This window comes from Anolis carolinensis, chromosome 3 (assembly GCF_035594765.1).
Source record: "Anolis carolinensis isolate JA03-04 chromosome 3, rAnoCar3.1.pri, whole genome shotgun sequence".
NCBI lineage: Eukaryota > Metazoa > Chordata > Lepidosauria > Squamata > Dactyloidae > Anolis > Anolis carolinensis.
This window is the reverse complement of record NC_085843.1, coordinates 118396543-118638187: the sequence shown is the minus strand read 5'-3', so window position 1 is coordinate 118638187 and position 241645 is coordinate 118396543. Positions and strand designations below refer to the sequence as shown.

The window sequence follows — 241645 nt, the reverse complement described above, 5'->3', positions numbered from 1 at the left end:
ACACTTAAAAAGCAGTAACATTAAACATATACAAATGGGCAATATTGAAATGGAATTCAAGTTGCACAAGTATTAAAACAAAGCAGTACAAACACAATTGAAATAAATGAACAAAATCTGTTAAAAACAATTCAGGTAAGAGGTACAAAGTTCCAGTCAGAATGCATAGACTATATATACTTACTATTTGAAGATATGATACTGCTTATCAAGAAACGTGCCTGTCCTTTTAATTCATAATAATTAGTTATCTGTAAGAATTCAAAAGCATAATATTCCTTCCAAGTGATAAGTTATAGGCAAAATAAGCAGACTGCTATATACAGTAAAAAAGGTGGGTTTCTAAACATGTTAAATTGAGAACAACAACATTGATCAGGATTTGATCTCAACACCAAGTGTTTTTGGTTACAGAGACAAAATCTGTTAGATGCAGCTTTAAAAGTAATGTAAAAGTGATCTGTCACAGATATTTATGGCATAAAACAGCATTTTAGGATTACGATCCCTATGAAAAATCACAGCAAACAAGTCTTCTCTTTCTTAAAATCTAAGTTATGCATGGCATAAAAACAGAGGGGGGAATTACCTTCTCTTCACTGAAGTGCCAATTCTCCTGTCTGGGAGTTTCTTGTCCTGATCTGTGAAAAATAACCCCCAAACATCCCACTCTGTCTCCAACCCCAAACCAGGAATCCCATAGAAATAAATACAAGAATACAGTTCTATATAGAAGAAGAGGAACACAATGGTACTTACTGACATGACGTCTGTGGCTGATTGTGAATGAATATCAGGTTATTAGAACACAAGTATTTAAAACATAGAAAAGGAAATCCTCCCACAAAAACATTCTCACTTTGTAGAGAAAGAGTAAAAAGGTGGCCCACCTGTATCTTTGTACATTGAAATGGCAACTTCTTAAGAGTCCTTTACAGATCTAGGAAAAACAATCTCAAAATACCAACATTTCCCCAGCCCTCCCAGTTCCCCCAAAGAAAACTAGTGGAAATCCAGACAAAAGAGCCATCAAAAAAAATAAAATAAGGAATACATCTGAAATATCGAGAACGGTGCCCCCACTTCGACCAAAGGGACCAGAAATAGTCACAAAAACAACAAAGCATGTTATTTCTTTAAAAGGTAGGCAGTGCCTCCTATTCTAAACAAACCAGCATGTTAACTGCAGAGATGTTTTTAAATTCAAGCATTATTATCCATGAAATATTTGAAAAGAAAGAAAATAACAAAGCAAAGGGAGAACTGGAAACCTCTTCTATACAAAGGGATCCAAATAGCCATTGCTGTGCCATTTGTCAAAATAACTCACTGCGCAGATCTTCAAAGCGGGGCCTGCCGAAGGTGACCAAAGGAGATTCAGTCCAGGACAGCTTCACAATTTTGCAGAAAAATCCACAACTAGTACTCTTCCGCAACATATCTATATGTATGTGTTATAATCTATAATTTACATCAAAGTAAAACTCTAATGGATTTCAAAAATCTGGTTGCTATTAGATCAAAATCATGTTGTTTTTGACCATTCTTAACTGTATCATTGGGGTTTGGTCCCCTCCTTTCTATCAGCTTCTTTGCAGTTTAAAATAACTCTCTGTCCTTCCCACATTTAATGAACTATTCTCTAACAAGGGAACATGTTTTTAGAAGTGAATATTTCACCAAAGTTAGTTGGTTTGTTTTGAAAAATCTGAGCTATGATTGACTTTGATTTCATCAGATTTCCCAATTGTTCCTCTCTTCACTTTTTTGTGTTCCCTCATCTACCTGTTCATGTATGTCTCTCTCTCTCTTTCATCCTGTCCAACGCTCTGGTAATGGAGGGAGTGGGAAAAGCCAGTATGGAACCAGTGGGACAGCCTCACTTACCGGAATGGGCCGGATCCTTCCGCCAGCCATTGCGCATCACAATAGGAAAAAATAGTTCCTGGCTGTAGTGCTCAGTTCATGCAAACACGCTCCTTGTAAATCCTTGCTCACATAATACAGGCAAAGCATCTTTTATCCAGGAATCCAAAATCCAAAATAAGCAACCATGAGGATATACATGTTTAGTCAAAATATCCAGCTTAAAAAAACTTAATAAAATAATCCTTAGGAATAATGCCTTAAAATTGTTGTTTTATAAAAATTATTGTTGTTTTATGGTTTTAAAACTTGTTGTGTGATAGGGTGGAATGGTTTGCTGACAGGTTGCTTTTAAATGTAAACATATAATCAAACAGTATTAACCTGGATTTGTAAAGACTTTGGAGGTCTTTATAAATGTTAGAAATAGTTATTTAAATAGTTTAGAGCACTGCTTTTTAAACTGTGCATCCTGACGTTAAATGGGATCCCCTTTGCTCAATGTTGGGGTCCTGAACAATTTGGCACCAGTAGATGGTTTCTGAATGGCACCTAGACACTTACACAAATCTGTTCTCACCAACAGGCAGTGTTTACAGTGGACTCTGCAGAAGATGCTTCAGATGTAATCATCAAAAAGGAAAATCAGCCTGTTTAGCAAGATGTGCAAATACTGATTTATTATCACTAAATATTTTATTTTTATACCTATTTTTTATACCTGGAAAGTGGTTGCAAGTGGAAAAAGTTTAAGTAGCCGTGGTCTAGGACATTAACACTGTGATCCAAGGATCCCAAAGGGCCAGAGCCAAGGTTTTAAATCCTCTTTTAGGGCTTGATACAGAGTACTTGATACAGAATCCCCCCGTGGCACAGCAGGTTAACCTCTGAGCTGCTGAACTCGCTGACCAAAAGGTTGGAAGTTCGAATACGGGGAGCAGAGTGAGCTCCCACTGTTAGCCCCAGCTTCTGCCAACCTAGCAGTTTGAAAACATGCAAATGTGACTAGATCAATAGGTACTGTTCCGGGACAAAGTACTACAGAATGATAAGAAAGACATAACAAAAATATACAACAAACTGTTAGACTGGTCCACAGAGACAGAGGAAATAAAAAATAGTATGATAAAATGGGCCAAAAACATTGGAAGGCTGATTAAATTAGAAGAGTGGGGAAAATGTGGAACAAAAAATTTAAATATACATATTCATTGGATTTAAAGGAAAACTGGTTCAAAATTTGTCATCGCTGGTATATCACACCAAAGAAACTAGGGATAATGTACAAAAATTCCCAAAATAACTGCTGGAAATGTAAAAGTAAAGAAGGTTCATATTATCACACATGGTGGACCTGCAATAAAACTACAAATTATTGGGAAATGATACATGAAGAAACCAAAAAAATATTTTAAAAGACATTCCCAATGAAACTGGAGTATTATTTACTCAGAATAACAGTCACTGAGATAGACTTTAATTTAAATGATGATATTTTATTTACGTACATAACTACAGTGGCAAGGATAGCTTTTGCAAATATTGGAAATTGAACTGACCCGCAAAGAGAAAGAATGGAAGACCCAAAAACTTCCCCTACACCCCCCCCCCTTTTTTTCCTCCCTATTCCTGCTCCTGTACTTCCCATTTACTCTCCTGGCCTGCTCTCATATACCTTTCCCTTCCCTTCCTTTCCCTTCCCAGCTTACCTAAGAACTTCCCTCACTATACCCTCTTTCCCTTTTTAATTCTGTAACACAACTAAAATAACTTAATAAAAATTATTTTTAAAAAGGTACCATTCTGGCGGGAAGGTAATGGCGCTGCATGCAGTCAGTCATGCCGGCTGCATGACCTTGGAGGTGCCTATGGAAAACGCCGGCTCTTCGGCTTAGAAATGGAGATGAGCACCAATCCTCAGAGTTGGACATGACTAGACTTCATGTCAGGGGAAAACCTTTACCTTTACCTACAGAGTTCTGATTTTTGGGAGGAGGCCTGATACAAAATGATTTGCCAGATTGTATGGCGAGGGGACTATGGATGTGTTGTGAACAAAGAGGCAGTGTCTCTGGATCCACATCCTCCAAATCCCATTTGTCCCTCGCACCAGTAAGACTGAGAATTCAAACTTCTTTGCCCTCTTGCCAACAATGGTAATAAGGTGAAGATGGAGGACAGGAATGGGAAGAACAACGGACCTCTCTTCAACCTAAACATATTCTGACACACTCCATATGATCACTCTTGAAAAGTGATGCACGTGAATACAAAAAGCTGACTCACTCATAGATATAAAAGTAATTCAAATGAACTCAGTGTGGTGTAGCCACTATGATCCTAAACTCTAGATATTTCGTGCAAAGATTTTACTGGCCAACAATAAAATATTGAATAGAGTGAATAAATTCTTGGCATTGGGGAGAAAAAAACAATAGAAGTTCAAATTACGTTCAGTTTATTTTTCTCCTTGTCCAAGTACTTCATTAGTGGAGAAAACCACATTGCACAACATTCCACTTTATTTTACTGCTCGTTGTTCGTTTACTGCTCGTTGTTCCCAGAGGAAATCTTTTTAGGCATTTAAGCTCATGCACTGCAATGAGATGCAAGCTGCTGATAAATGGTTGCACAAGTGCTTCCACAACAAAATTCATCTGAATGTAAAACAGGATTTACTGGAAATCCAGTTTAAACAGAGGCGTGTGTGTATAAATATGTACATTCAGAGATCGAAAAGAACAGAAGGGAGGATGCACAAGGGGGACACAGAGGAGGCATCAAAAGCAAAAAAACAAACCCCAAAACCCAACCTATTAGCGACACAAAGCTGCTCACTTCACTATAGGAATGTGTCTTGCTTGTCTTATGCCAGGACATTTCATTTGCTGGTTAAGTATTGTATTCCTTGAACAATTAATAGAATAGATCATTCTAAATGGAATATTACTTTCCTGGAATCATTGTATTGCATTTTAAAAGAATTTAATTTAGGAGGAAAGTTTTGAAGCTCTCTATGTTGTTGGAGGCTTTTATGGCTGGAATCACTGGGTTGCTGAGAGTTTTCTGGGCTGTACGGCCATGTTTCAGAAGCATTATTGTCTGAAGTTTCACTTGCATCTATGGCAGGCATCCTCAGAGATATGCTGGAAACCAATCAAGTGGGGTTTATATATCTGTGGAATGTTTAGGGTGGGAGAAAGGACTTTTGAGCTCTGTCTCTTTGAAATGTGTGGTTCTATATGATTTCGTGAAGAATTCTTGCATAAAACCTTTTTCCATGAAGGTTCGTATGCTACTGAATTCTTCCACACTGCAGTCATTTCTACAGCTATGTACCTACTTCATAAAGGAAACAGTCCATGACATAGCTTAGCCATGTTGCCTAGGGGAGTCTAGAAACCAATGTGCCAAAAAACAGTTTGTCCAAAATATGAGACTGGACCTCTCCTTGCACTGAATGCAAAGTGGTATGCAACAGGAGTAGGGAACGTATGCCTTGCAAACCTTATGGACCTTACCAATCTCCAGTACACAAACATGGTGTTTTGGCTAAAAATTCCTCCATGCCTTCAGGGGGCATGGGGCAATTTCATAGCTTCCATCATTTTAACATGTTGAATTCAGTTTGCACAATTTAAGTGTGTTGGGTGTAGGAGACAGAACCTGATACAGATACAGGAAAGAGAAACCAATACAAAGGATTAATTGAGACTGTCCCTGCCAAATAGGGGTATGCAAAAGTGCATCCTAAAAACACTCTGTGTTTTTTCTGAAGGTGTGCATGCAGTGAAATGAAACAAAAAAGTACCTTCTTCAAGCTGTACATACCTAACTGCATCTCCAGCACAAATCCCACATTTTTGGCTTTAAAAGCCCTTAATTTTTAGGGGCATATGGACAATTTGTTGGCACCCCCAGTGGGGCAACGGGTTAAACAGCTGAGCTGTTGAACTTGCTAACCAAAAGGTCAGCAGTTTGAATCTGGTGAGTGGGGTGAGCTCCCGCTGTTAGCCCCAGCTTCTGCAAACCTAGCAATTCAAAAAACATGCAAATGTGAGTAGATCAATAGGTACCGCTCCGGCGGGAAGTTAACGGTGCTCCATGCAGTCATGCCATCCACATGACCTTGGAGGTGTCTATGGACAACGCCGGCTCTTCAGCTTAGAAATGGAGGTGAGCACCAAGCTCCAGAGTTGGACATGACTAGACTTAATGTCAGGGGAAAACCTTTACTTGTACCTACGGACAATTTTGCCTTGGTTTTTCGCCTTTTGGCGTACTACTTGGGAGTCCTGTAAGTGTTTTCTTGAGTGATTGGAGAAGGAGCAGCATACAAAAAAGAAGATGAAAAGAAGGAAGAGGATGGAAAGAAGCTAACGTCTTCTTCCAGTTTAGGTAGAGTTTCATGCAACTATAAGTATTGCCAGCTGTGAAAGCTTCCTGTGCAACTGAAGGAAATGCAACAATCAGCAACAGCTATTTATTTTTAACCACAGCCATTGTTAAAATACAATGTTAGTTTAGGAAGAAACACCCATAAAATACCTTTTTCACATCACCAAATTTTTTGTACTGTTGATCAGGTCAGAATGTCTGATAAGCTTCATGCAGCTGCTTGTAAGACAGCCAACCAAGGCCCCATCTACACTGTTATCTAATGCAGTTTCAGAAAGCAGATTAACTACATTGAACTAGATTATATGGTAGTGTAAACTCATATAATCCAGTTCAATGCAGTTTAATCTGCATTATATGAGTCTACACTGATCATTATAATGCAGTTCAAACTGCATTATATGGCAATGTAGATGGAGTCCAAGAGGGAATGACTACAAATTATGATTACGTCTTTCTCTGGAATGTCAATTATAGATCCAATTGCAACTAATCCAGTTTACCTGAAGGCACAGTCAGCATACTGCAAAAGGTTCATTCACCCCCACCAACATTATGCTTGAAGCAACATCCAGTGCTAATTGCAGCAGTCCTCTTCAGGCAAAACATTGTTAAAAATCAAGGAAAATAAGGAGACTTCAAAGCTGAAACAGAAACCCTATTGGGAAACAGGTTTCTTTAACTAAGCAAGACTTGCATTTGAGTAGCCCCTGTGGTGCAATGGGTTAAACCCTTGTGCTGGCAGGACTGCTGACTTGAAGGTTGCCAGTTCGAAATCGGGAAGAGTGCAGATGAGCTCCTTCTGTCAGCTCCAGCTCCCCATGTAGGGGACATGAGAGAAGCCTCCCACAAGGATGGTAAAACATCAAACATCGGGGCGTCCCCTGGGCAACGTCCTTGCAGACAGCCAACCCTCTCACATCAGAAGTGACTTGTAGTTTCTCAAGCTGCTCCTGACATGAAAAAAAACAACAACTTTGGGTTGTGCTACTTTCATCATTAAGGACTTCTCACATGGTGCAATCCAAACATTTTTTTTATTTTTCAGAGATGAAGTACCACAATTCTTGAACCAAAATGAAGTTCTAAAATCAATTTTTGGTTCTGCAATGTTCAGTGTGGGTGAAACCAAGATTTCCAAGTAGACATGTCCCAGAAGCCTTGTCCAGGACTAACGTATTTCTATAAATCTCAATCATTAGTTTCACATGAGAAAGGAAAGACAGCTGTATTTGTAAAAGGGTGTCTTCTGCTCCTTTCCAGATTAATCTCCAAAAGATGGGTTTCAAATACTCTTGAATAGCTCATAAAATAGCTGAAGACACTGAAATTGTTCAAGATTTTTTTTCAAACTTTCACTCTGCCATTGATTAGAATGGAGACGGCAGTTAGAAGAAGACTAGGACTTGGAGGGATGGTTATGAAGGAAGTAGACAAGATCCTGGAGTGTAAAGATATATAATTGAATACTAAATTGTCTGTGCCCTTGTATTTCTCATTTCTATGTATGGTTGTGAAAGGTGGACAGCACGAACTCTCCCTAGAAGCCAAAATCACTAAGGGCACTTCCAGAATGACCCTATCCCAGGTTTTCTGTTTATTCCAGATTATACCTGGGATCAGATCCTGGGATATAGGACCTGTTTAGAAGGGCCCTAAACTGAGACTCTTATATTCTGGACATATAATGAAAAGAAATGTCTCACTAGAAAAAAAAAAACATTGTTGAAGGCTTTCATGGCCGGAATTACTAGATTGCTATTATTTTTCTGGGCTGTATGGCCATGTTCCAGAAGCATTCTCTCCTGACATTTCATCCACATCTATGGCAGGCATCTTCAGAGGATGTGAGGTCTGTTGGAAACTAGGCAAGTAGGGTTTATATATTTGTGGAATATCCAGGGTGGGAGAAAGAACTCTTGTCTGTTTGAGGCAAATGTGACTGTTATTCTTTCTCCCATCTTGGACATTCCACAGATATATAAACCCCACTTGCCTAATTTCCAGCAGACCTCACAACCTTTGAGGATGCCTGCCATAGATGTGGGAGAAATGTCAGGAAAGAATGCTTCTGGAACATGGCTATACTGCCCAGAAAACTCACAGTAACCCAAAGACAATAATGGTTGCTAAGGTAGAAGGCAGCACTCAAAGAGGAAGTTTGTGTTCCACGTGGATAAACTCAGTCAAGGAAGCCACAACTCTGAGTCTGCACAACCTGATCAGAACTGTTCTTGGCAGGGCCTCCCATTCGTGAGATTGCCATACATTGAAAATGACTTAATGGCAGTTAAGAACAACATACAACACGTCAGATAGACATTGGTCAGATAGAGAGAATGTATCACCAAAAAAGATGGCAAAACAAGTTCAAAAATCTGCACAACACTGGCTGAATGTAAATAAAGATATAACTCCATAATTTAAATAGATGTATACCAATATTGTGGGGAAGACCATGACCCTGGGGACCTATGTGCCATGTCAGTTCTTCTGAGGAGTTTTGTGATGTTGATGGACAACTTTGAGGCCCCTTCTCTCCCTTCTTGTGTTCTAGTTGGCAGTCCATTAACCCACCAGAGTGATCCAATGATAGAAAAATGCCCCCTGGATCTGTTATAATTCCCTACTCCTGTTACGGTATGTAGCTACCCCAGGCTTACTTCCAGCAAAAGTATTCACAATATGAAAAGCTGGTAATCATTTTTGGCAACAAGCTGCATACCATCAAGAACACAAATGCAATCTTAGCTACTGAAAAATGAGTGATATTATTCCATTTTATTTTCAATGGCACATTATGAAGTTAATAATCTATCATTTCTACTTGACTGAAGCCAGAAGAATTATTTTTGTGTTACAAAATCTTGTTATGGTCAATGATGCCAAACTCTTCAGTTCCTGAAATTGGTTTGTGGAAACACATTTTGTGTGCAAACATTGCCAAATGTCAGTTCTGGTTTATAAGAAGATCTCATAAGTATCATGCACTGTTTTCCCAGTAAATCTTGGCTCATACAAATGTTGCTTTTCTAAGCCAATTTTGGGTATAATCTAGGTGGAATCTTAAAATTATTATGCTTAACCAATAACACGCACACATTTGGCATACTTTCATTTTTGAAACAATTTCATTTCTACCCATCACCCTGAAAGAATTCAAACGATAAATTTGTGGCTATCCACAACATCTGTGTGAAAATTCTTGGGAAAACATGACTAATACAGCATAGAAAGTTACTTTTTAAAGTAACGTATTACTTGTTGCAGTGCTTCTTGAGTTGCTGGATACTTTTATATTTCCAGTCCTTCTGAAAGTAACAAGAAAATTACACCACTAAAGCAATTTTGTTTCTGCTGATAATATTTCTTTGATATATACTTTTACTATACTTTTGAATATGTGCATGTCTGCCTTTAAGTCGCCCATTTACTTAAGGCAGCCTCATGAATGGCATAGGATTTTCGGAGGCAAGGAATACTCAGATGTGTTTTTGTCAGTTTCTTCCTCTGAAATATAGTCTACAACATCTCGTATTTCATGATGGCCCCTCATCCAAGTATTAATAGATGCTAACCCTGCAAGGAAACCACATTTCTTGCAGTTCATTATTTCCCAGTTCTGATTCCTATTATTTTCAACTTGTGAATCTTCATAGGTATGATTTTTTAATTGTGAGGTTAGAAAAACTTCAGACAAGAATAGAGTTTTGGATTAAGACAGCAGAAACAATAAACTCAAACACAGTTTTAATTTTAGTAAGTACAATTGACAATGAATTAACAGTAAATATTTAAGGTTTGTGAGCAACGGTAATGGATTTGTCTATATCCACAACATGGCTATTGTGTAGGTTGTCCTTGAATACCTGTATGACACAGAAATCTGTTAGAGTTATAAAATTTTTCAAACAGATGAGGAAAATTCTTCAGACAGAACCTAGTTCAATTAAAGTACACCAGTTCAAAGAAAAGAAATATCTTCTCTCAATAACTGATTTTGCAAAAAGTGTGAAGCTGCAGCTGAAGTGGAACCAAAACAAAACTAGTGAATTCTAGTATTATAAGTAGTGGCTTTAAAATAATTGTCTTAATTCCCCCCAAAAAATCAGTAAATGTGCAAATCTTTCTGAAACTTGTGGGGAATGATGCCCTGGTTATGTTTTGTCACCCTAGAGAAATTCAAGGAGATAGCTCTTGTAGTTTTTCAAAAAAAAAATTGTTTGTAAAAACTTTTAAAATTCCCCAAACTTTCTGAAATGTGTGTGTGTGTGTGTGTGGATAATAGTGGTAAATTTGTTATACAGTTGTAGCAAGTTTCATCCCAATAGCTCTAAAAATGAGGGAGAAAGGAGCCCCAGAAGCTTCCCCACTTGCACAATTACATAACAAAATACAGTAGAGTCTCACTTATACAACATAAACGGGCTGGCAGAATGTTGGATAAGCGAATATGTTGGATAATAAGGACGGATTTAGGAAAAGCCTATTAAACATCAAGTTAATTATGATTTTACAAATGAAGCACCAAAACATCATGTTAGACAACAAATTTGACAGAAAAAGTAGTTCAATACGCAGTAATGCTATGTAGTAATTACTGTATTTATGAATTTAGCACCAAAATATCACGATGTGTTGAAAACATTGACTACAAAAATGCATTGGATAATCCAGAACATTGGATAAATGAATGTTGGATAAGTGAGACTCTACTGTAGTAACAAAAATTTCATTACATAGTAATAGTTAAAATACAGACCCTTTACACTATTTTAGGAACATTTTGGAAACAATTTGCCACCACCCCTAATTTTGTAATGAGTTTTGAAACATTTTTGTTGATCAAACGCCCCTTATAATTATAACAGTGTACCTGCTTACTTGGAGTGCACAAGTCAAACAGTTTGTAACAGTGTGCCTCCTTTGTTGTAGCTTTAATTGTGAATGGTGGCAAGAGGATGGAAGACTGTGAAATGGCTTAGCCTACTTCCCCCTGAGGGGTATTGGTAGAAGTATTGATGTTAGTTAGATTGAACTGCCTGTCCTCTCAGCTTCTAGAAATGAAAGAGGACAGGGGATATCTTGCACTTTGTCTCAGCAAAATATAATGGTCCTGTTTTGCCTGTATTTCTCACTTAACTGGAACAAGCAGACTTGTGTATAATGGGGATGCAAATAAAATGCTGTTCCCAACATTGGGGTGAATGTGAACTTTCTGAAACTAGGGGATACATTTGCTCCTGACCCTAATGTAGGGGCTGTGGATACTAAATAAAGTAACATAAAATAAACAATATCATGAAGTGGATATATCTGCAGTCTCTACACAGAGAATGTGAAATTTGGCATTCATTTCTGAAAATTATCATAGCAGAAAAGAATAAGGTTGGCTTTGTGAGGTTGGTAGAGAGCCAAAATGAAAGGCATTCAAGCTATGCGTACATCTTCTATTTCCCCCCTGCTGTCTGTCAGTCAACATATGAAAGAACAAAGTCACTCTGATGGTGCATTTCATAAATATGAAAGAAGTAAATAGTACACCACAATCAGTTTGCATGAAAACCAAGAGAAGAAATAAAAATCTCTTGAAGTGGACATGTATGCCTTCTCTATGTATGAGACAACTTGACTTTAAGTCCTAATACTAGCTTTAATTCTCAAATAGTAGCCACATGTAACAATACTGGGACTAGCACACATTGTATGAATTTGGTAAAATAAACCTATAAACACAAAACTGACTTCACTCGGCACAACCCGATGCTACATTTCTTTGGCATTTTGTTAGAAACTGGACTGCATTTGAATCATAATATTTGACAGATGTAGCTAATGTGTTCCAGGCTGTGTTTGTGACACTATCTCCATGTGCAGTTGAACTACACACCATCCCCGCCAGCATGGTCAATGGTCATGGATTGTGGGATTTCTAAATACAATTAATACCTGAATTCTGTGAAAATAGAGAATCAACATATCTGGTCTAGAAATGTTGAGAATATGACTTACAGCACTACATGTTTCTGGTGCTCAGGGCAGCAGTAGAGCCCATGCTGTCCATCTTCGTGGTGCACCAAAGCTCCCTTGCACCCTAATAACTGGAGAGACATGGGAATGACAAGCAAATCTGTTTAAACCAGAGTTAGAACCCACTTGCTGGCAGAACCAATGGAGTGGCCCAGATATGGGTTTCAGTGCATTCTCCTTTAACCATGGCAGTATTATCAACCTTCCAAACACTATGTCAGGCATCCTCAAACTGTGGCCCTCCAGCTGTTGTGGCCTCCAGTTTCCAGAAGCTTTAGCCAACTTGTTCAATGGTCAAAAATTCTGGGAATTGGAGGCCCCAACATCTGGAGGGTCACAGTTTGAGGATAACTGCACTATGCTCACACACAAGGTCAGAGGAACAGCTTTAGCTTTTGACAAAACATTTAAGCCATCCACCTTATATTGTCTGCATAGATATATTGCCATGGTTTCTATTTCACCAATGAAACCTTGAATGTCCAAAAGAAAATACTGATATATTTCAAGTATTCTTCCAAATAATGTTAACTTACATATTTGTTACTAAAGAAGTACAGCCCGATCTTGTTTAGCCCGATCATTGTTTTCAAGAGAAGAAAGTAGAACATTACTTAATCTACTCTTTTATGCAGGGGTCCCCAAACTAAGGCCCGAGGGCCGGATGCAGCCCCCGCCCTCCGTTTTATAATATAATATAATATTTTTATATCAGTTTTAATAATATATTAATTTATATATAATTATATAATATTGATAAAATATTATGTTATACAATATACTACTAATAATAATACCATATAATAATATTAAATTATTTTATTTATTTATTTATTTACAGCATTTATATTCCGCCCTTCTAACCCTGAAAACATGCCAATGTGAGTAGATCAATAGGTACTGCTCCGGTGATCCGATCACATTACACATATAGGCAAACATTCAATGCCTTTTAACATAGAACAAAGACAAGACAAACATAGGCTCCAAGCGGGCCTCATGACCTCCTGGTCAGAGTGATTCATTGCAGTGATTCATTGCAGCTGCTCTCCAGCCTGCGCCACAGCCCGAGCCCATATAATATTACAGTACAGTGGTATAGTTCAATACATAGTAATATATAATGCTAATATTGTGCTATGCTAATAATATAATATATTGTATGTACGTACAGCTGCTCTGAGTCCCCTTTGGGGTCAGAAGGGTGGGATATAAATGTAGTAAATAAATGTAGTAAATAAATACATGAACAATTTTAGACTCAGGCTCACCCAAAGTCTGACATGACTTGAAGGCACACAACAACAACAACAACAACAACAACAATCCTAATTAACTTGACTATCTCATTGGGCAGAAGCAGGTCCACACTTTCCATTGAAATCCTGATAGATTTATGTTGGTTAAAATTGTTCTTATATTTAAATATTGTATTGTTCTTTCATTGTTGTTGTTTTTTGCTCTATAAATAAGACATGTGCAGTGTGCATAGAAATTTGTTCATATTTTTTTTCAAATGATAATTTGGCCCCTCCACAGTCTGAAGGATTGTGGACCATCCCGCTCCTTTAAAAGTTTGAGGACCCCTGCTTTTATGCATTCATTTGTAAACAGATTTACCTTTTACACAAACTATTCTGCAGAAATGCACCATAATCCTGCATTTACTCAGAGAGAATGAAGTCCCTGTGAATTCAGCGGGGCTTCTTACTCCTATGTAACAATCCTAAGAATTGCTGCCTTAGAACTACAAGAATGGGAACATTTAATATATTCTTTACGTTTTACATTCATTGCAGTAACTGTCCATGTTTGATACAATCTTAGGTGAAATTCCTGACAGTAAGAGCTGTTATATATAGTGGTATATGCTGCTGTGGAGCCTAGTGAAGTCTCCTTCTCTGAATGTTTTCAAACAAAGGCTGGATGAACATCTGTTGGGAGTGCTTTGATTGTGTGTTCCTGCATGGCAGAATGAGGTTGGACTGGATGCCCTTTGGGGTCTCTTCTAAATATAGGATTCTATGAACTCTATTGAGTTCCACAATTTCCACAGAAGAAAGTAAAACGTACACTTAATTCTTCTGTTGAAATCTTTTATTAGAACTAGTAACTTAAAAATAAAAATGATTAACTTTGTGGGAATCATGTTAAAGGCTCTACATAGAGCTATTTCTCTTCTGTTACTGTGTAGTGCCAGGTCAATTTAACCTGCGTTCCAGCAAGATATGAATTATGTAAGTGATTCTTTCCAGCAAACCCTTATCTTATCAGGTCATGGTGAGGAATCAGGGCAGCCTTGGCTCATCCCACCAATGATTGCCTTAGGCAGGTACCCATAGTAATATCTGCCAAATTTCTGTTGAATTAGACTTTTAAGGTTTCTGTTGAATTGAGCTGAGTTATTAAGGCTTAGAGCAGTGTTTCTCAAATTGTGCTCCCCCATGTTTTAGCTCCCAGAAGTCCCAGCCATCTTACCAGCTGTTAGGAATTGTGGGAGCTGAAGTCCAAAATGTGTGGAAGATCACATTTGAGAAACTCTGGCTTAGAGTATCTGTTGGAGGGCTCAAGCCCTGAGTATTGAACCTGTGACCCTTCCACTAAGCAGAATGAAATGACCTTATGCAGCTGCTTTTGGGTGTCTTCAAAGGGCAGCGAGCTGTTTATTTACTGGCCTAAATCACAGGCTGAATCCCCACAAAGGTTGTATTTCAGCTCCATTCGTAGTATCCCTGCTTTGGTTTGACCTTTCTACTGCCAGACACACCTGTTTTAATCCAAATTGAAACCATTTGGGGCAGCCACAGAGAACCCTCATTATATAGCCACATCAAGACAAGGGAGAAGGGTTCGACTCTGCACATGTTTGCTGTATCAGGTTATGTCTGGTTACATGATAGCATGTTTGTATATTTGCTTAATCAAATAGGCTTTGTTTTATTTTTCACCTGCACTAAAGTGAAGTTGGCAGAGAAAGTAAAAGTAAAATACAAACACTAAATCTCACCCCACTTCAAAGGAAAAAAATCACCTTTATATTTACATTTATTTACAGTATTTATATTCCGCCCTTCTTACCCTGAAGGGGACTCAGGGCGGATCACAGAACACATATACAGCAAACACTCAATGCCAATTATAACAATGACAAGACAGATAATAGGTAAAGGTAAAGGTTTCCCCTGACGTTAAGTCCAATCACGTCTGATTCTGGGGGTTGGTGCTCATCTTATTTCTAAGCTGAAGAGCCGACGTTGTCCGTAGACACCTCCAAGGTCATGTGGCCGGCATGACTGCATGGAGCGCCGTTACTTTCCCGCCGAAGCGGTACCTATTGATCTACTCACATTGGCATGTTTTCGAACTGCTAGGTTGGCAGAAGCTGGAGCAACAGCGGGTGCTCACTCCGCTCCCGGGATTTGAACCTGGGACTTTTCGGTCTGCAAGTTCAGCAGCTTAGTGCTTTAACACACTTTGCCACCGGGGCTCCTAAGGACAAGACAATAGATAGAAGTATATATAGGTTTTCCCATCTTTTGGCATCTTTGGAGGCTGTGCTTGGTTCCGGCCACCAGGGGGTGCTGTCGCTCCATCTCCCTGCCGAAGAGCTTTCTTTTGTTCATAAACGTCCTCCTTTTTCTGATTGAAACACCAAGCATAAATACCTTCCCGCTTTAATGCAGTTCCTATTTATCTACTTACATTTGTTTTTGAACTGCTAGGTTGGCGGAAGCTGGGCTAAAGGTCTGGAGCTCACCCTGACCTGGGTTTCAAACTGTCAACCTTCCGGTTGGCAAGATTTATTGCAGCTTGGTGATTAACCTGCTGTGCTAAAGCCCAGCCCTTTTCTGGATGCTGATATGAAATAAGGGAGCTAAGTGGCAGGAATGATCAGGTGGCCACCTGACTTAAGTGACCAAAATAGTCCCACCCCTCAATTCCATCAGGATTCCAATTCAGAATCAACCCACTTTTAAAAAAATGTTCTTCCCAAAAGCAGTGGAGAAAACTGAAAGTTTTTAAAAATCATCGTCAAGCCATCAGACATTGAAAGTAATCATTTTTACACTAGAAAGAGAAATACTATATTTCTACTGGACTGGGTTCAAGATAATGACATGTTATTTAGCCTGTTTAGACTCATCCCCAATGAACTAACTGAATTAATAGGAGTTATGTATCTGTTGACTCACAGAAGGTCTCCAGTTTCGTACAAATATAAATTAGATCATTGTGTTTCTACTGCAAGACAGAGGGACTTGTGCTTGTGGGATATGTTACCTTATTGGCCAAAATAATTTGGCTGGACTTAAGTACTATGGACCTCAATAGATTGTGGGTGAATGCTATGTGCCATTTGTTGTTCAGATTCAGGCAGCAAAAATGTCTTGGGTAGTATAGCTCAGGGTGAGAAATTATGGACAGTGTAGTTTATAAGTATCTCAAGGACTACCCATTCTCCATTCCTGGCTTAAAGTGTATCTCTTCACGTCTGCTCAACAATGTCCTGTAGACTAGAGACCAAAAATGTTTATTTGATAGAATCTCCAGTTGATGCTCAGAAGCTTCTCAAAAATTGGAATTGCACATTCGGTGCCATCAGTTACTAGCATTGCCAAGTTTCTTCTCAGAGGCTGAAAACACCTACAATTTGAAGAATTAAAAATATATATTCTCGATAACAGAACAGGATATCTCCCAGCCAGTTTCTCCACCCAGTGATTTCTTAACCTAGTCAGAAATGGTTGGTCAAGCAGGGATCAAGGCGGGAAAGGATGCATTTTCTCCCATGGTATCACAACTTCAGCATTCACCAGATACCTATTTACTTATCTGCTTTTGATAAACTGGCTCCGATAAACATCTCCATATCAGGCATAGTGGAAGTCTTCTTCTGTTTTACATACCAGGAAACTCACTGGAAATCTGGGCACATCTACACAAATTATATAATACATAAGGCAAAAACAAATACTGCCCAAGCATGTGGCAGCACGGATTAAGGGAAATATAGTACTGTATATCAAGCAAAGTCAAGGGAAAGTTCAAAATAAGCCCTTTGATGTGCATAAGTAAGCCACAAAAGCAAACCACATCACATAGTGAAAATGGCTCAGCAAAATCTGAAGTGCTTTATCTACAGTCTCATGCACTGAAGCACTTTATGAAATTGGGAATGTGGGAGTGGATGGTGAGGTTGCAGAAAACACTCAAAGGGCATAGTTGGGTAGCAGGGGCAGTTGATCCCTGGGATAGGTCACTGATCACCTCCACTGTTGTCACTTTCCCTTGTTTCCCCCACATCTTAAGCCTCTGGAGCGCTGGTGTGCATCTCCCCCAGAAATGGGGAAAATTGCATACCCTGGCATGTGCAAACTGTGGATACTGCAGATTCTGGAACCAGTTGAAGGCCACCTTCCATGGTTGTTGTAATCACTTTCCTTGCCTCAAACCTGTTCTAGACATGCCAGTGTGATCATCCGCACAGCAATACCAGTTTCTGCTAAACCGGTTCCAAACTGACCTAAGTAGTCAGTGTAAATGAGTCCCCAGTTGCTCCATTCCATGCATTGACAAAGAGAATGTCTGTTTCTGTCCTATACTTGGATTTCTTGTCTCTGTATATGCTTTATTTGTGTAGCTGAACTTGTTTAAACAAATACAAATGGAATTAGAGTACAATCTTTTGTCATGGGAGGAAGTGGAGTTCCATCCCAAAAATGTGTAATTGGTGGCAGGGGAAGCTGAGATGACAAGCTAAGCAGCCCACTTCTGGAAGGAGATGGAAAAAAAAAATTAAAGAAAGGCAGAATCCACTGCTGTTGGGCACAAAAGTCCATCACTGGAAAGGTCTTGGTCAACATGAAATATTTTTTTTTTTAAAAAAAGAATCATCCTTATAATTTACCTTCTTACATTTGAACTGATTTTGCCCTCTTGTTTTGTTTCATTTATTTCTCAAAGAGCATCTGTTCCAAGAGAAATTGGAAGTCATCCAGACTTTAGACATTGTTACAATGGTTTACGTAACAGATCCAGAAGGCATTTGATTAAATGATTTTTTTTTGCACCTGGAAGAGATGGCTAACTTACAACTAGAGACTAATTGTTAGAGTTGTATAGCATCATGATTAGATTTTGTTTTTGTTTTTTTACACAAAGCATTTACAGTGGAACAGTGCTGGGAAATCACGACCTTGAATGGGGCTATCGCATGACACTATAGTTCTCTGGATTGTTTCTTTTCTAAATTCAGATCTTTTCTATCAAAAAAATAATCCATTTAAGGACTCAAGTCATGCTACAGTCCTGCTTTTCTTTACTGTACACAAAAGCTGTATTGGTTGAATGTCATAACTCCTTCTCAGTTTATTTCCTGCTTTAGTTCCAGGGCGCATCTACACTGTAGAATGAATACAGTTTGACACCACTTCAATTGTCATGGCTCAGTGTTGTAGAATCATGGGAAATGCAATTTGGTGAGGCATCAGCACTCTTTCACACAGAGTAGATTACAGACCTTGTAAAACTACAATTCACAGGATCTTGAAGCAATGAAAGTGGCATTCAGTTACATTAATTCTACAGTATAGATGGACCCTCAAGCACACACCAAATACCTAAATTTCATCAGAAGTCATGAGTATCTTAAGCCCAATCAATTTCAATGAATCTATGAATGATTACATCTGGATTCAATCCTGTGTGATTATTTAAAAAGAAGCAGTACTTTCCAATTATTAAAAAATGCTTTGTTCTAAAACTGCAGACTCCACCTTCTCAGTCAAATCATTTATTTTGAAATTACAGAGGTCGAAAGAAAGACAGTTGCAGTTAAGGTTGATTAATGTATGTTCCAAATAACTAAAGGAAGACAGATGAGTGTTTTCGTTTATTTTTGCTGGCCTGCCTTTTTGGTCTGTTGTGAGAAAAACAGAATAAGCATAAATGACAGGTATACAGTTAACAAAGTAGATGTGTTCCTGGGCTGTAACAGAAACTATAGTACCAGAAGTAGAAATAAGAGGGAAGAAAGGGAAAAGATTCCTTCCTACACCACAAAGAAGAACAGTTCATCAGTTTCAGCAAACCTTTTACTCAAAACTAACAATCTACACATATTGTGACTCTTTATATATTTGAAAGGATAGCATTCTGAGGAGGGGGCATGATTGTTTTCTGCTGCTCTACAGACTAGGCATGCTTCTACATTATAGAATTAATGCAGCTTGATGCCACTTTAGCTTCCATAGCTAAAAGGTATGGAATCATGGGAGCTGTAGCTTTACAAGGTCCTTCTCTTTCCCTGTTGAAGAGTGCTGATGCCTCAACAAACTACAGCATTGGGCTATGACAGTTCAAAGTGGTGTCAAACTGCATTAATTCTACAGTGTACATACACCCTGGGAACAGTGACCAATGGATTTAAATTGCAGGACAAAAGATTAAGACATTAGGAAAAACTTCCTGATAGGAAGAGCTGTTCAACATTGGAATATAATGCCCTGGATTGTGGTGGAGTTTTCTTCTTTGGCATTTTTTAAACAGAGGCTTGATGTTCATCTGCCAGGAGAGCTTTGATTTCTCTTCCTTCACAACAGAATGGCATTGGACTTGATGGTCCTTGTGATCTCTTCCAACAGTGATTCTATTATTCTTCCAGAGACAATTTTAAGGCTTCTTTAAAAATTCATCACATGATTATTATTTTTTCTTTCAGCATCCTCCATTCTTCTTGTGATTTCACCTTTGGTGGTGAAACTTATAGTTCTAGGCTTTTTCAACACATCAAGTAGCTAATGAGTAGGCTAATCTTCTTTCTCAATGGGAAGCCATTGAAATCCACAAGCATGTGGACAATTTCAACAGAACGGAGGAAACCATGAAAATGGACAAAATCTGGCTACCAGTATTAAAAAAAACCCCTCTAAAATAAGGACAGCAAATAGAGAACAATATTCAGAAAGCAGGGGGATTCCAGACAAGAAACAATCAGAACCAGCTAATACCCCCCAACAAAGGATTCCCTCAGGCAAGAAGTAGCTGGGCTTTCAATCTGCATAGCCATTAAATAATCAAGCAGGCCAATTGTTGCATTCTCACTTACTTTGAACAGTACTTTCTCCCAACCTGGACTTTCCACAGATATATAAACCCCACTCACCTGGTTTCCAGCAGACCTCACAACCTCTGAAGATGCCTGTCATAGATGTGGGTGAAACATCAGGAGAGAATGTTTCTGGAACATGGCCATACAGCCTGGAAACTCACAGCAACCCAGTGATTCTGGCCACGATAGCCATCGACAACACATTGGCATCACTTTAACTTCCATGGTTCATTGCTATAGAATCATAGGGAATGCAGTTGAATGATGCGCCAACACTCTTTGACAGACAAGGCTAAAAACCTTCTAAAATTACAACTCCCATGATTTCATAGCATTGAGCTATTGCAGTTAAAGCAGTATCTAATTGCATCAATTCTACAGTGTAGATGTGGCTTTTCTCTATTCCTCCTTTATCAACTTCCTAACACTGATGCTACAAAAAAACCTTTCAGGCAGACAGAAGAAGAAAATGACATGAAGGGGAGGCTCAGCTGAACTCCCATGAAGAGACATCAGGAAAAGGATCTTCTTTTTCAGAGGCTTTGTTCACTGTACAGTACTTTTCCAAAATCAATAAACACTGTCTTTTTAAATAGGCTTTGACAGATGCTAGAATAATCAACAGCGGAAAACTCCCAAAGCTCTAACAAAACTATCATTGAAAAAAATTGATTTTCAGTCTTTGTTTGCAAGATTCTGAAATCCCTATTTAAAAGTGTGGTTGACTTACTGTAGATCCATGTGCAAATACCCTTGTAAAAGCTTAAGTGTCTGTTTTCCAAAATACTTGGGACTAGAAGTGTCTTGAATTTAAGATTTACATTTTTTTTTAGAATGACTGTATTTTTACACACACACACACACACACACTTATATATCTTGGAGATAAGACTCAAGTCCAAATAAGAAATTAATCTATATTTCATATACACCCATAGCCTGCCTGCACACATATATAGGCATAGCCAGAATGAAACTGAATGCACACTATCTTAATAATGTTGTGTCTGAACAACCAAAAAGCAAAGAAGTCATTATCTCATCCACTTAGTTTTGTATATTGTCATTTAACCCAATTCCAGATAAAGGATGTTTAACCAGCACACATACATGAATGTAAAGAAATGGCTGTGTTGTCCATATTTGCTTGTTTTTCTGGGCAAAACACTGGCATAACATCAGAACACTCACAGGAACTTTGCCTGCCGCAAAAAAGATGGAGTAGAAACCAACCTAAAATATGTTGATTAAGAATTATTCTTGGTAATTTTTTAAAAAATTTCAACTCGTTCTTAGATTATCCCAAATCTGTTTTCTCTTTGACCAGCAGAGGTCTCTATTGATCCATCAGATTGCTTGCCAAAACCAGTACACATTTTCCATGACTTATGGCATGATGTGCAAACCTCTCCGATCTTGCTTGAAAAGTAGGTTAGTGTTTTTTTTCATGTTTATCATCTCAGTAACAAAAGATATTACCTTTTCTGAAAAAACTCCTAACATATAAAATGTAATCATAAAGAGGGTGGAATGCTAATCACCTTTCCTCAACTGCATGGTCTCCAGATGTGTTGGGTTACACCTTCCACCATCCACATGATACAGATTTGAAATAGTTGAAACTAACACAACAGGAAACTTTTTACTCGTCTCATGTCACTTCAGTTTTGAAAAACAGACAGAGCTGATTTAAGACCAACCACTCACCTCTATGGTTAAGTAATTTAACCCAACTATCTTTGGCTCTCTGCTTTTTGTCCATCCTGTCAAATGGACTGACTTTCTTCCAAAGCAGGGATGGGTCTGATGGTCAATATGTTGTCGCTGGAAATTGCAGAGGGAAGGAAGAGGAAGAAAGTAGGCAAAAATTAAACCCAAGAAACAAAGACATCCAGAGGAATATAGAAATATTACAGAAACAAAGGGAATTCTTGCTAATGGAGGAAAGGTCTAACAAATTGAAATTTATAAAGCAAGATTTCTTTCAGAACGCAAATAAACCGGGAAGATGGATGTCTAATAGAATTAAAGAAAGAAAGGAAAACAAATATGTAACAAAAATAAAAGAAGGGGATAAAATATACACAAAGGAGGAAGATATAAAAAACCAATTTAAAAAGTTTCACGAGACACTCTACGAAAAAGAACAAATAGACGAAGAGAAAATAATGAAGTATATAGAAGAGAGAAAAGTGAAGAAAATCTCAGAAAAACAAAGGGAGGAACTAAATAGAGAAATTACAGAACAGGAGATAAAGAAAGCCATACAAAATTTGAAACCCAATAAGGCCCCAGGCCCAGATGGGCTAACAGCTGTATATTATAAAACCTTTGGTCAAGAATTAATACCATATTTGAAAAAAATCATGAACAGGATTAGAGAAATTGCAAAAATGCCCGAAACATGGAGACAAGCAAATATATGTACAATACATAAAGAAAATTCGGACCCAGAAAAAATTAAAAATTACAGGCCAATTTCATTATTAAATTTGGATTATAAAATTTTTAGTAACATAATAGCAGAAAGATTTAAAAACTTTTTAAAATACTGGGTAAAAGAAGAACAAACGGGGTTCTTGCCTAATAGACACCAAAGAGAAAATGTAAGAACCGTTATCGATTTGATTGAATATTACGAAATAAATAATCAAAAAAAAGTTCTCTTACTGGCCCTCGACGCTGAGAAAGCTTTCGACAATGTAAATTGGTCCTTTTTCAAATTATTAATAAGAGAAATGGATATAGGCTATTATTTCCAAAATATAATTGATGCAATATATAATCCACAAAAAGCAAAAATCTCAATTAATGGACGAGAAACGAAAGATATAAATATAGAGAAAGGAACCAGACAAGGTTGCCCCTTATGACCATTAATATTCATCTTGACACTGGAGATATTACTAAATAAAATAAGGGAGGAAGAAGAGTTAAAAGGTGCAAAAATACAGAATTGTGAATATAAAATCAGAGCCTTCGCGGATGATATTATCTGCGTAATAGAAGATCCGGACACAAAATTAGGAAGATGGCTAGAGATAATAAGAGAGTTTGGAGAAGTAACTGGATTTAAAATAAATTTGGAAAAAACGAAAGCAATTACTAAGAACATAACAAAGAAAGAACAAGAAAATTTAATGCAAAAATGGAATATCCAAATTGTCCCCAAAATAAAATATCTAGGAATAATTATAACTCAGAAGAATTCTCAACTATTGGAAAACAACTATTTAACAAAATGGAAGGAGATGAAGAAGGACATGGAAAAATGGGGAAAGTTAAAACTATCATTGTTAGGCAGAATAGCATGTGTGAAAATGAGTATTCTACCAAAAATGATATTCCTATTTCAGAATCTACCGATAATTAGAAATCAGAAGATCCTAAAAGAGTGGAACAGAGACATAATGAAATTCATATGGCAAAAAAAGAAACCGAGAATAAAACTGAAATACATGATAGATGAAAAGAATAGGGGAGGATTAGCGACGCCAGACCTAAAACTCTATTTTGAAGCATCGGCCCTAATGTGGGTACGAGACTGGATAAAGCTAGAGAACAAAAAACTGCTAAATTTGGAAGGAATAAATTTGAGATTGGGATGGCATGCATACCTATGGTATGGGAAGACAAAGATAGAGAAAGATTTTAACAATCATTTCATACGTTCAGCAATCTTCAAAATTTGGGAAAAATATAAAAAAAAACTATATGATAAAACACCTTTATGGGTTTCCCCCCTAGAAGCCTCGCAGAGAAGACTACTGGGATGGCATAGCTGGCCAAAATACAAAGAATTATTAGCAAAACGGAATGGAGAATGGGAAATGAGGCCTCAACAGGAGATGAGAGAAATAAATAAAAATATTTCCTGGTACCAAATATGGCAGATAAAAGAACATTTTAAGATAGATAAACAATTAGGATTTGAGGAGAAAAATATATTTTGGGGAAAAATAATATGAACAGATAGGAAAATAATAACTAAAATTTATAAAAAATTAATAGAATGGGAAACGGAAGAAGAGAAAGAAAAACCATATATGATTAGGTGGAATGAAAATATAGGCAGGAAGATTAGGAAAGAAAAATGGGAAGAAATTTGGAGGAAAACATTGAAATATAATTATGCAACAGATTTAAAGGAGAATTGGATTAAGATGGCCTATAGATGGCATATGACACCACAAAAACTAGGAAAATGTTATAAAAATGTAAAAAAAAATTTGCTGGAAATGTGAGAAGATTGAGGGTACATATTATCATATGTGGTGGGGATGCGAAAAAGCAAAGACCTATTGGAAGAAAATTAGGGGAGACATGGAAAATATATTAGAGGTAAAATTACCAATGAAACCGGAACTATGGTTATTAGGAATAACTGAACAAAAATTAGAAACAAACAAAGACAAATTATTATTCCTGCTAACGATGGCAGCAAGGATATGCTACGCGTGGGTATGGAAAAATCCCGAAATACCTAAAGAAGAAGATTGGCTGAAAAAAATACAAGATATAAAAAATATGGATAGGCTTACTTTCCTCTTATCAAAAAATAAGGGAAATCCGATAAAAGAAACAAATTGGGATAATGTAACAAAATACCTAGAAAGAAAGTTAAAATAATCAAGACAAATATAAAAAAAATAACAACAAAACAGCAAGAGTATAGAATGAAAATGGAAAAATAGGTTATATAAAAGAAAAGAAATAAGTAAATAAATAAACAAGTAAAACATATATGATATAAATAGAATGAGTGATTAAACAAATAAATGAATAAAAAATAAAAATAATATAAGAAACAAAGGAAGATAGGTCCAAACAAACTTAAGAAGAAAAATATTAAAAAACAGAGGAGGTAAAAAAAGAACTTCCCCCATCTTGAAAGGAAGAAAGACAGGAAGGAAGAACTCCAGAGTATCAAAACAAGGAAAGGAATGAAGAAAGAAAAGGAAGGAAATCTCCATGAAGATGCTCGGAAGTCAAATATTTTAATTTCTTTTTCTTTTTCTTTTTTTTCTTTTTTTTTTCTTTTTCATATATTTTCCTTCTTTTTTCATCTTTTTTTCTTTTCTTTTCCTTTCTTCTCTTTTCTCTCTCTATCCTTTTCTTCCCTTTCTTCTATAATCAATCATGTTTATTATCTTTTATCTATATTTTAATATGCTAATGGAAAACTCAATAAAGATTATTTTTTAAAAAAAGAAATTGCAGAGGGATGCAATGATGGCCAGCAATATCAGAAAACACAAATCATGAAGTGATCATAAATCCATTTCGCATTTTGGAAAATGAACACCGTTTTGATGTCAAACAGGGCAGGATTTCATTTTTGGTCTTGGAGGCTTCCAGAAGGGAGAGGACAATGACATTTTGTGGATGTTGGATTGATTGAGGGCTACAAAACAAACAAACACCATCCAGTACCCAGCCATCCATTAGCTTTGGACCCACAAGCTTATAGATGAGATCTGGCTGAAAGAACCACAACAGTACCATGGATATGGCTCCTCTTAAATTAATTCTGATGGATGCTTCACACCATTATGCCCTGTAGAATCCAACTGCAACTGTCCAGGCTGATTTACGTTAATATTGTAATTTGTAAGCCACCATCAATTGTTAGACTCACCCTAATTTCTGTACACCCATCACCACTAACAAAAATATGTAGGATACATGTGATTCTAAGATGCACTCCATTTTTAGAGATGTTTATATTGGAAAAAAATGTGTCCTTACAATTGAAGAAATACAGTAATAACGATAAGGTTTCTCACATCATTACTAATAATGATTCTAATGGTTTTCCCAGGGGAGAAAAGTGGGTTGCACATCCTAGGAAATGTCAGGGATTGACTAAATAATTCTAAAAGAATTTAAGATGGCAGAGAATGGAGATTTGAATCTCTAAGTTTGGTTTATCCCTCCATTTTTCTCTCTAAAAGACACTTTTTGCTGTTTGAAATAGAAATGTTTTGAACAGAGAAAGGATTAATGTAACATATTTAGAATCCAGCTGTGAATTCTATTAATTCCCATGGTTACTGATTCAGTAAAGGCTATGTGTGTGTGTGTGCGCGCGCACACACACACACACTATATCTGTATCTAGAATAAATGCATTATGTGGATTGAGTCTGAAAATGAGATTTTGAGAATAGAAAAGAAAACAACCTGGCTTTTCAGTGAGGAAAGGGTGCAAGTGTTTCATTTCACACTTTATGAACAGGCATTTTCAATCCTTCATGTATGCTCAGAAATTATTATCTGTAACTAGCTGGGGCCTGAAATAAGTAGGGATATGGAAAGACATGAAATAGGAATGGAGATATCTCCATCTAAATCGATATCTAGGCAGGAATACATACATTTGCACATCTCTTTTAGTCGCGTAGGCATTGCGGTTTAGATTTCCATCCACATTCTACCTCAACTAGAAATCAATATATAGCTGAATCTGGAAAAAATGAATAAAACGAGGAACAGACCATCTCCCTTTGTAGTCCTGAGATACACACACACACACACACGTGTGTGTGTATATGTATGTATGTATATATATATATCTCCACCATTTCATGTCCATTTAGAGGGGCTATCCAAATAATCAAAAAAGAAATTGCCGGTTTTGCCTTTTTACTCACCACTTTAGCATGGTTTAAATGCCTAATTAAATAATAAGAAAAGTGTGTGCATTAGCATTTCAAGTGGATTTTATATTTGCTGGAATTGCCCCAAGGACAAAATTGCCTTTTCATCATGCTCGGAAATGAGGTTAATATGACAGTTACGAGGCTTTGAGAAGCTTTCTGATAATAAAGCTTCTCAAAGTGTTTTTTTTCCCAGTTCAGTCCATAACTATATAAGGTACAGTGCTTGAGTTTGAACCAATTAAGTTACAATGAAATTGTCTAGTACCTGGACATGGCTAGTAATTTGTAGTACACGGAAAGTACATGGTGCAGTAGGCTCTCAGTTAACTAGCACCCATGAGGTTGGTAGATGCCAGATAAATTGAGTTTCTAATTGTTTGAGGGTTACTATTAAATCACAAGCAAATTAATACTATACTATACCTTAGCATAAACTCTGTAGACTTGATATTAATATTGAAATAAAGTAATTAAAAGTAAATAAAGACAAATGAAGACAAACTTAACTTAATGTAAGAAACGTTTACTATTTTCCTGTATTATAAAATAACTTTTTAAATTTTAAGTATGATTTCTTCAAAATTTCTGCCATTTGCTGGAAAATGCCAATTAACTGAGAGTCTACTGTATTTTGAAATTTCCTGGAATATATGGTATAGCTTTCTATATTCCTCATCAGGGGTCCTCAAACCTTTTAAACAGGGGGCCAATTCACTGTCCCTTAGACTGTTGGAGAGCCAAACTATAGTTAAAAAACACACCTATGAACTAATTCCTATGCACACTGCATGTATCTTATTTTGAAGTAAAAAAAACAAAATCGGAACAAATACAGCCTCAGTGTTAATAATAATAATAATAATAATAATAATAATAATAATAATAATAATAATCCCCTCCGCAGGTGCCACCTTGACGTGGTGGGGGGGCTTACCTGCTCCAATGATGACTGAGGGCTGTGCTGGCGGTAGTGTAACTACCGGCAGGTCCAACCAAGCCAGAGAGGCCTCAGCTGAGGAGCAGAACTAAGAGCACCTAACCCATTAGCATTATGGAGAATCAAACCCAAACGAAGTCTATACTGGCTCGGTCGTCGCCCAGGATAAAAAGGACCGCGGTGGATGCTGCTGATTCTGGACATCCATCAACAAGTGGGCTACGGAATCATCAAAACCCAAATGAACAGTCACAAAAGCAGCAGAAATACACAATGCCAGAAAACCGCACAATTATGAAATGCTACTACAAATCTGAACCTCAAAGGCGTGGCTACCAAAAAAGGATGCATCAACTGTGGAAACAAGAGTACCCTGACTCACAGATAACAGAACCCCGACTGGCTGACCAACGAAGATTCATAATCAGAAACAAAGTGTTCAGTGAAGTTGAACTTGAAGAAATCCAGAAAATTTGCAAAGTAAATCACCATCAGACCACAGCACAGACAGCAGCAGAGACTCCAGCAACACTTGGAATGGTGGAACAGATTGAACCAGAAGAAAGAGTGGAGCTTTTGCAAGAATTTGAAGAACCAGCACTTGAAACACCCGTTGAACCACCAGGAACCTTGACAGCAAGACAACAAGAGCTCAAGGATAAGATCATGGCTCATGCTGCAGCAAATGCAATAAGAAAGCAGCTCCCAACTCTAAAAACAGTGCCCAAGAGACAACTGGCGCCTCTCATGAAAGAAGTGAATGCAGCACTCTCCACTGTCCAAATAACATCAATTGAACAAACAAACCAGTATGCCTACAGTGCAGCAGTGATAGTAACAGAAGAGCTTGGGCTCCTACAACCAAGGCAGCCCCAAAGAAAATCGACTGGAAAACCAAAGTGGAAGGTCAGGCTGGAGTTGAAAATCAAAAAGCTTAGATCAGATGCAAGTAACCTGAAAAATATGAAAGAGAAGAAACTGAAGAATGACAAAATCAAGCAATACCTGATCCGAAAGTACTGGCTGAACACCAGAAAAATTGAAGAAGCTTTGGAGATCGTGAAAGAACAAATTACAGCAACAGCCAGAAAAATTGAAAGGTATGAAGCCAGAATCATCCAGTACAGACAAAATCAACTGTTTCAATCAGACCAAAGAGGGTTCTACCAGAGTCTGAACCAAACAACAGACACAGTAACCATAAAACCAGAGAAAACTGCAACAACGAAGTTCTGGAAAGAACTTTGGGAAAACAATAAAAACTACAACAAAAACGCTGGGTGGATAAAGGAGTTTGAAGGAAAATTCTCACAGAACAAAATGGAACTGATGGAAATAACAACTGAAATGATCAGCAAACGAGTGCAAAAAGTCAAGAACTGGACATCGCCTGGTAGTGATCAACTTCATGGATTTTGGCTCAAACATCTGATTAGTTTACATGGAAAAATGGCCCAACAATTCAATGAGATGCTGCAGAAAGGAAGTATCAGTGAATGGCTAACAACTGGAAGAACATACCTGATACAAAAGGATCCAACAAAAGGAGCAGCATCAGGAAACTACAGGCCAATAACGTGTCTGCCCACTATGTTTAAACTACTGACTGGCATCATAGCTGACAGAATTCAAGACTATCTTGAAGAAAAAAACATCTTGCCAGATGAACAGAAAGGCAACAAACGGAAAAGCAGGGGCACAAAAGACCAATTATTGATTGACAAAATGATCCTGGAGAACTGTAAGAGCCAAAAAGCTAATCTTCACATGACGTGGATTGACTACAAAAAGGCCTTTGACTCACTCCCACACAGCTGGATCATCAAGTGCCTGGACGCCATCGGGATTTGTAAAAACGTTGGCACCTTCATTGAAAACATGATGGAGCACTGGAAAACTGAACTGTTTGTTGGAAATGAAAGCTATGGACTTGTCAACATCAGAAGAGGAATTTTCCAGGGAGATTCATTGTCCCCTCTGCTTTTCATTATTGCCATGATCCCTCTGTCAACAATCTTACAAAAAACAAATCTCGGCTACCAAACATCTAAGAATTCTCACAAAATTTCACATTTGATGTACATGGATGACCTGAAGCTATATGGGAAAACAGAAACTGAAATTCAATCTCTGACCAACACTGTCCGAATTTTTAGCACTGATATCAACATGGAGTTTGGTTTGGACAAATGTTCGACAGTGGCATTGAAGAAGGGAAAAATCATTGAAAGTGAGGGCATAAATATGCCCAATGGCCAAACAATAAAGTGTCACCAGCCAGAGGCCTATAAATATCTGGGCATATTACAGCTGGACAACATCAAGCATGAACATGTGAAAACTGTGGTCAGCAAAGAATACACACAAAGGGTCAGAAAAATTCTCAAAAGCAAGCTCAATGGAGGGAACACCATCAAGGCCATAAACACCTGGGCCATACCTGTCATAAGATATACTGCTGGCATCATAAACTGGACACAGATGGAACTGGACAATTTGGACAGAAAAACAAGAAAACTCATGACCATTCATCATTCACTGCACCCTCGCAGTGATGTTGACCGGCTATATCTGCCTAGAAGATCAGGGGGCAGAGGACTCCTACAAGTAAAACAAGCAGTCAAAGAAGAAGAACATGCCCTGGCAGAATATGTCAAGCAAAGTGAAGAACCTGCTTTGATTGAAGTCAAAAATCAGAAACTCCTCAAAGCACAGCAGACAAAAAACCAGTACAAGAAAACCACACTACAAACTAGAGCTGACAACTGGCACAACAAAACATTGCATGGAAAGTTCCTTGACAAAATTGAAGGAAAAGCTGATAAGGAGTAGACCTGGCTCTGGCTCACAAATGGGACCCTGAAGAAGGAGACAGAAGGCCTGATCCTTGCAGCCCAGGAGCAAGCCATCAGGACAAATGCAATTAAGGCCAAGATCGAAAAATCAGCTGATGACCCAAAATGCAGACTGTGCAAGGAAACAGATGAAACCATTGATCATATCCTCAGCTGCTGTAAGAAAATTGCACAGACAGACTACAAACAGAGGCACAACTATGTGGCCCAAATGATTCATTGGAACTTATGCCTCAAGTACCACCTGCCAGCAGCAAAGAACTGGTGGGATCACAAACCTGCAAAAGTATTGGAAAATGAGCATGCAAAGATACTGTGGGACTTCCGAATCCAGACTGACAAAGTTCTGGAACACAATACACCAGACATCACAGTTGTGGAAAAGAACAAGGTTTGGATCATTGATGTTGCCATCCCAGGTGACAGTCGCATTGACGAAAAACAACAGGAAAAACTCAGCCGCTATCAGGACCTCAAGATTGAACTGCAAAGACTCTGGCAGAAACCAGTGCAGGTGGTCCCGGTGGTGATGGGCACACTGGGTGCCGTGCCGAAAGATCTCAGCCGGCATTTGGAAACAATAGACATTGACAAAATCACGATCTGCCAACTGCAAAAGGCCACCCTGCTGGGATCTGCACGCATCATCCGAAAATACATCACACAGTCCTAGACACTTGGGAAGTGTTAGACTTGTGATTTTGTGAAACGAAACCCAGCATGTCTATCTTGTTTGCTGTGTCATACAACGTCGTTGTGTCAATAATAATAATAATAATAATAATAATAATAATAATAATAATAAGAGTTGGAAGAGACCCCTTGCGCCATCTTGTCCAACCCTCTTCTGCCTTTGTGCACCAAAACATAATCAAAGCACCCCTGACAGATAGCCACCCAATAACAACAACAACAACAATTAAAATACCATAATAAACAGGGTTGGAAGAGACCCCTTGGACCATCTAGTCCAACCCCCTCCTGACTTCGTGCACAAAAAGCACAAGCAAAGCATCACCGATAGATGGAAGGGGCGCACCTTTCCTGCCTCCTCCCTCACCCTGTGTGCACTTTCCCTTGGTGGCAGTGGTGGAGGGAGCTGCGGCAGCAGGGTTTATTCCCACAGTGGTGAGGTTTGTCCCTGTGGCAGCAGCGGCTCCCTCCTCCATCACCAAGGAAGGTGCGCACTGGGTGAAGGAGGAGGTGGGAAAGGCACCTGTGAGGTGAGGGAAGAGGTGGAAAAGGCACACACCTCGCCCTGTGCACGCCTTCCTGTTCATGCCTTCCTCGGCAGAGGAGTAGGGAGCTGCCGCCATGGGGACAAACCTCGCTGCAGTGGGGACAAACCCGCAGGACAGGCAGCAGCGGTAAAAACACCTGGCGGGCTAGATAAATGTTTTCGCTGGGCTGCATGTGGCCCACGGGCTATAGTTTGGGGACCCCTGCACTAAAGCATTTATCCACTTTAAATTCAGTTGCTGCCTCTTGCAGAATTTCAGGCTTTGTAGTTTAGGGGAGGGGCCTTTAAACTGCTCAGCCAAAGAGGTCCTGGGCCTCACTAAATCACAAACCCATAATTCTGCAGAAGGCAGCAACTGGATTTAAAGTGGATAGATGCTCTAGTGCAGGGGTGGTGAACCTATGGCACATGTGCCTGAAAGGACACACAGTGCCCTCTCTTTTGGCACATGTGCCATTGCCTGCCCCCCACTCACTCGATCACTCACCCACTTGCTCACCATCCCACCCCCTGCGTGTGTGCTTGCTCGCTTGCCCCACATGCATACACATTTATCTCCACCTCCCCCACTCATTTGTCTGCCATCACTTTCCGTCCCTGTGATAATTGGATTCTGGAAAATTTGGCTTATGTGGGAACAAGGATTGGTGATAAAGCTTCAGTAGAGACTCTTTCCCCATGACAACTCTTTCAAGTGTGAATTTCCCTTTCTAGGGGTAGATTTCTCTCACTTCCTGTTGTCTTGCCCCCTGTTTGTAACTATGAGTCATTTGTAAGTCAGATGTTTATAACTTGGGGACTGCCTGGTACAAAGGGCCGTGAGTGGAAAAGTTTAAGAAGCCTTGGCATTGATAATACTGACTGCTTCAGTTGTATTTCAGCTGTTTGTAACCTTTTCATGTTTTGATATCCTACTTTGTTTTTGATCCCACAATGCAAAGATGCCTATTGTTGCAACTTGATAAGTGAAAAAATAACTAAGCCGGGTTCTGCGTTTGAATTTATTAAATGAACATTTCAAAGGGATCTCCTTTCCATATTGAGCCTCATCTTCCCCCAAAACTGGGGAGTCCTGTTGGAAAAGGATATGATTGTCAGAGTACAGTGGATGTGTGTTAACTTTTAAATGCATCTGTCTTGGATGTGCTGTCTAACCAATTTGCATTGCTTCTGCTCAGGCACCATCATTTTGTATATATGAACGTTCTGTATCCATGGATGCACACAGACATTTCCCCCACTTGATGGAATGGGCAGAGTTTCCAACTGATCAGCATTTTCAATAAAACTATTTCCCAGAAGTTGAAAACTTGAGTAACCTTGTTAGAAAATTGTTTTGTTATTAATCTCATGCCCAGCTCTGCCAGGACACACCAAATTCTACAATCCTGTACTTCTCACACTCACCCTGGAGGCAGGATTGTTGGAATCAAAATGCTGGCAACTCTGGGAATAAATGATGCATGCAAGTTACTCAAAGGTCGTATTGTGAACCTCAATTATCTGTCCGGAGGAAATGAGAATGAGGATTTTGATTTAATGTTTTCTTCCATTACATCTGTTTAGGAACCAATCCAAAAACATTCAGATTTTTTAAAAAACAGATCAAATTAGAATGAAATTAGTTTGGCTGCTGTTTCAGATTATGTTTATAATCTCATCAAGATACAAGCACTAAAAGCAAGAAAAAAATTAAAATACGTGTTTAAGTGTTTTAAAATCAGTGATCAGATTTGGCTAGATTTCTAAACCATAATCAAGTAATATGTGGAAAAGTCTTTTCTTCCTGTTTTTTCCTCCTCTAATATAGTCAGAGGAAGGGCTGGAACATTTGATTTTGTGTTCTTGCTTTCAAAGCAAGAATTATAGTAAACTATAATTTATCCAGATAAATCTGGTCAGTAACCATAGTTTGATTTTGGCATCCTGACAACGCCAGTGGGCAGGTAAAGGGATTTGGGAGGGCCATTTCAGCTTCACTTCTGGTCACTTTCATTGCTGTTTGTAGGCCAAAAAAGGATTCCTAGAAACAATTTTCAATCAGTTTTCAGAATGACCTGGAGAGAGCCAAACAAAACCCTTTTGAAGACTGCATAAAGTCTTCAAGTGGCTTGATTCCTACTGGCAGTTTAATCATAGATTAGTTGAAATGTTCGTGAATCCAGTTTTTCTCCTCCACCTGAGTTAGAGAGTGAGAAGGGAGAGAACTTGTTTGTGACAGTTTTGATAGTTTCCTGGGTTAGGTGATTTTTTTTTGTGAGCCATCCAGTTTCTCCCTCCTAGCTCTCAAAACTTATCAAGATGTCGGTAATATCAGGTAGCTGTGGTGAATGCAGCATTAGGTCCCACAGCCAAATGCTTCCTCAGCCTGGTATTATAAAGGCATGCTATGCCATACAATGTCCCTTCTCTCATATAATCTGTGCCATACACCCAGACATTTACTCCAAACAGTCAAAACTAGGCTATTACCTGGAGGACATATTCTTTCACTGCCACTAGATAATAACAATAACTTTATTTTTGTACCCCACCTCCATCTCCTCAAAGGGACTCGGGGCGGTTTACATATGGCACAAGGTGCCTAAACAACTCATAAAATAGACAGACAGTACAATATAAAATAAAACCATGAGTAGATAAAAGCAATAATTTGAACTCAGAACAGCGCCCAATAACCTAAAGTGTCATCTGTCGTAAAAACCTATAGTGCCATATGTTGTAAAAACATAAGATTGTGGAATAACTTTCCAGAAGAGATTTGTCAGCATGAGATACTGTCTGTGTTCAACTTAAATCAGTCCCTTCTGGCAGTCCTATCCAAATTATTTTTAAATTAGGGTTTTAAAAATATTTATTGATGGGTTTTAGTATTTATTGGTTTTATATGCTTTTTACTGATTTTGTTTTATTTGTTGTTCCCCACCACAATCTATAGGGAACTTTGTAAGAAATATATATGTTGATAGGCAGGTATAGCCACCATTGCCATCATCTTTACCCCTAATGACTCTTCCCTAGCCCTAATATCAACACTATAAGTAAGGTCCACAGAATTGTGGCTGCCTGGTTCAGTTCTCTTTGTCCCCAGCTATGTCATTAATCTACCTTGATTTTGATGCTCTGGCTGACATCAGTGAGAGCACCCAACATCTACGGAAGGTAAAGAGGACTCTTCCTCCACCCATCTCCCTTAACATGGCTGCGCTCTTGCTTTGTCAGCCAGAGTACTGTGGAGCAGGTAGGTGACATGTTGAGAGAGGTGGTGGAGGGAGTCCCAGTCACAATGCTATGTCTGCCCAATTCAGCACCTGGGCTGCCAAATTTGGCTCGCATTCTGTGTCAGCATGGAAGGGCCTTAAGTTAGCTTTTCCTTAGCTAGATGTGCTATGATGGAAAAATAGAACAAAGAATACCTAGTCACTAGTCTGAGTGATGGTCTTAGAGCCAGCAGTTTAGGTGTCTCTTCTGTTCCTCCTCCATTCTTATTCCTTTATTCCATGGCAGCCACACAGTCACCAATAGCGACAGCATACCAGGCTCAGCACCCTTGCTATCACAGTTCTCAGCATTCACGTAAGTGCACCAAATTGCCAATCCATCCTTGGGAACAGTGAGGGGAGTGGGAAAGGAGAAGTATCCCTCCCCCTTTGCATCACTTCATTGCCAGCATGCCAGAACAAAAATGGAGCATCCTCATTGCATCAGGTAAGTGATGGGAACATGGTTCAATCTTTGACTATTTATGGGTTTTCTTATTGATAGTAGGGAACAGGTTTATCATAGGGAGATGGCAGACCAGTAAATGAATGTATATATCTGCTTCAATGCTGGCTTGCCATCTTTGTGCAATGAAGTTCTTAGAAAGGGAGGAGCTTGGAAAAGCATTAGGACCTTATAGGAGACCTCAAAGAACATAGAAGGAAGCCTGGCTGTCCAGATTTAGAGATTTTGCATCAGTTTCTTTGCTCTGGGATAGAGAACATATGGCCTGTCAGACACTGATTGCAGCTCCCATCGTGCCCCACTGACTATACCAGGTATGGGCAAACTTGGGTCCTCCAGGTGTTTTGGACTTCAACTCTCCCAATTCCTAACAGCCGGTAGGCTGTTAGGAATTGTGGGAGTTGAAGTCCAAAACACCTGGAGGGCTCATGTTTGCCCATACCTGGACTATACTAATAGGAGTTGAACAAAATGAGGTGAGTCACACAGTCCCTAATCTATAGGTATCTCCTATATATCTAATCCAAGCAGAATAGAAATATTAACCATTTCATGCCTACTCCTGTTTTTCCTTTTGTTTCTTCAGCATCATCCAGAAAGGAAAACAGCACATCCAGCTGCTCTCAGGCCTGTGAACGATATTATTATTGTACATTTACATACTATGAAGCAAGCATATATAAACTCCCCCTCCCATTAATTTCTGTATAAAAATATACAATCTGTTCAAATTCAGATGTATATATCCCTATCCACCATTCCTGGTTTGAAAACATCCCATGTAGAAAAATTCAAACAGAAAACCTTGATTTTGCCATTTTATAAGGGATACAATTTTTCTAAACTGGTGTACATAATGGGACTTGAGAATCCATAGATCTTAGTATTCATGGGGATTCCTGAAGCCAATCTTCTGTGGATACCAAGAACCCACTGTATTGAGATATTTTAACAGTCAAGTTGCTTGAATGTGCAATATAAAGAATAATCAATTAAATGTGAATTATGTTGACGCCAGTAGTTCTGAATACGTGACATTCTCCTTGGGCCAAAACATTATCCCTGTCGGGAGTAGTGTGGAGAGAAATATGGTGATCCCTTTTTTGTCACCTGGCCTGAGCCTTTCTCAGGCACCAACAATCCTGGGATGTATTTCCTAGGATTTCTGGTGCCTATTCTGGTACCAATATACCAGATGTCAGGGAGGATGGGGGGCTTTTAGTGATACTCAAAATGGTGCCCCATGAAATACTGGCAATCAGTTGTTAGTCCTTGGAGAGCTTCTGGGAAAGGAACAGTGGGCTAGCCTCATATTATCGAATTGTGATTGCATGCATTGGTCACATGCCATTGTAACTCATTTTAGGTCATTCTTGCAGATATTATAAAATAAAATAATTCCTAGAAGTATAAAAGGTAAAAGTTTTCCCCGACATTCAGTCTAGTCGTGTCCGACTCTGGGGGTTGGTGCTCATCTCAATTTCTAAGCTGAAGAGCTGATGTTATCCATAAACACCTCCAAAGTCATGTGGCCGGCATGACTGCATGGAGCATTGTTACTCCCATTTGCATGTTTTCAAACTGCTAGGTTTGCAGAAGCTGGGGCTAATAGCGGGAGCTCACTCCGCTCCCCAGATTTGAACCGCTGACCTTTTGGTCAGCAAGTTCAGCAGCTCGGCAGTTTAACCCGCTGTGCCACTAGGGGCAGCAACCTGGAAAAATAACTGTTCAGTGGGCGATATCTCCCAGAGGCACCATTGATGGCCAGGGCATAAATCAACATGGCACCCATTTATGAAAGTAAAGAAAAGCTGCAGATCTTTTCTCTGAGCAGCCAACTGAAAGCAGAACTTGAAATTGTAGTTTTGGACTACAGCTCCCATGATCCACAGCCAGCATGGCAATGACCCTACTGATTGAAGGAGCTTCTATACTGACACATTAATGCATCTTGAATCCAGTTTGGGAGGAACCAGTTTCACTGCACAGTAATCAGACTGCCCTGTCTGGAACCAGTTTGAGTTCAGGAAGGTGATTACATTGGACACGAAACTGACCCCCAACACTTTGTAGTCTCCCCTGGCATTTCTGGGGAATATGCACATTAGCACTTCAGAGACCTAGCGGGTGATAAAAGAAAGGGAAAGTGGCAGATAGGAGCGGAGGTATCAATTACTCCTGCCAGAAGATCCGTTAGTCCCCTGCTACCCTTGGGGTGCTTTTTGGCGTCTCCTGTTCACTGTGTCCACAATGCGCTCCACATTTTGTAGAGCTGGTTTTGCCCTGAATCTGGGAAACACTGGCATCTGCTGCAGCACAGTTTTTGGCTGAACTCTGATTTTCCTGAGATTTTTAAAAATGTGCTGTATGCTCTTAGATGCGCATAGCAACACACACTGTAGGTGTGCATTTTGTGGCTACCACAATCTCAGGTTGGCTTTGAACTGCATGATATGGTCAGTGTAGAAGGGTCCTGAGAGATTCTTGGAACTATAGTCAAAAAGTCATATTTTCAAGTTCTGCCTGGAAAGGCTAATAGCCATAAATAAATATTAAGAGAGCAAAATCCACAACTATAATTGTAAACATGCTTACTAGGAAGAACATAGTATTAACTCTGTAATCACTTCCAGAGTTATGTACTGGACCACAACCAGTTTCATGGGGAAAAACCTGAATTTTTAAGGCCAATGTTTTTGCACAATAATGTTCTTTCTGAAAAGTGTCATACACAGTATCAGGAGATTCTTCTTGCTTTTCGTGCTCCTTGCCTTCTGTCATGACATCTTCAGTTTTCTGAGTCAGAGAAATGTTAATAAATAGTGATTTCTTTGTTACATGCTTCAAGCTAATAATCTGTGACAGCAGAGTTCTTTTCTGGGAACTTTCTTGCTCAAAATATTCGCTTCGGGTCACACATAGTTCAAAACATGTGACTTCAGGAAAACGATTCCTATTTAAAAATATAAAACATGCTTCATTGCATTGCTGGTTTTGGACAAATGGTGCATTTAATTCAAGTCCCCTTTGAATGTCATGGAAAAGTGCCTTTAGTTCTGCATCAGCACAGTTGAAACATTTTCTATGTATGCCCAAAGTTTTATTGTTAACAATATGTGAACCAGAGGCCATTCTATATGACTCTTAAATTTAAGGTTCATCTCGCCAAAAATGCTGTAATTAATTTTCTTTTTCTTGTGGCTGCTTATATTGTTAACACTTTAACAATTATGTTTTCTAAATTTTGTATTGCAAGCTACATTGAGGGTCTCTAGAGGGAAAAGTAAACAAATAGATTGGATCATTGAACATGCTTTCAAATTCCAGGTGGAGAGGAGGGAGTCTGGGAGGCAAGATCAGGATATATCTACTATATGCTTGCTCAGCCATACTACTCACATGGTCCACTTTAGGTGATACATTAAATATTTAGAATGCCCTCCAACATTTGAAAGATGAAAAATAGGACTTATGTTGACAATAATCTGAGAATGTAGTCAAAAGACTATCCAGGCAGTAAGAGACCGGAAATTCTTGATATGGAAGAACACAAAGAAATTAGTATTTTAAATGGAAAAAATCCTAAAAAGTATCTTAAGTTTGTGAAAGTCCCCCAAAAACCCAAATGAGTATACTAGGAAATAAAAGAACTAATATTCAAAAGAAATTAATACAAACTTTTGGAAAATCAGGAGATCATAGGTCTAACAGCGTAATTCCATTTGATGACTAGTATTATGTGGATATGTGATGATCTGTACCATAAAAATTGTGTAAGTGGGTTAGAGCAATGATCCAATATAGCATTAATGAGCCAGGTACCCTTCAGATTTATTAAACTAGAATTCTTACCATTTCAGGTGTGTGGAGATACTAGGAGTTGTAGTATTATAAATCTGGAGGAAAGTAAGTTGTGGAAGGCTGCTTTCTCAAGTGGAGCATGTCATTTGGAAAAATAGTATGGTAGATGCTCTGGAATTTTACGGCAATTTAAATTTTTATACCATATCTCATCACAAGGAAGTTGAATAAATGAATAAATATAAATAAAACAGTCCTAATAAATTTGTTCTCAGAAAGATGCCCTTGAGAGCAAAAATGTATAATTTCACATTTATTCACTTTGGGCTAATTATCATTTTAACATCCACCACAGCCTTTCCTAATCAAATGCATAGAAAGAAAGTAGCAATGGGTTAACACTTTTAGATAAAAGTATATAAGCTTTAAAAAATCTAATAAAGTTGCATTTACCTCTAAAAGGAAGAAAACACTTATATTGTTAAACGGTCATTTACAAAATAACCTCCAAATCGACAGGATCAGCACCCATTTCATCTATCAATTTCTGATAAAAGATGCTCTCTAATTGGCATTTTCTGCGTCCTCCGGCAGTATGGCATTCTTGGATCCTCTGAAGATGCCAGCCATAGATGCAGGTGAAACGTCAAGAGAAAATGCTACTAGAACACAGCCAAACATCCCGGAAACCACACAACACCCCTATATGTACCTAGTTTACGCCTACCTCTTCCACTGTGTCTCTCAGATCAATCTCTACAAAGGATGACAAGTCTTTCTGTGAGAAAAACATAAAATAAAGGATAAAAAAGTTTTATAAGATCTTTGTACACATGAGCGTAATGCAAATGGTTCTTTCTAGAGAAAATCAGCTGTATTCCTTAACACAAACTTTTTACTGCAAGTGGTTAGAACTTCACAAAGTGGGCAGAAAGAGAGTGGATAGTCAATACAATATTGATAATACTATATAGCTGAACAAATGGGATCCCAAAGGGCTACTATATCAATACAATCTATCATGTCGGTGTTATGAGCACTTTAGCACACCAGGGCACTGCCACCTCTGCAAAGCCTATAAGGACAATGTAAAGGTATTGTAGGGTAATTGCATATTCAGTGGGCCCTTGGCATCTGCTGGGGTTTGGCTCCAGGACCCACCCTTTGGATGTGAAAATCCATGGATGCCGAAGTTCTGTTATATACAATGGCAAAGGAAAATGGTAAAATTGTGTATCTTACATTAAAATGGAAAAAAAATCAGGCTTTGCTTTAGGGTTTTTAAAAAATATTGTCAAGCTATGGAAGGTTGAATTGATGGATGCAGAACCTGTGGATATAGAGGGCTGACTCTACTCATCAGTGGTGTGTGGAGGAGGAAATAGCAGATAAGCCTTAGTTAATGTCCAATAGCGACGTTATTTCACCATGCATGAAATTATCTTCACATTTTTTGTTTTAATTTATTCTATTGTTCTCTTAATGAACTTAAAACTTGTTGAAAAGTTGAGAGAGAACCTTTAAAATAAGAAAATATATTGTAGTAAGCCATATCATAATAAGCTTTTTTATAGTTTGAGAATACATAAGATATCATACTGTATAGCATAGTATGCAACACCATTCTGGACAGAGTTGCTATCATCACACTTATTTCCTATGTCTAAAGTTAGTTGCTCTGCCCATGGTCCAGTTGGGTTCTGGTTGGATCCCAGAGTTTCCACCAGAACTTATGACCCCTCATACATCATTTAAAAGGTAAAGGTTTTCCCTGACGTTAAGTCCAGTCATGTCTGACTCTGGGGGTTGGTGCTCATCTCCATTTCTAAGCCAAAGAGCCGGTGTTGTCCGTAGACACCTCCAATGTCATGTGGCCAGCATGACTGCATGGAGCACCGTTACCTATTGATCTACTCACATTTTCACGTTTTCGAACTGCTAGGTTGGCAGAAGCTGGAGCTAATAGCAGTCGCTCACTCCGCTCCCGGGATTTGAACCTGCGACCTTTCGGTATGCAAGTTCAGCAGCTCAGTGCTTTAACACACTTCACTACTGGGGCTCCTTTTCATACACCATTTATACATCCTAAAAACCTTTTCTAGATGGATGGAACTCTTTGGAACAGGCTTTTTAAATATTGTGTGGGATTGTATGGGAAAGTGGGGATCACTGATTGAGATGTAGCCTAAATATCTGGTTGGATCCTGGCCATGAAGCCTGACATCTTTTTTATTGCTTGCTTTAATCATTAGGAAAGTGAAAAGAGTGGGGATTAATTTCTGTTGTGTTGTTCCAAATGTTAGATTGGTGACTTTAAAAAAAATATCTTATTCATATAATTGAGAAAGCAGTGTCCTGTGCTTTATAGATGAAAATATGTCTAGTTCAGTTGACTAGACGTAGATCTATTTTGGGCCGGGCTGTGGCGCAGCTGGCTAATAACCAGCTGCAATAAATCACTACTGACCGAGACGTCATGAGTTCGAAGCCCGGGTCGGGTTAAGCCCCCGACCATTAAATAGCCCAGCTTGCTGTTGACCTATGCAGCCCCGAAAGACTGGGCTGTTTGTGAAATTCTGAATTTTAAAAAATCAAATTCTGTGCTCAGCAACTTTTTCTTGGAGAATTACTGTACAATACTTGCCTGTATTCCCAGGAAAATATCTTCCAAATCAATTTCTGTCTTTGGTTTCTACAGATTTAAAAACAGACGATTTAGTATTTGGAGTGCTCATTTTTTTTGTTTAACAAAGACAGTGCAAAACATAATTTCTTTAGACTAACTATAAATCTGTGATAGAGGCTTCCTTTTTTCCTGTTCCTTCAACCTTTGGCTGTTTGATGATGCCGATGAGCTTTGTCTTTACCTTACTGATTTCCTTGTTTATACATATTTCTAGCTAGCTATATCAATATGCAGGGCCGTAGCCAGAAAAAAAAATTGGGGTTTTTTTGGAAAATTTGGGGGGGGGGGGTTAACCCCTAGCACCCCCCACCCCCGCTACAAACCTGTCGATATCTACTTGAGATAGTGCCTGGAGGGACTCTTAATGTTTTGCGTCTCATAGATTTAGCATGGGGATTTGGTTAACCAGTTAAAATTCATGAGTAAACCAGTTTTTTTTTTATAACCTGAAAAATTTCGGCGGGGGGGGGGTTGAACCCCTAAACCCCCCTCGCTACAGGCCTGTCAATATGTGATTTATGCATATTAATTACCAAGAAGTACCCTTTATGCCCCGTCTTCTTGCCCCTGAGTCCATTATCAGTTCACCTATGCACTTGAGCCAAGGTTTTACTCACATCTGATTTGGGGACTGTAAAATTTGAGCTGCCTTGCTGGCACTCACTGTTTCTGGCATATCAAGTGTTCCCAAATCTTAAAATATTTGCCTTTCCGTATTGGTTGGCTCCTCTTGTTCATATGGAGGCTATGCTGACAAGAACTAAGACATTTAAGGATTTGTAACTCATGGGAGAATCTGCCGTGTTTCTATCCAATAACAAATTACACTCTCCCTGTCCCATTTGTCACATCCCTTCACTCAGAGTTCAACTTTTCTCAGTAGCTTCTGTTCCTCTGACCCTACGTTGCTTGAGCCTGTAATGCAGACTGTAATACATATTTGTTGTCAAGTCTGTTTCCAACTTATGGCTGCCAAAATCTTAAATGATGTTATTGCTTCCAAATACAATACGTCAAAATTGGTAAATTGGATAAACACAAATAAATGCATTCTGTGTATAATGTTGTATGCAGAGTTGTTTACTCTCATGTAAATTTTGTACATGCAGTTTGATCTGAAGGTCATGTCTATGACTTATCCCCAAAATTTGATATTTCTGAAAATAATATTACAGCTCTTCTGTAGAACAGGAACTGCAATGAAGAAACTGGCAAAATGTTAATCTATTTTTCTGTGACTGGCATCCTATTAGTATATGATACTGTAACTCTGCCTTATAGTATCAGAATTCAGTTTTTCACACATTATGTCTGACCATGTAATGACCAAAGGTCCCCCACCTTCCACTTTGTCAACCACATAATTTCCTCATCCAACATGGCTATAATCAGGTTCCTGGAGAATGAGGGGGTTATTAGTGATGGATCCAGCAATTTTCTCTTAGGTGGATAAGTTGCAAAGATGTCATCTGCAGGGATATCCCCAAAATCCCCGGAGATCCCTGTTGATGCCTATTGCAATGTGTCGAGCTAAAGAAAAAAATAGCTGGACACATTGTCACTAATGTTCTGGATGTACAACAACTTGGAAATGGCCATACTTATGTGAGAGTGTAGCTTAAGGGTTTCATAATGTAAATCTATGTAATGAATTGTGCTACACAATCCTTATGTTGACAGGCAACACTGGCCAGCTGATTATCCAAACCAAATATACAACTCAATGCACAACCAGATATACTGACAACATGAAGCAGTACGCCATGTATCATTATCTGTTTGGTTGACACACATGAGTTAGCAGTTGAAGTACACAAGAGTTATGAGACTCAGGCAAGGTAGGAAACCCATCAATACCCGACCGATCTCCAAGTCTCATATTTATAATGTGTAGACCAAACTATGTCCTGCCTAGTATTTTTCTTTATGTGCAATTTCCATCATTCCCTGTGAGCATAGCTAGCTTGGGAGGGAGGGTACCAGGTTGGAGAAGGTGTGTGATGATAAACACAGAGTCACTGGATAGAAAAATAATTTATTGTTTAAAGCTAGGCTCAGTTATACACAAGTCCCATTTTTTCAGGAGGTTTAATCTAAGCAAGCTGTGACCATATAGCACTTAGATAATTTGAATCCCACTAATTTCAGTAGTTTATCTGAGCATAACTAAATTTGAATCCAAAGTATATACAGTAGAGTCTCACTTATCCAAACCTCACTTATCCAAGCTTCTGGATTATCCAAGCCATTTTTGTAGTCAATGTTTTCAATATATCATGATATTTTAGTGCTAAATTCGTAAATACAGTAATTACAACATAACATTACTGCGTATTGAACTACTTTTTCTGTCAAATTTGTTGTATAACATGACGTTTTGGTGCTTAATTTGTAAAATCATAATCTAATTTGATGTTTAATAGGCCTTTCCTTAATCCCTCCTTATTATCCAAGATATTTGTTTATCCAAGCTTCTGCCAGCCCATTTAGCTTGAATAAGTGAGACTCTACTGTACTTCAAATTTCAGTGTTTCCTGTGTTTACCACACTGTTACTATTTAATTATTTTTAACTTTTGTTATGCTCTTTTTAAAATGTTTAGTGCGGATAAATCTTAGCCGCCTCAAGTCCCCATGGGAGAAAGGTGGGATATCAATAAAGATAATAATAATAATAATAATAATAATAATAATAATAATAATAATAATAATAATAACAACAATGATGATGATGATCCTGACCGTTTTTTCACAGGTGTCCACTTGAAGAGATTCTTCCTGCTTGTGGCAACTATCCTTATCTTTTTTATTTTCACATACTCTCTTCTTGATTTCTTTAAGACTGTGCAGGAAGGGATATTGGCACATGTGACAAAGGTTGTTTGCACAAACTGAACAAAATATAAATAGCAATTGCTAAAAATGGTACATCTCACATTATTTAAATTGTTGTCTTGTCTAGTGGGACATGGGGTGTATCCACATTGTAGAATGAATACAATTTGACATTGCTTTAACTGTCATGACTCAATACTATGGAATCATGAGAACTGTGATTTTACAAGGTTTACAGCTTTCTCTATTGATGAGGGGTGGTGCCGCATCCAATTATAAAACCCAGGATTCCATGGCATTGAACAGTGACAATTAAAGTAGAATCAAACTGCATTAATTCTGTAGTGTAGATACACCCAAAAAGAAGATGCGGTGTTTATTTATAGATCTTGGGCTGTGTTCATGCTAACTTATATATAGGCCAGTATAAGCAATAGCAAGTATGGTATGTTGATGAAAATACAGAATTAATAACACAATCTGATCAATTCCAACATGATTTTTAGGAGGGCGACTGAATTGAACAAAGTCTGGAGACCGTGTCCTATGAGGAAAGGCTTAGAGAACTGAATATGTTTAGCCTGCAGAAGAGAAGGCTGAGAGGAGAAATGATAACCATGTATAAATATTTGAGAGGATATCAAAGGACTCAAAGTAATGGGTTCAAATTACAGGAAAGGAGATTCCACTTGAATATTAGGAAGAACTTCCTGACTGTAAGAACTGTTCAGCAGAGGAACTCTCTGCCCCAGAGTATGGTAGAAGCTCCTTCCTTGGAGGCTTTTAAACAGAGACTGGATGGCCATCTGTCAGGAGGACTTTAATTGTGCTTTTCCTGCATGGCAGGGGGTTGGACTGGATGACCTATGTGGTTCCTTTCAACTCTGTGATTCTATGAACATCTGCAGGGCCTCACAATGGTGACAGTATAGATATAGATCATGGGTAGTCTGTATCTATCGTAATTTTTTAGTGCTTAGAAAAGTTACTTGTGGGATTACAACCCTCAGTAGCCCTTAGCCATTAATGGAATTCTAGGAATTCCAGTCTAAAATATAGCTTCTCCGCACTTTGGTGTGTGTTTATTCCACATCAATATATTTAGATGCACCGGCTTCCAGTGTTTTGTTTCAAGAGGTGACTATTTACTTTAAGAATCTCATGTCCTTCCCTTTATATAGTGGGAACCACTAACATGCTGGTTTTCCAATGTGGAATGAATAGCAGGGGCTGACTATGATGCCAGAGGGGCAGTGATTCTGTGTTTTTTAACTTATGTTGTTGTTGGGCTTGTTCTCATGTGAGCCGCCCCAAGTCTCTTTGGGAAGATAGAGGCGGGATACAAAAATAAAGTTATTATTATTAAAGTTATTATTCTTCAGAAAAACATCCAAAGGAGCTATCCCAGGTGCTGAACTGAAAACAGATTCAATGCGTTAGTAACTCCTTTAAAATTCAGACCAAAATCCTGGAGTGATTCACTGTCACTGACTTCCTTTTGTTTGGAATCTCCATGTAGAAAATAACTTTGGGAGCAATCATCAGTTGAGTACTTTTTAAAACATACAATGATTCTGTTTGTTAGGAAGCACAGGGATGACAAGGCAGAACCAGTCATGTTCATCAATTGTACAAGGCTGATAGCTTGGAAATAATTTCCTTTGGGACCTAGCAGGACTGTCTCCTTTTAGCTTTACCAGCTTTCTAATGAGACGTTTCCCACTGTTTGCATAACTTCCAGCCCCGGTATTTTAGTTTTATACCGATTTCCTCAATTTTACTGATATAAAGCAGAAGCTGCTTTTGGAAGATTGCCAAGAGCAGCTTACAAACCACATCTATTAACACTTTTGTAATGCAGCAGTGGCAAAATTCTAGCTTCAGAAGTATTGTGAAAGGAATAAAATAAATACAATGGCCCGTACTGCAGATATTGTATCTATGCACGGCCTGTGTGTACTTGAAACACGCTTTTCAGTTTCCATGACTAGAATTTGGACTTACCAAATGAATTTGCTGGCACTTGGTTAGGTATAACAAACAAAACCTATAGCAATAGATATCAGACAGACAAAGGAAAACACTTGTTTTTACTGCCATAGTGTTCAAAAACATAAGGAGTTTTAAATTAATGAATGCAGAATAAATCAAGGAAAGGCTACAATAGCTAAGAGCTAAGTAAGACTAGCAGGCTCACAGGCAGCATGTCAGTTGCTGGGGATGGAGCAGACAAAATTAAGCTAAAAGAAAAGGTTGCAGCTTTCCCAGAAATGTTTATTTGACCCTACTGAGAAAGGAAAAGTTCAGATAAAATGGTTTGATTAAGCATGCCTGTTCTGTGTATTTGAATATAGAATGATCTTTGCATCTACTTTTCATACTGCAGTGCTTTTATTACCAGCTCGGGTCTTCTTCTGACTGCTGCACCCCTTCTCCGCCCAAAATGTCTAGGAAAGGGAAAATGAAGTAAGCAAGATCCTCTGCCAGCAGAAACTAGTTTCCTTTTCTAGACCAACATTCTTTCATCATAAAAAGCCCAAATGTGTTACAATGCAGAATTAGATGGGTAAGAAGCTTTGTTTTGCAATACCCCCTTTTCACTATATACAGTAAACGCAAATACAAGTATTTTGAAATCCCCAAACCCCCCAAATCTTAAAAATTTCTAGTCCCAAGCATTTTGGATAGGGGAGACACAACCCCTATGTACAGTAGAGTCTCACTTATCCAACCTTCGGTTATCCAATGTTCTGTATTATCCAACACAGTTTGCCTTTTAGTAGTCAGTGTTTTTGTAATCAATGTTTTCAATACATTGCAATGTTTTGTTGCTAAATTTGTAAATACTGTAATTACTGTCAGGGTATTGTGAATTGTGTGAAATGTTAAAATCAATCTAGGCTGTTAGAAATGCCTTCTGTGTTAGTCTCGGCAAGGCATTTCAGTAACTATGGAGTTAATAAGAACCTGCTTTGATTGATGTATCACAGGACCAATGGGGTCAAGTTTGTTTGACCGGGACTTCCTTCTTGGTCTGTGGAATGCAGGGTAGTGTCGTCTGTTAGTGTGTGTTCAGCTTGAGCATTCTCTGGAGATGGACTATGAATGCTATGCTTTGAAGCCGAGGAGACACAGCCATGTGTCTGGGATTTATTCTAAATAACTGTAACTGTAAATAGTTATGTAAATAAAGTTAAACAACAGTTGGATTTTCAACTAACCCTTCGTCTGCTGGAGTGTTTGTTGACCAGTGCTGATTCTCCGCATGGGAAGACAGCCTGGAGAAGGAGGTGAGACCGGGATGATGTTTTTGAAACCCACTCTGCACGGCAACCAGGGTCTCACCCCAGCGTCGTCCACCCTGACAATTACTACATAACATTATTTATTTATTTATTTATTTATTTATTTATTTATTTATCACATTTATATTCCTCCCTTCTCACCTGAAGGGACTCAAGGCGGCTTACAACAGTGGCAACCATTAGATGCCCATACAAATCAATATAAAACATCACATAAAACAGTTAAAACTGTTAAAATACATTGCAAATTAAAATATACATTTTAAACATAGAATCAGATCCGTTCATCCTCATGCTTTGTCCATTATCATGTATTGAACTGCTTTTTCTGCTGATTTGTTGTAAAACATGATGTTTTGGTGCTTAATCTGTAGAATCAGAATGTAATTTGACATTGAATAGGCTTTTCCTTAATCCCTCCTTATTATCCAACATTTTTGCTTATCCGATTTTCTGCTGTTTATGTTGGATAAGCAAGACTGTACTGTACTATGTAATGAAGTTTGCTAACTGTTAAGATTTTGAGCATATCTGTCATCCTAGCTGATCTCTTGGATTCCAAGACAAGACTTAAAAAAAGCCATATTGAGGTTGGGAAGATTGCCATTTTTTTTTTTAGTTTTTTGGCAGTGTTACTGACTAGGGCTATCAAGGCAAAAAAACAGAGAATCAAAGCAAAAGCAAGCCACAAATATTATACCTCTCATTGATTTAGTGCATAAACGAATGTGATCAGGCATCTTACCATCTTCATGTAATGTCTTCTCGATTAGGCTGGCTAGCTCACGCTTATGTGAGTGACCACTAAACCTATCTCTCTTCCATTTGTGGAGTCCACATGTTTCTATAATTCGGTGGGACCCTGGGGATGGCTTTGCTGAAAGAGCCACAACTAGCAACTTCTTCCTGTGTTTTAAAGTTGTGACTTCTGATATTTTTTGGTTCTTCATGTTTCTCCAAATATGGAGAATGATGCAGTGTTTTGTATGATAGAAATAAAATGTGTGGCTTTTGTTCACACTGAATTGTCATGAGACTTTTATGACATCATAATAGGTAGACAGAAGCAGCTTGGTACTGTCTCATAATATGATCTCATTGTAACTACCAGGTTGTTAGAAAGCTTCTTTAGATGTAGATGTCACAGTGAAGGAACCTTAGGTATTTCACTCAGCATCCAAAATTATCCATAGCTGTTATTAGTATAAATATAACTCAGTTATTCTGTCTCTTCTGACAAAAGAACCTGTGAAGTTTGAACTCAGTGGAGATAATTATGAGCACACCATTTTGCATGACAGTTAATAGCACTGTGACCCGGGCCGTGGTGGTGCAACAGGTTAAACCGCTGAGCTGCAGAACTTGCTGACTAGAAGGTTGGGGGTTCGAATTCATGTGACGGGGTGAACTCCCACTGTTAGCCCCAGCTTCTGCCAATCTAGCAGTTCAAAAACATGCAAATGTGTGTAGAACAATAGGTACTGCCTCGGCAGGAAGGTAAATAGCACTCCATGCAGTCATGCTGACCACATGACCTAAGAGGTGTCTACTGACAACGTGGGCTCTTCGGCTTAGAAATGGAGATGAGCACCACCTCCTAGAGCCGGAGATGCGCACCACCCCTCCGAGCCTTTGTTTGTGTATGCTGGCAAAATGTCAGGAAAGAATACTTCTGGAACATGGTCATACAGCCCGAAAAATACACAACAACCTCGTGATTCCGGCCATGAAAGCCTTTGATAACACAACCAAGATTATGGCAACCAGACTGATTGATAACTGGCAAATAGAGGGAGAAAACATGGAGACAATTACAGACGCTGTATTTCTAGGCACCAAGGTTACTGCAGAATTTGGACTGTAACCAAGAAATCAGAAGATGTTTACTTCTTGGGAGGAGAGCAATGACCAATCTCTCAATAAAATAGTTAAGAGTAGAGACATTAACTAGTAACAAAGGTCCACATAGTTAAAGCAGTGGTACTCCTTGTAGTAACCTATGGATGCGAGAGTTGGACCATAAGGAAGGCTGAGCAAAGGAAGATAAGACACTTTTGAACTTTGGTGCTGGAGGAAAATTCTGAGAGTGCCTTGGATTACAAGAAGATCCAACCAGTCCATACTCCTGGAAATAATGCCCAGCTGCTCACTGGAGGGAAGGATATTAGAGACAAAGATGAAGTATTTTGGCCACATAATGAGAAGACAGGAAAGCTTGGAGAAGAGAATGATGCTGGGGAAAATGGAAGGAAAAACGAAGAGGGGCCGACTAAAGGCAAGATGGATGGATGGTATCCTTGAAGTGACTGGTTTGACCTTGAAGGAGCTGGGGGTAGCAACGGCCGACAGGGAGCTCTTGTGTGGGCTGATCCATGAGGTCACGAAGAGTTGGAAGCGACTGAACCAATAAACACAGTCAGTTTTAGTTGGTTGTCTCTTTTTAATCTGTTAATTGTATAAATATAGATTACTAGCTGTGCCCGGCCACGCGTTGCTGTGGCGAAGTATGGTGGTCTGGGAAATAAAGTATTGAGGAATTGGTGGTACTTAAGGTAAAGGGTAAAGGTTTTCCCCAGACATTAAGTCCAGTCGTGTCTGACTCTGGAGGTTGGTGCTCATCTCCATTTCTAAGCCGAAGAGCCGGCGTTGTCCGTAGACTCCTCCAAGGTCATGTGGGATGACTACATGGAGCAGCGTTACCTTCCCGCCGGAGCAGTACCTATTGATGCACTCACATTTGCATGTTTTCGAACTTCTGGGTTGGCAGAAGCTGGGGCTAACAGTGGGGGCTCTCTCCGCTCCCCCAATTCAAACCTGTGGCCTTTCGGTCCAGAAGTTCAGCAGCTCAACGTTTTAACACGCTGCGCCATCAGGGGATATTATTTCCTAAAGGTTGTGAATATACAATATTTCTGATTGGTTTTTTTTTGTTTGTTGGAGGCAAGTATGAATGCTGCAATTAGGAAAAATGATTAGGATGTAATGGCCTTGCAGCTTTAAAGCCTGGCTGTTTCCTCCCTGAGTGATTTTTTTTGTTGGGAGGTGTTAGCTGGCCCTGATTGTTTCCTGTCTGGAATTCCCTTGTTTTCAGAGTGGTGTTGTTTGCGATATTTTATGTGCTTCTACTGTCTGTGGCCCTGAGAAAACAGGATTTGCCAGACTTTGATGATGGGAATACTTTGTTGGGAGGTGTTAGCTGGCCCCGATTGTTTCCTGTGTAATTCCCCTGTTTATTTACTGTCCTGGTTTTAGAGATTATATTGTTCTGCATTATTCTATCCCAGTAATTATTTCATATTAAAGAAGAATCTCACTTATCCAACATTCGCTTATACAATGTTCTGGATTATCCAACGCAGTCTGCCTTTTCATAATCAATGTTTTTGTAGTCAGTGTTTTAAATTCATTGTGATATTTTAGTGGTAAATTTGTAAATACAGTACAGTAGAGTCTCACTTATCCAACATAAACGGGCCGGCAGAACGTTGGATAAGCGAATATGTTGGATAATGAGGAATTAAGGATAACCCTATTAAACATCAAATTAAGTTATGATTTTACAAATTTAGCACCAAAACATCATGTTAGACAACAAATTTGTCAGAAAAAGTAGTTCAGTACACAGTAATGCTATATAGTAATTACTGTATTTATGAATTTAGCACCAAAATATCACGATATATTGAAAGCATTGACTACAAAAATGCGTTGGATAATCCAGAACGTTGGATAAGCCAGTGTTGGATAAGTGAGACTCTACTGTAAATACTACATAGCATTACTGCGCATGGAACTACTTTTTCTGTCAAATTTGTTGTATAATATGATGTTTTGGTGCTTAATTTGTATAACGATTACCTAATTTGATGTTTAATTGGCTTTTCCTGAATCCCTTCTTATTATACAACATATTCACTTATCCTGCCGGCCTGTTTACGTTGGATAAGTGAGACTCTACTGTATATTTCTAATCTTATATTATCTTCTTAGAACTGGATTATATGAGGCCCCTTCTTCACAGCTGTATAAAATGCACACTGAAGTGGATTATATGGTAGTGTGGAGTCAAAAAAGCAGATAATATAAGATTATAAATGGGTTATATAGCTGTGTGGAAGGGCCTTGAGTCTACACTGCCATATAATCCAGTGCAAATCTGATAATCTGTGGAAGAAGTCTAAGTGAGGCCTAAATCTGCCTGTCCCCTAACTGAAACCTGGCTGTCCCTTGGTTGCTAGGCAACCAAGTGGGCAGAGATTAGCCCTCTAAACTGGCAGCAATTGGATAAAAAAAATTATTGCTCTCCCTCTAATTAGGACTTTATTTTTCTTTTCTTTTTGTTGTATCAACCTTGAGGCGTGGATGATGGGTTGTGTTGTCAAATTTTGAGGTTGGGGGGCCTGTACTTTTGTTGTTTTGTGAATTGCCTTGATGCCATCACTCTTTTATATATATAGATATATAAATACATTTTATACTACCTGTCAAGAGTTTTGAAATAACTGGCATAGATAAAATGGTAAAGCTCCGAGGCCTTTAGGCCTGACCACATGGCAAACTACTGGATCCTCATGTCTAGACCCAGACACCCTGTAGAGTAGCAGAGTCCCGTGACTCATGGGGGAGAGAGTAGAAGCTGGCACCTCCCTTGTGCTCTGGGTGGAGCTGGGGAGAGTGCATGCTGAGCCACTTTGGTAGCAGGAGATCATCCTTATTGTCCAGCCACACCGAAGCCAATTCAGCGCCACAGAGAAAGGGCTGAACTGAGGAGCTGAGATAGAGAGATTGTACTGTTGTGTATATGGCTTTGTATATATCTTCTGAAGCAATTGAAGATAAAACCTTCCTGCATACTGCAGTGAAAGAACATCTCTGTGTGGACTCTGTCTTCTTACATAGTGCAATCAAGGAGAACACAGGCATTTCTCAATAAAATCGGTGGGGCTAACTGTATTAGTGGCTGTACCTTGGCAATACTCAAAAGACTCCCAATGTTCCCCCCCCAAAATTTTTTTAGATTGCAACACATACAGCCACACTTTTCAGAAATAAACATTTCTTTTAATTGGCAAATACAACACACATTGCAATTCATTAGTATTTAATTCAAGGATTATTAAGTAACAAATACATAAAAAAACTGGCATTCAATGGCGGTTCAGAACATGAAATAGAGTTATTTCCCAGCTTCCGTGTTGGAAGATGATGATCTTATAGTTTTTTCAATGTACTATAATGCAAAAGAAACAAAACCACAACAAAATGTGTAACCGCTTTTAAAAAATAGAGATTGCATGAAACCGCACATTTGATTTTTATGAGATCTGAACATTGTGGGGCTGGTAAGGAAACATTTACTTTCAATATTTCTTTTATGCTCCAGACACTTGGAGAATACTAATGTCTTGTTTAGATCCACTATTCTGCAAAGGTACAGAACATCACATCAAGCTGAGAGCCCGCTGCTTTATGGTCCAAAAACAACCCAGTTTATGCTCTAAAATCTGTCAAATTACTTGGGCTTTCATCAAAACCCAGCATGCACTGACCAAAACCTTTAAAGAGAGACTATGACGTACAACTAAACAGCAAAATACATACATTGGCCTAAATCGAACTTACTGTGAACAAAACTCCTTTTAGTGCAAAGGGACTTTCTTTCCCTACCCTCCACACTCCACCTGAAAAGATGTTTTGGAGAGTTTCCTATCACTGCAAAGCAGCTTTTGAGGATATATAAAGGGCGAAGGAGACAGGGGAAATGGCTGCTCCTCATGGTTCTGCTGAAAGTAGAAGTTCTGGCAGTGCAACAATCCTGGCAGTAATGCATATGTGTGTGACTGAGAAGTTCTACACAGCCCGTTAAAATGTCCAAAATGCTGAACTACTTCGGCAGCAGGAGGGCATCCTTATTGTCCAGCCACACCAAAGCCAGTTCAGTGCCACTGAGCAAGGGCTGAACTTCCACCTTCCCATCAGCAACAGAGTGGCCTATCTTTGGCTGGGGCCCTTTTTGACCTCTTATGTCTTGTGATTCACAAAGGAGGGTAGAAGTAAAATCCCCTCTTTCCCTCCTCCTATGCTTCTTTGCGAGTCGCAAGAGACTAGTCAAAGAAGCCCCCAGCATAAGGTAGGCCACCTTGTCAAAGATGTAACCAGCAGCAACATGGTATGAGGTGGGTAGAATATGGGCCCCTGGCTATAAAGCGGAGCGGGTGGGAAGGGACAGCCATCCTGCTTTCCTGAGCCACCTGAGTCCAGGGAGCGCAGGATAGTTGTCGGGACACCAGTGGCTTGTTCTGTGTAGGAACTGGCCACGGATGTCTGGACTGCAATGACTCGGGTGGAAACACAAATGCTGGTGCAGGATTTGGGCTTTCCCCTGAGTTATATTAACCTGGAGTACAACCACATTAATGGTTTTCCAGATTAGCCAATGCCCATTTTGTGGCTGCCTGAAGGCTGATCCAAGCCAACACTAGCCTAAATGGTGAATGTAGAGGGGGCCCAAATCTATGCAAATACACACAGATTAGTCACGCTTGGGTCAACTGAAATCTATGGGACTTAAGACATTAGTTCAGCAGGGCCAAAGTGTGGCCAAATTAGTCTGAGTTCAGGCCACTGTGTTTGTATGTGGGATGGGGAACTTGTGAGTGTGTATCACATACACTCGTATCTTTTCTTCATTCTTAACCCTTAACAACATTTATTTGCATGTATGAGGTACACAACTGATTTCTCTTCATTTACACTCATAACTGTATTAACAAGGTACAGCCATGTGTTAACACAATTAAAAAAAAACACGACAATGACATATCACTTTTCTTCCACACCTTTTATCCCACCCAATCAGCTAGAGCTAGGAGAACACAATTTTTTTGTTCTGAACACCATTCAGGGCAGAATGTTTTCACAACTTTTTTTGTCCAGGGCACCTTGTGTATTTCATGTTAACAGGTCCCCTTCTTCAAATATTTCCCCCCTGAAAAGTTAAGGCAGCACTGTCTCCTGATTATAATGAGCCATTCACAAATTACAACTCTCTCCCACTTTAGCCCACTTTGTCTGGAATGTTGTTTTCCTACATGGATAGTACTTCTGCCTAGGATGCAGGAACCATGTGCAGTAGGAAGCACAGTGCAAGGATTTTCCTCACTCACATTAATTTCTCTGTCTCAAATATACTTGCATTAAGTTTGTAGCAGCCAGTCTCTCTAGGAAAGGTATTACAAGAGAATACAGCAGTTTCCAGCTTTTCATATTTCCCTGAGGATGAACCTGGTAAGGTTCAAAATGATTCTATTTCATAGGAAGTTCATTTTAATCTATCGGTAGATCTTTTTTTTTTCTATCTACTGTATGTGCACAGAGTCATAAGGAACAAATGCCTTTATCACATATGACAAAACCCTTGCACACGGTATAAGTGCCTCCCCCTCCCCAACATAGAATTATTACAGATGAAGGAAGTATGTTGCATTTGAGGTGCAAAACCTGCTTACAAAAGGAAGAAAAACTGTATCTGAAATATCCAAACCAACTTATTTCCATGTGTCTATGTAGAAGTTGCACATCGTCTCTTCACTTTGACCTGTATCATTCAGATTTATGGCACCACTTTATAGCAAAAATAGAAATGGACTGAATACCTTGGTTGAAACAATTTTTATCTCAAAAATATTAAGAAGTACCATTAAACATTAGAATTTCTCTTAAAAACCCAAGTTTTGTTCAAACATTATGCTGCTGATGCTAAGACCGAAATACCGCCCTCTTCTACCTGCTTTGGAATGCAAGTGGCAGTGTGGAGAGGCTCTACCCGGAAAATAAGGGCTTCTCTCTCCTAAAAAGCAGATGCTGAAAAGTCTTCTCAAATTACTATGTGGCATAACACAAAAGGAGTCAGCCAGTCAAAAACAAGAAGTTTAGAAAAATGCTTTTGACCACATAAAAGATTGTGGAAGATGCCAAAGAAGTCCACAAACCTTGATCATTGAACTGATCACTAAGTTCCAAGAAACCAGGTCAACACTTTAAAAAAAAACCCAGAACAAAACACAACATGTATGACAAAAACTGCCTAGAAGGCAGAGTTCCTTCATCTGTTAATCTCAGATGAATAAAGTGCATAGCAACTATTGTAACAGTTCTTGACAAGAGAAAGAAAGAGACAGAAAGAGAAAGAGAGAGAACAATTAGCAAGCCTCAGCAAGCTTGACACTTGTTATGTACATCTTGCTACAGGTGGCTTTTCTCTGTGTTTTTCAGTTCAACCTTTCAGCAACACCATCTTGTGATTTCCTTCAAACTTCAAATGGAATGGGCTGAGATTTCTGACTGCTGCCGTATATAACTCTGGAAGCTCTTGTCCCCAATAGGATGTTCCCTAGAGAATGAGCAAGGAAGGACAAAGAGAAGATTGGTACACTTGCATTAAATTATCCAGAGCAGGAGAAAGAGGTAAGGTAAAAATATCAACACCAGCAACTAAAAGACGTTTGCAGTACAAACAATATATTAAAGTGTAGCAATAAAGTACACCGAGTAAACATTTTGTTGAATAAAAAAATCCCATTTTTTTCCTTACAGCTAAAAAGGCATGAGGCACCATACAGATGCTGAATGACCCAACTTCTGACCAATGACAACACAATTGATCTGATTGTTGGGAGTAACAGAGCTATTACCTGGGAATATAAGTTTCACAGGTACCATGTTGAACATGTCCCCAAAGAACTCACTTCAAGCTTCCACAAATTGGGCATGATAAGAAGACAGGCCAGTTCTACCCCACCAACTAAACTGACCCCCATGCCATCAAAAGCTGAGATGAAAGAAAAAGCAATGTACCATATATACTCGAGTATAAGATGAGTTTTTCAGCCTTTTTTAGGGCTGAAAAAGCCCCCCTTGATTTATACTCGAGTGAGAATTCTAGCCGGTTTACATTCGGGCCGGCTTATACTAGCGTGTATACAGTAATCAGAGTTGGGCAGTCCTATCTTATTAAAGTCTTATTATCTTAAATTACAGTTTTATGTCAATATTCAAAAACATTTAACTTACTGATGCCTCAATTAATGTAATTTTATTGGTGTTTATTTTTATTTATGAAATTTACCAGTAGATGCTGCATTAACACCCTTATCAATAGCAGCACGTCTGCTTGCACAAGTACTGAATGAGAGTAGGAATGCCAAATCAGGTGCCAAATGTACCAGAATACTACTGAGCAGTGGGACATTTTAAAAAGAGATCTGCAGTTTAAAAATATAACAATTGGCCATCAGAAGTTTGACAATATCATGAGCACAATGGAATAATGATAATGTGAGTTCCAGTAGATTCAAGTCATACAAGAAACCAATATATTTCATAAAATCAGCCAATCAACAAGTCAAAATGAAAACACCATTCATTATTTGAGAAAATATGTTGCGATCTCAGTAGGGCTCAGGCCAACTCCAACTTACTGGCTTCCATATTTTGTCTTCTTGAATTTATCTCTCTTGTACTGGGCGTGCTCTTGCTCTAAGTTTTTAACACTAGCAACAATTTGTTTTAGTGTTTTGTAGGTTGCCTGAGGGTCATCAATGACAAAGGTTGAATACTCTTCTTGCTCTGGCCCATCATAAACAGATTTACTTCCACAAGCCTCTGTGAAAAGAAAGATGAGGGGAAAGAAGGAGCTAGTACTTGTGACACAAGTGTAAATTTACAAGCATCATTGCTAAAATGACATCCAAGTAACAACAAGAGATTTTCTAACTACAGTAGAGTCTCACTTATTCAAGCTAAATGGGCCGGCAGAAGCTTGGATAAGCGAATATCTTGGATAATAAGGAGGGATTAAGGAAAAGCCTATTAAACATCAAATTCGGTTATGATTTTACAAATTAAGCGCCAAAACATCATGTTATACAACAAATTTGACAGAGAAAGTAGTTCGATACGCAGTAATGTTATGTTGTAATTACTGTATTTACGAATTTAGCACCAAAATATCATGATATATTGAAAACATTGACTACAAAAATGGCTTGGATTATCCAGAAGCTTGGATAAGCGAGGCTTGGATAAGTGAGACTCTACTGTAACAAGAAGAGTCCCATATCTGGTCAAGTGCCCCTGAAAGCTCCCAAGTGGGATGTGACTAGCACAGTCTGCTCTGTTTGCAGCGCCTAATTTTTAGGAGCGAACTGCTTCTGAAAATGGAGGTTTCACATAGCTATTGCAGATAACACAGCCCCCCCAATCTTTTCTTGGGTTATTTGGGGCACAGATGCAGAAAACTGCATTGGATAGACTCATCTAGTTGAGGTTATTATGGTTTTCTGTGGGCAAAAGGATGGCAACTGGTAGATGGCATACGTTCTGTATCTCAAAATCTAGAGCTGAAGGGGGGAAACTAATGACATTTTTGGAGCTAGCAAGTGAAATATACACAGAAATGAGGCAAACATTTGAAGCACCACTGGTGCCAAAAGGAAACGTTCATCCAGAGAAAACAATTACCACAAGGAAGACAAAAACTGGATCAAACCATTAATTGGTAGAAAGCAAGCATATAAATAAACCCCACAAATAAAAAGGTTAAATTGAGCATCCCATTTCATCCCAATCACTCAGTCAGTATCTTGTGCCCCCAATGAGGCAGCTATTTAGTTAAGAGAGAAAGGGGGGTTGACAATGGCCAGCTACACAATTTATATCAGAATTGTCCCTAAGATTACATATGTGGTAAAGGACTTGGATATAAGGGCAAAGGGATGGGCAGCTCAGAAATGGAATGAGAGGTCATAGCTTTGTAATTACAAGGGGTCAAAGTAAGTTTAAATATATCTGACTCTACATCCTACAAAGTTATATTTATATTCTATCTTAGAATAACTTGAGCCTTCCCTGCGCTAGAACAGAAGTCATCTGGCAAAGCGTAGTTCAAAATAGTTGCCAAGAAACGCAGTGGTTATATGATGCCCCTTCTCTGCTTTTACATTCATTGAATATTCCATGTGTTCAACACTCAAATGTCATTGATAAATCTGGAGAAATGTCTTATTAAAATCTAAATGAATTAATGAGAAATCTCAATGCGCTACCAGTAAGGGAACTCTGCCCAACAAAAATCCAATGCAATCTCTTCTTCATTTATTGTTTACTTTGATTTAATACTGATTCCCACTTGCTGATTCTGAATAAACTACTAGCAATGTGTAAATGGATATAGGATTTTGTAGCTAACTACACTGTTAGTAACATGTTATGGGGGAAAACGAGTTAAAATTACACATTTTAAAAATAGCTATACAATTGTCTCTAGCTTGAAAAGCATGCTATAGAGCAGGGGTCCTCAAACTTTTAAAGCAGAGGGCCGGTCCACAATCCTTTAGACTGTGGAGGGGCCGAATTATCATTTGGAGGAAAAAAATTGAACAAATTCCTATGCACACTGCACATGTCTTATTTGTAGTGCAAAACAACAACAACAATGAAAGAACAATACAATATTTTAAAATGAAAACAATGTAACCAGCATAAACCTATCAGGATTTCAATGGGAAGTGTGGGCCTGCTTCTGGCCAATGAGATAGTCAAGTGAATTAGGATTGTTGTTGTTGTTGTTGTTGTTGTGTGCCTTCAAGTCATTTCAGATTTTGGACGAGCCGAAGTCTAAAATTATTTATTTATTCATTTACTAAATTTATTTATTACATTTATATCCCGCCCTTCTCACCCTGAAGGGGACTCAGAGCAGCTGTGTGTACATACAATATATTATTAGCATAGCACAATATTAGCATTATATATTACTATATTGAACTATACCACTATACTGTAATATTATATGTAATATATAACATATAATTAATATTATTATAGGGTATTATTATTAATATTATATTGTATAACATTATAAGATTATTATCAAAATTATATGTACATACAATATATTATATTATTAGCACAGCACAATATTAGCATTATATATTACTATATTGAACTATACTACTATACTGTAATATTATATGTAATATATAACATATAATTAATATTATTATATGGTATTAGTATTATATTGTATAACATTATATTATTATCAATATTATATGTATATACAATATATCATATTATTAAAAATGATATAAAAATATTATATTATAAAAATGAGGGCAGGGGCCAGGTAAATGACCTTGGAGGGCTGTATCTGGCCCCCGGGCCTTAGTTTGGGGATCCCTGCACTATACTGTAGTTTTGTAATATATAACATATAATTAATATTATTATATGGTATTAGTATTATATTGTATAACATTATAATATTATTATCAATATTATATGTAAATACAATATATTATTAAAAATTATTTTAAAATATTATATTATAAAACTGAGGGCGGGGGCCAGGTAAATGACCTTGGAGGGCCGCATCTGGCCCCCGGGCCTTAGTTTGGGGACCTCTGCTATAGAGGATGGGGGGTTTCAAACAATATATACTAGGGAGGGTTTTTTTTTCAAATTATCAGAATTACAGGGATTACTATTTATGCTGCCACCATTTATGTATTCAGCAGCTTATTTTCTTTTATATTGAAACTTTGAGAGAGAGAGAGAGAGACGACACTTTGATTGAGGAGAAACTATAACTGTTTGTTTATTTGTAACTTGTGAGGTAAATAAGCATAATGGTTTCAGTAACATTATACAGTGCAGATGCTTAATGATTACAATAAAGGTTTATGGTTTTTCTCTTCAGAAAATGTTAATTGTAAACTGGTTTCTGTGTGGCTCTGTTCCTTATCCGAGGAAACATAAACAGGACAATTTCCTTTTAAATCCAATTCTCCCTGGATTTTAAAAAGTAATTCCTCAGGCAATTACCATATAGTCTGTAGCCTTTCCCTTCTTAAAGGCTCTAACTATATTCCTCAAAGAGGTTGCCTTTTAAGACACAGTTCCCTTCTCCAAAACCAACTCTTAAAACTGACTTCCAAAACCAAACTCCAACTAACTGAATTCCAAAGCCCAACTAACTGAATTCCAAAGCCTGACTAACTCAAAAAGAATATTCAGCCAGCCTCCCCCAACTGTCATTTTGGCTCCGCCCACCTTCAGTTGCTAATCATTCACCCAATCAGGCAGCATCTATGCTAATTGCTGCTTGACGGTTCATCTCCTTTGCTCTACTGAGCTACTGTCAGTGGGGCCTACAAAATGGCCACTCATCAGTCCTGCGAGGTGGGCCACATACCAACTTTGGGAGATAGGCAAGATCTGTTACACATGTCTATTTCCATTTATATATGCAAGCTACTTTAAAAAAGAAAACATTTTTTAAAAATGATTTGTGCACACAATGGAATAATTCATTTGCATACCCACCTTGCATTTTCTCCAATTTAGTCATATACAAATTGTATAGGGAATAGATGCGTTCTGTTTCTCTATCTCCATCTATGTCTAACTGTATATTTGCTGGTAGGCCCCTATAGAATAAATCAGATAACATTATGAAACTCAGCAATCTTTTTCCATTGTAGTTTAAGAGAGCTTTTGATTAGCAGAGCAAGAGTCCAAAATGAAATAATATGAGAATCAACTATTTTAAAAAATACAGATTTTTTTTTGTGTCAGAAGCGGCTTGAGAAACTGCCAGTCACTTCTAGTGTGAGAGAATTGACCGTCTGCAAGGAAGTTGCCCAGGGGATGTTTTACCATCCTTGTGAGAGGCTTCTCTCATGTCCCTGCTGGAGCTGACAGAGGGAGCTCATCTGCATTCTCCCCGGGTTGGATTTGAACCGGCAACCTTCAGGTCAGCAACCCAACCTTCAAGTCCTCAGTCCTGCCGGCACAAGGGTCTAACCCATTGTGCCACCCAGGACTCCTAGTTACAGATTTATTAAAGTTGGTCAACAAACTGACTTAAGGGAATGGAATATTTTTCAAAAAAAACAAGGCATTTCAAAATGGAACCAATATGTATATGTATGGAGAATTAAAAATAAACAATATGTTAAAAAGAATGTATCCCTTACCATCAGACTGCAAGTGACTACCATTCTGAGCAGGTTTTGTTAATTATTAGCTCTGGTTCTCAAAAATTGTTTGAGTAATATTATTATTCAATTACATATGCATATAAAAAACGAATACTCCAGGAATATTTTTGGAACCTATAAAAACATTTTGGCCACTGTCTTTGAAAAAGTAACCATCAGTTCTTGTGCAGGAAAAGAGGAATGGTGTTTTGAAGGCTGTGCAATTTTGTAAATAATTAATTAGATTAAAATATCCCTCCCAATTAAGCAGGGACATTTTTTTAGTAATAAGATCTTCAAGATGAAACTATGTGATTAATAAATCAATTAACATGGCAGCTGAAACATTATTTAAAGCAAAGAATAAGACTCCTAAGTCTGTCTTACATTACAAAGCCATCAGGTATGAAAATATTACATGTAAAAAAAAAAGACTGAGGGTGTATCTATATTGTAGAATTACTCCAGTTTAATATCATTTTAGCTGCTATGGCTCAGTGCTATGGAATCATGGGAGTTGTGATTTCACAAGGTCTTTAGTCTTCTTTGCCAGAAAGTGCTGTGCCCACCAGATTACAAATGCTGGGATCCCATAGCACTATGCCATGGCAGTTAAAGTGGTGTCGAACTGCATTACTCATACAGTGTAGAGACCATTACAAGGGACTATTTTATCACATGCTGACACACACCAGTCTTCTTGTCCCTTAGCACCAGTTCCCAGTTTTTAATCAACTGCAGCTACACATTTCGTCATCAGCAAGCTCAGGGCAAAATTTAGAACAGGAAGCTTCCTAGAAAGTCCTTACCCAGTGCAGGGAGTACAGCCAGGAGTATTATCGGCTGTAGCTTTACAGCACAGCCAGTGCCCATTAAGGTATGCCGAAGGGTGGTAGACAGTGAGACGTTTCTTATTACACTGGCTAACTTTGGTGAGGATATCAATCCAGTCCTTGGCCTCCACACAGTTATTTGCCTGGATGTACAGGACTCTTTCAGGCTGAATCACTTGAAACATCTGAAAGGCACAGAGAGCAAGAGCGAGGGAGAGAGACAGAAAAGAGAAAGCAAATCCATGATTAGCAGGCAAGGCCACATAAAATTATATTTACAGAGCAAATCTTGCTAGAAGTGCATCTTTTAGACCTTGGGCTGTTCACTGGTTTGGGCGTCAAGCTCACACCATGGAGTTAGGTATTTAAATCCTTGGTGCTTTACTTTGCAAGAACAAGGAAGAGCATACTTCACAGTATAACTGAAAGCCAGTGAGGTATGAATATAGCTGGCGTGCTGAACTTAATCCCTAGGAACCTAGGTTTAAAACCTTGGTCAGCCATGAAGTCACAAAGTTGATGACTTTAGGCCAGTAAGCTTAACCTATTCCCCAGAGTTTCTATAAGAAAAAAAGAAGATAGGCTACATCTGAACTTCTTAAAGAAATTGGGATATACACAGAGTAAGTCAAAAGAACAAGCTTCTTGCATTTCCTGTTCCATAAAACTAAAGTACAAAAGCCCAAAGTTCTGTGAAAGCAGGTGGGTGTGTGCACATGTGCTTTCAAGTCGCCTGTTAACCTATGGAGACCCCATAAATTTTATATGGTTTTTATGAAATTTCATAGGCATAGAATACCCAGAAGTGGTTTCATCCTCTGAAATATAACCCGCGGCACATGGTCTTTGTTGGCAGCCTTCCATCCATGTACTAACCAGGGATGACCCTTCTTAGCTTCCAAGATCTGGTGTCTTAGGGAATTTAGGCAGCATGAAAGCAGATGCCTGATATATTAGAACTTCTAAAGGGGATCACTCAATATGACCCTCAGAAATGTGATTTTAATACAAAATATATCTATATTGCTTGACATTTAATTACAGACGGTTTAGGGATTAACTTTTATTTTAATTTCATTTTTTTAAAGTCAATATCACCTTTCCCCCCATGATAATCAACATAACTATACAGTATTTCCTTAGAACCCATACAAACCAATGGAAGTAAGAACAAGCCTTGTTTTCATATATTCTACAAACAGCAGCAGTGCACTTCAATATATGCCAGGCTTGTGCTCATACACTCCTTAAAACATACCCTCTTTTTATTGTCATGTTTCATAGAACTTATCCCAGTTATCTTGTAAAACAAGATAAAGAGAATTCTGAACGTTAAAATATAAAACTCCTAACCTCTGTGTGCAGAGAGAAGTGATGCTGTTTTGTACTAGCTGTGAACATACATACAAAGTATTATAAAAAATGACCACAAACAGATTAATCTTATTTGTATTCTGCAACTCATCTGCAGCATTTGCAGGATGTTTGTCTTCCATGACTAAATCACATGATGTTACCCTTGGGAAACAGACACTATTTTCGTAAGATGATGCAATGTAAAGAAACAAGTAAAACAAATCCCAAATATCATAAACTTAATAATCAGTAGGAAAGAAGAACCATCTGTATGCCGCTGTTAGTTGAATTTTTAGATGTTTCTGTCAAAACATGTTGCATTTTGGGATTATCTACATTTCTAAGGCTAAAAGAAGAACTACAGCTGTATTCTCATGATAACAGACAGGGTGTACAGGAAACACTTTCGTACAAGAACTGACCATAAATGGATGTTGATGAAACCATCGTTCTTACAAATAAAAAAGGAAGGGTGATCTGCTTACATTTTTCATTTTGAAGGACTCCTCCTCTAATTTTTCTACTGCCAGGATGTTTTCAATTGGAATGCTGCATAAGGGATGATCACCTGCAATGGGAAATTACAGAAAGCTATTTTTTTAAAAATCATTTAAAATGTCCAGGACCTTGCACAGTCATGCTTAAATGCTAATTTCACAACTGTCAGAGGAACTAAGGAGTACTGCGGTGACCAATTACCTTTAAAATGGTAAAAATACACACACAAAGTAACCACATAATATAAAGAACAAAAAATACACCAAAATAGGTTCCCATCTGTGTTTTTTTTCACATGAAGTTGCTACAATGATACCAACCCTGCACTTTATACAATCCTAAAACTTTAAAGTACCTATGATGTGTCTTTGGAAAGTTGACTGCCAAATTGATTTCCTGGTACTTTTTAAATTTTGAATGTCTTTAGTGTTATTTTTAAAAAGGAAAAGATGGGGAGAAGCTTTAGGGCCTTTCAGATTTATTTATTTTAGCATAAGATTTCATGGATTACAATCAGTAATCTTAGATGCACTAATGTAATGCAGTATTCAAGGCCGAGGTACAATAAATGCTCTGTCACTGCTGATGTGGGATATAAATAAAGATTATTTATTTATTTATTTATTATGCAGGGATTGGATCTCTGTGAAGGAATGGTTGCTTACCGGTAACCATGTTTCTTCAAATGGTCATCTGTGAAATCCGCACATATGGTAATAATTCTCATGCATGTGCAGCAGCTCAGAACCCTTACCAAGCTCTCTAGCCTTTAAGGCTATGGCCCCACCCATCTTCCCCAGAAGGCATATAGGGCATGGGTGGGGCTGTAGCCTCAGTTCCTCTGCCATGAAGTGGCAGAGTCACCAAGGCATGACAATGAAGCAAATCAAGGGACCTTGATATCGACGAGTGTGGGGAGAGAGAGTGGTAAGATTGGTCCCAGTGCCCCGCTGAAGGTGCTGATAGCAATAATGCTACTAAAGCGAGGTCAATATCAGCTGTTGGGTGCTGTCCCTCTGCTGTCCATAAGCATGGTGTGGCAATATCTATAGGCACTGGCACCAGGGGCTGCATCCACCATGGAGAGCATGGCCTCCTTGAGCGCCTCTCCTGCACAAATCCATGACACGCAAGCCCTGTGGGCAGGGTTTCTGGAACAGGCCCCTGGCCCCGCACAGGGAACTTGCCATGCGGTGGTAGCGTCTTCGTATCGGCAGCCACTGCAGATGCCTTTGACATTTCCCTTCATTTAAAGAGTGTTTTGCAGCCTCCACAAATAAGGCCTTACAAGGAGACTTTGAGCGGCGGCGTCTGCACATTGTGGAAGCTGCAGACACTGCAAAAGGCATGGAGAGGGGTGGTGGGGTAGCATGCAATGGAGGTGGTGGTTCCAATGCTGTCCTCTGGGATGGGGAAATGGGCAGTAGAATGGCTCTCTTCTAAAGGAGAGCTTTAATTTGTGTCTGCTGATTTTTCCTGGCCTGGGGAGTAAGAAAGTGGCACACTGTGAACAACTGGATTGAATGAGACTCCTCCAAATATAGTAAGCACATGGAGTGCCCATCAGAATCCGGCAGTTTGCCCTCACATGAAACATGGCTTTTAAAAGAGCAGTAGATATACTGGCCTGAACCAAAAGTTATCACACACAGTCCGAGTCAAGTCACTAGCTGAACAGAATAGTGAGACAGTTGGGGTTGTATACGAAATCAGTTATAGATTTTCAAAGAAGCAAGGTCAAAAACAATCTGAGATCAATATTGTTTGTAAGATAGAGAAGTTCCTAAGCTGCTACTGCACCAGCAGAAAAAAAGGAATTGAGGCTACAGCTCCACCCATGCCCTATAAGCCTTCTGGGGAAGATGGGCAGGGCCATAGCCTTAAAGCTGCATAGGGAGGAGGGAGCAAGCTTGTTTTCTGCTGCCCTGCAGACTAGGACACGGAACAATGGCTTCAAACTACAGGAAAGGAGATTCCACCTGAACATCAGGAAGAATTTCCTCACTGTGAGGGCTGTTCGACAGTGGAACTCTCTCCCCCGGGCTGTGGTGGAGGCTCCTTCCTTGGAGGCTTTTAAGCAGAGGCTGGATGGCCATCTGTCGGGGGTGCTTTGAATGCGATTTCCTGCTTCTTGGCAGGGGGTTGGACTGGATGGCCCATGAGGTCTCTTCCAACTCTACTATTCTATGATTCTATGATTCTATGAAAGGGCTAGAGAGCTTGTTAAAGGTTCCAAGCTGCTGCATATGCGTGAGAATTACTACTATATGTGCAATTTCACAGAGACCATGAAGGAGAAGTGGGATGCAGAAAAGGGCAATATCACAAAGGCCATAAACATTCAAAGAGAGTAACATAACAGTGTTGACATCTGCTTTGTTTTCAGCCAGGTATTATTAAAAAAAGAGTAGAAAAAGTTAATACCTTTACTCTTCTGATAAGTAAATTCATGGTTAGTAAGTCGAAACCATCTCTTCTTGAAGTTCTTCATACCAAATCGTTTTCTGCCTTGTGCCCTCTTTATCATAAACCTATTGCAAATGAGATCACAGTTACACTATGGAAGTATATTCCCTGATAGTGAGCAATGTCATCTGTTTGTGGAGAGAAGCAAACAGTGAGAAATAGGCAACCATATTGATAAAAAGTGTAGTCTATCTTGGCTAACTTAGTTGAGCTTTAGAAATATGGTGTCTATACTTTGCGGTTCACTACTATACCATGCCAGATTGCTTGCAGAAGATGACATGTGAGAATAAATCAGCTTTAAACAGAACACTAAATGCAATCCTTTTTCCTCATAAAGGAAGAGGCCCATCTGCCAAGTGATAGTTATGTTGGTGAACATTGCATGGTAGGCAGGTTTCTTCATTTTCAGAGAAGCATACTCTAGTGAAGAGTGCACAGAACGGAATTTAACAGCTGTTCTGGAAAGAAGATCATAGTTTGTGTTCACAACATTTGAAGTTGTTGCAAGAGTAGTTGAATCTTGGGCCCCTTCTACACAGCTTAATAAAACCCCACATTATCTGCTTTGAACTGGAATATATGGCAATGTGGGCTCAGACAACTCAGTTCAAAGCAGATATTGTGGGATTGTCTGCCTTGATGTTCTGGGTTATATGGCTGTGTGAAAAGGTAAGCTGGGATAAGATCTGATATTTAGCGATTTTAACCTCTGACCATTTTTGCAACTATACTATGGCCCTGGTATCTGAGGGACTATTATCCATGGTTTATTTATCCAAGTCTGGCAAAAAATGTCATCTCTAGACATTTTCTAGGCTCTCTAGTTAGCTTGTCTCACTTTTCTACGGTATTCATAAATTAGAAGTCCTTCATTTCAAAAATGTTTGCTATTATCTGCAGTTTCATGTGAAGTTGGGAAACATATCCCCAATGGATATGGGGGTCACTGTAGTTTCAGCATAATTAAATACTTATATTTTTACATTGAGAACACTGAGATTCATGATATTATTATTTCAAACAAAGATTGTCCTTGAATTTTGTCTTTGTACTGCAACAGTTAAAAAGTAATAATTCAAAATAACTAAAAGTTAATTTTAAAACCAAAAGCTATAAACAAATAGTTCATAGCACACTTTATCAAAGCTCCACATCTCCAAGGATGATCTTGAGGAATCATCCAGGTCTTCCAATTAAATGTCTAAGGAGTGGGAACTTCATTATTGGAAGTGAGTTTGGGAATTAGAATTAGTTTTGGTGCTGAAATTAAATGGTCCTGAAGAAAATCTCAGCCAGATTTTGATAAAACATTAGAAAGAGGGGCTTCCCACAGGTAATCTAAGAGCACTCCTGCACAGACACTATAATCCAGTTCAGAAATGGATTACTTTCACTGTGCAGCACCTACACAACTATCCCAGGAACCATTTCGAGGTTGGGTTGGTGGCCTCAGTATCTGCTGAATGTGGATTGGAACCGAACCCAGGAACTGCAGTATCCATAGCTACCGGAAAATGTGTATGTGTTTTTTAACCAGTCTGCTGTGATGCACTGATATGCATATACTTGTCTGTTTGGGATGAACGCTGGACCATGGCAGTGTACAGGAAAAGGAACACAAAGGGGTAGAAAGCAAGAGTTCCCATGGGAATGATAGTTTCCTCTCCCAGGGGAGTACTTATGTACTTTTTGGCCAGCTATGCTTTGGTCGTTTTGAAAAGTGCTTCAGTGCTAGGGGTGTCCTGACAAGCACTCTCTATTTTCCAGTCTTCAGTTTTTAACCCTGCATGCTTTTTAAGGTCAAGTCAGGGGCTGCTGTGGTTTTACATGTTTTAATGGATTTAATCAGAATTGTTTTAAATACTAATTATGTTTAATACTGTTTTAATATTTGTATATTTATATATTTTAAATTGTATTGTAATGCTTTTAATAAGTCTCTTTATGGAGAGAAAAAATGGGATATAAATAAACATAATAATAATAATCTCTTCTCAGCTGATGTTACACATTATTTGACTTACTTTGAACTTTCTGGTGAGTTTTTAAAAAATGTGCTGTTTCTGGCTTGATGCACACTGAAACACATATTGAGGGTGTACATTGTGGGGGCACTGCACCATCAAGTTGGCTTCAAACCGCATTATAAGATCTGTAGTAGTAATGTAGTAGGACCCTAAGATGCCGTTTAAAAATTGTTTATATGGGGAGAATGGCAGGATAGTGATAAAGTTAAGAATAATAAAGAGGCCCCCAGAAGACTGTATTTTAATATACAGTAGAGCCTCGCTTATCCAATGTAAACGGGCTGGCAGAATGTTGGATAAGCGAATATGTTGGATAGTAAGGAGAGATTAAGGAAAAGCCTATTAAACATTAAATTAGGCTATTATTTTATAAATTAAGCACCAAAACATCATGTTATACAACAAATTTGACAGAAAAAGTAGTTCAATACACAGTAATGCTATGTAGTAATTACTATATTTACGAATTTAGCACCAAAATATCATGATGTATTGAAAACATTGACTACAAAAATGGGTTGGATAATTCAGAACGTTAGATAAGTGAGTGTTGGATAAGTGAGACTCTACTGTATTAAGATAGTTAACTGTGCTCTGAAGGTCCAGCTGATTCCATCTATATGGTTTAAGATAGTTATGTCTGCCATAAATGTATGTGCCATATATACTCGAGAATAAGCCGATGGGAATATAAGCCAAGACACCTAATTTTACCACAAAAATTTGGGAAAACCTATTGACTCGAGTATAAGACGGGGGTGGAAAATGCAGCAGCTACTGGTAAATTTCAAAAATAAAAATAGGTACCAATAAAATTACATTAATTAAGGCATCAGAAGGTTAAATGTTTTTGAATATTTACATAAAACTGTAATTTAAGATAAGCCTGTCCAACTCTGATTACCATATATAAGCAGACCTGAATATAAGCCAGCCAGGACCCTCACTTGAGTATAAGCCGAAGGGGGTTTTTTCAGCCCTAAAAAAGGGCTGAAAACACGGCTTATACTCGAGTATATAAAGTAAGTTTGTAACATTTCCTTATCTTTCCAGTACAACCTAGGGCAGGTCAAAGTCAAGTATTACAATGCCATTTCAGTCAGCTGTTTGAGTTTTCATAATAGCTTAAAAAATAACTACATTTGGTATAATCAGATAGACAATTGACCTGTTTTAAAGTAAGAGTCAATTAAGGAGATATTCTGTGAGATATATATTGATATAATTTGCTTTCTCCTTTCTTAGGAGAATCGGATAGGCAATAGATCATTTGCTGAGTACCTAAGGATGCCAGCTTAGAAAAACAAAAAGAGAGACCACAACTATTTTAGAGACTATAAATATTGTTGGTCTGACTAGCTTATGAATTAGAATCCTCCTCCCATTTAGTATAGAGACACAAGGGGGGGGGGAGGCAAGAGAAAACCTAACGACTACAGAAACAGTTTCTCAAGAAGTGACAAAAGTCATAACTTTTCTCAATACTTTTTAAAAATTAGTCACATTTCTTCAACTTTATAACTATTTACTGTGTCATTACTGGATTGAAACATTTCTGTATATCATTGAACATCACAATGAAGGTTTAAGAACCTGTAACAGGATATTTAATGTCCTTAGAGGAGGCACCTGCCTCAGGAATAATACATGTACACACTCAGGTAGCTGCTGATGCAATACACTGTGAAATGTCCCCATTTGTTTTTTAGCCACATTGTATGGATATCAACCACCGCTGAATTCCTTTCCCCAAATCCAGCCAAATACACTTGCTTGATAGGAAAGGAGGGCACACGGTTGGCAGGTAGCTATGGCTAAGTGCCAACTGCCTCTACCATCTTACCTGCATGAACTATTATCATCAACTTTCTTTACTGTTAGTTTAAGAGTCCTTAAAACAGGAGGCCAAGCAAGAAGAGACAGAAAAAAATCAGACAGAAGCAAAAGAAAAAGAAAGAAAGATGTAGAAATGTCACATTTAAGCAAAAGAGGGAAAGGTTACTAAATCTTAAATATTGATTTATGAAAACAAAAAGCAGTCAGCAAAAGGAACTTGTACAAAGGAGCACACTTTTAAGTGGCAAGCAATAATACAGAGGTTACAGTAAACTTCATCTAGAAGTGGGCAGCTTTTACCCTGAATCCAATTATATTTAGTGTTTCATAACTCAGGAAATGTTTTGGTGAAAACAAATTTGCTTGCATTTTCAGTGACGATCATGCTCTTGAAGATACAAGCAATGCCTTCCAATCTGACAGCACTTTCATGCGCAGTTTCGCAGTTTTTAGAATGGTAGTTTATATTTCCTCTTCCAAATAGTGCATGGATACAGTACTGCCTCGTAACTCATTTGATACTTTACTCCAAGAAGATGCTGCTGAACTATTGAGAGCCTTTTTATGCATTTAAAAAACATATTATACACTCACCCTTCCTTTAGTAGGATTGGCTGTTCTATAATCTTGTGATCTCTTCTTCCAGAGGATGAAATCAAATCTAGGAACTTTGGAGGTAAAACAATGAATGCACATTTATTTATTTATTTAGTGTCAAAAACATTGCATAAATAAGTATAAAACTGATAAAAATAGAGGGAACACAAGCGGCTAAATAATTTTTGACCAAAAACAGGCAACAGTGACCGCATTATCTTTACCTTTAAACAATTCTTCCTCTATGCATGAGACAGGGCATTGTGGACAAACATACAGATGCGGAGTTGTTTTCTGCACAAAGTGGAATCTTCTTCTAGGTAGTGCCATTTTGCCAGGTTGTCTTTTGATCTGCCCACTCCACTTCCGAGTCTGTTCAAGGACTTCCATTGCCCATTTTTTGCCCCTGGAGGAAGACCCTTGTGGGGGGCCATCCAATTGGGATTTCCTGGTTTAGCTGCCTCAATTAATGTAATTTTATTGGTACCTATGTATTTTGATTTTGATTTTTGAAATTTACCAGTAGCTGTTGTTTTTCCTACCCTCGTCTTATACGCAAGTCAATAAGTTTCCCAGTTTTTTGTGGTAAAATTAGGTGCCTTGGCTTATATTTGGGTTGGCTTATATTCAATTATATATGGTAAATGCATTTCACATTCAAATTAAATGAAATATGGACCTTATACATGTAGCTGGCCCTTAATCAGAACTTCTCTAATTTTCTCCAGGGATCCTGGAAGATATCAAAAATTAACTTTCCTATTCTCTGCTCACAATTCCCCCTTCCAGCAAAGAAACACATGCATACAAAATCCTCCTCCTCCCCAACTCATTCCTAACACCATTTTTAGATGTTTTGCAGCTTGTTATTACTATGGATCCAATGACTTTCATGCTGAGTGAAGATGGAAAAGCTTATCTTCCTTCTCAATGAGCTGTTACTCAACTTTACAGGGGAAGCCCTACTACTGTATTGAGTGTTTCCATCAGCATTGCCTCCGAAAAATCCTGCAAATCTCTTGGGAAGACAGGCGGACAAATGTCAGCGTGCTGGAAGAAACAAAGACCACCAGCATTGAAGCGATGCTCCTACGCCATCAACTCCGCTGGACTGGCCACGTTGTCTGAATGCCCGATCACCGTCTCCCAAAGCAGCTACTCTACTCCGAACTCAAGAACGGGAAACGTAATGTTGGTGGGCAGGAAAAGAGATCTAAAGATGGGCTTAAAGCCAACCTTAAAAACTGTGGCATAGACACTGAGAACTGGGAAGCCCTGGCTCTTGAGCGCTCTAATTGGAGGTCAGCTGTTCTGCAGAGTTCGAAGAGGCACGAATGGAGAGCTTATGGGAGAAACGTGCCAAGAGGAAGGAGCGTCAAGCCAACCCTGACCAGGACCGCCTTCCACCTAGAAACCGATGTCCTCACTGCGGAAGAACATGCAGATCAAGAATAGGTCTCTTCAGCCACCTAAGACCCCCCCCCAAGACACCAAAGATGGAAGACAATCATCCTCGAACTACGAGGGATCGTCTAAGTACATATTTATCAAGAATGCCACAGTAATTCGAGTGGTCAGATGTCTCTTATATTTACCTATAAGCAAATTTTAAAGTATGAATGAATCTACAGTGTAAAATTAATGCACTTTGACACAATTTTAACTGCCATGGCTTAATGCCATGGAATCATGGAAGCTGTAATTTTACAAGATCCTTTCCTGCCAAAGTATGCTGGTCCCTCGCCAAATTACAAATCCAAAGATTCCATAGTATTCCATAGTATTCCAGTATTCCACTGGCCATGTTGAAGAAGTTGTAGGCCAGAAATATCTGGATGGTCACTGCTATAGATGCCTGTTTCAAAGATGCATCACTTTTCCCTCACTCCTATCAGCAGTGTTGAAACATACAGTGGTTCTCATTACTGTTCAGGTTTACTATTTATTTCTCTTTACACGCACTTCAAAATAACAATAATTACAACAACAACAACAATAATAAACTTTATTTATATTCCACCCTCTCAAGATATAAATTTATTACATAAATAATTCTTTATTGAACCAATTAACATTATACTGTACGGATAATAATACAAACATAATGCAAACTGTTGTTAGTACTTACATTTTTTACTGCATCAGCATATTTTTGTTCATTAAAGTAGTCATAAAATATAGCCATATAGGATTCTTTGAAGCTGGCCTGAAATAAAAGCACCACTAGCTATTTATCTTGAAAGATGTACATAAGATCAAAACACCAGAGTCAGCAAAAGAATGTACACTCATTCATTCATGGGCATCTATTTTACAGTGACGAAAAGGCCCTGAAAACTAGATTGTTCAAGGCTGGCTACAAACATCGCAGAGGTATTGTTTAACATCCCACGCCCACAGATTAAGCTATTTCCTTTCAAAATTCTGGATGCTGTTCAAACTCTATTTTCTCAAATTAGTCATTAATTTTAAAGTGACATCAAGATGTTAAAACATGACACAGACACTAGAATTTAGAGCCAAACTCTAGGCTAAGTAAAAGGAACAATGTGTGTGGGGGCACAAATGACCTTTTCTTTTTGGCCCAAGTTGTTTCCTCTTTCCAAATATTCTCATTCAAGGGCTTTCCAAAGCTAGGATATATTTCCCAAAGCATGGGATTTTTTTTTTTACTGTCACTTTCAGAACTCCTCTAGCGTCATGGCGAGCCTGGTGAGCTGCAGATTTCCAGTCCAAGGAATTAACTTTTCTAAGTTGTGGCAGCCACTGGATACTTTCTATACTTGAGTCTGAACTAGGGGGAAAGGGGAGGAGTGACCACCCTGAGTAATGAATTATAATTATCCCTGAGATTTTTAAAAGGTATCTTGACCAGATACTGAATGAGATTTGAATGAGATACTGGACATACATGTTTTGGCATTACTTGTAACAGTATGGTAATGACCTAGTACAAATAAGACATTAGGGTAGGGGGTCCCCAAACTAAGCCCGCAGGCTGGATGCAGCCTTCCAAGCTCATTTACCCAAAACTTTAGACTTAGTGTCACCCTAAATCTGAAATGACTTGAAGCCACACAACAACAACAATCCTAATTAACTTGACTATCTCATTAGTCAAAAGTAGACCCAAACTTCCCATTGAAATACTGGTAAGTTTATGTTGGTTAAAACTGTTTTTTGTTTTAAATATTGTATTCTTCTTTCACGTTTTTTTTTTTGCACTACAAATAAGATATGTGCAGTGTGCATAGGAATTTGTTCATGTTTTTTTCAAACTATAGTTTGGACCCCCAGCAGTCTGGGGGACCATGAACTAGCCATCTGCTTAAAAGGATTTGAGGACCCCTGCATTAAGGAATGAAAAACTCAGTTATTCCAAATATTGTTGAACTGTGTCTTCCATCATCCTTACCATTGGCTATGGAGTGGATGGAACTAGCAAGGCTTCTATAAAATCTAGTTGGTCATACATATATACATGCTTGCCTTATAGAATCTTTTTGATGTTAATGCCACATCTACACAGAAAAATATTGTGCCACCGAGTGTTTAATTTTGGAAGGGGTGTGTGTGAAAAGTCAAAGTGATCCAGAAATGAGGGGAAAATAATGTAAAATCCTTACAGACTTAGACTTTGACAAGCTGCCCAATGTTTGTATTGTCTTGGAAATCAGTGTCAAAGTTCTCGAGGTTTGTGGATCCTAAAATGGGAGAAAACCATAGTATCATAATTAGTATGCAGGAAACCACAATAGTTGTAAATACTTCCATGTTAGTTTCAGTTTTACACATAAAACATTCTGCTGCCCTATTCCTAGAACACAAGAAAATTAAGAGTTGAAATTGACATTAAGGGCTGCGAAGTAACTTCTCAGAGTGAAAGAACTCCTTAGCTGCCAACCTTTATTTAATGGCTGGCATCCTGTTAGTGGCAAATACAGGCATAAGTCAGTCTTGCCCTGTTATGTCTCTTTTGGTTGATGTTGAACTTAATACTGCCTTCTCCTCTCCTCACCGAGCAAAGTCCCTTCAAACTGCACAGTCACTACAGCTGTTCCTTACAATCACTACATGACTGCGGAGACCCAGGAGTAGGATCAGAGAAGCATCTGACTATGTCTCCATTGACAGCTATGAAATGATGATATCCTCTGCTGTGTAATCATTTTGCATCTGGCTGCAGGGATCCAGCCAGATGCTCTTCTGATCCCACCCCTTGTTGTCCACCGGACTTCGTATGCAGGGCAGGATGAGGGGTTGGAGTGAATGTAAAGGAGATTTCAGGGGGTTGTTGAATAGGCATCTGTAGTGTAAGTCTATATGCAGAGTTATTATGCTATGCTAAACCATAAAGGATTGTGACCATCAACTACTCTCTGTAAATGAATTCTAGGGACAATTACATACCACTGGAATCTCAAGGCTCTACATCGATCACTATGGCTGCTCAAACCAGTTAGGCAGAAACCAGGTTGTGCTGTGCAGATGATTAGATTGACATTCTTGGAACAGGTTTGAGGCCACGAAGGTGATTTATTAACCACAGAAGTGGCCATAAACTGATTCCAGAATTCACAGTAGCCACAGCTTGATATGATAGCTGCTGTAGAATGAGTTCTCCCCCTGCCCCCAATTTCTGGGTGAGATGCATACTAGGACTCAGGAGGCATAGAAGAAAGAAACAAGAAGGGAAAGTGTAGCAGTGGAGGTAACAATCACTTGCCCTGGGGCCCCCTGCTGCCCAGGTATGCATTTGGGAAGTTTTTTTTGCAGCCCTTCATACCCACATTCTGAATTGACAAAGCACTTCATCACAGCTTCATTATGCACTGTGATTTATATTTAGGGTAATCTTGGACTCTCCTACAATTTTGCTTGATAAACTTTATACCCCTTAAGCTGTGCTATAGTGCAGCTAAGCAGTGTGCATTTTACAATCACTGCAGTTTGATGTTAGCTTTAAAATGCAGTACATAGTCAGTATAGATGAGCCCTCTGTTTCAATGATTTTTCTCAAGAAACACGGTATTGCAGTTATAAGGCTCCAAACAGTACTATAGCTGAACTGTACAGGTGGATCCTCTTCCCCCTGAAAGAGCAGCAGCAAATGTTTTGGCTTCCATGGTGACACCAGCCCTCTTGCTATATAGGACAATAAAACTCTGTCAAATTGTCCATAAACAAAGCAGGCAGGCTGGTAAATGTACTCTTCTGTTCCAGGTTCCTTACAGCAAGATTTAAAGACACCTCTTCCCATCCTTTCTTGTCCTCCTCCCCCCCCCCCCCCCCGTGTCCCTTTTTCAATCTTTTCCTGGCCCCACGCTCCACACACACCTCCCTCATAATCACTCAGCTGATTGTCACCAACATGTATCAAGCCTTGGAGTGCATTTTCTTTCCCTTAAGGGTGGTTCCCTCATTATTCCTCATACTCTTACATGTATTGGTTTTAAAGATTGTTTGGGTACTCCTACAACACACACAGGTAAGATTAATCTATGCCCACAGTACAGCAGGTTTCACATTGATATACTGTATGTTATGAACACTCCTTGACACACTTAATTCCAATCTCGTAAGATTGCATTGATTTCTTGTAAGAGCAAAAGCTGGCATAGCAGCATATAATATGTTATTTGTAAATGTGCTTTAATTGTGAAAGGGAGAAAAAAGAAGAAGAGGAAAAGTAGGCATTTTCAATACTATCTTGAAGGTATAATAGCCTGTGCTTGCTGCTAATGTAATATGCAATATAGTTCAGAGCCCCGAAGACAGTGAACATGGCCTAAAACAGCTCTTGAGGCCATGATGATGATAACAACAACAACAACTACTACTACTACTACTACTTTATTTTTTAATCCCGCCTCCATCTCCCCGAAGGAACTCGGGGCGGCTTACATGGGGACAAGCCCAACAACACAAGTTAAAACACAGAAAAATCAATTAAAAACATTATAACTACATAAAACAATAAAAGACATCAACAGAATTAAAACTAGGACAATAATAATAACTAAACATTTAGGGGGTAAAATTGTGTAGAACTCTGAATAGGGCTCCTAAGAGGTACAGGGTGATCAAAAATAGGGGTGGAGGAGCAATCTTAGTAAACACTAAAACCGTAAGGAACAGTGATAAAGTCCAATAATTAATAATGAGTTGTAAGTGGGCTGAGTATCTGGTGGGACTGCTTACTCAAAAGTGCACCGGAACTCAAAAGTGCACCGGAACATCCACGTCTTTAGGTCTTTGCGAAAGGTGGACAGGGTAGGTGCCAGTCTGATCTCCCTGGGGAGAGAGTTCCAGAGCGGAGGGGCCCCCACCAGAAGGCCCTCTCCCTCATCCCCACGAAAGCGGAAGCGAGAGAAGGGCCTCCCCGGCAGATCTGATGGGGTGGCTAGGGGAGGACAGGATTGTTCTTGCAGCGGGCCAAGCACATTAATACCTGAATGACGACCTTGTTTTGTCTGTGAGCCCTGGCATGGACAGATTAAAAATATAGGACATATGTTTTCAATTCTATATACAATATATATATATGCTACACATCTTCATAGGGGGTTCATTTTTCATAGTACAGTATTGCCAACAGCTAATTTGGAAGTAAGATAATGTTACTGGGATCATAGGTATATAAAGAGTACATTTTGTAAAACTGGCATGACCTAGTAGAGTTTCTATCCTTCTTTTCAAGCAGGATCTGCCTACGTTACAAGCTGCTTTTGAATCTTATGGGAACCTGTTTGCCATGAGTCATGGGATGAAAATGGACAAGCGTCTGTTGAGTTCATCTAATGGCCTTTAGCCAGCCATTTCATTTTTCAAATGTAATAAAACAAAACAGATTCACTTTTCTTTAAAGACGTGCCTGCAAATTCACGGTAATTGTAATTGTTTCCATGGGTCAGTAAATCCACCTGGCTTTTCATCTATTACTGAAGAGACTGATTTCAGTGTCACCAAGCAGTCTTTTCTTTATCTACACTTCTATATAGGATAATGGAAATCTAGGCAAATCTATTCAGAGTTTAATTCCATGGAGTCCCACAGGCTGCATAGGAGTATGTTCATTCCAACTGCTTGTAGTGCAAATGCAACACTTAGGCTTATGAGAATGAGATTTTGAATCTTTTACATTCTATGCTAGATAGGTAGCATGGGAATTTCATATACATGTTTTAAGGCTAAAGTTAAAAGGTCTAACCTGTGTGAGAGGGGAAAAGAGTCCATTTTCATCTGTATACTCCTAGTGGGATGAACTGTTATATTGCTGGCAAATGGTAGTGGCATCACATCCTATTTCCAGCCAGTCTTTTTTTGTTTCTGTGAGTGGGTGCATGGTTTAACATGCAAACCTCTACATTTAATAATAAGAATGTAATAGGAGTGGGGAGGATTCCTTCAAAATGATTTAAAACAGAGGGGCTTGGTGGGCTGCAAAAAGGTGGATGTAGGGGCTTATGCAGCCCACCACCAACATTTTCCTTTCCCTGATCTACTACTATCTAGCTAAGTAGTTTCCCATCTGTGAATTGCCTTTCAATTCTGTTAAAATGGATATAAACTGTGATGCAATTGCCAGATAAGGGCTAGGGGTATAAATGAGGAGTGCTAGAATGCTTCAAACAGAAAATACTGTGTTCCAAGCAAAGGATTTCTGAATACTTTTGTATGAAGAAGATGAAACACTTACTGGGTGATGAGGTGTAAGATGGAAGAGATTTGGAGAAAGAATTGCAGGTGCGAAGAATCTCAGAAAAATGAAGCTGCTCACTGCTGTGTACCTAACATCAGGGTCGTCTTTAGGTTAGAAACAGAACACAAATTGTTAATTATAATTGCAACCTTAACAAAAAGTTACGACTATAATATAAATGAGGGAGTGAAACCATAAAAAGAGCCTAAACATTCTTCAGGCACTCAATCCCATCCGATCTTGAAAATTAAGTAAGGTCAGCCCTGGTTAGTACTTGAGTAGGAGACTGCCAATGAATGCCAAGTGCTATAAGCTATATTTCAGGGAAAGTAATTAGCAAAAACACCTCTGTTCCTTCCCTAAGGCCACGTCTACATGGACCAAATAAAATAGACTGCTGTGGGGAGTCCACATGAAATATGGATGATTTCACAGTAGAATCACAGCAACCAGCCTATCTGGCACAAGGGGAAAAGAGATTAATTCCAGAGGTCTTTTCAAAATAAAAAAATTGAGAGTGTGGTGGAGGCTCCTTCTCTGAAGGCTTTTAAACAGAGGCTAGCCGTATAGTAAAATCTAGGATCCATCCAGACAGGACCAAAACGCAGGACCTATCTGGGTTTTTACCACAGGGCGTTCATTAAAATGAATTAATTCAAAATAACCAAGGCTATTCTGAATTAATTAAACACCCCATCAGATCCAGGCCTTCCTGAAAGTACTGGGTACTGGGTCTGTGGGGATTCACTTCCGGGTAGTCCCAGGACTATCCAGGGTGAGTCCCCATTTGCCATTCTGAACTTTTTGGGCTCCTGGATGGTGCCTACCCCTTGGCCCAAAATTTTCCAGTAAAAATAAAGTTAAATTTACCTGGCTGCCATAATGTTCCTCCTTGGGCCAGGAGGGTGTGAGGAAATGACATGGCAGGAGACTGGGGGGGGGGGGGGGGGGAGAGGGATTCTCCAGTCTCCTGGCACATCATTTCTTTGCACCAGGAAGGTGCAAGGAGGAGAGTTATGGTAGCCAGGTAAGTTTTATTTTATTTTTTATGGGGAAATAAGGGGGAGCTTTCAGATGGCATGTAGACATCCACCCCCAGGAAAGCCGAGGGTTTTTGGCCAGTGTGGGGACTCAAATATGTGTCAAAGTGGGTTTTTAAAACCCACTTTGGTGTGGATTTGCGGCCTGCCTGGAAGTGCCCATAGTCAAGAACAATAAGTGAGTTGGTTTAATTCATTATTTGAACAGATAAACAATTGTGAAAGTAGCTTAATGATTTTTGGAGATTTTGTTAACATACCTTGGAAACGTATGGCTGCTGACTCCCGCAATGAGAAAAAGATATCACACATGACTGTAGGGCAACTGACTCCAGATTTTGTAATAACTGTGAATATCTGGTCTACATATTGCCTAAGATTTTCCTGGGGGAAAAACAATAACAGTCATTTAAAACAAGCAAGTTAAGGAACTTCCAGGTTTTTACAATGCTGAAAAATGTATAAATGTAATTAATTTTGATATTAATTGAACTCATAATGATCAGATACTACATTATGTTTTAGTGCCTCTATCCGATTTCTCTTCAGATATTTTATGTCATCAGTTGTTAATTTGTTCAGTAAACATGGGTCATCATCCAAATAATCATGCACTCAATTCCAAACACTTAAAGTAATTCTTGAATGGTGTTTTCCTAAATAATCCTCTCAATCCTCCTTGCCTCAATGCCATGTAGAAAACCATATTTGCAAGAAAGATCCAAAACTAGATTACACTATATGGGGAAATCTGTTGCTTAAACAAAGAAGATTTTTTTAAAAATTATGTAGTGTACCTGAATTAGTTTTTTGATCCATGAGTTAATTAAGTTGCCTTTAAAAACACAACATTGTTACCTTTTAAGCTCCTACATTTAGCTATGCACTCTCTGCAACTACTTCCTATAACTTAACAATGGATTTATGTTAATAAAAGTATTTAACCAGGACCTTTCTCTTCCTTACATTATTATTAATTTAGTAAATTTTTGCCATGTTTAACAATGAAACAAAAAAAATGAGATTTTAGTATTTCTCTTCCTGATTTGGTGTACCCACTGTATTTAAAAACTAAATGGACAGCACATAACTTGTGGTTTTCAGCACCTTGATTCCCCCGGCTGCCTATATCATGTTCTCACTTACTCCTACATGCAGCTATTTGCCTTACTCCATGTTTCCTAAATGTAACCTTTTCTCTCTAGAACATGGGTGGTGTGATGACCCATGGGCCTTGTAGTCCTGCTCAGGACATTGTAATTCCTGATGAAGATGAAAACTTGGGTTTTTTACCTTCCCAGTCTGAACTGGATTCCTCTCAGCCAGATCTTTCCCAGGCAGATCTGGGAACCTTGCACCTGCAAGAAAGTTGTCTCCCAGAAGTATGTCAAACAAGCCCAGAGCCTACTTCTCCCGTGTTCTTGCGCCGGGAGTTTTGTAAACAACAGAGAAGTTTGGAATCAGCTTCGCGCAGGAGTGCGAGGATTGCAGCTAAGAATGTGGCCAATTAAGACTGCTTCTCGTGAGAATCTTTGGGGAGTCTCACATCTGGTCTCAGAGTTAGCTTTCGGTTCTGATTCCCAGAGAACTGCTTCGGCGGGAAAGCTAGACTCTATTTAGGTGTTTTACCCGCGTAGTAACTTCGCGGAGTCAATTCGTCAGCCTACGGAGCGAGTTGTGTCTGGACAGCGCGCTCCGATTCAAGCCTCGCTCCTGCTCAAGCCTTGCCTTGCTATCCAGCCTTCGCCTTGCTTCCCAGCCTTTGTTTATCTACGGACTTTGCCTTGTTTCCCAGGATCAATCCTTGCCTTGTTCCACGGATTTTATCAAGTTATTCCACGGACCTTGTTCTTGTTCTTAGTTACCTTGTTCCACGTTCAAGCCTTGTTTCAAGTATCAAGTTATTTCCTAGCCTCGCTCAAGTTTCATGGACTAAAGGACCTTGTCATCTCCCCTCACTTTGCTTGGCAAAGTGAGTGTTTCGGTTATTGGATTACAACTTTGGACCTTAATATTTCTTATTGGACATTGCTTTTTTGGACTAATTCTGACCTTTCCTGAAAGGTCTAATTCTGGACTATTTTCTACACTTGTTTTTATTAACTTTATATATTCCTTCAATAAAGATATTAGATAGATTCTGGCCTCTGTGTATGGTTATTGGTGCTCTGCAGCCTGGGTCGTGACAGTTTGACTCCGCCACCCTAAGCACCAATTAACCTCGGCCAGAATGTCTACCGGAGTCGTACCTGGGCCGAGCGGCCAGCCGATTACCTACACCATCGACAAGGATGAGGTGGACCGAATCCGTGATAAGCTCAATGCACAGGATGGAGAAATAAGGGGTTTGAAGGAACGCGGAATTCGTCTTCCGGCCATGGCGTTGCCAACCAAGTTTACTGGAGAAGCTTCTAAGGTTCATGTCTTCCGTCGCCAATGTCAAGCTTATCTAGAGGCCCGTGCTGCCGAGTTTCCCCAAGAAGACATCAAAGTGGCATGGGTTTACAGTCTTCTAGACGGGCCAGCGGCCAGCTGGGCGACGGCACTGTACGACCAAGCCTCTCCACACCTAAGATCAGCGCAACACTTCTTGGACCACCTCAAGGAGACTTGGGGAATCGAGGACAATTTGGAGGCAGCCGGTCACAAACTCCGTCGCCTTTTCCAAGGAGACAGACCTATGTCTCAGTATATAGCCGAGTTCCGAGTACTGGCCCACAACACCGGCTGGAACGATGTAGCCCTCAGGGGACAATTCCGGGAGGGTCTCAACATTGAAATGCTGGAAGAAATCTCCAAGGTGGATCCTCCCCAGACCCTCGAGGCACTCATTGATCAATGTTTACGGGCTGAAGTCATGATTGCCAACAGGAAACAGTGGGTTCGAGGCCAGGGCAGTAGAGCCGGGGCAAAACCCCCCGCTCCCGCCAGCGTTCAGCCACGTCCGGTGTGGAGACCCCCACCGCCAACCCCATACCCCAGAGGAGGCGAGGAGGTGCCGATGCAGTTGGGCAATGTGCGTCCCAGACTAGATGCCGCCGAGAAGGCCCGTCGTCAACGCTTAAACCTCTGCTGGTACTGCGGGAACGGGGGCCACTTCGCCAGAGAGTGTCCAGCCAAAGGGAAGCCTGCCGCCCGTCTTGCGGCGGCGTCCTCCACGGAGACGAAGGCGTCTGAGCCGACTGGCACACAGCCGGCGGGGGAAGCCAACGACCGGGTGTAGAGAGGCTCGCCAACCCGGTCAAAAAATCCATCCAAGAGCCGCCAACCGGGGTCCTGTTCCTTCTCGTGGTCACATTATGGTCAGCAAAAAGGGGACCCGTCATGATCCACGCCATGATAGACTCTGGAGCTACCAACAATTTCATCGATAGAGAGTATGCCGACTCTCTGGGATTACAATATCATGATTTCAAGAATGCCCGTGTGGTGCAAGCCATAGACGGCCGCCCCCTCAAGACGGGCCCCGTAAGTCAGTGGTCGGAACCCACCAGGATGTGGATAAGGGAACATATGGAAGAGATTTCTTTCTTTGTTACCGAGGTTCCCCATTTCCCTGTGATTTTGGGAATTCCATGGCTGACTCTCCACGACCCTAACATCTCCTGGTCCAACAGAGAACTGCAGTTTGCTTCACCGTACTGCCAAAACCATTGCCTCGTAGCCAAGGTATGCCATGCCACAGACACCGAGCCCATCATCACCTTGCCAAAGAAGTACTCCGAGTATTGGGATGTATTCAATGAGAAAGAAGCCGAAAAATTACCCCCACATAGACCTTATGACTGTGCCATTGACTTGGTGGAGGGGGCCCCGATCCCGCGAGGGCATCTCTACTCCCTGACTGAACCAGAGCAAGAAGCTCTCAGGGAATTCCTAGAGACAAACCTTCGCAAGGGATTCATCAGACCCTCTCAATCCCCAGCCGCCTCCCCAGTGATGTTTGTGAAGAAGAAGTCAGGGGAACTACGCTTGGTGGTGGACTACAGAGCATTGAACAATATCACCAAGCGGAACAGCTATCCCCTGCCCTTAATCTCGGATCTACTGGATCGGCTTCGAGGAGCCAAGGTTTACACCAAGCTGGATCTTCGGGGGGCTTACAACTTAGTTCGCATCAGGGAAGGGGACGAGTGGAAGACCGCCTTCCAGACCAAATTCGGATTATTTGAGTCCCGAGTTATGAATTTCGGTTTATGCGGAGCCCCCGCAACGTTCCAGCATTTTGTCAATGACATTTTTCAGGACTATCTAGACAGGTTCTTGATAATCTACCTGGACGATTTTTTGGTGTTTTCTAGATCACAATCAGAACATGAGAACCACGTCAAAATGGTGTTACAACGATTGCGGGATCATGGACTTTATGCCAAGCTGGAAAAATGCGCCTTTGATCTACAAGAGGTAGATTTCCTTGGTTACCGCATCTCGCCTCTAGGGCTTTCCATGGATCCAGCCAAGGTTTCAGCAGTATTGGAATGGCGGGCGCCAACTAACAAGAAAGAGGTGCAGCGTTTCTTGGGGTTCGCGAACTATTACCGCAAGTTCATTCCAGATTTTGCCCGCTGGTCCGACCCCATCACTAGCTGCATCCGTGGAAAGCAGCCTTTCCGCTGGACTGATCAAGCAGAGAAAGGGTTCCAGCAACTAAAGAAACTATTCACCTCCCAGCCAATTCTACAGCACCCAAATCCTGGAACCCCTTTTGTGGTGCAAGCGGACGCCTCTGATGTGGCAATTGGGGCTGTACTCTTACAACCGGTGGGAGATCACCTCCATCCCTGTGCCTTTTATTCTCGTCAACTAACCACACCAGAGAGGAATTACACCATTTGGGAAAAAGAACTACTGGCCATAAAGGCAGCCTTTGAAACTTGGAGACATTGGCTAGAAGGGGCCAAATTTCCCATTGAAGTCCACACTGATCATCGTAATCTAGAACATCTAAGAACTGCCCGCAAACTAAATCAGAGGCAGCAACGTTGGGCTTTATTCTTTGAACGTTTCAACTTCCAGATCCATTATGTGACCTCAGCCCAAACCAAGCAAGCAGACGCCCTGTCACGTAAACCGGAATACGCTGCAGGACGCAAGGAGACCTTTGAATCCCAACTGCTACAACCCGAGAACTTTGCCACGCTCACGGTGGGGAACACCAAATCCATTCCCATTGGTTCAACTTCCCCTACTCCAGGACCCATCTGTGCTCAAGAAATCAGGGCTAGTCAGCAAGCAGATGCCTGGGCGCAGGACCAACTTCGCCAAGGTCTGCATTTTCCCTTTTCGCTTAAAGATGGGCTGCTCTGCTATAGAAATCATGTTTATATCCCACCCGGACCGGGCAGGGAAAAAGCGCTTCGTCTGTGTCATGACTGCAAACCAGCAGGACACTTCGGACTATTTAAAACTATGCATTTGATCCTAAGGGATTTTTGGTGGCCCAAGATCCGCAAGGATGTGGAAAAATATGTCAACACCTGCCCAGTATGCCAGCGCTCCAAGATACGAAGGGAGAAGCCCTCAGGGCTTTTACACCCCCTTCCTACCCCATCTCGCCCATGGGAAATAATTTCCGCGGATTTCATCACTGACCTACCACCTTCCTGTGGATTCACCACGATCTTAGTGGTGGTGGACCTTTTCACCAAGTTAGCCCATTTCATTCCCTGCGAAGGCCTCCCCACGGCCAAAGAAACTGCGGATCTATTTCTTCAACATGTTTTCAGACTACATGGATTGCCCAAGAGTTTAGTCACAGACCGTGGATCTCAATTCACCTCTCGTTTTTGGAAGGCACTACAAAAACTATTGGGCATAGACTCTCGCTTATCTTCAGCTCATCATCCCCAAACAGATGGGCAAACGGAGCGCACCAATGCCACTTTGGAGCAGTATCTTCGCTGTTATGTAAACTACCAACAGGACAATTGGGCTTCTCTGTTACCACTGTCTGAGTTTGCCTACAACAATGGAGTTCAAGCTTCTACAAAAGAAACGCCGTTCTTTGCAAACTACGGCTTCCATCCACGTTTCTTCCCCCCTGTCATTGAAACTTCAGAAGTTCCCGCAGCAGAGGATTGGCTGCAGGAACTCACAGCGGTGCAACAACTTTTGCTCCAGCAACTGGACCAAGCCAAGGAGGACTATAAACGCCACGCTGACAAACATCGCCAGCCGGGCCTCGAAATCAAGGTAGGAGATCGGGTTTTCCTGTCCACTCGCTTTCTGCCCTCCCACCGCCCTTGCCGGAAGTTAGATGCCCGCTTCATTGGCCCCTATCCAGTGGTGGCGCAATTAAACCCCGTGACTTTCAAACTCCAACTTCCGCGTTCAATGCGCATTCACCCAGTGTTTCACCGTTCCCTGCTCCTTCCGGCGGATGGTGTGCGACCTGATACAGACCAACCGGCCCCCCCTCCTGTTTTGATGAATGGGGAGGAGGAGTTCGAGGTTGAGGACATTTTGGATTCTCGCTTTCACCGCCGCCGCCTACAATATCTCATTGACTGGGTGGGTTTTGGCCCTGAGGAACGCTCTTGGGAAGACGCCTCCACAGTCCATGCTCCTGATCTAACCCGTCGCTTTCATCAGACCTATCCCACCAAACCGCGACCTCGCGCCTCGGGGAGAGGGCCCCAGTTTGGGAGGGGCCTTGAGGAGGGGGATAGTGTGATGACCCATGGGCCTTGTAGTCCTGCTCAGGACATTGTAATTCCTGATGAAGATGAAAACTTGGGTTTTTTACCTTCCCAGTCTGAACTGGATTCCTCTCAGCCAGATCTTTCCCAGGCAGATCTGGGAACCTTGCACCTGCAAGAAAGTTGTCTCCCAGAAGTATGTCAAACAAGCCCAGAGCCTACTTCTCCCGTGTTCTTGCGCCGGGAGTTTTGTAAACAACAGAGAAGTTTGGAATCAGCTTCGCGCAGGAGTGCGAGGATTGCAGCTAAGAATGTGGCCAATTAAGACTGCTTCTCGTGAGAATCTTTGGGGAGTCTCACATCTGGTCTCAGAGTTAGCTTTCGGTTCTGATTCCCAGAGAACTGCTTCGGCGGGAAAGCTAGACTCTATTTAGGTGTTTTACCCGCGTAGTAACTTCGCGGAGTCAATTCGTCAGCCTACGGAGCGAGTTGTGTCTGGACAGCGCGCTCCGATTCAAGCCTCGCTCCTGCTCAAGCCTTGCCTTGCTATCCAGCCTTCGCCTTGCTTCCCAGCCTTTGTTTATCTACGGACTTTGCCTTGTTTCCCAGGATCAATCCTTGCCTTGTTCCACGGATTTTATCAAGTTATTCCACGGACCTTGTTCTTGTTCTTAGTTACCTTGTTCCACGTTCAAGCCTTGTTTCAAGTATCAAGTTATTTCCTAGCCTCGCTCAAGTTTCATGGACTAAAGGACCTTGTCATCTCCCCTCACTTTGCTTGGCAAAGTGAGTGTTTCGGTTATTGGATTACAACTTTGGACCTTAATATTTCTTATTGGACATTGCTTTTTTGGACTAATTCTGACCTTTCCTGAAAGGTCTAATTCTGGACTATTTTCTACACTTGTTTTTATTAACTTTATATATTCCTTCAATAAAGATATTAGATAGATTCTGGCCTCTGTGTATGGTTATTGGTGCTCTGCAGCCTGGGTCGTGACAGGTGGGAACATTCAGCTTTTCAGATACTTTGAACTATCCCCTAATTTGGGGGAGATTGATGGGAATTGCTATCGTTATATTAAAAAGGTAAAGGTTTTCCCCTGACATTAAGTCCAGTCATGTCCGACTCTGAGGGTGTTGTCCGTAGACACCTCCAAGGTCATGTGGCCAGCATGACTGCATGGAGGACTGCTTAAAGGTTTCCCATCCTAGCCCTACAATTTCTTGCTCTCTATTTGCCTATATGTAATCCCCCCCCCCACACACACACAATGAAATTCCTGCAAAGAGGAAGGTTTATGTATGTGGGGACTTACATGAAACTCAAATACAGAATGCAATGTATAACAAAACAATGCACTGACATTTTATTTTGTTTTGTTTTAGGTTACTCCACAAAAACTTGCTCTTTAGATTCTGGGGAGTCACTTCCACTATGTACTTTCAAGAAATATACATATGACACATAACCTATATGTTATTTCTTTCAATATATAATTCATTGAAAAGCCTTCATAGTTGCCACACTGATTTACAACATCTGCATAAAAATATCTGGAAATACATGTTACCCATAGGTATTGTAAAATGCAGTAGTGTATAAACAAATGTGTTCGCCTTCACTTACTCCAGCTGAAAATAGCACCAAATTTAATACAAAATTCATGTCAGCATTATAATGATTACAGTAAATTTAAAAAATAATTTCATCCACAAAATAAATTGCTTTACCCTGTTATTTTCCAAATTTTCAGCATCTTTCAACTTTACTGGATCAATTTCACAAGGCTTATGGAGTTGGCAAATCTGAAATCAGAAAGGAAGGAAGAATTGCAATCAGTGCACTGGATTATTGCCATGTGGGATTGTAGCAATCTCTTACACAAATAACTGATTCTGCTTTAAGTGGTCTAGTTTTCTTGGGAGATAAATTTCTCTTTCCTCCACTGAAATGCCATGCTACTTTTAACTATGTCTTAGTAATACAACTAAAAATGATTGTATGGAACTGGTCTTAACACAGATCTCTGTGTCACCACTTGAACACATAAGGCAATGTTTTTTCTATATTCCTTTTTTAAAAATGAAATAAAATAACGCTATTGCAAAACTAGTTTAAAGAAACTGTACAGATCTTTAATGTAACCTGCCTTGACATTACTAGATCAGTTAGGAAAATGCTGAACCAATTAAAGGAAATTTGCGGCCACTCTGTTTGTGACACTGGGAAGGAGGACAGGCTAACTGCACTGCAGAGATAATAAAAGAATGCCACACTGTCAAACTAGAAGATGGGAACCCATCTAAAAATAATTACACATTTTACGAAGTGGTTTCCTTTGTATGTAAACTGAATACTTTCTCTGGATCAAAATGCTTGTTTTTGTAATACAGTGTTCCCTCACTACTTCGCGGTTCACTTTTCGCGGATTCGTTGTTTCACGGTTTTTCAATAAACTCTAAAAGACTATTATAAATCATAAAAAATTACAATTTACAGCCTAAGGAAGGGAGGAAGGAGAAGCCAAAGGGAGAGAAAAGGAGCCCAAGTGGCAACGGGGGGAGAAGGAGGTGTTTTATCAACACACGACTGGTTGATAAAGACTTAAAATAGTGTATAACTACTAACATAATGTATAAATATTTAAATAAATATAGCACCTCTGCGTCGCGGATTTTCACTTATTGCGGGTGGTCCTGGAACCTAACCCCTGTGATAAGTGAGGGAACACTGTACAATCCTTCCCTCTGTGGCCACTCCACAGCATGTAATTTCATAGTAGAATAAGGCAACAGGTGACACTGTAGACTCCCCGAATAAGCAAAAACTATATAGGTCTCACAACTCCACAACTTTTCCCATTAGGCATAATTAACTCGCTTAGAATTATAAGGAAGTGGAGATGTGTTCTTAAAATACTTGCAGGCTTATTTTATAAAAGTTTTCAAGGTGGCCTTACCTCATCAATGATTGGCTTTAGCGTAACTTGAAGATAATGCATTCCTGCCAGTTTCATTGTTTCATCAATGCACTTGGAGGTTAATGAGTTTCCTCTGAAAATTGTGTTTGGATCTCTGAAAGCAGATAATTTAATGTCATATGGTCTTCATGTAAAAAAAAAAATTAAGTTAATCAAATATGATAGAATGAACCAAGGCTCAAAGATGTATCTGTTAAAGGGTGTTGTCAAAATATGTTATCCAAAATATGTTTAAGGACTATGTTACAAGCACAAATAAATGGCAGCCACAAACCTTAGCAAACACCAATGGGATTAAGAGAGCGCAGTCTGCAAGGCAGAGCTGTCTTTGTTTATTTAAAATATTTCCCTTTTTTGTGGAATAATTATTGTTTTATTGAATTTATATCTGTCTTTTCTCCCAAGATGAGAATTAAGGAAGCTTACAATAATTGAAAAGTGGTGGGATTAAAAGAAAGTGCTTCCCTACATTCCTTAAAGCTCATTGTGGTTTGTATAAGAAAATATGGTCTTTCAGATAATCTGGACCCAAGCCATTTACATAAAATAAAGGTATGAGTAAGTATATAGGTTTGCCTGCTAAAAATGCCTCCCCGATCTCCATGAAAGTAATACAGTTTGGAAGTTCTGCATGTGCCTTCAAAGACGGCTATAAAGCCATTTAATGGAGGATAGCATAGATTTAAAATAAGAGCAGCTCTTTAAAGAAATGGAGCATCCTGAGGCGAAAGACCTTCAGTTGAAAATAAGTCCTATTGATTTCTAGTAAATTACATCCAAATAAGCATATTTTAAGGGTGAAAGCCATAAAAGCCCCACAGCATAGATTTAACCTTTACAGACTTTGGTCTTTGGACTTTAAAGAGACAGTAGGATTTGTTCCCTTATGCTATCCAACAATTTAGTTGTGAAGTCATGACTATGTTTTTATGTTACAGTGACTCTCATTCTTAGAAATAAAATCATGGCTGTACTCACTGAGTTCTTTTCACTTCAGCATTTGCGATTGCACTAATGAAAGGCACAATTTTGCCATAATGTAAGAAGAGTCGGACCAGAGGTATGGCTGCCTCCTGTTTCTCCCTGCAGACTTCACCCAGTATGTGGGCAGCAGATGCTGAAACAGGCTAGACACAAAGGCAGAAAAAAACAGATTTAAATATTACGGTCATTCAGGTTTTAGAGCACAACAGAAGTGGAACAGACAAAAGTGATGATAGCCTCCTGGAAAACAGCCAGATAAGGTAAGGTGTGTTTGTAACCCTCATATGCCACCCAAACACCAAAACCATGCTAAAAACACGGCACTTTGAGTCCTGTTGTTCCTCCACTGCTTCTCCAACTCCTCCTGCACAGATGAATAAAAACTGCCTTTTCCCAGCCTTTCATAGAATGGGAAGTGATTTTGTATCACTTCTGGTTGAAGAAAGGATGGCATTGTGGCATTCAGAGGGGAAATGATCCCTCGGCCATAATTCCACAGACCAGATCCCTCCTCAACGAGATGATGGAGGACCTCTGGGTTGCTTGCATTTGTACACTCCTGAGTTAGACCATGACTGGGCCACCACTATGTTGTGTAATATTTACAAAATGTTAGGGGTGAGGAAGAGTCCATAGCAAGAAAGTTACCTCGACATCTGCAGATTTTAATAAGAGGTCTCTAAGTGGGCTGTAATAGTCTGAAGGAAAAACATGGTCTTCAGTATAAACCACATTTAACCGCAAGGAACCCAGGTCATCAGGTTTCAATGACTTGTTTCCATTATCTCTGGGCTGCAGGAAATACCTAACAAATAAAGAAAAAACATGTGTATGGGTAAATTATGCTGAAAGGAGATAGCTGGTGACAGATTCCTAAAATTAAAGAAGGTAAAGAAATTTCAGAAAGAATTAAAATGATTTTATATTAAAGAGTAATACTTCTTTTAAAAAAATGAGTACCATGCTTCATAAGAGCTAGATTGCCGGAGACATTTCAGAGGTAGCCTTAGTTCTCCTAGAAATTCATCTCCAAACTTCAAGTTGCTTGCATTCCAAAGATCAACTCTGCAACACAATGAAGTGAGAGAATAAGTATATATATGTGAGAAAATATGTGATTGTATATCTGAGAGATAAAAAGGTTGAGGAAGGGAGAGAAATCATGGGCACTGCCAACATAAAATGGACTGGGTTAGAAGCTCTGTATACAATACAGAGCACATTTCTTGTACTAGTTTACTGTCCTTTCAGAGTGGGGTGGGAAGAACAAATACACCACCAAAGGACTGTAAAACTACACATGAACTACCTTCCCTACCTCTGCCACCACCATTTTAAGTTCTAGAGAGAGGTTTCGTTAATTGCAACCCTAGCAACAAGTGGCAGGCATAGATGTAGGGCAGCAGGAGAATAAATGCATTGATGGCTTTTTTTCATATCAGGAGCAACTTGAGAAATTGTAAGTTGCTTCTGGTGTGAGAGAACTGGCCGTCTGCAAGGACATTGCCCAAGGGACGCCGGATGTTTTGATGTTTTACCATCCTTGTGGGAGGCTTCTCTCATGGAGCTGGAGATGATAGAGGGAGCTTATCCGTGCTCTCCTTGGGTTGGATTTGAACGGGCAACCTTCAGGTCAGCAACCCAACCTTCAAGTCATCAGTCCTGCTGGCACAAGGGTTTAACCCACTGTGCTACTGTGGGGGCTCTGGTGGTACTTTATGGCTAAGTACACAAGATCACAACATGATTGACTATAGCCAATAAAGACTGGCTTGTATGGAGCAGTAGATCCAGACATCTGATGTTACACCTGTCATCCAGTGTGCAATGAATTCCAACCCAGCTGCTGAGGAGCAATGCAGGAGTGATGTCCACTGGATTTCACATGGGTGTAAAGTATTGTATGGTTTCTTTTGCCTACTGCAAGTGTCGCAGTTCCAACAGCCCCCAAACTGAACATGGCCCAGGAAGCCCTCATCCCAAAATTCTCTTAAGGAGACTTCTGGGGAAGAATATGATGGGTTTCCTAAACTAGATATGTCTCCATGCTACATTGCTAAAAGCTGTGACAAAGTTTTAAAAGGTCATGAACCACAAAATCATAACTTTTCAAAAACCATACAAACCTTAGAGCAAAGAAATGCTGTGAAGGAAACAAAAGGCTGAATTCTGAAGAATATGTTTAAATCCTCAGGTGGATCTAACTGAAGACTTAAGCTTCCACATAGATAGGTTGATGGACCATCCTCAAGAGTCACCCTGTTGGACTTTCCTGCCCCAAAGGGTCACCCTGATGGACTTTCCTGCCCCAGCCTTCCAGCACACTCACTTTTTCACATGAGCAGACAGCGGTGGAACAGCAGACATCATTTGGGAAATGGTGCTAAAAAGCTGTCCACATTGTTCTCCTTGGCACCAAAAAGAAAAAAAAATGGAGCCGAATAGTTGATGCTGTCACCCTGTCATTCATTTTATTTTGGATGCTATAGCCAAAGTATGATTCCTCTCTGCCCACAAGCAATGAGAAGGGGAGGTCTGAGGGGGCAACTACTGCAGCCACTTTGCCCAGAGTTCTCCCCTTAGCACTGGGCCTCAGACATGTTCACTCATTTACAGATGTGCTGGAACTGATTTTGATAGATCCTCTGGGCCCTGGCATTTGCCAAACTTAAAGTCATTCTCCAGGCTTCTGATACATTTCAAATGTATGTAGTAGCTCTTTCTTGCTGAAAATGGTTAAGTGACAGAGCCCAGAAAATAAGCTAGCAGGAGACAAAAGTATTCTCCTTTCACCTCTTTCTCTCAGGATACATGCTTTCTCATCTTGACAGATATTAAAGAGGAACAGAGAACGCATTACTTTTCAAGGCATGTAAATGGCTGGATATATATCATGCCTAACCTTTTCTCACAAATAGCACATTTTTTCTATAGGGATGCATAGAATCTGTGTACGTATGTGCATAAACAGATTTACCTGATTTCCATCTTGTCAACTTCATCAGCATCTTCAATTTCAAAATGGGATTTCTTGTTATAGCTACAAGGTCTGGTAACCTAGCACAGATAACAAAATTGAAGACAGTAGAATCTTGTTACTTAATATGAATCTTGTTAAACTGTCACTATATATAGGGAACCTCAATGGGATTACACACTGCACTGGTTTCACAGGTGCAAAGCCACATATCACTTTCCTGATACCCCAAAGCTTTCAGAGAATACATTCATACTAAAGAAATATGCAAGGTTGCATCCAGTAAAGGAATGTGTCCAATTTCAACTCAATCCGGAGTTTGGAATATTACTTTTTAAAAAACATTGTTTGTATTATTCATTACTCCTGATGCATATCTTGATACTGTTGTACTTCAGTCTAGAAGCTACTCACTGGATTTCTAAAATATTACTTTTATTATTACGCCATTGAAAAAAATCAGGAAAATGACTGACTCTCTTGGGTAGCAGCAGCAGACTCTTTCCTTTTGAACAGAATGGAGGAAGGCAGAGAAGGTAGACTAACTTTTAAATTCCTTCCCCAAAATCCAACTGCCATCCTTAATGCAACTTCTCTTCAATGTCTTCTCCTCTCTCCCTCTCCTTTCCTCCTTGTTTTAGGCTCCTTCTAAGCTGCACAACAACCCACTAAAATATCTCATTTGACCCTTTGGCATTTCTGTCATTGATGAAACTAAGGGCCCAACCAGAAAGGGCCCAAAATGCACGAGCTTGGAGGCATCAAAATGCCGCCTCTGGTAAAATTGAATTAATTCAAGACAAAGCAGGAAAACACTGGGGGAGTGTTTTAAAGATTTTTTTAAAAGATATTTTAAAGATGTTTTTAAATTGTTAGATTTTAGCCTTTCTTGTAAGCCGCCCCGAGCCCTAGGGGAGTGGCGGCATATAAGTTTAAATAATAAATAAATTAATAAATAAATTTGATACCCTGTAAGTTCCAGATTTTTGATAAGATCCGGGTCTTTCCAGATATGGGCCAATTGTGGATTGGGCCTGGGGACCGTGTCACACGATCCCCGAGCCCAATCCACACAACCCTCACAGGTTTTTCAGGGCACCAACGTCCTCCCCAAACCCCCCAAAAAGGTCTGAAAGTAGAAAATATCTTACCTGGCCACTTTTAAGGTTCTGCTGAAGTCCTCCTGGCATGTAGAAATCACATCCCAGGAAGGGGGGGGGGCAGGAGGGAAATTGCTCTTTGTCCTTCCCTCTCCTGGCACATGATTTCGCTGCGCCAGAAGGACTCCGGCAGGACCTTAATGATGACCGGGTAAGTTATGATAAAAACAGTACAGAGAACTCAATATAAAATCTTAGCTTTACAAGTGCCTCATGATGATTTGTGTAAAGTTGAAACAGAGTGCATCCTTTCATATCACACACTTACATGTTTTCTAAATCTGATTGCAAGTGGTTTCCTCTTTGTGTTTTAAGAGGAAACCACTCTCAACCTGATTTAGAAAACAAGGTTACTGTAGCCCTATCCAGGTGTTCTAATCCTGGTACAAAAAAACAAAACAAAACAAATAAGGGCTGGGAAGATGGTAGAACCATACTTTCAGAAAGCCCTACTTGCTGAACAAGGACCCTCATCCATCCGTGGAGGCTCAACAGTTTTGAAACCATCCACAAAGAAATCTCTCCCTTTCGAAAGGTCAGCAGAACTTCATGAAACAGGGACTGCAGGGATGCTAGAGTACTCTTCTTCCTAGTTGTATATAGGGTATTTATATTATGATTTTGAATGCCTGAAGAGGGCTTGTATTTCTCACCTTAACAGATACTGTATTACTATGGAATATCTTACTGTGTCTTCTTTGACAGAGATGTAAAAACTAGCAAAAATTGAGCACCTACAATAAACTTGTAATTTTTTTTTAAAATCAAGAACAGTTTTTATTTAGAAATGGAAACAAAGAACCCACAAAACTATGATCCAACTCATCAGTTAATGCAAACTATTATATATATGTGTGTGTGTGTTAATACTTCTATATCTAGTCTGACATGGTTCTTAAGTCACACACATTAATCATTCAGAAAAACATTCAGAGGTGACTTTTAATGCCCAAGAATAACAACAACTAGAATCTACAATGGAGTCCTGTAGTGTGTGCTTTTCCTGTTCATGGCTGGTTAGCTGGCTCCATGCTGTCTTCCAGGGAACTCTATTCAATCTCCTGATACAACCAGTTTTCTATCCATGAGCATTTGATGGCCATTGGACATGTTAAAACTTCATTCTGCTGATGCCTCTCCTCTTCTGTGTGCCATTCTAACTATATCAGGATCACATAGCAAGTATGCAACATATGGGGGTAATGTCACGTGTGCTGTGGGTTGCATTCACTCCTCCTCAGTTATTTTTGTAACTCCAGGCATGATCCTATTTCAGCAATACCATTGTTGAATAAACTATTTTTGCACACTAAACATGGAGCATGAAGAATACACACTTTGAGAGAATTTTCTATGAGGCCCAGTTATCTTCTTCGCAAAGCCACACAAATACACCACACTTCCCCCTCATTTTGATTTCCATAAACGAAAAGTGATTACCCCAATTTTGAGGAAACAAACAATATGACAAGATCAAGAAAACTGAAACTTGTCCCTAGAACCACCAAAATAATACCATTGATATTTAAGAGAGTTGTTGTTACCCAATTGGGTAACAACAACTTAGGTGGATAGGAGGTCCTGGAGATCTGCAATGGTTGAAAATAGTACAGATGTATCTCCATGTGAATCTTCCTTAGTTACATAATATTGTGTTCCAAACTATCATTCCATTCTCCTCTGCATTATATCAAGAGAGATCTATTTCCCAGTACTCTAATGCTGGGATTCTGGAAATCTGTGGCAAGTGAAGGGAACAGAGTAGAAAGAACACATTCAACCAGGAGCACATAGGAAAATAAACCCAAGAGAGAATTTTCACTTATATGTTAATTCTACTGTCTTAAATACAGATCAAAAGACAAACATATACAAAAGGTGGGAAGAGGGCGGGAGGAGCCATACTGTGTGCGCAAAGACACAGGGACTCTCTCCTTCCATCTCTCTCAGAAAGAGTGTAAGCAAGCAATCTTGGAGCTTATGGAAATCTGAACTAAACGCAATGGATACCAAGGGCTTACTGTAGTAGCTGATCAATATTGAGATAAAATAAAGGCAAATTGTTCAGATTGATTGACATAGTTAGCTAGAATAAGCAATATAAACAGTATCTATAAGCAGAGAATGCTGAAACAGGACAAACCCAATTTCTCTCTCCAAATTTCAGCTCGACCTGGCGATAGCAATGCTATTTCTTTCACAGCACACCATTTCACTTTCCCTACAGCTTCCCAAAACCACTTCCCTACATTTTCCCAAATTCTAAGAGAAAAGATGTAGCAAAGAAGGGAGTGCTTCTATGCTGTTCTTCATTTGTGAGAATTAGTACAAATTTTTGCTCTTCATAGTTTTTCTTGGTTTACTCTTATGAAACTATTCCAGCCATTCCTATCAGTAACCCAAGCCCCATCATCATCATCATCATCATCATCATCATCATCATCATCATCATCATCATCATCATCATCATGGAGCCCCTAGTGGTGCAATTGGTCAAACCCTTGTGTCGGTAGGACTTCTGACCAAAAGGCCAACAGTTCGAATTTGAGGAATGGGGTGAGCTCCTGTCTGTCAGCTCTAGCTCCCCATGCAGGGACATGAGCGAAGCCTCCCACAGGATGGTAAAACATCAAACATTCTGGTGTCCCCTGGGTAACGTCCTTGTAAATGGCCAATTCTCTCACACCAGAAGTGACTTGCAGTTTCTCAACTCACTCCTGACACACACAAAAAATCATCATCATCACCACCACCACCACCACATCTTCCTCTTTCCTCCCACCTCTCAGTTCTTAAAGTCTTTAGTCTAATGTCTTATTCCACTATGACCCATGACAGCCTTATCTGTTAATGGAATAGGCCAGAAGCAGAAAGTTAAGGAAGCCAAAAGCTTGGTTTTAGGATTGGGAAAATGGAATGCGTGTAGTCTGGCAAAATTGGCTCACATAAAGACAAAGTACTCACAATCTATGAAGATCCTGCCTTTGTAATAGTGCAGGTGAACCTGTTTTAAGGGTTAGCCTGTCACAGACAGAACGCCACCAGATAAGATTCAACACAGTTTATTAAAGATACAGAACCAAAAATGCCCGTAAAAGACAAAGGGCTAGGCAAAGACTCGCCTTCAATATGAAAAGACACTAAAAAACAGTTCAAAAGATAAACCGGATTAAACGGGAGTTTAATCCGGGTTAAACCAAAAATGCTTACTTCAGCCTGGCTCTTAAAACAAACAAAAACTGGTAAACTAAGATTCAATGAAACATAAATAACTGGCAGCAGATTACTCTCTGCTACTCAACAGCTGTGGTTGATTAACTAAGTTGTTACTCCTCCGTGCAGCAAGCGAACTCCGGGTCTAAACACATCAATCAGGGCAGAAGCAGTCAGCGGGGTCCCAATCCAGTCCAAGGTCGAAGGCCAGGTACAGACGTCTTTAGTTCACCAGTTCCACCGATAATCACAGAAGGGATAGTCCAAGGTCGTAGTCAGTCAGTCAGTCAGTCAGTCCAGCGTCAATCCAGAGTAGGCAATTAATGTCCGTCAAAAAGACGACGGAGGTCCAAGGTATTCAGCAAACGAATCACACCCGTCTTCAGGAAATTCCCAACAAGAGCCCAAGCGTTCGTCCAGATTACCTTGCCCAACGCAATTAGCCCTGGATTCTAAACCCCATTTTATGCCAGTTTACAACTCCTCATCGCTGTCAGCTGTTACCCTAATTCCAGGTGCCTCATCATCATCCTCCTCATCAGAACTAAAACACCTTTGACTACGCCCCACAGCATCCCCAGCTGTGGATCCCGTCCCATCCCTCCAGCTCGTCCACGGGTCTAATCCTGCAACCCCCCAGTCGCCTCCCATACTATCATTGCCGGTGGCACCCAAATCCTCCCTCACACGAGTCCATTCCATATCATCCTCCTCTGAGCTAACCATCTCTTCCTCCATTCCCTCGGTAAAACCCTCAAAGGAGTCTTCGTCAGTTGGTTCTGCAAATAAGTCCCGCAGCCGTTTCCTTTCTCGCTCCTCAAGAGAGTCTGACTCCCGAGGAGTCTTACGACCACGTCTCCCAGTATCGGAGCCATAAGGCTCAACCATAACATAGCCAGTCTGAATATTCAGTTAGGTAGCAGGAAATACATTTTCACTTCAAGGTGACCCCATTTTTGGCAGAAACACAAATGGTAAGAGCTAGGCTAGCTTGGTTCAACATTAAAGTCTCACTCTACAATAGGCTTCCATGTAGACAAACGATGTTCGAGGGAAAAATCCATGATGCATATTAAGATTGAAGAGCAATCTGGAATCTATAGGTTGTGGGAAAGTGACTTTGAAATTAAAGTACCATTTAAAGTATAGCAACCTTATGAATTGCAGTGTGGTTCTCAGAGATGATAGAAACTCCTACTAATCAATACAGCTAAAGAGGAACTAATATAAAACAAGACAATTATCAACCATAATAGAAAAGTGTGTGTGCCATCTGTGAAAACTTTAGGCACAAAAAACAGAAGGAAAATGAACAATATTCTGAGCCACTTGTGAGAGGAAAAAGCAAAAAGAAAGTAAAAATAGTCTCAATGGAGACTGAGAAGCAACTCACAGATGCTTATGTGCTGGCTTTTTAAAGGTTGGAATAATGAGAATATTTATAATTATTCTGTAATTTCTCACCAGCTAAGTCTGTGTCTGTGAAAGGCCATTTCAACCAACTGAAGCTGGAGTAGTTAAACTCAGTCACTCTGGAGAGTTCAAGACTGAAGCACATTTATCTCTGTCTTTCTCTCCTTTTGGCCAAATTTATCTTGTTAAAGAAGATTAATTGGCAGAATCAATATTTCTGTCGGCAAAAGTACATGCTCTGCAGTTTGCTTTGATACCTTATTTGTCTCTCTTTGACAGTATTAAATGCCCCTGAAAGCTAGTTTCGAATTTCTGAACAGATGCGGAGATACTATCTTCCCTCCCTGTCTTCAAAACACACTTCACGATGCTTTCAAAACCTTCACTGGCAGCTGCATATCCAAAGCATTGGAGGAAGCTACTTTAAATATGAGGTTATCTACAAATCTTTCTCATAACTCAATGGTAACAACAAAAGCTCTGAGGTTTTCATTTCTAACGAACCTAGAACACAGAAACTACCATTCGGATACCCCACCCAGTAGTAACCACAACCAGAAGTTAACGGCAATTCTGACCAAGTTGTGAACATGTTCAAAAGCCCCCTCCCTGCTGTACATTTAGGTTGTTTCTAGCGGTCAGAAATGATTTTTTCCACCTCAAAAATAAATTTGTTATACTTTTTCATTTTTAAGTAGCAGCAGGCTAACTGAATGTAAAAGGAGGAGACTGCCAAAAAAAGTACAGTTCCAGATATAAAGACAAACAAATAGACAGTTAAAAGGTATTGTCAGCCACTGAAGAAAATAATAGAAACTTGAAACACTGGAAACAAAGAGTCCTTAATTATGTGTTTAACTTAAACGCACCTTGGAGCCAGAGAGCATACTAACTTAATATGCCATATTGTTCTCGCAGTCCTACATATATTGCACTGATTTGTAGAGCCCCTTCACTGCTGTTCACAGAATTAATTTCATTTCAACTACATTTACCCTTGACATAAATGGCAGAGCTTGGAAACATTTGATTCAATCAGAGCTTTAAAATAGGAGCCCCTGGTGGTGCAATGGGTTAAACCCTAGTGCCGGCAAGACTGCTGACCAAAAAGTCAGTGGTTTGAATTCAGGGAGCGGGGTGAGCTCCCATCTGTCAGCTCCAGCTTTCCATGCAGAGATATGAGGAAAGCCTCTCACAGGATAGTAAAACAACCGGGAGTCTCCTGGGCAAAGTCCTTGCAGGTGGCTAATTCTCTCACACTAGAAGTGACATGCAATTTCTCAAGTCGCTGCTGACAAAAAAAAGCTTTAAAATTGCCCATAACCTTCCATGTTTTGGAGTTCTCTTACCAATTCAAATCTTTGATGCTAGAAAGACAACTATTGTTATCAGAATTGGCCTTAAAAGGCCAATTAAAGTAAAAGGCATTAAAAGAAAGTGAAACAGTTGTCTAAAGCAGCAAATTTTCAATGTGATGAATTGTGAGTTACTTACTTTGTGACTGTATTTTCAATGCCAATGAGGCCAAAATAATATTGTTTCCCCTAATCCGACAAAATGATTTTTCTGTTATGGATAAGATGTACTCATGGTGCTTGAGTGGCCACTCCATTTTATGCTCTGCTTCAAGAATAAAAAAGCAAAGCCTAGAGTTGGCCCTGAATGTTGTTTTCCAGAGACAATTTTTTGGCCACATCATAGGATTGTCTATCCTTATGTGCCTGTTACCTCTGATATCCACCAATTATAGTTACAGAGATATCAAAAGCAGAGTGTGTAGGGGCTTTTTGACTCTCTACAGTCATAAGACTATGGATCCACTTTAATGATTATGGCAACATCTTACTGAACTTTGGGGTTTGTCATGTAGTGAGGCAGCAGAGTTCTCTAGCTGGGAATCATGAATATCTCATGAAAGTACAAATACAACAATTCCATGGAATGGAACCATGCCACATAAAGTGGAATCACAGTGTTGCACAGTGTAGTGTGAAGGGCACTGGCCTTTCTTCAGTTGTTTAGCTACAATCTTGTTCACATTTATTCACACTGAGCCCAGTGAGATTTATTGCTCATGAAATATGAAATATTATTGTATAGTTTAGTGTATTTATAGACTTTGCCCAAAGTGACTCATAATATACATCATCTTATTATTGAAATTCAGCAACACATTTTAGGAACAAAAGCCCCTTGAAACAATCTGTTACTAAAAAAATATGAACGCATTTACATAAGACAATTCATCATGCGTAGTCTAAATTCAACATTACCTTGAAAGAATCAAGGTTTGATATATAGCAAAGACAAAGGAAAATCAAAAATAGCAGAAGACAAACAAGAAGCTAATGTAAGCCTAGTCGCTATACAGTACCACCTTATAGCTAGGGTTGCAGTGCTTGCTGCATTTGCAAGGGGCAGAGAAATAAAGCTTAAATGTGGTTCAGTTATCTCCTAGACAAGATCTTTTCAGTAAGCTAGATGTTTCACAGCTGGCTCTTTCAACTTTCTTACCAAAGATGTTAAATCTACTTCATCCCTATGCTACAACTCTAGGCATCCTGGCTGCTTGTACTGGTCATGCTATAATGCAGCACAAAAAGGGCTAAAAGTCTATGTTGAACTACATTTCCCCTCCTTCTTATTTGATTGTTTTATTTGGAATTGGCGGATTCTATTCAGTCCATCTTAGTTCACTGTAATATTAACTACATGCTTTTTGCTGATTCACTGATTTTGTATGAACTGAAAAGACACAAATTGATTAGTGGTAACAGACAGTGTGAGAACCAGAATTTTGTTCTAGTCTGGGTATTAGAATAAGACCATAGTTCAAATCTCACCATAAGTTGGAAATGACTTCAAGGCATACAACAAACAAACTAAAAAAAAAAAAGAATCAAGCTTTTAAGATAGAAAAGAAGAGGAACAGACATGAACAAAGTGGCCTTTTACTGAGATAGTGTGTATATATATTATGTGTGTGTTTGTGTGTGTGTGTGTATGTGTGTGTGTGTGTGTGTGTGTGTGTGTGTGTGTATATATATATATATATATATATATATATATATGAGAGATAACAAATTAGGCTATTGAACAGCAATATAGCTTAACATTACATTTCAGGACTAAGAATAGGGATCCTGGAATAATTTCATAATGAAGTAGGATTTTGATTATTTTAAAAAGTAGTCCATTTTCAGAATCTTCCAATTATCATGGCATGTTTCCGAGTACACTTAGATGAAAAAGAAGAAACAGTAGGCAATTAGGCTATTGACTTTTTTTGGATTCGGATAAATATCACCAAGCTCTGTGAGAAGATACCTTCGGAATATCAGCCAGCTATTCCTATGTTCTAAATAAGGATTGATCTCTTGCATTCAGAAGGACCAGAATGGTAACACATTTGGGCATCCCCTGGCCAACATCTTTGTAGACATCCGATTCCCTCACATCAGAAGTGACTTGCAGTTTCTCAATTCGCTTCTGACACAATAATAATAGGAAGGACCAAGGCTTAGCCCTGAGCATGTCCAGTTAAAACAGCAACATTGGTGATCTTCCTTGAGATCTTTGAAAACAAATTAGCTAAACCTAGAATTTGGAAAAAAAAACATGTTACACTCATATATTGTTATCTCTAGGTTGCTACCTCTTTTTTTCTGTTCTCACAGAGATACAACAGCATCATGTTTAAAAAGTAACATACGAAGCAGGGATGCTGTCACTTTGTATATGTGTGTGAGAGTATGTGAGAGAAAGAGATATGTTGCCTCTTCTGTCACTTTTGGGACCTCTTGGTCCTTCTGAGCAGAACTAGGGGTTTTATGCAAACTCACATAAAAATAATGTAGAGACATCTGTAAGATCCTTTCTCAAGAGCAGTGGGTATTGGGGGAAGAGGATTGTGGAACTGCAACCATTTACTTAATAAAGTATTTTAAAAAAAGAACATTCCAATCCTGGGTCAGATTTGTAAGAAAAGGGCTAGATCAATGTGCACTTAAATTCAGTACACAGCAGCTTCAAAAATAGAGATTTCAATGTAAGAATTGAATTAGACATAATGATAATCAAGCTCTTTCAAACAAGATTTTTCAGGACACACACAGGCAAAACCCAGATTCTCATGAACTTCAGTGTTCAGATTACATTTCTGTACATAATTTGCATTACAAAGATAAAATTTTTACCAACACCAAAAAAGTGTATGGGAAAAGCACAGTTCTGAATGATGCTAGGCTTTGCTTTACCTTCATTCATTCATTTTTGTTAAAGTTCTATTACGCAAAATTCTAGGCGTTTTCAATGGAATGGAAGTGCTTTCTACATAAGCAAAGAGAGAGCTTTTGTGTTTTTGCATGCTGGCAAGCCACCAATACTGTCTGTTTTGAATGGCTGGTTGCTGCTATTGCTTTTAAAGCTTTTTACATTTCCTGTGAAACAACTCTCCCACTATTGACCAAAAAAGAGAGGGTGGAGCAGCTATAAAAACCACAGTCTAGAAAGCATTCACATATCAGCACTGGTTCAAAGGTTGGAAGACAAGTTTAGAAGGGCCAAAGGAGGCCAAGGAGAAACTACATAGAAAAACACAACTTCATTCCCCAGGAAAAGCAAGATGCTCTTGTCTCAGTAGCAAGTTCTTAGATACTTCAGGCTCCACTTGGAGGACTCTTTTAAAAATTATGAAAGTGTGGCATTTTATCACCCATTCTTCCGAAATACCAACCTCAAAATAAAACACTTCATCAAACTGTGGATTGTTTGTCTTCTTCTTAACTTTTGTCTTTTTGGCTTCTGATCTGTAAGATGCAAAAGAAATATGATAGGACAGAATTATACAAAGTATGTCCAATTATTATGCACTTCACTTATTCTAAAAGCAAACTAGTCCCGCACCTATTTGCATGTTTCACTTAACTCAGGCTCTTACATATTAAGATTGTGAACACGTTTGTTCTGATCTCGTCTACTTTAACCAGTGCATGTAAACAGAGGCAATGTCCAAAGCAGTATGTCCCACACTTATATGAGCCCAAAGCAGTCGTGTCTCATTTATTTAAGAATACATATGCTGCCTTGCCTTGCTCAGAAGATCATAACAACTAGCTGCCACAGCATTTTGCAAAAAAAAAAAAAATCCTACATAAAACTAGATCACAACAGGAAATAGCCATACAAAACTACATTACATTCATAAAAATAGAAATAACTAAGAACAAGCAGGTGGGCGGGAGTAGAAAGTACTGAAGATCAACACCATTGACTAACTGTCAAAATCTAGAGACTTTTAATTTGACACTTAAAAGATACTAATGTTTATGTCTGCAGAGACACTTCTAGCATTGACTAACAATATCCAAAGTAAGAAGCTGGGAGTGAAATCCTGTATGATCATGGAATCTCCCGATTTCTTCACTGTCTTGGTGAAGAGGCCAACTGAAGAAGGACATGAATCCAGGACTCTTCTCCAATGCCACTGCATACAGAAAGTGATGATGCTGAGGAAAACTTTGAATTACATCTTGCTGTGGTAGGATTTATCTATAGCATATTCTCTTTCTAGGGCCCCATCTATACTGCCATTATAATGCAGATTGAACTGTATTATATGACAGCGTAGACTCATAGAAACCAGTTCAATGCAGTTCAATCAGCATTATATGGGTCTACAGCAATCATATAATGCAGTTCAAACAGCATTATAGGGCAGTGTAAAAGGGGTCTAGATGACAGAATGGATACTCCGTTATAACTTAAAGTACAGTTAGACAGCTGTGGAAGTTAGCTGCGTCATCTCCTAAAAAAGGTTTGTCTGCAACGAACCTTTTTGCAAAACATATTTTACTGAAGGATCCTGAAGGCTGCAAAAATGGTCCCGGAGAATACATGAAGTCTGCAAGGCACACTTGTCTCACCCTAGTGGCAAAATATTATGAAATTATTAGTTATAGTTTTGCAGCATCCTGAATATTTATGTGTTTTAATTTTACACAAGCCTTTTATCTGATGAATGTGTTTAATGAAAGTGGACGATGATCCTCAAAAGTTTATGTCAAATAAAACTTTTTAATCTTCAAGATTGGGCTAAAATCTAATTTCTAGTCTCAACTAGAAGAGACTCATTCAAGTGTAGACACACCAAGCTCCTATTGATTCCATGGATCTACTCTAGTTGAGACTAACAAGCAAACAAGCAAGCACATTGCTATTATTCTAAGCAGAGCCACAGAAAATATCACTCTATTGGAAAACCCTCCACAAAGTTAGTAGTAACTCAAATAACTTCCAAACTTTCTTGCTTTGCATTTGTTTATCTTTTAAATGTTTTCTTAATGCTTATTTTCATATATCACTTCAAAAAATATTGCAAAGATACCTTTAACAAGAATCAATAAGAAAGCAATTTCTACTAACCTGTATGGTCCTGCTAAGGTAACCGTTGCATAAGGATCACACTGTCCATTTACAATAGGTAATCCTTGGCATTCTAGAACTCTGAAAAAAAGGAAGGGAAATATAGTAATATTTGGAAGACGTAACAATAGCAAGCACTTTGAAACCTTCCTTTTACAAGATTGCACAAGAAAAGCTGTCAAACCATTTTTCCTCCTTTAGTCTGTTAGCTTGTAGGGAGGAGGTTGAGGGGGCATTAAGGTTTTTCTCTCTCAAATTAAATGTCCAAAGTCATATAGGTATACCACAGTTAATTAAGTATTTGTGTTCCTAGGTTTTTCTTTTTCAACCAAGGCAGAAATATCATGAAAAGAACAGAGTTAGGATCCTACACCTAAAAAGATCAGTGCAACATCTTTTATCACACCTTTTGTTCAAAGCAAATAATATGAACATGTGAAATGAAACACCTGGTGACCTATTCACATTACAGAATTATAGTAATATGATTCCATTTTAGCTGCAATGGCTCTGTTGTATAGAATACTGTGACCATGTGTTTAGGGAGGAGACTTTAGAATTCTTGGCCAGAGGGCTCAATAATAATAACAACAGCAGTAGCAACAACGACAACATTACCCTCCTCTCCTCAAGGCTTGGGGCAGGGTACAATATAGTATCTCATTATGTTGACTCACTAAACTACAAACCAGAGAAATCCACAGGATGAAACCAGGGCAATTAAAGTTGAATAATAGTGCTAAAATTGTGTGGTCTGAATGTGACTCTGGTTAGGTAAACCTTCCATAATCAGGCAAATGTTATTTGAACCCTGTAAATACTTGAAAGCTTCTTCCCAAAGCATTGTGAGATTTTTGTCCTTTCACTAGTTTTCATTTTTTAAACATTTCATTTTGTTGACCTTACTTATTGCTGTCAAGTTGGCCTTAACTACAGTGGAGGCGCTATATCCGTGGGTTCAGGACCTGCAGTATCAACCAACTATGGATTCAAACTACAGTACTGTATACAACACAATATACAATACATTACACAAAAGAAGTAATATAGTATATACAACATTACATCTGTGAGGTTACAAAGAGATGTGAGGCTTCAGAAAGGTAAGAAAGCATAGCTACAGAGAGATGAGAATTTGTGAAATTGCAAGAATCTAAGCTTAGTGTGGGTCTTGATAAATCCAAGGCTGGAGTTAAAATTGCAGGAAGGGAAATTAACAACCTTAAGTATGCAGGTGATACCACTCTAATGGTTGAAAGTGAGGAAGAGCTGAGGAGCCTTATCATCAGGGTGAAAGAAAAAAGTACAAAAGCTGGGTTGCAGTTAAACATGAAGAAAACCAAGATTATGGCAACCAGACTGACTGATAACTGGCAAATAGAGGGAGAAAACGTGGAGACAGTGATAGACTTTGTATTTCTAGGTGCGAAGATTACTGCAGACGCAGATTGCAACCTGGAAATCAGAAGACATTTACTCTTGGGAGGAGAGCAATGACGAATCTCGATAAAATAGTGAAGAGGAGATACATCACATAGGCAACGAAGATCCGCATAGTTAAAGCAATGGTATTCCCCGTAGTAACCTATGGCTGAGTGAAGGAAGAGAGACGCTCTTTGAACTGTGGTGTTGGAGGAAAATCCTGAGAGTGCCTTGGACCGCAAGAAGATCCAACCAGTCCATATTCCAGAAAATAATGCCCAACTGCTCACTGGAGGGAAGGATATTAGAGGCAAAGCTGAAGTACTTTGGCCACATCATGAGAAGACAGGAAAGCTTAGAGAAGATAATGATGCTGGGGAAAATGGAAGGAAAAAGGAAGAGGGGCCGACCAAGGGCAAGATGGATGGATGGTATCGTTGGAGTGACTGGCTTGACCTTGAAGGAGCTGGGGGTGGCAACAGCCGACAGGGAGGTCTGGCATGGGCTGGTCCATGAGGTCACGAAGAGTTGGAAGGGACTGAACGAATAAACAATAACAAGCTTAGTGCTTTGTGTGAATCTACTACGCATTCTTCGCATCTCTCTGCAGCCCTGCATTTGCATCTTTCTGCAACCTTGTATTTTTCAGGAATTGGGGGGATGCTGCTCCTCATCTTTTTTATCAAAGCAAAGAGGACAGAGGAGTAAGGAGATTCAAATGAGTACAATACAATAAGATCTCCCTTATATAACCCCTTAGTAATACTAATAAAATAATGTAGGATAGCAGCAGAGGTGGTGGCAAAGACTTGCTGCCAGGCATTGGTGTTTCGTGCACTCACTTCTGCCTACTGGATGAACAATCAGAAGCAGCACTACCGCCACCTTGAAGGCAGAAGCAGATGGCTGGCATGTTTTCCAGAGGTGGAGAAGCCCAAAGAATGCACGCCTGGCAGCCAGGGTTTGCCACCACCTCTGCTGCTATCCTACGCCATTTCATTAATCGAATCTCCAGCAGCAATAGGGGTTGTTTTTCTGTTTTGATTTTTTGCTGTCTACATTGGATCCTAGAAGCAATCCCCCAAGGATAATGTAGTTCCACTGTATGGCAATTATAAAGATTAAAATTAAGTTCTGAAACATTTTGTTAGCAGGGTTTACTCTTTAAAAGTGCAGATGAAAATCTTGTTTTAGACTAACTAACCACAGAAATGAACCTGTCTTCCTGCAATGCAGTATCTATACACTCAGCAAAGCAAAACATATAGACAGAGATATGACTATGTAGTTAAACATTAAGAAAAAATTGGAAAGTAGATGTTTAAGCATGTGGAAACAAAGCTGAAGGGGAACTATGTGCCAAAACAGCCAGATGGATATATATTCATGCGTAAACCTGTAAATTCTCATGTAATTAGTGTCACATCAAGTTTGACCCTAAGTGAGAGAAGGCAAACTATGTGTGTTAAGCCCAAGACAGGCGAACTATGAGCTAATTCTTGTCTGACAGCTATGTGAAGCTAGCATTCCATTTATATGCCATTATTTATTATCCTTTTTTTCACTTCTTCAATTGAAAGATTAATTAAAACCAATGGATCATTTTATCTCTTCCAAAATCTCTTAAATCAAGAGAACTTCAAATATATAGCTGAGTTCGCTATATGCTTTCATTTCTATCTGCAACCAGTCTGTTGCTTTCAAAGGTGTTATGGGAGGAGACCCGCATGAAAGTAGAAAAATAATAAATATTTAAATCCCCTCAAACGATACTTAACGCACACACACACACACAGCACCTGTACTGGCAAGGTGACTAGGCCAGGGCCATGCAAACATTCTCTTGCTCGTTTGCTCACTCACTTGGGTAATGAGGGGAAAGTGTACTGTGTTCCCTCACTTATCGCGGGGGTTAGGTTCCAGGACCACCCACAATAAGTGAAAATCTGCGAAGTAGGGACACTATATTAATTTTAATATTTATACATTATTTTAGTAGTTATACACTATTTTAGGTCTTTATCAACCAATCGTGTGTTGATAAATCTCCTCCTTCTCTTCCTGTTGCTGGTTGAGCTCCTTTTCTCTCCCTTTGGCTTCCTCCCTTCCTTAGGCTGTCAATTGTAATTTTTTATGATTTATAATAGTCTTTTAGAGTTTATTGAAAAACTGCGAAACAGCAAATCCGCGAAAAGTGAACCACCAAGTAGTGAGAGAACACTGTATATGCAATTGAATGCACACTCACATGTTCCCTCCTCGTGCTCCCCTATCTCTTCCCCCTCCTTCTGCCTGCCTTCTCAAATGAGCAATTGTGTGAGGGACACACAGGCATGCTACCCTATCCCATCCCCTTCCCCCTGCCTGTGCAAGCGCATAGGAAATACATATGCACGTCTTCTCTTCTCACTCTTACTCCATTCCATCTCCTTTTTTCCAGCAATTTGGCCCCACTTTAACTGCCAAGACTTAGTGCTATGGAATCATGGACATTTTATAAATTCTAAAACCTTCTCTTCCAAAGAGTGCTGGCAGATCACCAAACTAAAAATCCCATGATTCCATATTACTGAGCCATTGCGGTTAAAATGGTGTCACACTCCATGAATTCTACAGTGTAGATGCACCCTTAGTCACATAGAAACAGGGTGATGTGAGTCTCTCCCACTCTCTCTCTGTCTAATTCTAACAGCAAAAGGGGTTGCAAGTAAGTGTAGATATCTTCAAGAGTAGCTGGTATTCGGTGATAAGAAATGCTTGTTTTCCTTAGATGCGAACAGCTTATCTCACCTGGCAGTAATAGCAACAAGAAGCATTGGAAGATAAGTTTCACAACCAAGAGCCTTGAAGGGATCCATTTAATTTTTGGCTACTGCTCACGCTTGGCGAGACTTATGGGTGCTGCAGTTCCGTAACATCTGCGTGGCTACATGTTCCCTGCCCCTGGTTCACGGAGTCAAGGATTGCTGATACGATTTCCATAATGAGGCCTACAACTCTCAAGGAAATCTGTAGATGAATGTAGAGGGAATATCTGTGCAAATGTTTGGAATGTTTTAATTGTTACCGATTTTATTGTGTGCACTACACTGGGAACTTTTTTGTTGTTGAAAGGCACTATGTAAATAATATCTTCAACAAATAAAAATACAAAATTGTAACCTCTGAAGTGCCAATGGAATGGGGAGTGGGGTCTTTAAAGAGGAAAAGCCTTAGTGGGGTGTTTAAATCCTTCCCTATTTGTATGTGATGCACCTAATTCAGAGCAGGCACCATGCATTTATTTGTGAGGAAAAACAAGAAGAAAAAACAGTTCCCTTGCATGCCAAGCATTTTGTATAATAGTATCTCCAACCCTGATCTTGGTTTTCTGGAAAGCCAAGGGATGACTCATGTGTGCTTCTTACGTGTCTCCTGGAGGAAACATGAAAAAAGAGACGAGGGAAGCAAGCATCACATCCATTCTAATATATTCCCTTTTCTTTCCAACCATGGCAAATTATGCTTTTGGAAATGTGTAATATTCTGCTTACCAGAGAATAGTAATTGAACTTTACCTAACATTCACACTGAAGCTTTTTTCCCCACAGTCTAAATATTTACACATCTGATCACTGCAAAGATATTCTAGAAAGCAGAGAAACGGCAATCAACACTCTATATTTGTGATTCACATGAAAAGAGGAGACATGAAGAGTGATCCACCCACTGCTGATTGGTAAACAGACTTGTTTTAAAAAAAAATTAACAAAACATCACAACACCACAATGCCTTTTTGAAAAGTCTTTGAGGGAATACAGTTTGACTGTGATATACTATTATTCTATTAGAAGTAGGATAAATGAAATGAGCTAGAAATAACATGCTGTCTTAAGTGTATATACAGTAGAGTCTCACTTATCCAACACTCACTTATCCAACATTCTGGATTATCCAACACATTTTTGTAGTCAATGTTTTCAATACATCATGATATTTTGGTGCTAAATTCGTAAATACAGTAATTACTACCTAGCATTACTTCATATTGAACTACTTTTTCTGTCAAATTTGTTGTATAACATGTTTTGGTGATTAATTTGTAAAATCATAACCTAATTGGATGTTTAATAGGCTTTTCTTTAACCCCTCCTTATTATCCAACATATTCGCTTATCCGACGTTCTGCTGGCCCGTTTATGTTGGATAAGTGAGACTCTTCTGTAGTAATTTTGTAACTCACTAAAATGTGAATTCAACAATACAGACAAAGCTTTCACAATCTCCTATTAAGTATAGCAAATCAAGAGGATTCTGTTAATATAAAAAGTTTAAGCATGTTTCTTACAGTTACCTACAGGTATTGTGGTTTCTCATGGGTTGCTATTTGCAACCATTTCACTGTAGTGGTCTTTGCATAGGCATCAAAATGCCTAATTATTCTAAAATATTCAATTTCATAGAATTTAGTAAATGTCTTTAAAAAAAACCCCTTGATTTTAGTATGTTTTTTTTGTTTTGTTTTGTTTTGTTTTGTTTTGTTTTTGCATTTGATGTATCTTGAGCCGTCTTATTATGGAAGAAATAGGATTGCTTAGTACACTGCTAAAGGGAAGTGGTACTAAAATACCAAAATTATATCCTCCGGGTTTGAAATAATAATAATAATAATAATAATAATAATAATAATAATAATAATAATAATAAAACTTTATTTATACCCCGCCACCATCTCCCCAACGGGGACTCGGGGCGGCTTACATGGGGCCATGCCCAAAGCAAAACAATATAACAAAATATAAAAACAACATATCATAGAGCAATTAAACAATATAATAAGTAATAATATACATTACAACACAAGTCAAAGAAACAGTAATAACAAGGGCGGGCCGCATGAATACAAAGATAAAAACTTGGAGTGAGAGAGACAAAGGAGCAGGGACATACAAAAGTGGAACAGTCTAGAGGAAAGATATTGGAAGAGAGCAAGAAAAGGAATAAATAACAGTTACTCTCCAAAAGCACAACGGAAGAGCCATGTTTTTAAAATCTTTTTTAAAAGCTAATAGAGTGGGAGCTTGCCTAATCTCAATGGGCAGTGAATTCCATAGTCGGGGGGCCACAGCAGAAAAGGCCCTCTCCCTAGTACCCACAAGGCAGGCCTGGGATATAGGCAGTGGTGTAAGGAGAGCCTCCCCTGATGATCGGAGAGATCGGGCAGGTTTATGGTAGGAGATGCGGTAACGAAGGTAGGTGGGTCCCAAACCGTTTAGGGCTTTATAAGTGATGGTCTGCACCTTGAATTGGGACCGGAAGATGAACGGCAGCCAGTGAAGCTCCTTAAACAAGGGAGTAGATCTCTCCCTGTAACTTGCCCCCGTTATTAATCTGGCAGCCGAGCGTTGGACCAATTGTAATTTCCAGGCCGTCTTCAAGGGAAGCCCCACGTAGAGCGCATTACAGTAGTCCAGTCTAGAGGTAATAAAGGCATGGACCACCGTGGTCAAGTCAGACTTCACGAGGTATGGTCGCAGTTGGCGCACAAGTTTGAGTTATGCAAAGGCCCTCCCGGCCACCGCCGACACCTGCGCCTCAAGCGTCAACGCTGAATCCAGGAGGACCCCCAAACTGCGGACCTGTGATTTCAGGGGGAGTGCAACCCCGTCCAGCACAGGTTGCCACCCAATACCCCGATCCGACGAACGACTGACCAGGAGGGCCTCTGTCTTGTCAGGATTGATTCTCAACTTGTTCCTCCTCATCCAGTCTGCCACAGCAGCCAGGCACTGGTTCAGTATCCGAGGGGCTTCCTTGGAATTAGATGGAAACGAGTAGTGGATTTGCGTGTCATCTGCGTAGAGATGGCAACACCCTCCAAAACTCCGGATGACCTCTCCCAGCTGTTTCATGTAGATGTTAAATAGCATGGGGGATAAGATAGACCCTTGCAGGACCCCACAGGTCAATGGCCAGGGGCCCGAGCAGGTGTCCCCCAGCTTCACCATCTGGGAACGACCCTCCAGGAAGGACCGGAGCCACAGCAAGACTGTGCCACCGAGCCCCATCCCAGCGAGTCTCCCCAGAAGGATACCATGGTCGATGGTATCGAAAGCCGCTGAGATGTCCAAGAGAACCAGCAGGGTCACACTCCCCCTGTCCAGTTCCCTGCGGAGGTCATCCACCAAGGCGACCAAAGCCGTCTCGGTACTGTGCCCAGGCCTGAAGCCAGAGTGCGAGCGGTCCAGAAAATCAGTGTCATCGAGAAACTCCTGGAGCTGCGTGGCAACCACCTGCTCCAGAACCTTGCCCAGAAATGGGAGGTTGGAGATTGGTCTGTAGTTGTTACAAACAGATGGGAAATATCCTAGAAAGAGAAGCAACTCCAAAATACTTCCAACTCCAAGCATTAAAAATGTTTTGCAAATTGAACATCTCTGCCTCTTCAACGATTCTTCAAATAACGTAGCAGCTCACTTTTCAATAATTTCCTGGGGAGGGGGTCATAATTGTTCAATACATTTTAAAACAGTATAACTGGTATAGTGGACTGCAAATCATTTCAGCCATGAAAATCATGGGTATTTTCAGACTCTGGCTGCATTAGCAATATCTAACCAAGTATACTGATATACAATCTAACATCCCACTTGTTAATAATTGTTGAGTATACTGAATACTTGTGAAATGTTAAAGGAACATCAATGTTAAAATAATTATATGCAGAAATTAGATAGCTGGGGAGTAAAAGTTCTAAAGCCAATGTTTTCAAGAAAGAGGGAAAAGGAGAGGGACAGATTTCACTAACATGCCAAATGTGTCTCAAAGGAGCCATCAAAATACCCACTGATGTTTTCTGCCCCATTTTAGTTGCTAGATTGGCATTTTTTTTTTGCTTTAAAATCCAGTCAGATCTAGTAATGGTTGGTACTTTAAAATGTTCAATTTTTGATTTACAGATCCCAGAATCCCACAACCAGAATGGCCAATACGGTAATGGTGTTGCTGTGAAGCGCTTCCATGCAATCATCCCTAAAATTGACCAGGTTCTACGATCCTTTTCCCAATTCACACCTGTGCACTGAGTATCAGTTCAGAATGAAATCTGTACATATGGACTCTGGGATCTCCCAGAGAAGTGGGATAAATATGTACCTAAACATGGTAGTGGACACACTGGTAACCTCAAGGTTGGACTTCTGAAATGCACTTTGCATTAGGCTACCTTTGGATGAAGTTTTGACCTTTAAAACCCTACATGGTTTGGGTCCAGATTACCTAGAGAATCACCTTCTCCTGTACAGTCCACTTTGGACACTTAGCCCTCTGGGGGGTGGCTACTTCAGCCTGCAAGGAGAGGTGGCTAAGAATTATTGTTGTTGTTGTTGTTATTGTTGTTGTTACTACTACTACTACTGAGAGCAAAATAAGATAGTTGGGTTTGTCCTCAGCAGAGACAACATCCGAGATTAAACATAGGCTGGTAACTGAAATGTCATCACTTTTCTTATTTTAACATCTTTTGCCTGATGAAGAACCTAGCACAGTATCAGAAACTTGTATCATGTATTTTGTACATTTTGGCTGGCCAATGAAGGTATCATTATTTTGTGGATTTTGTTTCAGCACATGGCCAATGCAGTCACTCCTGGAATATGCTTCCTAAATTAAACTTTGTTTGCCTAATGGTGATATTATCATTGTCAGTGTCCTATTACCACCACACAGTGAAACCTAGCTCATACCATTATGATTAAGAAAAAAATGATATTGATAATATGTAATCAAGGGCTACAAAAACACAATGGAACTGTCACCTGATATTAAGTATGGTCTAGTATGCCCCTCCCATATTTTGGCTTGACTTAGTACATTTCTGGAACTGTGGATTAAAGTACTAAACTTGCATTCACAAGTTAAGTAACATTATGATAACACAGCAGCTGTTGGGGCTCCATAAACATGATACAGAAAATATTTTTCACAGTTTGTATAAAAAGATCAGTTCCCCAGTGTGAAATAATGTATAGTGTCTACAAGCCGGAGGGATCTAAAGAATCCATTTCACATCACATATTTCAGAGTTTTCGATGTAAAAGACCTTTTTTGTGTGTTCTGCCCCCTGGTTCTTTCTGCAGTTCTTGAGGGGCATTCAAATGCAATTGCTATGGTTCTTTTGTGTGTGCACACAAGGAATAAGAAAACAGGAGTAGGAGTGGAATGAAAGGCAGATCAAGGAGCTTGCCGAAGTACCACTCCTTGCCACATCTCCAAGGTAACATAAAACACTTGGGATCACAACAGAAGGTCAATCACACAGTGCCTTCTCTCTGTGTTGGTATGAAAAATCAAAGAGGTGGAATAATGTACAAGACTTTAAGAAAAAATCCTACTGAGTTCAATGGATCTCACTATCAGGTACGGAGTTACAGGTCTATAGTTGAGAAGAACCATAGGATGTGGTCCCTTCCCACATAGTCCAGGTCAGCTTCCATTATGGCAGTAGCAAGTTATGGATCTCCAGCTGACAGAGATATATTCAGACACAAAAGATGTGAAGCTGCCCATGAATTTTAAAAATATAAAGTCAGTTCAGAAGATCATTGGTGAGGAATAAAAGAAAATGGAGAGAGTCACAGGGATTAGAAAAAATATTTTCCAAATACAACGTCAGCCCCGCTCAACTAAGCAAAAATTGTTTTGGTGTCTTGGTTTTAAGTCCTGTTCTTGGGGTTATTTGGGGTGTTGATTCGGAAAATTGCATTGGATTGACCACATCTAACCGGCTGGACTGAGGGCACATAAGGATGACTGCCACCTCTCTGATAGACACATTTCTGGGAGAAAGTTGCTTGCTATCTCACATGTACGATCACGTGCCTTGGTGTCTGACATAACCTTATCAGAAATGTAAGGCTTTGGCAATGAGGCAGTGGTGGGTCTGTTCATGTTGTGGACAGAGGATTGAGCAGAATTGAGCCAATCCAACTGCCCACATGTCCAACCGTGCAGGATCATGCCAGAGCTTTCGGAAAGTTCTGGAGTAAACTGTGTATTTTGCTACCACCGAGGAAATGATGGATACATTGGATATGCATCATGTGGACTCGTGGCACCAACTGAGCAATAAGTCCACTTTAGTTTGGACATATAGGCATGAGCTAAATCTACCAGTGGGAAACAGGTTCAAATCAAGGCTTAAAGAGGGTGGAAACAGAATAGAGGAACCGGAATCTTGTGATTTTGTTTTCACTTACAGAATTGGAGCTCACACTTTTGTGAGCAAACAAAAGCAAACAAAGTCTGTCTTTATTTTCTGCTATGTTTTCTGGGTATCAGTAGCATGATTTAGGGGGGCAAAATAAACATTGTTGTCACTGTTACACCATTTGGATTGGAAACCCTTTCTATCTACTGATTGGCTACAAATCACTAGATGTAGACCGCCAGTTGATCCTGATCTACTTTCCACTCACTAGTGAGTTATAGAATTATAGTAATCACATTTACTCTAGTTGCAGATTTATTATTAAAGAGTAGTGTTTGCTAACTTATATATCAAGACTTAAGACTTTTCACTGCTAGCAAATTGGGAATCATTTAAGTAGCACCAGCATTAATATAAAATTTAAAACTGAGGGAGCATAAAATTTTTGTATCAAAGCTACCATAATGTTTGGGAATAATTTAAAAATGAAGTCATTAACATCATTTGATTATAGTTGGTTTTATAAAATTAATCCTTCATATTATCCATTAAAAACATGTTAATGACCCATGATTTAAATATTAAACAACAAATTAAATAATTGAAAATGGTCAAAACTTCCAGCCTACCACCAAAAATTAACAAATTAAACCAAACTGTTAATTTTATAGTTGCTAAAATGAATAAAACAATAAATTCTAAGAGAATACTTTTGCAAATAATTTTCAGTGAATGAATTTTTAATGATTTAATTATTAGCCCTGAATGCAGGGTAAACTCTCCTAAGAATTCTAGCTCAATACAATGGTAAAAGCAAAAGGTATTTGGGTTTTTTTCTTGTTTTAGGTTTTTTTTTTCTTTAAAAATACCTATACATGGTAAATGTTTGAAACTATTTTGATATTAGCCTATACAAAATTGCTAATTTGAAGATAATAAATCACTAACTTCACAGATTTTACATAAGTGTTTATTTGCAAAATCCCCATTAAACCACTGGACCAAAGAGCTCACAATGCTACTGAATGTCTACAACTGTAAGTCTCAATGTGTGTGAATTCTTGAACAAAAGTTAACTCTGGGAAATAAAATGTTCCATATATATATATATTACAGTCTATAACCAGAAACAAAAAATGTACAAGCATCAGAATAGAATAGAAACATATGCATTTAGGTATTAAGAGACACTGTCAAAAGCAAGGTTAAAACCCAGTATTGAATATGGTAGTTATACATATGTATTTATAACCATATTTTACCTGAAAGCAAAAATGTCAAAATACATTTTCATGTAAGCTTATAACAAACTGCACTGATTTTTTTCAGTTAATTTAGGTTTGTGAAGCTGTTATAGCTGTACATGAAGCAGAAATGGATGGGTAGTGGATGGTAGTATATTATGAAAATAGACCCATGTTAGCTCCAGACCTGTAGTCAACTTAATTATAAAGATAAATCTGAAAGCTTGAGAGAAAACAAAAGCAAATGACTTTTTTTTATCATAGATCTAGCACCAGCTTAATGCCCATCAAAATGCCATCTTAACTGTAATCAAGAGGAGAGGACATCCAATCGATTTGACCACTGATAACCCCCTTTGCAGGTGCACTGGCTGATGCAGAATTGCTTGGAGTTGAAGGTTATCCTGTAACCTCAATGCTAATGAGACAAAGGTGGCAATGGTATACAGCCAAAACTTCTTACGCAGATATATTTGGCTCCAACCTTAAAGTCACATGACTTTATGAGGTTGTTTATGATCTGGCAGAGAATCACATCTAAAGGAGCCCCCGGTGGTGCAGCGTGTTAAAGTGCTAAGCTGCTGAACTTGCGGACCAAAAGGTCACAGGTTTGAATCTGGAGAGCGGAGTGAGCGCCCACTATTAGCCCCAGCTTCTGCCAACCTAGCAGTTCGAAAACATGCAAATGTGAGTAAATCAATAGGTACCGCTCCGGCAGGAAAATAACAGTGCTCCATGCAGTCATGCAAGTCACATGATCTTGGAGGTGTCTATGGACAACACCGGCTCTTCGGCTTAGAAATGGAGATGAGCATGCCAGGGGAAAACCTTTACCTTTTTATGATCTGGCAGAGAATCACATCTGAAGTATAACCTAACCACATTTATTCAGAAATAAGTATCACCGAGTACAGAAAGTTTCAGTCACTGCCAAGCATATTTAGGATTGTAGCCTTTTTGTAATTTGTAAGTGTTGCATTTTATGCTTCCCATTAGGAACAAGAATCCCAACATTTTTTGCATGTGAAGATACACAGAACTTACTGTATGTTCATGTACATACACATATGATGAAAAATACTATCCAAACTCAGCAACAGCTTCACCAGTCAACGAATCGGCACTGGTGATGCCTTGACCCTCACTAGTCTCTCCTACCAGGACAATATAATGAACCCAAATATGCACACATACCACACATTTTTCAGGAAGGTGACTGAACACGAGAAGGCCCAAACATGGTTCAAATCCAGGTATCACAACCATAATCTCATGTTTCTTTACTCCCAAACTACCCTCATTTGTGGCCCCTTCCCACTTCTAATCCTCAAAAGCAGAGCCTGCACTCTGCACTCTAACTAGCACCACTGTTTCTGGCACACGTAGATGGCCCCTTAGACACCTCTATGGCAGGGAACTGTCCAAAATCCCGTAGAGCTGACTTGCTTCCCACGCTTTTGCGGTTTATAGGATGTGCTAACATTTATTACTACCATTTGTGCTAGTTCCACTTGTGCTAGTTCCATTAATGTTTTTCTCCATCTTTTCTCTCCATACCAGTCTTCTGTCTGGTCTTCCTGGTTTTGGTGTTCATGCAAAACACATTCCCTATTCTTGAACCATTGGGGGAAGGGAGGTGCATCATCACTTGATCGCCAGTGACTGCACAATTTGCTCTATATATCAGCTTCTATAATAGCTAACGGCATGCTTTTAAAAAGGCAAAGAGAAGGAGGAAGAAGAGGCAACTTGGAATCCTGGATGTCTAGATTCCAGATAGACCTCTGCCAACAGGGTAATACGGCAACACAAAATCAGGTCAAATTTCAGTATGAGCTAAAATCAATTTCCACATACGTCCCTCCATGAAGAAACAAACTGTGGGTTTAATAGCTATGAATCAGTAGAGCGCCTATGGTCATAAAAACATAGTTGCTATTTGGTTGTTGTTGTGTGCCTCCAAGTCATTTCCAACTTACGTACGATGGCCTTAAGGCGAACCATCCATGGGGTATTCTGGAGCCAGCAGTGTGTTGCTTGCCCAGGATTATACAGGAGTTTTCATGTTGAATGGGGATTCAAACCCTGCTCTCCAAAGTCGTAGTCCAACACTCAAAGCACTATGCTGGCAAGACTGCTGAATTTGGCTGCTGCTTACAGTTTAATTTATATACCACTTTCCAGCCCATATCTCAGCTGTGCCAAAAAGGCAAAAGAATCTACTTGCTGGAACTCTCCCATGGTAACATCTAGGCCAAATAATAAAATGTTAATAAATCTATTAATATGGATAAATCAAAGGAATGGGGAATCATGGTACATATATTGAGATACGATATCTATATTAGTGGTTCCTAACCGGTGGGTCCCCAGGTGTTTTGGCCTACAACTCCCAGAAATCCCACCCAGTTTACCAGTTGTTAGGATTTCTGGGAGTTGAAGGTCAAAACATCTGGGGACCCACAAGTTGAGAACCACTGATCTATGTAGTGGATCAGTGAAAATGTTGTTTTAAAATATGTACCCATTTTATAGAGAAAACCACAAATTCTCTGTTCTTTATTCATGTCTGTTTCAGGGCCATTTCACATGTTAAAGAAAAGACCATTTCCTTATGTTTCTGCAGCAGCCAGCTTTCAATGTCTGTAATATTGTTTGAAAGCCAATTTCACGATACATGAAATATACAGTAAGTATGCCCTTGGTGTCTATGCTTGTCTAGGAGTGCTGGACAAGTATTTACTGTATACCTTCAGATAGGAAATGAGTGCTGTTAACAGATCATTGACAAGAGCAGTTGACCCCCAGTAGATTCAGCGAGAGCCATTTTGTGCTCTAAAGCATGAAACAACCTCTGAATGAAGCTCCGAAAGCCCAAAAGACTATCTGGGAGACCTAATAAAAGGAGCAGAATGATTTGGGGGAAGGGGATCCTGTCAATCATAATATTGTCCTACAAGATGAAGTCAATTCATTAGGCTTTAATTATTAGCCAATTATGAAAGGACTCTATGCTGCCACTTTTTAAAAAAGCACTCACCATTCACAAAGTCTCTCCATTTCTGTGTGTTACTATAAAAAGTGAGATTGCATTTTCTTAACTGAAAATGTCTCAAGGATATTAATGAAGGTGCACGGAGTAACAAAGAGGAACTTAGAGGATTTACTGGTACTTGGTGATTTTTTTTAAAGCATCCAGAGCTAGCAGGATTCTTTCTTCTTCAGAATTAGACTTTGACAGCTTCGTACATGGTTTTGCATGATAGAACAATGCAAGAACAGGAAATCAAGAAGACATTTCTTAGTATTTGAAATGAAGGGGTGGATAGGAAAGACTCCTTTGAGAAAAACAGAATCAAATGCAAAGAGAACGTGTAAAGTCAGCACGTGAATACTCAAGAAAGTGCCATGTTAGCAGAAATGAAAATACTGAAAGACGAAATAAAAATACTGCAGATAGGATGGTTATGTAGGTTAATGATTCCTAATACTAATCTAGCTAGCAGGATATTAAAATATTGAAGAGGTGGATAAATTTTGTTTGATGAAAGGGGTTTTAATGTAATGAGAAGAACACCAAAGTTAGAGAAAAAACAATTAAAAGGCCTTGCTTTAATATCTGCAACAGAAAGATGGAAAAACTATCCTATCTCAATGCTTTATTTATTTTAATTTTAAAATCAACAGGACAAAAGCATCTCAAACAGAGTCTACAGCAGAGGTTTCCAATCTTTTGACTTCTCTGGGTTTCTTCTACACTGGAAGAAGAATGTTATCTTTGGCTGCAAGATACATAATATAGGTAAAGGTTTCCCCCTGACATTAAGTCTAGCCATGTCCAACTCTGGGGGTTGGTGCTCATCTCCATTTTTAAGACGAAGAGCCAGCGTTGTCCGTAGACACCTCAAAGGCCATGCTGCTGGCATGACTGCATGGAGCGCCATTACCTTCCATTACCTTCCATTACCTTCCTGCCAGAGCGGTACCTATTGGTCTACTCACATTTGCATGTTTTTGAACTGCTAGGTTGGCAGAAGCTGGGGCTAACAGTGGGAGCTCACTCTGATTCCCCGATGTGAACTGCCGACCTTTCGGTAAGCAAGTTCAGCAGCTCAGCGATTTAACCCACTGTGCTACTGGGGGCTCCTATATATAATATAACAGATAACCTTTACTAATATTTATAAAAACAAATGGGGTAAGTAGTACACATGTTAAGATCATATTATTTTAGTACCATTGTTCTAATTATCAATTTTCCATTACTTGTATGACTGGTGGCTATTATCTAAGAAATTCAGAATTCTGCTTCTTTAAATATATTTTTATGTAGGAAGTTTTAGCCTCTTTATAGCTAATCTGTTGCAAAATACTTTCTAAATTTAACAGAATAAAATTTTGCATCCTTTTTTGTGAGTCATAGTAATAAAATTCATAGTGATCTGCACGTTTCACAAAGTTTATGCCAAATCAAATTGGCTAAAAATTACTGGCAAAAAACCTAAGATTGTAAAAACATGAGATCCTGGGAGAAATTTAAAAGGATTAGGAAGATATCAATCAGACTGTTGAATTGGGCCCCAGTCAAGAAAAAACACTAACTAAAATATTGAGAAAAATCCTGGATCAATTGAATAAATATGTACCACAGATCACCAATTTATGTTGTTGTTTTTTTGGGTCCTTAGTAAACACCAACATCTGTATTACAGAAAGAGCTGTTCTCACAATATCCCCCAAAGTTTAAGCACAAGCAAGTAGAGCTGAACAATGGGAAAGTTTTTGAAGTCATAGACATAAGAAAAACATGAAAAGAACATAAGATAGGAGCCTTGGGGAGTGCGTAGGCAGCAGACCAGAGCTTGAGAAGAGATACAAGCAGAAGTGGGTCGCCTAGAGGGACCGAAGGAATATGAGTCAGTTGGCCTACAGAACACAGCAGGGTTTTCTGTATGGGAACTGAAGAGCAGATTGATCGGCAAACAAAAATAAAAAGAGCGTTCGTCACTTGGAGCAACGATCTTGCAAAGGAGATTCATGGCTGAAAGATAGTGATTGTCAGCTCAAAGTCACTGCATGAATTTCAAAGCCCTCGTTATGACAATTTCACCACTACAACATAAAGGGCTTGAAGCTTCACCAAACTGGCAGTAAATTGATTAAATGAGTGCAAAGACATTTTGTAAACAAATAACTCCCCTTTTAACGTGTGATGCCTGTCCCACCTATGTGGATAGAGAACAGAAAAAGGAGACTTCTCTTTGGAAGTTTCCCTCGGCTGACATTAACTGTGAACAAGTGTTCTCCCTGATTATTTCTAAATAAATTGAACAGATGAGGTAGAAGTAGAATAGACTGACATTTTGCAGAGGTGCAAAAAGAAAACAAGAAACAAACAAACAAACAAATAACCCCATATGCATTCATGAGCAGTGGCCTTCCAGGTTGTTTCCTAATGCTTTATTTTTTGAAATAGTAAACACTCTGCTAGCTCCTGAATTATCTACCAATAGAAAGGCAGTAAATAAAAACTGCCTATAGGTTTAATCTCAGTGGGTGGGTGCCCGTGTATGCATGCACGTCTATGTGATTTAGAAAGAATATAGAAAGTGGGATATCAAGAGCAGAAGGCCCTTTGACTCCTCTGCAAATTCCAGCTAAAGATCAGTTAATGAAATGTCCCCGCTTGAGTGGATTAAGTATGGATTTCCACAATGAATCCCAGGACCAGCACTTTGATTACTGATGAATGAATATACTGAGAGCTCAGGGCCTGCTATTGCTTTTTGGGAATGAGGGGGAAGGCTTCTGAAATCTTACTGCCTATTAGACTATAGTGAGTAAAGTTCCGCTATTTGTTGAGACAGAGGCACAATCATTAGTGCACAACATGGAGATTTTTCAAATGTTCAGTCAGACATTGAACTCCATATATGGAGGCACAATGCCCTCTTTACTCTCCCCTGTCAAAAAATGGCAAAATACAGACTGTTAAAAAGATTTTTGGTTTAACTATAGTAACTAATAAAGGGAAGTTCTGTTGCACATAACATAAAATTAGGGACAAAATCCTACTTATGCTAGTTTGGGAGAAATGCCATTGAAAAAAGGGACTTACTTTTGTGTAACCATGCATAGGTTTGCATTGCAACCTAACAAGATTAATGTATACTTTAACCCTTCCCAAATAAGGCAAACTAATCCTGCTTTTGGACTGCAGCTCCCACCTTTCATGATTATTTAGCAGGTTGGCTTGGCAGGATGGGTGTCCTATAGCACTGCTTCTTAAACTAAAGGGACCCCATTCGGGTACTGACACTCAATGTTGGGGTTCTGAAAAAATTGGCAACAGTAAAAGGTTTCTGAATGCCACTTATAGTAGCTGTTTTAGACATTTAGATGTCTCTGTTAGCAACAACGTGCAGTGTGTTTGCAAGGGACTCTGCAGAAAAAACTTCAACTGTAATCCATAAAAAGGAAAATCAGACTTAGCAAACCTTGAAAATGCTGATTTATCATCAACAAACATTTAATTTTTACGCCTATCTTATATACCCATTTATCTCAGGCAGAAAGGGGTCATGAGTGGAAAAGTTTAAGAAGCCCTGCTCTAGATAACCACATTTGATGGGACTCATATTACAGTAGGTGTTTACACACAATACAATTACAGGCACTGTGTTAGATGGGCTTTCAAAAACAACAGGACAAAAAAAAATCCAGTGTTAAATACAATTAATTTAACAGTTGTTTAGCTTGTATGTTTTCAAGTGAAACTTTCAATCTTCATGTGCTGACATGTTTGAGAAAATCAGTACAAGACAAGTAGACACTTCCTGCTGTCTTGTGATGTACTTCCTTTTAAAATCACTGCTCTTAAAAGGCAAAAGAGGTTTAGACAAATTCATGGATGGAGATATCCACTGCCGAACAGAGAGAGAGGTGTTCGCTCTAGGAATCTATAGGCCGTCTTGTGTGACTAAACTTCAAGATGGAAGAAAGGTTGGGGGGGGGGATAAAGAAATTAATAAGGAGCCCTTATGGAGGGTCAGTATAGTACAGTGGTGAGAGTGCTGGACTGCAATCTAAAACTAAGGAATCACATCCACAGTGAGCAGTGAAATTCACTTTTCCAGAATAACCTACATTGCAGGACTGTTTCTCAGTCTTGTGAGGATACAGATGTACACTACTCTAAATTTATTGTAAGAAAGGTGGGATATAAATGTAACTAATCCATAATTTTTAAAAAGTCACAGTTGAATGGAACCCTCTGAAGACTAGATGGTCTATAATTTTAATGCCTAATACAGATGGAAAGGGGCCTTTGTTACGAGTTCTCTCATATGCATCTTGCCTTATAGGTCTATTTTAACAATATCTATGCTCAATATATGATCAAAATAGTGACATTTAACTGCAGGACTGGAGTAGTTGTTTTGTTTTGTTTTTCATCACCAGCTAACAACAGGGATGGCAGACACATGAACTACATCTGTGTTTTTAGGGTAAACCTTCCATCACTGCTAATGCCTTCTCTCATAATCGCTGCAGATGTGATGCATGGGAATCTGTGGCATCTGCTAAAGGCCAGCCTTGCCTCAGGGCTCAAACATCATCGGCTTAGTTATTTAGGCCAAAATGAACGCACTGATTTTGAGTGAGAGAAGCGGAGTGGGGGTGGAGGAATCAATGACGTCTGCATTTCCTTCTGTGAAAGCTTACATTTAGCTTTTTTGTTTTAACATGCTTTTCATAACGTTGGGTTAAATGCATTGTGCTGAAATATATTCAGTGTTGATAATTCATTTCTACAAATGCTTGTTGAAAACTCAATTTCAGTATCACACAGTATCTCAAAAGATATAACAACACTATACAAGAACAGTGTGCTCTTTTATGTTTACTGGGATCATAAAAAGCTGCATTATGCTGACCCAGACCATTTCCTACTCTGATTGGTATCAGCATCTGGAGGATTCAGACTACGGTCCTTCTCTTTGTTAGATTGCCACAGATTGAACCTGTGTCCTTCTGTCTGCAAACATGTACAAGTAACTAAACACTGAGTCCTGGTCCTTTCTCAACTGGCTGCATGCTTCAATCAGAGACCTTTGTAGGAAAGATTTGGAAAATGTACTAACATCCACTATAGCAAAAGCTGTTGTGGCATATTTGCACCATAGTTTGCTCTGTTACTCGCTCAGAGACAATATCTTCAACTTTGTGATTTTTTACATTATTTCTTTCCAAATTGTGTATATGCACACATACCCAATGGATAAACTAGGCTTTATTTTAATAACAATAAAGTAACAGATTGTTTAGTTGACATGTGTTACCATTTGTCAGGAGAACCACATGGCAGTTACATTACAAAACAGCGGAGGAGCAAGAATATGTGCAAACATACACATCACTGAGTTTATTAACACCTTAATGGCTCAATGTGCGAGCTGTTGCCTCTGAGAATCATTTTGTTTGAGGCAATATAAAAGCTCTGTCTGGGATGGTTCATTTTAAAATATATTGATAATCACTTGATGCTGCAGGCATCAAACAATGAATAGGAATGCATGAGTCATCCCTGCTCTAAATCTATACTGGAAGTTTGCACTGAGCACAAAAATTAGCATGAACTACCCTATATATTCATGTATAAGTCTAGAACTTTTAGTAAAAAAATCAATCCAAAAAACCTAAGTCAACTTGTCCACGGGCCAGCATAAGTAGTGTACGTTAATCTTATCAAAAAAGGAACCATGCCCTTCTCTGAATAGAGTGGCAAAGGACAAGAACTTAGTCCATCTCAAGAGAACCTAAAAGAAGCACAGAAGCCCTCTGCTCTCCCCACCGTAGCATTACTTCTTTTCCTTTTAAATGTCTGGGTGGGGAAATTGAAGTAGCAGCTCACACCCTGGGGCACCATTGGTGCTCTTCCCTTTCCATGGAATAACCTTCAACTTATCCATGGGTCATATCAAAATCCATAATTTTGGCCTCAAAACCTGCCCTTGACTTATACATGAGGTCAATTTAAGTATATAGGGTGAGTAGAAAACAAGCTCATTTAGCTTAAGGACATACCCACTTTTATAGCATAGCAATGGACATAAGTAGTAGTATAAAACCAGGAGAGAACTTAAGAATGCTCTGTGAGGAAAACATTAATTAGAGACAGAAGTTAGCCTTATTATTTACAAGCACAGCAAAAATGACTAAGAGCAGCAGAGGAGAGTCAATGGCGAGAGGGAAAGCATTGCCCTGCAGCACATTTCTCATCCCTTAAGAGGCCTTCCCTATGATTAGGAAGATGCCTCGGGTCTAAGATTTTGGATACAATGAAAGGCTGCATTTTGTGGCATCCAAAATTAATTAGTTTATGTTTGTTGTTATATTTTTACTATAATAGAAAATATGCTTTTTTTCTTCCTGTATGTCTTGTATGATGTGAATATAGCTGGCTTTGAGTACCAAGCAGCTCATTAAGCTTAGGTAAATTGATAATTTCACATCATGCAACAAAGTGTCTTGGTGTTGTCCTGGTGAAGGAACTGATGTGTGTGTGTGTGAATGGGTATGTATTTCTGCAAATGTAACTACTGGTGGCCTTTCCTTCTTCAAAAAAAGACCAAAAGGCATTTGTTTAATACTAATCATTTCCTCAAAATATTTTTTGTGCAGAAAATGAAGATCGTGTTACCATTCTTCATTATTCAGCCAAACTGTCCCTCTTGGATGTCTTTGTTGTTGATAGGATGCACTACAGAAATCTATAATATGCTATATATTCATGTGAGATAGAGCTTTTCCCCAAACTTGTGCTCAGAGAGCTATCCACCCAAAGATCCAGCATCCCAAATAAGAGCCAGGTTGGGACACACTAGGGTGTGCATGTGTGTGTGTGTGTCCTTGTACTGCAGTGCTCTTGATTTTATTGGATCAACTCTTTGTACTTTCTTTCTGGCTTATCTGTCTGGGGCCACACTAAATAGTAAAAGGACTATTGAACTACTTCCCACACCCACACTAAATAGTGAAGGGACAATTGAACTATTTCATAGGCCTATCACAGCAGGAACAGGAGAGCTCCAATCATATGAAGATCAAAGAAAAGGACGGAAAAGCCCTCAGCAGGAAAAGGAAGCCACACTAGATTCTCATCTGCAGATTTTATTCCTGACCTCTTGAAGTTTTTTTGAACTAAAAAACTTAATTGCTTGACATTTTCAGTCATTTTAAAGAGCTCACTGGATAAGTCTAATTCACATATCAGATATATCCGGTTCAGATAACGCTTCATAGTCTTGCTTAAAATAAATGTTCAACAGAAAAGGTATACACACAGTGCTCCCTGGAGTGAATGATGGCTGCTCATTGAAACAGCTGTGTTCATGCTCACTTCCTGCTCAAGTCAATGGAGTCATAGAGACAAAGATCCCAGTGAAAGGCACTCAAATACAAGACTGCTATAAGTATGGATCTGAACAATATCTTCAACTCACATAGCCAGATTTCTACTACAAACTACAACAAAAAGGAGTATTTGCAGTGGGGAATGAATGCATTGCTTCTGTCTCCAATTTAGGTAAATGAAAGAATAATTTGCAAAATTATTATAAGCTTAGTTTTTCAGAATTTTATGTAGGGAAAAATTTTAGATCGGGACTAGATAGGCCTGCATGAGTAGGTACTTGATTTTTAGAAAAGATTATTGTTTCCCAAAAACCCCTTATTCAATCTCTAACCATCAATTTAGTGTAGAGGATGTGGATCTTTACCCCTATTAGTATGAGTTTGGTCAAAATGGGTAGAGAAAAAAGAGCTACAACAAGACACTGATATGGAAATTATACAGGAGCAGTTTAAAATATATCCTTCTAACATGTCGGATGCACTAAATCAGTGGTTCTCAACCTGGGGTCCCCAGATGTTTTTGGCCTACAACTCCCAGAAATCCCAGCCAGTTTACCAGTTTAGGATTTCTGGGAGTTTAAACATCTGGGGACCCCAGGTTGAGAACCACTATACTATTTGTAATAGAGAAGTGTTGTCCAATATCTAGGCAGTATTCATAACTAGAGGAAAAATGTCTCTTTCCTTTTGTTATTTTATAGAACACTTTTTGGTTCTTGACTCATAGCTGAGCGCTGTCTTCCAAACCACAATGTGTCAAGAAACTGAAAATTTAAAAAAGGAAGTCCAACTAATGAACATAGGAAACACACTCAATTATTTGGGAAATAAAAAATAAGCACATTGTTGGTTGTTCGCAAATAGTTTAAACAGTGATAGCTGTCCTTTATATACCTAAGACAACATTGTTCATTTTGTAAAATTACATCTCTTGTTTGTAAGTTAATGGCACTGATACTTTAAAGCTCTGATTATCTGTGATCTCGTCCATTATGCCCTAATTTAGTTTTTAGAATTGTTGATGGAGTAAAAAAGGAGAGGCAAAGGGTACAACAGAGAAACAGCAAAAGGACCGGACTGGTAGAGAGAAAGACCAGGGAGGAAATAAGGGAATAAAAAGGTCCAGTACCGTCTTGCCACATCTGACCTCAAAGAAAATGTGACAATAAATGCACCCCACCTTTATATGTCCTCTAATAAAAGATTGAGATTTTGCCTGTTCATTTTTCTACTGAAATGTATTGTGGTTTATTATGTTTCAACATCATGCAAATTACGGTGAACTGGGACAGTTAGCAAGTCAGTTGAAGGATATCTTTTTATTGTCAGTTGTAAAATGTGGATTGTATATGCAATAGACTTATGATAGATCCATTCAAGTTTTCTAAAAAAAATTGCTGACATATTTTCAGAGAATAAGGAATGTGATTAGTAAAGAAAATTGAAAAATGAAACAGCAATGGTCAGACTCCAAAGAGTAAATCTTGTCTGAACCAAAGGTTGACCCTTGTTCAGTAGATGTTATAGTTTGAAGTCTATATGAATACTTCTCGAATCAATGTGCAGTATTTCAAATAGTTCTTCATGTGTCAGAATAGACTGTCATATAAAAGGAAAAATGAGTCAAAAAATCAGATACCAACTGGAAGTCTTTAAAAATATACATTCCAGGAGCAGAAGTCTTTTATACATTGGTCAAATCAAGCTTGCAGAGGTTTCCAATCCGGTTCCCAGTCTTATTAACAGAAAGTCATGAGAGGTCCTACCTACAAGGCTTACCCATGCTGTGCTTCCATTCCCTTGGTATCCCTGTTTTTTGAACACCTAAGCACTAGTTCAAAATATACTGTAAGGGCAATGTAAGCAAACATATGCAGGCAGTGTCTTACCTTGTGGCAAGCTTATGGCAAATTACACCAGTGTCTGTTATGACTTCACTGAGCCTCAGCTCTAAATGGACTTTCCCCTGAAAAACAGAATTGCAAACCACAATGTAAAATTACATATAATTTAAGGGAATTCTTAAAATAAGTTGTCATCATTAAAAAAAAACCATCCGAGATACAGACAATGTCTGACATTGTTTAACAAGTAATCTTCTTTCACAAGCCACTTAAGAATTGTTAAGTCACTAAACAATGAAAAGGAAGCCTGTCTGATAACCCAAACAATGTTTTTGTCATTTGACTGTAATAACAACAGCAGCTGCTAAGGCTACAGATATTTGGGGTGAAGACAAACAAGATGAACTTACTTTACTTCAGTGATTTAAATGAAGTGTTGACTATTTTGAAATGAGTCCCTGGCTACATGCACAACATCTATGACTCTAAATCGAAGAGTAGAGATTTTAACCTCTTTGGACCAAATTCCTTTTGCATTGGAATGGCAAGAACCATCAGTCTGGGAACTCATAACCAAAGACTTTGAGGTCTTATTACTGGTTATCCTAAACTGTTTTAATTTCAATAATATAATGGGGCAGTGAGGCAGTTTGGAGGATACAGTTCCAAATTGCGCATTAGAATTCCTATCCAGTGTATAGTGGAACACGGGGAGATGCAGAGACATGTGGACAACTCATTCCCTTTTTTGTGGTCATTATCTCAGGAACATGTGATGGTGGCCATGTGAACATGAACCAGAGATTGGTCTGAAACTGATCTAATCTAAATGTTCATATTCCATGATTTTGCTTGGTGCAAAAGAATCTGGATGCTTACTGGAAGTCACCCATCTGATAATGGAAACTAAACCGGTCAGCCCTTAATGCAGTGGTTCTCAACCTGTGAGTCCTCAGATGTTTTGTCCTCCAACTCCCAGAAATCCTAACAGCTGGTAAATTGGCTGGGATTTCTGGGAGTTGTAGGCCAAAACACCTGGGGACCCACAGGTTGAGAACCACTGCCTTAGTACTTGGATGGGAGATTGCAATGAATACCAGGTGCCAAAGGCTATATTTTAGAGAAAGTATCAAAATTACCTCTGGGTCTTCCTTGCCTAAGTGTATCTATGAAATTCACAAGTCAGCAGGTGACTTGAAGGCATACACACATGTAAGTAGGAAAATTATTTTGGCAAGCAGCTGCAGGGCTATCTATATATATAAAAGAGTGATGGCATCAGGGCAGCGGACAAAACAACAAAACTACAGGCTCCTCAACCTCGAAATTTGACAACACAACCCATCTTCCATGGCTCTAGGTTGATACAACAAAAAGAAAAGAAAAATAAAGTCCTAATTAGAGGGAATGGAATAATTGTTTTTATCCAATTGCTGCCAGTTACAGGGCTAAGCTCCACCCACTTGGTCTCCTAGCAACCTACTTAGTCCAGGGGACAGGCACAGTTAGGCCTCAGGCCTCTTCCACACTGCCTATAAAATACAGATTATCTGATTTTAACTGGATTATATGGCAATGTAGACTCAAGGCCCTTCCACACAGCTATATTACCCATTTAGAATCTTACATTATCTGCTTTGAACTGGATTATCTTGAGTCCACACTGCCAGTTATTCACTTCAGTGTGCATTTTATACAGCTGTGTAGAAGGGGCAGTTCTAGGCAGATAATATAAGATTACAAATATACAGTAGAGTCTCACTAATTGTCAGGTCCCTGGCTGCTGGGCACCAATAACCTTACACAGAGGCCAGTCTCTATCTAATATCTTTATTAAAGAAATATATAAAATCAATAAAAACAAGTGAAGAATATAGTTCAGAAGCAGACCGTTCAAATGAGGTCAAATATAGTCCAAAAATGTATTGTCCAATAAATGATATTAGAGTCCAAAGTTTTAATCCACTTGACCGAAACACACACTTTGCCAAGCAATAGTGTGGGGAAATAACAGAGTCTTAAAGTCCAATGAAGCTTGACAACAAGGCTGGAAATAAACTTGATTCTTGACTAGGTCCGTGACTGGAGACAAGGCAAAACATGAAGCATGAAGCAGGGTCCGTGGTAAAACCGCGAGGCAGGGCAAGGCTTGAAGCTTGATCCGGGAAACAAGGAACTGGGGTTACGAAGTCTACACACGATCTCTCTCCTGAAGGTGATCAATTGACTCCGCAAAGAATCCCTCGCGCCAAACACCTATATTGGGTCTCGTTTTCCCGCCAACAGAACTCTTTCCCTAGAGAACGTGAAGCGAAACCCAACTCTGTCCAGATGTGTGACTCCTTAGAATTTCCCAAGGGAAGCAGGCCTAATCAGCCATTTGTTTGGCAGCGATGCGTAAACTCCTCCGTTGGGCTTCTCTGACTCCCCTTTCTCTGGAATAAGATTCCTTCCTGGGAAACGGAGGGGAGTTCTGCCCAAGGCCTGTTTGGCTGAATTCTTGAGGGCAAACATCAACATCCTGCAGGTGAAGGGACTCCGGCTCTTGCTGAACCGGCGAAAACCCCATGTTTTCCTCTTCGTCTGCCACAATAGTACTAGGAACAGGACTACAAGGCCCATGAGTCATCACACTAATCCAACATAAACAGTGTCCTCTATCCTCACCACTTTCACATTACACAAACAACCAAATGCATACTAAACATAAAGACAACCATACAACAGACATTCAATACCACCACTACCTCAACAATTTCTCACCAACACCACCAAACAATGCCACAGCAACGCGTGGCCGGGCACAGCTAGTGACATCATATAACTGTTCCTGAAATACTTAACTGCAAAACTCAGGTATAGACATACTTGAAAGCACATTTATTTCAGACATAATCATGGGCGAGTTGCGCACTAAATGCTTTTCCTGTTTAACTTATGCTCCTACCCATGTCAGATGTGCCCTCAGGTGAAACACAAGGGACCATTCAATCATTTCCTCATGGGTGCTTTGATTAGAGCTGTTTCCAGAGTACTGGAGAAAATGGCCCGCAAAACATTCACCCCTTCCCCCAAAGGACAACAATATGCTGAGCAAACGTATTTGAATCAGGGTCATTCAAAATGAGTAAGTTTCACAGGCGTGATTTCTATCATTCACAGAACTAAACAGCCAACAGCTAGAAATGCATGATATCGAAGTATACATGCTGTAAGAAAAAAAGGGGGAGAAGTCAGACATTCTTATATGCAAGGCAGAATTGATTTAGTTATTTGAATGAGTGGAAGAAAACTACTGTAAATAAGGTTTTATATCATCAGTTGTAACAAATGTATAAAATCAAAATCATATGCAGTAAATTGAATTTTGCCACAGGATGCACTCCATGGTGGAAGGGGAGTGAAAGGTAATTTCTGCCAACCCCTTTCAGTATGTTGTGTCCATCCTGGAAAATCTGCACTGGAAGGATCACAGTGCAGGGGGATAATATGAAGTATACTGCAACAGAGAGGGGGAAATCCGCTGAAATGTCTCTCTCCTCTTTTGGCTGGTGCCTCTGCCAAGACAAAGACCCCTCTGTGAAGTTGCTTTTGTTCTCTGCTTACAGCAGAACAAGTCTGTGCCTGGGCCAGGATCTCATAACAAGAAAAAGGTTTAAGATACAAGAAGCACATTTTTTAAAATTCCAGAAGAAAAATTAGCTACCCCTGGAAGTCAGTGTTATTCGAGGTTGTGCATCTTTTATCTAGAATTCTGAAATACTCCAAAATTGTCTATATGGGTGGCTTTGCTTACTCATGCTTCAATGCTAATAAACTTTGCTTTATTCACATTATCCAAAATATTGTAGAAAATTACTGTCAGGCTATGTGGAGAAGGTGTACATGAAAAATACAGGAATTTCGTATTTAAACCTGGGTCCCATCTCTTGGGTATTTATTTTATTATATAAATCTACTGTATATACACATATGGGTATTCCAAAATCTGGGGGGGGGGGGGGGGGAGACTGCAAAATCCAAAACACTTCTGGTCCCAAACATATTGGGAGCATTCAACCTGTTGTTTTCCCTGGCAAAAGTCAGAAATCCATGTCCCCATCTCAACTGTCATATAATGCAGTTTGAAACAGCATGATATGGTCAGTGTAGACTCATATAATGCAGTTTAACTGCACCGAACTGAATTATATGAATCTACACTGACAACAAAATAGTTTCAAACTGCATTAAATGCCAGTGTAGATGGGGCCATATTAGCAGCCCTGTACTAGTCCTTTTTCCAATTAAGTTATAGACTGCATTGTATAGATTGTAAAAGGGACAAGAAACAAATTATAATTTCTCTTTCTTGTACTTCCACACCAATGGCCAGAGCTCTTTCTCATGAGTAGTCTGTGATATAACTGGCCCGCATTATGAGGTTTGAATCTTACGATAGTATGGTAGGATGGGAAAAAGTTTCATCCATCCAAGGTCTCTCTCCTTCAGGCCTATCGATGCTATCCCTGAATGGCAGTTTCTGGTACTTTGACTGGGAGCTGTTACCTCAAGACCTTCAAGTGGCATGGCCAAACATTTCTCAGTTGCTCTGTGGTGAAAGTGGGAGAGATCGAGGCATGCTTGAGACTAAGCACTTGACACGCACTCAGAATACTGAAGGGCTTTTGCTCTGAATACCAGCATTTGTTCATTTATGCAGGTCACGTATTAGATTCAACCTCCCGTCTTATTTGCTCTTTACAGGGATAGGATAGGACCATGCCATATTTGGACTGCAACAGCTTTGTCGATGCTGTTTGAAGGAGTGTGGGAGTAGAAATCCAAAGTAGCAATTCCAAAAAAGTAATTTTGCCAAGTTCTGGTTGTGTCCTGCATTTAATCCCAGGAAGAAAAAAAACTATAGATAATCAAGACTGATGCAGACCTAATCTGAATATGGTACCAGTGGCAATACACAAAAGCTGTGGTGGTTGTGGGTCCTGAAGGTACAGAGATGCTACGGTGCTCCTCCATTCTCAAGGGCATGCCTTTTTGTACGTACCTTAAAGGGCAGAGACTAGACTACTGTGAGTCACAATTCTGTCTGTGTGAGATTCCTGCAAGCACGTGTTGTGTGGTGTAACATGTTCTAAATCTTATTGCCTAGTCCAAACTAGAGAATTACTACTGAATGGACTCTTATACAATACTATTCATTCACCACGTCTCCTCTATTTAGGCTAACTTCTTTACATTTTAGGCTTTGAATGATATGCTATATACATCTGCTTAACTTCTCATTGCAATGGCTGCAACTATCAGTACTTCTGCCTCATCTTTCAGTGAGATGACTTTTGTTTTCCTCATTTGAACTATACTGATAATTAAAGGTTTTAAAAATACATTAATGTATATTAAGAATAAAGGAATGTGAACAATTGAAACTAAGGTGCCATCAAATGTAAGGGTTTTGAAGCTTCAATTTTAGGAAAAAACATTTTTATATATTGTTTAAAATTTGCTCTGCACGCACAATACTTTTTTTTGTTGTCATTTCAATGTGGCTTTGTAGTGTGGGGTAAGGAGGGAGTGTGAAGAAATCTAGAAGTCATCTTGTCTGGATGAGTCTATTTTATTAAATCTGTGGGACCAGTGGGGAGGCACCAGAAACAGGAAACTAAAATATCTTAATAACTAACTAAAATATCAGTAAACAGCTGCCTGGCTGAGGACAAAATTGTGGGGGTCCCCCCCCCTCCTTCTCCTCCTCCTCCTCTCTTGGAGGTAAGACAGTTAAAAACAAAAACAAAAATGGGTGCTTCAAAGGTGCAATCAAATCTAAGGCTCACCTTGTTTTTGAAACCCCTTAAATGGGAAAACGGTGTGCTTTATATTTGATGAAATACTGTCTGAGTTTCTACTCTTTTTTTTCCTCATGTGAGCCAAGACATCAGCAAAGGACCTCTGTATTATTTAATTAGCAATCAGTATGTTGTTGGACTCTTCCTGGCCCAGCTCTTTTATAGTTGGCCACGCTCATCTTGTAATCCTGGCCATTGTTTGTTGAACCCTTTACTGATGGAGCTACAATGAGATGGGTTTTAAAAATATTTTATTTTTACCTTAGGGTGTTTTAACATGGTAATTATGTTGTGTATATTGTTGAATGTGTCTATTTTGTTTATTGTTTGCATGGTTTTCTTCTGACAATTGAATGTTTGCCTTACACGTTGGAAACCGCCTTGAGTCCCTTAATAAAGAATAATAATAATAATAATTATTATTATTATTATTATTATTATTATTATTATTATTATTATTATTATTTCCAAGGCTTCTTCAATTTTTCTGGTGTTCAGCCAGTACTTTCTGATCAGGTATTGCTTGATTTTGTCATTCAAAATCATGTCATGACAAAATCAAGCAATACCTGATCAGAAAGTACTGGCTGAACACCAGAAAAATTTAAGAAGCCTTGGAAATTGTGAAAGAACAAATTACAGCAACAGCCAGAAAAATTGAAAGATATGAAGCCAGAATCATCCAGTACAGGCAAAATCAACTATTTCAATCAGACCAAAGATGGTTCTACCAGAGCCTGAACCAAACAACAGACACAGTAATCATAAAGCCAGAGAAAACTGCAACTACGAAGTTCTGGAAAGAGCTTTGGGAAAATAATAAGAACTACAACAAAAACGCTGGGTGGATAAAGGAGTTTGAAAGAAAATTCTCACAGAACAAAATGGAACAGATGGAAATAACAACTGAAATGATCAGCAAATGAGTGCAAAAAGTCAAGAACTGGACATCGCCTGGTAGTGATCAACTTCATGGATTTTGGCTCAAACATCTGATTAGTTTACATGGAAAAATGGCCCAACAATTCAATGAGATGCTGCAAAAAGGAAGTATCAGTGAATGGCTAACAACTGGAAGAACTTACCTGATACAAAAGGATCCAACAAAAGGAGCAGCACCAGGAAACTACAGGCCAATAACGTGTCTGCCCACTATGTTTAAACTACTGACTGGCATCATAGCTGATAGAATTCAAGACTATCTTGAAGAAAAAAACATCTTGCCAGATGAACAGAAAGGCAACAAACGGAAAAGCAGGGGCACAAAAGACCAGTTATTGATTGACAAAATGATTCTGGAGAACTGTAAAAGCCGAAAAGCTAATCTTCACATGACGTGGATTGACTACAAAAAGGCCTTTGACTCACCCCCACACAGCTGGATCATCAAGTGCCTGGACGCCATCGGAATTAGTAAAAACGTTGGCACCTTCATTGAAAACATGATGGAGCACTGGAAAACTGAACTGTTTGTTGGAAATGAAAGCTATGGACTTGTCAACATCAGGAGAGGAATTTTCCAGGGAGACTCATTGTCCCCTCTGCTTTTCATTATTGCCATGATCCCTCTGTCAACAATCTTACAAAAAACAAATCTCGGCTATCAAACATCTAAGAATTCTCACAAAATTTCGCATCTGATGTACATGGATGACCTGAAGCTGTATGGGAAAACGGAAACTGAAATCCAGTCTCTTACTAACACTGTCCGAATTTTTAGCACTGATATCAGCATGGAGTTTGGCTTGGACAAATGTTCGACAGTGGCATTGAAGAAGGGAAAAATCATTGAAAGTGAGGGCATAAATATGCCTAATGGCCAAACAATAAAGTGTCACCAGCCAGAGGCCTATAAATATCTGGGCATATTACAGCTGGACAACATCAAGCATGAACATGTGAAGACTGTGGTCAGCAAAGAATACACACAAAGGGTCAGAAAAATCCTCAAAAGCAAGCTCAATGGAGGCAACACCATCAAGGCCATAAACACCTGGGCCATACCTGTCATAAGATATACTGCTGGCATCATAAACTAGACACAGATGGAACTGGACAATTTGGAAAGAAAAACAAGAAAACTCATGACCATTCATCATTCACTGCACCCTCGCAGTGATGTTGACCAGCTATATCTGCCTAGAAGATCAGGGGGCAGAGGACTCTTACAAGTCAAACAAGCAGTCAAAGAAGAAGAACATGCCCTGGCAGAATATGTAAAGCAAAGTGAAGAACCTGCTTTGATTGAAGTCAAAAATCAGAAACTCCTCAAAGCACAGCAGACAAAAAACCAGTACAAGAAAGCCACACTACAAACTAGAGCTGACAGCTGGCACAACAAAACATTGCATGGGAAGTCCCTTGACAAAATTGAAGGAAAAGCTGACAAGGAGAAGACCTGGCTATGGCTCACAAATGGGACCCTGAAGAAGGAGACAGAAGGCCTGATCCTTGCAGTCCAGGAGCAAGCCATCAGAACAAATGCAATTAAGGCCAAGATCAAAAAATCAGCTGTTGACCCAAAATGCAGACTGTGCAAAGAAACCGATGAAACCATTGATCATATCCTCAGCTGCTGTAAGAAAATTGCACAGACAGACTACAAACTGAGGCACAACTATGTGGCCCAAATGATTCATTGGAACTTATGCCTCAAGTACCACCTCCCAGCAGCAAAGAACTGGTGGGATCACAAACCTGCAAAAGTATTGGAAAATGAGCACGCAAAGATACTGTGGGACTTCCGAATCCAGACTGACAAAGTTCTGGAACACAACACACCAGACATCACAGTTGTCGAAAAGAAAAAGGTTTGGATCATTGATGTCGCCATCCCAGGTGACAGTCGCATTGACGAAAAACAACAGGAAAAACTCAGCCGCTATCAGGACCTCAAGATTGAACTTCAAAGACTCTGGCAGAAACCAGTGCAGGTGGTCCTGGTGGTGATGGGCACATTGGGTGCTGTGCCAAAAGATCTCAGCCGGCATTTGGAAACAATAGACATTGACAAAATTGCTGGAGAGCAGCAAGAACATGTTTCTTTGTTCCTCAGAACAGCAAGGAAACTTTATAAAGGTCATGAAGTCTCAGCTGAATGCTCATGGAGCTGGTGTTGCCACTTCTTTTTGGCTAAGGCCAAGTGGGACTCACAAACTAAATGGCCACCTGCCAGCACTCAGTCACCAGTCCAAGACCTGAAGCTGTAGGCTGGATCCCTGATGAGAGCTATCAAACAGCTTCGCAACACGAGTAGCAACTAATACAGATTTCCCCACAGTTGTTTAGGTTGAAGAGTATGTACAAAGGATAAACAAGAATACATTAGCCGTTTGGATAAAATGTCAACAGTGGTGTCCCCAGTTGAACAAGCAAGGCTAGAAGGTTGTTGCAATTTGGCTCTGTGATCAGTTTCAACATTTCACACTTTCTTAACCTCACTGCATATTTAACATAAATTGTTTTTATCTCTGAACAAAAATCTTGTGCTGAAATCGCAAACATATATTACAAAAAAAAAACTTTAAAAACTATTGTTTGTTAGATAAGGTGGTCACACCCTGTTGTTTCCTGGGTGGAGGAGCAGATTAGCTGGAAATAGCTTTTTTCACTTTCACATGGTGTGTGTGGTTACAATTCAGCAGTCTTATCTCGCAAATGATTAACTATGTTCAAATAAGCACTCTGCTGGATGCATGCAAATTAAGTTGAGGAAGAAGTACTACCACAAATACTGAACAATAGTGAGATTTTAAAAAACTGTTTATAATGTCCTAAATAACAGATTATTTTGCAAAGGATGGGGTGGGAGTAGTTCAACGCAGGCAGCCTTCACTCGTTCTCAGTATTTCACACACTACACACTACAACTGAAATCAGAATTCTTAAAACATAAACCATATACATTAGACTCAGTTAACCACCACCCATGCGGATTGGTAGATGCCAGATAATTGTAGTTTCTGGTTGCTTGAGAGTCAGTATTAAAAATAGGCCTGATTACTACTATATCCCAAACTATGCCAGGCAATAAACTCTGAATTGACCTGATGTTATTTTTGAAATATAGTAATTATAATAGCAAACAAAGACAAATTTAACAGTTTAACACAGTTTCATGTATTGTAAAGATTTATTTTACTGTATTATAAAAATTGATTTTATCTTAATTTTTCTTTAAATATTTTTCTTTTTTTGTTGGTTGCTTCAGTTCCAGTTAACGGAGAATCTACTGTAATATAAATCTGCGCATTTTAATGTACACATATACAATTCGCAAAATACAGTTTTGAGCACAAAGCTATCTTGGAAAATCACTTAGGCAGGAATTTTAAAAAATGGTTTCTACTGGAGTTAGGTTCTAGGACTTCCCCCACTCCCCCCACCCCCGTGAATTTCCAAATACATGGATGGTAAAGTTCCATTAAATACAATGGTATAGTAAACTGATATTTCTTATATAAAAGCAAAATCAAGATTCGCTTTGGATTAAAAAAAATATTTTCAAGCTGTTGATGGTTGAATCCGTAGATGCAGAATCTGTGGAAATAGAGGGCCGACTGTATAACTTTATGGCTGTTCCCATGAAAATTTAGATTTAGAAGTCATTACCCAATTATGGAAACCCCATGAATTTCATAAACATAATTGAAAATTTATTGATTACCTCTAATGATTGCACAGTTACTGCAAACAATTGTGTACAAATGTCCAGCACATACATCTAAAGCAGCATATGGAGTTGCCTTGTGAGCAACCTGTCAGTGCACATCTGGACTTGCAGTAACTGAGCCAGACAATTCATCCTGAGGAAGACTATTATGCATCCCCATAACTATACAGAAGTTTGTTCCCCTGCAGATCTCCCCTTTGGGTCTACTTTTCTTTTTCCAGGATAAATATGCACGCTGGGAATGAAGAGTATGAAGATACCTTCAGGGTAAGCAAGGAAGTACATATCATGAAACCAATATGAATCTGAATGCCCAGCAGTGGAAGGCAGAACTCTGTTGATTCCTATGAAACACCTCCATGGACTACACTCTGCCAGCAGCATTGCACCATACATAAAACCTGAATAGGTTACAATTTCAGCCATTCTGCTCCCTCACTGTGTTTAATTCTGTTTTTAAAACTTATTTCTCCCTCTATATGTGCAGATAGTTTGTGGAAACCACTGCACATTTCACAAGACATCCACAGTGGGAGGGGAAGAACTATGTGATGTTCACCGGAGACAGCAACTCTTCTCTCAAATCAGCCCATGAGAGAATATAGAGTTCAGAAGGTTGTTTAGAATCTGCATTTCTCATCACTAGTAAATCAATCTGGACTCCACTGTGTCACACATCCAAGTGCTCTTCTATTTATAACCATGAGTTCAGTGCTGCAAATGTAGAACTAATGTGCATCTGGGGATTTTGAGAATCTGATTTTGCTTGCCAGGGAGATCCCAGAGCAAGAGAAGGAGCAAAGGAGCATGGGTGCAACAGCTGGTCGCTACTGCGGGTGGAATTGGAATAAGTCATGGTTACAAACAGGGTGGGTAGAATTAGAGGAAAACCTGCATCACCCCATTTCTGACACACCAAAGACCACATTTTCAACTTTTTGTTCAACACTAGGAGTGTTGAAATATGTTTCCACAATTTATTGGGGGGGGGGGGGGGGCAATGACATTTTGGAGGAATGTAAGGATCCAACACTCCCACTTCTCTCCTGTAAGAAATGTCCTCACTAGGGGCTTTCTCCTATGGAGAAGATGCCATTGCAATAACATCTTGTTTGGTTCTTCATATGCTTTGACCTTCTGAGAAAACACTTCTGGAACTTGTTAGTAGGCTGCCCTTCCTCCCTTGATCTTGCCAGGGACTTGATTCATACTGACAATATACAGCCAACTCAGTCTTCTAAGTTCCTGGAAATGTCTACAGCTTTTGGAAGCAGACAATGATTACAGAGAACATCCTTCTCTTTCTCTATATGCATCTGTAGAATTTCACCTAATATGATCTTCCTTTTGCAGCCCCTCACCAGTACTAAAAGGTTCAATGTTTCATTTTGGTGAGATATCTGACCATTTTTATGCATGGAAATCATACCCAGGTTGTACACACTCCTTTTTATTTATTTATGCTACATTTCTCTCTCGTCCAAGAGTCCAATTTCTTTTGACAGTTTACCAAAAAAAAAAGAAAGAATCCTAAAAAGTTAATGTAATCCACTTCTTCTAAATACTTATCATTGTGCTCCAAATGTGGTATTAAGAAGCTGGTTTTTACAAAGCAAAATTAGAGGAAGTGATAAACAGTCCTGAAATAGCACAGTGTTTATAATTAGTATTTAAGCCCCATGTCTCTAATTAACTAGACATTTTCACAAATACTTGCTACACGACACAAGGACTCAAATTATAAAGAACCAGCAGGCTTCTACAAAGTACTGTTGGACAAACAACTCCCAACAGTGTGTCAAAGCTACAGTGAGTATAAAAAACACACTAAGGGCTGTATGAATATTGGCTCATTTCACGTGATAAAAGGAAACGCTTATTTCCCACAGGAAGACATACTAGTACTGCAGCGTTTGTGTGCTTATCTGTGTGTGTTTTTAAACTTCTGCTCACCATTTAACTAAGGCCAACACCCAATATCATTCACTGTACATTATACACTTCAAGCCTAGACAGTAATTAGTCATTACTTTTTATATCATGATCTAGTGAAAATCGCAGGGTACATAAACGAAATGCTCTACTCCAAATTCCAACAGCAGTATGAAAAAATGTAAAGGTTTTAGCACTATTTCTTATCTATCTGATTTTTAAGTTTGGGATTCTATATAGTATGACCCACATATCTGTGGGGGATACCTTCCAAGACTTCCGTTGATATATTCAACTGTGTATTTTGATTATATTTGGTCTAGACCAGTGGTCAGAAAATTTGCTTTCATACTGAAACAAATAACTGGTCCAATGGATATCTGAATTCAGGGAGCTGTGGTTTGTTTAAACCAGTGGTTTCCCACCTGTGGTCCATGGACCACCAGTGGTTCCCAAGAACTAAAATATGTTCTGTGGCCTCACAGCTACTACACCATTGCAACGAGAGCGACGGAGAGCCAAGGCAACTGAGATGTTGGGAGGGAAGAGGCTGACTACCCACAAAAGGCGTGACAACAAGCCTCCTGACTGCTACTCCTCCTCCTCCCTCCTCCTGAGCGGAGCCATTCCATGTAGCACCTGGAAGTGGGGATGCCTTTGTATCTTCGTTTTTAGGCCTGTTCCTGGGGTTATTTGGGGTGCTGATTCAGAAAATTGCATTGGATAGACCACATAAGCTCTAGATTATTAAATATGGTTTTCTGTGGGCAAGCAGATGGCAACTACTGGATGGCATGTGTTCTGTATCAGAAACTAGAGCTGATGTGGTCTATCCAATGCAATTTTCTGAATCTGCTGCTGCTGCTCAGTCGTTTAGTCGTCTCCGACTCTTCATGACCTCATGGACCAGTCCATGCCAGAGCTCCCTGTCGGCCGTCACTGCCCCCAGTTCCTTCAAGGTCAAGCCAGTCACTTCAAGGATACCGTCCATCCATCTTGCCCTTGGTTGGCCTCTCTTCCTTTTTCCTTCCATTTTCCCCAGCATCGTGATCTTTTCCAAGCTTTCCTGTCTCCTCATGATGTGGCCAAAGTACTTCAGCTTTGCCTCTAATATCCTTCCCTCCAGTGAGCAGCATTATTTCCTGGAGGATGGACTGGTTGCATCTTCTTTCTGTCCAAGGCACTCTCAGGATTTTCCTCCAGCACCAGAGTTCAAAAGCGTCTATCTTCCTTCGTTCAGCCTTCCTTAGGTTACTTATGTTGCATCCATAGGTTACTAAGGGGAATACCATTGCTTTGACAATGCGGACCTTTGTTGCCAGTGTGATGTCTCTGCTTTTCACTATTTTGTCAAGGTTGGCCATTGCTCTCCTCCCAAGAAGTAAACGTCTTCTGATTTCCTGGCTACAGTCTGCATCTGCAGTGATCTTTGCGCCTAGAAATATAAAGTCTGTCACTGCCTCCACGTTTTCTCCCTCTATTTGCCAGTTATCAATAGGTGTAGTTGCGGTTTTCTTGATGTTTAACTGAAACCCAGATTTCAGGGTTTCTTTCACCTTGGTGATAAAGCTCCTTAGCTCCTCCTCACTTTCAGCCATCAGAGTGGTATCATCTGCATACCTAAGGTTGTTAATGTTTCTTCCAGCAATTTTAACTCCGGCCTTGGATTCCCAAGCCCCACATGCCGCATGATGTGTTCTGCGTACAAGTTGAATAGGGAGGGTGAAAGTATGCAGCCCTGCCATACTCCTTTCCCAATCTTGAACCAGTCTGTTGTTCCGTGATCTGTTCTTACTGTGGCTACTTGGTCTTTATACAGATTTCTCAGGAGACAGACAAGGTGACTTGGTATCCTCATACCACCAAGAACATGCCATAGTTTATTATGATCCACACAGTCGAAGGCTTTAGAATAGTCAATAAAGCAGAAGTAGATGTTTTTCTGAAACTCCCTGGCTTCCTTCGTTATCCAGCAGATATTGGCAATTTGGTCTCTCGTTCCTCTGCCTTTTCTAAACCCAGCTTGGACATCTGGCAACTCTCGCTCCATGTATTGCTGGAGTCTGCCTTGTAGGATCTTGAGCATTACCTCACTGGCATGGGAAATAAGTGGCACTGTACGGAAGTTTGAGCATTCTTTAGCGTTTCCCTTTTTGGGTATGGGGATATAAATTGATTTTTTCCAATCTGATGGCCAATCTTGTGTTTTCCATATTTGCTGGCATATGGCATGCATCACCTTGACAGCATCACCTTCCAAGATTTTAAACAGCTCAGCTGGGATCCTGTCGTCTCCTGCTGCCTTGTTGTTAGCAATGCTTCTTAAGGCCCATTCAATCTCACTCCTCAGGATGTTTGGTTCTAATTCACTCACCACACCGTCAAAGCTATCCTCTATATTATTATCCTTCCTATACAGATCAGCACCCCTAATAATCAAACCGAATCTAAAGTTGACCAAAAACTGTTTCATAACCCTTTTGGTACTAATGTTGGAGAATGGTCCCTGGTCAGAGTGCTCCCTGGTTAAAAAAAAAAAAAAGGAAAAAAAAAGAAGGTTGGTAACCACTGGTTTAGACTATCAAAATAGAAAATAAGCCAGGATCAGAATCAAATTGTGATCAAATCCATTTGCTAGTCCCAAGTAAAGAATAACCATTCAATCAGTGGAAACTTGCGAAATGAATATTTATATTAAATGTCATTGATTCACTTACGAACTTATCACAAAGGTCAGGTGAAACATCACACTTTGCCTGCCAGGCTTTGCCAAAGATCTCAAGAAGTGGTTCTCAACCTGTAGGTCTCCAGATGTTTTGTCCTTCAGCTCCCAGAAATTCTAACAGCTGGTAAACTGGCTGGGATTTCTGGGAGTTGTAGGCCAAAACACCTGGGGACCCACAGATAGAGAACCACTGATCTACAGAGTTGGTGGGATGAATCTGTTGCCCCGCACATTGCTTTCTCGCAGTGACACTTCCCCCATCACATTGGAGACAGCACAATACGGGCAGGCTCCTGTGTTGGGAGGGAAACATTGTATGATGCTTCCACTCCATTTGTGCATTGGGCCTTAACTGGAAGTCCAGCGACATTGTCGGATGGGCAGTGTGCTCATCCATCACTGGACTGGTAGGGAAGCATCCTAGGATGAGGCCCTGGGTCTACTCTAGCTGGGACTAACAAATAGATTAGGCTAGTGGTTTCATATCTTGGCTTGAAACAGTTCCCATGAATCAGAACTCAAGATGTGTCCTTTTCAAGTGTTAGTAGGACATCCCATCCTGTATGCTCTTCAACAGATTTCCTTTTTTATTCACATCTTGTTCTGTTTATCCCTTTCCTGTTAAAAGATTTATGTGTCACATTTTTAACTTTCCAGATCGGACCAGAGGGAGAAGCCTCCTCCCTCCTCAAGTTACAGTCAAGTCTACTTCAGCTTCTGTCTTCCTTGTCACAGCGAAGGGGATATTACATTTTCAAAACAATTACTAGACCAATACCCAGAAAAGAAATCGACAAAATAGGACTTCTTTCTTATTATGAGAATGAAATGATTCACAGTTATAATTTGCAAAATAAAACTCCACAAGAATTCAAAAGGTAAAGTTAAACTGTTAAACTGAGAAAGCATACATATGCAATTAAAAAGCTGTACCAGTTCCTGGTCAGTTCCTTTAACAATGTGGCAAATTGTTTACATTCCAAATATGGCTAAGCACAGAGCACTCCATGCTAGTGACCTCTATGTCTCCCAGAACCCTGGAATTATCAGTCTATAAACAACTACAGAGTTCTAGGTATGTGCCTCTACTCTTGAGTGTGCAAATAAGTATCATTAAATTACAAATAATAGTGTCAATCAATTATGAAATTCATTTATGTTTTATATACACCTTATAGAAGGTAATTTTATTCAATGTTTTAAAATAATTTTGTGCATGAAACAAAGTTTATGTACACTGAACCATCAAAATGCAAAGGTATCTCTACCTCAGCCACCCATGTGGAAGATTTCAGATTTTAGAGCAATTCAGAACTCCAGAAAAAGGATGCTCGACTTGTAATGAATTTTCAGTTGCAGGCAACATAACAAAATCAAACACGTTATCTGAGATCTGTAGTTTTTCCTCTTTCCAAGTGAAGGAACTACAGTGGTTTGTTATGAAATCAATAGCAGATTGAAGTATGTTTGTTACAACACAAATGGCTTGACAAAATCAAATTACTGGTATCAGTCTATGTACAACAGTTGTTGTACAGTGACTCCTTGAAGCATTTTCAATGCAATCTCCTTTAGTTACAATAATATTGTCTTCTTCATTGTTGTGGTTACCAGCACTATGCAGCCCTCGATTTAGTAAGGAAAGAAACTGTCTCACCTGTACTTCTGAATCAGCATCAACATGTTGCAGTTGAAACCACGTGTCTCTGTTATGATACTTCTGTAAATCTTCTTTTAATATTGCTACTTTTCCTGAAAAGACATCAAGTCAAAAACATCATGCTGGATATATATAAGTACAGTATTTCTACAAACAATCAGTCTGTATATGAAAAAACCCCTTTTCCTTCTTTTCAAAACAGCCAAGCCCAGTGGTCTCGGGGCTTGAGCTTTCCAGATATTTTGAACTTCCAGCTGCTGGTCAAGTAGGCTAAGACTCTGGCAGCTGAAGTCTAAAAAACCATATGAATCCAAAGTATAGGAACCACTGGCCGAAGATGCTATACCATACTATAGAATTAGTGCAGTTTGACACCACTTTAACTGTCATGGCTGAATGTTATGGAATCACGAGAATTGTAGTTTTACAAGATCTTTAGCTTTTTCTGCCAAAAGAATGTTGGTGCCTCAATCAACTACAAACTCCAGGATTCCATAGCACTGAGCCAGGGCAGTCAAAGAGGTGTCAGACTCCATTACTTCTACAGTATAGTACAGTAGCACAGTGTGCTAAAGCGTTGAGTTGCTGAACGTGCGGACCAAAAGGTTCCAGGTTCAAATCCCAGGAGCGGAGTGAGCGCCTGCTGTTAGCCCCAGCTCCTGCCAACCTAGCAGTTCGAAAACCTGCAAACGTGAGTAGATCAATAGGTACTGCTCCGGTGGGAAGGTAACGGCACTCCATGCAGTCATGCCGGCCACATGACCTTGGAGGTGTCTATGGACAACTCTTTGGCTTAGAAATGGAGATGAGCACCAACCCCCAGGGTCGGTCACGACTGGACTTAACGTCAGGGGAAAACCTTTACCTTTACTATACCGGTAGCTGCAGCTCCAGACTAATGATCTTCTACAATAGTACTTCCCATGCTATGCTGAATGGGGGATGAGCATGTTTCTTTTCTAATATGTCAGGGACCAGTACCTTTTTTGTACCAGTTTCCTATAAGTGCCCCCTCCCCCCACAACTATCTAATGGTTTTTCAGACCAGCATTGGTCCACGTAGCATCACGCTGAGTAGAACTGTTCTACAAGGCAAGACAGAAGAACTGATGCATACAGAAGATATGTTCCCCCTTGTCTCTGTACCCAGTGCTGTATACCATTCCTTTATGCTGCAACAATCTTTTAAAATGATGTAAATATGCTCATTTGTAGTATTTATGAAATTAACTCAACTTCTTGATGATGCTACTGGATTATGACTGTGTATAGAGAAGAATTTGTCATTCGTATTGCCACATTTAGAAATGTGTAGCAAACATATTTCAGAAGAGAATTTAAAAGTAAGCCCTTTTAGTCATTTGACACAGAGTTCAAAGGCAGATCAGCCTTCTCCATCTTCAGCCCCAGCTGTAGACCAGTCTTCTCTGCTTCAAAGACTAAGGTAGTGGTTCTAAACCTGTGGGTCCCTACATGTTTTGGCCTACAACTCCCAGAAATCCCAGCCAGTTTACCAGCTGTTAGGTTTTCTGGGAGTTGGAGGCCAAAACATCTGGGGAACCACAGTTGAGAACCACTGGACTAAGACATCATAGGAGGCTTCCAATGAACTCAACTGTTGCTGAGCAGCACAAATGAAAGGGTGCAGAAATATTCATGCTGGGCTTCCCCCAGGTAAATCTTATCTGGCCAGTGTTCAAACAGAATCCTGAACTATTTTGTTGGTTTAATCTAGCCTGACTGGTCCTATGCTCATCTGTTCTTTTCTCATCTACTCTGTCTCTTTCTTTAGCAGAAGCGACTCACTCCGGAGTTCTCTAGAATTTGCCTTGTTGTTTGCTTCAGTGGTGAGATTGCTAGTATGATTTACTTAAATAAGTCTAAGGTTGATATGTGAGAAGGGCAGTCAAATTGTGTATGTATTTTAATGTGATTATATTTTACGATGTTGACTGGGCTCGTTCCCATGTAAGCCGCTCTGAGTCCTCTTGGGGAGATGGAGGCAGGGTACAAAAATAAAGTTGTTGCTGTTGTTGTTGCTGTTGTTATAGTTGTTCTTGTTGTTGTTGTTATTATTGTTGTTGTTGTTGTTCTTGTTGTTATTAAGGTGGCTTAGAAAGGACAATATAGGCGTAAACGACCAGTTGGGTTGGGCAGAGGAAAAACCCAAAAAAGTCAAAGAGCAACCTGATTAGCCAGACAAGAAGTAGTGAGGCACTGAGTAAAGTGGAACAAGAAAGATCCACTTCAATCCACATCACCAAGCAAGCTTGTCTATAACTTGAAGGCAATGCAGCAAAGCCCAACTGGCATCTTTTTGCAAAATACTTATTACTGCTGTGACAGATTTTTCTTTTTTCAAAAAAATTCATAGCAGAAAGGCACCATCTTGCAATTAAACATCACAAATTCCCAAGTCAAGATGGCTCTGTGTTAATTATAGTTTAGCCACCTGCGAGGTTATGTATGCAAATACATCATGCTTAATCTTTTAATTTATCATGCACTTTTGTGAATTACTAGGTAGGGAAGGAAAGTGGTGGCAGGGGAAAAAGAAGACATTTGAGCTGACTTAACCTGAGAAAACAACATTTAGCTGTGCCTGAAGAATGTCAAACATAAATTGAAGGCTAGTATTTTAAGTGTTTGTGACATTAATTGTTCCAATATAATATATTTTTTTCTTCCTCTTCCTTTTATCTACAACACTTGATCTCTTTGCCTTATTTACAGAGAAATAAGTACTTCATTCTTTTGCAATTTCCTACAGTTTGTGAATTTAAGGCAAGAACTGAAGTCAACAAAGAAATCTTATGGGTTACTATTCATATTGGCTGGATATGAAAGTTGGTTGATATATTTTGTCGAAGGCTTTCATGGCCAGGATCACTGGGTTGTTGTATGACCATGTTCCAGAAGCATTCTCTCCTGACGTTTGACCCACATCAATGGCAGGCATCCTCAGATGTTGTGAGGTATATTGGAAACTAGGCAAGGGAGGCTTTTTATATCTGTGGAAGGTCCAGGGTGAAAGATATAACTCTTGTCTGCTTGAGGCAAGTGTGAATGTTGCAACTGGACACCTTGATTAGCATTGAATGGCTTTGCAGCTTCAAAACATGGCTGCTTCCTGCCTGGAGACATCCTTTTTGGGAGGAGTTAGCTGGCCCTGATTGTTTCTTCTTTGGAATTCCTGGGTTTTTTTTAGTGTTGTTCCTTATTTACTGTCCTGAATTTGGAGGTTTTTAACAATGCTAACCAGATTTTGTTCATTTTCATGGTTTCCTCTGTTCTGTTGAAATTGTCCACATGTTTGTGGATTTCAGTGGCTTCTCTGTGAGGTCTGTCATGGTGGTTGATCCAGCATTTCTGTGTTCTCAAATAGTACGCTGTGTCCAGGATGGTTCATCAAGTGCTCTGCTATGGCTGACTTCTCTGGTTGAGTCAGTCTGCGCTGCTTTTCATGTTCCTTGATTTGTGTTTGGGCAATGCTGCTTCATTTGGTGGTCCCTATGTAAACTTGTCCACAGCTGCATGGTATACGGTAGACTCCTGCAGAGGTGAGCGGATCCCTCTTGTCCTTTGCTGAACGTAGCATTTGTTGGATTTTCTTAATGGGTCTGTAGATAGTTTGTAAGTTATGTTCTTCATCAATTTGCTTATGCGGTCAGTGGTTCCTTGATGTTTGGTAAGAACACTTTTCCTCTGGGTGGATCTTTGTCTTTACTCTTGTGGCTTGAGTCTTGCAGCTCTTCCGATGTCTGTGGTGGAATATCCATTGGCCTGTAGAGCCTACTTTTTGGTTGATATAGTTGGTCTATTTTTTTTTACCATGAAACCAAATGAAACCACACACCACACTAAAAAAACAAAAAAACAAAACTGGCTAATTCCCATCCCTATGGCTTCTCTGCTTAAAAAAACAGGTGTGACTACAATTTTCCTCCTTTCAAAAATAAAACATGTGATTTGTTAAATTTTTGTTTGTTACATTTCTAGCCTGATATTGTTTTTGAAAACAAATCTCTCTTTTTTGCACCAACTGTGCCCATTCCTAAAATGGCATGTTTTGGAGCAGTGATTCATGCGTCAATTTCCACCTGTTTAAACTATTATAATGCCTGCTACCCGGGGCTACCCTTGAAAAGTATCCAGAAGCTACAGCTAATGCAAAATGCACTAGCAAGACACAGAACTGGATTTAGTTTTTTAAAATACCTTAATTTTTTAAAAAATTTCTTTTGAATGGAAGTTTTATATATATAGATATATTTATTGTACATCACTGTAGGCTGTACAGTCAGTTGGCCAACCAATCTTCAGAAGGCAGGCAATTCAGCTCCTAAACCATAATGTCCATATTAAAAGAATTGCATTAAAAGTTAGAAGAGACTTTTGTTAGGCCATTGCTAAGTGACTGAAGAACAATACTATTGTATTCGTATAATTCTACACATCTGATTAGAAATTAGATTTTTTTTTCCAGTGGAGCATGCACTTGGTAAGTGGGAACATATAGGATCTTTTACACCAGTTTGCTGGAACTAATTGTTTCACTTGTTGAAAGATGCAAAGGCTGGGGAGTTTAAAAGAGGAACTGGGGTAGCAAAGAGGAAGAAAAGGAACAGGCCAGAGTAGAAGAAGAGGATGCAGAAGCAGGAGGACAAAAGACAGAAAAAAACTGAAACCTCTGGAGCTGTGAGGGAAAGCTGGGGATGCAGATACATGGAGTGTCCCATCACCCAGCACAGATGCTGGTGATAGGCGGGAGTAAGCATCAGACAGAAATAGAGCTGGGAGTGCAACACTGCTGTCAAGGAGGCAACACAAATCCCCAGAACCAGTTGTTAATTGTTTTGAATGACACTGCTGAGAATGTAGCATCAAGTAGACATACCCAGCAATGATGAATTCAGAAACAGGCCACCTTATCTATGCCACTGACCCTCAATTTCCTTTTTTCAGTATTTTTGTGAAAGGTTGCTACATTAGACACTGTTTTATCTCTATGTGGATCTCTGAGCACGTTAGATACAGAGAAGATTATACAGAACTCCAACAGCGCCCAGGGTTTTTGACATCCTAGGCAGGTATAATGTTGGAGGCACCACCACTGCCAACTTACAAGAAGCCACACATTGCAACAGGGTTTGGGTAGGATGAATAGAATAAAATAAGAACTGGGGCAGAGGTCTCCTTGCTTTTCAAGGACTTGAGGAAGATTGTCTAGATGCCACCAACCCATCCACATTTCAATACTCATGAAAATAAAGATCCCTGGCTCCTTCTCTTAGCTCCCTGTCTCTACTCTGTTTTCAGTTAGATGGCACCTCTAGAACATCTCATGATGAGAGATTGCAGCACATCCTAAAGATTGAAAGAATCCAGCAGGGTACTCTGCATCTGTGAATGTGGCCTCCTACCCACACAATACATGGCTCTGGATCTAAACCATTAACAGAGTGTTTGGAAAAATCAAATTGTACAAATTTGAGTGTAGCACAATATTAACTGTATGTTTTAGAATATTCTTGTTCCAAGCAACATTTCAAAGAACCCAGGTTCCAACTCTAGGCTTCCTAGAGAATTGTGCTTAATAGAGAGATTCTCATGCTTACAGAGTGAGCTTTGTGTTTCTAACACAAATGAAAGCTTTAACTTCTTCATTGGTTTCTCCACTTAATAAATTAGACCAGACATAATTGTACATCTGTCACATGAAGGATGCCCAATATAAGCATTCTTTTATTCCGTTGGAGAAGTGCTAAATGATCAGATGATGCAGCATGTTTCCTGTTTGTAACTGAGGGTCACAGATGCTGAACTCTTTATTACATGCCTGCCGAGATCTCTGGTACTCAGCTATTCTCTGGATTTGGCCTACGGTTCTTTTTGAAGCCCCTACTTAACACAACTAAAAGTTACATTAATTCTCTCTTGAATGTTTTAGCAGATTTTTTAGGTTTGTGATAACAGCCACCCATAGAATATTATTTATAGTTTAGCTCTAACACCAATAGAATTCATGCCTCTCTTGTAAAATAAAGCAGGCAAGCTTTGGCAGCAATTCTGTACATAGAACATGAATCTGGTGGGTCGTCATTTTGAGAAGACATGTATGGAATGGCATTATTTACAGCTTGAAGCCTAACTAGGCTTCTGCTAATGGAAGGCTCCATTTGTTCATGACTTGGACAGAGATCTAGTGGATGGCAACAATAGCAAACAAAGAGAGATGATTCCCCTCTGTTAATTCTTCTCTCCCTATGGATCCCTTCTCATTTTTTCAAAGCCTCATAGCAGATTTGCCTGGTGAGGTGAGAGAACAAGGAGAAAAATCTGTGAAAGTTGCCTCCTATTATTCTGCTTTTGGAAACATGCCGTGCACAAAAAGACTTCACAAGTGTCTGGAAATTAATAATAAGTGCCTGGGACCACCCGCACAGCTGCCAAAAAAAAAGTTCCAAATGTTTTCAAACTGCAATGGTCCCACTAGGTGAAAGAGCAACTGCCCATTATAACTTCAGTGCTGTTCAAACATAACATGATTTCCTCAAAACAGAATCACTTCCTTAAAGAAGATGTCAGATACAACACAACATATGCACATTCATTAGTTGGAAATAGCCTTCACTGTGTAAAAAACTATGAAAACATAGTTTTGAATTTGTCATGGATACTAAACTATTTTGGACACAGGAAACACTATCAGTTTTGGTTTGGAAATGTTTGGTTTTGAGTTGCTCATAACACAAGCTAGACCACAAGGAAACAGGGACAAAAATATGGGAAATCAGTGAGGAAACAGGCAACACAATGGCATCCTAATGATACAACAGTCTATATTCTGTACTTTTCATAAAGCATTTTAATCTGTTGATATTGTAATTAATTTAAAATTTTGTTAAACTAAAAGGACAAGTATATTTACATCAAAAACAAAAAAACCAATACATTTGTGGACACATTACAACACATTGTATTAATGGAAATCTTATTGCCGTACAACTGTCATTAAAATATGACGTCAAGGTCTGTGATAAGTAACTAGGCAATTAAGCAAAATTATAGTTGTAGAAAAACTTTAATTCCAAATTACAGGATTCTAAATACACTTTGCCCCATTATCCACAGGACCAGTATCCACAGTTTCATTTATTTACATTTGAAAAAATATGGCCACTTGAGGCATTGTCTAGGTCCTACAGAACTCTGTAGTATTATTGGGCCAGACGTCCTTCATTTCAATAGGGGTTACTACTAGTTGTGGTTTCATATATCCATGTGAAGTCCGAGAACATGTTCCCTGTGACTATTGGGGGGGGGGGGGGGTACTGTAATTTGTAGGTTGTCATCTATACACACACATGAACATGCAGTCTGTGTAAAATAACACATAAACAATGTGAGCATTAAAACGCCCAGGTGACATGCTTCCTGACTTCCTAGGGAACTCCTCTGTAATTTCCAGATAGGGGGTCAGGGACCATCTTTTCTTGATATGCCATGTTGTCATTCTCCAATAAGCCCAACATTTCATGGGATCTGAGATAGTGGTTGGTAATGCTTCATAAGCAGTCTATTCACTTAAACTCCAGTTTGCCACCAGAACATATAAAATAAAACCCTCTATATCAGTGATTCCCAAAGTGGGCGCTACCGCCCCCTGGTGGGTGCTGCAGCAATCCAGGGGAACGGTGATGGCACCAATTAGGACATGGGGCGGAGCTAGAAGAGTGGGTGTGGCTTCTTCCCAAGAGCCTGAGATAGGGCTGAGAATCTATACCTTTCCTGAGGTGCTTGTTGGGACACAGAAGGCGGAGCTAGGGAAGGGGGCGGGGCCTCCTTCTAAGAGCCTGAGACAGGGCTGAGCCTCTATACCTCTCCTGGGAGGCCTTTTAGGACTAAAGGGCAGGGCTAGGAGAGGGGACTCCCAAGAGCGCAAGACAGGGCTGAACCTCTGTATATCTCCCCTGAGGCGCTTGTTAGAACACGGGGGCGGAGTATAGAGGTTCAGTCCCATCAGGCACTTGGGAAGAGGCCCCGTCCCCTCCTCTAGCCCCGCCCCCTGTGTCTTGGCAGGCGCCGCAGGACGCTCAGCCCTGCCTCAGAGCTCGTAACTCCGCCCATCCCAGTCCTGGCCGCCCATTTATGGCCCTGCCCACCTCCCACTGCAGCCCTGCATCTTGGACTAGGGAGGAGGCTCAGCCCCGCCCTCTTGAGCAAGAGCGACACCCACCCCTTTAAGCCATGCCCCCCTTTTCAGGGGGCGCTGAGTAATATTTTTTCTGGATAGGGGGCGGTAGGCCAAATAAGTTTGGGAACTACTGCTCTATATCAACTATCCTCATTACGGTGTCTTCCTACCCAGTAACTCTCCATTATACATCTTTGTTTCAATTTTGTCTTACATTCATTTCTTAAGATTTGATTTGTGACAGCTATGGCAGTTTTCACATGGGACAAGATTTTGTTTTTTGGAGATGGGGGTTTGAGTACTCATTATACCCCGTTTTCACAGGGATCCCTTCAGGAACCTGTGACTCAAGTCATGAATGAATCTCAGAATATTCGCTCTGTTTAACTCCCAATTGGTGGTAAAACTTCTCATGTGGCATCTCATATTTGTCATTTCAATACCACCTAGCAAATGGACTAAATAAACTGGTCTCTAGAAACCAACAGGTAGAAGCCGATACTTTGGGAAGACATTTGCACATTTTAAATGTTCTAATAAATAAATATTTAATAATATTTTTAAATATTTTTTTTTCATTCATGCAACACAGTCAGTCTCCACATCTGTGGGTTTAACCTCTGAGGATTTTATTATTTGCAGATTTGATTAATACGTTCTCCCTAGGCCCGCCGAGGAAACTATGTTCAACTTCTGCCAGAGAAACTAGCATTATATCTCACAGCATTACAGATGGATGAGTGAAGTATTTGAATTTGATAATATCCACCACTACAGTCAGGCCCAAAATCCAAATCAAAAACCTAACAGATCAATGCTCAAATCCTCACACTGTACATATTATTATAATCATCATTCTATGCTTGGTCATCCAAAGCTTTGGGACAAAATTTATTTCTGTCTCTTTCATCCTGTTCAAGTATCCTGATATTACCCCCCTTCCCCCTTTTTTTGTTTTGTTTTGTTTTTTTGCTTTCCTCTCGCAATAATGTCATAATATTTGCTTTTTCCACTCCCCTACTCTCCATCTAACGTCTGGAAAACCACCAAGACAAAATGTTCATAAAAACAAAATAAAACCTGTTATTGCTACTCTTAAAAACAAAAAGCTAACGATAACTGAGTTGTGTTTATTGTTTCTTTAGGCTCCAAAAAGAGTCAAGAATTCAAGACACCAATTTATAAAGTTTTAAGTGTATGAAAACAAGAGTTTGAAAAACTAAGCCAAGCTTTCAGTAATTAATAAGAGCCCACTAATCTCTTTATTCTTCCTCATAGATAAAGCAATCAGTTAATAGCATGTTCAGGTACTGTGTGTATAAGTCAATCTCGTGTATGTTGAGATCAGGTTTTGGGGCAAAATTATGACACATGGATAAGTCTAGGGTCCTTCTACACAGAGCGCAATACACCAATGCTGCCTTGGGGAGCCAGTCAGCCCTGCCCAATGCCAACAGGGTTTTCCTATCCAAGCATTCAAAAAGGCCTTTTGCCATTCTACTGAGATAAGGGGTGGTTTCATATTTGTTTTTATAAAAGTTAAGGTATAACACTATTATATAAAAAGGAACCTTCTCTGAGTAAGGTGAAGGCCAAGAACTGCGCCTATTCTGGAAGCATCTAAAAGGAAAGAAGATGGGACAGAGGCGAGCCAAGTGAAGAAGAAAGATGGTAGCAGGGTGTGTGTCTGTTGGGATGTGTGTGTGAGAGAGAAAGCAGAAAAAGTGAGGAAACATTGAAGAAGGGAGGAGGAGAAAAAGTGGGGAATACATTAAGACAGGAAGTCAGAGAGTCTTTTAAAAAGAACAAAAAGTCAAGCAACTAGGAAGAGGAAGAGAAACTAGCTCTTTATGAGAGCTCAGTACCAGTGGTTCCACTGTCGCTTCTGTTAGCGGCAGTTCCCTCAGTGCTAAGCTTGGGCAGGGGAAGAGGAAAGAAACAAAAGAAGGAGGAAAGGGAAATATGCAGCAGGCAGAGCTTAGTCTCCCAGTAGTAATGTGAGGAAGACCGGCTTTCCTGGAAGACTACATCCCTAAAGCCTACCATTCCCCTTCCACACTCCTCAAATCCACGGCTGTCACAGCTATTGAGCCAGCCTAGAAGAAACCTCAGCAGCAACATCATGGGGCCACCAAAGTGTGTTGGCATTACTGCACAGCCCATTGTGAGAGGTGGTGATGAGTCCCTTTCTCTGCCCCATCTACCCCTACTTAGTTCCCCAGCAGTTGCCAGTGTGTCACATAGAGGGGACAGCCCCAGCCTCTTGGCACATAAAACTGGCAGTTTTTTCTTCTCTCATCCCCTGGAGGCTAAGGTGACTCTTGCCTGGAAGAAGAGGATATGCCACACAGTGCTGGACTCCCACGTCTGAAACGGCTTTGTGGGGTGACACCAACCTAATGTTATCACTTATTTACAATGACTGATGAGTAAGCTATGGAGCCCCTGATGGCTGAGCTGCTGAACTTGCTGACCAAAAGGTCAGCGGTCCGAATCTGGGGACCAGGATGAGCTCCTGCAGTTAGCCCCAGCTTCTGCCAACCTAGCAGTTCAAAAACGTGCAAATGTGAGTAGATCAATAAGTACCGCTGGGACTTCCCAGTGGGAAGGTAACAACACTCCATGCAGTCATGCCAGCCACATGACCTTGGAAGCGTCTACAAGCAATGCCAATTCTTTGGCCTAGAAATGGAGATGAGCACCAACCCCCGGAGTTGGACACAACTAGACTTAATGTCAGGGGAAAACCTTCACTTTTACTATGGGAAAGCTGACCCAGTGTTTTTGGGTCAATTTGTTGAGTAAAACCTTTTGATTTATACATGAATATATATTGTAAATAAGTTTAATTAGATATAATGTTTATTTGTTTTGTAAGATCTCTTTCACATCACACTGAAATGATAAAAATGTATTAAACCCATATTTTGAAAGTAATATAATAACAGAATTTTCTTTGAACTAGAAAATACTATCTTAAAAGTCAACCGTAAGAAAAATGAAGTTGAAATGCCCATGGTATGGTTAGGAGAAAACACTTAAAGAATTATTACTTAGCCATGTTTAGTGCTGTCTGTACAGAACAACTCACAATACCAGAAAATATTGACATTAAAATCAAACAAATATAAAAACACATACCAATGATTGAATCCCTGCGGAAAACATCTCTATCGAAAATGTAAAATGCCAGATGACGAAAACTCCGTGGAATTTCACAGTAAAAGTCTTCTCCATAAAAGGGGCTGTTTGGAGCAAAAAGGAAGAACTTTAGCATAATGGTTAGAAACTGTAGATCATCAATTCAGATCTGGCCCATTTAAAGCTTATACCTAACAATTGCAAATGCTTCTGCTGTATTTTCACATTTGCCCTGCTCATCTCACTTGCTGCCCTACAAATTGCCACTAAAGCCTCATCCAGACCATGTTTGCGATAGATGAAGTAATGGGATAAAGATAGATGAAGTAATGTGCTACCCAATTCTAAAATGCCTTTCAAAGTTAGTTCTACAAGATGGGCTTAAGACCCATTCTCTCCTCCAGCCACTTAAAGAAGCCAGAAAACTAAAAAACAACAAGAGAAGAAACATTGGGGAGATGGCCCCTTTCGTGAGGAGGGTTTCTACCTCTTCACATAGGGTTGCTGATGGCTGAGTGACTCGGATCTTCCCGATAGGGGGGTAAGAGTGAAATTCAATGGCATAACCCCTTCTGACTATGCTCAGCACACATGTGTCTGTGGTTATCTCATTCCAGACTGCAAAGAATGGGGATAGCCTGTGAAGAACCTGGCCCAGCCTGGGTAAGGAATGCTGTCAACTGTAACACTCTCCCCAGAGGAAGGTGACCTTGAGCGTTCAACAGTAGGAGAAGAAATTGGAAGAACTGGAAACTGAATGGGGGAGATAGCATGGTCACTTCCAGCCATTGGGCTAAAAATAGCATTTTTCCTGTCCAACCATTTATCTCTACAGTACTGACTTTTAAAGGGTAGTGGAGGTTTCCTACTTCTTGGTGTAGACTAGAGGATTGTGGCTGCTGCATGCTGAAAACTCATATGTGTGATTTCACAGACACCACGAAGGAGAATAGGACTTGAGCATCCATGGATTTTGATACATATGGAGAACCCTGGAATCAATGCTGGGGCTCACTGTATCTTAGATGTACTTAAAAGTGAAAAATTTACATTCTCTGCTGTTGTTGTTTATTGCTGTCAAGCTGACTTTGACATATGGTGACTCTTTGATCGACATATTTCCCTGCTGAAGTCTTGTAAACTTACAGCCATGGCTGTTATTGCTATTATTTACCACCAAGTCAGCTTTCATTTATGATGAAACGATGAATGAGAAAATTCTGTGAATTCCATTCACTCCCAGCTTTGCTCAGCTCTTACAAATTCAGAATCATGATTTCATTCACTGAATCAATCCACATGTAATATGGTCTTCATTTCTGACTGGCGTCTTCCATACAAAGCATTATAACTTTTTTCTAATGAGTTACATCTTCTCATATATTCATAATTAAAATATTAGTACTAATATTTTACTGTCTTCAAATAACAAAAAATAAAGAAATGTTCACAAAAAAATTTAAACAATTTTGACATTACTGACATTTTAGGCTATTGAAGAGTCAATAATCTGTCCATAGTACAATAAATTTGGCAATGCTACTGGACACAGATGATCGAACACAATAAATTCAGAAACTTAAATGGCATTTTTTATCTTCTAATAATGTGAAAAAGGCAGAAGAAAATCAGTTTCATTCACTATCCACTGTTAACAATAACAGCTGCAGCAAGCATGCTGATATGATTTTTAAAAAAAAAAAACGAATAGAAGTATGATCTCAATTTTTGTTCTGTCCCTTATTAAATAAATTGCCTTCTTAGTTTCATGAAAACAGTGCTAATCCATCCATGGCACTCAGCTCAGTATAAATCACTGAAAATCTACTGCTCAACATTCAGTTAATAATTAATAATACAGCTTATTTCCAATTAGAGGATCACAAGAGCAAATGTGCTATTGCTTGTAAAACAAAAGAGGTCCACCAGTACATGTTTATTAGCCTGACAAATGAACCTTTGGTAACAGGAATTCCAGAGCCAGCATGGGTCAGCAGCGTGAGCACTGGACTGGGACTATGGAGGCAAGTGTCCGAATACTCGCTCGGCTACGGAAACCCACTGGGTGACCTAGGGGATGTGATGATACCTTTTCAGAGAAAGGCAAAGGCAACCCCTCTATGAACAAAATTTGCCAAGAAATCCCATGATAAGGCCATTTTAGGGTTGACATAAGATGGAAAAGACTTGAAGAAACACAGCAACAACAATTCCATAAAGATTGCCAAAATGAAAGTTAAGACATATGTTCAGGAAACAATTTTAAATTTTTGAGTTGAAATACACCTGTTTCTATGTATTTATTAAATGCATATGTCACTCTTTACCAAATGGTTTCAAAGCAAAAAGCATTTTACTAGTTCTCAAGAAAACAGCTAAAAAAGATGCTACGTGGCACTCCACTGAAATAAAAATGAGTACACGTGTTATTGGAATACGTAATCAACCAAAAGAGAAAAATTGCAAACTAGATAGATTTATGACATTCAAAGCAAAGTCACTTTGAGGACATTGGGTACTTTGCACAGAATCTGGGTAAACTTGGGCAATTGACTACCACAACGCCACCAAGTGTAACCAGACAAGGAAGCTACTGGTGATATTTGTGAGATACTTTTGCTGAGCTTCACTGCAAACATGTCTTTATCAGCAAGCAGTGAAGAACCACATTTTTACTGTCAAAGAAAACCTAAAATTTGAATCAGTTTTGACCCTTGAGTGAATTCAAATTTTTGGAACAAAGAGTAAAAACATGAATCTGAAGACAAGATTTGCCAAATGTCTGTGAGTATCTACTAATGGTAAGAGGCCTTGCTTGAATAATTCCCGAAATAAACTGAAATCATGAGTTCACTCTCAAAGAGTCTGAGGGCTGAGCACCCTTACTATAAACGTTGTTGGGTGCGGTAAGCATTCTAAGTATCCGTTGGCAGCACTTCACGTTTTTATTTCACTGAAGGAAAATAAAGACAGTTAGAAGCCTGTAGCCAAGTGAAACACTGACAAATTCTTCGGTTATTTCATTTGGTTACAAAAAAAATTGTTAGCTGGCTTGAAATTTCAAACTGCCATGCGATTATTCCTTAGGTCTAGCAGAATAGACTATTTCTGCTTTATTTCAAACAAACAAGCAAGAAAGACAATACAGCTTTTAAAGGTCAGAATGGAAGGTTGAAGATTTATAAATGAAACATCTAAAGCTGTATCTCTGGGAGTGTAAGAGGACAAACATTGCTGATCCCTCCACATAAAAACACCAACAACAAAACATGGGTTGTATGGAGTGGAGACTTTGACTTGATAAGCATGTGCTTCAGCATGTGCATGTTGAAAAACACATTTTATTAGGTTCTTTATCTAGTCAGATGAGTTTTAAATTATGGATCTGAAAATATGTATTTTTTGTTTAAATGTATTTTGATTTTATATGCTGATGTAGCTGTTATATGTCTGATTTGTTATTGTGTCTCATTTTCATCCATAATACAAAATGGATAAGAATAGTTGTTGTAGTAGGCATTTATGTCATACTTGATTGTCTTTTGCGAGGTATCCCAATTCTCAGAGAGCTTCCAGACAGCGTCAAAATGTGGGTTTTAAATGTGGGGCAAAAAATCCTGGGACCTGAAATGTTACCCCACTGTCCTCACAGCCTTCTTTTCTTTTGAAGCAGATCAAGGGTCTTTCCAGACAGACCCAAAAATGTGGGGCCTATCACACTTTTACCTGCTTTGTTCCAAATTGATTAGATAGCCCATTAGATCCAGACCTTCCTGAAAGGCCGGGTCTAATCGGGTATTGGGACTGTGGGGACTCAACCATGGGTAATCCTGGGATTATATGAGGGTGAGTCCATTCGTCATCTCATATCTTTTGGACTCCTGGAGCCCGAAAATGCGAGATGGCACCCACCCCCTGCCCCCAAGCCCCCAAAACAAGTTTTACTTTTTACAATTTAACATTTTACTGGGCCACCATTACTGTGGTCCTTCCTGGCATGTAGAAATGACACACCAGAAGACCGGGGGCGGGAGGGGAGAGCAGGATTGCCCCTTATCCTCCCACCCCCGATCTCCTGGCACATCATTTCTATGCGCCAGGAGGACAGAAGTGCAATTGTAATGGTGGCCCTGTAAGTTTTTTAAAAAATAATAAATTGTTGAACAGTGAGTCCGCACAAAGTGAGTCAATACAAAAACTAAAGGAACTGCGAATGGAAAGCAATGTTATGGACAAAGATACAGATGATTCTACATCAGAGAGGACTTGAACTTAGTTCTTGAAGATTCAGCTCTCTAATCAGTGAAACAGAATTGTTCTTTGTGTTCCTTGCCTCTATAAGATACAGGTGAATTCTGTATCCAATATTCTTCTTTTTCTCACAGACTTCTATGCATATAAGATAACCAAACTGATGATCATGCTTATTAATGATGGTCAAGATTAGTAATGTAGATATTCAGGTGTAGTGACAGAAAATGATTAAATATATGAGAGCAACAGTATGCATTCCTTAAGTGCAAATTTTTCATTTTAGATTTCCAGCTTTGAAACATAATGAACTTTAGCAATTAAGGGTAAGCCGTCAAGCAATTAATGTCTTGCTGAAATCTATTGAATAGTTTTGCGTTAAATGGCTTCTTCTGCAGCCTTAAGATGAATTGAACAAAAAATAGTTTAAAACTTAAAGATGTAATAGCACCTATTCCTATTACAAAAGAAGTCATTTCATATCATTCAGTCTCTAAAATCAACCATTTCCTCAATTAAGATTTATAAAACAGTGCATATAATTTTCAGTGCCGAGAAATTGCAACTGCAAGTTTCATTTGTTATTGTGCTATTCCTCCGGGGAATAAAATGAGGGCAAAATATACAGTGACTAATAATGGAATATTCCAAATCAAATCTCTTACATATGGATTTTAAATGTGTTTAAAAACAAAGCAATTAAAATGTCACAGGGAATTTTACATCCTCTGGCTGATCCGCAATGTTTAGAAATGCTTGATTATCTTTCTGGATGAACTCTGAATAGGAGTTTACTTCACAGTATGAACTAGACACAAACATAGAGACCAAGATTATCTATAGAAAAACTACTTGGACAATTCAAGTATCCATGAAACAAGCACTACTTAAAGTACCTCAACATTCAGCATTAATGCAGTTTGACACCATTTTAACTTTCATGGCTCAATAGAATCATGGGAGTTATAGTTTTACAAGGTCTTTTGTTTTCTCTGCTCAAGAATGCTGGTGCCTGACCAAACTACAAATTTCAGGATTCCATAGCACTGAGCCATTGCAGTCAAGTGGTGTCAAACTGCATTAGTTCTACAGTGTAGATGCACCCTTAATCTAGCTCAAGTTAGTCATACTGCGAAACAATTACTAGCTTCAGCTACGGACACTGAACATGGTGTATATAAAGAATACCAAGTTTGGTTATTGTGGAATTGTGTACACATATTGCAAATATGAAAGAATATTGAAAAGATAATATCATAGCACTTATATATCACTTATGGCGTTGGGGTGCTATGGTTTTTAGCTTTGAATATGTTTTTATGGATTTTAACTGTGATTTTCAAAATACCTTTGATGTTTAATTCTGTTTTAATGTTTGTATATACATAGATTCCTTTAGTCTCCTTCTGGAGAGAAAAGGTGAGGTACAAATAAACATCATCATCATCATCATCATAATTATCATCAAAATAATAGTCACAACTTATCATCATTTCAGTAGGTGCCCTTAGTAGCGCCATGGGTTAAACTCTTGTGCTGGCAGGACTGCTGACCGACAAGTTGGCATTTTGAATCTGGTGAGAGCAGGTGAGATCCCTCTGTCAGCTCTAGCTCCATGTGGGGACATGAGAGAAGCCTCCCACAAGGATGTTAAAACATCAAACACCTAGGCGTCCCCTAGGCAATGTCCTTGCAAACGGCCAATTATCTCACACCAGAAGCGACTTGCAGTTTCTCAAGCCACTCCTGAGATGAAAAAAAAATCGCTTCAGTTCAATCTCTCTAAAGTTCAACAAATTCCGAGATCTTAAACCCACATGCGAAACAAGAATACCCAAAACATATTGGCTGCCAATGAATCCTACCCAACGTCAGCTGACACTGAACATGTCTCAACTTGTGCTTGTAAAACTCTGCCTCATCATTTCATGTTTCTAAGGAGAAAGAAAATAAAGGGACAGAGTTCATGCACAAATTTCCATGCTGGAAAAGTTCTTTGCTCATCCATGTTGGTTTTTGTACAGAATAAACTGTGTCTTTGAACACTCATCTGCTCCAACTCCATATGAGCGTGAGAACACAAGAAAATGTATTTCAAGTAGGTTTCTGTTAGAACTGTCTATCTACAATCATCCCCACATTGAGCTCATATTTTTATCTTATCACACAAGTCTATTTTCTGATGTGGAATAATAAGCAAAATATCTCTGGGAATGGATTTTTTTAAACATATTCATACTGCTTTCTTTTCCAAATTTTTCTTATATGTTTTGGACTCTGAGAAGCTGATGGTCAAGAGGATGAATAAGCCATTACTTCTTGGCTGTTGCCCTCTCACAACACCTTTCAGAGACTTTTTTTTACTGAACTCACTGAGGTTATAATCCTGTGTGCATTTTAAGTCCTGCAAAAATCAATCAGACATAACTAATTGCAGTTTCTGCATATAACAGCAGTCATCCTTAATCATCCTTTCATTTTCAAGCATGGGTGGGGCAGAGGAATTGAAATGTTCATTCTTAAAATGTGGGTCAGCTGAAATAGCATCTCTTGAGCTGTCAGCTGTTCAAATTTTAACTTTGGAGCCATAGGTGGACATTAAAAATTGAATTTAACCTGTGAAGTTCAAGCAACAGTCATGTTTGAAATTAACAAATTTGCTTCTTCTGACTGTGTTCTCCTTCATCCCATTAAGCCTCTGTACCTACTTCTTTTTATCAGCTCTAGAGGATTGTGCAGACACAAAGTGTGGCAAAAACATAACATGAAGGGTTATGAGTGTGCCAAGAAGAGGCTATTGGTTAAAATGGGAAAGAAGAGCTCAAAGAACAGCAAATGAGCCAAGCAGAAGGGTAGCCAAGGAGAGAAATCAACAGCATGGATGCAAGATTTTTGGAGATGTCACTGTTAGAAGAAACTTGAGTGAAAATCAGTGAAAAGGAGACATGTAGGTTATAATAGAGTCATTGTGAAAACAGCTATCACTGTGATCAAACACACATTTACAAGATAACTTGAGTGTGTTTCGTACAGCAGATGCCCAGGCAGAGATATGTAAAGTATCGCAGTCTTAGACTTGGAAAATTTGGTTGCTTCTGTCCCTTGTTATGATGGACAGGAAGAGTAAGTTGTGGAAGAAGAAGTAAAAGCCTCCTTGGCAACATCTTGGATTGGATATATTTTTTCCATGTAAACACAACAGTAATTTGATTGCAGAAGAGCCCTGACACACCACTTTCATTTTATAGGAATGCCTAAAAATAGCATTTTCCTTCTTCCCTCCACTGTCAAAGGACTTATTTTCTCAATAGGAAAGGGTTATTGGATTAGTCCAACCAAGTGACGTCAATGAAGACAATAAAGCCTCCTGTGAGCCTTTTTAATGATCTTTGAAATGTTAAAATGCTCTCTGTGTGATCTGAGCAAGAGAGAGGGATTCAATTGACAATTTTAAACTCCACACACAACACACACAAGCACATTTGCTTGCATATCTTATGGATTCAGCAGAAAAAAATCCAAACATACATGCAACTTTACATACATCTGAGACATCCTCATTTGGAAGAAAAGTATGTTTTTATGTGAACATGTTTACAACTGCAGTTTGGTTTAGCCCTGTCTTCTACAGACATAACAAGTTGTTGAAAGCCTTCATAAAGAAATTTACCCTCCCCCCAAAACAGCAGCCATTCATTAGCAAATAACCTAAGGGCACATTATGATACAGCTTTTCCTCTTGACTGCTCTATGAGTTTTAGGACTGGGTGACATTGGACTTACGCCTAAACAATGATCTCTACAACAGGAGAACATTGTTAAACACATATCCTTCAAGCCAAAGACAATAATTTCAATTCATTTTAAAAAGGGCAGAGATGGCAAAGGAAGTGTGCAAGTTCAAGTCTCATCATTGGCCAGACTGTGCACAGAATTTGATTGGAAGGGGGAAAATACATGTTTACAGACACAAGTACTTGGACAATGTGGAAAAAACTAGATGCGATGTTAATTATGCACATGGATCTTAATGTGCACATGGTATATAAATAGCAGCCATGGGAGAAGATGAATAGCATGAGAAATGTGGTGGGTATAGGGAAAGAGTGTACCCTCAATTATATCCCTTTCAACACCGATATTTGCATCAGTTGATTGTATGAGCAATTCAAATGCTGATCTGATTCTGCTACAGGAAGACCCTCATAACTTAGAATTCTGATTCCACCATTCCCAATCCCATTACACTAAGAACAATAATGAGGTCAGGAATTCACCTTTCATTCTAGAATGAACACCCCCATGTCCATGGTTTCACTTGCAACTTCCTGGGTGAAAATGATATCTCTAGGCATTTCTTAGGTCCTCCAGTGAGTTTCTATGGTATGCTTGCATGAGAAGTTACTACAGAGTCATGCTGGAGGATATAAAAAATGCCTAGCAAAAATATCTCTCTAGAATCTCTAGATCCTCCAGCATAAGTTTATGGCAGTGATTCCCAACCTGTTTCCCAGTGATTCCCAGGTGTTTTAGACTTCAACTCCAACAATTCCTATTAGCTGGTAAGCTGGCTGGGCTTTCTGGGAGCTGAAGTCCAAAACACCTGGAGGACTAATGGTTGGGAAACACTTGTGTATGGTATGCTGCGACCAGAAGTCATTTATTTTAATGGTGTTTCAAATAATCTGGCGTTTCTAGTAACCACAGTCCATGCAGGAATGTATCCCACATAAATATATATTTAAAATACCTAGGGTCTATTCATATTCCTTGAAATCTAGGACAAATCGGAGAGCTATTTTTTAATATGCCTCTTTAGCATATAAATTATGAAGAAATGTCTTCCTTCGTAGTTGATGGATAAGGAGGTTTAATCAAAGTTTTTTATGATTGACATTTTGTTAGCAAGCAGATGTCAAAGAATGTTACTTAAGTCAGCAATGAATCGCTCTGCAATTATCTCAATCTCATGCTGCTATTGCTAAATCCTGTGTGATAAATTACTTCCAGACATTTCTAGAGATCGAAAGCAGCGTAGAAATTAATTTAGCAATAATAACCACAACAGTAATAACAACAAGAAAGTAATTGGCATCTAGGTCATCATCCTACAGAATTTCTCAGAAATAAAATTGGAAAGTATAAATAACAAAGCAAAGGAAGAACTTAGAATTCTGATTCCACCGTTCCCAATCCCGCTACACTAAGAACAATAATGAGATCTGGAATTCACCTTTCATTCTAGAATGAACACCCCCAAAAATGGAATTAGGGCTTCTTTTATGGAAAGGTTATTGAAACCACACAAATAATGACCTTGTATAACTAACATAAGACCATCTTGTGCAAACAGCCTAGTATCAGCATAGCTTATTCTTGACCATCTTGGATACCAATTTGAATTGCTCTCTGAAACAGGCAGATTTCATGAAGCATTTTTCTTACTTAAAAAACTAATTCCTGCCACATCCTGGAAGAGAATAGTATCAGACTAAATTAGAATACTCTGCAGATCAGAAACCTGGAAAGCGCTGTTCCTTTTTCATATAACATAAGAACAGTGGCACAGAAAAAATGTACTAATGTAGCTTGTGAGAGACCTACACTATCTTTGTCTGATAGCCATAACAGAGAGGATCAGTAGGTGACAAAAGAAATATTCACTACTGTACTGGAGTAGGAGCATCATTTAAAGGGCTGCTTTCTAATTTTGTTACAGTACGAAGTTTTTTAAAAAAATGAAATATTAATGTTATTGAAAGGTACACACGAACATTGTAAATATATCATAGCTATATTGTAAGCAATTCTCAGAAAGCTTCAATCTTGAACAAGGGAGTTTTAGCACTTTAATAAATTCATTATACAGTACAATCCCCACACCCACAGGACCAGTACCACAGTTTAATTTATATGCACTTAGCACATTATGTCATTTGAAGGCATTTTCTAGGTCCTCAAGCACAACTCCATGGTAGGTTTCGATCAAAAGTCATTCATTCAACAAGACCCATTATTGTAGCAAACCACTGTAAGTCTGGGAATTATTATCAATGGAATCGTAGTTGTATGTATATCTACAATATGCATACATAAGTGCTAAAATATTTTAATTCAAATAAATTTTACCATAATGATTTCTCCACTATTTTGGTCCTGAAAACCTCTTCCTGGTCCAGGTTTACAGTACAGTAGCAATCCCTCATCTTGTTTGGCCCAGGATATGTAGGAAGATTTTTAGCTTCTCCTAAAAACAAAAAAGAGTAGAAATTAAGTTAAACAATACATGAATAAACTTTGGAACTGTTGCCCTACAGATGCGGGAATCCTATGGGAAAGTTACAAATGTGGAATCTAGAGTAATCCACTCCTGATTGTTTCATATTCAGAATCCCTGTATAGCACCTAATTTAGAGTCACATTAGGATGGTGGTTCTCAGCCTGTGGTATACTGGCTAGGATTTATGGGTGTTGTGGGCCAAAACACCTGGGTATCCACAGGTTGAGAACCAATGCATTAGGACCATAAAAGTTCCCCATTCTCTACTTACTGTGCAGCAGCTGCTGCAATTAACAGGGTTCTGTTCCCTTGTTGATAAAATTGGTAGAAGAAACTTTGTATTTATCCTGAGACAACAATTATCTTGGGCAAACATTCAAGTGTCTTTATGCCAGTTGTGTACAAGCTACAGTTATGGCCAACCTCAACATGTCCAACATCTCAAAACAAAGAGATCTTATCCATGTAATTTCTCTATGTCAACATGCTGGAGAGATGTAAGCAAAATGAGACCTCTAAATGATTGATCGTAGTCCCACCTCATGTATTAAATCATCTGCACATACCACGCTTCCAACAGATAACACAACACGGAGATAATAAAAAGTGGATCGTTACTACAAGGACTCAATAAAGAGCAATCATGGGGGAAGTAGAGTATCAACCCATCTTGCAGTGGGCCACCCTTTTCACAGAAGGTGAACTGATTCTTAAGAAAAGCCAAGGTTTCCAGGAGTTGTACTTAAACTTTTAAATGGGCATTGTTTGCGATGAGCATTGTGAACAAACTTTTCGGTGGGAGGAAGAGGCAAGAAGAATTAGTAATATAAAAACTAACAAATCTAACACATAGTGAAGAACAAGTGAAGAAATTAAAACAAAATCATATTTGAAGTGCATAATTTTAAAAATGCTATCTCACTCTTAAGTCATAATGTTAGTTTGACCTAAGATGGCTAGAGTGAAAACAGGAGAGAGTTTCTGTAGAAAAGGGAATTCCATGCTGTTTGCCAAGAAACAAGGAACACCTGCTGAAATTCCCTTTGCTAACCAACTATGAAAAGTACAGGAGCTCTCTTCGATTTTAACTCATCCATTCGTAGACTGACATACCCCTATTGTCAGTTATCAGGACTAATTTATGATACAGTGTTCCCTCACTTATCACGGGGGTTAGGTTCCAGGACCACCCACAATAAGTGAAAATCCGTAAAGTAGGGACACTATATTTATTTTAATATTTAAACACTATTTTAGTAGTTATACACTATTTTAAGTCTTTATCAACCAATCATGTGTTGATAAATCGCCCCCTCTTCCTCCTGTTGGGTTCCTTTTCTCTCCCTTTGGCTTCTCCTTCCTCCCTTCCTTAGGATGTAAATTGTAATTTTTTATGATTTATAATAGTCTTTTAGAGTTTATTGAAAAAACGTGAAACAGCGAATCTGGGAAAAGTGAACCACTAAGTAGTGAGGGAACACTGTAGTTCCTTTTGATGCTGTCTTTGGGAAGGGTGTGTGTGTTTGTGTGTGTGTGAATTTGTGCACCAAAACTCCTTTGCATATGGGAAGAATTCAAAATGCAATTTCTTTCCACATCAGCATTAGGCCCCACCCAAAATAGTGCCATGGTCACTGGCTGGAAAGTGTGTCACATTATGGAGGCTTCCTATATGACTCCAAATGGCTGGCACTGCTTCACTGCTGAAATTCTCACACTGGGAAGGGTGCATCAAAGGAGTCCCTTAATCTGCTTAGTACAGTAAAAGCCAAAAGCCAATTTTATCACAGCCCCCAAGTCAATTATTATTTTTATAGTAAAATAGATACAACTCTGTCTTTTGGTATTAAAACCCACAAAGGGTTTTCATTCCAGGAAAAGCTTTTCCATCTTCCCCTTTGAGGATTTGAGGAAGCATGAATCCCATCTGTGTTCTCGTGCAGCACAGAGAGATTATTATTGGGTGATATGCTGTTTCCTGATAAGAAACCAGAGGAAAAAAATAAATCTTATTTGCACCTACATTCTTTAAAAGATGACAAATGAAATCTAAGAACCATTCTAAAAGTGTAACCTCTAGGGGATTTTTCTATATTTCTTTGTCAGCATCAATGGAGTCGTGGCATATTTTGATGTGTCGACATTCATCCTGACAGCCACTACAGCCACATCCACAGGGAGAATTCACAGCTACAGTCATGGGTGCCTCCACAATACGTTTTTATCCAGGCAGGACAATGTATATTACATGGAAAATATCTGACCAGAAAACATGTACAAGAAATCTAAACATATTTTAAAGCATTTGAAATCTATTTTTATTTATTTTGGAAATGAATTCTTTCTTTTCTAGTTTCCCCCTTCAATTGCTCTAAAACTCCATTCACCCATCATTAAAAGAGAGATTATTTGGACCTGTTACTAAACCAAAAGATGTCACTTTGAAAAGATATATATTTTCTATGCAAATTTTCTAATATTCTACATTTAAAACCAATCAACAGCCCAATTACCACCAGAAGTAAACACTATTCTTTACTTTACGGTCTAAAACTATGGGCGCCTGGCAGAGACTTCACATTTACAAGTAAATTACTTCCTGTTTATTTCCGCTACATGATTAAAATATCAAACCTACATCCCACTGAATACAATGTAACTTATTTTTGAGTAGATAGGTGATTAAAAGTGCAAACTAAACAACATTTCTACAAAATTTGTCCTGGATCCAAGAAGGATAGAGAACAGTATATGTGTGTGTGTGTATTCAAGAAATTAATAAACAGAACTTTAAAAATGTATGTCAAGAGCAAAACATTTCAGCTTTCATTTTTATTGTTGCTAAAGACAAAACTCTTCTTGATCAAACATAAATATGAAGATATGTTGCACCATTAGGACTTTTTCCATTGAGAGAAATTAATGAAAATTCACATTAGTTGCACTTCTCCCAAAATGTTGTTTTTGTGTATATTTTACTCTAAAATATGTAGATTTGAATGCACCTGGAAGCACCACGCACACACCTCTGCTGGTATTGTAATATAACATATAATATTTTATTATGTCTTTTGGTATATAATGACCCAAAATCTGTATTGCAAAAGTCAGAGGATGAAGAATGAGTATATTTGATGCCTGTGTTAGCTCAAGAAGTACAGTTCAGGCCTGTTTTCTTATAAATGCTGACAGAATACAATCCCAGATCATCTACGCACCCTGTTACATATATTTAAGTCTGATAGAAGACAAATTAATCTGTCAAATGGATGTAAAGGACAAAAAACACTCAGAACAACAGCTGGGCCATTTATCTTAGAATTTGATTGTAGGCATTAGGGTGCAGAAAATCAAGTACAGAAAAAGAGACTTGTATTAAAAGTAATGCATGTATCAGCCATAACCACTATTCTGAGAGGAAAGAATTCACACAAAGAGAGGATCCATCGTCGGCAACAGGACACTTTTTAAAAACATGATACCAAATGCCTCCAACAACCACCTGCTTCAATTTTTGGGTTTTACCCACAGGTATATTTCCCCCTTCTTTTATAAGAAAAGTTCCCTTCCTATTTCTCGAAAAATTCATATGAGTCACTTCAAAAGCATTACTGGCGACAAATGTTTTCTCACCTTCAGTGTGAACTATTAGATTAGAATAAAACTGAAAGAAATAACTTTCTAACAAACCAGGAAAAGTTTTTTAAAAAGAAGCAATGTGTCATCTTGAAAGGTGACATACTCTTTTCAAGAACATGTGGGAACACATCAAGTATAATGTCCAGTTTCTGTGGATTACAGAGATGCTATGAAGTTAGAGAGCTGAGATTTCCAAATGGTGTGTCGTGACACTTTAGTGTGTTGGCTGCAGTGTGCAGGAGTGTCGAGTGAACATAACAAGAAACCTCTTGAGTCCATGTGACATAAGTAAAAAATAATACTTTTAAAACATATGCTTTTTTGCTGAATTAAGGTAAAGGTAAAGGTTTCCCCTGACATTAGGTCTAATCGTGTCTGACTCTGGAGGTTGGTGCTCATCTCAATTTCTAAGCCGAAGAGCCGGTGTTGTCCGTAGACAAGGTCATGTGGCCAGCATGACTGCATGGAGCACCATTACCTTCCCGCCAAAGTGGTACCTATTGATCTACTCACATTTGGATGTTTTGGAATTGCTAGTTTGGCAGAAGCTGGAGCTAACAGTGGGAGCTCACCCCTCTCCCCAGATTCAAACCACCGACCTTTCGGTTGGCAAGTTCAGCAGCTTAGCGGTTTAACCCGCTGCGCCATCGGGGGTTCCATTATTGCTGAATTACTGTGTCACAAAAGGATGCCAGTCTAAAAATGTTTGGAGAGATTGCTGTTATGAATGCCTTGCTATTGAGGTGACTACAACTTACTTTTTTCCAGCGGAGTGTTTCTTTATGTACAGATGCCTTTTCTACTCAAGATGAAGAATGAATTGTTGTGACACAGAAGAACTTTACTCAGAAGTGAAGGAGACACTCTGCATATGCTCAAATAATTCTTTTAATAAAATCCCAGATTTTAGCTCTGATGAGCTCAGTTTAATCCTGGGCTCACTTCTTACACACCCACCCCAAATCTAATTCTAGGGACAGATCATAAAGGTTAAAGGATTCTCCTTAATTGGAACTTTAGAACTTTACATAAGACATATATGGTAGGTCACGTGTCCTAACCGGTAACACCTTTTATAGGAAGGCATAAAAGGCATTTTACATAGTGGATGTAACTTTTTACATTCAATCTGCTTTGTCAAACAACAAGGTGCTGGCAGGCAATGCTCATATTAAGAACAGGTCAGTTGAAAATCTACAGTTCAGGCTGTGGAATCAGCATGCAGATGGTTGTGCATGACCTGATTTAGAAACCATACTACTGCCAGCCTTTTAATAGTTAGAGGCATTTGTGTGTGCCCATATCCGTAGATGCACATTAAGGATTTTTGCTCCATTTAATATCTAGAAATGAAGCAAAAGAGATAATCCTCGTTAAAGAAACACAGCAGTTCTAATCATAACCATTTTTTAAAGCGGACCACAGTTTTAATAACACAACTGCTTAGAGTCTATTGCAGCAAGCAACTGGGACCAAAGAGCAGAATGTGAAACGAGGGAGAAGAAAAGAACAAGTCCCATATGGTTGATATTATTTTCACCTTTAAATGAAGTACATTTCATAAACAATTGCCTTCCAGCTAATTGCATCACACAGTTGTGGATCTCTCCATCTACACATTCCCTTTAAAAAGAAAGGAGTAGAAAGACAGTGTGGACCTAGCCATTGCTTGTTTCCTGACTGTTCCTAATCTTTCTAGGAAAAGTGGTTGTTTTTTCTGGATTTCTGTAGAATACTGTGCCAGCTCATATTAGTGTGAGATCTAGTGGAGATGCTAGAGTGTACATTGCAAACTCAACTTGATTCTTAGAGATTAAAAACTGCCTACTGCCAAAACTGATCAATTTTGCCCATGGAGTTTGCCCAGGGGCCGGGTGGCACAATGGGTTAAACCCTTGTGCTGCTGAACTGCTGACCTGAAGGTTGGCAGTTTGAATCCATGAGACGGGGTGAGCTCCCGCTGTTAGCCCTAGCTCCTGCCAAGTTAGCAGTTCGAAAACATGCAAATGTGTGTAGATAAATAGGTACCGCTTCGGCGGGAAAAGGTAAAAAGGGAGGATAATAATAATACTGGTTATGATTTAAAGGAGGCCAGTTGTCCTTCAGATTTGGTGGGAGAGGTAGATCTTGGGCTCCAAAAGGGTAGTAAGGAGCTAAGATTAGAAAATGACGAGGTTGAGGGAGGGGATGATTTGTTTGTTGATCAAACTGTTCAAAGGAGGGAAGGTATGGATCTAGATTTGGCAGCGGTGAAGCCGATAACTAATTCTCTGTTGGAGGGGGATTTCTCTCCTCCATACCTAGAGGATTACTATGAACATCTTGTACAGACGAAACAGCTGGCTTTTCAAATTGAAGACTCTATATTGAACAGGGGTAGATGGACCTCGGAAAGAGTGATCCAGAGGTCCTTGGGTCAAATTCTTTCAAGGAGCCTGACGACAGTCAAGATAAAGATGATCACTTGGCTCCATAAGGGCTATCAATCATATGATCGCTCTTTACGCCTTATCTTCACTTTTGAGGATAAGTCTATAACAGATGAATTATGGGCCCTTAGGTTCCGGCTGCTCTCATGGGGCATTACCATTAGAAGAGTATTTGTGGACCCCGTGATTCGCCCTTTGGTGGCCAACCTATCTTTACACACTCAACCATCTGTTAGGCCCAGAGATAATAGGATGTGTAGCCCTCAGCATAGGCTCCCCCCTTTAGAAAAGTCTCAATTAGAGACTCTGGCCCAATCCTTTTCCGTACCAGACCAGCAACTTTCACCCTCTTCAACCTCACTACGTTTTTCCAGTAGGCCCCATTTATCCCCTTCTTTTGAAGTTAAGTTATATGGTGTGTCTAGTAACCTTTTGGATCCAGGGAGCTGACTAGATTCTCTTAAGGATGCTCCAATTGAGCCAGACTCCTTGGGGGGTGGGGAACAGGCGGGGGGTGGCTCCATCGAGGTCGTGTGGGAGAGGAGGAGGAATTGCCGTCAACGAATTTCTAGGGAGAAGCGCAACAGGGTTTTTGCGACCCTGAAGAAGGATAGGTGTGGTAGCCTCCATGGTAGCCCCGCCCGGCTGAAGGTCCTGCTGTTTAATGCCAGATCCGTCAAAGGTAAATCATCTATTATCCAGGATCTAATCATGGATGAACATGCGGATCTGGCCTGCATCACCGAAACCTGGTTGGATGATCTGGGTGGGGTTAGTCTTACTCAGCTTTGTCCTCCGGGTTTCGGGGTGCATCAGCAGGCCAGGCCAGGAGGGCGGGGAGGTGGGGTTGCGGTGGTCTTTAGGCAGTCCATCGCCCTGGTCAGATGCGTCGCTTTGCAATCGGTCGGGTTTGAGTGTCTCCACTTGAAGGTGGGTACCCGGGACAGTTTGGGGATTCTGCTGGTGTACCGTCCACCCCGCGACACAGCAGTCTCCCTGCCTGAGCTAGCAGAGGTGGTTTCTAGCGTGGTGTTGGGTTCCCAGCGCCTGTTGGTGCTGGGCGACTTCAACATTCACGCTGAGACCACCTTGACAGGTGCAGCTCAGGAATTCATGGCCGCCATGACGACCATGGGTCTGTCCCAAATAATATCGAGTCCCACTCATCAAGCTGGACATACACTCGACCTGGTTTTTGTTGCGGGCAACGGTTTGGTTGGAGTGGAAGAGCAAATTATTCTTCCATTGTCATGGTCTGACCACTATCTGATCAGTTTAAGACTAACCGTCTCTTCCAACCTCTGCAGGGGTGGTGGACCAATTAAGATGGTCCTCCCCATGAGACTTATGGATCCTGAGAGATTCCTGAGGTCTCTTGGGGATCTGTCTACCATGGAAGCTGACGATCCTGTCGATGCCCTGGTCACTTGTTATAATGGCGAGTTGTCCAGGGCAATAGACACGATCGCTCCTGAGCGTCCCCTCTCGCTGCGTGGAGTTGCCCCAGCTCCCTGGTTTACTGGGGAGCTGGCGGAGATGAAACGTGCGAGAAGGAGACTAGAGTGCCGCTGGCGGACAACTCGTGACGTATCTGACCGAGCACGGTCTAGAGCTGCTATTAGGGCCTATTCCGCGGCGTTGCGGGCAGCCAGGAAAGTTTTCTCGACTGCCCGCATCGCGTCTGCAACAAATAGATCTTCAGAGTTGTTTCGAGTTGTTGGGGAGCTCCTCAGGTCGGGGGAGCACCCAACATCTCGTCAACTCGGTGTAGCGAGTTCGCTCACCATTTTGCAGACAAAGTCGCTCAGATTCGTTCCGACTTTGACGCCGGCCTTGATGCATTGCCAGGTGAGGTAACCGAGGCATCTGTCTGTTCGATCTTGTGGGATTCGTTTCGGCTTGTGCAGCCTGATGATGTGGACAAGATTCTTGGAGCGGTGAGGGCGACCACCTGTGCCCTTGACCCTTGCCCATCTTGGCTCTTAAAACAAGCCAGTGGAGGGCTAGTTGATTGGTTTGTGAGAATAATCAATGCCTCTTTGGAGCAGGGCATATTTCCATCTGGCCTAAAACAAGCTGTGGTGAGGCCTGTTTTGAAGAAAGCCTCCTTGGATCCGGCTAACCTCAGTAACTACAGACCAATCTCTAACCTTCCATTCTTGGGCAAGGTCTTGGAGCGGGTGGTTGCTTCCCAGCTCCAGGAATTCTTGGAAGATACGGATTTTCTGGACCAATCGCAGTCTGGTTTCAGACCTGGCTACAGTACCGAGATGGTTTTGGTCGCCTTGGTGGATGACCTCCGCAGAGAGCTGGACAGGGGGAGTGTGACCCTGCTGGTTCTATTGGACATCTCAGCGGCTTTCGATACCATCGACCATGGTATCCTTCTGGGACGGCTCTCTGGGATGGGCCTTGGGGGCACTGCATTGCAGTGGCTCCAGTCCTTCCTAGAGGGCCGTTCCCAGTTGGTGAAGCTGGGGGACACCTGCTCGGACCCCTGGTCATTGACCTGTAAGGTCCCGCAAGGTTCCATTTTGTCCCCCATGCTTTTTAATATCTACATGAAACCGCTGGGTGAGGTCATCCGGAGTTTTGGAGTGCGGTGCCATCTCTACGCGGATGACACCCAACTCTACTACTCCTTTCCACCTAATTCCAAGGAAGCCCCTCGGATACTGGACCAGTGTCTGGCCGCTGTATTGGCCTGGATGAGGGCGAACAAGCTGAAGCTCAATCCTGACAAGACAGAGGTCCTCCAGGTCAGTCGTACATCTGATCGGGGTATTGGGTGGCAACCTGTGCTTGACGGGGTCTCACTCCCCCTGAAGGCGCAGGTCCGCAGCTTGGGGGTCCTCCTGGACTCTGCGCTGACACTTGAGGCCCAGGTGTCGGTCGTGGCTGGGAGGGCCTTTGCACAACTAAAACTTGTGCGCCAGCTGCGACCATACCTCGAGAAGTCAGATCTGACCATGGTGGTCCATGCCTTAGTTACCTCTAGACTGGATTACTGCAATGCGCTCTACGTGGGGCTGCCTTTGAAGACGGCTCGGAAACTACAACTAGTACAACGATCGGCAGCCAGGTTTCTAACTGGGGCAGATTACAGGGCGCACTCAACGCCGCTGTTTAAAGAGCTCCACTGGCTGCCATTTATTTTCCGAGCCCAATTCAAGGTGCAGGTTATCACCTACAAAGCCCTAAACGGTTTGGGACCCACCTACCTTCGAGACCGCATTTCCCCCTATGAACCCGCACGACCTCTTCGCTCGTCGGGGGAGGCCCTCCTCTTGGTTCCACCAACTTCGCAGTTGCGGTTGGTGGGGACGAGGGAGAGGGCCTTCTCCGCCGTGGCCCCCCGGCTGTGGAACTCGCTCCCCAGGGAGATTAGGCAGGCCCCTACCCTACTTTCTTTCAGGAAGAGCCTGAAAACTTGGCTATTCCAGAAGGCCTTCGTTGACTGATCCTTGTGGGATCATGTTATTTACCTATTAAGCAGTAGACCCTCTGGATTGTTTTTAGGATTCATTCAGCACTTTAAGTATTGCACCTGCTGTATAATTATCCCTCCCTGATAACTTGATATTGCTTTGCACCTTGGCCCGGATCTTTTGACCCAAATCGGGATTTTAATATTATTGTGTATATTGACTTTTATGACTGTTTTTAATCATGTTGAAGTTTTACTGCTCGGTTTAATGTTTTATCTGATTTTTGCTGTCGTGTCTGGGCATGGCCCCATGTAAGCCGCCCCAAGTCCCTCCGGGAAGATGGGGCGGGATATAAGAATAATATTATTATTATTATTATTATAAAAAGATGCTCCAAGCAGTCATGCCAGCCATGGACAGTCTATGGACAACACAGGCTCCTTGGCTTGGAAATGGAGAAGAGCACTTCCCCCAGAGCCAGAGAGGAGCAAAACCTCCAGAGCCAGAAATGAAAGGAGAAGCCTTTGCCTTTGTCTGTGTATTTGTGTTTCACTGTATTTCATTATAACAAGGTATTCAATATTTGCCAGTGTTTGTTTATATTTATTTATTTATTATTCAAACTTATATGCTGCCACTTCCCTAGGAGTGCTGTAATCCACTGAGTCCCCACGGGGAGAAGGGTGGAATATAAATAAAGTGTTGTTGTTGTTGTTGTTGTTGCTGCTGCTGTTGATGATGATATTATTATTATTGCCTTATGTCTGATCCTCTAACCTTTGTTCCCATGCAAGATATTATGTGAACCCCTTAACTTCCGTTCCCTCTGGCAAAAAAAAGACTCATCCAGTAGCAGAAGTCACAACCTCCTTGCTTCCTACCAAAACAATGTGCAGTTGGTCCTTCGGAAGCAAAACGGAAAGGGAGAAGCTCTGGGAAGCCCAAACATTTCATAAAGTTATCACACAATGTAATAATGTCATATTCTTTCTAATGGGGACACCTAATTGAGTCTCTTCACTTCATAAATATTTATTCATTTGATTTATATCCCACTTTTCTCATAAATAAGACTCAGCAAAATGTCTAAAATAACATAAGAGTACAAAAGTTTTTCAAAAGCATTATGCCATACACCCAATCAAAATACTATGGTGAAGATATTAATATTAATACACTTAAAATACATACTTCATGCTGAAATACTAAATAGTAAAATACAATCTGTCCAGTTCAGCTATATCTGGACAAGTTAAATACTCTCCATCACTCTCCCTATCTTTTTTTTAAACTTGCCATTTATCTGTCATCTTTGCCTTTTTTACAAGAAAACTGCATGAGGCTTGAAACGCTTGAATTGCTCTTTCCATTTCCACCAGGGAGCTGGACCAATAAATATAATTCTAAGCTATTCTTTCACAGCTTGCCTGCCATTTTAGCATTTACACTGTTCTTAATATCGACAGTAAACAGCGTGGAACCGTGATCTCATTTTCTATTTCAGTCAAACACTCTTGTTAGAAGCTTCTCAGCAGTTTTTGGCAGCAGTTATTTTAAAAATGGAGCGTGTTAATTACACACATAATACTGAAGGCTTCTGAAAGTCTTCTCGGTTCATTTCCATACAACATTCATACAGAAAGAGATTTTTGGAAAAGGCAAAAAGCTTTCTTAATCATGCATGTCTCAATTTGAACTTCTTTTTTTCTTTGTGTCTCTTGATAATAATTTCACTACTTTTGAAATGGCTGTGTTCTGAGTGGACAGGCAACCTTTCCCTTTTATGCTATCTAATTGCCTGGACTTGGGGAAAAGAAGGCTATCTCTCAAGGTTTGCAAACACAAGAAGGAAGATGAAGGAAACAGCTAAATGTCTGGAGCAAATGGTGCTTTGAAAGGTTATTTTTTAGACTACTGTACCCAGAATCCCTCAACCAGAACTAACCAGGTGATTCTTTGAACTTTTGTTTGGTTTTTAAAGATATTTTTCTCAATTGCTGGGGCAGTAGTGATTTTCTAGGTAGAACGACAATAAGGCTGCCTGCACTCCATTAGCCCATTAGCTGGCCTCTTCACAGCTTAAATATGTCATAGAAATGATGCTCTATAGGCAGAAAGGAGCTCCACCAGCAGGGCAACCCTTTCTGATACACATAAATTCCACCAATTGACCACTGGAGGAATAGGAGGCAAGGACATTCAGGTGTCCATCAGAGGAAACTGGATTCACAAACTCCAAGCTTCTTAGGTTTCCCGATAGGTCTTTAAAAGGGAAGAGCAACCAGATTCCCCTACAAGGTGGTGCAGTGTATTCCCTCCCATAAAAAAAGATCACACTTGAGGAAGTAGCAACCTGTCCTCTCCATGTGCTGTGATATAACAAAAGTGTAATTTAAAGTTATGAGGAAAATGAGAGCTATGCTAGTTCTGATCTTTCATCCAGCTTTAATGGCAACCACAGCTTGGGAAAGTTACTTGGTAGTTGGTACTTCTGGGATACAGCTCCTAGAATCTTCTAGTAAACAGAAATCCCTATAGCAATGGTGGGAACGGTGTAAACTTCACAGAATTGCATGAGAGCCAGCATAGTGGTTTGAATGTTGGACTGAGTCTGAAAACTAGGGTTCGAATCCCCATTTGGCCTTGTAAACCCACTGGGTGATCTTCATCAAGTCTCATTCTCCCAGCTTTAGGGGACAACAAAGGCAAGTCCCCTCTGAACAAATCTTGCCAGGAAAATCACATGATAGTTCACCTTAGTGGTACCATAACCCAGAAATTAGTTAAAAGTGTGTAACAACAAAAAGGCATTGCAATTTCCTGTGGTCCCAACCAACACAGCCAATGGTGAAGAATGGTGTCGACTACAGTTCTACAGCATCTACCAGCCCTCACACTTGTGAATTATGTCCTAGACAGTGGCCATCCTCACTGGTTACTTCTGGGAGTTCTAGCCCCAAAAAGTAACATGTGAAGCCCTGTTCAGAACCAATAAATTATTCTAGGAATCCCAGAAACATGGCCAGAAGTCAAAAGCCAACAGCCTCTTAGTAGTATTCTACCTGGATTACCTGTCAAGGCATATATTTCTTTACACAACAGTTGCCAACATGGCCAGTGGGGATGGGTAGATTCTGGAACTTATAGCACCAAAAACTAAGTTTCCCAAGCTCTCTGCTGGTAGTAGTCAACCTGTCTCCCACCTTCCCCATCCTGATCAGCTGCTAGTTGGCAAAATATGGGGGGGGGGGGGGGTTGCCAGGAGAACGAAGTGTCTACTTGTAGCTGGCTTTGATCTCTCTTCCTTCCTCAGTACTAGCCTTATCTATTTCCCTCACAATTCCCTGCTTACCTCCACTTTCCCCATTGCTTAAAGTATGTCATAATTGCCAGCAGGGGTTTATTTCTGTATTAGTTTCTCTGAATTCAAGCCAGTGCTCTGACTGGGGTCACACCGTGAACATTACAGCAGTGGCAGTGTCCAGTTCCACCCCTACTATATCAAGAATGAAAATAAAACTTCTATTTGGACATACCCATTGTACAAAATGAAAAAAAATCACAATCCCAACTTCTGCCATCTTATGCTGCAAATATACACAATCTTTCCCACCTTCACTGCCAACAGTCCAATTGTTTCCAGGTTTATTTCTGGATTCTAATGTATGGAAAGGAAAATGTGAAACTTTATTTTTAGAAGCATGTTCCTCACAATTTCTCTCCCCATGTGCTATGTCCACTTGCATTTATTCTGCCAGAAAGTCTGATTATTTTTATTTCCCTCATTAAAGCAAGACCTATCATTTTAAAGTAAACATTTTTGTCCCCTATAGTTGCCCTGACTTTGCCTATTGACCATACTGGCATCCTCTTCAACCTGCTGTTGTCTTTCCTAATCTGCAGTAAGCATTTTTGCCAGGCATTTATTTTAGTGGTTTCAAATAACTTGCAAGCATCCTGAACAGTTTGACCTTCCTGACTCTTCCTTTCAACTTTCTTTTAACTAATACCCTCATTTTCCTCCAATTTTTAAAAAAACATTTTCTAAAAGCATCTTAGTCCTTTGAAATTACCCATGATTTTGTTGTACTGAAGGGTTTTTTTAGAGACACATGTTTGCGGATAAGAGATTCAAGTTATTATCTTTTTGAAAATTGTCCATAGAAATATACAGCTCAGTCTCAACAAGGATTAAAACTGATAGCATTTGATACTCTGACTACAGTTATTGTTTACAGATTTTCATTCAAAAGATGACGAGGTTCAGAAATCCCATCTAAGTAATAATGGCCTATGATGGGAAAGACCAATGGCCCATGTAATCCTGCATGTTCTTTGAGGTAAGTCACACTATTTTCTTGCTCTTTCAAAGGACATCTGCCTGGAAAATATTTACCACCTACATTTAAATGCACAACCAGTTTTTAAAAATTGCAGCACATTGTTTTCCTAAAAAGCTTTGTTTTCTAAACAAATATATCGTATATTCAATGATGGGAACATCATAAGGTGGCAGCAGGAAGTTGCCGCACCCCAGACCTGAAGCCACCTATGACCAGAGCATCACACAAGAGCCCAGAGCAAAGGCAGTTTATTGAAAACACACAAAACATAAAGTAAAAAGCAGGGATAAAGTAAGGAGGTATAGAATCCAAAGAGTCAGCAATCAAAATCAAGACAGTTCAAGAATAGTCCCAAAATCCAAAAGCAACTTAAATCCATAAGCAAAACACAACATGAACATGGAAAAACTCCCAGAATACTTAAATCCCAGGCCTTGAGGTTTAGAGTCAATTACATTCTCAGACCCATCTGTGCCTGTCTCTCTGTCTAAAGCAGTTTCACTTTCTGGCTCTACATGAGAATGAATCTCAGGGCCTGCATGAGAATGAATCCCATGAAAGCCCACAATCCCATCTGACTCTAAGGCAGTGGTTCTCAACCTGGGGTCCCCAGATGTTTTGGCCTTCAACTCCCAGAAATCCTAACAGCTAGTAAACTGGCTGGGATTTTTGGGAGTTATAGGCCAAAAACATCCTGGGACCTCAGGTTGAGAACTACTGCTCTAAGGCATTAGGGAACCCATCAGCCCTTGTCTGCTGCGGCTACTGTTGGGCTACAACAAAAGTGTAGCTAAAGGCATATGGGCACCTTGAGCAAAGGATCTAGGGCACACTGAACTATTATGTGATGGCATCATTTAACGTGGATGCAGATTTGCAAAGATGGTAACCAGTGGTGCATCACTGCACAGAAAGGCACCAATTGTCTTTGAATACTAGCAAAGTCTTCACTCTCTAGCATGGTTAGATTCCCTTGCCCTTGAAAGACTTTGGCTCATCAGTTTCCTACCACTCAGGCTCCTTCTACATTGCCATATAAACCTGACTATCAAAGCAGATAACCCACATGCAGATATTTATGCTACACTGAGGACATGTTTTATTGTGTACCAGTTCTGGGAGGAAAGGCCACTATAAACACAATTGCTGCATGAAGCTTCAAGCCAATGAAAACTTTTACAATTTGTGTGTGTGTGTGTGTGTGTGTGTGTGCATGTCAAGAACGACTTGAGAAAATGCAAGTCGCTTCTGGTGAGAGAGAATTGGCTGTCTGTAAGGACGTTGGCCAGGGGATGCCCGGATGTTGTGGGAGGCGTCTGTTATGTCCCTGCATGAGAAGCTGAAGCTGAAAGAAGGAGCTCATCCATGCTCTCCTTGGATTCGAACCACAACCTACAGGGTTGCTCAATTAATAAAACAAGGCCTATGCACAGGATTATCTAGTGAATGCTCTTTAGTTTTAATAGTCTGTATTACCTCTGATCTGTATTGATTCTGAACAATAAAAGATGGCGACACTGACATATTAAAAGAAGCAATACAAAAGAAGATGTATTCTTTATAGCAGGAGAGTTTCAGAAGGACTTTGTGGTGCACACAGTTCAATGCAAATCTGCACAGAAATATTTCCCAAAGATCTCAGATAATTTTTATATATTTTATAAACAAACATTCCTTTCCCTTGGTCTGAAAGCAATGGGTGTTTAAAATAAAACACAAACTGTAAACTAAGGACAAGACAATGTGCTGTGTGATTTGTTATGAAAACAACATTTCAAAATAGTGACTAATTTGAATTCTGTGATAGGAAAAAACCACTGCATCAATCTTGATATGAGGAATGAGCTCAAACCAAGACTGACTCACTGAAGGGTGTACCAAAAGTGATGAAAGTCAAATGCTACATTATGTTGTTTTTCAAATGTTTTGTCGTGTGTGAGAAATACAGACATGCGTTTATGTGTGTGTGTTTTTAAGTTGCCTGTTGACTTATGGTGAAAGTTTTCTTAGGCAAGGAGAACTGAGAAGTCAGCTCATTTCTCTGTAATAAAACCTACATCACCTAGTATTCATTGGCAGTCTCCCATCCAAGTACCAACCATGACTGATCCTACTTAGTTTCTAAGTTCAATAAATGACCTAAATTTGAAGTTATATAGGATTTGTAATGGAATACGTTTTCTTTAAAATAGAACTATCCATACAATTATGAGTGGAAGAAAATACCATAAATGTTCATTTCACTGGAATTACTGGGAAAGCTACAGAGAAAACTGTTGTCTCGTCTTGTGCAAAACATGAGGGAAATGGAAGATATTATAAATGACCATTTGATGGTACACACACGTAGAGAATAATAAATGTAGTAAATGAAAACCATACAAAATCACAAGCAGATCGACAATGGTTAAGATCCATTTAGATCTTTGTACAGACAGAGGAAACTTGTCTACAAATATCTGAGGAACTTCTGACACCATTGGCTAATGAACTCCAAATGTATCCACAAAACACTGACTTATACAACACAGAATGCTGAATAAAGTCTTTTCAATGGAATCAAAAAGTTACCTAATTAGTGAAGGAGTCTGGAACTGACATTCAGTGCCAAATGGATAATTAATGTTTTCACCATCAATTTCCTTTCAGCTTTTCTTTGCAACTTTTACATTTAAAAACCAGTAAAATCTGCTACCATTAAAAAGAAAAGAAATGGGCAAATGGCTGGATGAGTGGGTGAAAGGGACGGAGGGTAGGTAGGTAGGTAGGGAGGGAGGGAGGAAAGGGAAAGGGAAAGGGAAAGAAGGGAAAGGAAGGGAAGGTTGGTTGACTTCCAATCTGCCTTGTGTAGGTCGTAATGCATACAATGGTTCATAGTTTCTCAAACTACAAATATAACTTCTTCCACAAACCTATTCACATAAATTCTCAAACTACAAATCATATTTCTGGGGGGGGGGGGGGGTTGAAAAATACATTAAAAATTTATCATTACCAATTTTTATTTAATAAAACCACACCAATCATTACATTTAAGTCACAAGGCTGACCCTGTGGAGCAGTTGTAGTCTGAGACAGAGCAGAGCCAGACAGGCTACAATTTTCCTTCAACATGATGACATTTTCTTCCTGACAGCCTGCACACCCCAGCTGGGTCAAGGAGGGAAGGTAAGTTTGAAGTGCCAGCTATTGAGTTTAATCCTTGATTTCAGCTCATCGGCCAGTGGGCCAAACTGGAATAGCCTGGGGAAGGCTTCACTCTGGTCAGATGGGGTAGGGAGGCACAAAGGTTTCTGCTCAAAGTACATGCTTGGCAGTTACCTTCTCAAACATAGCTCAGAGCAGACTTTGTAGGAATGCAATAGGACTTATGAGTATAAAATGAAGTGTATTACCATGTGCCACCACATAATCAAAGTTCAGTGGTTGCTGCATTAAAGTACAACAGAACTTCAGTTTATGGCTCTAAAAAGAAATGCACTGCTGAGCGCCAAGGGTGATTTTTTAAAAATTCCAGACTCATGAGATTTGAAGAGACAGACATAATTCTATAGATTAAATAATTTATTTAAACACACTCAGAGACACCCAGGCACAGTTTTAGTATTCCCTAAAGAAAAGTTAAATAGAATTTGGCATTTTCTATTAAACTGCTTTACATGCTTTGTACTTAGATTCTGTGTGCTTGCTTATCATCATTAACTAGATAATGTTTTCACTAAAAGGCAGCCAGGTGAAATTCAGAAGCAAAGAAAATAAAAAGAAAGGCTTATTTGCTGACTGATTCACAGTCAGTATTCACTGTTAGGCGCCACAAAGATATTTGAATTATTTGCCTTGGGCATAATTGGTGTAACTAAATCAGTAGGACCTTGGTCTATCAACCACTAAGTATGTTGGAAACTTATATGCTTTTTGCTGCATTAATGGTTCTGTCAGGATTTAAGAACAGAAGCTTCCCACACCACCAGCAAGTAATATACCAACAAGATGACTGTGGTGCTTGAATTCAGTCTCTTTGTATTCTGAAGAACTTCCACAGGGCTAACATCAGATCATGTAATGGAGAAAGAAGAACTTGCTTCCTTGAGTCCTATGACCCACTCTGATGATGATGATGATGATGATGATGATGATATTATTATTATTATTATTATTATTATTATTATTATTATTATTATTATTATTATTATATTTATACCCTGCTTTATCTCCCCCGAAGAGGGTTCAAAGTGGCTTAACATACAAATGTTAGCACAATATTTAAAATATTAGCTGTCCAAAAGTCACAATATCATTTCACTTTCTTGCACCGCCTTTGGAATATCAGAAAGCCAGAGACACACAGAAGAGGATGCGGCAGAGTGGTTCTGGCATCAGGATTACCCCCATCTCACAAAGAAGTTGAGCCAGAATAGAAGAAACCATGGCACCATCCTCATTACTTCTGTTTTCTTATAGAGGTGTTAGGAAGCAGATATACTACGGTTGTTCCCAGAACACTAAAATATCAGAAGGGTCCTCAGTAAATTCTTCATTTGCTCTTGAGACTTGAGAATTCCAGGGGAACACAACTCTCCGTCTGTCATGGTATAATGGGGCAAAATTATCTAGGTTGAAGAAGGAAATAATTATTCTCCTCCTCCATTTCTTGTCTACATTTATTTGCCAATTATTCCATCCAAGCAAGCAGAACTAAAGTCCCATCTCTTGCTCACTTATTTGAACATAACTGAGAGTGAAACTGCTGTAATAAGAAAAGGTCTTCAGGAGACTATTAAACCATCCTGCTACAGCTTCACAGACCTTATGAGGTTTTTCTTTCATCCATGTAGAATTCCACCACAGCACTGATCAACTATTAGATGGCCATCATGACTCCCTTCCTTCCAGAGATCTGCTTAGTCTGCAGGCAAGTTGCTTCAAACAGGATGGAGGGAGTGTTCCCCACCTATCACATCCCCTTGTAAAACCAGAACTGCATTACAATGACAGACATACTGCTGACCTTTGCAGTGTACCATGAAGAGTTTGGGTAAATGTTTGTGCATGGTTAGGAAAATGTATCACCCATCCCCCTGGTTATTACTACTATTTGCTACTAACTTAGCTTTGACTTATGATAACACTATGCATGAAACCTCCACAAATCCAGGTCACCAACAGCCTTGCATGGATCTTGCTTCATTGATTGAATCAATCCATTTGAAAAGTAGACTCTCTTTTCCTATTTCTGCCCCTACTTCACCAACTATTATAATCTTTTCCAATGAGTAATGCCATCTGACATGTCCAAAATAAGATCCTTAATACAGAGGTAGGTAATTTCGCCTAGTGGCCGCGCCCCCCCCCCCAAAATTGTGCCCCCCCCAGGCCCCGCACATTCCTTCGGTGGTGGCGGCAGTGGCGGGGACCATTGGCTCCCTCTTCGCCGAACGCGGAAGGCCTCAACTGAGGCCTAGCTCTTCTCGCGAGGTCTCACGAGTCCTAGCTCTTCTAGGTGGTCCCCGCCGCCGCCGCTGCCACGGGGGCGCCTCAACGGCGCCCCCGGGTACAATGCGCCACAAGCGGGCACTTACATTGGCCTCTATGTTGGGCCGGCTCTGCCTTAATAGTAAGTACCTCCTCTTTCTGAATTCAGATCCAATTTGTTTTATTTCATCCAGTTGATTACTTCCAACACTTAATATGGCATCATCTTCATTACTTGGGCCCCTGGTGGCACAGTGCATTAAAGCGCTGAGCTGCTGAACTTGCGGACCAAAAGGTGCCAGGTTCAAATCCCGGGAGCGGAAGGAGCCCCCGCTGTTAGCCCCAGCTCCTGCCAACCTAGCAGTTCGAAAACATGCAAATGTGAGTAGATCAATAGGTACCGCGCTGGCAGGAAGGTAACAGCACTCCATGCTGTCATGCCGGCCACATGACCTTGGAGGTGTCTACGGACAATGCTGGCTCTTCGGCTTAGAAATGGAGATGAGCACCAACCCCCAGAGTCAATCACGACTGGACTTAACGTCAGGGGAAAACCTTTACCTTCATAACTTAAATAGTTCCTTCCTTCAATTTTCATGTCTGTCTTATTTGAGACTAATTTTGCTTTTTGTATGATATGCTCTGTCCTTAAATGAAACAGGATATTAAATGCATCCCTGCCTGATCCTTTTGCTATCTGGAAACCATTCTGTTTCTTCACATTTTGACCTGACAAGTGGCTTCTTACCCAGACTTAAGGTTACATATCAAGACAATCATATGTTATGCCCACCCATTTCTTTTAGGATGAACCATATTTTTTCATGATATATACTCCTAAAGGTTTTGCTGTAATCTAGGAAGCACAAGGTGATTTTCTTCTGAAATTCTTTAGTGCATTCCATTAGTCAATGTATCTTTGCAGTATAAGTTGCCTAGCACCTCCTCTCTTTCTGAACATAGCATGTAGGTATCGAACTTCTCATTCCGTGTATGACAAAAGTTTTTGTTGTAACTTCTTGAGCATCATTTTGTTTTAATGGGAAAATAATGCAATTGTCCATTGCTTGCTGAAATTACAGTTATCCCCTTTCTTGGGGATTGGAATATATATTGAGTGTTTCCAGTCTGTTTTCCATATTTGTTGGCAGATTTTTGTTAGAATTTGGATAGATTCCATCTTTAAAGCCTGAAGCAGCTCTATTGGTATGCCATCTGTTCATGGTGACTTATTTCTCCCACGTGTTTTTTAAGAATCTCTTTGACTTCACTTTCTAATAGTGTGTCTTCCCGATTAGTGGTGCCATCAATATAGTCTCTAGTCTCACAAGATCATTCAATCCCACCAAAATGGAAAGGTAGTGTCAAGGTGGGATATTATCCCCTACTCCAGCCAATTGGACATAGTGTAACAGATAGCCAAAATAAATCCCCAAGTGTACAATAGCCTGAGCTGCATTACATTATCACTACCCATCAGTGTCCTCTGCAGAACATTTGTGATACATACATCTCAAAGCAAATGACAGTCCCACTCATCTCCTCAATTCTCCAAAGGATAGCTAATACGTTTAAAGAAATACATGTCATAAAGTTCATAAAAGGAAAGAGATTGCAGGGATATACAGAACACTGGTATAAAGGGCTAGATAAAGTAAGTTTTACAAACATCAGACATCAATTTCCCCTCTACTAGCACTTTTTCCTTCATGATTGTAACACATCTAAAAGTCAGCAAAATCTTCTGCAGGCCCGAATGTGTTAATAAAATGCAAGGAATATGTCACAAAAATTACTACCCAAAGGAGCAACATAGACAGATACATGAATGCAGTTAGCCGTTCATATCCATGGATTTTGCATCCATAAATTCCACTATCCATGGCTTGAAAATATATTTTTAAAATACAAAAACTTATTTTGCTATTTTATATAAGGGACCTCATTTTATCATGCCATTGTATATAATAGGACTTGAGCTTCCATTGACATTGGTATCCAGGTTGGGGGTGGGGGGAGGGGGATTCCTACAACCAAACCCCAGCAGATACCAAGGCCCTAATGTATGTGTTCACTGAAACAATATCTTATCCAAATGAAATATTCAAGCACAACAGATTTGTTATGGTACATATTTAACCTATTTCATTTAAGACATATTATTTTTTCTTTTTTTAAGCACCCATAAACAAATATATCTGCACAAGCTATGCAGAGGAGAAAACTGAGAGAGAGAAAGACTTTTGTCAGCAAGCAAGCAACCTTGCCAATTTAAACTAAACTGCATAATCTAGATTGTAAGTATAACAAATGTATGGCCAGCTTGTTCCAAAAAGGCTGCAATTTAGCTTCTTTTAAGAGGCTTACTAAAAATAGGATAAAGAGCAAACCGTTTCTGATCTGGGTGTGCCACCCACAAAAGGACAAACCATTAACAAACCAAAAATTTAGTGAATCTAGTCTATCATCATATCAGAAATGTCCTGGAAAACCATAACTCTCATCTGCCCTTCATCATTAAAGAGAAAAAAGACCTCCTATTGACCCCCAAGCTTACACTCTGTGGGCAAAGAATCATAAAGTTGGAAGAGACCACAAGGGCTATCCAGTCCAAGCCCCCGACATGCAAGAGCACACAATCAAAATACTCCCCACAGATGGTCAGATGAGCCTCTGCTTAAAAAACCTTTAAGGAAACAAAGTTTGGGCAGAGGTTGGAAAAGTTATATTTATTTTTGTATGGATGTGCTCAAACCAGTGTAGCATAGACAAAGCCTATATATAAACAAATATGCGAACACAAGAAAGAGATACAGTATTTGGAACAGCTGTCACAACATCAGGTTTTTAAATTTAAAGTAATATTCTGGGTATACCAGAAATGAATCCTACATTTACATTACATGGATCAATAATGTAAAAAGACTGATCTTTCCAAGACACACCAGCCTGAAATTCAATTAACGACTACTCTGCCCTCTCTCTCTCTCTCTCTCTCTCTCTCACACACACACACACACACACACAGATACACAATTTTTTCACAACAACAGGATCCAACACCCATCTTAAATGATTTGAATAGCACATAAATGATACATAACTCATGAATTTGTTTTTCTGTCATTTTTATATAGGGAAGTTCTTACAACGTTGACTTTGTGGGAGTTTTATGAATGACCTCAACTGAGGGCAAATATACTTGACCAATATTTGCGGTTGTCCTTCTGTCCTTGGTCACCTGTGTTAAGACTGAATGCTTACACTTTGCATCCCCTCATGTGAGGAAATTTTCCAATTTAAATATGCGGTGGTGGAATATTTGCAATGCGTATAAATTGGCACTGGCTGAAACTATGAAACATTAGCTCACTGAGTGTCTTAAAACAACCTGAAAACTTCTGCCTACAGCAGCAAGGAAAATTCCTCTAAAACAGTGGTTCTCAACCTGTGGGTCCCCCAGGTGTTTTGGCCTTCAACTCCCAGAAATCCCAGCCAGTTTACCAGCTGTTAGGATTTCTGGGAGTTGAAGACCAAAACATCTGGGGACCCACAGGTTGAGAACCACTGGTCTAAATGGAGGAGTCATTCTAAAAGGCACCCTAACATAGTAGCAGGAAACATGCGATTCCACCATAGCCATGTTCAAAAGCATCACTGAGATACAAAAGAAAGGCTAATAAAGCCAAAGGAACCATCCATAGATCCTTGGCCTAGTATCTACCGTATATACTCGAGTATAAGCCGACCTGAATATAAGCCGAGGCACCTAATTTTACCACAAAAAATCTGGGAAAACAATGACTCCAGTATAAGCCGAGGGTGGTAAATTTCACAAATAAAAATAGATACCAATAAAATTACATTAATTGAAGCATCAGTAGGTTAAATGTTTTTGAATATTTACATAAAGCTCTAATTTAAGATAAGATTGTCCAACTCTGATTAAATCATTATTCTCATCTTCTTCAATGTAAATGTGCTTATGTATCCTTTTAATAATAATAGAGTAAAATCATACATGTAATAATAATAATAATAATAATAATAATAATAATAATAATAATAATAAATACAGGAAAATAATACATGTAGTAATAAATAGAGTAAAATAATAAATATAATAATAATATCAGAGTGAAATAATAAATGTATTAATAATAACAAAAATAGAGTGAAATAAATGCAATAGTAGCAACAATAATAGAGAAAAATAATAAATGTAATAATACCAATAATATTAGAGAAAAATAATAAATGTACCATATATTCTTGAGTATAAGCTGACCCGAATATAAGCCAACCAGGACTCTCACCCGAGTATAAGCCGAGGGGGGCTTTTTCAGTCTTAAAAAAGGGCTGAAAAACTAGGCTTATACTCAAGTATATACAGTAATTTATCTTCTTGAAGACAGGACTAGTGAGATTACTTGTATTACAGCAGTGGTTCTCAACCTCTGGGTCCCCAGATGTTTTGGCCTTCAACTCCCAGAAATCCTAACAGCTGGTAAACTGTTTTGTAATGGTATCTGTTTTATATGAATTGTTGTTTTGTAGATTGTTTTATATGAATTGTTGTTTTTACATTGTTTTTAGGCATTGAATTTTGCCTATTTATTTTAAGCCGCTTTGAGTCCCCTCGGGGAGAAAGGCGGGGTAAAAGTGATGTAAATAAATGTAAATAAATAAATTTCTGGCAGTTGTAGGCCAAAACACCTGGGGACCCACAGGTTGAGGACTACTGTTCTAGATCAAAGATGAGAAATTGTGCCGCAGGAGTCACTCTGCTGAAATTTATTCAGAGTTTTCTTTTTTCTTTTCTTTTTTGTTTGCTCTAAAATATTTTAAATGTTTAATAACTAATAAATATCTAATTTTCACCATGTTTTGGTGTTCACGCTGGGCTGTTTTAAGCTCAGAAGAAGCTTTTTTCACAACCCTGAGTAGAGCTACCCTGTTTCCCCGAAAATAAGACAGGGTCTTATATTAATTTTTGCTCCCAAAGATGCACTAGGCCTTATTTTCAGGGGATGTCTTATTTTTCCATGAAGAAGAGCTCACATTTATTGTTGAACAACAAAATGAACATTTATTATATACTGTAAAGTAGTTGTCATCACAAACCAGCATAACCAGACAAACTATGAATCCTATCAAGAATTTCTTGTTACTACCATTATTTACATGTACAACAATCTATGGTACCTCTTGCAATTTAGGTTTCACAAGGTTTCCACGCTGATTTCTCTCTATTCTAGTTTCAATGTAGTCATGAATGATGAATAATATAATATACTATAATAATAATATGATAATATAATAATAATAAAATGATATACAATATATTAATGAGATAATATAATATAGGATATAATAATAACAGAAAATGATAATAATATGGTATTAATAGGATAATATAATAATGGGATATAATAACAGAATAGCATAATAATATAATAATAATAGGATAATATAATAGAATAATAGAATGGCATAGAATGATATAAAATATATTAATAGGATAATATAAAATGGAATATAATAATAATAACAGAATATGCTAATAATAATAAAATAATAATATGATAATATAATAGAATAATAGTATAGAATATAATGATATAAAATATATTAATAGGGTAATATAAAATGGAATTTAATAATAACAGAATAATAATATAATAATATGAAAATATAATAGAATAATAATAGAATAATAATATAATGATATAATAATAATAATAGAAAAATATAACATAATGATTTAAAATATATTAATAGGATAATATAATAATGGGATATAATAATAGTAACAGAATATGATGATAATAATATGGCAATAGAATAATAGTATAAAATAATCAGTTTCATGGCATAGGATAGGAAGATGAGAGGAGAATCCCAATGTGTCCTGTACCTTTAAGGAGCACAGAAGCCTTGGGGACGAGTGGAGAGCCCTCTTCCTTCCCTCCCACCCTCCTTTGCCCTGGCTCCAGGAGCCAATCAGAAGCCTCTGGGAAGCAAGGCAGCATGGCCAGGAGGGAGACGGAAGGAAGGAAGAAACGGCAGCGCAGTAGCAGCCACGGAAGGTTCTTCAAGCCTCGGCTGGGGGACAGACAAGGAAAGGCAGGGAGGGAGGGAGGGAGGGAGGGAGGGAGGCACAGAAAGCAAGCACTTTCCCTCCCTCCCTCCGGTGTATGAATGAGTGCTGGTTCTGCCCTGCAGCCCTGCTTCCCAATGGAACTCTGCTGCGGCCTGGGTTGCTAGGTCTTACTTTCAGGGGAGGCCTTATATTTGGCAATCCCCCCAAACCCCTGCTAGGTCTTATTCTTTGGGGAGGTCTTATTTTCGGGGAAACACGGTATGTTAGGTATAGCGGATGGAAGCTGCAGATTTGACATCAGTAGGAGGGTCTCACATCATTCAGCCTTTCTCTGTCAAAACCCCACTTATTTCAAAAAGAAAGAAGCACTTTGAAGATGACAGATGATACTGAAGAATCAATGGTATGGGTCAGATGTCCTCGGGGAACAAGTAAAATTTGTCATAGAATCAACTGAATTAATCTGACACTGAATAACACTGGAAGAATATCAAATTGTATGAATCCACTGGACAATATTAAATCAGAGAGGAGGGGGGCAGGGGGTAAAGGAAAGTGCCTTTAGGAAAATACAGTCCATTCTGGCGGGTTCTTCATCAATATGGACAATTTGGAGGATTTCCATGGCCTTAATATGCTTGGCAACAAATTTCCAGCCTACACAGAACTGCTGAAATGCCACTGGAAAGAGGTTATTGCACTCCTATACCCATTACTTCTCATATTCAAAATCTTATAGGAGAGGCTGTTGATCTGAATAGAATAATTCCAGGTATAAAAATAGGTATAAAAATCAAATATTTAGTGATAATAAATCAGTATTTGTACATCTTGCTAAACAGGCTGATTTTCCTTTTTGAGGATTACAGCTGAAGCATCTTCTGCAGAGTCCACTGTAAACACTGCCTGTTGGTGAGAACAGATTTGTGCAAGTGTCTAAGTGCCATTCAGAAACCATCTACTGCTGCCAAATTGTTCAGGATCCCAACGTTGTGCAAAATTGACCCCATTTAAGGTCAGGACCCACAGTTTAAAAAGAAATGCCCTATACTATTTAAATGACTATTTCTAACATTTATAAAGACCTCCAAAGACTTTACAAATTCAGGTTAATTCTGTTTATGTTTACATTTATAAGCAACCTGTCAGGACAAACCATTCCACCCTATCACAGAACAAGTTTTAAAACCATAAAACAACAGTAAATTTTATAAAACAATAATTTTAAGGCATTATTTCTAAGGATTATTTTATTAGGTGTTTTTAAGCTGGATATTTTGACTAAACATGTATATTCTCATGGTTGCTTATTTTGGATTTTGGATTCCTGGATAAAGGATGCTTTGCCTGTATTACGTGAGCAAGGATTTACAAGGAGCGTGTTTGCATGAACTGAGCACTACAGCCAGGAACTATTTTTTTCCTATTGTGATGCGCAATGGCTGGCGGAAGGATCCGGCCCATTCCGGTAAGTGAGGCTGTCCCACTGGTTCCATACTGGTTTTTCCCACTCCCTCCATTACCAGAGCTTTGGACAGGATGAAAGAGAAAGAGATACATGAACAGGTAGATGAGGGAACACAAAAAAGTGAAGAGAGGAACAATTGGGAAATCTAATGAATTCAAAGTAAATCATAGCTCAGATTTTTCAAAACAAATCAACTATCTTTGGTGAAATATTCACTTCTAAAAACATGTTCTCTTGTTAGAGAATAGTTAATTATTTTAGTTATTAGTTAGTTATTTTAAACTGCAAAGAAGCTGATAGAAAGGAGGGAACTCAACACTAATGACACAGGAAAGGGTAGTCAGAAACAACATAGTAATTTTGATTTAATAGCAACCAGATTTTTGAAATCCAACAGAGTTTTACTTTGATGTAATAATAACTATAGATTATAACACATACATATAGATATGTTGCGGAAGAGTACTAGTTGTGGATTTTTCTGCAAAATTGTGAAGCTGTCCTGGACTGAATCTCCTTTGGTCACTTTCGGCAGGCCCCGCTTTGAAGATCTGCGCAGTGAGTTATTTTGACAAATGGCACAGCAATGGCTATTTGGATCCCTTTGTATAGAAGAGGTTTCCAGTTCTCCCTTTGCTTTGTTATTTTCTTTCTTTTCAAATATTGCATGGATAATAATGCTTGAATTTAAAAACGTCTCTGCAGTTAACATGCTGGTTTGGTTAGAATAGGAGGCACTGCCCACCTTTTAAAGAAATAACATGCTTTGTTGTTTTTGTGAATAGTTCTGGTGCCTTTGGTCGAAGTGGGGGCACCGTTCTCGATATTTCAGATGTATTTCTTTTTTGACGACGCTTTTATCTGGATTTCTACTGGTTTTCTTTGGGGGAACTGGGAGGGCTGGGGAAATGTTGGTATTTTGGGATTGTTTTTCCTAGATCTGTAAAGGAATCCAAGAAGTTGCCATTTCAATGTACAAAGATACAGGTGAGCCACCTTTTTACTCTTTCTCTACCAAGTGAGAATGTTTTGTGGGAGGATTTCCTTTTCTATGTTTTAAATACTTGTGTTCTAACAACCTGATATTCATTCACAATCAGCCACAGACGTCATGTCAGTAAGTACCATTACATTCCTCTTGCCCTACATAGAATTGTATTCTTGTATTTATTTCTATGGGATTCCTGGTTTGGGGTTGGAGACAGAGTAGGATGTTTGGGGGTTATTTTTCACAGATCAGGACAAGAAACTCCCAGACAGGAGAATTTGCACTCCAGTGAAGAGAAGGTAATTTCCCCCTCTGTTTTTATACCAATCATAACTTAGATTTTAAGAAAGAGAAGACTTGTTTGCTGTGATTTGCCATAGGGATCATAACACTAAAATGCTGTTTTATACCATAAATGTCTGTGACAGATCACTTTTACATTACCTTTAAAGTTGGATCTAGCAGATTTTGTCTCTAATTTCTAAGCAGAAAACATTCGGTGCTGAGATCAAATCCTGATGTTGTTGTTCTCAAATTAACATGTTTAGAAAAACACCTTTTTTACTGTATATAGCAGTCTGCTTATTTTGCCTATAACTTATCACTTGGAAGGAATATTATGCTTTTGAATTCTTACAGATAACTAATTATTTTGAATTAGAAGGACAGGCACATTTATCATATATCATATCATATCTTCAAATAGTAAGTATATATAGTCTATGCATTCTGATTGTGGAACTTTTGTACCTCTTACTTGAATTGTTTTTGACAGATTTTTATTCATTTATTTAAATCGTGTTTGAACTGCTTTGTTGTAATACTTGTGAAACTTGAATTTCATTTCAATATTGCCCATTTGTATATGTTTAATGTTACTGCTTTTTAAGTGTAAGCTGTTTTGGGTCTCAATTCTGTGAAATAGTAGTAGTAGTAGTAGTAGTAGTAGTAGTAGTAGTAGTAATACCTGGCTAGGCAGGAGTTCTCCATTGTGTCCATGTTTTGGAGAGGTAGTCTGCTAAGCCTCTCCCAATTGCTCAAAAATGGATACAGATTTCATCATCCTTACTCTGAAAGGTTTTCTTTTCCTGAGACAACAGGAAAACACTTGTGTTGTCTCAGGTTTTGCTTTTCCCCTTGTCGCATTGTCAGAAAAAAGCAAAAGACACTGGCGGTTGGTGCTCCTGGCTCCCAGGACGGGGTTCAAGTCCCTGCGGTGCCCTTGCTGACCTCCCAATGCGACTGGGACTTCTTTTTCCAGGGAATCAGAAATCAAGGGAGTGATGAACCTGCTCCAGCGTTTAGTCTGAACTTGGAAGGAGCTCTCTTAGGGGCTGGAACTAGTTTTAGGATACGGTCAGCACTTTGGATGTTACAGGTTATTTGAAGGACTACCAGGGAGGGTCCATTGCAGAGATTTATTTTATGCTCTGATATTGGCTACTACTGTTTTATCTTCTCCAATTTATTGTTTTCTTTGTTTTGTAGAAACAGACATGGTTTAATTTAATAGAACATTTGGGATAGCCACTGTTCTATTTACCCAGATATGAGGGTGGTTTTCTCACAATTGCAAGGAATTTATTTGGCATACAGGCAAAAGCCTTCTGGGTGTAAAGAAGAACAATTTGCCCCTTGACATTAAGTCTAGATGTGTCTGACTCTGGAGGTTGGTGCTCATCTCAATTTCTAAGCCAAAGAGCCGGTGTAGTCTGTAGACACCTCCAAGGTCATGTGGCCGGCATGACAGCATGGAGCGCTGTCACTTTCCTGCTGGAGCTGTACCTATTGATCTACTCACTTTGGCATGTTTTCAAACTGCTAGGTTGGCAGAAGCTGGGCTAACAGTGGGAGCTCACCCTGCTCCCCTTTTGGTCAGCAAGTTCAGCAGCTCATCTGCTCACCACTGAGGGCACTGATAAATAATGTTAAATGTAAAAATTAGTAGGATATTGTTCCGTAACATTTCACAAGCTGTAGAAAGGAGACAGGCAGTTCTGAGCCTTCTAATAAAAAAATGTTTTTGAAATTTTTTTGAGTATATGAAATTAATTTAGGTTGCAATCCTGTACTCATTTTCCTGAAACAAGCAATGGATTGCATTGTGAAACGAGCTTTTCAATGAAGCCCTATTTTACAAAGGATATGATTTGAAAGTCTGGAAACCAATTCTAATACATTATGTAAGAATATGGCCTTGACTGTACATTCCTGACCTCTGCAATTTTTGTAACTGATAGCTTTGCTTTCATTCATCTCTCTCCTCTGGTTTATTGTTTCTGAATTTGATTTTTGTCAGTTTGCTGAACTTTATGCATTCATAGGTAATCAACGTGTTTTTCTTTTTTTGAATAAAAAAGGAAGCAGCAAGGGAGTGATTTCTTTATAGATCATCAACAGGTATTTTCCCATACCAAAAAAAAATGAAGTGGAAAAAACTGTCTTTTGTATAAAAATAAGTTATATTTCATGTATAGCATATAGTGATTTAACTTTTATTTATTACGTTGATCCTTTGCTGAGTGGAGATCAGCATTTTAGCTTAGGCTAACAACAGGCCTGTGGACCAAGAGGCTTGATCACTAAATGCGCATCTGAACCCAAGACTTCCCCGGTCTGGCTCAAGCAAAGCAACTGCAACACAGACTTTCAACACTTCCTTAGGTTCAGCTTGCTTATTTACATCTAAGTCTGAATAGGGCTTGGAAAAAGGTTTTCTTTTTAACCATAATTCTCAGAATCTTTCAGTCAGTATTGCCGTGAATGATACTGGTTGGGGGATTCTGGGAGCTGTAGTCCAAAAATAACTTTCCAAGCTGAGGGTTGCACAAGACATGATCAAACGCTATCTAATAAATCAGGAGGTTTTCTGCCTGCCTGAAATGGCAAAATGAGGCTGCCAACACCTGGCAGGCCACTGCACTATATTTGGCTCTTGGGTTTTAGCCAAAGCTTGGGAAAGGGATCCTTTGTAAAAGGCTACCGTTCTGGTTGTGGAATTTTGAGGGATGCAGTCCCAAAAAGTCACTTTTCTAAACACATGTTGTAGTTTGCAGGGTATGCATCACACCAGACAAACTACTCCAATTCACTTTTTGCCAAATAAGATACAGCTGGTAAACTGCACTTAACTTGATAGACTATGATTTTTTTTCAGTCCTTTCTTCTTCCTAAATGATAATGCTCTAGATTTTTTTTAAATGACAGATTAAATATTCTTGATGAAAATTATCCCATCTCAGCAAAATTATTCTTTAGCCACACTTCATATTTCTGACCTTCAATCCAGCTGCAAAATGGGATTAATTTTTCTGACTTGCCAGACGGATTGTGCAATGGACTCATGACCTCAAGTGAGCCTGATCAGTCCCAGAGATACTAAGTTCTTTCATGGCTCTGAATCAAGAGCTAAACATGAATCACTACTTCCTCTATTTATGGCAGAGGAATATTAACACTAGACATGCAGTGGCATTTAGCACCTACAAGCTTCATTTCCACATTGCAGAGTTATCCCTTGCTGAATATTTACAGTCATGGCAAAGTTGTCCTCTCCAACACTTACATACATTACACAAAAACCTTTAAGCAAATAAAAAATAGCTATTCATGCACCTTGACCAGGCAGCTCAGAATGGAATAATGAAGTGGACTTCTCCCTTATGGAGAAAGGGTTTGCTGAAGGTCATGTTTTAAATGTCATCTCTGGACTGCAAGGCAGAACTTAAGGCTGCAACCCTATACATAGTTACTTGAGAATAAATCACATTCTAAATCCTGAATCTGCACTGCAGAATTAATGCAGTTTGATACCACTTGAACTGTTATGGCTCAATGCTATGGAACCAAGGGAGTTGTAGTTTTACATAGTCGTTAGCTTCCTCTGCCATTGGTTGTGCTTCACCAAACCACAAATCTCAAGATTCCACAGCATTGAGCCATAGAAGTTGAAGTGGCATCAAACTGCATTAACTCTAAAGTTTAGTTGGATCCCAAAATTGGATTATGCTTTAAGGTGCATAATCAAGAAACTCAGTGTTTCATCAGTATGATAGGCAAAAGAGCTACGCTGAAAGGTTATCTTTGCTAAGACTATAACAAAGGGTTTTAAAATATGGTGTTTCTAATCCATGACATTTACCAAACCCTCCCTTCACAGTAGATTAGACAAAATCACTACCAATGACTCTTAATTAATCTGTAAATGATTCAACAAGTGTGTTGCATGAGTGAACACAAGTCACGTTTTGAATGTATGCTGAATACTTCGCTTGCAACATAGGAAACCACCATGTAGATGAAACTGACCAAAACATAAATAACGTCAAGAGAACAGATTTCAATGCAAGGAGGAGGCAGATCCGGTTCAATCTGAGATATCTTCCACTCAAAGTGGAGAGTTGGCAAGTTTTGCAGGCACAATAATCCATAATCAAACAGAGTAACATTTATATCACTCGGAAGCACAATTCCCCTGAAGTTTGCTTCCAGTGGTATAGTTCATAATAAACATTTGTTCTTAATTCAACCTGTTCTGTATGTTCCTCCTGAAAGTGCAGAAGGTAAAGCTGGTTTGTGTTTACCATGTTGTGTTAGTACTGGTGGAACGCTTTTGGTATTCAGTTAAGAAATATGTTTTTGTCATACCACTTAAGAAAATGCATCCTTACACGTAACATGCTATTATTACAATGTACAAGCAATTGCGTGACTGTAAATCTACATGCCTATTAAGATGTAATTTCCAATGAATGTAGTGCATACTTCTATACGTACTTATATGATAATTAATTCCCTCTCCTCTTTTAATCTTGCTCTTCCTTTCTCTCCTCTTCTCCCCTCACCTTATTTGGTGAACTGAAAATGCATTGCAACCAAAAGATTACATCTAGACTAGGAAAATAAAACACTCAACCACTTTCAATGATTGAAGTTACCTTTTAAAAAACAGAACCGTAACTTATACTCTAGAAAGCACAGATTTTTCAAGTACATTGTGGCATTAATCCTGGAGAGGCAGCCGATCAACATAAATGGTTTTTATACAGTGTTTTCTCATTCAAACATCATCTCAAAATCATTTTAAGAAATACAATGTGGAAACTTTGAGAGGCATTCGTTTTATTTGACTGCAGTTGTACTGCAGATGTAAATTCATGCAACTTGCTGTTTACATTTCCTTAAAACACTATCAATTTTAGACGAACACATACTATTGACCGCTTAGCAATTGTACCGTTCTAAAGAAGGCACTTTTTATGCCGAACAGCATGGGCTGTTCCTTCCCTACTACCTCACCCTCTAATCTTCTGAAGTCTGAACTACTGCCAAAGCCTCTGGGGTTAGCTCTCTTTGACTGGAAAACTAGAAGAGACACATAGTTGAAGTTTAGTAGAGCAGTAGAACTATCTTACAAGAGGCAAAACTAAAAATTGTTTGACCTTTCAAGAATACCAGTGAAAATGACACAGAGGTTCTCATTGGTGACTCTGCCCTGTGGATTCAACTTGACGAAATCAACCTACAGTGCAACACTCAATGAGGCAGGAAATGAGGAACAAAGAAAGGAATTTCACAGATTCCAGATGTACCCTAACACCAGCTGGGAGGTGCAAATCCGAAATCAAATTAAGGCCTTATGAAGGCTGCTACTGTCCACTTTCTTAGGGCATCTTTTGTCTCCCAAGGAAGGGAAAACTCCAGTTATAAAAGTGTTTAAATGTCTCCATAAAGAAATCAGTGTTCATGTATATCCAGATCCAGTCCCCCCCCCCCCCGCAAAAAAGTAACAAGTAACAATCTGTTCGCTTTAACCAAACCTACCAGATTAAAAGACTATACTGCCAGTTGGTTTTTTAAAAAGTTTTCTAAACATATAAAATCCATCCTGACACATACTATTTGTAAATAGACATAATATATTTGGTCTTACTGATTGTTGTCATTAGTTCAGGCTCCAAGTGATAAAAGGTGCATAGGAACTTATTTTCTTGGTTCTATAGTAGACACAACCTGAAACCTCTATCAGAAATTGACTATAGAGGGATTCTTAGAGCAGGGATTCTTAAATTTTTCCACTTGGGACCCCTTTTGGTCCAAGAAATGTTTACACAACCTAGATATATAAGTGCATAAAATGGGTATAAAAATCAAATATTTACAAGGCTTGTTAAACAAGCTGATTTTCCTTTTTAAGAAGTATACATCTGATGTACCTTCTGCAGAGTACACTGTAAACACTGCACAACAAATTTGTGTAAATGTCTAAAACAGCCACTAGTTTTGAGACCCCAACATGGAGCTGAAGGAACCCCATTTATGTTTGGGAGTCATGGGTTAAGAAGCTGTGTCCTAGAATCCAGTGTGATTTTATGGCCAACTTCCAGCAGAAGTTGGTAGCTTTTCCCTTTCTCTGGATGTTCCTTTAACAAAATCCTAAGCAGCAAGCATCATAAATGGTGATTAATACAAAACGGTAGGAGCTTGTCTAAATGCCTGAAGCTCTTTTTGATATTCCCCTTCTGATTTATGTAACACAACTCTTGAATTTTGCAAGCTCTCCTCAAAAACAGGAACACACATGCACAAGATGTAATGATTTCTAGAACAGGCTTTGTTAATCAAGTACTGTTATGAAATCAACTTGGGAAGCACAGTGAGTGTCAACAGGCTTGGCTACAGCAGGAAATTATTTAAAACTGAAGCAAAGTTTTATTGGCCAAAAGATAGTAGATTCATTTGCACTTAACCACCCTATGAAAAATAAAATGTATAATGGTTTTTATTTATATAAGTGAATCTATAGTTGTTGAGCATTATATAATGAAGGGTTTTTCCAATTACACAAGTCTTTACAATTACTATACTCACCTATTTTTTGCTCTATTTTTACTTACTTCTCTCTGCGCTGTAGGTTTGAATAATTTGCTTTAGGCAGCTACCATAATCTCAGTTACTCAGGAGTAAGCCCCATTAAATATAATGAAACCATGTGTTTGTGTGTGTGCTTGTTGACTTATGATGACTACATTAATTTCATTTTCTTACATAAGGAATACTCAGGGGTGGTTCTGACAGTTCCTTCCTCTATTAATATGGTTCACAGAAGCTGGTATTCAATGGTCTCACACACAAGTACTAACCAGGACTTAAACTGCATAGCTTCCAAGATCAGATCAGATCTGGTGACCTTAACTTAGGATATTTTTAAGTAGCCATATACGGTGGACCCTTGGTATCTACTGGTGTTTGGTTCCAGGACCCTCTAAGAATACCAATGTCCATGGATACCCAGGTCCCATTATATACAATAGTTTAGGAAAATATGGGTTCCTTATTTAAAATGGCAAAATTAAGGTTTGTGTTTTGGAATTTAGAATGAGGGGATATTTTCAAGCTGTGGATGGCTGAATCCGTGGTTGTGGAGGGCTAACTGTATGCTCCACCCCAAAACAATAAGTGCTCTATAGACTATAAATGTCATTTTATATTCTGTTCTTTGAATTCTGCTTAGACAGAAGTAACAATTTCTCTAGACATGAGATACATTCTTGTATAAGAGAAGTGTTTCATTTAAACAGGGCCTGAAAAATTGTGTCGCATAAAAAGATATTTCTTGCATGCAAGAAGAAAGTGACTCACAGTACAATCATACCCAGGGCTGGGAAGGAGGGAAATTGCAGACCTACTGTCTTATTCCTGTTCGTGTCACCCAGAATCAACTGGAGGGAGTTCTGCTAAGCCTTTCAGCTCAGTATATCTTTTTATTGAAAATTCCCTTTACAAATTACACAAACTCTAATACAGGGGTGAGCAAATACATGGTGGCAAGGAACCAATTCCCCTTCACCTCTCTCATCATATCATTTATAGTTGACCAAGAAAGAGGTGAAAAAGAAGGTTTTCATATGGAGGTGGAAGGCTTGGGGATACAGGACGATATTAGAGGCATTTTAGAGACCCTGAGTATGACTTTTAGGAATGTTTTGTCTGAAAATTAGGTATTTATGAACAGAGGAGCTGTATGGAGATTTGAGGACTTCGGGGCTTACAAAATTGAAGTCCAAGGTGCTCCATCTCTACTCTAATATAGCACAACCCCAAAGTCATAGGATGAGTCCAGGATAGAACTGGAGTACAAAAATTCCTCAAGGGCACACTTTAGTTTGCATAGTGAAAGGTTATTGGAAGGACTGGAGGAGAAGATATCCAGCATATATTATAATGATACAACCCAGCACTTAAACCTTCTGTCATGTTTTCTGTGTCTGGAATTAACAAGAAGTTTATTCTTCCTAATCAGAGTCATAACTAGGACCAGGACATGGAACGGTCTCCATAAACATATCTCCATAGTTTACACTTCCATTTTAATATGAAATGGGAACGAAGGAGTAATGAAGTGAATCAGGCCTTGGTCATCACTTTGTTGACCAAGATCTGAGTGATAAAAAGTTTAATGAATTCTTCATTTTGTTTCACCTGCAAAATCAACCTGAACCATGAAAGTTAATCCAATTTCTTTTCTTCTCTCTCTTTATAAAAATTATGTTCTGTTGTAATGAAGATCAGAGTCATGCTTTAAATCCCACAGGCAAGGAATAGCAGTACCTCAAACCAAGTTTATGAAATTGAAGGGCCGTCTCTTTTCCCACTGAGCCATCTGGAAGAACTCTTCAACCACCTTTGTGGTTCAGGAGCAGACGTTTCTAGTCAGACCAACACAGCTCCAGCTTGAGGCCAAATCTCAGCTTTTGCAACAAGCTTTGGCGCCTTCTGCTTTGATCTCTCTGGTGCATGTCTCTCTTAGTCTCGACTCTTGTGCAAGTAGTTTCATTCTCTCCTCACTCTAATTATGTGCAAGAATTTCCCATAGCTCCTGGCACAATGCCTGGTAGCTGACTCGCCTTTTCCCTTTTCACTCAATGAGGAGTGCACAGGCTTCACCTTTCTGGTGTATCTTTATATTTTTAAACGTCACTATTGCCCAGCCAGATTTTACTTTTGACCCATTCTCTCATTACTCTACTTGGGATTTGTTTCTTCTGTTACTGTCACTCCTGATCTGAAAAAATTGATTCCTTACATTTGGATACTCCCTTGTTATCTTTTCCTGTGATCAGTGGAACGTGAGCTACTGAATTAGAACTGTGACAAGGATGTCACTCAAAATGGAATGCCTATGGCAAGATTTCCCCCATTATGTTGTCTACTAGGGGGTGGGTAGAAGCAAACTATCCACTGCAAATCATATCTGACCCATGGAAACGTTTTAATTGGCCATTAACAAATCAAGAACTACCATGTCACCTCCTCCTCCTCCTCCTTGTGTGCCTTGTGGGGTTTTATTAATCAATTTTCTTTAGAGTGGATTTCTATGGCTAAGCAAGGATTTGAACCCTGCTTCCCAAAGTTCAAGGCTTAAACCACTAGATCATGTCAGTTCTTACCATGCACCCAACATCAGACCCTAACCTGGCTTTTCACTTTCTGGTCTACAGGGGGGGGGGGGGGCTGTGGAAGCAAGAAAATCCTACAACCCAGTACATTCCCTTTTGTAAGCCATTCTCTCTCTCTCTTTTGCCATCAGCCTACTACACATTTGTAGGGCTACATATATAAAGGCTATAATGCTGGCCTAACTTTAGAGATGTTAGGACAATGTACATGAAATGTCTTGAATACACATTCAGCATTACCAAAAATAATCAAAATAACAGTCTTTAGAATTTTATCTGGAAAGGTAAAAAATCAAGAATTAATTATACAATAATGACGGACAAAAAATAGAGGTGGCTTTGGACTCCCAAATTTAAAATTGTATCATGAAGCTTGTGTGATGACCTGGATAAAAGATTGGATAACGCTAAAGAAAGATAATATCTTAGCACTGGAAAGTTTCGACTTAAGGCGTGGCTGGCACGGATACTTATGGTACAAGAAAGATTGGTAGAAAAAATTTTTGGAAATCATTTTATTAGATCCTCATTAATCAAGGTTTGGGAGAGGTACAAAGAATTGATGTATACAAAAACACCCCTTTGTGTATCACCTTTAGAAGCAAACCAGAAAAAACATTTGGGCTGGACTAAATGGCCGTGTTATAAAGAAATTTTGACAAAAAAGAATGAAGAATATCAAGTAAAAACTCAAGAATAAATTAGACAAAAATATGATAAAGTATCCTGGTTTTAGTACACCCAAATAAAAGAGCAGTTTGGGAAGGACAAGCTACTGGACTTTAATGAGAAAGATTTTTTGGGGGGATAACTTGATCAAAAACGAAAAGAAAGAAATTACTAAGATATACAAAAAATTGCTAGTATGGTTAACAGAATCAGAAATAGTCAAAAACTGTTGTAACATGGGCAAAAAATTTGGGATGCTCAGTTAAGCTGGCAGAATGGGAAACGATATGGAACAAAAAACTAAAATATACATATGCCTCAGATTTACAAGAAAATTGGTTTAAAATGTTCCACTGTTGGGATATAACACCAAAAAAATTAGGAATAATGTACAAAAATTCCCAAAACAAATGCTGGAAATGCAAAAAAACCAAGAAGGGTCTTATTTTCATGTTTGATGGACCTGTCCGGAAACAACAATTTTTTGGAAAAGAATTCACGAAGAAATGCAAAAAATACTGCAAAAATCATTCCCAATGAAACCAGAACTTTACTTACTCAAATTAACAGAGAATAGAATAAAATTTAACAATTGAAGACATCATTTTCACATATATTTCAACAGCTGCAAGAATAACTTTCGCCAGACACTGGAAACAAGAAGAAATCCCAACAACGGACCTATGGATAGAGAAACTGAACGAAATCTATGGCATGGATAAGTTAACCTACTTAATGAAACTCAGGAAATGCGATAAAGAGGACAGACTGGAGGAATTATGAAGAATACAAGAAAAAGGCTAAGGTGGAATAAACAAAAGGAGTACCCAAGACTTGAATGTATGAAAGAGACGAAAAAATAAAAGAAAATTACTTATAATAAAATCACTTCCTCCCAAATCTCCTATTCTCCGCTTCGCCTCCTAGTTATGCCCTTTCCCTTCACATCCTATTTTGATCTTTTAACTATATACACAAAAGAAAATTCTAATAAAAATTTATATTAAAAAAAACAGTCTTTAGTTTGCCTAATTCTGGCATATAAGTTTCCCACCATGGAACTCAGTTCTCGTAGTAATATCTGATAGCGGCCATTCTGGGCCCACTTTGAACTCTGTAATAAATGTAAATGGGAAGGGGATACTCCATTTACGATAGTTTGGAGACACACAGTGTGAAGATATGAAGAGGAGAAGGAATTAGAAAAAATACAATCTGTTATGGCTCAAACATGTATAAAAGTTCCACCAGGTAGGAGATATATGCCATTTCAGTGACCTTGGTTCTTTTTTGTTTGTTTGTACCTAACTCACCAGGTAGGTGGCATATGTATGAGCAAAAACCTCTGCAGCAAATGTCCCTGTCCCCCATGATTATTGTCATGGAAAGGAACATCTTTCTCTTTATCTCTTCACAGAACAGCAACCTGAATTAAAACATAGCTATGTAAACAATCCTGCTTTCATCAGAGAAAGACATTTCATTATGGGAACTCTGACAGCAGCAGGTCGTACTTTGCAGATGCATTCAGTTATTCAAGTATTGTTTGCAATAAACAGACTGGTAACAATAAAATCTATCACTCTCACTTGATAAGGAGAGGAGTTAAACAGGAAAAATGCTGCTGTGGACATGGTGAGTGAATTCCAATAAAAAATTACCAGCCTTTGAGGAAATATTTAAAATAAATATGTTTCTAAGGGTGATTGTAAAAGCATACAAATATAATGCATCTGGCCTTCAGTTTCCAAAAATCAGTCATCTGAAAGAATAAGGCAATATTTTGATTTTAACATAAGATAAGTATAACTCCTCACCCTCAAAAGCCATTGCTGGAAATTTCAGAATAAGAATGAAGACCTTCCACGGTTGGGCATTTCTCAAGGATTTACACAAGCATCACTTCATCTTTCTTCTAACTCTCTTTTTGTTTTTGCATAAATCTCAATTCAATTATCTAAAATAATGGAAATATGAGAACTTGAGATTTGGGGAAAAAACCTCCGAAATCAAGCAAGAAAAAAATCAAATCAAAACAAAAAAATCTCCAAAAGGCAGGAAAAGGTTAACCATTGCTCAACATTCATGGAGCAATGCTAGAAACTAGATGTACACTCATAAGAAGCATTCAGGCACTAAGAGTCGTGATTTTGATATAAGTGCATTTCATGTAACAACTGAGATAGCACTAAAACAATATTTTCCTACAATAACTGAATGCATGTGTAAAGTATGAACTGCTGTCAGAGTTCCCATAATGAAATGTCTTTCTCTGATGAAGGCAGTATAGTTTACCTATCTCATAGTGAGCATTAGTGAAATGCAGTGCAACCCTGAAATATTATGTCCTGTGTGAATCAAGTGATATATCTGTTATAAACTTCAACCTTTTGTGCCAATATTGGTCTAAAAGCATTCAAACATATCTGAAAAGAGATTTTGGATAAGGATGAAGTTACTTAGGCTGCAATCCCGTGCACATTTACTAGGTTGTAAGTTTCAGATATATCACCATCTAATAACTAATTGAAGGATATAGGGGAGCAGTGGTGGCTAATAACTTCCATATGATTTTGCTGGAGGATTCATTTCAGGTTTCAACATGAACTATAGTTGAACCATCCAAGATGATAAAACCTTACCCTAAAACAGATTCAGAACCTCGGACAGCTCCAGCAAAGGTACATCTCAAACAGTGGTTCCCAACCTTTTGTCCTCCAGGTGTTTTGGACTTCAGCTCCCAGAATTCCTAACAGTTGGTCAAGCTGACTGGTTTCAAGAAATTGAAGTCTCAAACACCTGGAGAAACATTGATCTAAAACACAGAGGCAGATTTATCACATCACTAATATGGAAGCCATTAATTACCACTTCTAGGGTATGCATCTTAATGAAAATCAGCTTGATGTATTCCTTCATCAACTTACTCAGATGATACTGTTAATTCAGGTGTTCTTGAATTTTATGAGTATACAATTATCCTCTAACATCTCTTCTCTGTTTATCAGTACTGGCTCTGAATTTTTTTAAAAATTAGCCTGTTCCAGTCAGAATAATCAGGTATCTCAGCAGTGTAATGCTGTCTCTTACACCTGGCTTTATAGAATCTCTGATAACCAAATCATGGCATCCTTGTGGTATCCATATATGATTGTTTTATTTACACTAAGAAGAAAACTGCAAGGGAGTTCTTTCATATGACCACTATTGTCAGTGCGGAATAGCCTAATTTTAAGTCCATATTGAAAACAGAGAAGTTCTGTTCTGGAACACTGATAGGTTTGCAGACACTAGTGCATGGCCAGTATATAGCCTTTACAAGCACGTACATACTCTGTTAAGGAAAAACGACTAAAGAGTATTTATGCTGTACAGAAACACATCATTATTGTAATATCCTAGATGAACTCCATGTGAACAGAAACAGTAGGCCTGCTGCTTAAAGGCAAAAGGGTATGGAGAAATCGCAGAACTTATGGTTTGTGCCATCTTCAGTAATGGCTTCTCCAGCAAAGTTCTGAAAGATCTGGAAACCCAGGGAACTTTTGCAATTCTGTATAGATAAAACTGTCTTGTTGTCTAGAAAGCTGCCTTGCTGGATTTGACCATCCATCAATCTACTTGATCAACCAATTGTCTAATTCAATGGGACAAATTTCTAGATTACAAATTCAACGAACATACATGGACACAATTTTGAATATTTGTTGCCCTTCCTCACTAAAACTTTTAAGTATTATTACAACACAGTAGAAATCGAATGGTCTGCTTTTAAGCACAGTTTGGAAAGAGCTCATGCACTGATGTTATTAGAGTTTTGGTTCCAACTTGCTACGGAACTCAGCTATCCACCATGCCAAATTACATAATGAATCCTCCACCTACGCAAGTTTTGTTCTCAAAAGGGTTTTGGTTTGATCTTAAACTCTTGTTATGAGAAACTGACAGCTGCACAGTACATGTAAAGAAACAAAGAAAGACAATACATGATTAAGCCCCATGGATAAAATGGGAAAGTAGCAAAAATCATTAGGCACAAAAGACTTTGCAACCTACTCCTACACACATATGTGTGCAGATAATGGATACATGTTCTGCTATTGAGAAAATACATTTAGCACTAAAACCTTTGTATCTTGAAGTGACTTCTGACATGTTTTAGCTCTCTAGAGCTACCCATAATGAACAGTTCTGACAAGTAGTATGATGCGACTCCCACAGTTGACAACAATTGGTCAGGAAAAGTTAGCAGCCCAAGAAATCATGGAAACTATCGTGAATTCTCGGGTTGAAGTGCTTTTGGCAACAAATAGGACCAAGTAGAAAAAACAGTCACAGCACCTCCAGGCAGGTTGCCTACTTTTAACACACTATAAATATTTGAGATGACACTTACCACTCACTTAAGTGACATAAATGTACAGTGTTTCTAACTACAAACATCTGAAATAGTTGGTGTGAAAGCAATAAGGTAGGAATATGACTTGTTTTGTACTAAAACTTTTAGAACGTCTTACCACACTGCAATTATGCAGTAAAATCACAATTACATGAACCCACGGATATGACTCGACAACATTAAATTAGTTTATTTCCAGTCCTTAGCATACCACAGAGTTATGTGGGATGACCTAGAGATTCCTAGAGAAGCTAAATCCTCCAAAGCAACTCCATGGTAATTTCCCAGGGAAGTATGCTATGCACTTGTCTGGCAGACCTAACAAATTTGTAGAGTGGCCATTTCTATCCTGAGCATGAATAAATGAAAATGTGGATATATGTTCCACAATTACAGTGGTATTACTGTAGTCCAAAACAGAATAAATATGAAATTGTAGCCAAAGTGGAGATTTATCCCAAAACAAAGCTTAAAATGGTCCTTCAAATCATCTTTACCTTCTAATCACCTAATTGTTTTTCTGAATCACTTTTTATCAATTTAGAGCAAAAAATTTATGTCTTTATTTACATGTGACAACTGCTAAGAAAGAACCCCAAAATATGGTTTGGTTTCAATTGCAATATTTTATTATTATTTATGACTACTAATGCCTCCACCTCCACTCTACAGAGATTAAGATTACATATAGCACATAGTTCTTCTTCCTCCCAATTTCATCTTCAAAATACCAATGTGATGTTGTTTAGACTGAGAGGCTAACAGTGCAACCTGCCCCATGTCATGCAGTGGGACTTGCTCTGAGACAACTGAAAACCTGGGTTCAGAAAATGTGATTTGTCCAGATCACCCAACAACCTCCTTATCTCAGTGGAAATATCAACCTGAGTCTCTACAGTATCACATACTAACATCAACCATCATCACCAACATCTTTATCATTACCAGCAGCATTGCCATTACTACCACCTATTTTACCTCTGCCCTACGGTTTCCTCAGTCCCACTGTTGTGTTATGCTCTCTTGCATGTATGCTATCCTAACTTGAATTTCACTGTTGGAAGAAGTTCAGTGAGACTGGAATAGAGAACAGTTTCATGGAAAAGAAGAAGATACGGAAAAGAAACACAAGCATCCCATACAATATAGTTGATCCCTTTTTGTAGCAGATAAACACAACAGGTTTTTAAAACTACAAAAGGCCTTATTTTCCAATTTAACTTTGTCTATTGTGATTATTCACCAGTGTCAGTAAGTCCCTACAGATAATTATACACAAGCATAATTATACACAAGCATACTGTCTAACTATACACAGATGTCTCACAAACACTGACTCTATAAGGTTCCATTCCATTCCTTCTCTTGTACTCATACACATATATGCATATGGCATTTACAACCTATAAAGACATGCAACTTCCAGTTACCTGCAACTCATGTATGGATGCATGAACACATATTAGCACTAGTGTTTTCTCCAACCAGAACAAAAGTCATTTGGGGCGGGGGGAGGGAATGGATTAACAATACAAAGATGATTGAGGAAGCTGCTCTCCCATCCACCCCCTGAACTACTTTTACAATTTCACATTCCAATAATAGTAATTGTACAGAAAAATTGAATCCTAGATGGTGAGTACTTCAGCCTAGAAATGGAGAATTTGATGCCATATAAATCACTGGATGTTGTAAATCTGTTACAGATTGAGCATCCTTTATCTGAAATTCTGAAATATCTCAAAATTCAAAATCATCCACATTGGTAGCTGAGATACTGACACCATTTCTGATATTCAATATACAGAGAATTTGTTTTATGCACAAAATTGTATAAAATTACCTTCAGTTCTATGTATTAGATTTATATGAAACATACATGAATTATGTCTCCAAGATACTTGATTATGTATGTACACACAAATACAGGTCTGAAAATCTGAAAAAAATCTAAAATCCAAAACACTTCTGTTCCCAAGCATTTTGAATATGGATACTGATCTTGTATACTCTCTGCTACAGTTTGCTCCCATTCCTATGCATCCCTGAAATGCCCTTAACAGTTTATCTATCACAGGGCTGGGTCAGATGGATGGACAGTTGGACTGGATGGGAGGATAACTGGACAGATAGCCATCTAACAGGAAAGCAAAGCAGACTAGGAAGAAAGCTGGCTGGGCAGTCAGGAAGATAGTGATGGGAACACACATATAAGATATAGGGAAGGTACTGGCAGGATGGACAAAATTTCAGCTGGATATATCCATTGGGTTTCAGAAGAAAGACAGAGCTCTATAGATGGTTGGAGTGTGAATAAAAGAATCAGGAGGTAAAAGAGCTGTCATCCTAGAATCAATGCAGAATACCATTTCAGACTCTGTTGATGCATCTGGTCTGCCAGCTGCACATGCCACAGTGGTTGGCCACATTCCCAATTCTTGAGACAGTCATTTAAAACACTAGAAGCTCACCCTTGAACACTAAGAACCTCTGCTGGTGAGCCATTTAACAGTAATCATTTTCAAAATATGAAATCTGTGTTATTTTACAACCAGCAAAAATATCCAGCTTCACGTTGCTTAGCTCAGTAGGGCCCATCGACACTGACCATTTAATGCAGCTCCAAGCCAACTTGAAATTAAGGCAGCCCAAAATGCATGCCACCAATGCATATGGCAGTATACATTTTAAAAGTTGCAGGGAAGTCCAAAACAAGTCCTATAAGGTCCCAATGGATCCCAGATGCAGAGCAAAACATACTGTAGATGCCTGGTCCTATTGAAGCACAGAAAAGAATGGGGGCTGCCAAAAAAACTCGTCATGGACATGACTTGGCATCAGGGGGCTAAGTGACCTCTTGGGAGGGGTGGTTGATTATTTATTTATTTATTTCAGAAATTTATGTCCCGCCTTTCGCTGAGCACAGACTACCTCCACTCTTAATTGTCACTTTCCTTTGTTGTTTTCACTGTCTATGCCTCTGTGTTTAATGCAATCCCCTTCCTGGCCTCAAACTATTTCCATCTAATCACTCGCCCAGCAAAACTGGTTCCTCCCAAACCTGTCCAAGCTCCATTTTAATGTCAGTGTAGATATGCCCTTAGATGTTCCCTCTCTCTCCCAGGTGGTCTTTCTCTTTCACTAACCTACACATCTGCCCTGATACTCTTTTTCCCATGCAGTTTTGTGCTGCTTGTTTCCCACTTTCCTATCCCAATACTCTCTCTTCCCTGCATCAACTTCATGAGCAATTCAGAGCCCTGCAGAGGAAACAGCAGTCATGCTTGACCCATGGTGCTCCACACATCTGGAAAACCCCAGGCCTACCATCCCTGATGAGAAAGGGTAATTAGGAGACAATCTCTGTGCAAAGGGTCTACTGCAGCAGCCGTGACGAATCGATAAAAATCAAAGTCACTCCTAACATGGTCACTTCTACTGGGCATGTAAATTGCACCCAACATATTTGTCAACAATACAGATTATAGATTATGGTTAGCAAAATAAAGGCCAGACAGGATCTCTAGAATAACCTAAACTGACCATCTGAAATTCTTAGAACGGAGTATTTCACAAACGTCACAAAATGTGCAGAACAGGCAAATTACTGCTCTCTGCTTCAAGTTATAGGCTTTGAGAAAACTCTTAAAATACATAGGATATGCAATTATATCAGGGAGCACAGGAATTAAGGAATACTTAATGACATTGACAAGTTATGTTGCCAGGCAAAAATATCTTCTTTATAGGGTTTTTCCCCCCCTAGCCACTCGTTTGCTACATGCCATATGTTGTTTCCTTTCAGGTTTTGGTACGGTGACTCATGGAAACGTCAGAGCCACACACTTCCTCAAAGTGGCAATCTCATAGGAAGTGTTTGTTTACCTTACATGAAACATTTGTCTTGCTTATGTTCAAGGGATTTGAGTAAAAAAGAAAATCTTGTGGTAGAGAATGATTCAAATACAGTGTCAGTGAAGAACAGACACATCAATGCAAAAATATCTTTAATGACAAAAACTCCCTTTGTTTTTGGTCAATGTGCTGAATTTTTAAGGATTTATTTTCAAAGCAAATTGTGAAGGGTGAAGACACTGCTAGCAACAAGTACTGTCAACATTGTACTACTAGGAGATAATCCATAAGAGGCAAATGTCTCAGGAGTTTACAATATTTGTTACTGTAGTTCTCGAGAGGTTTTAAACTATCCAAACAATGCTTCTATTCTAAACAAATTTCTGACAGTACCCAGGACCATTTTAATTCCACCCTTGAATAAGTTTCTTTTTTTCTCCTGAGTAGGTTTCCTTTGTGTATCATAACAAAAATGTATCCTTCTCTTCTCTCTCTTGTTTTCCCCCTTACAGTTATAGTACAAGAGTACATCACTGAAAAAACACTTTTGCAAACTGATTAGCACTGGATCATGCTTCTGTGCCAACTCTCAACCTATCTGTACCAGCTGCTCCTTTACTTTTAAAGAGAGCCAAGGCAGTGGGGTCTTTCACAAGTATAGAACTACAAACTGCAATGACTGCATCATTTGGGTTTCATATGCACGTATATTGGAGAGGCACTAGAAGAGCATTCTGGCTGACACCTCTAAATAGTCCTTTCTAACAACAACAACAACAACAACAACAACATAGGGTGAAACCATGGCAGTCAGAGCACTATGGTGTAATGGGAAAGCAACAATGCAATAGTGAAGAAGTGTGACTGGAACTTGGGATAAACAAATTCCAGATGGCACTGCATTGTCATGCTCACTGGTCCCTCATCTATACAAGAGAAAAAACCTGCACTCATCTTCAACCTGCTGTGATGACATATGGTCAGTTGTGCAGCAGAATGCTACAGTTGGAAGAGACCACAAGGGCCACCCAGGCCAACCCCTTGCTTGCCCCCTCATCCATGTGACATCCTTTCAAATATTTAAATATGGCTATCATGTCCCCTCTCAACCTTTTTTTTCTCCAAGCTAAATATATCCAGCTCCCTAAACCGTTAATCGTAGGGCTTGGCTACCAAACCTTTGAGCATTTTGGACACATTTCAGCTTGTCAACATCCTTCTTGAATTGTTGAACCCAGAATTTGAACAGTATTCCAGATGAGGTCCAATCAAAACAGAATATAGTGGGATTATGACTTCCCGCAATCTAGATCAGTGGTTCTCAACCTGTGAGTCTCCAGGTGTTTTGGCCTACAACTTCCAGAAATCTCAGACAGTCTACCAGCTGTTAGGATTTCTGGGAGCTGAAGTCCAAAACATCTGGGGACCCACAGGTTGAGAACACTGATCTAGATAATATACTCTTATTGATGTAGCTTAGAATTGCACTGGCTTTTAAAGCTTTAATTCATCACAACTGATTACTCCAGATTTTGCAGGTAGTCTGAAGTGACTTCTGGTGCTTTTGACATGTAAACAGCTGGACTGGGCTGGATCCGAGGTGATCCAGTGTCCTCATGTCAAAAGGAACCATCACTTTTTGCGGGCCAGAAGCAGCTCCTTATTGGCGACATCACTTTTTATGAGATTGTAACATCGTGCCCAGCCATGCCAACAACGAGAGGGAGAAGGCAACTCCAAGGAGCATGGGCTCCGATGCTGATGCAGTGTCAGTCTGGCCACTATCTGGACTGCAAAACAGCTTCTGAGTATTCTACCTGACAATACAAGTTAAAAAATCTGCCATGTGGAAGTTTCAAGGAAGAATCTGTTCAGGAAAGGGAAGTAAGGAGTCAAAGATAAGTTGCTCTAAAATAATTACACCAAACAAATTAGAAGCCGGTCAACTTTGCCACCGACTGAATGAAACATTATGTAATCAAAATACATATATAAAACTTATAAGAAACTAAACAGAGCTTTCATTTCATATCACCTCAACACACAATCATTTTCAATGGATAAAGCTTCAAACACTCCGCTGCCAGAAACAGAGATAAACCACTCAGTGATGCATTATCAAGTCATGAAGACGCATGTGAATCACCTTTTAGTCCAGACACTGGATGCTTCTAAGGGCACATTTTTTCATGGGAAAAGGGATAGAGGAAAAGACACTGAGATGATAAGTGTGACACAAAGAGTACAGAAATCTAAAAACCAACTGTGAGCATCTTCAGGTTACAAAACATTTCACAAAGTCAGACACAGCAGAAAGAGACTAGGTGGGCAATTGGGATGATCTAATTCAGTCCTATTACAATGGGTCCTTGGTATAATACAATAACAATATGCCTTGTTTTGTTCCAGAACTCACCATGGATACCAATATCACTAGGTGCTATAATTACTATTATTATTAATTGTATTTATACCCCGTCTTTCTCCCCATGGGTACTCAAGGCAGCTAACAATCCCACACTTTAGTCAAGTTTAAAAAGTGCTCAAGTCCCATTACATACAATGGCATAGTAAAATGGCAAAATGATGGTTTGCTTTTCAAATTCTTCAATAATATTTTCAAGCTTGAATCCATGGATGGAAAATCCACAGATACAGGAGGCCAACTATATTTCAGATTAGTGACGTTGTCCACAATTACTACAAAATATCATTTTAGCTAGCTATTTATTAATTGTTTATATTTATAAGACATCTTTTTCTACAAAAGAGCTCAAGATAGCAATTTGATCTTCATAACAACCCTGCATTGACAGCTGGGTAAAAGAGTAAACAGCTTAGTTTGAGACAGTGTTTGGTTGAAAGTAACTGGACAAACTGCATGGATGAGGATCTGATCTCAAAAAATTGAAACCATCACCACCATACAAAACTGATGCTCTAGTGCTGAAATATGACTAGATGTCAAAGTGTAAAAGAACTAAAGTCTGGCGAAGAAACAGTAAATACCCTTTACTCTCCACAACAGAAGATGAAATCAGAGATAACCACAGCTGAACCATATTTTCAATCTGGTAATCAAATTTACCCTTACCATTTTCACCACTGTAAATGTTCCACTATGCCATGGCAAGCATCAGGGCTTATCACCCTGGAACATGTTACTTACAAAATTCTGCCAGAACATAGCACAACTTTCAAAGGTGGGGAGGGAAGTCTTGGTTACTGTTTTTCTGACATGGCACACATCTGGGGAGGGAGGGTGAGTGAGACTTTCCTTGTTCTTAGCCAGCAGAAGCACCTTGTTCCCAGGGGAGGGGAATGACTATTGTGAATTCAGTGCAACTCTTGGTGGTTTCAGGAAGTTTATGGCCTGTACCTGTTTATCTAGGAATAATGTTTACTAGACATAAATAGCGAAGTGCGTTAAAGCACTGAACTGGAGACCGAAAGGTCCCAGGTTCAAACCCCGGGAGCGGCATGAGCGGCCGCTGTTAGCTCCAGCTCCTGCCAACCTAGCAGTTCGAAAATGTGCCAATGTGAGTAGATCAATAGGTACCGCTCCGGCAGGAAGGTAATGGCGCTCCATGCAGTCATGCCGGCCACATGACCTTGGAGGTATCTACGGACAACGCCGGCTCTTCGGCTTAGAAATGGAGATGAGCACCAAGCCCCAGAGTCAGACATGACTGAACTTAACATCAGGGGAAACCTTTACCTTTAGACATAAATAAAATTACATTTGAGTTGCTGCAGCCAATGCAGCATAAAATACAATGAAACAAGTGCAAAAGGGATTCCCCACCTCTTCCTCTAAATCAGTCTTCCATATTAAAAAGAATACTCCGAAATTTGAAGGATTCTCAGGAAAGCCCTAGAATGCAAAGTAATAGATTACGGGGACCAGGGATTTAGGATAAATTAAAAGTTTGGGAAGTGATATCTTGTTGTTAATTGCTCTCAAGTTGGCTTCAACTAAGCCAAACTAAAGCAGGAGTAGGCAAACTAGTATGCTTCAGATATTTTAACATTACAGCTCTCACAATTCCTTAAGGTTAGCCACAATAACTGGGATTTCTGGGGAGTTTAGTCAAAAAGATATGTGGGTCACCTCATTTCCTGTTCCTGCTATAAAATTCACAGAGCCTGAAAAATAGAAACAGGCAGTTCAGTGTGCAGTGATGTGGCTTTCAGTGTCCCGCTTTTCACCGTGTAATAGTCACATTTATCCCTTTTTTTGGCTGAAAAGAAGGGGTGCGACTATTATGTGGTTAAAAAAACTTCTAGCTGCGTGAAGCCCCATGGCTCCAAGGGGGGAGGTGCATGTGCATGTTGCACCTTTCATTCACTTATCTAGACAGGTCTCCAGGTGAGTGAATAAAGAGTGAAACTATTATACAGGGAACACAAAAATACCAATTTGCCATCCCAAAATTGTGTAGTGACTATTATGTGAGGAAATACTGGAACTATTGGAGATGTTGGAACTACTTTGGCTCCAAGGCTAAACACATTTATGAGTGAATCCAACATTTATAACTTCAGTGACACATACGTGTAAATAAAGATACACATAACATGAATGCACACTATAAAATATGATCCCCTTATCTGTAGGGAATATATTCCCGAACTATTGAAATAAATTATTTCCAGCCCAAGAATACCAGAGACTAATTCTGAAAGACCTAGAAAATGTCTAGAGAGGCCATATTTTGTCAAAAGTGGATGAATGAAACCACAATCACTGGTCGTGCAAATTTATTATTTGATTAAATGTTATAAGAGTTTGATTAAAATGTTCTAAGAATCTCTAGATCCTCCAGTGTGATTCTATCTTTAGCTTCCCCTGGACGTGGACCACAAGGTTATTCTGGAAGAACTAGGAATTCTGCAGTAAAAAAAATAGTGATATTTTTATTTGCAGTTCTTCACTTTCACTTTTGTGTGCTTCTAACTCAAGTGAATGTAGAGAGTTGATTCACTCTCTCTTTCTCTCTCCCTCTTTTTTTATATCTATACACACAATAAAAGTGAAAATCTGTATGTGTTTATGTGGTACAGGTGTCAATTTACACAGACAGGCTCCCGCCTCCACAAACAGCTACCACTCCCAGTGCTGAGGAGCCACCAATGGCCTTCCCTCCAAGGAACATTGTAGGTTACAGCGGGCACCATGAACATATCCAAGAGACTGGCCAATGTCCTCCACAAACACCATTCTGTCCATCACCCAAGTGAAGGCTTTTAGACGGAGACAATTTCATCCAAGATTTTCTGTTTTTCCTCCACCAAAGACACTTCCCAGGGTTCCTTTCTCTCTCCATTTGTGTGGAATTTCATGATCCCGCCCACTGCCTCTCCCCTAACTCTTTCCTGCCCTTTCCTATAGCAAACAGAGCGGAATTGATCAGCAACTGAACAACTAAACATATTGGAGGGGTTTGGGGGACTGAGTCAACATGATGGACCGACAATGAACCTAGACCACATTTGTCTCACAGAACCCTCATGACCAACAGAATATACTAGAGGGATTTCGGGTGAATTGGCCTTCACGTTTGGGAGTTGTAGGTATTGGGATTTATAGTCCACCTGCAATCAAACAGCACTCTGATCCCCACCAATAATGGACTTGGACCTAACTTCGCACCCATAACCCCCATGACCAACTTAACATACTGGAGGGGTTTAGGGAGAAGTGACTTTCATTTCTGGGAGTTGTACTTCACCTAAATCCAGACAACCTGACCCCCACCAACAATATACCGGGACCAAACTTGGCACCCAAAACCCCCATGACCAACTGAACCTACTGGGGGGGGGGGGGGTGCTGACCTTCATTTCTGAGAGTTTTAGTTCACCTGCATCCGGACACACTGTGACCCTCACTGACAATAGACCATGGCCAAAATTGACACACAGACCCAACATGGGCAACTGAACTTACTGGAGGGAATTGAGGGGGATAGACCCACCATGGTGGGAGCTGTCGTTTACGCTGCAACCAGAGAGCACACTGAACTCCACCGATGATACATCTAGAGAGCAAACTTCCCAACATGACAAACTTTAACAACTGATGGAGTTCCAGAGGGTTAACCTAGCATGATGTGACTTCTAGTTTACCCACAACTTATGCATTTTGGACAATTATAAACTGACCTTTTCAAATAACCCAGGCAATGCTGGGTACCCAAGCTAGTATATATTTAAATATAAATGGGACTGCTATGCTTTCCAGTGTCCCATCTAGCATGACATCTAATTCAGCCCTAATATCTCGTGGTTTTCATCACTATTCATGAAGAAACAGCATCCAAGGACCCACAGTGAATGCCCATGAATGGTCAAAGAAGACTTCGAATTGAATGCCCAGGTTGATACAAAATGTGCATGCATGGTTTAAGACAGTGGTGTCCAAACTTTGGTCCTCCAGATGTTCGGGACTCCAACTCCCAGAAGCCCTGTTCTGCTTGTTGACTGATCCAGAATTCTAGGAGCTGAAGTCCAAAACACCTGGAAAACCACAGGTTGGACACCAAAGATTTAAGAGATATGTTAATGCAGCTATGTTCAGTTTTACATAATATGGAAATTGAATTGCTTGGATTTGCAAGGCTGAAACAAGATGGTAAAAAAGAGGACAGGTCCTCTGTTTTACTGAGCCTGGCTTTCATACATTAACAAGACTAACTTTTTAAAAAACAAAACACAATACATAGTGTTTGTTATGATACACTGTACCTTTATTTGTGGAATCTGAAGGCAACTTTAGGATTCTGAATGGCATGAGTTAAGCAGCCTAACACACTTTATTACCAATGTATTTAAACTGAGTTTTTACACAACATAAATGTTTGTTGAATAAGTAGCATTCTGGCAAAAGCTATCACAACAACATTTCCATATGAGAGTAATATTTACCACCTAGATTTGTATTATATGATGGGTGTGAATTTGAATTTGCTTTTTACAAGCATCGACATGCCAAGTTTTCTTGAAGTGTGAGACACATAAGCACACAGAGAGAGAGAGAGCAGGACAGAGTTTTCCCACAGATTTAGTTGGTCAAGGGTGCAGCACTTGTCCTATAACCCAATATAGTCAGAACAGCACCAGAGTGAATTTTAATCTACAACAGTGACATCTGTTGCTTACTTTCTAATGATGCGGTCTGGAAGTCATTCAACAGTCAAAATAATAGCACGTCTTTCAAACAAATTAAACTACCGTCTGTGATAGTCACACAGAAACGGCATGCTGTGAACAGTCAACAGCACGCTGAAGCAATAGCAGCTTGAAATATGGGAAATTTCTATTAGGCTCACAATGAGTCCTTTTATGTTCACTTTCTCAGGGCCTGTTTAATATGTAATGCATACAAATGATCTGCCAGTATTATTTGCACAAGTACTCTGCACAGAATTCGAAGTCTATCTGTGAACTGTTGAAATATTTCTGGAGACACAGAAGTGCATTCATCACAAGCTGGTGCAAAGATCCGACCCAAAATAGTGACCCAACTGGAAATAATAGAAAACAGTATGTGTAATTTGTAGACTGCAACTGAGAAAACATGGTCTGTGTACATTTTAGAATACAATATGTGGCCCACTGTGTTGGCTGTGGCTGATGGAAAATGCTCTCCCAACATTTGCAAAGCTGTATGTTCTCCATATTTGGTCTTAGAAGCAAATACTAATTTGCATTCTGAACTTGTACAATTAACTATGTAGGTCTTCTACAGGATCTGCATAATTGCATGGTAATTTTACTGTTAGCACCAATAACAGGCGTAAGACATAAGGTTTTCAAATCTAGATCAGAGGAAGAGAGAATAAACAGAAGGGGAAGTTTCTTTTAACTGTAGAAGACACAAGATGACACAGATGTAGATAAGTTTGTTCTCAAGATGTTATGGCAAGAAGCCACAATCAGTATTTCATAGAGCAACATAAATTCTCTTTCCCTTTTCAGAGGATCTTCAGGATACAGCACACAAAAATAGCAGATTCCCCATGGGAAAGCAAGACATAACGCATTGTAGTTGTAATCCTCAACACAATGACACGGGAGCAGATCCAAATGAATGACTTACTTACATGAGGTAATGCTGTATACGAAGTTTCATTCCATTTTAAACACACACACATACTCAAATGCATTAAAGAGGAACAAAAACTGACATGACACATTTCACCATGACCACATTGTACCAACAGGAAATGGCAAGAAGATGGCCCAAGGAGATTTTTCTGGAGTATTATGGGATGCAGGAATGCCAAGAGGAAACCACTAAATATCAGCGGGGGTGAAACATCGAACAATAAGAATCAAACAGTGATCGGAAGTCGGAGGGAGCACAGACGGAGATACAGAATTGACAACAGAAAACCCTACTAAATAGGCATGGTTACAGTTTGGATCATGAAAATATGGTCCTGATGGGCTACAGCTCTTATCAGCCTCAGTCAGAATTGGCAATGGTGGGGGATTAAGAAGTCCAACACCATCTGGAGGCCCACAAGTCCTCCATCCTTGATCTAGATAATAAACAGGAAACGAGGGAAAGCCTGGGAAAACAGCACTGGATTATTCTGACATCCACCGGCAAACAGAGACTGCCCACAGATTGGAGTGTGCAGTGGACAAAATCAGAACTTCCAAGCACATTTCTGTCAAGTTCTGATTTAAAAAAAATAAAATAAAGGAATGTTGAGCTTCTGGGGACCAAAAGCCACAGGTTCTGCTTGACCACAGCATTCAAAAGAAGAGAGACTCTCAAATGACCCAACAAGGCAGAGGAACTTAGGATCAGGAATCCTCCTACTAGAAGGGTTTTTGGTGAGCCCTCAAAACGTCATAGGACATCCCACTGATTCAGCTGCTAAGGAGTACTAACCAAGCAAATTTCCTTTTCAAAATAGTATATGCTACACATCCAACCTTTCTTCCCACTTGGCAAAGGAGACAGTTTGGAGCATTTTGCTAACACACTTGAATGGATGCAATGTATTGTCAAAGGCTTTCATGGGCGGAATCACTGGGTTGCTGTGAGTTTTCCGGGCTGTATGGTTGTGTTCCAGAAGCATTGTCTCCTGACGTTTTGCCCACCTTTATGGCAGGCATCCTCAGAGGTATGAGGTCTGTTGGAAACTAGGCAAGTGAGGCTTATATATCTGTGGAAAGTCCAGAGTTTGAGAAAGAATTCTTGTCTGTTGGAAGCAAGTGTGAATGGTAAAATTAATCACCTTGATTAGCACTAAATAGCTTTGCAGTCTCAAAGCCTGGCTGCTTTCTACCTGAGGGAATCCTTTGTTGGGATGTAATTAGCTGGCCCAGATTGTTTCCTGTCTGGGATTCCCCTGTTTACCTCTCCTGATTTACTCTCTTTATTTACTCTTTTGAGTTTAGAGCTTTTTAAAATACCGGCAGCCAGATTTTGTTCATTTTCATGGTTTCTTCACACAGCATATCATTTGAAAACACTGAAATGCTGAACCACTCTAACAACCACTATGTCAGACTATACAGAGAAGCCAATGAAATCCACAAGCATGTGGACCATTTCAACAGAAAGGAGGAAACCATGAAAATGAACAAACTCTGACTACCAGTATTAGTAAAACTCTAAAATCAGGACAGTAAATAAAGAACAACACTTAGAAGACAGAGAAATTCCAGACAAGAAACAATCAGGGCCAGCTAACACCTCCCAACAAATTCCACCAGGCAGAAAGCAGCCATGCTTTGAAGTTGCAAGACTATTCAATGCTAATCAAGGTGATTAATTGCAATGTTCACACTTATCTCAAACAGACAAGTGTTATTTCTCTCATCCTGGATCTTCCACAGATATATAAGCCTCACAACCTCTGAGGATGCCTGCCATAGATATGAACAAGGTCATACAACCCGGAAAACTCACAGCAACCCCGTTATTCTGGCCATGAAAGCCTTTGACAACAGAGGGACTTTGGTCCAGGAATCCTCCTACTAGAAGGGTTGTTGGTCTTCAAAGGGTCATTGGGCATCCCACTGATTTGGCTGCTGAGGAGTACTAACCATGCAAATTTCCTTTTCGAAATAATATATGCTACATGCAGGGGGGGGGCTTGAGGGGCTTCAGCCCCCCCCCCCCCCGAAATTCTCAGTGTGGTCCGCGAGAAGACTTTACATTTATTATTTAAACTGTTATGTTTATTCATATCATGATCTGATCAACATGCTCAATATATCCCATATGCATGGGGATATTGGGATAATGATACAAAAGGTTTCCTAGGGTAGATCTTCTCACTCAGACTCTGCCCCCCCGAACCAAAATCCCACCCCCTATCCCCCCTCCCCCGAATCAAAATCCTGACTATGGGCCCTTTCTTCCCACTTGGCAAAGGTGACAGTTTGGATGGATGCAGTTTGGCACCACTTGAACTGCCATGGCTCAATGCTATGGCATTGCGGGAGCTGTAGTTTTACAAAGTCTTTCGCCTTCTGGGCCAAAGGGTGCTGGTGTCTACTCAAAGTGCAAATGCTGGGACCCCATTGTATGGAGCCATGGCAGTTCAAGCGGTGTCCAACTGCATTCATTCAGCAGTGCCAGTGGTGGAAGGAAGGATAGTTTCTCCCACGCCTACTTAGCATCCTCGCCAACTCTAGTATACTACAGAGATAGAGAGATGGTATATATATCAGGCATGGGCACACTTCGGGCCCTCCAGGTGTTTTGGACTTCAACTCCCACAACTCCTAAGGAGTTGTGGGAGTTGAAGTCCAAAACACTTGGAGGGCCCGAAGTGTGCCCATGCCTGATATATAGTATAGTATGATATAAAGCAATTCTAGTATAGATGCAAAGCATTGTCCCGGCAGTGCATTCAATTCTTCCCATTCACCGACATTCTCTCCTTGCCTCTTCTCTCCCGCATCTGTCATTTCCTTGCAGGATGGGATCGAAGGAAAGACAGAGCAAGGAAGGGAAAAGGCCGGCAAGGCTTCCCGGTGCAAGGGATGGGGGAGAGGCGAGGCAAGGCAGCAACGGGACGGTTTCCCTTTGTGACCCTCCCTCCCCTTCTCCTTCGTACCTATTTTAATCCGGACGCTCTGAAACACCCGCAGGCCCCCTTCTTCCACCGGCATGCTGCAGCCTGCGCCTCGGCTCCTCCGCCGAGAAGGGAAAAGAAGAGGCCGCCTCTCCTGCTCCTGCTCCTGCTGCAATTGCAAGTGCAAAGCGATGCCAGGAGTGGGACCCGCGCGCGCGCGCACCCGCCTGCCTGCCCGCGCGCGCCCCCCGCTTTGAAAGGCGAAAGAGAGAAAGAGAGGGAGAGAACATCTCCCCGCGGCTCTCCCATTGGCTAACGGGAGGCAGGACGCCTCCTTCTCATTGGACCAAGCTCTCAAGGGGGAGGGCGCTCCCTACTGGGGGAAAAGAATGAAAAACGAGGAGGCAGGGAGACAGAGCCAGAGAGATTGAGGCCGGGTGTGCATTGCTATATACAGTCATGCATATCGGAACTGCATTATATGGTCAGTGTCGACCCATATAATGCAGTTCAATTTAGCTAAATATGAATCTGGTTGCTCTAAGTTTTCCGGGCTGTACGGCCATGTTCCAGAAGCATTATTTCCTGACGTTTCGCCTGCATCTATGGCAGGCATCCTCAGAGGTTGTGAGGTCTGTTAGAAACTAGACAAGTGGTATTTATATATACAATTAATTCTCTATAGACTTTTCTTAGGAAAGAATACTCAAAAGGTGGAAATGCCATTATCAGACATACGACATATACGGACAGACAAATAGAGGCTAGTTAACATTTTTCCAGCTTCTGGCTTCATGAGGGTATGCTCGATTCCGGCCACAGGGGGAGTTGCCCCTTCATCATCCACTGTGACGCCGAGTCCTTTTGATGGTAGTACTTCCTCATGTTCTTTGCACGCCATTAGCAGTTTTATGGTGTCATAAATTAAATTAAATTAAATTAGCTTCCCACATTAAGCGGTACCTAGACTTTTCTACTTACAGACACATCTGCTTTTGAGCTGTTTAGGTCAACAGCAAGCTAGGCTATTAACGGTCAGGAACTTTAACCCCGACCCGGGCTTCGAACCAATAACCTCACGGAAAGTTGTGATTTATTGCTGCTGGCTACTAAGCAGCTGTGCCACAGCCCAACATTGAATAGCCTTTCAGCTTCAAAGCCTGGCTGTTTCCTGCCTGGGGGGAATCCTTTGTTGGAAGGTGCTAACTGGCCCTGATAATTTCTTGTCTGGAATTCCCCAGTGTTCAGGGTTTTCAGGGTGTTGTTCTTTATTTACTGTTCTGATTTTAAAGGTTTTTTAAATACTGGGAACCAGATTTTGTTCATTTTCCTTCTTTCTGTTGAAATTGTCCCCATGCTTGTGGATTTCAATGGCTTCTCTGTGTAGTCTGATATGGTGGTTAGAAGAGTGGTCCAGTGTTTCTGTGTTCTCAAATAATTTGCTCTGTCAAGATTGGGTTCATCAAGTGCTCTGCTATGGCTGATTTCTCTCTGCCAAAGAGTGCCATTGCCTCACCAAATGACAAAGCCCAGGATTGCTTAGTATTGAGCCATGGCAGGTGACATGGAGTCAAACTACATGAATTCTACAGAGCGGCTCAGGCATTGGCAAACCTTGGTCCTCCAGGTGTTTGGGACTACAACTCCAACATTCCAAACAGCCAGTGCTCTGCTATGGCTGACTTCTGGCTGAATTAAATATGGATCTACAGTGGATGGGATGGGTTGGGAGGGCGAAAACATAGAGTGCATCTACACTTTAGAATGAATGGAGTTCAGCACCACTGCAACTGCCATGGATCTATGCTATGGAATCATGTGATCATTGTCCTTTGGTGAGGCACCAGTACTCTTTGGCAGACTCAAGACTTTGTGAAACTACAACTCCCCTGATTCCATAGCATTGAGCCATGGCAGTTAAAGTGGGGACAAACCGCATTCATTCTACAGTGTAGATGCACCCTAGGACTCTGAAGACCAAAGTTTAAATGCCTCCTCAGCCATGAAACTCACAGAGTAACCTTGCGCAAGTCACACTCTCTCAAACTCAGAGGAAGACCAGGGCAAATCCCCTCTGGACAACTCTTGCCTGGGAGCTGCAGTAGCCCAATGTGTTAAACCCTTGTGGCGGCTGAACTGCTGACCTGTAGGTTGGGTTGCTGACATGAAGGTTGCCGGTTCGAATATGTAAGATGGGGTGAGCTCCCGTGTGCCAGCTCTAGCTTGCGGGGACATGAGATAAGCCTCCCAGCTAAAACATCTTGGCATCCCCCGAGCAATGTTTCTGTAGACTGCCAATTCTTTCACACCAGTAGCAACTTGCAGTATGTTCTCAAATCGCTTCTGATATGATTAAAAAACACTTGCCAAGAAAACCGTGTGACAAGCTGGCCTTAGGGTGGCTATAGATCAGAAACAACTTGAAGGCACACAACAAGCAGCATGTCTCAAGTTTCCAAATGCAAGGGAGCGGTCAGCAGATTTAAGGTTTGGCAGATTTATTTACCCATAAATTGTCTTAGAAGTAGAACTACAAACAGAGCCTAGGTGCAGAAGAAGTCACGCAGTTAGCAAAACATTCTGAATTCAGGACTAAGTTTTCAGTACTAGAACTAGACTAAACTCTGACATAGAGTAAGCTGGTTGCTCTCTTTCCTGCTAACTTTTCTCCTTGAAAATGTTGCCTTCTTGCAGCGGTCATTAAGCAACTGAGAATGAGCCCTCTTCTGGAAGTTCTGACACAGTTGTCATCCCCTGAAGACGATTGCGTGCTCCACCAAAGCTCTTGATGATGAATGGCCTGCCTGCTTCTGGACTCTTGCAACAACCTTGATGATTAAAGACACTTTCTTTTGTATTCCCCTCCACCTTGAAAGTCTGCCAATTCATGCTTTTACCCACAATGACCTGACTTCATTCTTCAACATGATACATCACAGTTGTCAATCATCAGATACAAGTTCATCCAGATCTCTCTGAGACAACCCTGATTGTATTCTTTTCTCAGATGGATTCAGCTTCATGTGTGTTGAGGAGGCAATTTCTCTTCACTCGGGCGTCTATCAGGCTAAGATTTGCCACCAAAAAGAGACTTCCCCATTTAGCATCATAGAATTGAAAGAGATCATATGGGCCATCTAGTCCAACCCCCTGCCATGCAAGAAAAGCACAATCAAATATGCTTAGGAAAAGGTTACATTGCATGCAGAGATGGCTCAAGGCATTCCACAAGCTGAGGCAAATAACCAAATGGTGCCCTCTCCGATTCCACATACATACATGCTGCCATGTATGAGAGATAAATGCTGCCATACACATTAATTTTAAAAACTATATGTAAATCATAAAAACAACATTAAAAGCCCATCCAAGTTAGTTTGTAAAAGCCAGATGGCATAAAAATCTTTTGGCTTGCTGATGGAATGAAAACAAGGATGGGGCAATTCTGGCTTCTCTAGGGAGACAGCACAAAATCTGAAAGCTTACACTGAGCTTCTCTCTTATTCCCACCAAATTAACCCAGAAAGGTGATTGGGCAGAGAGAAAGGCCTCTCCAGGCAATCTTAGAGATCTAATGGGCTCAAAAAAGGGAAATGTGGCCATGTATAGATCAAACACTAAACTTTGTGTTGTGTCTGGAAACAGAGGGAATTCTGTGCTCCCTGGAACCATCTCATTTAACAGTCTGGCTGTAGATTTTTGGACCAGCTGAAACTTCTGTGCACTTTTCAAAGATAGCCTCATATAGAATGCATTACTGATGGGATGTAACGAAGGCATGGGAGATCTCACTTCTCCAGGAAGTGAGATCCCCCATGTGAAAAAGATCTTGGAGTCCTCATGGACAACAAGTTAAACATGAGCCTACAATGTGATGCGGCGGCGAAAAAAGCCAATGGGATTTTGGCCTGCATAAATAGGGATATAGTGTCTAGATCCAGGGAAGTCATGCTACCCCTCTATTCTGCCTTGGTCAGACCACACCTGGAATACTGTGTCCAATTCTGGGCACCACAGTTGAAGGGAGATGTTGAGAAGCTGGAAAGCGTCCAGAGGAGGGCAACTAAAATGATCAAAGGTCTGGAGAACAAGCCCTATGAGGAGCACCTAAAAGAGCTGGGCATGTTTAGCCTGCAGAAGAGAAGGCTGAGAGGAGACATGATAGCCATGTACAAATACGTGAAGGGAAGTCATAGGGAGGAGGGAGCAAGCTTGTTTTCTGCTGCCCTGCAGACTAGGACGCGGAACAATGGCTTCAAACTACAGAAAAGGAGATTCCACCTGAACATTAGGAAACTTCCTCACTGTGAGCGCTGTTCGACGGTGGAACTCTCTCCTCCGGAGTGTGGTGGAGGCTCCTTTTTTGGAGGCTTTTAAGCAGAGGCTGGGTGGCCATCTGTCAGGGGTGCTTTGAATGAGATTTTCCTGCTTGTCGCAGGGGGTTGGACTAGATGGCTCACAAGGTCTCTTCCAACTCTATGATTCTATGAATAGGCGCTGTTGGTATATTATTTGAACAGTAAAAATGCACTCTGGGCCACTGTTTAAACCTGGGCCTCTTGGCTCGGGACTGAAACCCCAAACTCCTGTATATGTACTGAAACACATACGGTCGCATAGTCCCCATCTACACTGCCATATAATCCCGTTTCTGAATCCAGATTACCTGCTTTAAATTTGATTATATGGCAGTGTGGACTCATATAATCCAATTCAAAGCAGAGACTATGGATTCAGAAACTGGATTATATGGCAGTGTAGATCCAGTTTCTGAAGCTCATACCCCGGGGAAATATGACCCTATATAAATTAGGCCCCTTCTACACTGCTATATAATCCAGATGATCAAAGCAGACAATCTACATTACAGTATCTGCGTTTAGCTGGATTATATGAGCCTACACTGCCCTATAAACCAGTTCAAAACAGATAATCTGGATTTTATATGGCAGCATAGAAAAGACCACAAGCTGAATCCCTATTCCTTGATCTAACCAGGAACACCTCTGTCTTGTCTAGACTAAGCTTCAATTTGTTTGCCCTCATCCAATCCATTTACAAATGCTAGGCACCAATTTAGCACATAAACAGCTTCCCTGGAATTAGGTGGAAAGGAATAATAGAACAGAGTACCATTAGGATGTTAGTGATATGTTCCCTCAAAACTCTGGATAGCCTTTCTCAGGGTCCTTCCAGACAGGCCTTATATCCCAGGATCTGATCCCAGATTTTCTGTTTATTCCAGATTATCTGGCAGTGTGGACACATATAATCCAGTTTAAAGCAGAAAACCTGGGATCAGATCCTGGGATAAGGGTCCTGTCTGGATGGGCCCTGAGAGGTTTCATGTAGTATTTACTTTTAATGTAGGAAATAAGACAGCACAGTGACCAAGAAATAGGGATTTCCCCACCACCACCACCAACACCAACACCAACACCCTCCTCTTATAGGACTCCTCCCTACCCCCAATCAGGGCCGGCCGGAGATATTTTTAAATGTTAAGCGGGGGTGCTAAAAAGCGCCCCCGCCACCGGCCCCGCCTCCGACGCCCTGGCCCCGCCCAGCGTGCCCTGGCCCCGCCTCCCACGCTGTGTGGGAGGCGGGGCCAGGGCGAATAGTGCGGGGGGCGGGGCCAGAGTTGGCCCCGCCCCCCGCCCAGCGTGCCCTGGCCGCGACCAGGAAGTCAGGCCCGAATGGCCTAGCTGCGCTGTGCGCGTGCGCACAGCACAGCTAGGCCATTTGCCCTTAGTAACAAACTAAGGGCAAAAATGGCTTATCTGGCTGTGCGCATGCGCACAGCCAGATAAGCCATTTTTGCCCTTAGTTTGTTACTAAGGGCAAATGGCCTAGCTGTGCTGTGCGCACACGCACAGCGCAGCTAGGCCATTCGGGCCTGACTTCCTGGTCGCGGCCGGCGACCGCCTGGGCGATCGCCGGCCGCGACCAGGAAGTCAGGCCCGAATGGGCTATCTGCGCTGTGCGCACGGGCACAGCGCAGATAGCCCATTCGGGCCTGACTTCCTGGTCGCGGCCGGCGATCGCCCGGGCGATCGCCGGCCGCGACCAGGAAGTAAGGCCCGAATGGCCTAGCTGTGCTGTGCGCGTGCGCACAGCACAGCTAGGCCATTTTGCCCTTAGTAACAAACTAAGGGCAAAAATGGCTTATCTGGCTGTGCGCATGCGCACAGCACAGATAGGCCATTTTTGCCCTTAGTTTGTTACTAAGGGCAAAATGGCCTAGGTGCTTGGCGCGGGCGCGGGGATTGAAGCCCCGCGGGCCCGCGCCAACACCGGAGGCGTTGGTGGCGCTACGGGTCGCTGTCGACGCCTCGACAGCGCCCCTAGCAGCCAGCGCCCGAGGCGGCCGCGTCAGCGGCCGCCTAGTAACAACCGGCCCTGCCCCCAATGATGATAGTTTTGTGTTCTGAGACTCCAGAAAGAAGACTTTACTATTTAACAACCAGTAAAAAGCCACAGAGGACCAGTATGGTATAGTGGTTTAGGTTTTGGAGCCAGAATTGAGAGATCGGGTTTAAGTCTCTGCTCAGCCATAGATAACCATGGGCAAATTGCACTCTCTCAGCATCAGAGGAATGCAATGAAACCCAGCAATTCTTGCCAAGGAAGTCCTTTGACAGGTTGCTCTAAGTAGACTTGAAAGCACATTACAGCAACAAAAGTAACCATTGTACAAAATTATTAATTCTCTCTTTTACAAATATTTGTTAAATATTTCCAAATACTGTACACTAAAGGTAATATATATTAAAGAGTGAGACTCCATGTGCCAGTCATTTGCATATTTCTTTTTTAACCATTAAAACCTTAATTCTATCATCTTATAGTTCTAGGCAAAACCTCAAAAGCCAAAATGAATAAAAGAGGAGGCAAAAAATATCCCAGGTTTCCATAGGATGTTGCCATGCATGATGCCACTTAAAGTGGAACCATAACTCGATAATCCTGTAGTGTGAAAGGGCTTCAGATTCACTGGTGGGGATTGTGATCCCTAATGTTAAAGCACTAAATAGTTAGAGATGAAATGGGCTCTCTTAAGTGACACTTATTAAAGTCTTCTTCAGATTGCTTTCCCTTATTTTTCTCTCTGTGTGTTCTGCTTTCAATGATTGGGAATTGACCAAGACCTCAATTGTAACATCCAATGCTTTAAAAATGTTGTTGTCTCTTACTCCCCTCTCCAGTATTTTTACTTGCAGTTTTTTCCACTTTTGCCCCTAATCCCTACAACAGTGAAGGCCTGTGTCTGTTTGTTCCTACTACTTCTGAATTTTTGGTTTCTCTATGTTATCTTTACAGTTATGTAAAGATGTAAATTTTCTTGGATGCTCTGGGATACATATAACTGAAAGTGGGATCTTAAATAAATATGGCACAATAATTCACTGCATTGAATGGAAAATGCTGCACACCCCCATCAAGCAGACGCAGTATGTAATCTGACAACCCACCTTGCTGTCTAATAAATTCCAGCACAAAAATTTCTAAGAAAAGATATTAATTCATTCAGGATCAGCAAGAGTTGAAGTGCTTTTTTAAAGAGAAGCAATACTTCCTGTACTTGCATTTCTAGAAGGGTACAATTTGGCTAAAATTGGTACAATAGGATTGGGACTTCTGGATTTAATTAATATTCCCCTATGTTGCACTGTTGTTACACTGAATTTTCAGCAATTCATGGCAAATCAGCTTCTCCTGTTCTAGTCTCCTCACTCAGATAGGAAAGTTCCCTATTCTTTATCCCAGAAACAATTACCTATTCTAGGTAAAGGTAAAGGTATTCCCCTGACATTAAGACTAGTCGTGTCCGATTCTGGGGGTTGGTGCTCACCTCAATTTCTAAGCCAAAAAGCCGTCATTGTCCATAGACACCTCCAAGGTCATGTGGCCGGCATGACTGCATGAAGCACTGTTACCTTCCCACTGGAGCTGTACCTATTGCTCTACTCAGATTTTCATGTTTTCAGACTGCTTGGTTGGCAGAAGCTGGGGCTAACAGTGGAAGCTCACCCCACTTCCTGGATTTTGAGGCCAAGAATATGGTTTTTGATATGACCTGTAGATAAGCAGAGGGAAAAGTACCAATGCACCTTAGGGTACAAACCATTCTTGGCCACCACTGCCATTTCCATGCCCAGACATTCAAAGAGGCCAAACGTGGTGCTGTAGTGGAAATAGTAGAATGGGTTGGTGCTTTTTAAGGTTCTCTCGGGACCAACTAAGCCCTGGCTTTTTGCCACTGTACTCAGGTCCCATCTACAAAGCCATATGATCCAGTCTCTGAATCCAAATGATCTGATTTGAACTAGATTATATGGCAGTGTAAATTCCCATAATCCAGTTCAAAGCAGATCATCAGGATTCAGGGGATGGATTATATGACAGTGTAGATCCAGCTTCATAGAATAGGATGGTTCCTTTTTGATAAGGTAGCCCATACAGTAATCGCACTGGCCCATTAATAAATCGACCCAGGTTTTTCGGATTCATTTCTTGACTAAAATTTCTAGACGTACATATGAATTTATAAGATGCTAATTGAAATGTAAAGGTTTGAAACTGGTTTCACGCACAGGACCAACTTTCATTGTTGCCTAGAACCATATGGGTTCACACTGTAACTCTGCTGAGGATTCTGAAGCCTAAATTAGGCAACAATTAGACTTCCACAGAAGGTCATTTTCTGTGACTCATTTCTGCCAGGAAAGGAAATCACTTCCTTTCAGTGATCTAGATGAGAGCTTTCCCTTGAGAGGAAGTTAAGAGATGTTCTAATTACTTCAACATAATGGAAATAGCTAACAAAAGCATGGCAAACATAACGGAAACTCATTGACAATTTCAACGTTTAACTTCTTCACCATAATCATCAAAACGAGCTCCTCTAAACATACCCTATTAGTTTACATTCTGGAACAACCTAATTTGATTTGCTTTTACAACTCCTTTCCCGAATACTGAAATGAAACAGATTCTTGCTCCTTTCTCTTGCTTTGGAGGAGATTCCCTCATGGTTCCATTTGTTCCTAAAGTCAGTGCGATTGCATCCTCTGCTGGTAGCATCTAAAATCTATTTCTGTACAGCAAAAAATGAGTTCAAAAAGCAGAGACTTGCATTTCTAGAACCACTACTAGCAATCGGTTACAATGGGTTGCTGTGAGTTTTCCAGGCTGTATGGCCATGTTCCAGAGCATTCTCTCCTGATGTTTCGCCCACATCTATGGCAGCCATAGATGTGAGCAAGATGTCAGGAGAGGATGCTTCTGGAACATGGTCATACAGTCCGGAAAACTCACAGCAACCCAGTGATTCTGGCCATGAAAGCCTTCAACAACAAATCGGTCGCAATTCTTTCACTGCATTTGTTGCTGTGAGTAAGACACATGTCATTTCATTGTAATAAGAACTGTGCATGATTTTTATGAAATTTCCTTTTATCTTCAGGGAGATAGTCATTGCATGCAATTATTTACTATTTTAAACTAGTTAAAAGCAGTCCACTTTATAAAATTAATAAATTGAAAAACAACCATAATTGTAAACATCCCAAATAAACCACATTAAAAATTATTGTTGTTGTAGTGGTCGTGAAGGTTGGATAAGTTAGATGCTACTGTATTGTTTTTTGGAGACCCAGTGTAGCACTGACTGGCCTCTCAGCCTCAGTGCCTGGCTGCTTCTTGCCTGTGATGGTGTTGATTCTTATTGTTGTTGTTGTCATTGTTATTATTGTAATTGGTTTTTTTTGGAGGCCAAGTGTGAATTTAGGGATTAGGGAGGTGGATGAGCACTGAATGGCCTTGTAGTCTCAGTGCATGGCTGATTCTTGCCTGTGTAGGTGTTTATTATTAGTGGGTGAATGGATGGATAGATGAGTGGATGGATAGATAGAGTGGGTGCTCTCCTTGTTTCCTTTATACCTATGCTGTTCCCTTTCTCTGCTCCGATCCTGAGCTCGCTGATAAGAACACACTGGTCAGAAAGGAGGGTAAATATAACCGGATCAATTGTCTTTCTCTCCCTTTTGCTCTTGGCCTTCCAGGCAGAGAGGGAGGGCTCTTGTCCTTGGCGTTCCTTCGCTTCCCTTCCCTGCCTCCTTCCTTCGTTCTATCCATCCCAGCCTTTCCTGCCTGCGGAGCCATGGAACTGGGTCAGTGGATTGGATGGCGGGGAAAGGGAGAAGGAAGAGGCCTCTAATTGAAATGCATGGACTCCATACCATGGGGTGCTGGAATTCGTAGTTTGCATCCAGTCCAACCCCTTTCTTTCTTTTTGTTATGGAGGAAGAACCCACCCAAACCTCTCAGACAGATGGCCATCCAGTTTAGTTGTGTTGTTATAGTCACAATGCGTTGTTGTGAGTTTTGTGGGTCCAGATTGTGGTTTTGTGGTGTGGTTGTGTTCTTACAACTGGGAGGCAAGGCTTTTGTGTTGTGCTGTCAAATTTTGTATTTCTGGGGCATTTAGTTGTGTGCCAAGTTTCGTATTTCTGGGGCGTTTAGTTGTGTTGTTATAGTCACGATGCGTTGTTGTGAGTTTTGTGGGTCCAGTGTGGTTTTGTGGTGTGATTGTGTTGTTACAACTGGGAGGGAAGGCTTTTGCGTTGTGTTGGCAAGTTTTGTATTTCTGGGTCGTTTAGTTGTTTTGTTAAAGTCATGATGCGTTGTTTTGAGTTTTGTGGGTCCGGATTGTGGTTTTGTGGTGTGGTTGTGTTGTTACAATCGGGAGGGAAGGCTTTTGCGTTGTGTTGTCAAATTTTGTATTTCTGGGGCGTTTAGTCGTGCGCCAAGTTTCGTATTTCTGGGGCATTTAGTTGTGTTGTTATAGTCATGATGCGTTGTTGTGAGTTTTGTGGGTCCGGATTGTGGTTTTGTGGTGTGGTTGTGTTGTTACAACTGGGAAGCAAGGCTTTTGCGTTGTGTTGCCAAGTTTTGTATTTCTGGGGCGTTTAGTTGTGTTGTTATAGTCACTGTGCAAACAACTTTATCCTTTTATATATATAGATTAGTATTAGTATTGAGAGGCTGGGTGTCCATCTGTTGGGAGTGCTTGGATTGTGTCCTGCATGGCAGAATTGGGTTGGACTGGATGGCCTTTAGGGGTGTCTCCTAACTGTCTGATGCTATGATTTAATGTGTATTATTATTGTGCAGATATTGGATGGCCATCTGTCAGGAGTGGTTGGATTGTGTCCTCCTGCATGATATAAGGAAGTTGAACTGGATGATCCTCAGGGGTATCTGCTAACCTTAGGATTGTATGATATTATTATTATTATTATTATTATTATTATTATTATTATTATTAATGAGAGGTTGGCTGGCCATCTGTTGGGAGTGCTTGGATTGTATCATCCAATGGCAGAGTTGGGTTGGACTGGATGGCCTTTAGGGGTCTCTCCTAACTGTCTGATTCTATGATTCGATTTGTATTATTACTGTGCAGATCTTGGATGCCATCTGTCAGGAGTGCTTGGTTTGTGTCGTCCTGCATGGTAGAAGGAAGTTGAACTGGATGATCCTTAGGGGTGTCTCCTAACCTTAGGATTGTATGATGTTCTTGTTCTTCTTCTTCTTCTTCTTCTTCTTCTTCTTATTATTATTATTATTATTATTATTATTATTGAGAGGCTGGGTGACCATCTGTTGGGCATGCTTGGATTGTGTCCTCCATGGCAGAATTGGGTTGGACTGGATTACTACAGTAATTATTTCATATTACAGTAGAATCTCATTTATCCAACATACGCTTATCCAGTGTTCTAGATTATCCAACGCAGTTTGCCTTTTAGTAGTCAATGTTTTTGTAGTCAATGTTTTAAATTCACTGTGATATTTTGGTGCTAAATTTGTAAATACAGTAATTACAACATAGCATTACTGAGCATTGAACTACTTTTTCTGTCAAATTTGTTGTATAACATGATGTTTGGTGCTTAATTTGTATAATCATTACCTAATTTGATGTTTAATCTGACTTTTCCTGAATCCCTTCTTATTATCCAACATATTCACTTATCCAACGTTCTGCCGGCCTGTTTATGTTGGATAAGTGAGACTCTACTGTATATTTATAATCTTATATTATCTTCTTAGAACTGGATTATATGAGGCCCCTTCTACACAGCTGTATAAAATGCACACTGAAGTGGATTATATGGCAGCGGGGACTCAAGATAATCCAGTTTAAAGCAGATAATATAAGATTATAAATGGGTAATATAGCTGTGTGGAAGGGCCTTGATTCTACACTGCCATATAATCCAGTTAAAATCAGATAATCTGTATTTTATAGGCAGTGGGGAAGAGGCCTGAGGCCTAACTGTGCCTGTCCCCTGGGCTGAGTAGGTTGCTAGGAGAACAAGTGGGCAGAGTTTAGCCTTGTAACTGGCAGCAGTTGGATAAAAACAATTATTCCTTTCCCTCTAATTAGGACTTTATTTTTCTTTTCTTTTTGTTGTATGAATGTAGAGGCATCGATGAGGGGTTGTGTTGCCAAGTTTAGTGTATCTGGGATGTCTAGTTTTGTTGTTTTGTCCTAGGCCAATTGTTTTTATCCTTTTATATATATAGATATATGAAAAAGAAGCACTATGCTTCAGTTTAAAACATAATGGGCAAAATGTGGACAGGAGGCTGCATGTGGTTCTCCAGGGACATTTTGTCTGCTTCACACTAATGCTCCTCCAGATTTTGGCCCAAAATTTATCAGTTGCACCCCCAAAATAGCCAATATTTGTAAGAAAAAAACTGGAGTAACATGTGTGGGAAATTAAACATGTGGAGTTGAACAACCCCCCAAGTTCCTTGTCATGGTGTATCCTCCTGACCCCTAAATGTTGTGCAGCTCTGTTTTAAATTTTCCATTTTGTAGATAAATGTAGATCCTGAGAAAGCTAGTCCAGCTAATGTAGGGGAATGTTTCACATGGGCTCCTGAGGTTGGATCTACACTGCAATATATACAGTTTCAGAATGCAGATTAACTGCTTTGAACTGGATGAATCTACACTGATTTATAATCCAGTTCAATGCAGTCAATCTGCATTCTGAAAATGCATTATATGGCAATGTAGATCCAGCCTGACTGAAGATCCTTTCAGACTACACAACTATAGCAGTATGATTCCAACTTAACTGCAATGATTGCATCCTGAAGTTTGCTCACTGTCTGAGCATCCATAATGTAATTATGAAATATGAAAGTGGCCACTGCTGGAGTATATCATTGTATTCATCATAATTTACCTGAAGTTTTGGGATACGAAAACTAACCTCATTTAATGCTTTGTTGAATGAATTTCTAAGATAACATTGGTAACATTGTCTGAACATTACTATATAAATCGTACTTTTATTGTCAATTTTAGCTGTTGATCTGTAACACATTAGAAAACAGCATATTCTGGAAGAAAAATATTATTCTGGAAGAAAATTTATCCCTTCACACAAGTGATGGACATTACAATGCTAGAAAGCATAATAACTAGTTATTGGGAAGAATTTTTTATCCAAGTACTTTGAGTGTTGCTGCTTTGTTTGCTTTCTTTACGTTTTTTTTTTCTTTTTGATTCCATGCTTTCATCAATTACTGATACTATAATTGTACATTACACTAATGAACTATAGCTGTTTCCTATTTGTGTCAGTTAAGCAGTGTTACAGCTTTGGACAAAATTAGTCACAATTATTACACAATATATCGTATTGGTATATGTAGACAAGCAAATAGTCTGGGAACTCTGCCATGTGCAGCTAGATTCTAAAGCATGCCACCTGCTGGAAATGGTGAAATTTCACAGCTGAGTTCCAGTCCTAAAAACTCTGATGTAAGTGGCATATTTTCTCTGGGTTGACCCCCCAAAAAAATGTTTTGATGATTTTTAACAGAAATTCCAAAAACCTGTAGCCTGTATTACAAAACATGTTGTTCTCCCATTCATCTCATCATTACTACATTACCCGCAAGAGAGTAAAAAATACCACACAAGAATCAGATCATAATTCAACTCTGCCATTCAGTATGGTCATACCCTAATGACTGTTAAAGATACTGTAAAGCTATAGTTGCACTGCAAAAAGGAATGACCAGTTACAATCTGAACGTAAGAAAGCCATGCCTTTGTTTCTGGGAAACAAATAATTGCTGGGAGTGCTTAATTAAATTCATGTTCTGTGGGGAAACTGGCCAATCTATTCATTTTGAGGATATATAGATGGGAATGTTGTTCTCAGGACTCAAGAAGTAAACATGGTGGTTCAGAACTAGCAAGATCTTGTTTGGAATGCTAAGCTCAGCTCTGGGAGCTTATCAGAATCCTGAAGATGAAGTTTGTCAACATATTGCTTTGATAAGAAGATCTGCATTTCCAAGTCTGGATTTTCTGCAGTTTTTTTCTGTCATTTGAACTAGCAAAGAGATAATCTAATACCCCACCCTCCATGGATTGCCAGGTGTTATCTTAGAAAGAGCAAATTTGAGAGGCATGGGGTATCCCTTTCTACAGGCCCCGTTTTGTGGATGAACAATACATTTTGATGCGCCTGCTAACCCTAGGATTCCAGTTCCATAACAAAGTTGCCGTTCTCTAACAGGGACAGGTTTCAAACTATGGAGCATTCTGGTTTAGGCACAGAAGTACTTATAAATATGAACCTGTATATCGTATATATATAAAATTTAAAAGAAATATGCCATCAGAAAAAGTGGAGATATTTTAGAGATACCTTATACCCCAGAACTTGAAGAAGATGGGAAGTGTGTGCGGGAGGGTTGAAACTGTTTATCGTAACTTGTTTAAACTTTCTTAGGGACCAACATTACTCTCAGAGGAGAGATTGTGTGATTTTGTATACTCTTTCATATGTGAAG

At 39.7% G+C, this 241645-nt stretch overlaps 1 protein-coding gene and 1 long non-coding RNA gene across 2 annotated transcripts; both read right to left on the bottom strand.

Annotated features, from left to right (window-relative positions):
- Positions 1–33085: 33085 nt before the first annotated feature.
- Positions 33086–40425, bottom strand: LOC134297559 (uncharacterized). Its single transcript, XR_010004350.1, has 4 exons — positions 40353–40425; positions 38556–38620; positions 36371–36453; positions 33086–33170 (listed from the first exon to the last, which is right to left on the bottom strand). It is a non-coding gene; the product is annotated as an uncharacterized LOC134297559 (long non-coding RNA).
- Positions 40426–53489: 13064 nt separating this feature from the next.
- Positions 53490–227000, bottom strand: rasa3 (RAS p21 protein activator 3). Its single transcript, XM_062975435.1, has 24 exons — positions 226796–227000; positions 169307–169424; positions 158927–159030; positions 147586–147680; positions 130802–130878; positions 106643–106723; positions 104955–105027; positions 94434–94513; positions 92417–92521; positions 92105–92261; positions 91451–91599; positions 90452–90566; positions 89223–89297; positions 81111–81234; positions 79808–79914; positions 75735–75812; positions 74237–74314; positions 72106–72179; positions 67604–67710; positions 65167–65249; positions 63302–63510; positions 61837–61940; positions 57930–58113; positions 53490–56842 (listed from the first exon to the last, which is right to left on the bottom strand). Exons 1-24 carry the CDS (start codon positions 226848–226850, stop codon positions 56767–56769), a joined length of 2508 nt encoding a protein of 835 aa, XP_062831505.1. The 5' UTR covers positions 226851–227000; the 3' UTR covers positions 53490–56766.
- Positions 227001–241645: the final 14645 nt, after the last annotated feature.

Excerpts from the sequence above, each read along its gene's own strand:
- rasa3 (XM_062975435.1), bottom strand. The coding sequence starts at position 226,850 with ATGCCGGTGGAAGAAGGGGGCCTGCGGGTGTTTCAGAGCGTCCGGATT. Across the intron at positions 169,425-226,795 it reads GAGCGTCCGGATTAAAATAG|GAGAAGCTAAAAATCTTCCT; the intron begins GTACGAAGGAGA and ends TTTTGTTTTTAG. Across the intron at positions 75,813-79,807 it reads ATCTTACACCTCATCACCCA|GATCCACAAACCTCGAGAAC; the intron begins GTAAGTGTTTCA and ends CTCCCATTTTAG.